We start from the raw sequence: 238951 nt of genomic DNA, 5'->3' as shown, positions 1-238951 counted from the left end.
AATTCAGGCCTGCGTGCTTGAGACTTTTTCATCTGTCCTGTTATGATATTGTCAGTCCGTGAAACTGGTGAAACTGATTTTTCAGGTGGCGTGACTAAGTGAATTCCAGTGGGTCATGTTCAGGACCCTGAAATACAAACATGCTGTATTTTCTCCAGGCCACACACACTTGCACTTGTCTGTCATAACAGGACATATGAAAAGGTTACAAGGAGCCATGCCCAAAATGCAACCAGAGGTCCATCATTTTGGTTTAAAACAGACATTTTGGGCGAAATCCAGGGCGGTACTTTAACAAACTGCGACAAGGAAATTATTCCAAATGAGCCCCAATCGGAAGCAGGTGTACGAGACAGATGGGTGACGCCAAATTGCAGCACTCTTTCTGGAGGCCATGTAATGTGTTTGGAGAAAGATTAATGATCATATTGAGGAGTTGCCATGAAAAATTGGGTGCTTGGGCCCACTAATTGCTGCTCAGACTCTTAATTGTGTTTTATTTATTCTATCTTCATTTACTCACTGAATTGAAATAACTTTTTATGGCAACATTTGAACTTTTACGATTTCTCCATTTCTCACACATTCTATCTTTGTCTCTCTGAATAGAGTCAAGCTCATAAAAGCACTTCACCTTCACCAAGCTCCCTTGCAGTTTAACTGAGCGTTATTTGATTTGGGTATCCGAAGGACATTAGCAGACTTATTTTCATCATTCACGGTACCCACTTGATTTATGGCCTTTGCTGAAACCTCTTCAGCCTCTGTCGTGCCTGTGGTCGTGACACATGTTGTATAACAAGAGCCATTGTCTATTCGCACCATTTCACAACAGTAATGAGTTCATTACTCTGTTCTGTAAAACACTGAAGGACAATAATGCTTGGTGAAAAATGTATACATCCACTTTTAATATTTAGGCTTACAATGTTATACATTGACGTATGTCTCATTGAGTGTGATACAATGACGTCGTTCACATTCAGCGTTATACACTGACGTAGGTCTCAGTCACTATCATACAAACGCGTTGGTGTTGTCATGCCAACGTTAGAACAACTGCCTCGCGATGGCCTTCCATTTTCTTTATTGCTTATATTGTTACAGGGTAGTTGCAGTGTGGCAGTCCATCCCTGGTTACATATGTCAAATTGACTCTTTAATTGCTTGTATGTCCAACAAAAGTTGTTTCTCTGGCGTTGGCCCACCCATCAAGTGGGAAATTAAACAAACATGTACATGCACACATCTGCACACTAACTGACAAGTGTACGTGAAGTGTCGTGTGTGAAGTGCAGCCTATATGAGTGAAAATGCTTTTATTGTCTTTACGGGTTTAACGCCCAAGCCCCCGGTCATCAAGGTAGCCTTGCTTCCTTGTGGAATTTTATATAAAACATGTTTCAGACACAAACCAGATCAGGGTTTACCTTTGTAAATCAAAGTGTGGTGAACCAAATGAGCTGTACCACTTGGCAGAAGTGTAGCTTTTAAATATTCAATCTGTATGAGTCAAGTGAATCCCACCTTGAGTAAACTATGAGCCATTGTTCTACATTTGACTTGCACACCAATGTCTCATGTGTCGAATGACTTTCTTGATAAAGCATGAGCTGTCACCTTTAAAATCTTGGATCATTTCCAGCTGTTCTGTGACATACAATACATGACATTCATCATGGTTACACAGTATCATACAAATTCCCTACTCATTAAATTTAGCAGGTGACACAAAAACAAAGGTTACAACAAAATATAAAAATAGTAAAGGGACTAAATGTGCATTGAATCACACTTGATAAGGAAAGGCAAGTTTGTTTGTGTTGCACAATTCTTACACAACGCAAATTCGTAGTACTTTATAGGGGCAAAGAAATAAGGATTAAAAATGAGATTTTAAAGAAAAAGAAAACCAAGGAAGAATCCAAACATAGCAGGATGAAATAAAAGATAAAACAAAACATTAAAAGGACAAAACATAAATTATCAGGGTAGAATCGCAAAGTAAAAGCAAGATGACGAGAACCAGATATAGTATTTTTGATGTACAAAAAAAGCTGTAGTAAACCGTATGGTTTTTAGGCCAGATTTGAATGTAGCGACAGTTTGAACAGATCTGAGACTCTGAGGAGCTTTGTTCCACAGTTGAGAATGTTGCTTCACCTTGTTTGGTTCTGGCTCTGAAAACATTTCCAAAACATGCTTCTTAGGTTAAATGAAGACTCTAGCTTGCCCATAGGTGTCAATGTGAGTGTGAATGGTTTCTTGTCCACTTGTGCCCTACAAGAATGGCCACCTGTTCAGGATGTACCCCAGTTCTTTCACCAAAAGTCAGCTGGGATAGGCTCAAATTACACAAATGAGCGCAAGCGCTATTGGAAATTTATTACAATACCTCTAACTAATTAACAAATTGTGATCAATTCCACTAGTTCTACTACTAGGAAAACAAAATGTGTGTATTGCATTGGCAAAAGTCTGTGTATTGTACTTGTACATGCGTGAGGGTTGTCAGCGGACAAGAATGTGCCTGTCTGTAAGATTATTCACGCTGCACTCTTACTCACGTTGTTCAGGGAAACTGTGCCTCTGTGCCCCCCATACAAAACCCCACAGAAGACCCACCACCTCTGTCATCTGGGTGGAAAAAAGTTCAAGAAAATCACTAGATATGCTGCAAAGCTGGCTGGAATTTCCTGTTCGCTGCTTTTCCCACAGTATCATGACCTCAACATTATCATGTTGAAAAAACGATTTGTGATACTTGTGAGGTTCATAGCGGATGAGGAGTCATTAGATGCATCCTCTCTTTACAAGGGTTGTCCCTGTTCATAAAGAGATGAAGTGCGTTGCTCGGCTCTTGCGTGGGAGATGTGATGCAACTGATCAAGCGTGACAGTGTGAGCCTTTAGTAGTATTAAGGGGTAGTATCGACGGTACAGGCAGTGGTGTTGCAGCATTGGGCATCAAAGATAATTATCAGATGATAAAAAAAGAAGTGCTAGTAATGAAACATTAGGTAGTCATGTAATCTTGGCTTCAACACTGGCGACTGGGGAATACTGTTTCTATCATTGGCACAATTGGTTGTCTGTCACCCCTCTACACTATTTGATAAGTACAGTTTCTTTTCCATGTAGCTGTTCTTTTTAAATGGTACTGAGAATATACGAAGACAATATTTCAGAAAGCTAAGAACCATAAAATGTGTCTGTATTCAATTAAAAGCAGTTAAGCATGTATGTTTCTATTTTCCTGATGTCAAGATTTGAAGGGGACATTCGTTCATTTTCCGTACCGCTTATCCTCACTAGGGTCGCGGGCATGCTGGAGCCTATCCTAGGTATCTTTGGGCGAGAGGCGGGGTATACACAGAACTGGTCACCAGCCAATCTTCTCCTTTATCAATGTTGAAGAAGAATTGTCCACCCACTTGACATCTGAAGAAGGGTTTGGACCATTTGAATAAATTTAATAGATCAATTACTGTGATTGGCTGGCGACCACTTCAGGGCGTACCCTGTCCTCTCGCCTCGAGTCAACTGAGATAGGCGCCAGCACGCCCGCGACCCCAGTGAGAATAATCGGTATGGAAAATGGATGGATGGATGGATGGACGGCTGAATGGATCAATTATGCGCTCAGACGATTTTATTATGCTCCTGTTCACAATGCGTTCAAAGGCTTTCACCACAGATGTAAGTGCCACAGGGTGATAATCATTCAGCACTTTTGGAGATTTGACTTTCACTACCGGTACTTTTTAAGTAGTCAGTAGCGCTTCAGGCTTTGTTCAACACAAGTCGATACAAAGGTGTGCCTGGCACTTGAGAGGGCACATTTGTGTAGAAGCACCCGTTGAAGTGCAATGCAATATGTTGCTATTTATTAAACCAACGATTTGTCACAGCAAGTAAAGCAGATGTCTTTAATGTGAATCCCTCCAGCCGGAGTCTTAACCACCTGGTGCGCTTCATTACTTCACTCACTGTCGTCTTAGTAATGGGTTGAGGTTGAGTAGCCAGTGAATAAGCAGCTGACTTTGTTGTAAAACGCTGCTATGATTAAAGACAAAAGAATGTATTATCCACAACCTGTTCAATCAGGAACCCTTTTATAGTGAAAATCTGTGAACTGCAAATGAGACCAACTATCACCATTCATTCATCCATCCACTATAAACGTGTCCTCCTTTGGGTTTCAAGTAAGATGGCGCTCATCCCGACTCGGGTGTGAGTGTCATTGATCATCTTTATGTGCCCTGCAATTGACTGGTGACCAGTCCAGGGTGTACTCCGCCTTTGCACAATGTCAGCTGCAATAATTTCCACTTCAGACCCTGCTGAGGGTGGATTGCGTGCAATCGCGTAGCTGTCATTGCCATGGTGACCCTACCTACGTCTTTAATATTGTTAGACAAGCCCAGACACATATTGAACAAACTGTATTTGTGTCTGTTAACCGTTTTGAGCAGTACAGAACTTTTATTGGCTTGGCATCTTCTTCGTAGAAAGATATTGGATAAAAGATAGATGTACAAAGCAAATTATTCATAAAAGAAATCCAGCCATAATTTTTTTATTGCCTTTCTTTTTCAGGGTCACGGGTGCGCTCACATTGTCATTTTTGGGCAAGTTTGTGAAAACAAGGAAATACTTTTGTATGCTCAAAATCCTTCTGCCCTCCACAATCACACTCAAATTTGCACTGGCAGTATTCAAAAGCAGCATTAAGCCATTTCGGGCTTTAGAGTAATTCACACCCAAAACATAGGCTTAACTAGCCATCAGATAAAATTTTGAGCCGACCTGTCTAAAAAGCTCTCAGTTCTTGGAAACATTTTTGGCAACATTCATGTGCTGTTGTGTCCTAGTCTGGTTCAAAGAGTGTCTCTTTCACTGTGCAAAATTCATCCAGAAAAGTGTATTAACTATATACATGATTAAAATAAAAGTCCAATGGAACCACAACACAATGGATGTATGGAGGTTGATGTCAAACTACGGAGCCTAAAGGGGCTCCACCAGTGGTTTCATTCAGAGACAGTAAAAAGGCTGTGTTGCAATTATGGCTCATGTTCTCTTAGTATCGTATTATGGTTGGAGTGTAAAACTTCAATTTGTAGGATGAAAGCCAGACAACTGTGATTGGCTCGGAACCAGTCCATGGTGTACCCCGCCTCATGCTCTAGGTAATCTGGGATCACTCCAACAAACAAGCAACCTTAATGAGGATAAGTGATATAGAAAATGGAAAGATGGAATTAAGACACGGCACGGTGAATGACTGGTTAGAGCGTCTGCCTCACAGTTCTGAGGACCGGGGTTCAATCCCTGGCCCCGCATGTGTGGAATTTACATGTTTTCCCCGTGCCTGCAAGGGTTTTCTCCAGGCACTCTGGTTTCCTCCCACATCCCAAAAACATGCATGGTAGGTTAATTGAAGTCTCTAAATTAGGTGTGAACGTGAGTGCGAATGGTTGTTTGTTTATGTGTGCCCTGCGATTGGCTGGCAACCAGTTCAGGGTGTACCACGCGTCCTGCCCGATGATAGCTGGGATAGGCTCCAGCACTCCCACGATCCTTGTGAGGATAAGCGGCTAAGAAAATGGATGGATGGATGGATGGAATTAAGACAATAAAAACTTTCATTGACTCTGCATTGTGTGCATCTGTTGAGCTTTAATGTTTGAAAATGTAGGTCAACAGACTACTGTAGACTATTTTGTAGTTTCTTATAACCGTCCTCAAAAACACTGCACTTCTCTATTACAGTATTTGCACTCTAAAAGATGCAGATCCCCGACACACGATTTTCAGCTTGTACGTTTGTGATCATGAGCATCACTTTGGTAAAGGTTGATCTTTGTCTCGTCAACCCACTGAGCTATTTTTCTAGCTTGGCCTTTCTTGCTTCTTACGTAGCATCTGTACATTTTGTCCATGTTCTTGACCTTGACTTGTGCTCTCTGGAATTTGTTGCTGATGTCACTATGAGTAGTTTTAGTTACTTTAGTTTTTACAGTTCTCAAATTGTTTCTGTCATCAAGGGCTGGGTTTTGTGCTATCCACCATCCATTTTCTGAGACGCTTCTCCTCACTAGGGTCACGGGCGTACTGGAGCCTATCCCAGCTATCATCGGGCAGGAGGCGGGGTACACCCTGAACTGGTTGCCAGCCAATCGCAGGGCACATACAAACAAACAACCATTCGCACTCACATTCACACCTACGGGCAATTTAGAGTTGTCAATCAACCTACCATGCATGTTTTTGGGTTGTGGGAGGAAACCGGAGTGCCTGGAGAAAACCCACGCAGGCACGGGGAGAACATCCAAACTCCACAGAGGCGGGGCTGGGGATTGAACCCCGCTCCTCAGAACCGTGAGGCAGACGCCCTGACCAGTCGTCCACCGTACCGCCGGGTTTTTGTGCTAATGCCGCTAAATTATTTTAAAATTTCTCTCAGCTTCACAATCACTTGTTTTCCCCAAACAGCTAATTTCATGTTGGTTACACCTCAAATAGCACCAAAACATACCCATCAGTCATTATGTTCCAATATTTTTGCTCAAATGAAAAAAAGGTGTGTATTCAATGTAAAAACGTGAAAATAAAAGCTGAAATGTTGATCCCTTCTTTCATATTCATCTTTTGATGTATAACCCAAATGTTTTCAGTCTACAGCTAATATAAAGGAATTGGCCTCACTGTTCCAATACTTCTGAATGGGAGAGTAAAAACGTTCTGTGTTTGAGCATATGTTCAACTGGTTTGATTTTCTGCTTTGTTTCCATGTGACTCACCACTTTTGTGTTTGCTGAAGAAGTCTAAACTGACGCTGTATTCCAAAGGAGGACAAACTACACCATCTTCTGGTCCTGGTGGGGCCACCGTAAAAACAATATTAAGGAGATTACTATAGTGCCACTGTAAAAACATCAGTCTGATCTGAACAGGAGTTGTTCTCCACAGTACGTATAGAAACATTGTTGCCATCAGACAGGAATTATTAGGGAACCTTGTCTCATTTACATAATTGACTGAGTGATTCTCTTTAGGCACACAATGGGAACAAATTCATGCTGACAGCAATGCTCCATTGATGAATAGACTGCCACTGTTTAGCCCTGCAGCTGGACATTTATTTCCTAACCAAGGACAAAAATACATAGTAACTTTGGCAATGGTTGTGTGAACACAAATGATTAAATACAGCTCATTTTTATTTCAAAACACCCAGAAAAAACATTCCAGTCGATAGTTAAGGATTCAAAAGAGCAAATAACCCATAGTATGAGAAATTACGCAACTTGTAAGTCTACAAACAGGATAATGATGATTGTGAAGTTTATATAGACTATGTAAGTACCACGAGCGCCATCTGACAGAGCACTGCTCCGATAACCTGGGCACCGCTTCTTAGTATGAAAACACACACAAAAATTACATAATTATTCAAATTACATCATGTTTCATTGCATTTCACAGTGTACTCGCACTGCTTTTGTGCAGAATCATGGTCTGTCATGATTTCACCATCAAACACATTTCATCATATGTATGCTAAAATACTGTCTGAGCAAATAAGTGAGCGCTATACTGCGATCCAGTCATGTGGGCAATTCTTTTTTTTTTTTTTTTTTTAATATCCGTTAACCGACCCCCAAGGAGAAATTCTATTTACACTCCAATGGACGGATGTGAGAGGTGGTGCCGACCGTATCAAGCTTGGGTGCAGTTGGGGATTCAGTGCAATTTTGCAGACTGTTTTTTCTCCGGAGCAAGTCTTAAACCTGCAACCTTCCAGACTGACAGAGAGACTGAGCGACTGCTGCTTGAGCCGAGGTGTGTGTGTGAAGTCAGTGCAATAGCAAAGGGGCTCCCTGTTTTACCTTGATGTAATCACACAAAAGGTCATTTTATTCACCCACAATTTAAAAAAAGTTTCTCTGACATTCTGTGGTCAAAATACACAATAAAGAATTACAGCACACTACCTGAAATTCTGCACTTCGTCGGTTAAGAGGGGCGGTTCTGGCATATGCTGTTCACCCGCCCCCTGTTCTTTTGGGCCAATGAGCTTCCATTACCATTACGACTGTGGGCGGAGGTAGGGCATGGTAAGCCGCTAATTGTTCTCAGACAGCCCAGAGTCTGAAAGGAATAGACATTTTCACTCATCGAAGCAGCACTTCATCACCAGGCTACCGAATTACACTTTGTCAACACAATTCCCCCCTCGCACACATCGACAATTTTGTCGAACACGGCGGTTATCAAAAGGTAGCGCTTTTTGTGAATGCTAATCCGTGCTTACACTGCAGCTCTGCTTACCCTTTTCCTTTGAAATGATAATACTTCAGTGTAGTCCAGCGGCTAGACTCCAACTATCGCTTGGAAATCTTGAATCGTTGTCCGCCTAGCTGCAAAATCATGGGCGGAGGAACTGTGGGAGGGCGGTTATTATGTAAATTAGCCCCTTTGTTACATCACAGTGGAGTACAAAGTCAGAAGGGCTCGCTCACAGACATTATCAAAAATCGGCAGGTAAAAGATTTACGTTGTAGTTGTTTAATTTGACATTAGATGGGTAGACAAGCACGCCACATATGCAAATATTTGTATACAAGCATTACAATGTGACAGAAAATTAATGCGATTAATCCACTGACTATGCTCTGAAGTAGAGTGAGTTTAAAGCAAAGATAATAAAAATGGAAAAATATGCTGTTTCCCGACATTACCATAGATGTCACAGCTACCTGTGGACATGATGCAACACATCCACACCATTCCACAACTTCTCAATTTGTTACATTGTTACATGTTAGGTTACCTTTATGTTACACATACACTCTGTCAAGCTGGTCATGCAAACATGTTTGATTCTAAAGAAATTGCCCATTCCTTACACACAAAGGAAATCGGTGTATGCGGTCATTGGAGGCAGCAGTGTCATGGTGCTGCTCAGAGTCCATCCGCTTGCAGCAGCAGGCATGCAGTTTGAAAGCCGGTGCCAGGATCCCAGTCTCCCGATGGCACGAACGTGAGCCATTCTTTTCTGTTTTCCCGCGCTAAGCTGCTCTCCTAAGAGGCAGACAAACAAAACCAGGTTGCGGTAAAGCAGGTTTCATTAAAATATTTATTCATACTCAGGTACCGCACCAGTAAAATGTCTGTGGGCAAACAACCCACTTGTGATTCAGCATCTCCATGTGAAGCAGAAACAGATCTGGGACAGCAAGACATGGGATACTCACTACCAATACTCTCTAGTAAAAGAGAGGGTACCATCTTTTCAAGAGGTGTTAATCAATTTATACTGGTTTAAAGGGGACCTTTTAGTAATTATACTCATAAGGACAAGGGTAACGAGTACAAAAAAATCTTTCACAGATTTAAAAATGTATAAACACCATATTCCTAATGTTGTGAAGGACTTGGTTAGAGTCAGTGTTATTTTAGTTGGACTTCAGTGTCATACTTGAATACAGTTTTAGAGTTGGATGTTTTGCAATAGATTTGTATCACTAGGGAAACAGAAGACAGAAAAGGTTGCTCACATTAATGAAATATTTCTACATTAGACAGCAGGGACAAGGAAGATTAATTTAACAATTAAAAGGAAATAACATTGCATTGATTCCCAACCGGCGGCACGGTGGACGACTGGTTAGAGCGTCAGCCTCACAGTTCTGAGGATCCGGGTTCAATCCCCGGCCCCGCGTGTGTGGAGTTTGCATGTTCTCCCTGTGGCTGCGTGGGTTTTCTCCGGACACTCCGGTTTCCTCCCACATCCCAAAAACATGCATTAATTGACAACTCTAAATTGTCCGGAGGTGTGACTGTGAGTGCGAATGGTTGTTTGTTTGTATGTGCCCTGCGATTGGCTGGCAACCAGTTCAGGGTGTACCCTGCCTCCTGCCCGATAACAGCTGGGATAGGCTCCAGCACGCCCGCGACCCTAGTGAGGAGAAGCGGCTCAGAAAATGGATGGATGAATGATTCCCAACCACTGTGCCATACAGGAGATCAGGTGTGCCACAGGAAATTGTCCAATTACACTGAATTGGGCTGAAAATTATTATTTAATATCTCCATGGGTGCCTTTCTTCAATTTCTGCAGCATATCAGCTTTATGTTCAACCAAACAGGTCCAGATTTCACACTGAGTAAGGACATTTCTGAGTTAAATGGGACGAAATAATCATTCTTTCAGTATACTGTACATCCATCCATCCATTTTCTGAGCGCAGTATGTACTAAATGGGTGACTATGACGGCTATGATTTTATGTTTTGACTGTACTTTTACAGTAGTTGTAAATGGTACCATGTTTTGTTTGTTTATGTCATGTGGCATACAGTATCGTTATCTAATTTCCTCAGTTTTAAATGCGTAGAGACAAATATCTTGCCATATCCTTTTGCTATTTTTTATATGAGATATTACAACCCTAGTATCACTGAGTCAAAATGCCAAAGAAAGAAATCATGTACACACAGTTGGTGCACACCTGTTTACACGATTTAGCTTTACTGTATAGTAAACATGCATGTTAGGTTTAGAAGTGTTTTGACAATGACAAATGGAGTTAATGACAGGAAATCATTACCCCCCCCACCCCCCCGAATATCTTTGCCAGGCCTTCACTGCTGCCAGTTTCAATTGCCGGTTGTTAGTTGGTCTTTCTCCCTTTACATTTGTCTTCAATAAGAAGACAAATACACTATACTTGGTCATTAAAAAGAATATTCTTTGTTTGTTTGCCTTCAAAAGTCTCGTTTTGCAGACAGACTACTACATTAGATGATGGCAGAATCCTTTCCTTGGTGAAGAAAAAAACACTACAGCATCAACAGAAGTCACTGGCTAATGGAATCAATGGTGTATAGCGCTGTACTATCTGCGAAATACGACAAAACTGACAGAACAACCCTTCACAGTTTTGCTCATCTTTAAATTTGAAAATGGATAAGGGCCCTAAACATACTGCAAAAGTAATTACCCTGACTTCGACCCAATGGAAAATGCTTTTCCATTACTGAAAAGAAAAGTGAAGTTTGCAAGACCCACAAATAAGCAGCGGAAGGTGGCTGAAGTTAAAGCCCGAGGGGATCAACACAGTCGAAAATGGATGGATGGATACATCAGAGAAATTGCGTATGCTCTAAATTGCTTGTCTGAACAGTTGACAGTGTGACTATGGGCTGTCAAGTTCTTTGACATTGAAAAACTTTATCTTTTACAAAGTGGTTTGACTAAGAACAAGATGTGACTGGGTAATTGTTGCAAGAGTTGCTACTTGAGTGACTATAAGAATGTTTTCCAAATAAATGCTATTAATTCTATTAAATTGAAATTAAAACAGTGAATTGCTTTTCCTAGATACAAACAGAACAAAGACAATCAGTAACAACATTCATACAAACACTTTAGTGGCGCTACTGTAGATCAACACAATCGTCACCATATATAATATATGATTAAAGATGTTATGGTTGTTGCTGCTCAAAATAGCCACATGAATAAGACATTATTTTACATCTTTTTAAAGATTCAAGTCAAAAACAAAACACAAGTAAGCGATATGTTGCGGGTAAAACACAAAATAAAGCTGTAGACCTGGTGTTCTCAAAAAATAGAATAGGTCAACCAACAGATAAAATAATGGCCGCTAAGGCAGACTTCACCCAGGATTGGTAGCCATTTAAGATTTAGTTCACTTTAAGTCCAAGAATTTATATTAATTTCCTTTAAAGCAATGGAATGCAGCTCATTTCACACAAGCCCTAATGAATACCTTGTCAATGGGGTCATGGTGAGAATGCTTGCACTGTGTACTATTTCCTACCGTGAACAACGATAATAAGCACTGTGCTTTTTACTTGAGGCTTGGAGAGGGTCCGACTGCTGGCCCATGCCAAAATCGTGAATGCCTCATTCACCTAAAAGGACATTGTCCCACTAGCCAGGCCTGCACTAGACTGGTAGGCCTGGCAAATTAGAATATGTGCGCTGCTCTTTTGTTTTTTTTGTTTGCGGGTCAATTCACAAGGGGACATATTTGGCTGGTGGACTGCCAGCATTCATTCAGTCTTCACTTCGCATTATTGCATATTTCTTTGAACATTTCTGACTTTGTTGTGCTGCTGTACACCGGTGCTTTCTGTTCATTTCTCAAGTTTATCTGCAGAGCTAACACATTCTGTGATACCTGGGCCAAGCTATCTGTTCATTTGAAAATGTTTATTGAGTGGAAAATTTAAGAGAACCTGTGAGATGAGATATACGTCCATGATCCTCTTAGCTGTTTACAAATGCAGGCAGCTATCGACCACTCTCCTCTGGATGCGAGACAAGCCCCAGGCCCTGCTGCTTTGTAAAAAAAAAAAAAAAAAAAAAAAAAAAGTGCATTAGCACAATCATTGAGAGTGCTAACGACATGATCAAATGCAGCAAGAGTAGAGAAAGAAAGAACAAGTTGGGTTCACCATTTTGGTCACCATAACCTCCATCTGTCCATAGATATGTATTCATACACACCGAACTTTTATCGAGCCAAGGCACACCACCAAATAAAAATGTATTCATATAAAAATATTTATCCTGAAATGGCGGCACGGTGGACGACTGCTTAGAGCGTCAGCCTCACAGTTCTGAGGACCCGGGTTCAATCCCTGGCCCCACCTGTGTGGGGTTTGCATGTTCTTCCCGTGCCTGCGTTGGTTTTCTCCGAGCACTCCGGTTTCCTCCCACATCCCAAAAACATGCATTAATTGGAGACTCTAAATTGCCCGTAGGTGTATATGTGAGTGCGAATGGTTGTTTGTTTGTTTATGCCCTGCGATTGGCTGGCAACCAATTCAGGGTGTACCCCGCCTCCTGCCCGATGATAGCTGGGATAGGCTCCAGCACGCCCGCGACCCCAGTGAGGAGAAGCGGCTCAGAAAATGGATGGATATTTATCCTGAAATAATGAGAATTGATTGAAAAAAAAATCTGTTGAATGGTAGTAGGTGGATATAGAGGTAGTTTTTAAGAATTTGTGAGCTCAGTGAAAATGTTTTTCTTTGTGAGATTGGTTAAGGGAGGCCCAAATAGTGTTTTATACACAACTGCGCGCCTTTGGCGGAACTTGGGACTCCAGAGACACCAGCATCTTAAAAAACCTGCTTGCCGCTCATCAGTGGCCTTTTCACAGCTGCACTCTTAATAAGATGCACTCGCCTGATTTTCTTCATATGCCTTTGAGTCATACAGAAGTACAGTTCATTGATTTTCTTGAATTGTCCAGTATTTTCATTAATTTCACAAGACATTGGATTACTGCATGTTTTTCCATGTTTTTCCCCAGTTAGCATCAAAACGGTGACTTGCTTAACAATGCGGGACAATCGCAGTTGGGAAGTAATTTTCATTTAATTAGGCTCAGCTGGGTAAGTAATTATCAAACCTGTTTGAAATTCGCCTCAGTGCTCTCAACAGACAGGAGAAAAAGCATATGTATGCAAAAACCTCCCCAGAAAAATTAAAACCCAAATTTTTCTTTTATTATTTTTTTAATCATAGAGTGGTGCCTTCAGATACTAGGTTTCCGACTTGCGGGTTTTTTAAGATACAATCGGCAATTCGATTCAATTTGAGATGCAAGCAGTGGCATGCAAAGTAAGTTTATCAACCCTGAAAAAAAATTGCCAACGTGGGGACATATCCCATTTGGATGCCCCCCTCCCTGCATCCATCCAGGTAGATGCCCGGAGCCACAGCCCCATTCCACCACACCGTTGCACGCGGTGGATGCGACCCCTGTATGGTGGCAGTGAACTCAACTCAATTAACTTCACAACAAGCAGCAGTTTGGCAGATAGTGAACAATTCTTCCAAAAAGAGGTTTCACACTCCCATTTGAACTTGCTGTCAAATGAAACATAAAACAAGGAGAATAACATATTTTTTTTAACAACATTGCTTTGCTTTAAATAAGTCTGTTTAGCTTAATGCGAAAAAACAATGCAAAAAGCCATAGACAGGCTAACAAATAGCAACAGTGATGCATTGTTATAACCCTTAAAGTAACGGCTATTTGAACACAAACGGTAGATAAACACATGAAGATAGATAATATAACAAGGCTCAGAGGCATGTATTATTTAGTATCTAATATTACGGCGGCATGCTGATCAGTTTTGATCGGCTTCATGTATATCCGTAATGCTGGATGTATTATACCGCCCCCAGGTGGCCAAGGCAAACACATCAGAAGAAACAGCACAATGTCCATTGAAATGAAGCAAAAAATGTGGCAACAATGGTTTACTTATTTATGTTCTATTTAATTATGTTATCACTCTGTTATTCTAAAGTGAGTACAATATTAGTTTTTCTCATAAGTTATTTTTTCTATTAAAAAACACATTACAAAAATGTGTCTTTTGGGGGGGGGGGGGGGGGGGGGAAATTGATTATTCATCCATCCATCCATAAATTTTCTGAGCCGCTTCTCCTCACTAGGGTCGCGGGCGTGCTGGAGCCTATCCCAGATATCATCGGGCAGGAGGCGGGGTACACCCTGAACTGGTTGCCAGCCAATCGCAGGGCACATACAAACAAACAACCATTCGTACTCACATTCACACCTACGGGCAATTAGAGACTTCAATTAACCTACCATGCATGTTTTTGGGATGTGGGAGGAAACCGGAGTGCCCGGAGAAAACCCACGCAGGCACGGGGAGAACATGCAAACTCCCCACAGGCGGGGCCGGGGATTGAACCCCGGTCCTCAGAACTGTGAGGCTGACGCTCTAACCAGTCGTCCACCGTGCCGCCGGGAATTGATTATTGGCATTACAATTAATTTCAATAGGGAAAGATTATTTTAAATACAAGGGTTTTGAGTTACAAGCATGGTCATGGAACAAATTTAACTCATATCTCAAAGCTCCACTGTATACTCATAATATTAGCCATACTCATAATATTTTGCAACACAGTGTACCTGTACCCAAGGAGTTAAAACAAAACTGCTGAACCTCACACATAATGCACATCCCATGTGCATTCAGCCGAGTTAATATAGCGCCTACTGAATGATTTGGCTCGGCTCCATCACCACCCATCATAAACTGAATGACAGGGAGGAAATCTAATATGATTTTTATTATGGAGATTTTTTTATATGGCAGCAGCAGCAGACTCAGTGAACAGATCTAAGTGCCAACAGCATTCCTTGAGAAGCATCTCCCTCCCCCTTTCTTTCTCTTCATGGCTTGAGCGAAAATTTCTTTTTGATGAAGTCTGATACGCTGATTACTCCTAATGAGGAAATCTGCTGGCACCCTGTGGGAAAGAAAAAACACACAAAAACCTCACTTGGTAATGTGAACCACATTGCCTCTTGCCGACCGAGCTAGAGGCCATGCTAAAGAGTTTACATATGACCTCACCTATCACTAATATTTTTTATGCCGCCCTGACACTTGAGAGGAATTCTCGATTAAAGCTTTAAAGGCAGACAAGCGCCTTTGTTTTTATTCAATTCAGTTTCCTCAATTTTTCTTCAGTTCAATCGTTTTATATGCAGGACAGTGCAAATATTTATAGTTGTAGCAGTTCTTCACTGTCACGGCATTTTTAATAATTTAGGTTAATGCAGTCTGACCAATTTATTACTCTACAGATGTTTTCAATGTGTAAATTACATTTTCTAATTTTTTTGGTACTATTTCTGTGTTGTTAACAGTTAAAGACATTTTCTTGTCTACTTCTGTAATCATTGACAGAAAAAATGATTTTCTAATTCATTTTTTTCCCCTCACTTATGACATTTCTCATATCTTGCTTTCTGGGTAAGCGTATGAATTGCAAAGGTCCGACACAATACCAAAAAAATGTCATAACTGGTCATCCGTCTGCCATTTAGAAAAGTAAGTGACACAAGTGAAACAAGAACATGTTTCAACTGTCCAGCCAATGTCGAACACATGGAACAGTAAGTAACAAAAGTCCATCTATCCATCCATTTTCTGAGCCGCTTCTCACTAGGGTCATGGGCGTGCTGGAGCCTATCCCAGCTATCATCGGGCAGGAGGCGGGGTACACCCTGAACCGGTTGTCAGCCAATCGCAGAAGTAACAGAAGTAAAACAAGAAAATGCCATCAGTGTCCATCCAATGTCTGACACCCTTAATATCTCAGAAATAAGATGAGAAAAACATCAAACACCCGGAACAGTAGGTCATAGAAGTAGAAATAAGACAACTTGACTCCAAATCACCCTTGGTCATCAAAGTCAGTCACTCAATTATCAAAGAGGAATGATTTTAGTTTCCGCCTCAATAATGAGAGTAAGAGAGTTTCTGCCTTATGGACCAGATCTGGAAGATAAATACATAAGACAGGAGCCTGATAACAGAAAGTTCTACCTCCTGTTCTGTTTCTACAGATTCTGAGAACCTAAATGAATATATATATTCATTTAGGTTCTGAAACCCTGCACTAATCTATCTTGTTGACTTTTAGCACTTTTAGCAAGGGGAAATACTGTATTATAATTTTTTTTACTTTTATACAAATAGTTGGTTCTCTGGAGTGATTGCGCATGCATCAAATGTGAAGAATTTGGAGAAGTAGCTGCTCAACTCGTGGCTACACACACAACCCATCGCCTCCTGTCCTTATAGTAAAAAAAAGGCTTTTGGAAGATAGGAATATTGAGAAAGAAATTCAGAATGTGCTAAAATGATCATCAGTGTATATTTAGCTTTTTATTGTACTTTAATTTACTATTGTTTGAAAAAGATCATAGTATTTCAGTTTGTTTTATTTGTTAAAAAAAAAAGGGGGAGGAGGGGTTGAGTTTCTCCCGATTTGTGTTGCCCTAAGAGAAGATCCTAAATCTAATTCTTACGACGTGGCTCTGATTGCTTGGATTATCACAGTGTTTTATATGGAGAGTAGGTTTCATTAGCAAGGGGAGTTCTCATGCCTGCAGGCATCTGATAACAAGAATATAATTGCCAATGTGCTTTACAAGTCACTCAAAATTAGAGGGTTGGGTGTTCTATTTAATGTCTCTTGGACACTTTGGAAGCATTTATTAAATGCGATAAACTGACAGTATATACATCAATATAAAATATTAAACCAGTTCATCTCAGTGGATTAAAAGACAGTGAAACAACTGTGGTATCTTCAAAGCCTGTTTGATTACGCCATGTAATACAATAAGATTACATTGTATAATACATTCAAACCTCTTGTCTCAGAACCTCTTTTTAATGACACATGTCTAATGAGAGAAATTGGAAATGCAAACCTGAATTTAAAAACTGAATTTCAGCTTAACTAAGCTTCATGCTAATAATACACAGCTCTTGTGATCACTTCGTCTTCCTGGACTGTCCTATCATTTGCATTACAATTCTTTACAGGGGTGGTTGGCACTGCCTAGCATTGCCTCCTGTCCTGTCCAGTCCTATTTGCTCCCACTTCCTCACAGGGTGTAGCACTGCCTTCCAAGTCCACATATAGATATGTCTCACTCTTGTGTGAAGTTATTGTCTTGTACTATTTATTTTCTCGTGTAATTTTGTTCGGGCACAAAAACACCATACGATATGTTTAAGCAGCCAAACAGGACAGGTAAAAAAATATGAACACATTTAATAAAAGTGCAAATATGCTTTTTTTTTTTTTTTTTTTTTTTTTTTTAGTTAGGGTTTTATTTAGTTACAGCTTTGGCGGCATCTAGTGGAATCGTAGAGTATTATAGAAAGCGCAAAGGCTGCAAATAGTTGAGTTTTTCAGCAACTAACAGAATATAGGTTTAAAAAATGAAGTCACAAATAGTAAACTCTAGAATTAGATGTTTTGTAACTTTGAAAAAAACAGCAAAGCTGCTTTACATAGCAAGAAGGAGCCTGCTGGCGTATTGTTTCAGTGATGTATATCTCTTTCCTCACTGCTCTTATTTTGGTGGCTGCTGCTGTGGTAGTACTCCCTTTTCATCGGTTACTCACAAGGGTATTTTTTTCACCCAGTGAAGCTATTAGTATCCTGCCACTTCATATGGGTTTGCTCCTGCTGCTTTAACCAAAAGTACAGCAGCAGTGAAAGTCACTTTGATTGATTTTGGGGGGGGTTTTGCAGAAATTCCCATTTATATTCCAAAGTGTAGCATACTGTTATCGTTTACAAAGGCACAACCCAAATATAGAACTCTCTTTGGTTTTGACCTGTTTTAAACTTGTCATTGTCTTCCTAGAAGAAAAGCAAGCAGTAGTCATTGACCACTGCAATCATTGTATAACATGGCAATGCTCAATCCCACAACCCCGATCTCATAATACTGCTGCATGGATTTTAAATCCAATTACTACAGCGGCACATCACAAGCCTTATGAATTCCAATAACCTGTGAATAAAATTCAAACATGGCCTGACGTAAGCTTATTATGACGCCTCCTAAAAACGGAATATGCATCAGAATGTCTCATAGTTTATTTCCTTCTCTAAGCAAGCTTGTGTATCTGTTCAGTATGGGTGCATGCATATTGATGTAACTAATGCATAAATGTTCACCTGGTGAAATGTCGGGCACCCACAGTAAATAACAGTAAGATTACCAAAATGCACCTTATGCGTATTACAGCAAATGGGGAAAAAAGGTCTCTGACTATCAACAAGGCATCCACAAACACACATTGAAACACAACTATCCACTGGAAAAATACCTTGGAAAATATCTGGTACACTCTGCAGGCAAGACTAATCGATTTACGCTCAGTCCAACTCTGACTGTTACACTAATGGAACTGTTGGATTAAGCGTATGTTGATTGGTCATGCCTGGAGAGTGAGGCACAACGATGATGTCTTTAAAAAAGCGACTGTTATCGTGTTAACATCTCAGATGCTAAGAGAAATCGATAAGTGGAATCGTTAGGCCATCAAACAAACGATTCCTAGGAATCGAACTACTGGGAACTGGTTCTCAAAAAAACAACATCTGTTTTCGATTCCCATCCCCAATCATGATCCCAAACAAGCTCATCAACTCAGTGGAGGTAATGTCATGACTTTGGCTAGCATTGCTTCTTCTGAGACAGGCTCACAAATCTTTATTGATGTAACATGATGACAAAATGAATGTAAAAGACTGCAAAAACATTTGGTCTGCCAAATTAAATGAAAAACAAACAGATTGGGGGAGCCTTCATCATGCAGCAAATAATGACGCAAAAACACTCTGGCAAAACAACCAAGGAGTTCTTTGATGCTAGTGCAACATTTGAAAAAAACTCTTCATCAACTGGAAATTTTCCCAAATATTTCATGAAAAAGTAAAATACATGACAACACTTGACATGTTAAAACAAACCCCGGCAGTGTTTTGATTGCCCAAAATAGAGCGTGTGAAGTAATAACTGAGCTCATTTATTACAATCGAAGGCACCGATGGATGTAAAATGTCCTGTTCTGTTTTTCAAATGGAAACACCACTTCAGCAGCAACTTCACCCTCCCTCCATTCCAATTCCAATTTAGGGTTCTGTTTCTCTGTAAGTTGCCTTGTTTTGCTGTGCATAAAAGACAAATATATTTTCGAGGGAGTTCTCTGCATAAAACATCCTGTCACATCTGTTTAACTCCAATGTATCATTACAGAATAAAACCTACGGACAGACATTTTTGATGTGTTCTTTTAAATTACTGTCAACATTATTTCTGGGCTCAAATAACTGAATCTGCTGGATTAATGTGTAAACTGAAATGGAATTGCTGTTTTCTAGCTGGCATCTTACACAACAGCTTATTTGAATGACCTCTTTTTGCATTGTCATTTATTGTCTACTCTAGTGTGCATTATTGTTAGGAAACACATCAAAATGTGTTATATTTTTGTGATTAATTTCAGTTGTTTTCCTTATTCTACCTGTTCGATACTTTGTACGCCAGTGGTTTCTCTCTTCTTCAGGAGATTCCAAATGGCCGTACTGTGCCAATGTTTGTGCCATGTCACTGAGCGATTTTCCATCTTGTCTCAACTTATCAATTGCTTGCTTTTTTATCCATAGACATACTTTCCAAATCTTTTGGCTCCCATGAAAAATGGGTGTGTTCAAAAACAAAAGACATCATCCGAGACAAAATAAAGGAATTGGCCTCAGTGTCACAATAATTTTTGAAGAGAAGCAGATGAGGGAGGAACCAAAATACTAAATCCGCAACCTCATCAGAATCCTGTCCAATGTTGGCCAGCATGGTGACAGCACTGGGGGTCATTATGATAATAATGCAGTTTTGACAAACCACAAGCAAGGGAAAGTCAAGTTGGCTATCTGCCACCTTCCTTGAGACAGGACTCTACAGTCCCATGTGGATATTTTAAACGATTGTCTGCTTTTTTTAATAGGATACATAAGTAGTACACATGTAGACAACACTGGGTTGCACGTTAAAGCTGAGCAATGTATTATTAAAGAGCAGTGGCAGGGGACTCGAGTCTAGTCATCTGACTCGAGTCAGATTTAAGTCACCAATTCGAGGACTTGGGACTCAATTGGCTAAAACTTTATGGAAGACATGACATTGACTTGGCATTCATGAGACTCAAACTAGACTTTAATTACATGACTTGACAAGTCTTGCCAATTAACATTTGAAAATTTGAATTTTCAAGCAAGTGTACCAAGAATCACCAAGAAACGTTTTATTTTATTTGGATTCAAGGATTCTATTTTTTATTCAACCTTTAGTTATCCAGGTAAGGAAATTGAGAACAGATTCTCATTTGCAATGCCGACCTGAGAGCAGACAGCAGAATAAAACAAAGCAAAATAAAGGCAAATAGTACAAATACATACACAACAAACTGTACAGTGTGATAATGTTACATAATACATCATAGCACTTGGTGAAGAAAAGGTTCTAAACAGGTGCAACAATCATGTACAGTATCCCACAATGATATTGGGATGAATGAGGTGAATTGTATTATTTGTTGCAGAGTGTTCCAGTCGTTTGGGGCAGAAAATTGAAAAGATCGACCAAAAGTGGTGCAGACTTTGGGAACGAAAACCAACGGAACGGAGAGTGCGGGTGGTGGTATGCATGGTGAGAATAAAGATAAGGTACGGTTTTGCTCCCAAAAATGATGAAAGTTTGATTTTGATGAAATTGGGAAAAAGAGAATGGCAACATGCAAGGTTTATGACTTAAGGAAAAAACACATAATTATGATACTTAGCTTAATCTGTCACTGTAAAACCCACAAAGACAGGTGAGCTACTTTAACTTCTCAGTTTAGCTCACAGTTTAGCTGGTCAAACATGAAGCTTCATGTCAGTTCACTGAGAAGACACTAAAGTAATAGACAATAAGGAGACTAGCTTGGGACCAGTAAAACACTGTGATTGTGAAAGTGTTAGTATAGCTAACTAATACAAGTACAGATCCTGAGTGCAAAGTGGCCAATGTGCGATTATATGCTGTGACTGAGGAACATTGTATGACTTAAGCAATGATTTGTTTCACCCAAGTCATGACTTACTTCCACCTCTGCTGAAGAGCTTGGGAGAGCCGTCAGGAGATATCCAAATGTGTGAAAGTCAAATAATCACATGTACAGGTATATACAGTACATTTAAGAAGCTCGGGGAGATACCAGTAAAATGAAAGGTTTACCCATGTTGCAGTTTAGCTGTCTATTATTTGTGAGCTCACCATCCTGTTTATTGTAATGAAAGCCTTTGGTTAACCTGGAGGCTAGCTAAGGAAAGGTATGCGAAGTCATGGGATAGCAATGAATAACAACTAACTTCCTGGTTTGAAGCAGTGTAGTTATATAATTACACATATTTTTATAGGCGCCAGTTGATATTGCTTGCTTCAAGAAGGATGAGCCGTGTGGAAAATGGGTTAATTCTGCTCAGGCTGAGCCTCTGTTGGCGGTGAAGCGCACACAGCAGAGACTCAGCTGTACTAATGCTGCTTCTAGTGTGTCTGAAAGGACAGCTTGAACCATGTTGGCATTTGTATGATCAACTGGGAAGCTTTCACATTGATAGTCTCAAAATATAAATGCAGATTCCATATTCTTGTTTATATGCATTTGAATACAATTGACTGTCCGTGGCTGTTGGCAACATGGCACTCGCTGAACATCATCGGCAGTGAAAGAGAGTTACGCAGTGTAATATTTTGCAGATGAGTAAAAGATAAGTAGCGGAACACGTGACGGATTTGTGTTTTGTTTCAATTACAAATGCAAACTTATTGTTACAATGTACGCTCAGTTACATTTTTATTCTTTTTTCTTTCTTTCTCATAATATGAATAAGGATGACAGCACGGGGAACACGTGTCTCGCACATCTGCCTCCACAGTTCTTCGATTCAAGGTTCCTATCTCAGCTCCGGCCTTCCTGTGTGGAGTTTCTACGCTATCCCTGTGCTTGCTTTAAGTTTCTTTTGGGTCCTCTGACTTTCTCCAACATTCCAAAAACATGCATGTTAAGTTTATTTAAGACTCTAAATTGTCCTTAGGCGTAAAAGTGGGTGTGAATGCGGGTTTGTCACATGCCCTGCGATTGACTAGCGACCAGTCCAGGGTGCGCCCAGCTGTTTGCCAAAGTCAGATGGGATTGCCTCCAGCCATAATAATAATAAGCGGTATAAAAAATGGACATAACTTGGCGGTGTAACCGGAGTGGTCTGTGGGTGAAAAAAAGAAGCAATTGCAATGCTCCGAGATGCAACATTTGATATTCCATTTTAATTAAGGAAAGATACGACCAAAGTGATTGGATAATGACCCAAAAACAGGAGGATTATTTACTGTTAGTCGGTGGGCCCCATGCAGCATGTATTATTCAAGTCGCTCCGCCGTTGGAGGGTGAGCGCCCAATGACGTCAGGAGGAGGGAGAGGGAGGAGGAAGAAGAGGAAGAGAAAGAGGAGGAGGAGGAGGAGGAGGAGGAGGAGGAGAGGGAGTATGTGACACTGGTGGTTGGATGTACCCGGCGAGCAGGGGCGGGATACACCGGACCGGACCGGAGAGGCTGGGTTACTCGGACTTGTCGGACTCGTCGTCGGCGTTCTCACCGTGAGTAAAGACGACCCTCGTTCAGTTCGAGGGTCCAGCGTCCTCTTGCATGCGGCTGCTGGCAAAAATAGGGAAAAGTTCCAAGTTGACATGTTGTCGTCGCCGCCTGGCTCTCTTGTGCACGTTTGTTTCGGAGTGGCTAAAACGGTGACCGCCTTGGCATAACGGGAGGAAAGTTTGTTGCGCAAGTCCGGGAAAGGTGGACTCAAAACAACAACAAGAACAACAACACTTCAATGAATTACAGCGTCGTGATTATACTGCATATTGTAGAAGCAGCGGTTTATGTTGCTCTCCTTTTCTCTCCGATTGGGTTTTGGTGGACTCTGGGAAGCGAGTTGAGTCTCTGTGATTAAAACAAAACAACAAAAAAAACAGCAATTAAACGCGCAAGCGCGACGTGCCTTGAGTTTCAGTGTCATGTTTGCCCCTTTTTTTGACATCCATCCATGTTTTTCTCAATTTCGGGTGAGCTGGATTTCCCAGTTGACCTTTGCTGGGGGAAGCGTTATACACTCTGAACTGGTCGTCAACCAATAGCAGGGCAAACATAAACAAACATCCATTCAAATTCACCTTCACACCTATGGACAATTTAAAGTCCTAAATAAGCCTAACATGCATGTTTTTGGAATGTGGGAGAAAGATGGAGTACCCGGAGAAAATGCACGCGAGCAACGGGGACAAGATGCAAACGCCACACGGTGCCAGAGACAAGACACGAACCCAGAACCTCAGATCTGAGGCAGAAGTGCAAACCTCTAATCCACGTTGCTGCACCTTTGCATACAATATATCATTAAAAGTATGGTATCCTGTATATAGTACACTAAAATTGTCCATAGGTGTGAATGTGAACGTGAAAGATTATTTGTCTGTGCCCCATGATTGACTGCCGACAAGTCTAAGGTGTACCCCACTTCTCTCGTCAAAAGTCAGCTGACAGGCTCCAAAGAGGCTCTCTAAATTGTCCATAGGTGTGATTTTGTTGATTCTTGAAATGTGCCCTATGATCGACTGGCGACCACTCCAGAATGGAAGCGGCTTTCACGCACACTGGATTTACATAACATACAGTACGTTGACTGTTAATATTGCAGAGCCAAGCATGATGTGATGATGATTTATTGTGCTGTTACACATGCAAGCTTGATTTAATTCTGTGATAAGTTTTCGTGCCCCAACAATACTTTCCTATGTGACACATTTTCAAGCTGCCATCAATCTCTCAACTTTCCTGGAATGTATTTGTGACGCTGTTTGCAGATTCCCCGTTCTGTTGCATTTTCGTTTTATTGAATTGAATGCCCAAGAGTCCACACCCTCTTTTAACTGGGGATGTGGCTAGGCCTGTCACGATAATTTTAAAAAAAAGATGATATAGTTTCCCAAAAACTATCACAATAAACAATAATATCGTTGTCGTTTTTTAAATGCCTCTGAAATAATAAAAAATAAGGCCCGCCCTCGAGCTGCAAGACTGTGGTTGTTCCTCTGAAGATGAGCCCTTCACCTGTCAATCCAATATACATTGACATTTGCTGTATTCAATGGGGGTTATGCCACAAACGTCCGGTTTTAAGGACTGATCCCACCCCGCCTCTTCCGGTCCTCTGATGTCTAAGTCAAATGACTGTATTATTTACAATTCACTCAAGGCACACGGAAAATTTAACCGAATGAGTTGAGTCGTATCATTAAAATATATTCATCCACATCAATGAACCGATCGTGTAATACGTAGCTAGCATAGCTATAATGTTAGCTCACTCGAGCACACTAATTTTTTTGGTCTAAACTACAAGAGACGACACAAACATTGACATTTTACTAACGTCTTTAAGCAAAGCAAACTACATCAACACAACATTATCTTGTTATTTCCTCCTTTTGTGGTGATTTCAAGTCGCAAGCCGTTTTTTTTTTTTTTTTTAAATCTGTGAGGCCGGCTACTTGATTAGGGACAGCGAGCAAGATGGCAGCCGACTGAGCTTGTTGTCGCCGTGCTTTTGCACACAAAACATTATGAACTCGTATCCCGCATTCAAAAGAGGGGTTTACACTTTGTTTGTGGAATGCTAACAAATATAATACTGAGGAACATAACATCAAACGAAGAGTTATCATTTGGGGGAAGCCAGCAACCGCACAAAAGTTATTGTTTTAACTCGCCCTGAAAGCGTTAAAACTTGGGACAGTACGTATCGACGGAAAGGCCTGGAGATGCTGAGTTGAAAGGAATTATGTCATACTTGTGTGACTTCATAGCGTGGCTCGACTCTTTGTGACTGACTGGCTCCAATTCAGCCTTTGATCATCCACAAGCTCCAAAATAGAATAGGCAATGTGTTGCAATACTTTTCATTGGCATAATGTTTATAAAGGTTCTCCACGTCACTCTTCATTTTGCCCGGCCTATGCTTCGCTCAGCGGTGCCCTGTGCTGTGTGGCACATTTAAAAAAAAAAAAAAAAAAAGCACACATCAATGATTGACTGCCATGCTTTTTGTCCTCTGAAACTTGAACCATTTTATTGTACTTCGGGAGCATGATGTTGCATTAACTGGCAGATGGTGTTGACAAAAATCAAACGATAAGTCGATATAGTAATTATTAGGCTATACACAATAGGATTTTTTGGGGCCGATCACCAATAACCGATCAGCGAGTTTAAAAAAAACGATAACTGATCCGATCACAAGATGGAGCAATGGGTCTATTTAAATGACTTGTTCATTTACTGTATATACTTGTGTAATTAATTGCTTAAAAATATATATCTACAATTAATAATGTACCTCTGTTCATCTATTTATGCCAGTGAGGCATAGTGACAGACAGAACAAAAGAATGGTCTTCTATTAGATGGCAGGAAGTACATACAGTAATTAATGAATCCACTTTTTGTGACATTTTTGTTTGTTGGTGTGGCGTGAGATTTTTCAATTGTAAAATATGTGCCTTGGCGCCATAAATGTTGGAAATCACTGCTCTACTCAGATCATGTATTCTAATCAGTCAGGTCAAACCAGCATTACAAGATGACAGAAATAATGGGTGCTAACTTACCTTAATTAAATTACTTGATTGTAATTAAATTACTTCACACACACCAAAACATTAGAGCATGATTCGACAGAACGCCACCATGTTCGCTTACAACCGTTAGTGCGAGGACTAGCTTGCTAGGCTACATAACATTTTGTTGCCTGCTTGCGAGCCGTATCGTATTATATTATTATTATATTATTATTATATTATGGTATATCGTGAATATACCACAAGCAATCCTTGAATTAAAGTCTCTCCCGAGCACCGGTGACCACCAACACAGGTTTTTCACCATTTTATTCTTTTAATACACACGGCACGAGCCATTGTTGTTCGATGTGCCGGCGAAGCAACTCCGTACACCAGTTGACTAACATGCATGTGATATGGTGTTCATTCACTAATAAGTTCGATAGAAACACTATAGACTTTAATTACTTGTGCTGGAATCACTTATAACAACACAGGTTATATTAACATATCAACTCACAGGTTCTTACAGGTGTCTAGAAACTAAAAAAGAATCCTCATTTTCCCACATCCTGTCCTGCCCTTTTCTGTCCTCTCTTATCTGTTTCTCTTGGTTAGTTATTGCATGTCCTCACCGGGTGTGTCCAAAATCTACAAATAACTGTTGTAATGTTACTTGTGTTCAAATATCTGGACTGTCTCACTATTGTTCTGCTGTGGTTTTCACCCCTAGTCCCCTTGTCCACTCTGCATGTCCTCTAAAACCCTTTTCTGTCCGGCTGCATCCTAATTCCTTCCACCTTATTTAAGCCCCCAGTTCTAATGGGAAAAACAACAACATAACAACCATAACACATTTTCCCACGTCTTTGGGAGATTTTGAGCCATCCATTATCTGAGCCGCTTCACCTCACGCGGGTCGCGGGCGTACTGGAGCCTTTCCCAGCTATCATCGGGCAGGAGGCGGGGTACACCCAAAACTGGTTGCCATCCAATCGCAGGGCACATACAAACAAACAACCATTCGCACTCACAGTCACACCTACGGGCAATTTAGAGTCTCCAATTCATGCATGTTTCGGGGATGTGGGAGGAAACCGGAGTGCCCGGAGAAAACCCACGCAGGCACGGGGCCGGGATTGAACCCGGGTCCTCAGAACTGTGAGGCAGACGCTCTAAACAGTCGTCTACCGTGCCGCCAGATTTTGAGCCATACAGTGTAAATACAGCCTTCGTCCAATTATACTGGTGGCATATTGACAGATTCCTTATTGATGGAAAAAGTCAGATAAGTGTTCATGTTTCCTGTTGCCGGCTTGCTTTACGAGTTTACGCAAAAGCTTCATCCATCAACAAGATCACACAGTGACTGATAACATTGTTATAAGGAGTCCGTGTTCACTATTTCATCACTGTCACCCAACGCTCTTTCGCAACAGCTTCAGCGTTCCATCTTAAGCGGTTTGATGTCAGCTCACTGACTGAAAATGACGTGTGTTGAATCACCATGCGCGGTGGGAAACATGAAAGAATTTTTAATCTGCTAAGATTTTGCATCTGTTACTTGTGGAAAATTAAAACGGCAAGATTAGAGGGTAGCTGATTAGTGCCACCAATGCCTCAGTCTAATCATGATTTACGTCAAAACACAAACCTTTTTAATAAGTTAAACGCCCACCCATGTCTGGCCTAAGTCAAGATAATGAATATTTGTGAGCTGCTGGGCTAATGTCTTAACATGTCATCTGAATTATGCTGGGTAGCGCAATCAATTGTCAAGGGCAGTGCTGACTCCCGGAGAAAAGCAGCAAAAGCGTGCCATCAGAAAACAGTGGCTCAGTCAGCTCTGGGCTCTTTGGCCACTGACATTGTGTTAGAGCTTTGCGTGCGTAATACCTTCTCTGTGAAGATTTGGGCATACTCACTGTTTTTGTGTGTATTTAACAAAGCTGTTGATTAAATATACCTGGTTTGTATCGTCTGCTAATCCCTGAATGACCACAGTTAATTTTAAACAGAATCTCTGGAAATAGAAACAGCACAAGGCGTGTAGTTCCTAATGGGAATGCTCTCAGTTGTGCCTTTTGTTAGTCGTTTGTGGGTTTGGGCTTTGCGACAGACTGGCTTGCCGCCCAAAATCTTGGGAATTTTCCGAGAGTCCCCTGTTTGTTGAAAAGGTTTTCTCAACCAAGCTATGTAACCGTTAGAAATCTCCCTCCATAGTTTGTATTGTTGCCTGACAGTGGAAGAAAATAGCTGGTAAACCTAATGCTATTTTTTATTGCATCGCACTAATCTAGGTTTTTCGATTGCAAAATTAATCAGTTTATCAGAATCTGAATCAGAATCCTCTTTACTTGCCAAGTAAGTAAAAAACACACAAGGAATTTGTCTTCGATAGTTGGAGCCGGTCTAGTATGACATTTTGACAATAAATCCATTTTCTGTGTCGCTTATTCTCACTTTTATGACATAAAAACACTACGGAGAGTCACTTAGCCTCTAGCAATATAATGGCAAGAGGGAAGAAGCTGTTGGAATGTGTGCTGGTTTTAGTTTCCATTGATCGATATCACCTACCTGAGGGAAGGAGCTGGAAGAGGTGGCTACCAGGATGTGGAGGGTCCAAGAGGGTTTTGAATGCGTCTTAGTTCTGGCAGCGTGCAAGTCCTCAAGGGTGGGTAAGGGGCTACCAACACTTTTTCCGGCAGTCCTCATTGTCTGTTGGAGTTTGTGCTTTTTTGTGTCAGCACCAAATCAGACTGTGATTGATGAACACAAGACTGATTCGATGACTGCTGTGTGGAACTGGCTCAACAGCTCCTGTGGCAGGCCGTGCTTCCTCAGAGGCTGCAGTAAGTACATCCTCTGCTGGGCCTTTTTGAGGATGGAGTTGATACTGGTCTCCCAGTTCAGGTCCTGAGAGACTGTAATTCCCAGGAACTTGAAGGTCTCAAAGTTTGACATAGGGCAGTTGGACAGCGTGAGGGGCAGCTGTGGCAAAGGATGCCTCCTGAAGTCCATGATCATCTCTACTGTCTCTATCATCTTGAGCTTTTTCAGCTCCAGGTTGTGTCAGGTGCACCACAGCTCCACTTCCTGTCGATATGCAGACTTGTCACCGTCTTTGCTGAGGCCGGTGACTGTGGTGTCGTCTGTAGACTTCAGTAGTATCAAGTGCAAAGGTAAAGGTTCTGAATTTGAATCTTACCTGAGAAGGTTCTCTCTCAAAGACTTTCATGTTAGGTTAATTGAACACTAATTTGCCCATAGATGTAACTGGTTGTTTGTCTATATGTGCCCTGTGATAGATTGGCGACCAGTCGAGGGTGTAACCTGCTTCTTTCGCCAAAGGTCAGCTGGGATAGGCTCCATTTGAACATTTCACAAGTCTATCTTTCTGTATCTTATTTTTTTTTAGATGTTCATTTGTTTGACCACAAAAAGATGTTCCAATTATACAAGTTATTATAATTGTCATCATGTGTACCCTGCATTGCAGTTAGCCTACTTAGACAGGTCTTTGTGTCGTGTAAAGTGGATTTGTATCGCATACTTGTTTTTCACAACACTATCACAGATTCAGGTCAGTATTTTGCACTGACATCTTTACAAGATCTCTTCAAAGTAAATCACTCTTTCAACCTTGTCCAACATGTTCCCCATTCCCTCAAGGAGTCCCATTGTGTCTGCTAACAGACTGCTTTTGATAGCTGTTTCACTTTATTAGTCATTCAAAGAAGCAGGTCTTGTCCGCCTGAGACTCAAGATGACTGCATTATCAACCTGTAATGAACTAGCAGCTTGAGTCATTTTGATTATTACTGAGTTTATGCTGCAGGTATACTCGTCCTCATTGGCTTGAAATGTTTTGGTTTGTCATTAAAGTGTTGGTTGTTTTTGTATGTTGAATTAGTTTGTTGCCTCAACATTTCTTAGGGCCACAGCTACATATAGACAAAATTCAAAAAGAAAAAAAACCCCATCTACGTCAGCTTCTTTTGGTTTTGCATCACATGATATGGTTAGATATATGTTCGTTTACTCGTGAGAGGAGCTAAAAGGAGCTGTGTGCGCCTTTGGCGTCACACAAAAACATGACCAAGGGCCTTAACCGTTTTTTTTTTAGTCGATTTGATGTCTATACTGGTAAGAAAATTGAAAGTAGAAGTCACTGAAGTCTATTTTCAGAGTAATTATAATGATGAATGTAAAAATCAATTAGATCGCCCATATTCTCAGCCAACGATATAATGTAGACGTGGAGACCTACTATTGATTTTATATCATTGCATAATTTTAAAGTTGTTAACTGTTAGATGTTCACCTTTTACCACTGCATAGGCTACAGATTCATAACACACTCACAACTAGTAAGACCTTTTATTTACCCAAAGTACATTTTTCCTCTTTGGGGTGACCTTTAAAAAATGGTTTCATGTGTTTCAGTCGACCAAGCTCAACAGGCTGCCTCCAAGCCTTTTTTCGCTGCATTGCTTTGCCATTCCAGCCCTGATTGTGGTCAATTCATCTGTCATGGTTGCCCCTGCATCCAGTGATGGATGCTAATCACTTTGCCCAGGAGTCCATCCAACCTCACAGCGCAAAACATGCTTTTTCTGCCTCAAGCTAAAGGCACTGATTCTGTCACATGCAGCAATGTGTAGAACAGTGTCAAGACATGCAGTCCCATGGAAATATAACATTTACTCTTCAAAATTAATTACAAAAATGAAAATTAACGTTACTAAATATTTTAAGGAAATAATCATTTATAAACAACAGTTTTTACAGTGTTTGTTTTAGAGCATGGTTACAACAAAAAATAGCAATTTGCTTAGGCCGTTGGGGCCAAGAAAGAAAATAAATACAGTTGGTTGCTTCTCACAATGCCTTTTATTTTCCACTCTTAACAGAATTAGGGGGGAAAAACTGGTATTTACTGCCCAGTGATGTTTATCATCCTGAATCATTTAGGTTGTATAGTTCCTTTGTATGTAACCAATATATTAATTGTGCTAGAGCTAAGAGGAGGGCCTGCTTGCCCGATGGAAAAATTTACGTGACAATTCCATTTACCGGTAGTCAATTTTTAGTCTTTAAAAGTAAATTTAGTGTAAGTGAGCATTATTCACTTTTTATGTTGTGTTATTTTCTTCAAATCTATACCGAAAAGAGTCTGATGACAGCGCAGTTTAGCACCTCCTGTCCTAAATCCTAGTTTCTTAAACTGATTCTTCTTGCTCTATCCTTGTGGAATTACGCCTCTGTGTTTTTTTGGTTTTTTTGTTTTATTTTCATGACAAAGTTACAAGTGGCGGCACGGTGGACGACTGGTTAGAGCGTCAGCCTCACAGTTCTGAGGACCCGGGTTCAATCCCCGGCCCCGCCTGTGTGGAGTTTGCATGTTCTCCCTGTGCCTGCGTGGGTTTTCTCCGGGCACTCCGGTTTCCTCCCACATCCCACAAACATGCTTTAATTGGAGATTCTAAATTGCCCGTAGGCATGACTGTGAGTGCGAATGGTTGTTTGTTTCTATGTGCCCTGCGATTGGCTGGCAACCAGTTCAGGGTGTACCCCACCTCCTGCCCGATGACAGCTGGGATAGGCTCCAGCACGCCCGCGACCCTAGTGAGGAGAAGCGGCTCAGAAAATGGATGGATATTTATCCTGAAATAATGAGAATTGATTGAAAAAAAAATCTGTTGAATGGTAGTAGGTGGATATAGAGGTAGTTTTTAAGAATTTGTGAGCTCAGTGAAAATGTTTTTCTTTGTGAGATTGGTTAAGGGAGGCCCAAATAGTGTTTTATACACAACTGCGCGCCTTTGGCGGAACTTGGGACTCCAGAGACACCAGCATCTTAAAAAACCTGCTTGCCGCTGGATGGAAGTTACAAGTCATAAATATCCAGTGAAGAATGGCGGCCCAACATTTTATCACAGAGGGTAGCATTTCAAACCAAAGTATCTACTGTTCATATGCTGCTATGTTGTGTTTTTAGTAGGCCTAAGTGAGATTCATAACTACTTTTTCAAATAAAAGGAACAGGTTTGATCTTTACACAAATGTTCAATATTAAACAACTAAATTAATTTTCAGTGGGTTTTGCTTTTCATTTCCATAGTTAGTCTGAGTTCACTGTAGAAGTGGAAGTATCCTGACCTCTGTTTTGAACTACTTAATCAAAATGGGCCTGACTGAGTCTGAAAATGTCTTTCGCTTGCTTAGTTTACTCACAAGGCTATTTGTCCGTCACAGAGTGTGACAGAGAAGGATAGTCCCTCGGTAAGATTGTTTTGGCCCATGTCCTATACATGCATTGAACTGCAAAGCCGGTATGAGGTCTGTCCCTCTGCGTGAGTGGAATTCATGCTGGGAAAGTTCAGTTCACGTCGTTTTCAATGGCACTCAATGTGGGCCTGTATTCAATTTCTGGGTTGATTGACATTTAGAAGTGCTTGCTGCGCCAAGCAATTCATTATAATTGGTTGTTTGTGGCTATGGTTCAAAGATGAAATAGAATTTGAATGTTGAGTATTGACATGGGATTAGGCCACAACTGAGGGAAGTTGCAGAATAGACATGACAACGTACAGTATCTCAAGGAGCCAACGCAGTGTTTATTGATGCCTATGGTCTGTGTTGACTTCATCCATCAATAGCATCTTCGGCTGCTTATTTAAAAAAAACTTTAAGTAAACAGGGTGGCCGGCATGCATCTCTTTGACTGTCATGGTCATTAAGTCAATCAATCAGTCTTGTGGTGGGTGCCTGTGCGTTCTTTCAAGAATGAGGCAGCAGATGCTATCAAAACGATCTGTATTTAAGACCTCCAGCGAATGCAAAATGAAGGTATGATATTCAATTATAATTCGTTTTAAGGCCATCCTATCCGAGAACAAAGGCCAACCAACAAATGCCTTACAACCGAGAAATCTTTATAGGACTGCTGTTCCGGTTAATCAAATAATAACCATTTGTTTTAGTGTCCACATAAAAGAAAAACATCAGCTGCAAAAAACATTTCCCTTTCAGTCGTTCTGATAAGCTTTGCCATGGCCTACTTCCAGAAAATGCCTTTTGACCAAATGAGCTTAACAATTATTTGTAATCAAGTTTTGGCCCTGAGGAAAATCATTGACTTACCATGCGAGAAGAGGTCGACTGCTGCTGAAAGTACCCACTGGAGATAAGTGTAATAATTGACAGAAATGACCAATCAGTCGTGTTGTCTGTGATGGTTTATGTATTGCCGGGCCAGCATCTGCAATGAACTGTGACTGGGCGGCCTGCCTTTATCAGAGACTCTGTAACAAGAAAGGTTTTATAGTTTAGTGTAGCATAGTCTTGTTACTTCAGCATTGTCATCAGCCTTCATCTTTTCCTTTTGGCTTGTCCCGTTAGGGGTCGCCACAGTGTGTCATCCTTTTCCATCTGCATCCTCCTCTCTAACACCAACTGCTCTCATGTCTTCCCTCACTACATCTATCAACTTTCTCTTTGGTCTTCCTCTAGCTCTCTTGCCTGGCAGCTCCATCCTCATCATCCTTCTACCAATATACTCACTATCTCTCCTCTGGATGTGTCCAAACCATCAAAGTCTGCTCTCTCTAACTTTGTCTCCAAAACATCAAACCTTGGCTGTCCCTCTGATGAGCTAATTTCTAATTTTATCCAACCTGGCCAGTCCTAGAGCGAACTTCAACATCTTCATTTCCGCCACCTTCCGCTCTGCTTCCTGTTGTCTCTTCAGTGCCACTGTCTCTAATCTGTACATCATGGCTGGCCTCACCACTGTCTTGTAAATTGGTTTCTTAAAAATGGGCACCGGCACACTTTTCCTCCATTCTTCAGGCATCTTCTCAACCGCTAGAATTCTGTTAGACAAGCTGGTCAAAAACTCCACAGCCACCTCTCCGAGATGCTTCCATACCTCCACAGGAATGTCATCAGGACCAACTGCCTTTCCATGTTTCATCCTCTTTAATGCCTTTGTAACTCCCCCCTGACTAATCATTGCCACTTCCTGGACCACCACACGTGCCTCTTCTACTCTTTCTTCTCTCTCATTTTCCTCATTCATCAACACCTCACAGTATTCTTTCTATCTATCCAGCACACTACAGGCACCAGTCAACACATTTCCATCTCTATCCTTAATCACCCTAACATGCTGCACATCCTTCCCATCACTATCACTCTGTCTGGTCAACCTGTATAGATCTTTTTCTCCTTCTTTAGCGTCCAACCTGGCATACATGTCATCATATGCCTCTTGTTTGGCCATTGCAACCTCTACCTATGCCCTACGTCACATCTCAATTGATTCCTTTCTCCTCTCCTCGGTCCTCTCAGTGTCCCACTTGTTCTTAGCTAACCTCTTTCCTTGGATGATTTCCTGTACTGTTCGGTTCAACCACCAAGTCTCCTTCTCTCCTTTCCTGGCAGATGTTACACCAAGTACTCTCCTGCCTGTTTCTCTGATCACCTTGGCTTTTCGAAGCTCCTCCTGTCCACCAAGAGCCTGTCTCACCTCTTCCCGAAAAGCCGCACAACACTCTTCCTTTCCACCACATGGTTCTCTGCTCTGACTTTGTCTTCTTAATCTTCCTCCCCACCACCAGAGTCATTTTACACACCACCATCCTATGTTGTCTAGCAACGCTCTCCCCTACCACTACCTTACAGTCAGTAACCTCCTTCAGATTACATCGTTTGCACAAAATGTAATCCACCTTCGTGCTTCTACCTCCGCTCTTGCAACTCACCCTATGTTCCTGCCTCTTCTGGAAAAAAGCGTTCACTACAGCCATTTCCATCCTTTTTGCAAAGTCTACCACCATCTGTCCCTCCAAGTTCCTTTCCTGGATGCCGTACTTACTCATTACTTCTTCAACACCCCGGTTTCCTTCACCAACATGTCCATTACAATCTGCACCAATCACGACTCTCTCTCTGTCTGGGATGATCAGAACTACTTCGTCGAGCTCACAATCACATTATACATAACACCCTCAATTTTAGGTTTCAGCCTCATCACGATCTGATACTCTTTTCACCTGCAAGACAGTCTTAGCTAACTCTTCTTTTAAAATAACCCTACTCCATTTGTCTTCTCATCTACACCATGGTAAAATAATTTAAACCCTGCCCCTAAACTTCTAGCCTTACTGCCTTTCCACCTGCTCTCCTGGACACACAATATATCAACCTTTCTCCTAATCATCATGTCAAACAACTCACAAGATTTTCCGGTCATAGTCCCAACATTCAAAGTCCCCCACATTCAATTCTAGGCTCTGTGCTTTCCTCTTCTCTTTCTGCCCAAGAAGCCGCTTTCCACCTCTCCTTCGTCTTCGACCCACAGTAGCTGAATCTCCACCGGCGCCCTGCAGGTTAACGATGCCGGGGGCGGACGTTGTGTTGTTATCCCGGGCCATAAGCGATCCGGTATGGAATTCTTTAGATGAAAGCATTGTCATCAGCCTGATTTGCATGAATGTTCCAGTGACCCACGCTGCCGAAGGAACGCAAAACAATGGACATTTTGTGAAAAAACAAGTAATGTGAGAATAAAAGTCAATTTATTTAATCAAAGTTCAATCAAACCATTCAGATTCATCACAGTTTTGAAGAAGAATCTGGTGTGATTGTGACAATATGTGTTTTTTTTGTTTTGTTTTTTTTGGTTCCATATACAGTATATGTCTACACTAAATGCTTTGAGGCCGATTCAAAACATAGGTCAGTCTAGCTGGGTCGGCATATCCCTGACAACTCTCAGCGGTTGCCATGAGAAAAAGAGGGGGCTATTGTTGTCACTTTTGTGTAACTCATATGAAGGACAGCCTTGTAATCACAACAATGCACATGCTGTGTGTGCTCAACTGTCAGACCAGTTTGACAACAAGATGAAATAAACAAGTTGCAGTAATGATTTGATGTTTTCATACTGTCATGTAGCAAGGACAGTCCTATGATATCAAAGATCATTTTTGGTGATTTGCTTGGCGCAGTTTCATAGATCGGCATTTCATGGCATATAAATTACTTTGTAGTTCAGTCCCACAGTATACAGTAGATTGTCTGTTTAGTTACTCACAAATGAATACTATTTTCCATCTACAAATCAATACTTTTTTTCCAGAAATGGTGATTGAATGGTGGAGTTTGACGGAAATGGACTATGGAGTAAAAAAAAATACCTGAAACCTCCCACTTTAGTTTCTCAAGCTGCGAACCTCCTGATAAAACTGTCTGTGAAGAAGTATTGCTTAGCTACAGCATGTATCGTGCTGGAAGTGGTAGATAAGAGAACCAGGACATACAGACCAAACCATGCCGGCAGCACACCGTTCGAACGAAGGCAATACAAATGTGCAGCCTGTCATTCCAAACAAAATCCCAACCAGCACAGACAATGGAACAAGTTGAAATCTTTCTTTTCTTTGATAAAAAAAAAAAGAAAAAAAAAGTTAGATGGTTTAAAGTGACCGTAAGGTTTTTTTAAACGACCCAAGCGTTAGGGTACATTAGTGCTGTCACACTGCATTAAATGCCAGAGATACCAGGGTATGCTAGGGATACATTTTGTGTGGTTTAGATAACAGCAGCGCTTCTCCCTCTCATGAAGAGGGTTTGGGTTCGAAGGTGAAAATTTTGCATCGGCACATCACTGTTGACCAATATACGTAATGCTTTGACATGCGCTACCACTGCCATATTGTGTTGACAACAAATATAAATAGGGATCGAGATTTGCGACTTGTAGGTACGGTAATATTTCAACATGAAATTTGACAGGGTTTTGTATGAGTAGAATTAAAGTAATATGAATCAGGATGAAAATACTGTAGATAGGAACTTAACATATTTTAGGATTTTCTTCACAAGTTATGAGTTCAAAGTTGTCTTACAAAAACGTCTCTGACAAAATACACAAAGGATAAAGAATCAGAGTACATCCACTTGTTACACTTTATTTGAAATCACTCGGGTTTGAAGGTGTAGCCACTTCACCCACCCCATTCTACACGGACAATGGGCTTTTGTTGCAATGGTGATCGGGGCGGAGCTAGTGCGTTGCAACTAGCGGGTACTTGTTCTCCATTATCCCAGTCTGAAGAGAAAGGTGAGCAGGAAAAGAGCAAAAAAAAAAAATAAAGCCTGCGATTGGCTGGCAACCAGTTCAGGGTATACCCCGCCTCCTGCCCGATGACAGGTGGGATAGGCTCCAGCACCCCCGCGACCCTAGTGAGGAGAAGAGGCTCAGAAAATGGATGGATGGATGGATGGAAAAAAATAAAGCCAGATATTTTCTTTTATGGAGGCAGCACTTCATGAGCAAGCCGCCGAATAACAATAGTGTAGCCAAATTGCTGGATGACACATTGCCAAACACAAATATGCTCCACCCCATAACAACTCTTGTCGGACATTTTAGTTTGTGCTGCCTATCAGAAGCTCGTTAATGTTAATCTGTGATAACTTCACAGTTCTGGTTTCCTTTTGGTTTTAACATGGTGGTGCTTCTATGTAAAGCAGCGGCCAAACGCCAAACAGCTCACTGACAGACACATTTCCACACAAATGTAACTCCAGACATGACATGGGAGCAAAAAATAAATTGGAGCCACACTTTAGATAAAACTCGCTTAAGGCTTACTTGTGGCCACAAAGTAGATAAAACATTCAAGCAAAATACAAAGTTTTGTCGAGAAAGGATTTGCACTAGGCACACAAAATACAAATTCATAATATAAATATTGTTCTTGGACAGTTGGGGAACCACTAGATATGGGACATTGCGAATTGCAGTTTCTGGTGAAGGTGCACTCCATTTGTCTTCCCAGACATTCAAGTTGTTCATGTGAGTGACGTTCACATGAACCCACAAATTTGTATTTTGCGCACACGTGTTGCCTACTTTTTGGCCACAAAGTAACATTTTAGAGCCACAGATTTGTGTTTCGTGACCATAAGTACATATTTTGCCAAAATTTACCTTTTTTTTTTTTTTTTACTTGGTTGTTTAATTTCCCACTCGATGCATGGGCAGGCACTCCAGAGACCCAACTATTTGTATACAAGTCAATAAAGAGTCAACTTTCCAGAACATGGCCCCATAAATAATGAAACTTATATTGATGATGTTGATCCTTGGGTATCCAACTGTTTGTCATTTACTCACTTTACTCCTTTCCTCGTTTGTTTGTTTCTGTCAAATGGCATGTCATACCTCCAAATAGGGCTGCATGATTAGCTAGTCGTATTTTAATCGTGATCGTAATTTTGGCAGCCATGATTAAATGACCCTGATCGGCCGCAATTTTTAACATTTAAAATGCGTGCGCTGCTGCATATGAAAAGTGCTTCATTTGCAGCAGTGCTCGCAACTTAGTCAGCCAGCCACCAGGGGGTGAACACATAGGTAAGGGTTCATTAAGGGCCAGCACCGCAATCCGTGTCAAACTTCAAAATAAAAGCCTAAAATGGCATTGATGTGTATATGTGGTAATATATGAAGCTTTTCTTTTGAAGTTGGCCCTCTCAGCACATTGACGGAGAGGTGGCGTGTCACGGTAAGACACTATTAACAATCGTTGTAGCAGCTGCCTTGACCTCAACTTTTCGGCTGGCCTGACTGCAGTAAAAAAAATGCCAGAAGTAAATAGAGAGGGACCATGCACAACTGACCAATCAAGCAGAACAACAGAGACATACCCTTCCTTGACAATCACTATATTGATGGGGCTTTTCAAATAAAATGTTGGTGCTTACTGCCTGATGTTATTGCGTTTTATGCATTAAATGTTTTTGTTTCCATTAAGTTGCAATTCATGATTGCAATTTGTGATAGCATATTTATTCAGGTCGCCCTTGGTAAAGTAGAATTTTTTGGGGATACATTTATTTGTTATTATTATCTATCATTTATTCTTATTTAAAGATTAATTTTGCACTGCAAACTGTGACATATTGTTTGTTGAAAAGTAGTGCAATAAAGATAAAGATTTTCCCCTAACATGCAGAATAATCATGATTAATAATCGTGATTATAATATTGATCAAAATAATCCCGATAATTATTTTGGCCATAATCATGCAGCCATACCTCCAAACCTCCGTCTGCCTCTGCTGTTCCACTTCACACTGTCTTTATTACTTCCATATTCCCCATATGGATTGCCCAGTGAATGGCTGCATTACGTTGTAAATGAAACATGGCTGCCTACGCTGACTGCAAAAACTCAAGGAAATGCTTCTCGGGACTACAATCTCACATCCTGAGCTAATTTTAACAGAAGCTGCAGCGAGCAAATACTGAAGAGAATAAAGAATCTGCTCAAGTAAATGGGGTGTTTTGTGTCGAAGATTGTGCAGTTATACGTCTATAAATGGGGTTGTTTTGTACAGTACATTAGTGACGTTAATTGGCCTATGTTTTCTTCAGAGAAACCTGTCACTTTTATGTCTCATAGGTTTCGGAGTCAGTCGCACAATTCAGATAAAATGTTGAACCGGACAGTGTATGTTGACGTGAGGACAAGATGCAGAATTTCATTGAGGGACCACTACTGTAGCTATATACATGATTTGGACCAACTTTAGTTAGTGTAATGTACTCAAGAACCACTCAGCCATGACCAAATGACCTAAATCAGCCTGACTGAAGGCCATATCTTGAAGTCTTGTACTACACATCAACATGCAGTCTTGTCTATTTCCTTCTATTCTCCACGTACAGTAGGTCACAGTCATCTGGGGATTTGACATTTTCATATTGAAGCAAAGATGTTGGCCAGTTGTTTTTCTTTGAAGCAGACTATTTGAACTTGTTCTGCAACATCCTTTTTGAAATACTAGAAAAGTAATTTTTATGTGTTGGCCACTTGTACAGAGTGTATCATTAGGTGTACTTAGAGCTCATACAGGTGTCATGAGCCTAATGTTACTGGAAAGTTGTCTAGTTGTCATATGATATGATTAACAGTTTAATTAGAAATTCTCTCGAGAGCAAGTTAATTCATTCATTAAGTAAGCAAACAGGGATGAGACTATTGGGCTTGACAACTCATAAAGAACGTGGCTATGAATGAATCCCCCGGAAAGATGAGATGCACTGCAAAGGGGTGCACACAATTCATTCTTTTCATCAAGCTTGCCAATGCACACAAATATAAATGCCCTTCAGAACTAAATGCAGGTAATACGTCTCATTTGGAGTGTGTTGGGCAGAAAAAGCATCTTACTACAACTTTCAAGTAGCACCTGACCCAGTTAACACACTACCTGATATTTCATGATATTTTCTGTCATGAAGAGCTGTAGCTTTTATTGAAGCAGTTTTGGAAAGGAAGGAAATAGGCCCAGAAAGCAGTTTCAACTAGGGGATTTGTGTTTCCAGCGAGTGCATATCAGTTTTTGCTTGGTTATGGCTAAATTAATTCGCTTGAAGGTATCTACATTAATTCAACTCTCATGTGGCTGGTGGCATTCAACAGATAACCCCCAACTGAGTCCTGCACTTTAAAGCTCGGAAAAGATTCACCCGTTTTCCTTACAGCCGCTATTCTCTGTGCCAAAAGTATCCTAATCGAAGCAGAGGACAGAGGGGCCTTCTCAGATCTCACCAGCACCATGACAACAACTTGATGGACACTGGTGATTCAAAGATAATGTTTAACTTAAAAGACTGAAATTTACTCTCTCAGTAAGTTTTCAGTCATTTTACATCATGACTATTTCTACTTTTGTACAGTGTACAATTGTACAGTGTAGAACAAGCATAGGAGATACAGTGCAGCGTTAACATCACTCAAGCTGTATTTTTGCGGAAGCTTGCTTGTATCTCAAATTTTATCTTACGATACAAAGCAACAACAAAAAAATTACCATGTGACGGGTCATAATTTGTGACTTAGTATTGGAAAAAAATTACATTGCGATTTTTTTGTAACCCTGCGATATATATTGCGATGTGAAAAAAATACAGGATAACATACTTGTGCCATGTGAAATCCAGCACACATTTTTCTTGGCAGTTTATAAGAGTTTCAGTAGAAATAAACCACGCTCAACAGAGCACAGAAGTATACTGAGATATTTGTGTGTACAAATGTTTGAACATAATATGCATTTGCATTTCTGTATTTGTGTGCATTAGTTTAAAGTAAACAACACACACTGCTGTGTGCACCTTGTGCCTGAATCAGACTACAAGATTGGAGCCCCTTTATTGGTCCGATTTAGCGTGGCTGATTTCCCAGATTGGGAACAACAAAAATCCTTGCAGTGTAATCCACAACCCACAATTTGAAAAATGAAAAATCTAGCACTGGGGTATTTAACTAAAATTTTAAAAACTCCCGATTGAGAAAATTTCTTGAAGCAAAGGTCATCTCGTGTCTATTTGTTGTGATATATATGTAAGCATCCAGCCAAATTGTTGTATGCTTGTAATCAATATCAGTCAAATTCAAAAACCTCATCCACCCATCCATTTTCTTCCGCTTATCCGAGGTCAGGTTGCGGTAGCAGTAGCTTTCGCAGGGATGCCCAGACTTCCCTCTGTCCAGCCACTTCATCCAGCTCTTCCGTGGGGATGCCGAGGCATTAGTCTCCCATTTTGAGGATGAAGTTGGTGTTGATCTCCCACTTCAGGTCCCGAGAGACTGTAATTCCCAGGAACTTAAAGATCTCGTCGGTTGACACAGGGCAGTTGGACAGCGTGAGGGGCAGCTATGGCGAAGGATGCCTCCTGAAGTCCACGATCATCTCTACAGTTTTTTCAGCTCCAGGTACCAGGCTCAACAGCTCCACTTCCTGTCGATACGCAGACTCGTCACCGTCTTTGATGAGGTCAATGACTGTGGTGTCGTCTGCAAACTTCAGGAGTTTGACAGCCGGGTGCGTTAACGTGCAGTCGTTCGTGTAGAGAGAGAAGAGCAGCGGAGAGAGGACACAACCTTGGGCCGCCCCAGTGCTGGTGGTGCATGTAGATGAGGTGGTGTCCCCCAGCCTCACCTGCTGTGTCCTGTCTGTCAGGAAGCTGTAAATCCACTGGCAGATGGCAGGCGAGACCTTGAGCTGCAGAAGCTTGGAGGAGAGGAATTCAGGGATGATGGTGTTGAACGCAGAACTGAAGTCCACGAACACGATCCTCTTGTAAGTCCCTGCGCCGTCGAGGTGTCCTAGGATGAAGTGTAGTCCCATGTTGACTCCGTCATCCGCAGACCTGTTTGCTCGGTAGGCAAACTGCAGGGGGTCCAGCAGGGGACCTGTGACGTTCTTGAGGTGTTCCAGCACGAGGCGTTCAAAGGACTTCATGACCACAGATGTCAGGGCATTAGGTCTGTAGTCATTCAGACCCGAGATTGCATGTTTTTAATATGTGGGAGGAAACCGGAGTACCCGGAGAAAACCCACACAGGCACGTGGAGAACATGCAAACTCCACACAGGCGAGGCTTGATTTGAACCCGGTCCTCAGAACTGTGAGGCAGACATGCTAACCAGTCTTCGAGGTTATTTTTGTTCAAAACATTTATCTTTTGCTTCATAATGGCGTTTCACATAAATGCACTTTTAGTACGTGCTCAAAGTGGGAACTTCCCACTGAGAACTGCAAACAAAAATGACCGCCACCCCGCATATCTTGACTCATCAACTTTCCTTTTTTGGCTTTGGTGGGTGTACGCATGGGACTGTTTCTGGGTGTACGCATGGGACTGTTTCTGGGTCCGGGCTCCAGACCCGCCATTTCGTGACCTCTGCTGGAGCATAAATCGACAGAACTCCAGCATGTTGACATACAAACATTAGTGCTACCATGAGCCTACGCTAGTGAGTTATGTTGCCTGCTTGCAAGCCTTATTAAAAGTACGTGAACATTACCCCAAGCTCAGCTTGGACGTCCTCTGAAACCCTCCTGACGACACCACATCTCTGGGCTGCTCCGTGTCTTGTTTGAAGGGTTAAAATTTACTATAAAGTGTGACATCGGTGCTAATCTTATGAGCATGTCTAGCTTTTCTTATCACCGGATGCTAGCACTTATGTTAGCAGAGATTCTTTGTTGTTAACTTATGTTTTACGTGACAGTTTAACAGTAAACAACAGCTGGGTGTGACAATTATGTTGAAGCGAGAACGTTTTGCCTCTTTGGAGAATGTTTTGCGAGCTCTATTCAAAGTACTATTGTGAGTGGTGGACTGATGCGCGCAGTGCATGTTGGGTACTTTTCCCCCTACATTGTCAGGACCTTTGCGATGTGACTATCGCGCATGCGCAGCTCGTGATGACGATGGTCAAACAAAATATTGTGCAGCCCTACTGTGAATCCAGCAAAACTCAATGCAGCTTTGCTTACCTTTTGACCTTTACCTTTACCCAGCCTAGCTGATCATGTCGGGTGTAGAAACTTGGTGTGGGGGTGGTTGCTATGTAAATTATCCCTCAAGAGAAGAACAGCTCATTCACAGACACATTTTCAGAAATTGTCAAATAACAATAACATAATAAGATTTAGTTGGGTGCATAATTTGACACTTGGTGGGTGCGCCGGCACTCCTGAGACTCAAACATTTGTATGCAAGAAATTAAAAAGTACATTTTCTGTATTATGTCCCCTTTAAAAACAACTGCACTTTCTGGGATTCAGTTCAAGAACTAAATAAAAAAAAGATAATTGTGTTTGTAGTTTGGTCAAGCACAAGAACACACCACAGATGTGAATGTGAGTGTGAATTGTTGTTTGTCTATATGGTACAATATGTGACCTGTGATTGGCTGGCGACCAGTCCAGGGTTTATCCAGCTTCTATCGCCAAAAGTCAGCTGGGCTCAGCTGACTTGTGACCCTAATGAGGAAAAATGGTATAAAACATTTATGGATGACTACCAAATGTATATGCTGTCTGGGTGTGTATTAAAAACTTAAGTCAGTGGACAGATGAATCACTTGACTTCGGTCATTTAGATGTGACACATCACCCTATCGATTGTTTTATCTTAATGCAATCTCAAGAGAGATTCGGCTTTCTGCAGTGCTCATTCATCTACCATAGCTCGGATGCTGAGTGATTTTTCTTGTCTCCTATAGCCTACAGAGGATGAGAGCCTTTAGATGAATGAAGCATAATAAAGAAAAAAAAATAAACATCTCCAGTGAAGTCACCATAGACTCTATACACCCTACAAATCTGTCTTTGGAAGTGGAGGTGTCTTTGATACCCCCCCAGGCACCAGCTGATTGTTTTGATGACTCCATCTTTGTTAATGTGGGAAGGAAAAGACAGCTGCAGTGATGGAAGTGTTTTCAACAACATAGCAGCTATAACCTGTCTCGTATCATCTGGTGTATGTGCAATGCCCTTTAAGCAGGAGTGATAAGGTATTTTGATTCTTGCTTGAATGGTACCCCTGGAAAGACAGATAGGCCTGTTAGTGACATTGATACCTCAGGGGACCAGCTTCAGATTTCCGCAGAACATTTCCACCAAAGACTAATAAGAAAGGAAATGCCTTCACTGGGACGCAGGACTTCAATCCTCTTCGAAACGATAGATAAATGGATAATTTTTGTAAATTATATTCAGGGGGTGGCACGGTGGGCGACTGGTTCAATCCTCGGCCCCACCTGTGGGGAGTTAGCATGTTCTCCCCGTGCCTGCGTGGGTTTTCTCCGGGCACTCCGGTTTCCTCCCACATCCCAAAAACATGCATGGTAAGTTAATTGACGACTCCAAATTGCCCATAGGTGTGAATGTGAGTGCGACTGGTTGTTTGTTTGTATGTGCCCTGCGATTGGCTGGCAACCAGTTCATGGTGTACCCTGCCTCCTGCCCGATGATAGCTGATATAGGCTCCAGTACGCCCGCGACCCTACTGAGGAGAAGTGGCTCAGAATATAGATGGATGGATGGATATTCAGGGGATCACAAAAAAAAATGCATGCAAATAACCTGTGTCCCTTCATTATTGTAAGTTCGTTTGCAACTGCCTTAAACCGTGAAATATGGTAGTATATGTGATGTGAAATATTGAAGTAGATTTGGGCCATAAATGGGGACCATCAACATCCTTCGTGAAAATTAACGAGTTTGTCACAATGATTGAAGTAGCATTTATATTGCCTGTGAATCTGAGTTGATTGCAAGTGTAAATTCTGACTTTTTTTCAAGCCACAGACAGCTGGAGTTGCTTTGCTTCTATCGCAGAACAAACTGAATAATGTTGAAGTACAATGACCAAAGCCTTTTAAACAGTCGTCAACAGAGACAGTTTCCCTACCCATGAACCGATCGATTTTGATCTACAGGTGTGAAAGCCGAGGTGGGAATAAGTCACATGCACTTCTCACAAACGTTTGGGGGGGTTTGGCTTTTGTTAATTTGACCTTCTCTAAACTTCTAAATGTCCAACTGTTCAATTCAAAGAGTTGAACAGCTGAATTCAAAACAGCCGTTTCGATTAGAATTGCTGTTTAAACAGTCCTCTTCGTCATGGTGTTTACATTTTGACATCATGAGACCAAGAACACATCTAACAATTAATCAACAGTAGGCTACCTTGCCATCAAAGAGCATGTCCTTAGAAGGAAATGGCCACTGAGTTTAGCGTGTCTTCAGTTGGTTGCAACAGAGGTAGAGACTGGAAGAGTCAAAAAATAAAATAAGTGGATGTCCTTGGAAATAGATTCATGGATAAAATTTTGCTGTTCCATTTCTTGTTGGAGAACAGCAAGTTGTCCAAAAAGTACTGAAACATTAAACAGTTGGCTTTCACCTGTAAAGGTTATAGTTCATTTAAGGTTCATCCTGAAATTTTGCCTGAAAGCCCGACATGCCTAACTTTTTGTTGGTTGAATTGGCCTATGACTGACTGCCGACCAGTCCTGGGGTAGCCTATCGGGATAGGCTCTCGCTCCTCACGATCCTAACCAAGATAAGAGATGTACAAAATGGATGGATGGAGGTTTTTCTGGGAAGATGTCTGAATTACATCCTGAAACAACCAGTAACTGCCGTGCATGTTTTGCAGTATGTATATTATTAAATCTGACTAACCCAAACAAAGCACACTTTGTTTTTTGGAGAATCAGTAAATGTTTAATTCTAGGCTCCAAAGTTCAATTTTTAGTTCACTTAAATGAATGGACCAAACCAGGCAATTACAGTAGGTACAGTGACACTGAGTGACTTCTTGCCTTGTTGTGAAAACGTGAGCTGGTAGATTACTTAGTACTCGACAAGCTCTTAAATCAGGAGTTTCAGCTCTTTGGAGTTGAAAAGTTGCCCTTTTGGTGGAACACATTTCTGATTTATAATCTGAAACTACTAGTGCACATTCACTTATTGTACATGTCACTAAAAGGTCAGTGAGTTTTTTTTTCCCGACGACAGATTGTGTGACAGAGGTTTCCGACCGAAGAGACAACTAAATCAATAAACGCGATGCATTCCTGTGTTGCCTTCAGCTGTGATACAAGTAGAAACAGTTGCATTTTCAAATTGAATGCAGCAGCACGGTACTCTGAACTGTGCTGACACTTAGGCCAATTAGTTTTCAGGTGGAAACTGTACATCACGCTCACTCCTTGTCACTTCCTTCTCACATTTTGACAGGGTACTACATCTAGCACATAAACTTATGCTGCCACAGCCCTGTTGTTTTTCGTACTATACTGTACACTGTAGGGTTTTAAGTTAATTCATGTTTGCTTCTTTTTGTAGATAATATCATGTTACTATGTCTTAAGCCTCTGGCTATGTTTGCTTCTTTTCTTTTTTTTTACAGTAAACCCCCGCCAATTTGCGGTTCGCTAGTCACAAACTTTCCTATTTACGTATATTTGTGCTCTTTCTGCAATGTACTAAGATGCCACAAGATGGTGTCAAAGCCCTGGCTAATAGAGAAGTAGTAATTGATGTCAAGGAAGTATTGTGAAACTGTTACAGCTCAACTGTTTGAAGTCTTTGTAAATCGGAGAAGAGCTATGTTTAGCCTGGGTTGTTAGTGGAAGTTATGGAGAGTCTTCGCCTCATGTGCATGTCCATGCACACTTCTGGTGCCTTTTTTTCAAAATCAAAATCATCTGAAAGCGACTTATTTTTAAGAGTAATGTTGTAAAATGTATAAGGAATGATGTTTTGCGATCATAGTTTGTGATATAGAGTAGTCACTTTTAATATAGGCAATTCTAATCTTTTATTCATTCCTCCCCTACTCGGCTCGGTCCCTATCCCCCGAAAATAGTGGGGGTAACCAAAATTTTTTTGGTTAATGTGACATGTATTCCTTTACTGTACCGCATACCCTCACTAGGATCGTGGGCGTGCTGGAGCCTATCCCAGCAGCGTGGTACAGCCTGAACTGGTCGCCAGCCAATCACAGGGCACATATAAACAAACAACCATTCACACTCACATTCACACCTACGGGCAACTTAAGAGTCTTCGATTAACCTACCATGCATGTTTTTGGGATGTGGGAGGAAACCGGTGTACCCGGAGAAAGACACCAGTCTTTCACTCTGCCGCCGGTTATTGTGACACGATTTAAAGAAATACATAATAAAATAAAAAGGCCAATAATTTATATAAGTCGTCCCCTCATTTTTCAATATTATTTATAGAGTATATAAGACATTTATGTCAGTTTGACCGACAGCACAACAGTAGGGTTAAAAATGCTCGGCACTACAAGGGGAAAACGATAGCCTTTTTTTATGCTCACAGGTAACCATACAAAATCACTCTTTGACCCAATAAAAATACATATCATTCTTGTGGTTTTGTGTTGCTGTTTTCTGCATTTTGTTCAGTTGTGACAGTGACCAACCACAGGGAAGAGAATGGATTAGAAGAGAGGTGTCAAAGCAACTTGTGAAAACACGTTTTGTCCCCAACGAGGTTTAATTTTTTTCTCAGCGGGACAAACCTTGCAGGCATTGGCCACTTAGCCTCCAGGCAACCTTCCTCACGCCAGGGAACTTTTTCACCAGCTATCCTCCAGCTAGCTAGCTGGCGAGCTTCTCTGCATTGGGACCTGTTGACTGGCTGAGCTGCATCCACCTGGCTGACTTCCAACGTGGCTCTGTACCAAAGCTGCATGTTTGGGATCGGCATACTGGTCACGCCCTTGAGTGACCTTGTGAAAAACCCATTTAGCGTACTGGATAATATATACAGTAATAATTTTTTTTTGGGGTGGGAGCATATTGATGGATAATTTAATATATCCCCAACTAATCCAACTCCCAACTGTTGTAAGCAAATGTTTTAGTTTTTTTTTTTTTTTTTTTTTAAATTCAGTGTTATGTCTTTATCAGTTTTTTTTAAACTGACTTTAACTTAAAGGGGGCATAATGAATAATTCCATCCATCCATTTTCTGATTTTGAACTTGCATGTGCCACATGTACAGATCCACACACTAATTAAATGGGTGAAAAAGCTTTTCACCGTCTACCGTTACTACGATACTTATCATCGTGCTAACTAAAGAATTATTTGGCATTGGCCCTGCAGTAGAGGGCACAGGCGACCAGAGGCTCAATTTCTTGTGACAGGATCGGCCCCTTAAAACAGGCTACATTCCGGTCGGGTCAAAAAATGAGGGGTAAAGTGTACAGTAATTCAAAACGGCTTCTACTCAAAAGTCAATTTCTAAACTGCAATGTTGATGTGTTTTCTGTTTCATTTTTGCTGCTTTGTTATATAGAGAGGTGAATTTCTACCATCTAGTTGACTTCAAAGGTTAGCCATCAAGCACCACTATGTGTTCTGTCCATGTACATAGTGAGAGAATAAAAAGGGAGAAAGAGATGGAATTTTTAAGGTATTTAATTTTAAATTTACAAAAAGAGAATGTTGACATTTACAGTGTTGACAATTTATATTACAAAAACCTGAAGAGTTCTGGATGTAGTTTGACTACCTCCTAAATCTACTTTAAATTTCATTGCAATAAAAGCCCGTAGCCATTGTATTGTAAGACATTCATTGTCTCACACCTTGGAAATGGAGAAACCGATGCAGCTGTGACTTTTAACGTAATTTATTTGGCCCACAATTTTTCTTTTGGGAGTGTTGCTGTGAAACACACCATTGTGTGTCTTTGACCGCTGATGAGAGGATCTTTTTACATCCTCCAGATTCCCGGTGCTAAGAGACTTGTGTTGTATAACAGTTAAATTAAAAAAAAGAAAGTGAATTCACATCAGTCATCAAGCATAACATCGATCATAGCATGACGCATTGTGCTATTGAAAGCAGAGGAACTTGATGCCCTCCTGCATTCTTTCTGTACCTCCTGATGTTTTTCTTTCCTTGTCACTTTTTGATAACCCAATGGAAACTAGTAAACTACAAAAAAATACAGTACAGTACATCCAGTCCACAACCTATTGAGTTTACCTTTGGCAAACTTTGGCTACAGATTAATTTCGTTTCATTCGGGCTGCACCATTATGGCCAAAATAATAATCACAATTATTTTGATCAATATTCCAGTCATGATTATTAATCTTGATTATTCCTCCTGTAAGGGAAAAATCTTATTTTACTACTTTTCAAAAAACAATATGTAACAGTTTTCAGTGCAAAATGAATCTCTAAATAAGAAAAATGATAGATAATTAAAAAAAAAAATGTTCCCTAAAAAATTATACTTTTCCAAGGGCTTAATACGCTATTACAAAGTGCAACCACGAATTGCAACTTAATGGAAGCAAATACAGGTAATGCATAAAATGCAATAACATTAGGCTGTAAGCACCGACTTTTCATTTGAAAATCCCCGTCAATATAGTGAATTGTCAAGGACGACTACGTCTCCATTGTTCTGCTTGACTATTGGTCAATCGTGCACGGTCACAAACTGCAAAGAACTTGACAGTAGCGATTTCCTTCTCTATTTAATTTAGCGTGTTATTTGCTGCGGTCAGGCCAGCGAAAAAGCTTAAGTCAAGGCCGCCGCTACAACGACTGTTCTTACCGTGACACGCCGCCTCTCTGCCAATGTGCTGAGAGGGCCAACTTCAAAGTAAAAGCTTCATATATTACCAGATTGGACAGCAGTTCCATTTAAAGCTTTTATTTTGAAGAACGACCCTGCATCAAATCTTAACCGTCCGTTCGCCCCCTGGTGGCTGGCTGACTAGGTTGTGGGCAGTGCTATAAATGAAGCACTTTTCATATGCGGCAGTGCCCTCATTTTAAATGTAAAAAATCACTGACGATCAGGCTAATTTAATCATGGCAGGCAAAATCAAGATCACGATTAAAATTTAATTTATTGTGCAGCCCTACGTTTCATCATTTTTATTCATTCAAAACAGAGCTGAACCCTATCTAGGGTGACTTTAGACGAAAGGCGGACTTCATGCTGCCCTCTTAATGTCCCAGCCACAGCCATAAACAATTGTAGCTGGAGCCTATCTGTGCTGACTTTGGGCAAAAGGTGAAGCACACCTCTCACTGGCCAGCAGTCAATCCCACTCACATTCACACCGGGAAGGCCTTGGGAGTGAATCACTACTCTGTTAGTAACAAAAAAATCCAACTTCCGATTTTAATCGATTTTTCCTTGTTCAATAAAAATAAAAGGCAAAATACAATGACATTATTCTGGTGAAAAAACTTTGTGAAAGTGGCTCCTGAAACACAACTCTTAACATCCATCCATCCATTTTCTGAGCCGCTTCTCCTCACTAGGGTCGCGGGCGTGCTGGAGCCTATGTTCTCTGATTTTGCTCTGCGTGCCACAAGCTGCTTTCAACTCTCATTTTACCACTCACCTTCTCCCCAATCACCAATTATCTGCCGCATAAAACTCTCTGAATATCATTGGAACCCATTGTGAAGTTATTCAGTGGACAGTCACTCTTTGCTCTCTTTTACCACTTATTATAATTTGAGAGCTCGCCCGTTTAGCATATTACATTTTCAGATTGGATGGGCTGCAAATGATATGAAGGCTCCAAAGAGTTCATAGATATATTTTTCTTGTCCCGCTTTTCCACCCACAAACACACATACGCCCAGCAAGAAGTAAAAATAATTGGACCTGGAATTTGTATACATATGTAAACATGCTGAAATGAAAGGTCCCCATCTGATTTGCAAGGATGTATGAAAGTATGTATGACAGACAATGGGGTAAGCATTAGGCATGAGTTTGGTACATTATATTGTCAGGCTCACTGATACATTCAAAGTTTCTCTTTCTGGATGAATTCAGGGATCCACAGATATCTGGTGTATAATTTGAGTACATAGTCATAATGAGTCTTTTCAAGCCATATGTCCTTCACAATCATAACTAATCAAAATGTGTAATGCAATGACCCAATTAGGAAGACTCTTGATGTTGCAGTCATCATAATGTTGCTATTTTACTACATTATAACAGCGGGTTACTTGTAAGATGAAGGGGTATGGTTAGATTAGCCAGTGGTGGCGCCATTCATATAAAGTCTGGATGCGGAGGGGTAAACAACTTCTGTTGTGGAGTCTCAGAGTCCACAAAATTCTCTGATAACCCCCATCCATCCATCCATTTTCTGAGCCGCTTCTCCTCAGTAGGGTCGCAGGTGTGCTGGAGCCTATCCCAGCTGTCATCGGGCAGGAGGCAGGGTACACTCTGAATTGGTTGCCAGCCAATCGCAGGGCACATACAAACAACCATTTGCACTGCACAGTCACACCTACGGGCAATTAAGAGTCTTCAATTAATGCATGTTTTTGGGATGTGGGAGGAAACCGGAGTGCCCGGAGAAAACCCACGCAGGCACGGGGAGAACATGCAAACTCCACACAGGCGGGGCCGGGGATTGAACCCCGGTCCTCAGAACTATGAGGCTGACGCTCTAACCAGTCGTCCACCGTGCCGCCTCTGATAACCCCATAAAAAGTAATTACATGTGTTTCGAGTCGCTTTGAAAAATAGTCCCTAAAGGGGCGGAGGTCCTGCTAAATTGGCAACCCTGAGTGTTGCTCACTGCATGAAACAGAACCGCCTCTCCAAATCCAGAGTGGATGTTAAGTGCGCGAGGTTTAGGTGGACAACTGGAATCCAACCGCTTACTTCCACTGACATATAAAGTATATTTGCCAAGTATGGTTTTCAACAGGTAGCTGTGGGAAGAAGGTCTCACCCAGCTTGTCTGTGAAATGCAGGTTTGTTAACCACTGTAATAACTAACAGATCCCTGTAGTTGGTGGCGTTGCTTTGCTTTTGATTTGAGATTAGCATCGGTTTTGACTGGAAGATAAAGATTAGGCCGTGAATCTCTGCTTGTCACATCGATTACGAGAGAGAGAAATGTCAACACTTTGGAAGACATCGGACATAGTATGTATATTTATATGGTATAAATACAATGTGTGTAGCCAGTAGAAAGTGTGTATTACCATCGTAAGAAAAGCTGACAGTTCATGGAGTAAACGGCGAAAGCTATACAAAAACTGACATTCAAATCAAGTCATGAAGTTATCAGCTTCACTCACGGTGCATTTCATAGTTGTATATCTGTAAACAAAAGATTATTTTGCCATCAAAAGCCCTTTCTCGCTTCTTTTTGTTGTTTTACAGTTTGAGGAATCTCAAAAGAAAAGAAAAAAAAAATGTCTCAAAGTTACTGTTGTGCTTGACATCCTTTTCACTAAAAGCTTGTTTTCTCCACTTTTGGTCAGAAACCGGTGTTTTTGTTAAAACCAGTCCATGCTCTATTGATTGTTAAAGAACACAAAAAGCTATAATCAAACTTTTTTTTATGGTGAATGAAGAGTAAGAAAGATCAGTCAAAAAGCTCTAACACGGCTGGCAATAAATTCGTTCGTTACTTTATCAAGGCATTTAAGTTGTAATATATAGAATATACATACTGAGCATTAACGCACCCCTACCAATATTTAACATTTTGTTTTAATTAAAAATGTTTTTCCACTTTTACACGACTTGTGCTTTTGAATATGTGGTAAGAAGCTTTCCTTGCCACACCACACCTGTGCATACACGTTTCAAATATAGAATAATACAGGCAAAGCAAAAAAGAAAAAAGAAAAACAAGCCAAATAAAGTGTGAACAGACAATCCCACATCTGCAGACTCCCAGGTTTTAAATGCTCTCTCATGCAGAAATCAATGTCTAGTGCGCCAACAAAAACACACACGCACCCAAAGCCCTGACCAAGCTAGATGCCTAACCAGAACCTCGAGACACAAGAAATGTGTTTTAGTGCATTGCGTGGCCTTTGTAAAGTAATAACAGATACCCGCGACCTGTCTCTCATAGTTTTATCTCATAGTGTCATAGTGATGATTGTCTTACCAGATGTGACTTTTTCAAGGTAACATTTCCTCTACGTAACACCATTTTACACTCACTGTTAACAAATTGAAGCAAATGTTTTTTAAGTCGATTATTCTAATGATTATTCCATTGATTATTCGAGTAACTGGATACAAATTTATTTTGCATCATTAGACAAGAAAACAATACAAGAATACAAGAATAAAAAATATGCATGTGAGGTGCAGGTATTTTTTTATGTCCACTTAAGGTCTCCATTCTTATGTTTTACTCTGTAGTATCTGTGACTTTGAGTGTGTATGGCTTTAAAATGCAGGGCCTGGACTGATGAGTGACATGGCAGTCAGCAAATGAGAGTGGAGGGTTGGCTGTTGTAAGCTTACTGTATGTTAGTGGCTGGCTATAAACTGGCTAACCCACAGCCAGCCTGCACATTGAGTCCTTGGACTCAACTCTGGAAGCATTATGCTGTTAGCCACCACAGGCGTTGATATGGTAGTTCTTCCACATAGTCTGGTGACCAGACTGATCTTTGGAAAAGGCAGATCTTCGCCCAGCCTACCTGCCACTTAAGTCATGGGCAGAAAAACTGACCTTAACTGAGACAAGGGAGGCCTGCAGTTCTTTAGAAGTTGTCCTGAGTTCCTTTGTGGCCTCCTGGATGAGTTATTGCTGTTCTCTAGGGGTAATCTTTGTAGGCCAGCCACTTCTGGGAAGGTTCTCCACTGTCCTATGTTTTCTCCCTGTGAGGATAATGGCTTTTCCTATGGTTTGCTGGAATTGTAAAGCTTTAGAAATGGCTTTTGTAACCCTTTGCAGACGGATAGGTGTCAATTACTTTATTTCTCGAATGGTCTGGAATTTGTTTGGATCGTCTCATTTTGTTGCAGCTATTTTAGATCTTTTGTCCGACTTGATTTTGTTGGAACAGATTCTGTTTAAGGCATTTCTTGATTGAACGGGTCTGGAGATAATCAGGCTTGGGTTTGGTCAGTGAAAATGAACCAAAAATTCTGATAATCCACAATTGATTCATGATTTTACAATGGGTGCCATTACTTTTTCATACAGGGGCAGCTACCTTTGAATATTTTATTTTTCTGAATAAATGAAATCATTTTGAAAATATTGTTTTAAGTTCACTTGGTTTATATTTGTCTGATATTTACATTTGTTTGATGATCTTAGTAATGTGTGGAATCTATGCAAAAATACAAGAATTTGAGAAGGGGGCCAATACCTTTTCACAGCACTGTGTCTATGTATGCTATCCTGTTTCTGTCAAAGCACTTTGTAAACATGTGTTTTCAAGTCCTTTGTGAATAAAGTTACTAGTTGTAGTTATTTCTTCATATAATCCAATTCACAGTTCTTTTTAAAGATTTCTTGAAGACTACTTAATTTCACTTAAATCTCAAGCACTTAGTCTCTGTAAAGCAAAAATAAATGTCTTGTAAATTTGACACATCACAGAAGAGTATTGTTAACAACCCCTCCAAATAAACTTGTCTAAGTCGCAAGGGGAGGCTAAAACCGAGCTGAATTCATCTGATATTTACTTTAAAACCTTTTGAGTCATGCTCCTATTTAGAATGATACAAAAGATGCTGATGGAATGTGATGATGAATCACTCTTGGAAAAAAAAAAAAAAAGGTCAGACTGCAACCTTTGGCATGTTGGGTTTTATAGGTCACGTCTGGTATGCCACAATACATCTCAGTGACACGATTCCTGGCAAAAGGGGTCGCTTTTGCGCACATGCGGAACTCCAAAAGAATTCTGAACAAACAGTGGGCGGAGGAAGTTGAACGTGAAGTATCGTGTGTCTGGACAAACGTTTCTTGTTGAGTTTGCAAACCCAATCATCTCTCCATGCTGCAGTCCTTAGTGTACCAGCATCTGGCCAACAGCTGAAAACCATTAGGATCAGTTCCTTTACGCTCTTCCACCCAGGTTTGAAGGCACGTAAGTCGCTTTTATCCTCACCGTGTTGTTATTTGCATGCTTTTGCCAAAAACATGTATTTTTTTTCTGTAGCTGAGCTTTATCTCAATAAAGTAGACATAGGTCAGGTGCTGTGTTTGACATGTAAGAGAAAGTGTTCCATTTGCTTGAGACACAAAGACATCCAGCTTTGGACTAATTTCATAGTAAGTCATGTTCTCTTAGCTAGTAGCGTTCCTTAGTTAGAGTGAGTGCAGAGGAAAGAAAACAAAAGGATCTTTGTTGATTTTCTTTCACTTCGAATTATGTTGCGATCTCAGTGCTCAGTGTTGATGTTACTATGTCTACTGCATTTGAGTCCTGTTAGTGGGCTGATTCTCCACTTTAGATGCTAACCTGTATTTCTTTGTTCGTTTTAATTATCCAACTTTAGGCAGCGTCATTATCTAGAATGATGTATTCGACTTGCTGAAGAGAGAATTTTACCGAGTCAAAATGGGTGGTGCTTTTTTCCAATAACATTCTTCCTGAAGCTAAATTCCAAAATGTTTGAGTCACTGAAGTTTAATTGTTAGAACCAGTACATTTTATTTTTGCATATAAGTAGTAGGAGGGTGCAAGTGATTCATTGTGTGTAATCGCAGATGGAATAATTTGGGGGTAAACCCCAAAAGCATATTTCCTTTACAATAGATATCGGGCAGGGGCACATCTGCCTCACAGTTCTGAGGACTTGGGTTCAAATCAAGTCTCGCCTGTGTGGAGTTTACATGTTCTCCCCGTGACTGCGTGGGTTTTCTCCGGGCTCTCCGGTTTCCTCTCACATTCCAAAAAATATTCATGGTTGGTTAATTGAAAACTCTAAATTTTCCATAGGTGTGAATGTGAGTGTGAATGGTTGTTTGTTTATGTGTGCCCTGCGACCAGTTCTGGGTGTACCCCCTCTCTCGCCCGGAGTCAGCTGTGATGGGCTGCAGCGCACTCGCGACCCAAGTGAGGATAAGCGGTTCGTAAAATGGATGGATGGGTTCTTTTACTTTTTGGGTCCAGAATTCTTTCCAAGGTGTCATATCCTAACACCAATTAAACATAACTATCATGTGTACCCCGAAATGCCAGGAAATATAAAGTTGCCAACTGTTGAGAAAAAAGTCAGTGTTATGCAAACAGATTCTTACTTCATAGAGAAAAATTTGTAATGAGAATAAAGTCGCATTTAGAAAAAAAGTGATCATTAGAAGAACAAATACAGTATATATTTTGCCAAGAGAAAAAGTCAAAATCTTACGAGAATAAAGTTGTATTCTTTAAGATAAAATCCGAACATAATGATATTAAAGTGAAAGTTTAACTTGGGAAGAAAATAATATTTTAAAATGTTAATTCATAAATAAATAATACTCCTATACGAATATTTTCAGGAAAAAAATATTCCTTTTGTTCTGAAAGAAAGAGCCTTTATTCCTGCAATAATACATCTTTTGGTCGACAAAAACGATATTGATCATGTAGAGAAGTCATAATCCTATTAAAGATTTTCATTGGTCCTAAGCAAAGGTGGGGAGAAGTAATTGGTTTATGATTGTTTAGTTGGCACACAGTTCCGCATGTCAGTATGTTGAAATGAAAAAAAAAAGATTGCTAATTATTTTTTTAGGCCTCCAAGCTACAGCTCGTGGATCCTTAGGGGTCCCTAGACGCCAGTTTAAGAACCACTGATATCCATTGCCAAGGGTGAACATCCATCCATCCATCCATTTTCTGAGCCGCTTTTCCTCACTAGGGTCGCAGGCGTGCTGGAGCCTATCCCAGCTATCATCGGGCAGGAGGCGGGGTACACCCTGAACTGGTTGCCAGCCAATCGCAGGGCACATACAAACAGACAACCATTCGCATTCACAGTCATATTTTATGTATTTTTTCCATCCATCCATTTTCTGAGCCGCTTCTCCTCACTAGGGTCGCGGGTGTGCTGTAGCCTATCCCAGCTGTCATCGGACAGGAGGCGGGGTACACCCTGAACTGGTTTCCAGCCAATCGCAGGGCACATAGAAACAAACAATCATTCGCACTCACAGTCATGCCTACGGGCAATTTAGAGTCTCCAATTAATGCATGTTTTTGGGATGTGGGAGGAAACCGGAGTGCCCGGAGAAAACCCACGCAGGCACGGGGAGAACATGCAAACTCCACACAGGCGGGGCCGGGGATTGAACCCGGGTCCTCAGAACTGTGACGCTGATGCTCTAACCAGTCGGCCACCGTGCCTATTTATTTTTGAATTTGTTTATTTATTTTTGTCCTGTTCGGCTGTTAGATCAAGCAGAATGGAAGATCTGTATTCCTTTTATGCCGGAACAGTTTTACTGTGTCACAGTGGAGTTTTTCTTAGTATTATAATTTAAGTTTATTGAGAATCAGACTCGATCAATTGAACAGAACAAAGTTTCTTGTGAGAAACAAAGACCAAAGACAAAGCACTAATTGTAAACAGGATGAGAACAGTAAGTCATGACATTATATACAACAATGAAACATTAAATATGAGTGTTGCATTGGGCTGCCTGTGAGGGAAGGACAGGACAAGATAGAACAGGACAAGGACAGGAGAAAGAAAGAGTCCCAGGGCTGCCGACACATGCAAGTGAATTGACACCATTTTAGATGCACAAAGACTGACAGAAGTGTCCTGTAGTTGCTGTGCCCACGCCGCGGAGGTTGAGGACCCCACCCAATCAATTGAGCGGCGTGATTCGGCCCAAGGGTCCACCCGAGAGCAGCCCGGTGGACGGGACACGTCCCCCACCGAGGCGCCCCGACAACTGGCCACCCGGTGGGGGCCGCAGGGACCCAATGCCACCCCCTCAGCCAACCCCCGGCCAGGAGAGCCAGATGCCCCCCCAACCGATGCAGCCAGTCCCCTCCCAGCCCGGCAGGGCAGGAGAGTGTCCCTTGTTTGTTGGAAAGGAGGGGGGATAGGGGCACCCGAAAAGGGAACGATAAGGGGGGGGGGACCCAGGGAGAAGCCCCGGGCCATGAGAGGGGAGCCCCAACACCAAGCAGTCATCCAGCCCGGGGGGACCCAGCCTCAGGAGCACCGCCATGCAACTAAGTGAGAACCCACCTCCCACCCTGTTACTATGACTGCCAGGTCCCCGACTGGCCAGGCACTGCTACCTAACAGCCAAATCCCACCCACCCACGACCCACCGCCCCCCAGAGATGGGTGTATGTGGTGCATTAAAACGTGGGGAGTGTGAGTGATGCATTTAAAATACGGGGGGGGGGAGGGGCAGACAGGGTGGAAGGCAGGGCGCACAGACCGGGAAACAGCATAGACAGTGCTGAAACCCGGTCCGACACCCACACCCTTCCGATCCCATACCAGTCCCCCAGGAACCCTTTGATATGTATATGTGCCCAGATGTGATTAGTGAGAAAAATATATACGGTGAGTTGTGTGAGTGTGTGCTAAGTGAGTGATTAAAAGGCATGGCTCCTGCAGGTCGGGCCCATCAGGCCGGACAACCACCGACAAAGAGAGGGTGAACATCACCGGTGTGTTCACACAAACTTGGTGGAGAACCATGCGAGTTACTGTAACTTTGCTGCAGTTGGTAAAGTGAGACACTAGAAAGTTGGCAGAGAAGTGTCAAGTCTGTGATTGCGGCCATATGTGTGTTTCTGTGGATGTGTCAGGTCTCCTGAGATGGTGCTGCTGAGTCACCAGACAGGAAGCTATTGAAGCAGGCCAAACACTGCAGCTGCCAATCATGCAAAGTGACATCACAGTCAGGTGTCAGGAGAAGCCTCTCACTTTCTCGTTGTGTGCTGTCATTATGAGTTATGGTTCAGTGTTGTTTAGTAGACTTTACACCGATCTGATCAGTTTGTTCGGTATCCGCCGATAATTAGAATTTTATCCTGATCGGCCGATCACCTTTCATGTCATAATTTGCCGATCAGATCAAAGACATAATCGATCGACTCCGCAAAAGACATTTACTCTGCATCGCTGTCGTGTATGAATCCAAAAGCTAGTTTATTTTTAGCCTTGTTCCGTGTCTTGTGGCGTAGTACTGTAACTATCTGACGGCCAATAAAGTTTTTTTCAATCTTGTAAGTGAAAAAACTCGTCGGTTGTGGGACTATTTTGCGGTGTCTCAGACAAACTGTTAAGCATGTCATTAACAGTATTTGTTCAAGTCATTTCATTGCAATAAAGTGATTTAATTACAGTAAGGTAGCACCCATTATTTCTGTTATGTTGTTGTTGTAATGTTGATTTGACCTAAATTTATATGTCAGTGGCCAATCCTTGAATGCCCCCGAGAGGTCATTGATGTTTTAACTTTTGTCTAAAATGCTATAGAATACGTTTGAATATACCCAGTATACAGTACACAAGTATATACAATAAATGAACAAGTTATGTAAATAGATACATTGCTCCATCTTGTGATTGGATAGGTTATCGGTTTTTCAAACTTTCTGATCGGTGATCGGCCCCAAAAATCCTGATTGTGTAAAGCCTATTGTTTAGTTTCAGGTGGTTGCTTAACATCCCACTGTCTGTTTAATGCCAAAAAGAATTGGCACTGTTTTAACGTTGCATCTTGGTATCTGACTTTTATTGAAGTGCATTTTGTGTTTTTACACTTTTCATCCCGGAACAGTTTTGAGCATTGGATAAACTCCTTCTTTTGCACTTTGTATTGAGATGGCATATTGAGATTTATTGGAAATGCAGTCGGACAAAACGAGGCAACGAAAGAATAGCAAAAAGTGCAGGACAGGACAGGATGGGAACAACGATCAGTAAGCCAAGCAAGATCTTCTGCACAACGAGGACACAAGAAAAGCTGGTTCACACGTCATTTTCAGTAGACTAGACTATTGTTACAGGCTTTTTACAGGTCTGAATAAAAAAATCAATCCTACCGCTACAACTGCTCCAGAATGTTCCTGCTTGAGTTCTTACTTGTGCCACAAAACAGGACAGTGGCTACAGTGGCTTCCTGTGAGTCCCAAGAATGGATTCTAAAATCGTATTGATGGCCTACAAAGATCTGAATGGTTTTAGGCCACACTGTTTGGTTCCCTTTGAGACTTCTACACCGGTTGTCAAGGTGCAAGGTCCTTGAGTGGTACCAAATGCAGAACCAACAAAAGTGAAGCAGCATTCTGTTTCTATGCAACTCAAAGGATGAGCAAACTTCCTGAATACCTTAGACCAGCTCAAAATAGCGGTAGTGGTACATTTAAATCTGGCCTGAAAACCATAGTTCACTACTGCTTTTTCATAAATTAAAAAATATTATTTCGTTTTCGCGGCGGCATGGTGGAGACTGGTTAGAGCATCTCTCTCACAGTTCTGAAGACCGGGGTTCAATCCCCGGCCCCGCCTGTGTGGAGTTAGCATGTTCTCCCCGTGCCTGCGTGGGTTTTTATCCAGGCACTCCGGTGTCCTCCCACATCCCAAAAGCATGCATTGTAGGTTAATTGAAGACTCTAAATTGCCCGTAGGTGTGAATGTGAGTGCGAATGGTTGTTTGTTTATGTGTGTCCTGCGATTGGCTGGCAACCAGTTCAGGGTGTACCCCGCCTCCTGCCCGATGATAGCTGGGATAGGCCCCAGCACTCCCGCAACCCTTGTGAGGATAAGCGGCTCAGAAAATGGATGGATGGATTTCGTTTTCGTCATCTTGCTTTTATTTTGTAATTTTCTGACGTCGATACTATTCCTGCATAAAGTACCTCGATATCGGTACTGAAACCATACCATGGCCAAAGACTAAAACATGATTAAAAACAGTTGAATGACAACTGACAAAACTTCAAATACTTTTATATTTATTTTTATTAAGTGAAAACAAATTTTGTAATAATGGAATTAGCCGATTCTTAAAATTAGCCATTTTAAAAAATAATTAGATCAATGCCTGCATTATCATGTACTGTATATTTTAGGACAAATGTGTTTCTATGTATATAAAATTGTACATATTAGATCACCCTTGTTTCTTCAGTTTCTTGTTCATTACAATACCTGGTAACACTAAAGGCATTTTACCTGAAGAATACAAAAGCCTAATTGTATTATTAAATATAATTTTGGTTATTATTTTTAAAAAAAACATGCAAATGCCAACAGCTAGTTATAAGCTCTATACTCAACTCTTATGAGCTATAATACTTATTTGTCCAAATAAAGGTATCGTACCTTGAGTTGCACATGGCATTAAGAATGAACAAGAAACTGAAGAAACAAGGGGTCTAATATTCTTTTCCATGACCATATAATTATTTCTATATTCATATGTCCATTACTCATACTTAATACTGTGTATTTCAAGCTTTCAAGCTTTTTATTCCGTTTTTAGTTTGCAGTATTCTTGTATTTGACTGCATTTGATTTCTCCCATGGCCGGCACCATGGCCGACTGGTTAGCACATCTGCCTCACAGTTCTAGGGAACTCGTCGGCAGCTTTTGAAGCTGTTTCATTCTCCCAGCTCCCACGCAGTCGAGCGCACACAACTTGTCGGAAGACAGGCAGTCATTGGCTGAGTGTCGGCTTTTTGGGTACCGGCCTTTAAGACAACGTATGAATTCAGCATTGTCGCGTTAAGTTTCTTTCTTTTTTTTTTTTTTGCGGTACTAAAAAAGAAAACCTGGTACCGTGTTCTTTTTTTACGTAAAAAAAACCTCAGTACGGTACTGGTTTCGGTTCTTGGTGCAACACTATTGCAGAGAGTAAACCCTTGTTTGGACTGTTTTGGTTAGTGCAACTCCTTCAAGTCATTATAGAAGTGTCACTTTAGAAATTATTAAAACCATATAGATAACCCTGCAGATAACCCACGGCAAGTTTCTTCTGACAGTAGTAGTAATATTTTTGATATTCAGTGTTAGTTCTATTACCTAGTTTGCCATTTCTGACTATGATAATTTTTCACATTAACTTGGACGCAGTAATAGCTCAGACTCCCTGTGATAAATTGGAAATGCCAGTCAATTGTTTTAAATTGCCAGGGCAAAAGCTAATTTGTTTGCAACAGTGATGGCTAATATAGTTGTTACGTGGTCAGCCTTGCATATTTCCCCACAGTAAAAGGATAAAAAAATATTGATTGTGGGGGACATGTGATAGCTGACAGCAGCTACCTAGTCCTGGACAGTTTGCCCTTGCAGTCCCAGAGATTGCAAGACACTTACATTTGTTGAAATAAATAATTCTTCTCTTTTAAAATGATGTTTAATATGAGGCAGCCTAGTGGTAAATGCAAAAGGTCTTCAGAGGAATACATTGGGTCACCATCTTGCAAGATTTGGAAAGCTGACAAACTTGTTTTCCTGTTTTCATTAGACTGTTACTTCTAGTTGAATGTGTTTTTCCTCTGCTCTCCTAGGTGGAATATCTGAATACAGTCGGTAGGAACAGCGGCACACATTTTCCACTATGAATCGTGCCTTCAACAGGAAAAAAGGTGAGTAGACACAGCCAATTAAGTTTAAGCTGCACCAACTCATCTGGAAAGGAGTAAAGCAACAACAAAAAAAACAATGTATCAGTACCTGTGCATTTTGCTTGACATAAGTAAAACACCCATGCCCAATTGTGGGAATTGGTTGAATTATGAATTTTAACCTGTATCATTGTTTAACTCTTTCATCTAAACAATTCATTCAGAATGGTTGCGTGACTACCAATTGAGTTCAAACAAAAGATTTTAAAAAAAATTATCAACATAAAAAACTATTCATATGCGCAGCGTAGCAGCACTCGGGAAAACACAACGGGCACTTAAGAGAAAAACATCCGGTCATAATCATGAGTAATCCTACAGGAATGTACATACGGCACACAGTTTTGAGGTGACCCTGCCCAAGGACAGACAAAGGAAAATTCGGGGGTGCATTTTTGGGAAAAACAGCTTGATGTGTTTACTACCATCTGTCCTGCATCTTGCTCTTCTGCTGTAAATCAACAGGGCAGGGGGATTTTTGAAAAATGTTGGGAAAATTGTACAGGGCCCACTAGGCTATAATGATGTTTAGTTGTCATAATTCATACGCCGATCCCCCATAGGTCTTCTAAATATTGAGTTTGCAAGTAATTATTAATATGTACAGTATATGCTGGATGTACAGTATCAGTGTCATTTTGTACCAGTTGATGCCTTGTCATAGCATACATATGTCCAAATGTTTTTGTAATTATTCATAGGTTTATTAAACAATTATCAAGATCTGACAAACTTCCACATGAAAATTTAAGTCATGAGAAAAGTGTTCTCTGTTTATTCTTGTGATTGTGACTCTGTTTATTCTTGTGATTGGTGATGAAGGTCAGGCTACATTTGATGACCAATTTATGCAGAAATGTAAGAAATTCCAAAGGGTTCACATACTACATACGTATAAAAACATAGTATGTTGTTCAAATACTTGTCCTCCCACCGTAGGACTTGATCTTGGCTGTCACACAGCACATGACAACCAAACTACATACAGTAGAACAACCTTCAACAACTGCACCCATTGCTACTGTTCCTGAGCCCATCAGTATTTGATGCCACAAAATGCCCTATCTCACTCAGTCTTAATAATGGGAGCTTTTTTTTCAGTGCCATCAAAATTAAGTCAAATGTTTGTCCTCTGGTTGCTTTGCAATATAAGACTAATTACAAATAAGGATCATCAAATGAACACTAATTAGGACAGTTGATTTGTTTTCACCTTGTAAGAGCTTGCAAAAACTTTGGCAACCACCACAAAGGAGTAGAGTGCTTGTAAACACTTATAAGCTACTAATGGATGGATTGTAAAGTAAAGGATGCTGCTTATCGGTTGCTGATAAATGACTGTGTTCTTCCTACACAATGACTAATAATGATCCATCCTATCTCAGATGTGACTGTGCATAACTGTTTGGTTGCTTGCTGTAATATGCTTGTGATGTACCTTGAGATATGTGTTACCTGACTTATGAGTTTTTCGAGTCACGGGCCATCATTTGGCTGATTTTTTTTGTGCTTGAACATGCGAGCAACAATTTCAGATGCGCGCTGCATGATGGCAGTGAACTCAACTCACTTCACAACAAGCAGCAGTTTGCCAGAGAGGGAACAGATCTTTAAAAAGAGGCTTCCAGGCAGCTGTTTAATGTCACTCCCTATTACTGTCAAACTAATCATAAAACTTAGAAAATTACGTGTGTATAACAACAACATAACTTTTCCTTAAGGTTCGCTGGCTTAATGCTAACAAATAGCATCTACACTGTGTGGCGGTGTTACTGTATAACGCTCACAAGCATATATTCTTTATATTTTGCAAAAAACGACTAATGTTACTGAGTCACTTACAGCTACTTAGAGTAGCTGCGAGATACTCTTCTTCGTTTGTCTGCATGACTGTATTATACGTCAAGTCAGGCAGACCAGCAGGAGCCACAATGAATTAATTATGATAAATTGAACTGTTTTAATTCTTCACATGCATGTTGTTACTATAAGATACAACATTATAGAGGGCTGTTTTCTGTATAAATAAACAATGACCCCAAAAATATTTTTTTTGGTGGGGGGCTGCAGTGGATTGATGGCATTTCCATCATTTTAATGGGACGGGAGGTCACTGGAAAAATTAAACTTTTATCTCAAGGCTTCATTGTATTATTTTTGCCACTGAATACCATACTTTACATCCAGATAAATAAAGAAGCTACACACATACTGATTTTCAACACATTCTTTATCTTCTGAACACATTGTAGAGAAAAGAATGACTCTTAAAACACACCACAGGAATATGTTTTTGAGACCGTGAGGATTATGTTAAAGAGATCCATAAGCCTTTGCTCACATAGATTGGAAAGGTGGAATAATGCTCAAATCCGGCCTGTTTATTGATATGACACGTTAACCTAACCTTAATAGGTACTAATATTAACTATGTGTTGTTGTTTCTTTAATTCAGAGAAATCATGGATGCACACACCCGAAGCCCTGGCCAAGCATTACATAGCCTACAACGTGAAGGTATGTTTTATTTGTGTTACTGTTAGAGTAGACGAGAGCAACAGTGTGGTGATAAAGACGTGCCATTTTAAAGTTACATGGAACAAAGAACGAGACTTTCCTCATATCAGGGGATGCATAGTACATTTCCTATGAGATGACCGCCGTATTCAAAGGACATGTCCAGTAAACATACTTTAAACAGGTTAGTTTTATTTAAATATTTATAAATATGCTTTAAAATTAGATATACTATCTGTATTTTCCACAATTTAACAGTTCCAAGGTGTCTCAATCTAAAAAATGCTTTCGTCAAAATACTTCAATGATCAAGAATTACCAAAGTTATACTGAAATACACCAGTTTTTGACCAGTTTTCTCTGTGGTGCAAGTGCACCACTTTACGCCATGTTCCCTTCTACTGCTGGGCCGATGCTAAGTACAGTCTTTGTTACCAAACTCAAACTCAGACTTGGACAAAGTTTCTAGCGAAACTATACCGATCTTATTGCTGAAAAACTCACCTAATTGCTGGCCGTTGTACTATTTCTGAAACAACGTAAGATTGCACAATATGCTGCCCAAGCCCTGTCTAAATAGGAAAATAGTATATTAATTGCTGTCAAGGAAGTATGTTATATTTCTACATCTCAACTGAGAGACAAGCCTTGTATGCCAAGTAGTTTAGCTAGGGTTGTTAGGGGAAGTTACAGAGTCTTCGTTGCCTGTGAAGTTACATGTCCAGTAAATTGTTTTCAAAATCAAATAATCTGTAAATGATTAATTTTAAAGGGCAATGTTGTAAAATGAGTACAAAATAATATTTAAGTGTTTTGGGATCACCCTTTTTGGAGTCCTTGGAGGGGGTGCTGGAGAGTGCTCCCGCTGGAGACGCCATCGTTCTGGTAGGGACTTCAATGCTCACGTGGGGAAATGACAGTGAGAGCTGGAAGGGCGTGATTGGGAGGAACCCAACTATCTCTGGGGTTGAGGTCACCGAGGTGGTTAAAAAGCTCCTTGGTGGCTAAAGACTCTGGATGTTGTGGGGCTGTCCTGGTTGACACGCCTTTGCAACATCGCATGGACATCGGGGAGAGTGCCTCTGGATTGGTAAACTGGGGTGGTGTTCCGACTACAGGAGTGCCACACTCCTCAGCCTCCCTGGCAAGGTCTATTCAGGGGTACTGGAGATGGGGTCCATTCCAGTCGAATCTCAGATTTAGGAGGAGCAGTGTGGTTTTTGTCCTGGCCGTGGAACAGTGGACCAGCTCTACACCCTTGGCAAGGTCCTCGACAGTGCATGGGAGTTCGCCCAACCAGTCTACATGTGTTTTGTGGACTTGGAGAAGGGGTTCGACCGTGTCCCTCAGAGAATCCTGTGGGGGGTGCTTCGGGAATATGGGGTACCGAACCCCCTGATACGGGGTGTTCGGTCCCTGTACGACCAGTGTCAGAGCTTGGTCTGCATTGCTGACAGTAAGTCAGACTCGTTTCCGGTGAAGGTTGGACTCCGCCAAGGCTGCCCTTTGTCACCGATTCTGTGAATAATTTTTATGGACAGAATTTCTAGGCACAACCAAGGCGTAGAAGGGGTCCGGTTTGGTGGCCTCGGTATTGCATCTCTGCTTTTGCAGATGATGTGGTTCTGTTGACTTCATCTAGCCGTGATCTCCAACTCTCACTGGAGTGGTTCTCAGCCGAGTGTGAAGCAGCTAGGATGAAAATCAGCACCTCCAAATCTGAGACCATGGTCCTCAGGAGAGGGTGGCGTGCCCTCTCCATGTCGGGGATGAGATCCTGCCCCAAGTGGAGGAGTTCAATTATCTTGGGGTCTTGTTCACGAGTGAGGGAAGAATGGAGCAGGAGATGGACAGGCAGATTGGTGCAGCGTCTGCAGTGATGCGGACTTTGTGTCGGTCCGTTGTGGTGAAGAAGGAGCTAAGCCGAAAGGCGAAGCTCTCTATTAACCGGCCGATCGACGTTCCTACCCTCACCTATGGTCACAAGCTGTGGGTCGTGATCGAAAGAACAAGATCCCGGATACAAGCGACTGAAATTAGTTGTCTCCGCAGGGTGTCTGGGCTCTCTCTTAGAGATAGGGTGAGAAGCTCAGTCATCCGCAAGGGGCTCAGAGTAGAGCCCTTGCTCCTCCACATTGAGAGGAGCCAGATGAGGTGGTTCGGGCATCTGATTAGGATGCCTCCTTCACGGGTCCCTGGTGAGGTGTTCCGGGCACTTCCCACCGGGAGGAGACCCCAGGGACGACCCAGGAGACGCTGGAGAGACTATTTCTCCCGGCTGGACTCGGAACACCTCGGGATCCCCCTGGAAGAGTTGGATGAAGTGGCTGGGATAGGGAAGTCTGGGTGTCCCTGCTCAAGCTACTGGCCCTGCAACCCAACCTCGGATAAGCGGAAGAAAATGAATGGATGGATGGATGCATTGGGATCATAGCTTTTTTTATACATTTACAGTTTAAACTGTTGCTATAGGTCTCCATTTTGTGAGTGTGTGTGTGTGTGGGGGGGGTCAATATTTTCCACTCCAGTCCCTAAACCCCGGCGAATACATCAATATATCATTAATTGTTTGTGGCTACAAGACTGCTATATAATATCAAAATATCAGTTCAACCGGTGTGTCTCATTTGCGCAATGATTTTAAAAGAGATCAAGTAAATTAAGTCATAAAAAACTTTCAGCTCAGAAGAGCGAATTGTGTAGAGACATTTTAGTGGATCATTACTTTAAATGGACTATCACGAGGTGGAAATCGCTGCATATTTTATCTAATTTGTGCGTTAATAGCACACAATCCTCAAGCTCTTTGGCTTGACGACACAGAGACAGACAGGGACGGTTTGTTTTTCTGCTGGATGAGTCAGTGATGGATGATCCTCTCATCTCGGTGTTGCCCTCTGAAACGGCCTCAGTCTCTGACAGAACGCGCTGGTCAAGAGCCATCACTTCTCCGTTTCTATTCTGGGCTTTTGTCAGCTACAAAGACATGTTTGTCATACCAATGCTGAGTGTTAACATCCTCATATGAAACTCTCCCATTTGTTTTTCTTGATTTGTGCTGTTAGTGGTCCTTCCATCCATCAATCCATCCATCCATTTTCTACCGCTTATCCGAGGTCGGGTCGCGGGGGCAGTAGCTTTAGCAGGGAGAGCCCATACTTCCCTCTCCCCAGCCACTTCATACAGCTATTTCGGGGAGATCTCGGGGCGTTCCCAGGCCAACCGAAAGACGTAGTGTCTCCAGCGTCTCCTGGGTCATGCCCGGGTTCTCCTCCCAGTAGGACGTGCCCGGAACACCGCACCAGGGAGGCGTCCGGGAGGCATCCGAATCAGATGCCCTAGCCACCTCATCTGGCTCCTCTCGATGTGGAGGAGCAGCAGTGTTAGTGGTGTTTCAGTTAATAAAAGTCCTTGCAGAAATATTATCCCACTGCCCGTTTCCAGCTTGGCCGATTTAATTAGATGGATATTTTAGGACGTATTTTGGTTTCTCTGGTTTTTATTACTATTCGACTTCGGAAAACCGATTATCTTTTATAGTATGGCCTCACAGGAACAGATAATTACTGTTGGAATAAAAATAAGTAATTTAGCGTGTGGCTAGAGCATAGAGGCACTTTTATAGGGTTAAATAGGGCATGCAAGACAAAAACCCACATATAGACTGGCTTCATGCCGCATGAGTGCAGGACCATTTGTTGACAAGCCAAGCTGCAAACAAAACTCAGCCTTGGAATGATTCAAACGGTTCGTAGCAGAGACCCAAGCGTTCAAAGTCTGCTTGAGCCGCCGTGTTATACTTGGAGATATTTTAATTTTCCTGACCTTTTAGGGGCCACCACCTGTGTTTATGAGGTCTATTATTGGAAGAAGCTACCTATTTAGCTCACTGATGCGCTCAAGCATTTGCTGCTCCTGCTGCACAAGCACATAGTATTTAATGGCTCCATCTGTTGGAGAATGATAGAGCTGCTGCAGAAGTTTCTCTTTGGTTTGTTTATGCCGGTCTTGTTCATGCATTGGGAAGCATGGAAGAGCCATCTGGGAGGGATGAATTGAATTGTGAGATGTTTTGAAAGACGTATGCATACGAATACTGTTAAAACTATAAAGATGAGTATAAGCAGGATCAGCTGTTTAGCTTTTATGTGCCTGCCAGGACTGTATGTGATAAAACTGAACTGTGAGGCAGCCACACTAACCACTAAGATCATTGTTCTGCCGTGTGATAAATTGCCTCATATAGTAAAGGATTTATAGATTATTTGTCCTTACGTCTTCTTGTCAAAAGCAGTTTTCTGCCCACCTGATTTAGGACATACAAGGAGTGTCAGAAATCCTCTTGGATTGGCATCACACAAGATATATTTCAAATACAACTACAAGCTTTCCTTTCAAAGTGGTCACCAGTGTACGCAAAACAATCACACGGCGCAAAGTCAGGTGGGTAGGGAGTTTGCTCCAGCCTGGCGATGTTCTTCTCACCCAGGAATCTGTCAGATGCTCAGGGCATTTTGAGTAGGTGCGAGTGTTCCTGCCCACAACTCTCACCTCTTCCTCCTTATTGAACTAAGTCAACACCACACGATCTCTTTGTAGACGTGCTGGTTGATCATCCGGCCTGTGTACATTACTAGATAAACAGTTAGTGAATTACCTCTCATAGATCATCTGTGTTGTCTTCCAGTTCCTTGGTAACACCGAGGTGGAGGCCCCGAAAGGAACAGAGGTTGTCAAGGATGCAGTGAGAAAGCTTAAGGTAAAAGGTTGACTCGGGACTCTCGCCTGAAGGAGCAAGAAAGTGTCCGTTGTGAAAGCTACGGTCAAGATTAAAAACTCAGAAGAGACAGTTGCTCGGATAAATATTAACCTTTTAGCCACTGGCAAGGTGCCTTTTTTACTATTCCTTCCAAGCATGGATGATATTTAGTGACTCGATGCAGAGGGCGATAAAAGACATTATTTATCTACCGTAAAAATGGCTTTAAACTCTCAACTTGAATCCCTGTGTGATTTTAAAAGTACAGTGTACACAGTTGAGACAATAAATCAAGAACTTGTACCTACTGAGCTGCATTATTAATGGCAAAGCATACTTTAGTCTTAGCATCAGTGCCATTGTTACTGTTTAACATGATCATATCCAGACGGAAGATAAGAATGAATTTATTGTATTATCTTCCAACATTGTCATACTTTTCTTTGGACTGAAGATTATTTTATCTTCTTTCTGAACTAGTCAGTCACCAAGTCACAAAAGCACTGCTGATACAAGTCCCAGAATGCAGTCCAATCACCGGTTCATTTCATGATTGTCATGAGTGGATAATGGAAAGCCCTAAACCAGCTGACCTGAGCACCATGCCAACAGCACATTTTACTGACTTGTTTTCTTAACACTGCTATTTATTGCTGATGAACAAACTGATGTAACTCACCTCTTTGAAGTTTCAGAGACACATCAAGAAGTCAGAGGGACAGAAAACCCCAAAAGTCGAGCTGCAGATTTCTATTTATGGTGTGAAAATTCTAGATCCTAAGACAAAAGTAAGTGCTTAAAAGTGGACTTGTGTTTTCCATCCACTTTATTGTTGTTTTGTTTTGATGCTATTCTTCTTAGCTCCCCTGTTATGTTCAAAGTCTTGAGGAAAAAAAATCAAAACTTATTCTGCTGGTATTTCATTGCTTCTTTAAGTATAATTTTAAAAATAGAATTTTCATTGTGTTGTCATATTTCTTCATGATTCGTGCTTCATGAACATTGTTGGTAAGAAATTAACACAACAGATGTTTCAAAGTACATGCATACCGATTACATTTTACATTTTACATGTTTACCGATTTTTAAAACCTGTGAGGCCCCACACATGACAAGGAAAAATTCAAACAACTTTTTTTACCTGGTCGAACTGAGCTGAACCCAGAGTTGCCATCTTAGCGTCTGATATTTAGCACTTTTCTGACACCTTTAGTTTCTATTATTCGAAAAAGCAACTAGCAGCAAATCTAGCCACTTTCTATGGTGTTGTTGGAGATTTCTGTAGACTCTGAGAGCAGAGCAGATCATGTTCACCCTTCTGCGTCCAGACTGCAAATAAATCGCGCTGGAGCTAAGCCACCACTGGCCTGATTGAACAAAACCCGTGCGTTCAACAAAACTAATTGCAGCTCTGCTTACCTTTTTTGACACAGGTTTTTCAGACTGCTGCAAACTACAAAGAAGAAGAAAGAAATAGAATAAGCTAGGCTAACTGTTAGCTTAAGCAACTCTTCTCCATATCCGATTCATATCCACATACGAAAGGCCTGGGTCGGATTTGAAAAAAAACGGAGTGGTACTTTTCACTTTGACATGAAAAAAAATAAAATACATGTCACATTTGGACAAAAAAATCAAAATTGACCTGCTGTGCGAACATCGTCGTAGGCTCTATAGTGTACATGTGTACCCCGCTTTGGTAACTCAACTAATAGAATGTTGTGTTTTGTTTTTCCAGGATGTGCAGCACAATTGTCAGTTACACCGAATATCCTTCTGTGCGGATGACAAAACAGATAAAAGAATATTCACATTCATCTGCAAGGACTCCGAGTCCAACAAACACCTGTGTTATGTGTTTGACAGTGAAAAGTGTGTAAGTGCCTCAGGTTTTGCCAAGTGGATGTCTCTGCTTCATGCTCAATTGCCAGTCGACTTCGGTCGACAGTGACATTTAAGTTGAATATCACCGTGTGACATTGTAGGCTGAAGAGATCACGCTAACGATCGGCCAGGCCTTTGACTTGGCCTACAAGAAATTCCTGGAGTCGGGAGGCAAAGATGTGGAAACCAGGAAGCAGATTGGAAGTCTGCAGAAAAGAGTAAGTCATCCATTGTGGTTCTTCTTTTCAGCTTGTTTGGCGTTATTAATGAGCGTAATTGACATTGACGTGCAACCATCACTAATTGCCCGTTAATGATGTCTCATCTGAGTGGGGGTTGCAGTGAGTGAGCTTTTTAGTTAGCTGGTTTGGCAGCTCAGCAATCATCAATTGATAAATGATGATAAAGTAAAGCACATTATGTTTCAACAGCACTTTACACTGTGTACTGCAGCCCATTTGCCATAATTTAGCAATATCTATAGTTGTTCTTTTTAAATTGATTTAAAATCATCTACTGCAGGGAATTGGGTTTGTTTATGGCAAGTCTAAAAATATATTCTATTCAAATGGTTCTCTGTTTAGGATGTTGTTTTGGAAATGTTTACCAACTGAGATGAGATACGGCATGTTTTTTTCACAATTTAAAACAGTTCCCAACTGATCGCTGACATTCTTCTATCAAAATACACAAAGGATTAAAGAATTACAGAACACTTTAAAAAAAACACTCGTTTTTGGAGGGGCAATTCAGTCCCTATGAGCATCGGGGGCGGAGCCACGGCGTTGCGACAAAGCAAAGGTTATGATGGCAACTTGGCAACTTTTTCGATCTCTCGTAACTATTTTTTCAAAAAAGCAACTAGCAACAAATCTAGCCGCTATGTTATTGGAGACTGTAGACTCCCTCCAGAGCAGAGAATGTTCACCCCTCCATGTACAGACTGGAAATGAATGATGCTTATACTAAGCCACCACTGGTCAATTCACAGGTGTTAAACTCAGGGCCCGGGGCCAGATCCGGCCTGCCACATCATTTTATGTGGCCCGCGAAAGCAAATCATGTGCATCGACTTCATGTTTCTTGCTTGAATACCAAAATTGCAAATTGTCGTCACTTTTAATAATGTTGCAATATTGCAAACATTTTTTGTTACCATTCCCCCTTTCAAAATATACTGAATCATAATTTAGCCAATGTTGTTTTACTGGCTTATGATTTCAAAACTAGTTATTCATAATTTTTTTGTGTGCTATACATGTACTATTGGCGGCACGGTGGACGACTGGTTAGAGCGTCAGCCTCACAGTTCTGAGGACCTGGGTTCAATCCCCGGCCCCGCCTGTGTGGAGTTTGCATGTTCTCCCCGTGCCTGCGTGGGTTTTCTCCGGGCACTCCGGTTTCCTCCCACATCCCAAAAACATGCATTAATTGGAGTGACTTTGAGTGTGACTGGTTGTTTGTTTGTATGTGCCCTGCGATTGGCTGGCAACCAGTTCAGGGTGTACCCCTCCTCCTGCCCGATGACAGCTGGGATAGGCTCCAGCACGCCCGCGACCCTAGTGAGGAGAAGCGGCTTAGAAAATGGATGGATGGATGGATGGACATGTACTATTATAAGGCAATCATACATTTATAGGGGTTCACAGTCATTCCGGCCCACGGAGGAAAAAAACTATGATGTGGCCTGTAACAAAAATACAGTACAACACAATACAACTCTGCTTACCTTCAGGCCCTGAGGTGACTCTAGTAATTGCTTTAAAGTGGCGGATATTCGCCCAGCCTAGCTTCTAAGTCATGGGGTCGCTTTAAATCAGTGTGGGGGCAGTTGTCATGTCAAATATATTCAGAAAAAACAGAACAGACACATTTTCTGAAAATGTTTTAAACTATTAAGTAAATTTCAAGTAGTGCATCAATTGCTGTTTTTCGCTAGGGCTCAACCCCTCTACCCCGCAAATAGCGGGCGTTGACTGTCGTGTGTGTATTGTACTGTAGGTTTAGGTGTGTTGTGTTTTTCATGCAGATTCAAGAACTGGAAACAGAAAACTCAGAGCTAAAGAAGCAGCTTCAAGATCTCGAAGAGCAGTTGATGATCACCCACATGCCCCCAGTAAGGACAAAGCAATCAGTGGTTTGCTCACATTAATCGAGGCAAAATGCAAAATTCAAAAACCTTTTAAACCTGTCCAGCGATCTTTCTGCAGCACTTCACTAATAAAAGGTTCCGTCTGCCGTCTTTTTTCTCAGCCGTTATATATAAATGAAGCTAACGAAGCGTACATGCTGCAGAGGCCTTCTTCTCTTTTCTGGTGTCACGACATCAACTCTTGCCTGGAGATCTCCTCTGTCACCCTCACGCCTATGAGCTCGCCAGAGTCCAACCTGTCTATTGGCCTACTAACTCCCCCGCCTGCCAAATCCACTTTCCTTCCTCTTAAACCTCCCGAGGGATGCAGCGTCCCACGACCTCACGTAAACTCCCCCCAGTGCTTCTTGTTGTTTCACCTCAGTTGCCGTCTCTTACTTCTTATTATCTCCTGCCTTTTAACTCTGTATCTGTTACACTTCTCAATTTATTTACCAACTTACCCTTATTTCTTTCACTTTAAACAGGCAGGGAGCATCTCCACAAAACCACAGTCAACAGACATTTTTGACATGGTTCCCTTCTCCCCCGGGACCGTGCTGGTACCCACACAAGCCAGCAATGGCTGCCCAACACCACCAACCAAACTGCCGCCAAACATAGGTGCGGAGTCCCCTCGTGGTACTTTTTCAACAGCATAAACTAAAGTTCACGTTCTAATGGGTGGTTTTACGCGTAACCTTCATGTTTTGTATGAAGGGAAAGACCTGTTTGGTGCAGAGCCATTTGATCCATTCACCTGTGGTTCAGCTGACTTCCCTCCAGATATTCAGTCTAAGCTCGATGAAATGCAGGTGAGCAGCAATTTAATATATATTTTTTTCCCGGTACTTTGGTTGTATTAATGTATTAATACAGTGAACCCCTCTGCCGACTAGAAGGTCTTTGTGGAACATATCCTCAGCTATTTGTTGAAAATCTCGCCTAGTCTTCACATATTTTTTTGTTCTTTCTGTGGTGCCCTACAATGCCACAAGATGGCGCCAAAGCCCCAGCTAATAGTAATTGGGGTCAAGGAGGTATTATTGAAGCGTTACATCTCAATTGAGAGACTTTTTTAGGTTTTTTATGTTTGGGAGGAGCTAAGTTTAGCCTGGGTTGTTAGTGGAAGTTATAGAGACTCTTGGCCAAATGTGTATCTAACGCGATGCTTTTTTAATAAATCGAATAATCTTATTTTTAAGGATAATGAACTATAAGTTTTAAATGATCAACTATTTTGGGGTCCTAGTTTGTAGTATATTATATTTACAGTATAAACTATTAAACTAGGTGTCAATAACTCACAGTTTTTCGCTCTTTGCGGCAGGGCTCGCTCCCTATGCCCTGCAAATAGCGGGCGTTTGCAGTAAATTTGTTGAAGGCTTTCGGTTTCATGTTTTCATGAACTGGAAAAAAGCAAATGTTAGGACTTGAGCTTGTTTTTGAAAAGTAACATTGAAAATCAGTTGACAATAATAACCATGACAAACGTTTTTTACGAATGGCAAGGGGTTGGAAATAAAATACCAAATAAAGCTGCGAACAGTGATGATTAGGCCCTCGCACCCTATTTTCACGGCAAATTCTTGAAATGATCCTCAAACTTTGACGTTGCACTCCACCTACATTAAAAAGTTTAAAGCTAAAAAGCTTTTCATATTTGGATTTCCCCTCTGTCTAAGATACGTGCTTCAGATTGGGGCTCATTTGGGCGAAGTTCACTTTGTAAGAATATGTCAAATTATGAGCCCTGAATTTTGAAATATCTGCTTCAAACCAAAATGGCCGACCTCCTTTTCAGTTCTGGACATGGGTTTTTTGTTCTTCCTGTGATTATAGACACGTTCACACGGCCAGTTTTGTGTCGATCGATGAAACTGATGTCCGGGGCTGATTTATTTATTTTTAAATAAATCTTTAACAAAGTATGAGGCCTGGAAGTTGCCTTAAATGTTTGCTTCAAACTGAAATGGCCAAATTCCTGTTCAATTTCCATATAAGACCTTGACACTTTTTCATTCGTCCTAGGCATGTCCACCAAATTTTGTGAAACACGTTAGGGGCTAATTCCTTAGAAAAAAATTCACAGGGCGCTACTGAGTAAGTTTTGGGGGAGTGGGTTCGGGACTCTAAAATACAAACGTTCTCACTGGTATGCAACCCCAATTCCAATGAAGTAGGGACGTTGTGTTAAGCATAAATAAAAACAGAATACAATGATTTTCAAATCAGGTTCGACCTATATTTAATTGAATACACTACACAGACAAGATATTTAATGTTCAAACTCATAAACGTTATTGTTTTTAGCAAATAATCATTAACTCAGAATTTTATGGCTACAACACGTTCCAAAAAAGCTGGGACAGGGCCATGTTTGACTCACCTTTTCTTTTAACAACATTCAATAAACGTTTGGGAACTGAGGACACAGGGGCGTCCATGAAAAAGACGTTGCTTGGATGGCAGCATATGTTTCTCCAAAACCTGTATGTACCTTTCAGCATTAATGGTGCCTTCACAGATGTGTAAGTTACCCATGCCATTGGCACTAACACAGCCCCATACCATCACAGATGCTGGCTTTTGAACTTTGCGTCCATAACACTTAGGATGGTTCTTTTCCTCTTTGGCCCGGAGGACACGACGTCCACAATTTCCAAAAACAATTTGAAACGTGGACTCGTCGGACCACAGAACACTTTTCCACTTTGCATCAGTCCATTTTAGATGAGCTCGGGCCCAGAGAAGCCGGCGGCGTTTCTGGGCGTTGTTGATAAATGGCTTTTGCTTTTCATAGTAGAGTTTCAAGCTGCACTTACTGATGTAGCGCCGAACTTTATTTACTGACATTGGTTTTCTGAAGTGTTCCTGAGCCCGTGTGGCAGTTCCCTTTACACTTGATGTCGGTTTTTGATGCAGTGCCGCCTGAGTGATCGAAGGTCACGGGCATTCAATGTTGGTTTTCGGTATTGCCGCTTACATGCAGTGATTTCTCAAGACTCTGAACCTTTTGATGATATTATGGACCCTAAATTCCTTGCATATTATGGACCCTAAATTCCTTGCAATTGTACGTTGAGGAACATTGTCGTTAAACTGTTCGACAATTTTCTCACACACGTGTTCACAAAGAGGTGAACCTCGCCCCATCTTTGCTTGTGAATGACTGAGCAATTCAGGGAAGCTCCTTTTATACCCAATCACCCACCTGTTCCCAATTGGCCTGTTCACCTGTGGGATGTTCCAAACAGGTGTTTGATGAGCATTGCTCAACTTTCTCCGTCTTTTTTTCCACCTGTCCCAGCTTTTTTGGAACGTGTTGCAGCCATAAAATTCTAAGTTAATGAATATTTGCTAAAAACGATCAAGTTTATCAGTTTGAACATTACCTATCTTGTCTTTGTAGTGTATTCAATTAAATATAGGTTGAAAATGATTTACAAATCATTGTATTCTCTTTTTATTTATCTTTAACACAACGTCCCAACGTCATTGGAATTGGGGTTGTACATAATAAAAAAAATAATATAATAGAAAAAAATAATAATAAACACAGAAATTCCACGACTAAAAGCAGAAAGATTTTCACCACCATCAACAAGATTGCAGGGTAGCAAAAGCACATAAAATCAGCACACAATTCATATCCAGTATTTGCAGCATGCCTGCGACCCTAGTGAGGATAAGGAGTGAAGAAAATGGATGGATGGACCAAATTGGACCGTTTTCAAAGCACCCCGCTGCTGGTTTGTTGATTCGCTGTCGTGAGTGAAGGGCACCAACCAACAACATCTGGCTACTGATAGGCCAGCACTCTTGTCCAATCCCAGCAATCACACACACCAACAGCCACTCCTTCCCAAGCTGAAAGCATGAAACTTGGATTGCCTTTGCTGCATTGCTTTTATGCTGACTATATCCACAAGGTGGCAATATTTAATACTTTTCTTTTCAGGTAGCCATTTCCTTTGAACAATTTTTTTTCCCTAATTCTTTGCAACATTTTTACAGTTTTACGACTTTGACAACATTTATCTTTGTCCTCTCCACTTGCAGCGTCAAAGATGGTTTGTACTTTTCTCTTTCTGCCTTTATGCTACGCATATGTGTTGCACTTTTTTGTATGAGACGCATGACTGCTGCACTTATATGACTGTTGCAGTTTAATGCAGGGGTTCTCAAACTTGTTGGGTACAGGAACACTTTACATTGGACTTTTTCTTTTTTTTTTTCTATCCTAACACTAATAGAAAATAACTACCATGCCTAGCGCTATACAGTATGTTATAGGAATTATTATTATTATTATTATTATTATCATTAGTAGTTTTAAAAAAAAAAAATTAAGTTTCATATTTCTTAGCGTGAAGTCATAAAGTTATGATAACAAATTCAGGGATGTCAGATTTGTGTGATGATACATCATAATCATATCAAAGCTTTTTATTAGCCCAAAGCTAAGGCACGGAGGTGTAATTGGTTTATCATGTTTATTTTATTGGTGTGCTGGCCCCTGTATATACTATAGGTATGCACTTTTTTAAAATGACATAACATAATAATTATACAGTTTCTCATTCAAATAGCACAATAAAATGTAAACATTTTTGACTGGGATTTTTTTGTTTGAGAACCACTGATTTAATGTTTTTTTTTACTAGTCCATGACATTCTGTCTGTGGGTTAGTGATGAAGGGTAATCAGATGCCCCTTTTCCATTGTACCGGTTCTACCCCAAACCAGCCTCGTTCCACCCCGTGCGGTCGCTTTCCCATGACACATTTTCGAGGCCGAGTGACAATAGCACCGCTTTTCAGAAGCTCCTCCAACCTGGTTCTAAAACGCACGCCGAGGAGGGCCGTGACATAACTGTCATCTGATTGGCCGACAGATGTAGGCGTGATTAGGTGACTGTTTTCATGAGTGGCTGAGTAGTCTGCCATTGGTTTTGCCGCGATTCCATCTTAACGTCACCGCAGATAAGTTTTCCCTCATGGGGAAAACACATTTCTGGGTTTAGCGAGCCGCGCCACAGCGCCGTGCCGCACCATGCCATATAAAGAGTATATAAAGCATCGAGTATTGTGTGTTACATCAATACTTAGCTATATTCATAATGTATAATTTACCTATGGATGAAAAAAGCAAAGCTTGTGACCAGAATGTACGTGAACGGAACCGGCGAGCCTCCTTTCAAATACCCACACACTCACATTTATTCTCACCGACACCCTCTCTCTTTAGCAATCTGCTTCTTCCTTACCTATTAATCTATGTTATATGGTTGAAGGAATGTGATAAAATGCAACATACTGAATACACTCGCCAGGCATCCACTTGTGAATCGCTCATGTGGGTTGACAACTATACACGATGGTCCGTTCCGGTCGGGTTCGACCACGTCGCGCAGTGTACGGCAGGCTTAAAGCAGCTTTTTTTCTGTGGTCGACTGAGGAGATGCGGGCATTTTTTAATAACAGAGAGGAGGATATTTTGCGAGGCGGGTTCTGCGCTCCCATTCAATCACTTCAACGTAATCGGCGCACGGTTTGGCGACTGACCGCAAGACTCGCTATTTAATCCACATTTACATTATAAATTGGAAATATTGTCAAGTATTATTCTTAAAACCACAACACGTATACTTTTATATGCTGTATTTGCATGTCATGGCGGCGGCGGCGGCGGCCCAGCCTGCTCGCTCGCTCCAAACCCTGAAAGGCACTTCCAGCAGTGTGTGACAGCTTACGTTTACGAAGTCATCGTCCACGAATTGGGCCCGAACACAGCACAATTCTGGTTCTGAAAGGCTTAGGGATTTCTCCCAAAATACATTTAAGCCATTTTTCCTGAACTCCTCTGAGTCTGGATGGTGATGCAAAGATTTTCACATGATGCAACCTTCAGTTTTCCTGAGATGGGTGGGTGTGTAGCAACCATGAATTGGACAGGTACCGATACTTGAATATAAATTGTATATAAACAACAACCGTGATTTAAAAATCATGTCGTTTGCAAGCGGATTGGTATTCATTAATTCGCATTGCATTAAATCGACAAACCACATCGATGTCAAACTTAAATCAGGTCACAGTCTCATTTTGACCTATATTATGCATAAAACAGTAGAAGAAAATGGCTTTGATGGAAGGGGACCTTCACGTATTCCAACATTATGTTGTGGAAGTTAACTATTTAACCCTCCAAATCGACCCATGTTAATTTAAAAAAATATATAAAAAATTGTATTTAAGAAAATCTACTGGGCTTTTTAAAATATTTTAATTGTATTGACCCGGCTGTCGCACACTTGGCCAACAGGGGGCGGACATTGCTTTTTTTCTCGTTAACCGTGCACTGGGTCAAATTGACCAATGAACATTACTATTTCTGAAAACAAACATAACAGGAGGATTGATTACTTATACAAAAACAGTATTTTTTGTCCAGTTGATGCATGATGTTTCTTCAGTTTAAATGCATGATTACGTATTAAAGATTACATGTTTTTCACCTCATTCCTGTTTAGTTTCAATCCCATTTGCACCAATGCAAACATTCTGTAATTTCAGTTACACAATCATTGTCCAATGTGTGTTACAGGAGGGGTTCAAAATGGGACTAACCCTAGAGGGCGCTGTTTTCTCTCTGGACCCGCTAGATGGCCGCTGCTGATTGCCCGCAAATATGTTTTTCATCATCCTCTTCTGTAAAATCGTTTTTCCCGATTTTTGTACGAGTGTCAAAATCCACTCCATGGTCGAGTTGGGATGTCACCCCCCCCCCCCCCCCCCCCACACACACAATCTTGAGGTTTCTATATACATTTGCATTTAGATGGTTTTGTTTTGTCTAATATTTGCAGGTCAGAACCATTACAGAAAGAGACATATTTTTGTAAAAACTAGAAGGGATGGTTTTGAGAACATTTGCTTGCACAGTGCGTGAGAGCTGTATATAGGTAATTATGTCCAATGGTACACTCACTTTGTAGTCATTTAAGCCGTGTATGCCAAATTCAAGCGGGCTATGAAATGCATAGAATGTGTATTGTTAACCTACTTATAACATCACATATTTGACTTATTATTAAAATACACTTATTGTTAAAATCCTTTATTTACAATTTCACATTAATTTGATTTGGGTTTATTGTCTTTCTTGCACCGTAAGGCACTTTTTGGATGGGGAGGGACCTACTGTATGTAATGTCCATACCCAATACAATTTTCCATTATTTTTACTTTTGATTTCTTTGTTTAATACCGTCACACTTATTAAAATAAAATGTTACTGTTGAAAAAAAAAAGGACCGACTCTTTACGTTAAATTGTACCACCATTCTATTATTAGTATGTTTGTTTTGTTTTTAATCATAGGGCAAAATTCTGTAGCAGTCCTGTTATTATTGTGTTGGCCTTATTTTTTCCTTACAAATATTTTTCTAAAACAAATTTTTGTGTTGTATTTTTTATGTTTTTGTTATTATTATTATTATATTGGGTAGGGGTGGGAGGATTAGATTACATCAGATCACATTGACCCATAGGAAAATCCAGATGAAATTGGGGTTATTTTCTTTACATTTTCATATTATATATTTCTTTCCAGTTGTGCATTCCATTGTATTATTATTGTTATCATGATTGTGATGATGATTATTAAGAGTATTGTTATAATTATATTGATAAATAAATTTAGGGTGGGTAACATTAATCTGTTGACATTGCCGGTAAGAAACAAAAAGTCCCCACTCGTCATAACTTTTTCCATCCATCCATTTTCTGAGCCGCTTCTCCTCACTAGGGTCGCGGGCGTGCTGGAGCCTATCCCAGCTGTCATCGGGCAGTAGGCAGGGTACACCCCGAACTGGTCACCAGCCAATCACAGGGCACATACAAACAAACAACCATTCACACCTACGGGCAATATAGAGTCTCCAATTAATGCATGTTTTTGGGATGTGGGAGGAAACCGGAATGCCTGGAGAAAACATGCAAACTCCACACAGGCGGGGCCGGGGATTGAACCCGGGTCCTCAGAGCTGTGAGGCTGACGCTCTAACTAGTCGGCCACCGTGCCGCTTAGTCGTAACTACAGAACTAAAATTTTGCCTACAATCAACTGCCTATTGCAATGCATTCAGAATAATAAATCCTGAAGTCTGCTTGGATATTTTGGAAGCGGTCTACATTAATGCATTTAAAGTTCTGTATAACTATGAAGTAAACATGATGTCACATATCCTTGCCTTCATCACAACGCATTTGTGACTAACAGGCTTCTGTTGTCATCTCAAACAAGAACAGGCAGAGCGAATGAATGAGTTGCAATGTTTATTTCAAAGGATGAAACTCAAACGCATCCAGTGTGGGAAATATTTTTTCCTCCTTTCTCCTCTTATGCCTCTGGAATTTGTCAGGCAGTCAAGCCTAACATATGTTTAAAAAAAAACTACAATAAATATACTCGGAATAAGCACCAGATGATCACAATAGAATGATTTAACCCCCCTGTTACGTTCAGGAAAGCAATAATCTGCCTGGGTCAATTTGACCCATGTTTATTATTCAAGTGGCCGAAACAAAAAATAATTACCAATAAACATCGTTTATCTTATTAACTCCATTACCCACCATTTTAAACAGTATTTATCATTGATTACACTTATTAAGACACTACACTTACTGCTAAAGAATTTCTTTAAAATGGGTCAATTTGACCCGAAACATAACCGGAGGGTTAAAGGCACATACAACAGCTCAAGTTACAAAGAGGACATATTATTGTACTAAATACATGTCTTATCAATACAGTTTGTCAATTTGTGTGCAAAAAGACAAAATTAAGAAAACATAAACCTTGCTATTCCTTAATTAACATGACAAGAGTTTGGGGGATTAACAAGCATTTTGTTTAATTTGTTGCATAGCAGGAGATACAAAGCAAATAAGCACTCAGAGCCACCTTTCTAATTATAAAAAAAAACTGGTAAATGATTTCTATATAATATATTAACCAAGGATACTGAAAAGGGAGGTTTGACATGCATAAAAAACGGAATAATCTGTGCTACCTTTTACTGTTCAATATTGCAAAAATTAGGATTAAAAAAAGAACAAAGTTACAAAGCACCACACATGATTCACACTGACGTCATCGTCATCTCTCCGTGGTAAGATGGAAAGACCTTTATTGGCACCCACAAACCCAGCTGTACACTGCAATAGCTTGGAGTAGTTCATGTCATGCTACTTTACAAAACAGCACCTGTGAAAGAACATTTACATGTTGCGTCATATATGTATGGATGTCAGTCTTGATGACGAGGTAGCTAATTTGGCAATTGGGACTTTTGGGGAAGGATCAGAGTAGTCCACGCTGACTCTAAATGAATGGATACAAAAAAATAGGTTCATTCTAAATGTCTTATTAAGCACGTAGGAATTTTAAAAACAAGAGTTTAGGGTGGGTGGTGAAAATTGACTTTTAATGGCTTTTAACAAACAGTTTGGTCTCTGTTTGCCTGCCCACTTAACAAGTGTGAATTTACAACAATCAAGTCAACCTTTTGTGAGCTCCCTATTTCTTAAAATGTGTCAGTGAGCAAGCCGTTCTAAATTTACATAGTACCGCCCCCACATTTACTTTTTCCGTCCACGACTTGGCAGCTAGGCTGGGGAAAGATCCGCCACTTCCAAGCCACAGCCAAACACGGAGTTTTGTTGGAGGAACAGATTAGCATTAGCTCAAAGCATTAGCCTCTGATAACGGCACATACTTGACTGGTAGGTGAAGTTGCCGAGGGTGGTGGGTATTTGTGTTTGGCGATGCATGGATATTCCACACTAATCGACACGTGCATGAAGTGCTGCCTCCGTGAGTGAAAAAGCTTTTCCTGTGTTTAAGGACGCTTACTTTTTTCCCAAACTCTGGGCTCAGCTTCCATAAATAGAAGTCCCCTAGCTCCACCCCAGCATGACAAAAGCCGTACCCCACATTGGTTCCGCAATTTGTCATGAGACAGGACCGCCCCCTCAAAACACACTAGGTTCCGGGAGGCTTAAAGTGTGTTGGCTGTAATTCTTGATCCTTGGGGTATTTTGATGAAAGCATACCTGGGAACTTCATATTATGTCTCCTTGAGGTGGGTCCACTGCATATAAACTCTATGGTCTGATACACAAGGTAAACATTTCTAATTCATAGATCTTTATTTGGACATTTACGTTTAAGTGTAAGAAAATCTGGGAACTTTGGACCTTTGAGTTAGAAAGTCAAGACATACATTGTAAAACAAAAAGGAATGATTCGGACATTACCAATTCTTAACTAAAATTTTAAACATTCTTCGTCTAACTTACAAATCTTTGGATGTGTTCTGAGTTGAAAGGCACAATAAATATCTTGCCACAGGGCCAGAAAAGTCCTCAGTACTCGTATGTACAACGTGGCTGATCTGGGTCAGCTGTCAGTTCAATAGTCTCAGGATGTGCATATACCCGCTGACATTTATTTATTTATTTATTTATTTCCCTTTTATAAGAAGCACACTGGCCCAATATCGACACCGAACTCTTGATTTGGGCCGCCAATGTCCACAGGGGCAATATCCACAATGGGAAGTCTGGCAGTTTTCTGTGTCCTGTACTCAAACACTGTCTTGCCCCAGTTGCCATTTGCTTGCTGTAAAAAAAAAAAGACATGAACAATGTCAGTATTTGGAGCGTTGTTTAATGCTTGACATGTACATTTCTTATTTATATTGGGATTTTTTTCGAGTAAGGGTTAGTGCAACACACTCAAAAACCATGGAAAATATTTTGAACACATAGAAGAAACACTTTCTAAATACACTGGTACATTTTGCAACATAAGAAAAATTGCTGTTATTTCAAAGATGTCAGGGTGTAACAACTTTTATAAATTAGTGTAACTACAAAATAGTACACAGAGGGGATGTGTTTCTACTAATTTCACATAAGAGTAGGCTATGCTTTTTATATTATATGTTATTGGTCTTGGAACATCCCTAACTGAATTAATAAACTTTATTGTTTTAATCATTGTTACTTAATATCAAGCTTTGACTTTAACATCTTTGAAACTGCCATGTTTTATATTTTCTAAGATAATTTTTAAATCATTTAATGCATTTTTGTTTTTTTGCATATCCCCATCTATTCGTTGCAAAATATCAATGCACATTTTGGTGCTCTTCTTGTAATGACCTAAGATACCACATGATGGTGCCATAACTCTGGCTAATAGGAAAGCTGCATTCAACAATTTAAAAAAAATATATGGTGTTTTTTGGAATGATGTTGAGCAATACCTAACGTTAATTAGAAACTCAGCTAATAAAAAAGCTATAACAACAATATGTGGAACAAAAATAAATGTTTAAAATAATGTATGTCGAGTGTTTTCCCCTTATGTTAGTTTATATTAATTGTATTGTATACTGTTCTCCTTATACTTTATACTGTTCTCTGTTTACTGTGCATAACCAATTTATCAATAAGGATTTTTGAAAAGGCGGAACGGTGAGCTACTGGTTAGCACATCTGCCTCACAGTTCTGAGGACCGGAGTTAAAATCCTGGCCCCGCCTGTGTGGAGTTTGCATGTTCTCCCCGTACATGTGTGGGTTTTCTCCGGGTACTCCGATTTCCTCCCACATCCCAAAAACATGAGACTCAAAATTGCTCGTAGGTGTGAATGCGAGTGTGAATGGTTGTTTGTTTATATGTGCCCTGCGATTGGCTGGCGACCAATTCAGGGTGTACCCCGCCTCTCGCCCGAAAATAGCTGGGATAGGCTCCAGCACGTCCGGGACCCTAGTGAGGATAAGCGGTACAGATAATGGATGGATGGATGGATTTTTCCCCAAAAATAGCTGAGTAGTAATAGGTGTCAAGGAATTATATTGAAGTGATACGAGACCAACATGTTTGAATATGAAGAAGGAGCTAGGTTTAGCCTGGGTTGTTAGGTGAAGTAATGGAGAGTCTTCCACACGTGCTTGCGCTTTACATGCGGACCAGTGTTTTTTTAAAAAAAATTGAATCACTTGTAAGTCATTTATTTTTAAGGGTAATGTAAATTACGTTTAAAAGGAAATTACAGCGTTTTGGGATCATAGTTTGTGATATATTTACAGTTTAATCTAGTAAAATAGCAATTATAAACATTTGGGGGGCTCAATAACTCACATTTTTTCATTAAACGTAGAAGGGCTTTCGCAAATAAAGCCCTTTTTTCCCTAATACAATATCAAGATTGATGCCGGATGTCTGATCAGGAAACTTACAGTGCAGGAGTCTTCCACCACGGTGTATCTGAAGCGGTTGTTTCCCTCTGCTTTGAGCTCCAGGTCATTGGAGGCTTTGAGCAGCACGGCCTTCTTCAAGTTGCCTGTCTTCTGGTCCTTGTAGCCCACAGAGTTCTTGCAGTGGTAGGTGATGGACTGAGACGCTTCTTTGGACAGAAGGCGAATGAAGGTCATCTGGACTCTGAGGGCATTTGCCGACTGGTCTTTGTTACCATAAGTGAACTGCAAACATATGCCACAACAAAAGAAATCAATGCAGTCCTACAGATTTACATTTTGGTTAAAGGGGACATTTTGTGGAAAACATATTTTTTAAAATCTCATTTACAAATAATTTGGTCTACCATTCATTTATGTATTACACAACCACGTACAACTTTTAGTTAGCTACCTGTTTCTGAAAATGTGTATCAAGTGTTGTCTCCAGTAATGTGTTCATTGTCTTTAAGAGCGCTCGCTTATTTCTGCAAGTAGAAGCCAATCGCCAAGTTACAACGCCCTATCTCCACCCGTGGTCATCATATTAGCAAAAGCCGTATGAGCTGCTGGCCCAGCAGTATATGGGGAAGGGTAAACAGTCCCTCACTTGCATGAGATGGGCCTCCCACTCAAAACAGGCTAATTTCCGTAACACAAAATCCTTGAGGTACTTTGACAAAAGCATTCCTCATACACGTTATTAAGACACCTGGGGCCTCATGTACAAAGACTTGCATGATTTTCCTCCTAAAACATGGCGTACGCTATAATCCAGAAAACGTCATACGCACAAAAATATTCAGATGTATGAAACTCTGCGTACTCATGAATCTAAACACATTTCCTCCGTGCATTCCAATCAACGTGGAAATGAGCGCACATGTTGGAGAAGCCGACTCCTTCTTATCCACGGCCATATTTTAATATGCAAATCATATTTAAATGAACCCTGCACCTGAGATGCCGATCTCTGCATGATCAGAAAAAAAGGAAAATGAGCAAGGTAATGAAGAAAAATATTTTTTCTGAATGTGAAGTTGCTCAATGTGCTCTTTGGCACGCTGTCTTCCGGCGTTAACAACACGCGAAAGAGGAGTGAATGGGACAGCGTGTGTGCGGCTGTCTATGCTGTGGGGTCGGAACAGCGCATGCACACTGAACTAAAGAAGAAGTGGTCAGACATTAAGGTGGATGTGAAGCGAGGGACAGCTGCCCACCGCCACAGTGTGGCCAAAAAATGGCGGAAGAACCTCACCCCGGAGGGCCTCAGCCCGTTCGAGGAGAGAATCGCTGCGATCATGGGTGACGCTGCTCTCTCAGGGGTGATGGGAGGACATGTGGCTGACTATGATCACCCCACAAGGTTAATATGTATTTTTTAGAACTCATAACAAATGTGTTCATACAGTAACCTACACTCAGCCCTGTGAGATAAAGGTTCATGCGTAAATGTATGTGTGGTCTTTGTAATAAATCTTTTGAATTCAAATAGAAGCACATCCGCATATCAAAGAGGATATCAAAACCTTTGACTCCTTTTTGATGACTCAATTTATTATTTTAATACACAGGAGAGGACACGCACACTGACAAAAAAAATCATGTTTTTTTTTAGGAGATTTATTTTAAACCCATTTTAATCATGTGCAACCGATGCACATGTTCAAATGAAGTAAATTCAAAGGACTTTTTTTCAGTGCATGTGCTGGAGTCACGAAGCGATTGTGAGGGCAATAGGCGGCATAAATGATCGCCTCGGTCAATTAATAGGTGTCCTCACAAATATCAGTGGTTCATTAAATACACTCGTTAACAAATGAATTCTCGTTCCTTGTCTCAATTGATTTGTTGAAATCAAATGTTGCCGGGCATGAATTGTTCATCAGTGCTAATTATTCATGTGTCTCTGGTGTGCAGATTTATGAGAACAGTTTCCCAGCATCACCTCTAAGTGTCACCAAAGCACCAAAAGCTGCAGAAACGTGCGTACGCCAGTCATGCAGTTGGCGTGAGGCACCGCACATTTCCACGTCATGTCACTCTTGATACATCTGAACTTTGCCGTGAAAAAGAACAGATGCCACGTTTTTGTGCGTAGGCACCTTGTGTACATGAGGTCCCAGGGAACTGTTATTTATTGTGAAAAAAATATGCCGCCTTTTAAACTGTAAGCACTCACATGTGTTCCTCTGTTGATGTCAGCTCCAAACCAAACAGGTTTGTTCTTGGAAGAGCTCCACCAGTTTTTACGAGGTAGGCTGGATGGGTTGGCAGAGATGCAGGTCTCCCCTGTCTCCAAGTTACAGTATACTTTGATGGCGTCCTCTGCACTGCCTTGGTTGGGGTCCACCCAGAATTCACCTACATGATGAAGGGAAATGAATGGTAACATAAGTCACATTGTATGACAGTTTTATTCCATTCACTTTCAGACAACCACTGATTTGAAACATTATTATTATTAGGAAATCAGAGTCAGCTTAGGTTGCCTTTTCAGGCTTCTGATTGGCCAAAATGTGCTCGAGAGCCGACAAATGAATTGTTTTAGCCTCGAACTTAACCTCAGTTATTTTGGGAAAAGTAGAATATTTTTTTTCCACCCACCGCTCTTCTTCAAGGGGTAGCATCTCTTGAGGTCATCACAGGTCCTGGCAGGGTGCTTCCTGCTGCCATCTGGGCTCTTCATGCTGTCAATCTGGCTGGTGAGGGCTTTCAGGGTGGCCTGCACGCCGGGGTCCACCGCTAGGACGGTGGAGGAGTTGGTGTTCGGTAGAGCCTCATCCTCACTGAACTCTGGTGGAGGAGGGGGGGCATCTTCGTAGTCGTGAAGGCCTCCAAACAGATCATCCATAGCTGCCACGGGAGGTCCAGGTGGTCCAGGAAGGCCTGGGGGTCCATTTTCTCCTGGAGGGCCCTGTGTATCAAAGAATCATAATGCTATTTTTATTTTGTTATCTTTGTTTGATTGAATAAATCATAAAAGATGTGCAAAAAAACTGAACTACTGACATTGCCCACCAAACATATGCTGCAAAGATGTTCAGTAATTTAAGTCTGAGGTTTTACTTTTATTAGTTCCTCCCAACTCACAACACCAAATGTTACCAGGGCAACCTCTCTATCGTGATTGTTTTATGAGATAATACCTCTGGTCCAATTTCTCCTGTGATTCCACGAGTTCCTGGAGGTCCCATCGGCCCAGGTTGTCCTATGTATCCTTCTTTTCCATGGGGCCCGATGGGACCAGGTGGCCCCTAAAATATCATTGAAACACAGATGGGTTATCTTTTAGTGCTAAAATATATAGAAACTCGGAAACCAATAGTACCATAGGCCTACTAGCAAATAAAAAAAGAACCGAGAGGAAGTGTCGCATTTACCCTTGCACCGTTTGGTCCAATAATTCCAGAAGCTCCCTGTTCACCTGTTGTACCCTAGAGGGAGAAAATTTTATTTTTTTGTCTTACTTCAACATTTTTAAGCTACAAATCTCAAATAGACACATCACATCAAATTTGAAGAAGTAACAGTACAGAAAATGTGCTCTTTCTGTTTTAAAATACTTTTTCTGAATAGAATACCATACAGTATGTATTTACTCTGGGTTGAATGTGATCACTGTGATGCACTATGACTTACAGGAGGTCCAGGAAGACCCTGCAAACCAGTAAATCCACGATGACCCTTCTGCCCTCTCTCTCCGTGATCACCCAAATCACCCTTATCTCCCCGTGGTCCTTGGGGTCCCTGCAATGCAAGTGTTCTGCAAGTTATGCCTGATTGAGAACAGCAATGCTATTGTGGTTCTCGTATTCAACTACTAAAGTGTGTCTTCTAACATCTACTGTATCTCAAGTCAGGTAGAGACTCACCAGCAGCCCTCTCTTTCCAGCTGATCCGGGAGGACCAACAGGTCCTCTTGAGCCCTGCAAAATAAAGAAAAGGGCCTCAGGGGCTGAATGTGTCTGCCAAAACCTCCACCCCTATGTTTTAACACCAAAGTGTAGTGTTGAATTCTTTCAAGCTCCAACATGTCCACAGAATGAAATTATCTCGCCTTTATAAATATGTCAGGCGCAATACAACGCACACTTCCATCATGGTGCACTCCACGAGGAAAAGACAAATTGATACTCAAACTACAGTAGTGAAACAAGTTACACATTGTATGAGAAAGCTCAGCGTACAGCATATCCTCGTTTTCCGGCTTCTCCAGCTACACCAACAGGACCTGGGGGGCCGGGAAGTCCCTGAGGACCAGCCAAACCCTCTGGACCATGATCGCCTCTGTCTCCCTGGAAAAGTATCAACAATTACTTTCTTGTAACATTAAAACCACTGACAAATTCCATTGTCTTTTGCTCTTACCCGTTGTCCAAGAACACCTTCTTTGCCTGGTGGACCATCAGAGCCGGCAGGGCCCTGAAGAGCAAAGAAAAACATTAGGGCACTAGAAGAACACTTGGAGTGAAACAAAATGACAGCCACAGACATTTAAAAATTACTAACATCAGGACCAGGATCACCACGTGGCCCATTGGCTCCTGGAACACCAACTGGTCCTGGAGGGCCTTTATCTCCAGTTGATCCAGGGGATCCCTGTTTTCCTGGTGGACCCTAAATGAAAAAAGGGCTATTAGAAAGTGTTGCATGCATTGGCCAATTTAGATGTTTAAGGTTAATGTATGGAACAATTAGAACTAAAAATGATACTGACTGCTGGCCCTGGGAGACCTGGCATTCCCCGTTCTCCTCGCAGACCTGGAAGACCCACAATGCCTCTCTGGCCTGTAGTTCCAGCTGGGCCTGGAGGACCATCAGGACCCTAAAACAGAGTTCCCAAAACCAATATTTAGTACTGAGAAACTTCAATGTTATCTGATTAAGGTCATTGTGTGCTTTAACTGGACACTGAGTATCTGAATATGTTTAGTATATCCTGATCTCAAAATAATTTTAAAACAGCTATACAGCAGTCATATTTTAATTCAAATTCTACAGAAAAAAAATCCTGGGTGACATGTAAACTTTATGGCATAAATGTTAAGTTAGTCTCCATCTTAATGTAATATAATCAAGAGTATTTTCTTAACAAAAGAGTCACTACAACCGTAGGGCCGTCTTCTCCAGAATCTCCCTTGTCTCCTGGGCTTCCCGAAGGTCCTGGTGGTCCTCGCTCTCCTTGTCTTCCATTTGCTCCATAGTCACCACGAAGACCGGCAGGGCCCTCTTTTCCAGGAGCTCCTAGTGGTCCAGGTTCACCAACTGGACCCTGAGGGGATGAGTCGCAGTCATGAAGGGGAACATGTTCAAGATTGCATTGTCAGATTGTCTCTACATTGTATTTATGTTTTGGTGCGTTACACCAGGTTTGAATTTACAGTTGTCCGCAATTTAAACATTTTATCATGCTCTGTGTGTCCTTATTTGGAAATCATCAAGAAAACGTATCATATGAGCTATACTCCCTCCACTGAAGCAGACAACCATGAATTTCTGACATGTATTTATTCCAGATTGATCCAGGGTGACGAGGGTGTCTGGAATATTTTTCATGAACCACAATACTTACAGTTGGACCTGGTGGGCCAACTCTTCCTGCAGATCCAGGGAAACCAGTGGGCCCCTGGGAACAAAATATGGCATGAAATGATGCTTCGATGTGTAATTGGGTAATTTTTAATAATTTAGTTTTAAGGGAAAGCCTCTCTTTGCTCACTGATGACTTTATTGTCCTCAAAAACGACCTGATCAAAACATTTGTGAAATGTGAATGTGAAATCCCCATACCGGTGCACCCTGTGTTCCTCTTCCGCCTTTTAGTCCAGCAACACCTATGGGCCCCTGTAAAGAGAACATTATTTATTTATTATGCAGGACAGAAAGGCGTCTGATTAACATTTAGAAAAGCTGTTGCAACACATTTTTCAAATAATCAATTTATTATTACAACGTACAGGAGGACCGTGAGCACCAGCTAAGCCTTGAGGTCCTGGGGAACCAGCATCTCCTTTCTGGCCAGGCTCTCCAGTCTCTCCTTTTACTCCAGGTTGGCCATCAGGGCCCTGTGACAGAATAGTAGACAAGCCACCAGCACTATTGTGAATCACTGCAAAGCATTGATTTATCAATCAGAGATATGCCTTTGTGTTCAGGATGTAATGAATGAGGACTTACAGGTGGTCCAGCAAAACCAACCGCACCGATTGGGCCAGGGTCGCCTCTTGCTCCCTGCAGAAGAGGATCAATTAGTCATCCAGAGTCCTCTGAGTAATAAGCATGGTATATCCATACACAATTAAAACACTGGACAGATATACTCACAGGGACCCCTCTAGAACCTAGAGGTCCAGCTGGTCCTTTAGGTCCAGGTTCTCCCTGAAACATTTATTTATGTATTTAAGAGATTTATTTAAATTGCTCTTGATACATTGTTGTTTGAAAAGCAGTGTTAGGTTCTAAAAAACACTACCTTTTCACCACTGGACCCTGCAGGTCCTAACGGGCCGACAGGTCCAGGTGCACCCTGAAAACACAGGAAAAACACAGACATTTAGGTTTATCATTGTCAGTTCAGTTATTAAACTCGGTTGGAATAATGTCATGGTTTAGGCTTGCATAGCTTCTTCTGGGATGGGCTCTAAATTGTTTTTGTTTTACATGCTAAACAGGAGACGAAATGGAGTAACCTCCCTTCTTTTTAAGCATGTGATTAGATACAGATGTAAATGCATGGAAATTAAAGCTGAAATGGTGATCTAATATTCATTCATCTCATATTATTCATATTCAAACGTTTTCTGTTTACAACAAAAATACAATTTGCCTAACATCTACAATACTTTTGAAGATGAGTGAAGTTGTACCTTTTACAAACTTAACTTCCCTTTTCTTGCTTGTGCTGAAACTAGTTAGCTTGAGATAAACTTTAATTGCTCACCCTTGCGCCGTCATTTCCAGGTGTACCTTCGGATCCTTTCTCGCCAATGGCACCCTGTACAAAAGACACCACAAGATTGGGTTTGTCAATGTGTTACATTCAAATCAGAATACAACTGATTATAACTTCAGGCTTGAACACTTTTAATTGACAACATTACAATAAGTTTGATGTAAATATTAGGTGTAACATGCAAAATAACAACAATTGTACTGAAATGTAAAAGGACTAAAAAATACTTACTCTATCACCTTTCGGCCCAGAGGGGCCAGAGATGCCCCTTTCTCCTGGCATTCCCTGAAGACCTGGAGGACCCACATCACCAAGGGCACCAGGAGGACCAGGACTACCCTTCAGGGACAAGCAGAGATTGTCACTCATTAGTGAAATTAAACATAGTGTATTAGTTACTATGTTAAAGTTGGGGAGCCAGCAGGAACAACAAACTGCAACTAAGCAAGTGAACTTCCACATGGGGATACTTGTGGGTTAGTCTGTGGGTTGATGATGGTCTTTCCCCATGACTCTCTTCTACTGATTAATCCATGTCAGCAAAACAGCTGACTCGTACTACCCCAAAAATCCAACTCGTTTCTAGTCATCTTCAAACACCCATTAGTAAAAGCTGACATAAATTTTGTTCAAGTTTAGGTTGACTGTGTTTATGTAATTCTCCCTCTTTGCTAAAAGGCAGATGGCAATGCATCAATTGGAAACCTATCGACATTCATTCAAGACGAAATAGGTCCTTAGCTAATTTAGCAGCTCCAATTGACCAAAGTAATACACTTGTCCACTATTTTATCAGTCGCACAGCACTACCACAAAAGTGCCTTTTCAGCAATTTCACATTGCATTTGGACAGTGCTACTGTAAGGGTACCTTAGGCCCATCAGGACCAGGTGCTCCAGGGATTCCTTTGGGTCCCTGCAGACCAATTGGACCCAGCTCGCCTCTCTCCCCAGGAATTCCACGCTCACCCTGTTGAAAAAAGTCCCAATAGTTGTTGTATTCATAGTCTACCACAAAGCTTCATGGTTCAGAAAAGTGCATTCCACCTACCCTAGGTCCAATTTGACCAACAGCACCGAGCTCTCCCGGAATGCCCTGAATGAAAAAGATCATGTGCGCTCAAAACAAAATACTTTATCGCGCAAACTATTTGATCATTTGAAGTTACCACTAACAAGATAGGATATGGAATGGGGTTGCATCAATTTCCAACTTTTATCATACTCACTAGGTCACCCGGTTTCCCGGATTCTCCAGGAGGACCTTGATTTCCTGGTAAACCCTGATAAAACAAGAGATGCATCAATACCTGATCTATTCTGAATAAAATATCTTCTGACACATAGCTCTGTCATAAACCTATTTGATGCAATTAAATGTGATAAGTGGGTGAAAATAATGACACACCTGGAACCCATTTACACCTGGAGGGCCCTGTTCTCCTCTGTCACCTGCAACACCCTGTTGATGGAGTTATTCTTTAAGTCAATTCTGATAATGGTGGAGGGGGAAAAAAACCCACGATAATTATAGATAGTAAAGGTGATAGCTCTTACGGATGGACCAGGTGGGCCAGCTGGGCCAACCTCTCCATCTTTTCCAGGGGGACCCTAAAAGTCAAAAAGACAAATTCCAATCCTGCAAACATCTAGTTCGATAAAAGATGCAATATGCCCTATCATTCCAGGTTGCTCACCCTTTGACCAGCTACTCCTGCAGATCCTTGTTCACCTGTCTTTCCCGGGTCACCCTTTTCAAAGCAAGACATTTGGAATTAGAGACCAACATGTAGGTGAAACAGGCTGTTGCAAAGTGGAATTTACATTAAATCCCTTGGGGCCAGGTATTCCCATTGTTCCTGCAGGCCCTCGATTGCCAATGGAGCCTGCTGGGCCCGGGCGACCATCTTCACCAGGCGCACCCTAAATGCAAAGCCATACATTGACTCAACCCAATCTTTGTGTGTGTGTATGTGTGTGTGTGTGTGTGTGTGTGTGTGTGCGCGCGTGTGAGTGTGCGTGTGTGAGTGTGTGTGTGTAGACATGCCAACAGGGCTATAGCACATTGACCTACCAGTGGCCCTGGCTTTCCCTCTGCCCCCTGGACTCCAGGAGTACCAGTAAGACCCTTTGGAGAGCAGATTTAAAGATTAGCAATAGAAACATTTGAGACAGAAGCCTATGAACTCATGGAGACTGTCGCTAAAATAAAAAGTTGAATGTCAAAGTTGTCAGTGTTACCCTTGCACCTGGTAGACCAGGTTCTCCTGTACGGCCTGGGTCTCCTAAGGAACCTTTTGGTCCTGATGGGCCTGATGTTCCACGATCTCCTTGAGAACCCTTCAGAGACAAACACAATAGCGATGATATTTTATACTTTGCAAATGCACAACGCAGACTCTAATCACGTGCACAAATGTGAATCAAGTATCTTGTATTGTACCTATAATACGAAAGAATTACTAACTCTACCTTCGGTCCAGGAAGCCCATCAGCACCAGGGAATCCTCGATTCCCTGGGGAACCCTGAAAACAGAGCCAAAATTACGTTATTTTTTGCTATTTAATGATTAAATTTCCAGAAATGTTATGTCAGATACAAGTAACAAACTAGCATAGCTTAGACGGTGGTCAAAATTCAACAAGTTCTTTACATTGGCAACACTATGATTCAAATGCTGTTTGTACTATTTCCACAGTTTACCATTTGAGCTTTAAACCACAGTGTATTTTTCTTCGTTAGGTCATTGACCATGTGGTGAGATATTTATCCATGAGTGACAGTACAAGTCTCTAAAATACAGACTTCTAAATGTTGAAAGTTATGGGTGGAGAAAGAAGGATGACTCACTCTCTCACCAACAGGACCAAGGGGACCAACAGTTCCGGAATCTCCCCGAGGTCCCCGCTTCCCTTCCTCACCCTGAGGTCCAATCACTCCCTGGGATCCATGGGGACCCTAAAAATGGGACACATGAGGGAAAATGACTGACAGACTCCAAGAATATAAAATGTTCTTACTTCTGTGTCATTGTACATGTATAAATAAATACAATGTATATTATTATCTTACAACTTCTCCTTTGGGTCCAGCCTCTCCCTTAAATCCTGGTACACCAACATCTCCCTTTAACAAAAACAGAATATCGATTAAAAAGCTGTCACTGGCAACAATTGCTTAAATGCAAAATCCAAATTTATGGAACCAACATACCAGTTGTCCTTTGATGCCAGGCTGGCCGGTGCTTCCCTGAGGTCCCGGAGGGCCGGAGGGTCCAAGGTGCCCACCTGGGCCTTGTGGACCAAGGTTTCCCTGTAGTAAATCAGACTTGTAATCCAAATGTATTCCTATTTTTTAATTTCAAATGTGTTGTTTTACATACCACTGGTCCTTTTACTCCTGGGCCGCCATCTGTACCCAAGGGTCCCTTTGGATGCAAATACAACCATTAGAGCAGCATGTAATGCTGGAAAAGTATACTGGCAACATTGCATATGCATAGCTTTATAACTAACTAAATAAAAGGAGCTTTCATACAAAGTCATCCTGTGGTGTGAATCAGGAATGTTACATAGGAAAAAATGTACCCTTAGGCCAACTGGTCCAGGTCTTCCCAGATGACCGGTCTCTCCTCTTTGTCCCTGAGGACCCTCTGGACCCCGAACACCTGTAGGGCCTGGTTGTCCCTGTGGTACACAATTACAGATTAAATCAGGGATGTAGAAATCAAAATTAGTAAATCATTTATTAAAAAAAAAATCATGATTCGGTTTTCCTTGCGCATGTGATTGGAGGGACAATTTTACTATACTTGCCTTCATGCCTGGTGTTCCCGGATATCCAGGAGGGCCACTGAGACCCAGGGGACCCTGGAAACCAACAAAAATCACGAACAAGGTGATAATTTGATCCCTTTAAATGCAATCTTTTAGGCAGTGTGATCAGTCATACCAATAAAAAGAAACCCCCACTGTCAAAGCTTGTGTTTTATATCAACTTCTTCAATGTATTATAATATTATGTTTTAGTCCTAGTGTTTTGTAAATTCAAATGGGTGAATATTTTATACTTACCATTGGACCTGGTTTTCCAACGTTACCAGGTAGACCACGCTTGCCCTAAGAGCAAAAAATAAATAAATAAAAAATCCCTTAGAATCACGCTATTCCTTTGGTCTCATAGTCCATACCACCTGCTGGTCTGGAGTTATCATGATTTTAAAAATGTTCCTTGTAATGATTTGTTGCATACCGCTGTACCACCTGGTCCAGATCGGCCCCTTTCTCCAGGCATCCCAGCAGGACCCTGTGAACACAGAACGTGACTCGTTATAGCCATCCTCCAAACCAAATACAGACTTTCAAAGATGGTGGAGAAAGTTAGTTGCATAAAATGTGAACAGGAATATCCAACAAAAAACAAATATCGCTGCACCTTATTATTCATTTTAATAGAAATGTTCATCTTGGAATTACAAATTACAATTCCCTGAGGTTCTCAGGGCATCGACTCGAACACAACTGGACTGTTCTGGTGGTATTAGAAGACCAGATAACTCGTACAGTCCCGTTTCAATCAATTTAATGCACTGAGAATACAATGGCTTGCCTGAATGAGAATATTTCCAGATAATTCCTTGAGGTATTCCACTAAGAAATATATAAATTTGAGGACTACATTGATGGTTTATTCATCTTCATATTAACATACTGTTCCTAAACAAAAGCACCAACTGGAAGTGACCTTGTCTTTGCTCCAAAAAGATCAATATTTAGAAACCTGTATGTTTTTAGAAAAGATTTAGTTTTTTTTTTTTTTTTTTTTTTAAAGACAGAAACAGAAATTGTTTTAACTATACTCAGTCAAAGATAAGTGTCATGAGTATATTGATTATTGAAGAATTGGAGAAAATACTGACCATTGGTCCAGGTCCTCCCATTTGACCAGGTGGGCCTGTGGCACCCTGAGGAAGCATGTCAGAAACATTTAATATGTTGTTATTATAGGATCACAATTGAACATGACCCTTTAAAACCTGTTGCTACTATGGCTAAAGTCTGCCATTAAATCATTATTATTATTATTATGGATTAGACTTGTCCTCTAAAACCCCATTCACTGTTGGTATTGACTGTAAAGAATGACTTCCAAATCGGAATCGAATCGTTACTCCTTGTCCCGTTCAGAAATAATCGTCCAGCAAAGGAAAAATTCAATTTGATTATTTGAAACTATTGAACTCGAAAGAGAGTCGTACGTTGATGCATTTTGGCTGCTGCGTTTTAGCTGCCACATCTCAAGTTTTTCTTTTTACTTTAAAATGGCTTACTTTAACCAGTATCCCTCGCTGTACATTGGCCAAAGGTAGAATCCCGGATCTGTTTTGCGCTTGTTGATGCCGTAAATCCTCACTGCCTTTGACCAAGCTACCACCTGTCTAGCTTGCTACCACCTGTCTAGCTTGCCTGCTGGCTAACTAGCCGGCTCTCGTCATCTTTCACGCTTTGTTGAATAAGCTTTCTCCCATTCATTCTGCTGCTGTTGCCGTCCATCTAGCTGCTGGCTCCTTTTTGGATTTGGTTGTGGTGCTTACATGAATATCCGTACAGCTCCTTGGAGCTAGGCTAGTGGATGGCTCCTTCAGCGGAGACCTGTTTCTTTTTTTTAAACTTAATAAACAAAACAAAAGCTAAAAATTGGGAAATATATATATATTTTTTGAAGTAAATGCGCCATGGTAGCATTGCAGCTCTTTTCAGAAAAAAATTGTATGTTATTCTTTAATCTGTTGTGATTCAAATCCAAAAATTCTGATTCAGAATTTGTTTTTTTGGGGAACTCGAATGCCAATTCAAGTCACCACCCATTCATGCATACTCCTAATTGTTATTATTTTTGCCATTAAATTATTAACCAACCCAGTGTCATTTTACCTTGGATCCAACGGCTCCATACTCTCCTTTTTGCCCAAGTGGTCCTCCATGCCCCTATAAATATTATGATATCTAGTCTTAGTTGTCATACATGCATACAAAAAATATTCCAAAATACTGACTTGTATGTTTCATATGTTCATAATTAGTGAAAACACATTCACTTACTCTGTGACCTTTTAGGCCAGGAGGCCCTGGTGTACCTGGAAATCCTCTTGCTCCCTAAAATATGTATCAGTATTGTCTGTTATTGATAGAAGGGATACTTTAACAACACAGAAGAGTGTCACGACACAGGAAAAATGATCTTACCTGTGATCCCGTGAACCCAACTTCTCCCGTATTTCCTGGCTTGCCTGATTCACCCTATGTGAGGACATAATAGTTAAGTAACTACTGAAAACACTGCCACAGTTTTCAGTGAGATATTTCACGAGCCAAAGTGTAGACTTGACGTACGTCTTCTCCTGGTTTCCCTAGAGTACCCTCAGGTCCTCTTTGCCCAGCCGGACCCTAAAAATGCACAATTTAATTCTTAACATCTGGCAAATGTGGATCTCCTCATATAAAATGGAAAGGATGTTCTACCATATGCCCTGGATCGCCAACATCTCCTGGAGATCCTTGTGGTCCAGCTTGACCCTTATATAAGCAAGAGAAACAATGTTTCATGAAAACTACAAGCAGTGATGAACAGGCCCTTGCGTTGTCTTTTTTCATATAATCCTGGAAATGATCATCAAGCTTTAAACTATGTTAATGAGTACACAACTTAACATTGCCTGTCTGTCTACAATAAACAGTATGTGGTTTTGATTGTGCTTCATCTGAGTGAATTCCTCAGTAGCATTTTGTCAAAGTACAAGCGCGAAATTTGCTGAAAGGTCGGCAAACCAAAATGACCAACTTCCTGGTTATTTACAAGAATGGGTTTTATTACTTTTTCATGTGCCCTCTTATGACAGACATGTCCACCAAATTGTTGTCAATTGGTGAAACTGGTATCGGGGGCTATTTGTTTTTAACTTTCCAGGGGGCTTCATTGATTTTTTTGAGGCGTTGTGTCCGAGACTCCTAAAATACATAAATGTTCACCAGGATACACAGTCTTGCAACAATTAGTGGATCTTTGGGCATGGTCAGGCACCAAAAAGGCAATCAATTTGTCAGAATATTGGACTTACAGGCGAACCAGTTGGCCCAGGAGGTCCTCTTGCTCCAGATTCACCCTAAAACAAACAATACATGTTAAGAGTATAAATAACAATATGCATTTCATGGAGGCAGGTATAGTGCAACAATAAGTTTCATATGAAAAGCTTTTCCATTTTAATAACAAGCCAAAATGTTTTTCTGACATCTTACCCTTGAGCCACTTAACATGCCTTGCGGTGCATTTTTTCCTTCCAACACTCCAGCCATCTGCGCCCCAAGGCCCTGCAGTTGAAGAACACAATTAGTGTAGGCAAATGTCTTTAATTAGAGGTTGATTAACTAGGATGGCAGCAAGGTAAGCCAAAATTATTGTGGAAGTGTTCCCTTTTTTAGTTTATGCATGGATGTGAAGCCTCCTGTGAAGTAATTTGCTCTCTGTATGAGTCAACTGTTGGTAGTGGTTCCGACTTACTCCTGGGTGCGTCGGGTGTCCTGGTGGTCCAGGTTCACCAGGCTGACCTGGAACTCCGGGCTCTCCGTCGTAACCTGGAGAGCCTCGCAGGCCCTAGAAGCAAAATAAAGATTGTATTCACACATTTTTAAGTTGTGTAATATTTATTTTTTTCCCAGTCTGCGATTAGCTGATGACCAGTCGTGGGTGTACCCCGCCTCCCTCCAGAAGTCAACTGGGACTGGTTACAGGTTGCCCATGACCTTAATGAGGACACGCGCTGTACAAAATGGACGGGTAGAGTTTCCTGTTTTGGAATTAACTAAGTAATTGATGTTCACTGATGGTGTAATTGTTCACTCCCCTGACCTGGATAAAGGGTAGAAAATGGGTGGGTTAAACTTACGGGTCTTCCTTTGTTTCCTCTGGGTCCTCTTTCTCCTGGTGAACCAGGTGGTCCCTATGAAAACCAAAGATGTAAAAATAAGAAAGGTGACGATGAAGTTTGAACGAAAGACACACATTGCATGTCACAGTATGTGTTAAATACAGTGATCATCTGTGGCCTATTGCCAGGTAACTGGCTACAAGAACCACTTAGAGGCTCACCATTGGTCCAGGACGACCTCGAATACCAGTCACCTGCAGCAGATACATTTGGTTAGATATACATAACCTTTTCAATTTGGGTCTAATGATGTTTGAACCACTGAACGAAGACCATACTCACAATTGGGACATCACCAGGCTCTCCTTTCTGGCCCTGAAGTCACAGACAGATAGATGAGACCTTGACCAAACTGAATCAAACTAAATAAACTGATTCAAACTAAATATGTGCTATAACTAGTATAAATACTCTTGCCTACCTTATAGATTCTGCCCCCACCTACAAATAAACATACATTGTTAGTTTTCCATTAATGCATTGTTGGTGTAGATATGGTGTTTAAAAGCTAAACCAGTTTGGCGCAGCAATTTTCAAATGGGAGTACATTCTAAACAGAACAAAACTAACCAAAAAGTGATTGTGAGCCATTGGAGTCACTTGTTTACAAAATAGTCTACTGCTGTTTTAACAGGAAACATTTAACATTTATTTTTTTATACAGATAAAACAAAAGAAAAAAGAAAACAAATCGGTAAATCTGCTTTTTGTTATTATATTTTGTTTGTATATTTAAGTGTAGAGTGGGTCACATTGACTCATGAACATTGTTGGTAAAGAACAAACACAACAGGTGGTGCCACAGAACAAAAAAAAATAGATTTTACATATATATATAAAGATCCATTATTTCCTGTGGGAATGTAATTGCTCACCATAAGTGCCCCCGCCGCCTCCGCCAGTCGAGGTTTCGCTCTGACAAATCGGGCAGCACTCTCCCTCGGGGATGAACATCTTCTCACAGTTGGTCAGCTCTTCGCATTGGATATTGTCACAGAGGACCTGACCGTTATCGCAGACGCAGATTCGGCACGGCTCCGGTTTCCAGATGTCCCTGTTCGGGTACACTTGGCCATCTGCTGTGCAGCTGCCATCGTCTCCTAGGAACACAGGAAAGGTGGATGACGTTCATTGTTTTTAAGCCATCATGACAGAAGAGGATTGTGCCCTTCAAAAATCTTCGTCATGCACCACATACACTGATGATTTACACTAATTAAAGGCAGTTTATTGATGAAGTGCTGCCTCCATGGGTGAAAATATCTGGCTTTCTCTGCTCCTTCCCTGCTCGCCTTTCTCTTCAGCTGTTTGAGAACAACGAGCCGCTCACTTAGTCGCAACAGTGACTCAGTGATTTCAAGAAGAGGGTAACAAGTTGATGTTCAGTGTGCTATAAATATTCATCCTTTGTGAATCTTGACCAAATAATATCAGAGCTGTTTTAATCAAGACACTTGGGAATTGTTTTAAAGTGTGAAAAAAACTAATCTTTAAATCAGACCCACAAAAAAAAAAAAAAAAAATAGCTTCAGTTCTATGCTCTCTGTTGGGCATTGAGGTTTTGCCACTCAAGTATAGACAAGTAAAGACTGCAACTACTTAGCTACTGTGTTTTACAATCAGATCCAGCCATTTTAGCCTCAATGAGACAGAATTTGGATGAAAAAAGATATATTGCTGAGGTTTCTGTTTTTGATTGGTACTATTTTGAATCCTTGTATTTTCACTTGGTATGCTATACTATCCCAAATAGTATGAAAGTGCAGTAAAAAAAAAAAAAAAAAAGAGATGAGTAGATTTTACTGCTTATACACACATAAAATAGACTAAAGCCTCCTGCTATTCCACAAACATAACCCAAAAAAAGTTCTGGAAAATGTGATGCTTTGTTTCAGCATAATCTCCAGCTGTTAGACATGACATCATTTCCTCCCGAGGCTTCGTCTCTGAACTGAATTAATTGAAGTGCACAAAAGAAAACCTGCTGAAGCGTTCAGGAGTTCACAACTTAACATCGTTGTCTGAAAAGAAAAAGCACATATTTGTATTTCCAACAAAAGTTAATATGAATGTATTTTCCCCCACCATATTTCTCTAGGTAATGTACGTTTCCATAGACAAGGCTTGTTGTAAAGCACACACACACACACACAGACACACACAAACACTAACTCAGGTAAACATGACTCCTTTGATGACAATGATTGTTGTCCCCTTGCAAAATGTTTGGTCACGTTTTGGACAAACAGCCAAGTTAAAAAAAAAAAAAAAAAAGTAGTTGTAATACAACTTTTTTTGTTGACTAAGAACTCGTCTTATCACAATGTGGAACCTTTTGCCTGTTTCTTTCTTCCCTCTTAAACAGCAGGGGGCAGCTCTGGGCCTAAACTGCAGGTAAATCAGGTCAGACTACCACAACCATACACAGAGAAACAAGTAACATTTGGTATAACAAATACAAATATGTCTCCCATACACAAACAAAGACAATCTGATATTAACATTATAATGTAAAACTAAACCAGACTGAAAACACTGAGCAATTCACAGAATTAAACGATTCCAGCTGCGCTGGATCCTGGATGCTAAAAAGGAACCAATTTCCAAACTGATATGGGGTGGAACAAATCTTCTTGGGAAGGGATCAAACAGAGCTAATGTGAATGTAAATGGTATTCTACTTCCACGTGCCTTAACATGATAAGAACATAATGCAATGCCATTACAGGACAGGCTGTAATTGTACATGTATATATCAAACTGAAAAACCACTCTTGGATTTGTTGTTGTTGGCTATACAACTTTGAACAAGTTTCCTTACATTTTCCCTTTACTTAAAAGAGACATATAATGGAAAAGTGACTTTCTAATTGCCTGTATACAAACTGTCATCAACTATCAAGTGTAAAATTCAACAACCAAGTAAATCTTTTGTTGAGGGTTGGGATGGGCGTGTACCGATACCAGGTATCAGTATTGGGCCTTATTTCAAGGTATCGGGTACTCATGAACAGGGATGTTCGATACCACTTTTTTTTCAGACCGATACCAGTACGAGTACTCACTCTTGAGTGCTCACCAATACCGATACCACGAGTACTTTTGATACATATAATTTCAATTAACACAATGGTATCGGTGAGTCGGTATCGGTGAGTACTCAAGAGTGACTACTTATACTGGTATCGGTGTGAAACAAAGTGATATCGAGCATCCCGAGTTGTGGGCGTAGTCGTGCTTGTGCCAGCTGCATGTGCCACATACACAGTTCTACACACTGATTAAAGTGTATTGTGTGAAGTGCTGCATCCATGAGTGAAAATGGTTACATTGTATTTACTGGGTGCTTACTCCCTCTCTCCATTCCCCCCTGCCCCTGCTTTCATTCCACAAGTCATTTAACCAGGCTTCTACTTTATTCTAGGGTTGAAATAACATAATAAAATAACACATACATACGTATAACATATACATAAAATATATTTACAGTCCAGTATAAAAACAATACATAACAGCAGACACTCACTGGTCATTGATATTTGATATTGGAGAGAGGAATTATTATTATTATTTTTTTTAACAAAAAGGTGAAACTGTTACTGTTAAGCTCTTTAGATCAAATTAAAATGTACAGTATGATTTGCTAATTTCAAACAAAGCAAATAAACATTGCTAATCTGATATTTACATATATTCCTAATAACAAAAATTTAATCTAAATGTTCTCATGTCATCCAAAAACTATCAACATTCTGACTCATCCTTACTGTTATAGGTCAAATTGACCCAACTAGAATAGTGGGTAAATAAGTGTCAGGAACAACAAATATTGGATAAAATGGTAACGAATTTAATAAGATGCTTATTGGTATTTTTTTGTTGTTTCTGACAGTTTCATGCTTCATTATAATTGTTTCTAAAAAGTGAATGGAGCAGGAGGATTTTAAAACCTCCCATCAGACTATAGCTTGCCTCTGATTATGTTTTGACATTCAAAATGAAAACCAGTTCTCCGAGGAATGCAGAAGTTATTTTTATTCATTGAGGCCAGACAGATTTTCTCTGTCAATTCCACTTAGTTTGTTTGTTGCGATTAGCCTTGATTTTAAATGCCGAGATATTCCCACAGATAATGCCACGAATACCTTTTATATTAATTGATTTTAACCATGCTTTTTATAGCGTGTCAAATTGACTCACTTAAGTTTAAAAAAAAAAATGAAAAGATTAAAAAAAATTTAAAAATAATAAATTGGGATACCATTTCTGCTGTTGGACTTTTTTTCTTTTCCTTTAATTATACACGCTATCTTTTATTGTAAATATATTTTCAAAGACAACATGCAGCGGGTCACATTGACCCATGAGCATTTTCAGTATATCAAAGAAACAAGCATAACAGGAGGGTAATATTTTTTTGTATAATGCTCCTTTACATTGTACCCCAAACAACAGGTTTGTGTCTTCTGTGCAATCTAATACTGTCCGGTATGAAAAATCTCATAATCATCTTCACTGGGATCATATTAAAACCTTATGGAAGTAGATGTCTAACCGCATTGTTGGAAAGCGATTTTTCCTGTTGGGTCCTGAGAGATTCTCACTATTCCAGAACGTTTAACATTTAATGGAAGAGTTGCGTGGTTTTCGGTGGGGTCTCAAAAACCCGACCGCAAGTCTGGAGGAGAGAGACATTCACATTTCCCCCCTCCGAGCTGGTCCCACACTTTTCCGTAAATGTATGAAGCGCAGCTTACTAATGACAAAGATGAAAACCCATCCTCCTTCCCATGTGTCAGCGTGATGTGGATTTTCCACCAGTCAGTTTACAGAGAAGCCATTTTCCTCTCTGGGTTGAACAAAACATGGTGTCTGGAGCATTTCAGTCTGACTCTGGTGTCTCTCTGCTATTTAAAGAGAAAATGAAGAGATCGACATGTTCAAGGCCATACATCAAGAAGGAACCCTCACTTTGAAAAGACTGTTATTACATTACCAAAATGATGTACATTTGCTGCCAGATGAGCCCTATTAAATATTCATAGTAATTGTGTGACATCAAACACTTGGGAAAGCATCTTAGCCAAACAATGAGCAACTAAATCATTTATTATTATCATTTGCATTAAATAATAGAAAAGAGAATGTCACGCATTGACTATAAATCAACAAATAGGCCGTTATTAAGTTAACGCTCCTGTTATGTTATGGGTCAGATTTACCCATTTGAACATCGAGAAAAAAATGGATTAAAACATATTCTATTTATTAAAAAATATTCTGCATTATGTTATTTTGTTGAATTGTTTGATTGACAAAACCTTCAAAAATGATCTGTAAATTTTGACGCCATACTCCGTCCACATTAGACGGCATAGAATAAAAAGCTTGTGTGCCCATCTGTCTTGGAACTTCTTCCGATTGGGAAACCTTTGGGTGAATTCACAAAAGTACGCAACCTGGAAAATAACCAAACTCGCCCCAAATGATTGCTTGCTTCAAACCAAAACAGCCGACTTCCTGTTCAATTTTGAGCGTGAGTTCTTGAGACTTCTTCGTGGGCACATTTTTTTTTCTTCTAACTTTCCAGGGGGTGGTTACTAAGTACATTTTGGGGGTGTTTTTTTTGGGACCCTCATGTTTGGACACAAAGATTGACAGACACATGCAACAATATATTAAAATATAGTTGCATATGTACATGCAGTAATTAATGTGACAATAGGATGGTACATTCAAGTTTGTATGATACCTAGTTTTAGAGATACAATAATACACAAAATGTATGTATGGTGACTATTAGACTTTACACCGATCTGATCGGCCTGATTGGTATCGGCCGATAATTCGCATTTTATGCTGATCGTCTTTTACGATCACTGGGTTTTATCTTGTCAACTCAAACGCGACCTGATGCACTCGTTACTATGGCCACGACAACAACAATCGATCGCGTCGTGTGTATTATAAGAACAAAATGGGGAAAAAACGAGGACTTTAATTCAAGGCTTGCTTGAGGTATGTTCACATACTTTTAATACGATACGGCTTGCAAGCAGCCAACAAAATGCAATGTAGCCTAGCAAGCTAGTGCTAGCACTAACGGTTGTCCCGGCGTTCTGTCGAATCACACACACACAGTTTCGGTGTGTGTGAAGTAATTTAATTACAATAAAGTAATTTAATGACAGTAAGTTAGCACCCATTTTTTCTCTGTCATGTTGTAATGTTGGTTTGACCTGACTGATTAGAATACATGACATGACAAGATATTTTTGAAGATACGCAGTATACAGTACACAAGTATATACAGTAAATGAACAAGTCATTTAAATAGACACATTGCCATCTTGTGATCGGATCGCTGATCGGTTATCGCTTTTTTTAAACTCGCTGATTGGTGATCAGTGATCAGCCCCAAAAATCCTGATCGTGTAAAGCCTAGTGAATATACACTTAAAATGCATACAATTGGTTGCCTTTACAATATGTTATTTGTATACTGTAGTTATTTCACATTATAGCATTATCCTTCTTGTTAGTTTTTTTTTTTCCTTAAGAACAGCAATAATGTTTCCAGGTCGATCTGAGCCTACCGAAAAGTGTAAAAAATGTAAAAAAATCCCAACAAGCAATGTCTCCATCACGAACCACAGTCGGATTTCTTCTTCTGACTAAGTTTCCCTGATGAACACGATGGAAAGTGTAAGGAGATCATCGTGATTCAAATGACTTACAGCTGTTGCTGGGTGGCTTCACACCAGCTGCTCCTTCCTGCTCTAAAACTCTTGGTGTCATGGCCACACAGAAATCTTTTCTCTCGCAAGGACCTTTACTCCAACCAATGAATAGTTCTCTGATGGGCTGCTCCATAAAAGCTTTCACTCCAGACAAGGCCACTTATCCAAAGCCTGAACTTCAAAGGGTCAAAACGAGCTCATAGCAAACACAACAATTGATGTAATTCGGTGCCTTCATTGCTTTTGTTTTAAAGCAAAGAAGCTTCCGTCTGTTTAGGTTTATAACACATTTAGGATTTGCTGCATTACTGTGTGTTGATGGGGCTTAAAAATGAGGGGACTGCTCGAGTTTGAACACGCTCTTCTACTTGGCTTCTCCAAACAAAAGCACAGAGTCTGAAGAAAGGGGAGGAGCTGTACAGGCTCAGTCCAGGAAAGTCGAAATGGTGGACTGCTTACATGTCTGGGCTTCTCCACACACAGTACCCCACCCCCTCACCCCCTCACACCCTCACACACACTCAACATTTCAACTGCATATATTCACCAATGGCACGTCATCTGGTTTGCTAAATTACATCTCACTTCTAAATTTATGAGAATTTGTCTTTTAACAGGCGGCACGGTGGATGACTGGTTAGAGCGTCAGCCTCACAGTTCTGAGGACCCGGGTTCAATCCCCGGCCCCGCTTGTTTGGATTTTGCATGTTCTCCCCGTGCCTGCGTGGGCTTTCTCCGGGCACTCCGGTTTCCTCCCACATCCCAAAAACATGCATGAATTGGAGACTCTAAATTGCACGTAGGTGTGAATGTGAGTGCGAATGGTTGTTTGTTTGTTTGTATGTGCCCTGCAATTGGCTGGCAACCAGTTCAGTGTACCCCCCCTCTTGCCCGATGATAGCTGGGTTAGGCTCCAGCACGCCCGCGACCCTAGTGAGGAGAAGTGGCTCAGAAAATGGATGGATGGATGTCTATAAACATTTTAAAACAGCACCTTAAAGAGCATAACTGAGCCAACAAAATGTAAATTTTAAACAGGTCAGCATGAACTCCTATGCACCCATCTCTTTTCTATTGCACTTATCCTCATCAAGGTCTCTGGTGAGCTGGAGCATACCCCATAAAACACTGGGCAAGAGGTGGCATGTTAATGTTTATGAAATAGTAATCAGATTATAGCTACTTTTTTATATCTTCATGCGTGACTAAATTGAATATAGAACTCACTTTACGATTGCTAAAGTAAGATTTTACTTCAGCTGAGGCAATTGGAGACAATCGCCACGAGCTTGTAGGTCAATGAGGAAGGTCAACAAACAGGACATGTCATTCAAAGACGGTGCACGTCGTAAGTTTACACTACGTTCAGCCTATGTTTAACAAACGAATAATAAAACACACTATTCAGGAATAAAAGTCACACAACGAACAGCTGTACATTACAAAACAAAGGCGAAATACTCGTCCTCACGTATGCGCCAAGTCGCGTTTTCAACAAATAGACAACTGATGTGTTCAAGCACTCAGTCAACAATGGAAGGAAGGGGAGAGGCTGACACTTTCAAGCTGGAACTAGATTGAGTTTGTGTCAACAGAATATTGACGTTTGTTGTTCACTCTATGCTGTCGACAAAGTGTTATGTGGCGTCAAAAAAACGACATAAATTTTGAAGAACTTTATTCTTGAATATGACTGTTAAAAATGGACTTCCAATAAAGTATTGACAAAACCATTTGTCATTTTTATGTTGAGACTGTGTTGTTGGCATCTTCTGAATGTACAGTAACTAATACAGATACTTGTAATCAAACTGAATTACTTTTAAAATCAAGTAATCAGTAAAGTATCAAAGTTATTATTTCATGGTAACTGTGGCAACACTGCCGGGACACTCTGGAAATGGTTGTCATATAGACAACCATTCCCACTCACCTATGGACAATTCCGAGTATTCAATGAACCCATGAGAATGGAAGCTGGAGAAAAGCCACGCAAGCATGGGGAAAACATGCAAACTCCACAATGGGAAGGCCAAGATTCGTACCCCGAACCTCAGAAAAATCCACTGTGCGCATGGGCATCCTTAACTAAATACGTAATATACTTTTCCACTACATACATTCAAACCCAAAACTGTACAGTATATTTCACAATAACCGTCAGGGGTGACACCATATGCTTTGTCTTGGCGGTCAGCTCAAACTTTGAGACCGGATTAAATTCCATAGGAATGCTCGTGTGGATTTATGATCGCTCACGTGTGCGAGCGTTTCGGCTTCATGAGGACCATTCCTCCACCCCCGGCCCCTTTCTGTTAGGCTTGTACCGCAGGGTTGCTTAATGCACATCTTTTAACCATGCTTTACCGTTCTTTTTTTGTTGACCTCTTGGAATCATTGTTTCTCAGTCTTCTTCTGATAAATAAGCCACCATTGTATTTTATGAGTACAAAGCACAACAACAACAACAACAACACGCACAGTAACGCCCCCTTGAAGGATAAATCCACCACCCCTGCCAGTTACTCCAGGGTGTGAAAGTTAATGTCACTGGAGGGAGCAGATGCATTTAGGTTAACTGCAAGGGTGTGTATCGTGGTGAACAACACGAAATTCAGTGGACGTGTCTATCGTAACAGGATGCACAAAATAGTCTCAAGGACCCATGCATGAAATTGAACAGGAAGTCACCTATTATAGTTTGAAGCATCTATTTTGGCAATTCCAGAGCTCTTACTTTGACACACTCCCAGGAAAATGACCTAAATCAGCTCCAATCAGAACCATAAATCACATTTCTTTTTTTGTTTTTTTGTTTGCCAACGCCATCTAATGTGAGTGGATGGAGCATGATGTCAAATTTAATAATTACAAGAACTTGCCATGAAAAATGGGGCCTGAACAAAGGTTCACTGCTGCTTGCAGCTTTTTCGTCATCTGTTTATTTTGTGTTATGTGGCATTGTTCTTTAAAAAAAAAATGTAAAAAAAAATCCATCCATAAAACTATGGTTACATATTAAAAGCCAGGCATGGTTTGCATTTCACAAAAAAAGGAAGAATGCTACAGAGTTTTTTTTTTTTGTATTCTCTAGAACAAAATGCTCAACTGAATTCCACTTGACAGACTTCTTAAAAATCAAAGCTTGGTCAAATGTCAAACATGTGATGGCCATATCCCTCCCAAACTAGATCCAGAGCATGTGGATCAAACCAATAAAAAAAAAAAAAGATAATCACAAACCTCCTTAAATATGAGCAATGGGTTTCAACACCTGTTTTTTATATGAAATACAGTGCTTTTACAGGGAAATGCGATAAACAATATAATTCTGTTTATATGCAGTATAGTGGCTTGAAAAAATGGTGTAGATGTTAGCATTGTCACTATCTCTGGGTTCTCACCTCGCGTAATCCAAAATCATTTTCAGTTAGTCAACTTCATTGGAGACCTGTGACGATGATACTGACTTGGCAACAGGCATGTTGCCAAACAAAACTAAACTTAACTAAGAAAAAGGCATCAGCTCATCTTTGTGCATCACTGTCACATTTGAGAATGTTGAACAATTCTACACACAATTCACGTCCATGGAAAAAAAAAAACTGCAATAGAGTTAACATATATAAACATGTTCCAGTTCACCCAAACAGTGTGAACACATATGCAAGTCCAGAACACTCCTGTGTTTTACATCAACAGAACACTTAGCCAGATGAGAAAGCATAAATTAAAGATTCCTTACACTTCGTGATAATCATCAAAGTTGCACAACATAACCGACGCTTGCTGGACAAAATGACAATATTTCTGTTTCATCTGTTTGCTTTAAAAAGTCTAATCGTAAAGCACATAGAGCGTAAAATATGGTTGGAAAAGTAAAACCCAGACTGCATGGGACAAAAATATATATCTACATTTTTTCAAATGTTTCCCCTTTCACAAGGATAACAGTGACAATATGACAAATAAGAAAGGGGAAATGACGATTTGTTTTCCTGCACTCACTTCCTGAACATATTTTGTATTTAAATGGAACATCCATCCATCCAGCCATTTTCTTTACCGCTTCTCCTCACTAGGGTCGCGGGCGTGCTGGAGCCTATCCCAGCTGTCATCGGGCATGAGGCGGGGTACACGCCGAACTGGTTGCCAGCTAATCGCAGGGCACATACAAACAAACAACCATTCGCACTCACAGTCAGACCTATGGGCAATTTAGAGTCTCCAATCAATGCATGTTTTTGGGATGTGGGAGGAAACCGGAGTGCCCGGAGAAAACCCACGCAGGCACAGGGAGAACATGCAAACTCCACACAGGCGGGCCCGGGGATTGAACCCAGATCCTCAGAACTGTGTGGCTGACGCTCTAACCAGTCGGTCACCGTGCCGTCCTTAACACTAAACACAACACTAAACTTATCAATGAAGACCAAACAAAAACAAAAACAAAAAAACACAACGTATTAAAGCTGCGAGCAGTAATGAACGGGCACTTGCACCAGTTCTTCATGGCGAATCCTCCAACTGATCAAACTTTGTTGCCAAGCTCCGCCCATATTGATGGCGTGGGCAAAAAAAGCTGGCAATTTAGTGGCGCCCATCTGTCTGCTTCTGATTGGGGCTCATTTTGGAAAATTCCATTGTAAGACTTCAAAGTACCAAAATGGCTGCTTCAAATTCAAGTGGCTGACTTCCTGTTTGAGTGATTGCATGGATCCTTGAGCCTTTTTCATGCATCATGTTACACAGTTTTAGGTCAAATCAGTGAAAAGACTTCAGACATTGAGGTCCCCCAAAAGGTGATTCAGACTAACAATCAACACAACGATTTAAATTTGCACGACACCTTGACTCATATTCGGAAACGTCTAACTGTCTAAGTGTATGTTTAGCCAATGTTCATTTTCAGCCGGAGGATTACGAGTATTTTTTACGAGGACTGAAGATGATCCTCTCAGCCAAGCAAGGTTTATCGCCTGCACATTTTGTCTGACCTCTGTGCTAGACAGGTTGAAGGCCAACTCAACCTTGTTCACACCAACTGGGTGCCTGGGAGACTCTTTTAAAAAAATAAATAAATGATACAAATACAAGTAAAAATCCCACTCTTTCCTTTACAAAAGGTGTGTTTTTGTTCTTTGTTCGTATCTATGTCAATCTTCCATAATTTCCATTCGTTTTATCACTATTAAAACACATGGGTTCCCATACTGTTCTCATTTTTATCCCTTCCCCTCGCCACCTTTTTTTTTTTTCTCCTCACAAGTGCGTATTTCACAACTAATTCTCTTCCTTTCTCGCTTGCTGTTTCTGTCTCCATTTTGTTATCCTTTTAGCTCTGAGAAAGAAATGCAGCTGTTGGGATTTAGTGCTTATATGCACTGCATCGTATATAAACCCCCCCGGGCAAGGAATGTTGTCCATGAGGATCTATCATTTGGAGGCATGAGATTCAGACAACATTCACATGTTGGCCGTTTGTCTTTTTCTTTTAGGAAGCAATTTAACCATCAAATAATACTAGACTGCACATAACATTTCTGTTAAGTTTTGGGTCAAGTTGACCCATTTTTTTAAGTTAAAAAAAACCAAAAAAACGTTTTCCCACTTGGCTCCTCATGAGCTATCTTTATTTTGAGGCAGTGGAAGATTTGTCATGTTTTAATTGATCAATTTAAGATTAAAAAAACAATTCAAAATGTAAACTTAAATAAAAATCATTAATATAAAAAGTTGTAAAAGTGGTGTATTTTAAATGTAGGCACATTTACATGTACACACTTTTAAGAAGATTTAACATATAGGTTAAAAACTGAAAATCCTTATTAAAGAATCATATATGCACTTAGTGTTGAATGAAATGGTTAATGAGAAATCTTTGTAAGGGTCGGGCACTTTTGTATAATGGGTCAAAATGACCCAACAACATTATGATTGCTGCTCCTGAGAAACAAACATAAACTCAAAACTCTATAAATGGATTGCTGTACAATCCCTGCTTAAAGTTAAACCTACAATATATACAAGCCCAACAACTTCGACTACAAAGTTTATGAATTGTTTGCAGTGTTTGTATAAAGTAAGGCAAAATGATCAGACAATGTTTAGTTTTTATTATCACAGATCAGTCATGACATTAGGTTTAAAGATTTCAAAACACACCCTTGGTATTGTTGTTGTGCAGCAAAAGCCAAAGCGCTTGAAATGATTCTCTATCTGCAAAGAAAAACAACATATAAAACCCATAACCTGGATGAATTAGCTTTAGTCTGAGCCATCATGTCTGAAATTAAAACGCCCCATCAACATCAATAATTAGATCAGGTTTAAGGCAAAGACCAGAGATCCATCCATTTTCTGAGCCGCTTATCCTCACTAGGGTCGCGGGAGTGCTGGAGCCTATCCCAGCTGTCATCGGGCAGGAGGCGGGGTACACCCTGAACTGGTTGCCAGCCAATCGCAGGGCATATATAAACAAACAACCATTCGCACTCACATTCACACCTACGGGCAATTTAGAGTCTTTAATCAACTTACCATGCATGTTTTTGGGATATGGGAGGAAACCGGAGTGCCCTCAGAAAACCCACGCAAGCACGGGGAGAACATGCTAACTCCACACAGGCGGGGCCGGGGATTGAACCCCGGTCGTCAGAACTGTGAGGCAGACGCTCTAACCAGTCGCTCACCGTGCCGCACACCAGAGATATCTATTGTAAAGTTCTTTGGCTGCAAGAGCTGCAACAACAACTGTGCAAATACAATTTGGATTTTATCTAGTGATCAGACACATCTTAAGTGAAGCCTCTGCTGGCTTTTATTCAGGAGTTCAAAAAAGGTGGGTTGGGCTTTGCATCCTGGGGCCCTCTTGCTTCTCTTGACATTACTCAGACTGAAGCCCAGGAGGATCACGCATTGAACACTTTCTATCCAGCATGTTTTGATGTTTAGCGGCGCTTGCATGTTTTTTGTAAATGTGAGAGACACACAGGACAACAGGTGATGCATCTTAGTTTGATTACCAAGGCCCAAAAAGTCAAAAGGACTGATTTAACAGATAACTGTATGTCAGCACAAGTTGACCCAACTATCCTTCCATCATCTTCAACCCATTTTGCATACCGCTTGTCCTCATTAGTGTCACATGTGCGATGGAGTCTATCCCAGCTGACGTTTGGAGTGAGAGGCATGGTGAAACCCAGGAATGGTCACCAGTTATTTGCAAGGGTTAATCAAACCAGGTTATAGGTAATAGTCCATCTGCTGGCTAACAACCGATGATGACAGTTGAGTCGCAGTATCGTTATGTATACGTAATCGTTATGTGTATTTTATAAAACTTTATAAAAGCATACAGTCATGACATATTTAAATGGAATGTAAAGAATTAAAATGTTTTTGCCAAATTTTTTTGCTTCAACTGATTGGACATTGTGCTGCTCTTTTTGGTGTGCGTGCCTTGCCACCTGGGGGCAGTCTAATACAGACAGAGACACACATGACGATACGTTTCACAACTGACTCAGTAAGATGCAGTGATGTTACTAATTTATCGCAAAGGATTAAGAATATATGCCTGTGAGTATTGTTGTAATGTCCTTTTACGTGTGTTGCACCACCTTTTGCGTTCAAATATCCACTGGTTGACAACCCGCCGCCGCTGCTATTTGTTTGCCCATTTGTACTTTTGCGTTGTTTATCAGCATTACGCTAAACAGACTTTAAGCTAAGCTATGTGGTTGTTTTAAATACACAATGTGTAATTCTCTTTGTTTTATGTTTAGCTTTGAAAACAACCTTGAATGGGGAGTGGCAATAAACAGCCTGAAGATTATTTTTTCAGAATTGTCTGCTATCTGCCAAACTGATGCTTGCTATGCATAAATTAGACACACACAAACAGACACACACACACACACATTTCGTGTGAGATTAAGACAGAACACACAACTACCATGCAGGTCTGTGTCTGTACATGCGGAGGATTTCTAGCAGATTCTGCTGCCTACCATGTTGGAAACAGCTCCCCTCAACACGAACACTCGCATATTTTACACAACATGTCATCCACATCTGTGTGCGCCGCAGCAATGCTTCTCTAATGACGGAAGGAAAGCAATGTCGTATACACGCAATCACCAATAAACCACCATCAGCGCCATCATTAGTTCAACTCTCCGTGGGTACGAAAGACATAAGATCAGGTCTGTTGTTTGGCTTTAATTGCAAAAGACAATCCAGAGCCAACATTAACAAGGGAAATTCCACTTTAAGTGAACTACCATAAGGGAGTTAAGCAAGTCTTTTTGGACGTCAGGGGGCCGAGAATGGAATTATTTAGATCAGTGATTCCTAAATGCCACGGGAATTTTTTTTCTTTTCGCTTTTTTAAAATAAAATTTCCCCCAAACTATACTTCATTCACTGCAAATAATGGATCTATGTTCATCTATCTGTGCCAGTGACGTAGAGTGACAGGCAGAGCAATTACGCGTTCTTCCACTCGATGGCAGAATCTACAATAAACCTATATATCCACCTCTTGCCATTCATACAACAGAATAATAGCTTTGCGTTAAACTAAACAGGCCCGCATTTCACACTGCATAAGTACATTTGGGAGTAAATTGAGACAAGAACATCATTATTTCAGTTAATAAATTTTTTTTGTAGGCGGCACGGTGGACGACTGGTTAGAGCGTATGCCTCATAGTTCTGAGGACCTTGGTTCAATCCCCAGCCCCGCCTGTGTGGAGTTTGCTTGTTCTCCCAGTGCCTGTGTGGGTTTTCTCCGGGCACTCCAGTTTCCTCCCACATCCCAAAAACATGCATGCTTGGTTAATTAAAGACTCTAAATTGCCCATAGGTGTGAATGTGAGTGTGAATGGTTGTTTGTTTATGTGTGCCCTGCGAGTGCTGGCAACCAGTTCAGGGTGTACCCCGCCTCCTGCCCGATGATAGCTGGGATAGGCACTCCCGCGACCCTAGTGAGGAGAAGCGGCTCAGAAAATGGATGGATATTTTTTGTAAAAAAAAAAAAATTCTGGTGGAGTGCCCTAAGATTTTTCTCATGTTAAAATATGTGCCTTAGCTCAATGAAGGTTGGGAAACACTGATTATAAATGTGCTGTTCAGGATGAGTTCCAAACAACCCCTTAGAGCCGTCCACATTCTCATGCGACTTGTATCCTGCATTCACACAACTTTACTACACAAACCTTTATTATTTTATAGTTTGATTTCCACTCACCCAATCAGAAATCAGGACTTTAAAGCTCCAGAAGTATTTTATGACAATGGAACAAATGTGATTAAACATGACTGCAGTTTGTCTGTTTCAAATTACAGAGCCGAGAGATAATACGATAATACGATTTCTGTAGGAAAAAAATATTTAGTTGCTTGGTCAGTTTGACCTGGGGTGTGTTTAAATATCCGAAAGTCTCAGAAACAAAGAAGAAAATTTTCATCATGATCTCCATAACTAACTGTTTCTTTGCAAATGTGTGAAAATAATTATTTTTAATTGTAAATGTTGCTTACAATTTATTTACCTTCTAAATGTGTCAACATAACAGGAGGATTAAATATCAACTTTGAGGATTTTCTACATCCATGTGAATATCATTCTTTTCCATTTAGGACACTGTTGGACAATTAAATGGGGTCAAATTGACCCGGGAACATTATTGCTGTTCCTGAGATATGAAGGGAGGAGAAGGGGTTAAAGCTGATGTGCATAAAAATGTGCCAACATCTGCATTCAAAACGCTTTCCACAACCATAAAATTCTCCCTCGCATGAAGTCATCGAGGATAACGACGCTGAGAGTCACTCAGCGCAAGCAGACACATTTCCGCATCTCATTGGTCCGACACAATGTGAGAAGTGATTGTTCAGGAACATTGACTTGGACGGCACAGACACGCATTGTGCTCAAATAATGCATCCCTTCTGTCTAGTAACTCACATCTTGACAGGACACCATCAGAGTCCATCACACACAAAAGTGATTCCGACACATCCAATGCAGATTTATGGATGTAAAACATTCCTTTTTTGATTCACATAACCTTTAAAATTTGTCGTACCTCCATGTATATCTATTTTACACACAACCGATAACCTCGAGAGACATTTTAATAATTTTGTCAATCTGCCAATTTCCAAACTCCATACTTTAGTCTTGGATTCACAGTTAGTCCCCTCTTAGTAAAATACTGAGTTACAAACTAACCTCCTGACAAACGAACACAGCAACCGACCTAATATCTAACTGACAGACGAGCTGATTTACTAACCCACTAACAAACAAAATAAGTGACAAGGTAAATAATAACAAACTACAACCAAGCACCCAATCCTCTGACCAACGAACCAACCAACCTACCTACCTCCCTACCAACCTACCTACCTACCTACCTAAATACCTAACTAACTAACTAATTATTGATCCAATTAACACTAAGTTGAAAAGAGCTATATAAAAACAATGTTTTACCAAGTATTATGATATTTGTTTATTAGAAATATTGTATTAAGTATATACAGGGAAAAAATTATATTTTTGCTATTATTTTGACACAACATCTCATGTACATAATTATTCATACTATAACAAGAGAAAATACCATTCTTTCAGGTAAATTTGCATAAGACTACATTCTTACAGTAATATATACATTCTTAAAAAATCTGTAGTGGTAGTAGTAGTTTTGTTGAAGTATTTTGATGCTTGAAAGTGTGTGATGTACAGTATACCACTAGTGTTGCTCCCTGTAGTGGATAACAAAGAATCACTGCCTAAGTACTGTATTTGTAGGAGTAGTAATTGTATTTAACTTTAAATTTCAATATATTTGCAATTAATCTCGAAGGACTATTTGTTTTAAGCATGTATTTGAGTGTATTTTTTTAATTTAACTTTTATGACCAAAACACTTAAATTCAATCATTATTTTAGTACTGTGCATAACGTGGCTTTCAATAATATTAACTATACTTGGGAATAAAATCTCAGTGTAGTTTTTTACTAACACTTTGGCCGACGATGCTACTAATGTTGGTCATGGTGGTGGTAACTGGTGCACAACAAAGCTGTCTAGGCGGTGCTTGGTGTGAAAACTTGGAGAACCACTGCTCTCAAGTGTTGTTAAGATTTACCTCTGAGTTGTGGAGCCACATGCAAATTTTCGTTCAGAAATTGAACCACAAAATGTGAGAAAAATGCTTATTTTGAATAGTATGTATATATTTTTTACATCGAAAATCTGGTCAGATTGACGTTGCTGTTTTAGATTTATACAGTCTATGTGCCAATAGTCTTGTCAGCTCGAAACAGGGGAGTCCTCCTGCTGAAAGTAGTCCCAATGACTTTTACACGTGTTTATCCGACATATTCGAACATCTGCAATATTATAGCACGAGTATGACAGAAAAGGAAACCCCGTAAACTGGAACTTTTTATCGGTTCGGTGGAGAAATATGAAACACTGGGGGATTCTGCAATGTGTGGTCCGCTTCAGTCAAGCTATCATAAATATCAAATTCAGTTATGAATTTTTGCAGCAAAACGAATATTTGAGGAGAATAGTATAAGTCTATTTCTGACCCTCAAAGTACAGTCCAGTATACAGCTTTTACACTTTTATGTTCAAGTGCCAAATTTGATTTTTAAAATAAACATAGGACAAGGTCATTGGTAGATGAGGTTAAAAAAGGTTCAAATGTGTATGTACAATTTGATTTTTAAAAATATTGAATTAATTCATTCTCATGCTGGATATATTTTATTATGTATATGTAAGTTAATAATGATTAATTTAATAATGATTAATACACTGGTTAAATGTCTCTGTAAAATAACTGTATTTTACAACTTTGATTCTATTATTTACAATAAGTAAATTAACCACTTATTCTAATCAATACAATATGTTAAATGTTAAATTGTTTAATATTTATATTTTATTACTTACAATAAACACATTAACCAAGTATTTATTGCAATTTTAAAAATGTAGATTTTTTGTATTTTATTAATATATCTTTTATTAATATATATATAACCCACCTCTTCACTTTCCCAAAAAATCATCTGTCCAACAAGCTGTGAAGAGGCCAAACACATTGCAAACCCTCATCGCCCACCAACAGGCGGTACGCCACCGCAGTCCTTCATCCTCTGCAGTCGCGGCGTACACAACCTTGCTACAACTTAGAATTTAGGTTGGGCCGCAACCTGCAATTATGGCCTCCAGTCACCATTTTGTGGCATTTAGTAAAGTGAGCTTGACGTTTTCAGTGACTGACAGTGGATATTATCTCAGTTGTAACAAGTAACTTCTGTCTTTTTAAGTTTACATCACATCGTTTGTTCTGGATTATTTGTAACAACATATCCAAAGACATTTTCTAAGGCTTCACATTTCCCACAAAAAAGAGAAACATTATAGCAACTAAAGAGCTATGTAGTAATTTTCCTGGATCATTATCGACAGGAAGACTTCCCCAGGTGGAACATTACATCTTGTGAAATCGAAAGGTTAAAACCAATTAGAGTAGTGTTTGAAATAATCACCAGGGGTGACGGAAAACATGCACCGAGGGAGTGCAGGATTACAGCAAGACGGGGCCAACCTATAGAGGATAAGATCCAGAGGGTAAAGCCCTCGAGATGACCTGGGCAACGAGAGCCAGCTGTATCAACAGCCATTATGCAGCCAAATGTCTATATGGTACATACAGTACATCATTTGAATGTGAACCAAAATGAGGAATAAAATGGCAAGAGATTTTTATAGGACACTTGAAATTGACAAATTTAGAGTTGTTGTCCTCACAAGTTACGTTTCCTTTATACTGTATCCATCAATCCATCCATTTTCCAAGCCGCTTATCCTCACAAGGGTCGCGGGCGTGCTGGAGCCTATCCCAGCTATCTTCGGGCAGGGGAGCGGGACACCCTGAAATGGTTGCCAGCCAATCCCAGGGCACACATAAACAAACAACCATTCACACTCACATTCACACCTAGGGGCAATTTAGAGACTTCAATTAACCGACCATGCATGTTTTTGGGATGTGGGAGGAAACCGGAGTGCCCGGAGATGCCGGGATGCCCAGACTTCCCTTTCCCCAGCCACTTCATCCAGCTCTTCCACGGGGATCCCGAGGCGTTCCCAGGCCAGCCGAAGGATGTAGTCTCTCCAGCGTGTCCTGGGTCGTCCCCGGGGTCTCATCCCGTTGAGACGTGCCTGGAACACCTCACCAGGGAGGCGTCCAGGAGGCATCCGAATCAGCTGCCCCAGCCACCTCATCTGGCTCCTCTCGATGTGAAGGAGCAACGGCTCTACTCTGAGATCCTCCCGGATGACCGAGCTTCTCACCCTATCTCTAAGGGAGAGCCCAGACACCCTGCGGAGGAAACTCATTTCGGCCACTTGTATCCGGGATCTTGTTCTTTCGGTCACGACCCACAGCTCGTGACCATAGGTGAGGGTAGGAACGTAGATCGACCGGTAAATCGAGAGCTTCGCCTTTCGGCTTAGCTCCTTCTTTACCACAACGGATCGATACAAAGTCCGCATCACTGCAGACGCTGCACCGATCCGCCTGTCGATCTCCCGTTCCATGGATTTTACAAATCATAGATTTTTTATAGAAAAATCTAACTTGCATTTTGTAATTATATTTTCATGCTGAATAAATGTAGAGTGGGTCACCTTGACCCATGAATACTCCTGGTAAAAAATTAACACAAGAAATAAATGAATGAATAAATTTTACTGAGAGGACTGATTTCAGAAATCGACATTTTCTATGAAGACGCTCATAAAAAAAAAAGTTTTTAGTACTACGTGTTACTTTGGTTCAATGCTTTCATATTTGAGAAGGGCAGAACGAAGGTGCAACAACAAATTATTTAAAAAAAAAACGATTTTCAATGCAGTACATTGTCGCTTGTGTCAGTCCAGCTAACCTGTCAAGCTCATGTGTGAGAGCTGAAAGTTTTGGAGATTAACAAGTCAAGGGTAAAGGAAGCTCTAACTAGATGATCAATGCAAAAGATGCTTAAGAATCAACATCCTGTAAGTTGTTCACTCAACTTTTCGTCAGTCAGTCATCCGTAAGCTGAAATCGTCCATTTAAAGTATTTGCACAGTGACGGGGGCCGATTCTGTAATATTTTCCAAATAGAGCTAAAGCGACGAGTTTAAACATCTGGAAAGCATCCCCTCTCTCCCTTCCGCCCAAGCCTCCATTTGCTGACTTGCAATCCTTTCATTTCTAAGGAGTACCCATGAAGTTGTCGTCCTCACGGACGTCGTTTCGCCACCAAGTCGACGAAATCGACTCTTTAAACATTAGGTAACGAGCGGAACGTTGTCCGTTTGAAATGAGAGTTCAATGTGAAAGTATGCAACGAGATCTCCTTAACAGCGGGAGGGAAAAATGTGTGCAATCGAGTCATAGCTTAAAAATGCAGCATGTGGTTCTAATCAAAGATGTCTGCGGACCTGGTTGAGTTCTTCTGTTTGGACGGAACGCCTGCTGAATAGCAGCCCTTTTGTTGTGATGTCGGTGATGTGGTGAAAACAACTGGAAACAATTTGGAAGTCAAAGTGGATTTTGTTGATTTGGAAAAGCAGAGCTTTTTCACTGTTTAATTCTCTGAAAGAAGGATTTTTTTTGAGCCGGTTTTGCTGTGATGGTTTGCAATAAGCAGGTGATGCTGAGATATTCCAAAGTAGGCCACTAGTTTAACCCTCCTGTTACCTTCGTTTTTCAGGGACAGCGATAATGTACCTGGGTCAATCTGACCTGGTGTGACTATCTAAATGTGTTTGAAATGGAAATAAAAATCCCAATAAACATTGTTTCGGTCAATATTAACCCTCCTGTGATGTTCGTTTCTCATCAACAGCAATAATTTTGCTGGGTCACTTTGACCCGCATCACGTTTAAACTTACAAATGTATCAGAAATGAAACAAATCTAGATAAACATTGTTTATATCTCCTTGTGAACTCCATTACGCCGTTAACCCATTTGTACTTGATTAAACCTACCGGTAAGCCACAACACTACTTAATAATAATACTTAAAAAAATACTTTAAAATGAGTAAATTTTACCCACAACATGCCAGGAGTATTGACTGAAAAAGGGTAAAATGTCATTGTTAATCCCATTTCTAAGTTTCAGAGCAAAAACATAAAAAATAAATCCCCCCTTTTTGTGACATGGAAATGGGTCAATTTGACCGGAAACACAACAGGATGGTTTACCCACGAACACAGTTAAACTGCTCTTTGATGTGAGGCCCTAAGTGGCATCTTTGAAGACGTTTTACAGCCATAATGTCATTGTCTGATATGATATGACATACTACCTTGGGTCAAATGTTTCCAACATTCAAATAGATCGTTGTTTTTGCAACGTAAAAATTGACACGTCTTTGGAAATGTTCAACGGTTGATTGCCTTCCATGGGCTCCTTTTTTGTCATATGGCGAACAATGTGAAAATAATTCTGCTCATGTTGTCTGTTTCTTTGCAGTAATTAAATGCTTTTTATTTGTTTGTTTGTTTTTTAATAGTCATAGAGCGGTCGGAAAAGTTGCTAAATGTAGCAACCAAATGACAAAGTTGGCAATATTGACTGTGCTTTAGTAGACAAGCTCCTCTCAGTTCATAGCCATGTTGTTAGCATTAGCTAGCATGGATGGATACATTTAAATGAACTGCTTTTTATGAAACATCTAATAAATAAAAGTAGCGAGTTTTATTTATTTGGCATTCGGATTATGAGTGGGGTCAAGGAACAGTTTCCGCAAAAGTTTGAGAACCTTTGATCTATGCCATTTCCTCCAGTGAGCTTAGGAGTCTTTTTGGTGATGCCAACTGCACCCCCCCCTCCCAAAAAAAAATACTAAAATGTTCACGTGCAAGCAAACTGTCCACACATGTGCAAGCATATGACTTTCATCCAGTGCTATGTAACTCTACGTGATTTGAGCTTTCAGTGTATCTTTCTCAAATCCCACCAGGTTCCTCAGAAATCTTTCCAGCAAAGCCATTGCCCTCCAGACAACTTTTTTTTTGCTGACTTTTCTGTCCAAAACCATTTGGACAGAAATGTCTCAGCTTGCAGCTATGTAGGACTCGTCAACAGCCAACCGCACTAGAGTTTTCCATCTCAGAAGTGCCATCGAACCAGAGCAGTAACTTTAGTCAGGATTTCTTGATATTGTGTTAGGACTGTTTCCACCCTACAAGAGGCCATGGCGAAGAGAAGCCTTAACAGTGGATCCTCTTAATTCAAAAAGGTGAAACACATTTTCCTTTAGTCATACGAGAAAAAAAGGTTTGAGCGAGATTTCCACTTTTTTGGCAGCAAAAAAAAATTAATAATCTATGGAAAGATGACTTCAGGGTCACAGAGAACAAGTATACACAGACAATTGTGCTGCAAAGTTGGAAAAGTACATAGCAGCAGTCATGTTAGGTGTTTTAATTAGAATGAATTTAACTGGTAAATTTTGCAAGGGACTGGCTTTTTCTATTTTTTTATTTCGCAATGTCGGTGTGGCTTTACAGCTTGTCAGCACAATTGCTCTCAAGGCAATATCGACATAGTTACAGCTGTGCTCCAAAGTTTACTTACCCTGGAAGAATTTGTGAAATATTAATGATTTTTGAGAGAAAATATGACTGATACATAAATGGGGACCTTCCCATTATTTTCTTTCTTGCTATGTAGTGTTCTGATTGGCCTTAAAGTTTCATGTGAATCCATTGAAAAGTAAAATAAATGTGTTTCAGGAGATCATTCAAATTATGCCAGGGTGTAAACTTAAAAGCACAACTGTGAAGTAATTTAAATTTTAAAAATATATATATATATATTATTTACGTTTACATTTGAGTTTGGAATGTTGTGGGTCAGATTGACCCACTTTAAACTAAAAAGTAGTTGTTCAATGCAAAACCTCTTCTCCTTGGTTTAATAAGTATAATCAACAAATGTAATAAAATGGTTACTAACTAGGTATAAACCACGTTAACTGGGATGTTTTCGGTTCTAACACTTTTGGATCAATAATAGCGGCCTGGGTCAGTCTGACCCAGGAGCATTAATACCGTTCCTGAGAAACAAATTAAAATTAATGGCGACATTTTGTCATTTAATAATCTACATTTACCACAAGATGGCACTGTATCTTTCATATTTATTAACACCCTGTGAAAACGTCCTACAAATTCATTCAATTTCTCAGCGGCTAGTGTAAACTTCATTGAAAGACTTCTTTGGCCAGCACAGTATAGGAGACATCAGACGAGCCTCGTAGTGCTCAGAGAGATCAATGACATCATCACTGTGTGACATCAGGAGATCAAATTATCCTACTGAGAAGAGAAAAAAAATGGGGGAAGCACAGGTCAACTAAAACAAGAACACTCAGGTGTTCCACCTCCTCGGATTGCCAGCTGAAGACTTTAGCAGCCCCCATCAGTCATCCTGGGCCTTCCCATGACTAAGAGACTCCGGCAGGCAAAATCCCCCCCACTGAACCCCCCCAAGTCCCTTCACATCTGCCCCAAATTAACATAGCAGTCAGTCCCCGTTCCCTCTCAGACACATGAATCTTAGCAATGAAATTGTCTTTGCAGATGTACAATGTAGCGCAATGGCGGGATGGCAGACGGTAGGCGGGTTGGGGGTTTGTGGTAACACATAATGAATGTTCCAATGATGGGAGTTGTGCAGGAGTCATGCAAAACCACAAAGGTGCTTGTTTCCCTTCTTTGCATTTTTTTTTCAGAGCCTGAAGGTGACATCACTTGCAATCACTGACAGATGTCCACATTTGCTCACATGCAAAACTTCAACATCTCCAAAATTCTGCACAAAACAGACACTTCTGTCCTATCACTTTTACATGTTTTCTATTGTAACATGCAGACAATCACTGAACTACTTTTGTACAGCTTATCCAACTCATCCAACTCAACCAACTCATCCCCAAGCATCTTTCGCAATGGAGCGGGAATAAAACGACCGTGAACTGTTTTGTTTTAAATGAAAACAAGCACACGCTCAGTCAGTTTATAGAGAGCGACCAAACAGCTTTTTCAGTCACACAGTAATCAGGAATTCAAATAAACAGCAAATAAGGCGAGGAGGTGGGGTTCACTTACCATCATCCTGGCATGTAACAATCAAAACCTGAGCGATGGAGAGCACCAAAAAAAGGAAAGTCCTTAAATGTACAAAGTCCATCATGTCTATAAGAAAGACATGAGACTCCCTTGTGAGTGAAAAGGGGGTAAGGGATTAAAAAAAAGGGGAGAAAAAGATTAGGTTATCACTGCATGAATACCAAAGAGCCTCTCCTTGTAAGCAGCAAGCAGACCCAGCCCAGACTGCCTGAGTGCTTTTTTTTTTTTTTTTTTTTGGTGTAGTTACAGCTTTAAATGAGAAGAATGCTGGCCAGCCTAATTTTCCTCCCCCTTTTGTCAGCCCTCTCCCATCCCTCTCACAGTGGCTGAGAGAACTACACCCATGTTCACAACTTTGTATACTTTCCAATCATTCTTTATGCCACCAGTTTGCAAGAGTCTGAACACAGAGTCTTTCACCTTCCAGATAATTTTTGGTTGAAATCAACCCATTTCATGAATATATTAACAACAGTTTAATGTATTTTTAGTATGAAACTTGTTCTGCTTGGCTTAAGCGTAATCAACGTATCCAGTGAAAATGGTTAAGTTCACATATTTGTACACTGAAACATAAACATGAGTGAATTAGCCTCCACGAACATGCATACAGTATACAGAATGTAATTAAAATAGTAATGGAGTGGACAAGATGTTTGGGGACTTATGTTTCTAACAGATTTAGATAATTAAACATGTTGTTGTTCTTGAGAAAAAAAAGTCCATCCATCCATTCTGTGAGCTGCTTCTCCTCACTAGGGTCGCGGGCGTGCTGGAGCCTATACCAGCTATCATCGGGCAGGAGGCGGGGTACGCCCAGAAGTTGTTGCCAGGCAATCGGGAGGGGGCACATACAAACAAACAACCATTCCCACTCACAGTCACACCTACGGGCAATTTAGAGTTGTCAATTAAACTACCATGCATGTTTTTGGGATGTGGGAGGAAGCCGGAGTGCCCGGAGAAAACCCACGCAAGCACGGGGAGAACATGCAAACTCCACACAGGCGGGGCCGGGGATTGAACCTGGGTCCTCAGAACTGTGAGGCTGACGCTCTAACCTGTCGCACACCGTCCTGCCCAGAAAAAAAAACGTAACATCATTAAATGAATAAATTAATTATTGACTTTTTTTTATTATTTTGTTATACTTTAATGGGGACAACTGGGTACACTAAATAAAAATTAACATGTCCTGTGCACGTATGTGTTGGTGTTCTTTGGGGTCATTTTGGCTGCGTTTAACTGGGGGAGGAAAAACAAGAAATACATTTATCGTTATTTAACCTCTCAAGAAACAAAGTAACTCTAGCTGACTAAATTTAATGTATTTTATAATCTATAATGTATATATGATCCAGAGGATTAAAAATAATAATTTGTGTAAATTTGAAGATAACGGAGGTTAAAAGATGCCACAGATTCTGACTCTTGACAGAAGTGGCCGCAGTACAAGATCACAAAAGACCATTTTATTGCAGTCTTTTGGTGAACCAAACAGCAAGGAAAGAGCTTGGGAAAAAAAACTTGTTCTCTTTAGGCAGTAATATAGAGTTTATAACACACAAACTTGTAACAACAACAACAACAAAATAAATAAAATAAAGTAAACGCTGTAGACTGTATACTGCTGTCTTGTGCTGAAAATCAAGGGTGTCGTTCAGTCGGACTGTCCGCGAGAGGTAAACTGCAAACTGATAAAGTGTGTGATAGTCACTGTGGGTGGCCATCATAGTAGGTGGTCAAGATAAAGGAATGCAGGGTGTAAATTTTGAAGGTGCAGGTCGTCACCTCCTGACTTAAGAGTATTGGGGACATGCTTCCAGTGACACTTTTACATGAGGACGTTCTAAATCTATGCATGACATGAACCAATTCTAAGATATAAAATATCCTGTTTTAGTTTAAAATACACAGAGGTTTAAAGCATATGTAATTTATCTGAACATCAAGCATTTACTGTGTCACCTCGACTGATAAGGCAGTTCTGTCAAGCTAAAATTTTAAATGCCACTGATTCCTCTTTGAATGTATTTCATAAGTAGTTCTCAAGTGTTAACCTTCAAGCTTCAAGAAACCCCTAAGTTACTGTGGCAAAAATAAAAAAAACAGTCAAACAAATCAATTCAAGTCCCCACTAAATTTCAAACAAGTTATTACGTGGGTTAGCAAATGATACGAAGTCATAAAATCTTGCTTAGTCACATCATGTGTTATTAAGACATTAGCCAGTTTGCATTCAGTATCTGTACTTGCATAGGTTGGTGTACTAACACATTCGGACTCACATTAATGGTCCCAAAACAATCTCTGTATTGTCTATTATTATAGTTTTTTCAATTTAAACACACAACTGACATGAAGCTTCATGTTTGACGAGCTATCGGTGACTAAAGTTAATGCAGCTTACCTGTCGTTATGACTTTTACAGTGACGGATAAAGTTAGATGTCTTACTTCTCGTCTCTTGTCTTTGAGGTGCACACCTGCATGTTGCCATTCTCTTTTTCTTGTTTTTATCAAAAACTTCCTCCTTAAAGCTACAGTAAATGTAATCGAAGATGCACTCTCCATGATACTTGCTTCATGAGGTGGCCTCTGCTCTCTGCATCAAAACATACGGGTAGGTTGTGAGGTTCGCAGATTTTCAAAGGTAAACAGGCAAGATTCTTGTCTTGTAGTCTTGTAGTTCAAGTCTAAGTCGAGACGAGCCTCATGAATAATACCAAGTCAATGAAGTGGAGTCCCTCATAGGTTTTAGCCAAGCAAGTCCCAAGTCATAAATTTGGCAACGTGAGTCGAGTCAAGTCATGTGACTGGAGTTTACCAGAGACGGCCTGAAAACAACACGTACGTCTCTGACAAGGCTTCTCTACAGTGATACCGTTATTGATCTTACATTGATTCAGCAGTAGGAATTAGTTAGCAAACAATTCTTGATTGCTCTTTCCACACTAGTCCCAAGTCTAGTTGCAGGAAACAGCTCTTTGCAGGATTGCCATAAGTTTGTGTGAGTATGTGTGTGTTTGTGTCTTAAAAAGAGGTGGGGGCTCAAACGAGCTAATGAGAATGACAGCTGTTTTTTCTTGTCAGCCCAACCCACAAAGCCTAAGTGAGCCAATCCAGAGATCCTCCTGCAACAATCCTCTCGTGAAACATCAACATTGTAGCTCCACAAAGACTGCCAGCAAACTCCTGCTCACTAAAGACGGCGGTGCAGTGCTGGAGGCAAGGAAGGGGCTCTACAGATTTGTGTACATCATGTTCTTTTGTATTGATTGTTATACACAGGCCTTACGATCGATTTTTCTTCCTGGACTGTCCTCATATCTGTGCTAATATTATTTATTGCAGTGGTTGGCACTGCATAGGCACCAAATCTAAAGCCGACAGTTTCTCCATACCAACTGATTGATCCTTAGTTTCCCCCTCAGGTTAAAAAGTGTCTGAGTGTCATCCTCGAGAACTTACAATTAGTCCATTCTCATATCAATAACATAACTCAGTCAGCATACTTCTATAAACACAACCGACTCAGCTCCCCCCTCACCCCCCAATACCACCTCCATTCTTGTCCACAGTCTTGTCACCTATTGTCTCTCCTCTTCGGTGTCTCTCATAAGTGCCTCCATAAGCTTCCTGCAGACCACATAAACGCACCAAATCAGAAATCCCACAGTTCAATAAACCGTTTCTCAGGATCTGTATCGAAATTGTACATAGTAAAATGTATAATTAAAATGTCTGTGTATACTACTGAACTACTAGATGGTTATGAAATGAATGTATAAGTAAACATAAAAGGGATCTCTATGGAGCTTTTTTGGACATGGTGGTCAGTGGAAGGGGGAAAAAAATGCTATTTTAATCAGAACTGCCCCACATTTAATTACATTTTCTTTGGATACTGTGCTACTCCTGTGATTTTATTTGTGTCACCTTTAAAGAGATTAGAAGACAGACGGCAGAAGAAGCACAACTGACAAATGTCAGGTAAGAAATTCATAGCCAGAGTTAAAAGATGGACAAAAAGGACTTTGAATTAGTGTTTTGAAAATAACCCAAATTTGACCTATGGTAAAATGCCATGACCCTCCTTGAATGGAATGTAAAGGACAGTGAACCTTCATGTGTGTCTTTTAGATTAGAAAGAATGAGGGATGGTGCAATAATCAGAGAAGATGTTGAGAAATGGCTACGTTATACTGTTTAGCTTGGGCCAAACTTTCTTTGTAAAACATTTGAAAAAAAACACAATCCATCCAGCTTGAACCATCTCAAACTGGATGTGATCAGCAAAACGTCTGTTCCAAATATACAGTAGATCCAAACCAGAAGAGAAATCCTAACAAAAAGGAGTGATATGGTATTTGTTTGCGAGAAGCACTGGGTGCCAGACTGCTGTGTTTAGGCCAGTTTTAAACATCTGCCTTTTCCAACCAGTGTTCATGTGATATGAGCTCAAACCATGAATTACCCGTGTTTCCACACTACTTTCAGTTCACAGTAACTATGCATTCAATTTGGTCAATACCAAATTAGTGACAAGTCAAATAAAAGGTGGGCTTTGATGAGGTAGAAAATGCTTAAGAGAATGTAAGCCTTGACTTCCTCATGGAAAACTCTGCTGTTGTGCTCACTTCCACACTCCTCCATCACCGTTACGTTGCACTGAGATTCAACTGCCAAGGCTGATATTTCTGAACATGCAGTTTCTTTTTCTCATCTGCTTAAGTCATCTTGCTCCCATGCACCCCCAATGCAACAAGACATCCGAGAAAATAACAAAACACAACTTGGGAGGGGAAAAATAAATGAATAGTCAATGAATTGTGCAACACAAACAGCCTACAACATGCTTTCAGTTTTGGGTAATACCTATGTATAACCGATGTTGTGGCTGGTGAATGTGTACAGTCATTGAGATTGGTTTAAATTGTGTTCTCATCAAACAAGGAAATATGGTAACCTAAACCTACATAATAGCACTCATGTCTCAATGGACTTTAGGGAGGTTTACCTAAAGTCCATTGAGACATGAGTGCTATTATGTAGTTTCATTATTGAGAAATTAATTGTTTCTAATGTCTTCCTGGTGAGCAATTGAGTCAAGGGTACATATTTTATTTAAAAACAATGTGAAGTGAAAATAAAAATGTCATTTGACACATGACAGGGTAGAGTATTGTTAAGAAGCCTGTCAAATTTGAATGAATAAAAGAGAGCGAGACAGCTAGTGGTCTAGCAAGCTACAGAGCTAGCTCGCATGGTCGCCTAATTAGTCACCTCTTCACTCTGTGGGTCGTCTGTGGGTCAACATATAAGAAACACTGTAGCCTGAATAACACAAAATACATAACACTTCAGGGAAGATTTTACAGGTTGTAGGCCAAGCTTGCTAGCTAACTGCACGTTGTAGTGATAGGAATAGGCCGTTATTATTACTAAGTAACTCGCAAATGTGCACGGTAGCCACTGATTGTATGAAGGCGCTCCAGTACTTCTATAGTGGGAAGGGCCGATTCATGCCAGAAAGCTTAAGTACATACTTGAGCTTTGTTTTTCCCAAAAAATCTGGACAACTGAAATGGTGAAATAGAGTGTAATGCCATAGCTCAACAATTCAGTACTAAATTGTTCTCAATCTATGCATGTTTTCAGCATTTATTTTTAGACGTTTAATCTATTCAGAAACAAATAATTGAAATCACTTAACAGGGTCTTTAAGAGAACCCAGTACAGACATGCCATGTATACTTCCCTTTCAAAAGTATTGGAACAGGGAGGCCAATTGCTTTAGTTTTCCTGTCAACTGAAAACATTTGCGTTTGATGTCAAAAGACAAATAAAAGAGATTTTCTTCCAGATATGTAGTGCACATCTGCTTCTGATACCTAACTCAGATTGCATTACTTGGAACAAAACTCAATATTTTTAGGTGAGCAAAATTATTGAAACACAGACTTAGAAAGAATAAAGTTACCGGACTCACCCGACTTTTACATTCTTCTTTTTTTATATACTTTTCAAAGCGTTCACCCTAGCCTATTTGAAATCCTGTTTGGGTGGTTAGTCCCTCCGGTCTGCTCTTTCGCAGGTAGAATGCAAGCTTTTTAGGCTTTAAGTCTGGAGATTGTCTTGGCAACCCTTTTATTGTTTTGGGTTATTATCTTGCTGCATGATGACGTATCACCCAATGAGTTTGGTTGTCATTTTCTATGAATTGCCAGACAAAATGTTTCTATAGACTTCTGAGCTAATTTTGCTGCTGCCATCATGCGTTACATCTTCAGGGAAGATTAAGTAGCCGTTCCGAGAAGAATCTATGCAAGACATAACCTCCACTGAGTTTCACAGAAGAGCTTGTATGTTGAGGATCACGAGGAGATCCTTTTCTTTCTTTTCTTGTTTGAGCCTTTCAATCACTTTGGTAAAAGTGAGTCTTTGTCTCATCAGTCCATAAAACTTTCTATTACAATTCTTGAGACTTGTCATTATGCTTTTCAGCAAATTCCAGCCTGACCTTCCTATTCTGCTTACTAATGAGTGGTTCGCATGGTCTGGTGTTGCAAGTGTACTTTTTTTCAAGTCTCTGGGGGAAGACATCTACATCCCATCGGAAGCACCAAATTCATATGATTGTTCCTCAATGCAATCCACTTCCTGTTGGTGTATTTGGGTTGAAGTCTGATCTTCCTGTTCATCCTCTAATGTAACTCAGAGGAGCGACATCACGTTCTACTATTCACCAACACATTTTAATCAGCTCCTGCAAAAAGACATTTGCATCCATTTAGCCTGTGATTTCTTGCCCCCTTTCCCATTCTTTCAGATCACAGCACTAGGAGCTTTATAATCATGACGGACGTTCTTAAAAAGAGTGTCGAAAAGTTAATAGAACAAGTCCCAGCATACTTCCCGAAGGCGGAAACAAATAGGAATGCTGGATGCCAAATGAAAAAGCATAACCATAGCACTGCAGTCATCATTCACAAACTCCAGAACGCTCCTCCAAGCCAGAAGCAGAGAGAACCAGCGGAATGGATTTCCTCAGCCATATGGGATGTATAAATGGGAACTAAGTAGACAAGTCAATTGATAAATATTTGTGTCAATGTAATACTGCTAAAAATGCAATTCCTGTTGATTGGGCTGGTGAGTCTACGTACAGTACATCATGCCTTTGTATTACACCCAGTTTTTGCCTTTGAAATACTGCGTATGGAACAACCAGACAACAATCGGTACAGAATAATGGTTTTACTAATGCATATCCACATGTACATGTGGCTTTACATGGTAGAGAGGAAATGATTTTCACCTTGTGGAAAATGTGAGGAGGACTGAGGCCACAGAGCATGAGTCATTGGCCAGCTATCTTTGAGGGGGATGGGAGTCTTGCCTTGGCGTGCTGGACATGTTTACTTTTCAGACAGAGGAGTTGGGAGGAACAAGAAGGGGAGTAAGGATGGGTAGAAACTAAAGTGATCAAAGTTACTGTACACATGACATTGTGTCACAAGTTGAGGGGTTTTGGGACAAGAAGACAGTAAGAACGAAGATTTGAAGCACATGCATTGAAAACACTGAGTTGACGTCGCTGTGTGTAGGGTGCAGCGATGTCGGTACCAGGTTGTGAAGTTGAACTTCCAATACTACAAGTAGAACACTGTCCTGTTGTGTTGAAAGCCATGTCACAATATGTCACGCTAGATGATACCCACGCATCTATTATGTGATTGCGGTGATCCGTGTCGACTGTGTAAAAGTGCCGTTTTGCTGGTTTACAAATTAATTCCCCAATACAATAGTTTTGCAGGATATCTGTGTGAAAAATCCTTATTATATTTTAGTAAGTTAAAAAAATAAAAATAAAATACCAGAATAAGAGCTTCCAATATCCCGATGACGTATCGAGCTGCTCCAATGTTCCATGACCAGCACGAAAATGAAAATGTTTCTACTAAATAAAAACGTTTGACTGATAACAGCCTGAATCTCCTCTCCATTTCTCTGAAATAGCCTTTCCTCGGGAGTCTGAGGAGAATGATACCTGCTTGTTGGAACAGCTTCGGCTCGCTTTTAAAAAATGAGCCATTCCAACTTGCCATTCCTGATGTTCTTTTCCCCAGTATCCACACTATGCTAAAGATGGTAGTGAACCATGGCAGTCTCAGCCTTGAGATGTATTGAGCGCATCTTTTTCTGACAACTTCAGCAACCTTGGCCTCGAACATGTCCCATTGTGGATCCATCGCTATGTCATATCATATCATATATGCTGCAAACCCTTCAATGAGAAATATTTCCCAGATTACTTTGAGTTCCGACTTAAATTCTGGTTTTGTAGCTACCGTGGAAATTGAACTTCATTATAAACTGAAGACTCCATGTAAAATATTTCCTCTGACTTTGTTTAACTTTCCAACCCTTTAGGTATCGCTTGCATCTCACAGAATCTAGCACCCAAATCTTTAACTTAGGTCACAACGAAACTTCAGTCTATCCAAATTTCAGCTTTCACTGATTTGAATTAAACCCCGTTCACGATCACTACAACAGCTTTGGTAAACTGAGACACTTTTGCACACCACCAGTTCAATTAGTTGAATATGGCAGGGTAGCAAATGCAGAACTCATCCAAGCGCTGCTAACCACAAGCTTGGAAGCAATTCTGCAAACGGAGGCAGAAAAGGTCCAGGCCTCATGGAGCTTTAGTTATAACAGCGTGTCGTCTTACAATGTATTGTGGTTGAGGTCAAACCAAGTGTGTAGTTTTTGTTAATGCAAGTACTGTATGTGAATTTCAGTGTGTAATGCACAAACACACCGTACTTATTCAAATGGCTCAAAATGCATATAGCAACATTTGAGTACTGCAGTGATGTCACATTTTTATTGGGTGGATGCCCGTATTTTTGGTTTCCACAGCCGAAGATGGACGTCAGGAGGCGGGGTGTTTGGAGGGTGGGATCATGACTGTTATATTCCAGTCGCCACTGCAGATGGGCAGACTACCCCGATGTGTCTGGTAAGGGCAGCGAGTGGGTGGGGGAGGTTCTTCCACCCTAACTGCAATGTGTAATTTATTACTTTTTGTGGTCTATTTGCCAAGAAGAAAAGATGTATCATTCTCCAAGGAATGGTTGTTGAAATCTGCAGGGCGCATTGCTCAATGAAAAAATACAAAGCAGCTCCTGTACAAAAATTACTCACCATAATTATGTTTTATCATTGGCAGAGACTAAAACAAAAACTTGAAACTTCTGAGCCCCTCAATGTTTGTAAATCACAAAGGATATCGAGCAGTTCAACATTGATCTCTTCCACTCCCACCCTTTAATCCTGTAACAACATTTCAATATGTTTGCATTGAAATGGTCTTTGTCTACTGCAGGCTATTTCATACAACTATTCATGTATACAGAGGCCTGCAACTTGCCTTGACAATAGAGCTGAGTGATGGAGAAGAAAACCTGACCTTAGGCAGGTAATGCTGCAAATAGCTGATAGATGAGTAATGACAAATCCTCACAGCGGTATTAAATAAACCCTGCTGGGTTGTAGTTGGTACAAGTAAGGAGTATGAGTAGCGCCTGCAGTTACGTGTGTCTGTCTCTTATCTTATTCTTTTCACGAGTGTGGCACTGGCAAGTGTTAGGTTCACTTGACAATAATTCATGGAGCTCACCTTCTAATCATGTACGGACTTGTTAAATGCAGAAGGAAAAGCTAAGTGAGTTGTCTCAAAGAGTGAGGAAACATATTTGCTTGATAGGCTTAAATTAATGTATCCATTGTGTATTACAATGATAGTTTTAACCTAAATATTGTGGCTAATGTTTTCTATATTACCTTAAAAAAACAGTGGGAAACACTGAGTTTGATTTTAGCCTTACCGTGGGTGTTTCCCAATTCTGAGTTCAACCAGAGGCAACCAATCGTCATGCCCCCAGGTGTTGGCCCTCCCCCATTCTCAACTCTGGAGGTAAGAGAATGAGGAACGAAACTCCTGTGAAGAGGGCTGTATGGTCAATCTTCGGATCCCAGTTCTGACACCAAATGATATTGTGCAGAAAATGTGAGCGTTCATTAAGTTTTAATTAAATGGTTAATTAAAACAATAAGTTCATTAAGTTTTAATTAAATGATTAATTAAAACAATAAACTACAGAATAGGTTAAAAATCATTAGAAGGCTCTTTTTTAAATAGGGATGCTCGGGACATTTGATTGTGAATCGTAAATATTATAATATTTATTCAACCCTCTGCTCCTTTTCATTAGAATTTTGTGTTTTGTTTTGTAAACATGTTTGTATGTTTGTTTGGTTTTCTTATAAGTAATGAAATGAAGTTTTTTTTTTTTTTTAATGCAGGAGTACGTAGAGAGATTTTGGGTATGAAATGTTCAATCCCCCGCTATATCAGGGTTCACCAATCACGGTCCTGCTTTATCACAGATTTTTCTGTTAAGCATCTCAATTTGTGTGTGTTGAAAAACCTATACAATGTGTCTAAAAAGTGTGTTCAAATAAGTTCCAATGTGATTACAGTGTGTGGAAGGGGTATTTTAAGGCTTAAAATATAAAACATTTTTTTAATTCCATTATTCTCACATATTTTCTTTGTATTTTATGCTTGCGAAATGTTCTTAAAGACTGTAATGTTCTTAAAGACCCTGCAAAGAGAATTCTGAGGTTTGTTTCCAACTACATTATACATGTTTGAAGATAATTGCTGAAAACGTGCAAACACAGAGAACAATGTAGTACTCAATTGTTGAGATATACTGTAGCATTAATCTGTTTCACACCATTTCAGTTTTGGACATAGGGCTTGGGCCTCGGCATGAGTCGTCCCTTCCCAACTATGTAAGGACGCTCGTTTGCATCAGTGGTTATCCGGCACAATTGTGACATGCAGTTAGCTAGCTAGCTGTGCCTTCACCCCGAAAAATGCAACTTGCCTTTGGATAGTCTACTGGGATGGTTGCTTTAGAGTGCAGATTTTGAGGTCTAATTTTATGACACTCTATGACACTCTTCTTTGTTGTGTGTCACAATAAAAGATGTTCATTTTTACTTGACATGGACTTTTATAGCATGCGGTAGGGGTATTTCAGGGGTATGTTATATCACACAACAGTTAGCACCAATACAGTACATCTAAAGTACGTATACACTATTTTGTCTTTGCATCTGTAGCTCATCAAGAGTAATTCAATCAAATGTCATCAAGTTAAAGTCTACAAAATCTACCATAATGGTTATTTACCTTAAAGTTGGCCTTTGTGTGCACTGAATGTACACTGAAGCTCAAGTCAAACAATGACCTCATTGCTTAGATCTCTCCACCACATTAGACTGGGAAGGCAGAGTCATTATCGTTGTTTCCTGTAGATGCAACTGGCCTGGAATCCCCCAGTCTGGGGAGGATAGAATCGCTTTAACCCTTTAAACTGCTGAGTCATACCCTGATGTGGTTGTTTGGGTGGAAAAAGGTTCAGAGGGCAAAACCTCACAACTGGGATTAGTGTAGGATGTGTGCTGAATGCATTGGATATCGACATGCCAGCAATTCAACTCCTTGTTTAGCCTTGTTCAGCTAGAGCAGATAAATGAATGTGTTCTGCGCCATGCACAAGCACAAACTCATCTGGAGAGGGGAAGTTTTGACATTGTTTACACTGGTCCTCTTTTGCAGTCGCCCAGGTTTTTCCTCCATACAAAAGCGTCCATTTTGGCTTTATAGTGGAATCTGGATACAAAGTGTCAAAATGATCCAGACTGTTCCGTCTTTATGCAGTAAATGCTGTTGATATGCATTCACCTTTATCATTAAAGTCCCCGCAAAGTGAAAATTAATGTCTTTTTTAATGTCTTAATGTCTTCTAAATTTGACACACCACAAAGAAGAGTGCTGTTTACAACCCTGCCAAAATTGAACAACGAAAAAAATTGGCAAGCATACAAAATGTGACTTCAAAATCAAGCCGTTCTTATAAACGCTCATATGCTGTGGGCGTGTCCGTTGAATGCAATGAAACTACGTCCCACTCAACTGTCAATCAAATAGCACTTCTACAACCAGGAAAATGGATGCTACATCTAGCATCTTTATGCCTACAAATAACTATGTTTGAGTTCCTTTCTATCCGCATAACAAGTTCTTGTATAGTAAAGGGGGCGGGACTTATCCCAGACTCCAAAGTGCATCGCTGGTCACCGTTTCAGCCACTCCACTAAAAAAAACCTGAAATGGCGAAAAAAAAAAAAAAATGCATTATGCAGATGTTTGCCTTGTTGTAATGTTTATGTCACTTCTTGTGTCATTTCTGTTACTTTGAGTACGCCACATAACACATTCACTTCAGTCAGTATGTTTACATCAGGGGTGTCCAAACGTTTTTCAAAGAGGGGCAGATTTGGTCAGATGCAGATGTATGGGGACCGACCATTCGGCCTGACATTCCTCGAACCATTACCGTTGTAAATTTACATGTACTGTAAATATGTAACTATATCACTTTGCTGTCTGCAGCTTAGGTCGATATTGCTAATGAGAATCTGTTGTCAATTGCATAACCAGGACAGTTAAAGGTTAAAATAATCATAAATTAAATACAAATGAACTATTTTATGTATTTATTGATTTTGTTTTAATGACAAAGAATAGTATAGTGACTATAGTATTCTGTCATCTGATTTGACTATACTATAGTCAAATCAGATGACAGAAATTTGACAAAACTGTGGTTTGTTTATCACAAAAATATTTATTCACTGAGACTCGTAGCTCGCCTTTGTAGAATTTTCATTTGAGTCACGGGCTACTGTTAAAAAAAACGCTAAGGTGCTTCCGGTTGCTTCAGTTTTTCAGCGCATTCGTTCGCCGTTAGCTTGACGTAGTTAGCATGTCTGGTAGTGCCTCTTAATATTGAATTTTTTTAAAACAGCCACTTGTCACTTGGCAAATTAGGCAGAAACAGTTGTTTCGTATGTCAGTGAAAAAAATACTCTGATTTCCACTTGTCCTGGAAATGGTGGCCCTCGTCAACTTTCCTCTTTTTAGTTTCAGTTGCCATTTTAGAAACGGGGTAAAAATATAGCATAGGGGTAAAAGTTCACACACGGGTCACGTGACAAGTGTGCGAACACAGATCTACTGCCACCCCCAGGTGAAATATAAAATTGCTTTTTTGTATGTGTGTATTGTTTACTGTTTACTGGGAAACAGTGCTCGCAGGCCACAGATCATTGATTTTTTTGACAGGATGCTTCGGACATGGGGCAGATTTGGTCAGGGGGCCGGACTTTGGACATGCCTGGTTTACATGTACTAAATAACAACAATTATTGTAGTATTACATCGAAAACCAAATTCCTCTGGCATGTACTGTATGCATTTCAATCCATGGAACATCGGCACTAACATTTAATTCCCAAGAAAAGAAGATCAACGCGGGTGCATACACGTGATAGGACAGACAAGGTAAAAAATTGTATATGAATGGAAAGAATTTTTTTTTAATAAAAATGGTGGTATGTACAGTAAATTATTCTTCATCTTTAAACTGACATGATGGGGATTTTATTTTTTTATAAAAGAGATAAATAATGCCCTGGATATGACATGTAAAATGTGGCCACACTAGAGAATTGTTGTGGTCACAGTACACTAAATCACAGAGAAAAAATACTGTAGCTACACCATTTAATATCATTCCCATGAAGAACTGCGTGAACAAATGGAATGCGAGGAAACTGCAAATCAGCAAGGTTTATGGTAAGGGCCTTTTCTTATTCTATTCGTCAAAAGCCTGCAATGCCAGGCTTTTCAATATATCTTTATAGCTCATACCCAGCCTAAAATAAAATGTAAGCATACTATCAGTGCCCATTCTCTTTAGCCCCTGCCTCTACATTTAAATTTATAGAGAAGGAACGTTCCATTTCCTACACCAACTGCCTACAGAGCCACAGGTTTTGGATGGCCACAAATTATTATTCAGCGGCCTTAAATGAGCATTTTGCTTCTCATTGCCCAAATGAAAAATAGCTAAATGAGTGGGAAGACAATCCACAAGACGTACAGCAGTGTATCTGTTTAAACTTTATTGCCTTTGAGCACCAGCAGAGAGCCAAGGCAGATCTCATTTGTGCAAAAAATTAAACATTAGCGCATGTAAGGAATTATAAAGTTCATTTGATTTTTTTTTTTAGTTATAAAGTCCATTTGATCACAAAAAAGTAATTGCTAAACAAGCTGCAAAGAGCATTGTCGCCATCTAGCATGGCATCCATTTGGCCAAAGATGGAATTGAAACCACTTGTGCACGTAAAGTGGGACATCACAGAGATGTGAAAAAGTGAAGAGACCCAACTGTCAGTACCTAAATTAATTTGAGAATGTAAACAAAAGTCCTGTTTTCATTGTGGAACTGTAACTTGAAGAAGTTAAAGTGAACTCCCATGAGTTATGATTTTCATCATTTGACCATTTGTGGTCTTGAGCCTGCCAACTTCCCTTCAAAATGTCTGCTATGGCTTCACCCTGCACCATTTTCCAGCACTGGCAGGTTTACTTTCAACATATTATTATTCCATTTGATATGAATGGTGGTGCTCTGGAACCCGTGGGATGATATGCAAAAACTCAACCTAAATGACCAGAAAGATGACTGTTGATAGAATGAGATGAATAATCTGTCCTTTATTTGACAGATGGTGCATCAACCTTAAAATTCTGCGAGTAATTCATCATCTGAAAAAAAGCATTCTGTTACAACATATAGAGGCCTATAGCCTCACCATACTTTCCTATTTCAAAACATGCAAGTTTCAACCGGCCCCGACCACCTGATGGACACTTTTGCCTGATAAGAGTTAAACTTCTTTGCTCTCACCATTGCTGCGGCTGCTGTGTTTGTGTGTGTGTGTGCATATGTGTTGCAGTTCAATCATAATGATGACAGTATAGCTATATATGTACATATACACAGTATATACAACTTGTAGTATATAGTATAGTGACAGTATATATATATATATATATATATATAGAGGCACGGTAGACGACTGGTTAACACATCTGTCTCACAGTTCTGAGGACCCGGGTTCAAATCCGGCCCCGCCTGTGTGGAGTTTGCATGTTCTCCCCGTGCCTGCGTGGGTTTTCTCTTGGCACTGCGGTTTCCTCCCACATCCCAAAAACATGCATGGTAGGTTAATTGAAGACTCTAAATTGCCTGTAGGTGTGAATGTGAGTGCAAATGGTTGTTTGTTTATCTGTGCCCTGTGTATATTGGCTGGCGACCAGTTCAGGGTGTACTCTGCCTCTCGCCCGAAGATAGCTAACCCGCGACCCTAGTGAGGATAAGTGGTACGGAAAATGGATGGATGGAGATATACCGGGTGATTGAAAAGTAACTCCCAATTTGTAAGTACTTGTAATTTACTTCTTCTAACTATACTTCTTGGAAGAAATGTACATGAGCAGAAAGTGGATTGCATGGAGTTTTATTTAAAATTCGATATGGGCGCCAGCATTAGCCACCAGTTCCTCAAGCCGCCTGGGAACCATTAACTGATTTCACAAGGAACTCTTGTGGGATGGAAGACATAACTTCTCGTATTCGCCCTTCAAGTTCTTCCAAAGCCGTTGTATGGTTGAATAGACTTGCTCCTTTAATCATGGAACATGCACAAAAAATTGAAAAAAATATTACAACATCTATCCATCCATTGTCTTCTGCTTATCCGAGGTCGGGTCACAGGGGCAGTAGCTTCAGCAGGGAAGCCCAGACTCTCCACAGCCACTTCATCTAGCTCTTCCGGGAGGATCCCGAGGCATTCCCAGGCAAGCCGAGAGACGTAGTCTCTCCAGCGTGACCTGGGGCGTCCCCGGGGTCTCCTCCTGCTGGGATGTGCCCAGAACACCTCACCTGGGAGGGGTCCGGGAGGCATCTCATCTGGCTCCTCTCGATGTAGAGGAGCAGCAGCTCTACTCTGAGCCCCTCCCGGATGACCGAGCTTCTCATCTTATCTCTAAGGGAGAGCCAAGACACCCCTCGGAAGAAACTCATGTCGGTCGCTTTTATCCGGGATCTTGTTCTTTCTGTCACGACCCACAGCTCCTGACCATAGGTGAGGGTAGGAACGTAGCTCGAAGGTAAATAGAGAGCTTCGCCTTTCGGCTTAGCTCCTTCTTTACCACAACGGACCGATACAAAGTCTGCATCACTGCAGACGCTGCACCTATCCGCCTGTCGATCTCGAGTTCCATTTGTCCCTCACTTGTGAACAAGACCCCAAGATATTTGAACTCCTCCACTTGGGGAAGGATCTCATCCCTGACCTGGAGAGGGCCCTCCACCCTTTTCCGACTGAGGACCATGGTCTAAGATTTAGAGGTGCGGATTCTCATATGACAACATATGAATAAATTATAAGTATTTTAAAATAGGGAGTTACTTTTCAATCACCCTTCTTAACATCCCCTTCTTAATCAAAGTTGGGAAAAATATATAGCATTTAAAAAGCTGAAAAACATACTGGAGACAGTATTTTGCCACAATATATATATTTTTTGGGGGGCGGGGGGGTTAAATTTAAAAAAAAGCAAATTGGCACGTTTTTCCGTGAATAACAGGGGATAAGATTCCCCAACAACAACAACAACATAATTGCGACTCAGGGAATTCATGAATGCCGAACTGCGAATATGCGTGGATCCACTGTATACATATAGAGGTATAAGCAGAAAGTAGCCTACAAACATAGAAATAACCTTTAGCAGTTCACACTATGAAAAACATTCCTATGAGCTTTGAATCAAAAGTGTTAAAAGATGAATTCAATAAAATTTCAAAACGGTCAGTACCTTGTAGCACAGTACATAGAAAAGCTTGGCAACAAATGTTCACAGAGTACATGCGAATGTTTGGTGTGGGCCCAGGTTGCATCTTTGGCTCAGTCAGAAAATTTTCACGAGAAACAGCTGCTTGGGAACAAAGCACAGTGTCTTCAGGGTGCCATGCAATCAAACCTAGCTGGGAAGACACGAGACTAAACCACTCCATATAGTAAAGACTGATTCGTCTTGAGAAATACAGTAAATGGACAGTGGGCTTAAAAGGCCATTTCCTCCAGGGAGACCTACAATCACTTGACAACCTTAAAGTAAAGATACAGTACCTGTTTTCAAATGTAGGAGGGAATGCAAAGGTTTTCTTTTCTTCCATTTCACCTTATAGGTCCTCCATACAAAAGTACAAAGTCATCAGAAAAATAAATACTCAAGTAAAGTACAGATATCTGAAAAATCTACTTGAGTCTAATCATGAAATACTGTAATTGTACTGAAGGGGACCAATCGTAACCACCCAAGATGACCAGGAAGGAAGTCTGTCGAGGAAGTTTACATTAAGAATAATCGCAAATGGTCCAATTATTCAAATGAAAAAACGAATAAAGTGAAGGCAATGGAGCCGCAAACCTCTTTTTCAATTTTAGCCTTCTTCAAACAGTGACGGAAAAACAATCCGCCGGCACGGTGCACAAATGGTTATCACATCTGCCTCACAGTTCTGGGGACCGGGTTTCAAATCCCGGCCCTGCCTGTGTGGAGTTTGCATGTTCTCCCCGTGCCTGGGTAGGTTTGCCCGTAGGTTTGAATGTGAGTGCGAATGGTTGTTTGTTTCTATGTGCCCTGCGATTGGCTGGTGACCGGTTCAGGGTGTACCCCGCCTCCCACCCGAAGAAAGCTGGGATAGGCTCCAGCAGCCCGCGACCCAAGTGAGGATAAGCGGTAAAGAAAATGGATGGATTGATGGATGGATAGATGACAATCCAGCTGTGGAGTGTTTTTCCTGCTTTAAACACCACCAGATTTTTAACACAAACAATTGTTTTCCACATCAATGGACATGTCATGAAGTCCAAAATCTTAATCTGGTGTTTCGAGTTTTTATTTATTTATTTTTTTTAATCAAAATGTGCACCATCTCGGGAGTATTTCCAGGAATGTTGTTAAGATTCTTTACCAGACAGAGCAGCAGTAACTGCAGATTTGATGGGACATTTTTATATATATATATTTGAAGTTAGAGTAGCCTCTAGTGGAAGCATAAAAACATTTCACTTTCCTTAATCTTCTGTTAGGTTCATTTGTCAACCACAGCAATTATGTTCCTGGGTCTAAAAAGGTGGCAAAAAAAAATAATAATAATAAAATAAGTTGCTTTTTTTTGTACCTCTTAAAGTTTAAACAGGATGATTCTGACCCACAACATAACAGGTGGGTATAATGCTGTGCATGTATATTCTTGACATAAACATCACTAGTACTCAATAAACAATGTCATTCCTAACAAGAGCGGATCCAAATCCCTTATTGTATGTTTTTCAAATGCTCCTGATATGTTTGTTTGTCAAAAACAACAATACTCTTCTTGGATCAGTTTGACCCAGGCGCATGTGTTTGGTATATTGCATTTGTCATTATTTACTCCATTACCAACCTTTATTTTGAAGAGATTAATTAACGCATCTGTTCTGGGTCAAATTGACCCGCTGACATAGAATCAAGAGGATTTGCATTGAAACTTTTATTTTGACCCATAAATGAACTAAATACATAAATTACACTTAATTATGTACTCAGCCAAGCAGGAGGAGTTGCATACTGAAAAACTAAAATTTAAAACAGGTCAATTTGACCCACAAAGTAGCAGGAGGGTTAAGGGGCTGTGGAACACAGCGAACATTTGGAACTTGGAAACAAAAGGCCTAAACTCCCAAAAGACTCTAAGAGGCAGACAAATGTGAAGACAAGGAAAAGACTGAAGAGAAAGCAGCAAACTCAGTACACCTTGACCAATCAGACAACAAGGCCCACCTGGACAAGACTGCGAGGGTATGAAGAGAGCCTATTGGTGGAAACACGAGGACCTGGCCCAGCGCAGGAGGATAATGACAAGACACAGGTGCAACCATTAATGTAACACAAGGAGGGACAGGAAAAACAACAAGCCAAAATAAACTCAAAAGGTTTATGAACAACAACACAAAGAAATCAGTAAAATCGAATACAAACAAATGATGAACTTTCAATTTCCACATTGAAATATAATTATAAACACAGCTCAATGATGCCTGTACCACGCACAGATCTGCACATGAATTGACAAATGTCACTCGGTCACAGATCCGTGCATACGGCGCATGAAACGGACACATCGGCAAACACAAATATGCCCCGACATAACCGAACATTCAACATTGAAGTCTTTGCTGGTTATCAAAAGCTAACGCTACACCCCTGCTTACCTTTTGACTTTGACATGATCTTGTAGGGTGGCACGGTGGACGACTGGTTAGAGCGTCAGCCTCACAGTTCTGAGGACCCGGCCGGGTTCAATCCCCAGCCCCGCCTGTGTGGAGTTTGCATGTTCTCCCCGTGCCTGCGTGGGTTTTCTCCGGGCACTCCGGTTTCCTCCCACATCCCAAAAACATGCATTAATTGGAGACTCTAAAATTGCCCATAGGTGTGACTGTGAGTGCAAATGCTTGTATGTGCCCTGCGATTGGCTGGCAACCAGTTCAGGGTGTACCCCGCCTCCTGCCCGATGACAGCTGGGATAGGCTCCAGCACGCCCGAGACCCTAGTGAGGAGAAACTGCTCAGAAAATGGATGGATGGATGGATGATCTTGTAGTACAATCATCACTTAGAAATGTCAGATATTCGGCCAGCCTCGTTGCCAAGTCATAGCCTCACTACACCTGTCTGAAAGTCAATAAATATATTGCAAACTTTATATAAAAACAAAGAAAACGTATGTGTAATAGGTACAACCCCAATTCCAATGAAGTTGGGACATTGTGTGAAACATAAAAACAGAATACAATCATTTGCAAATTATGTTCAACCTATATTTAATTGAATACACTACAAAGACAAGATATTTAATGTGCAAACTGATCAACTTTATTGTTTTTAGCAAATAATCATGAATTTAGAAATTTATGGCTGCACCACGTTCCAAAAAAGCTGGGACAGACGCAAAGTTCAAAAGCCAGCATCTGTGATGGTATGGGGCTGTGTTAGTGCCAATGGCATGGGTAACTTACACATTTGTGAAGGCACCATTAATGCTGAAAGGTACATACAGGTTTTGCAAAAACATATGCTGCCATCCAAGCAACGTCTTTATCATGGACGCCCCTGCTTATTTCAGCAAGACAATGCCAAACCACATTCTGCACGTGTTACAACAGTGTGGCTTCGTAGTAAAAGAGTGCGGGTACTAGACTGGCCTGCCTGCAGTCCAGACCTGTCTCCCATTGAAAACGTGTGGCGCATTATGAAGCGTAAAATACGACAACGGAGACCCCGGACTGTTGAACAGCTGAAGCTGTACATCAAGCAAGAATGGGAAAGAATTCCACCGACAAAGCTTCAACAATTAGTGTCCTCAGTTCCCAAACGTTTATTGAATGTTGTTAAAAGAAAAGGTGATGTAACACAGTGGTAAACATGACCCTGTCCCAGTTTTTTGGGAACGTGTTGCAGCAATAAAATTCTAAGTTAATGATTTTTTGCTAAAAACAACAAAGTTTATCAGTTTGAACATTAAATATCTTATCTTTGTAGTTCATTCAATTAAATATAGGTTGACCATGATTTGCAAATCATTGTATTCTGTTTTTATTTATGTTTAACACAATGTCCCAACTTCATTGGAATTCGGGTTGTATTTATTTGTATATACACAGGCTGCATGGACTCAGAATTTTGATATACAGTAATTTGTGTTGGATTATTTTTTTAAATAATTTTTAGAATTTTGCAGGTATCTCTAAAAACAGCTAATTCTCGTGTGGTAGGTTTCATAATAACAACTTGCTATAATAGCCATCAATACATGTTTATATCCTGCTACCTGTCAGCATGTTGTAATGGAAATTTGTATATTTATGGCAGTTTGTATGTGTATGGAAGTATAGGACAGTATATGTACCATCTGTGCCTAAATTTGAATATTTGAGTCTGAATTGGAATTTCTAACAGATTTTTTTTCCACTCCACTCCATTTTTTTTAAACACTGGCACATAACTTGATTAGCTGTATGTTGGATGAAATGAGAAAGGTTCGCTTGCTTTTCCATGGCTTGTGACTGGTGACCTAGATGTTGAGCTTTTATGGTATTTTTATGGCACCTGAGTTTAAATTAGACATATAATGTTTGAGACTGAATTTCCGACACGACATTTCTCGAGGTATTTAATTTCTTTACATTGAATATTATGATTGTTAAAAATAAAAAAATTAAAAAAAACGTGTCCAGAAATTCAAATGTAAACACAGATGGCACAGATATACTTCCATATATGCTGGAAATGATCATGCATGCATTGAAAGATGTTTGTTATGGTGTATTAGTCCTTATGAAACCTAGCAGCCAAGGAAATAGCTGTAAAAGTGAAAGAAGAGAAAGTCAGGTGGCACAGACATTCAACTGCAGCCTACTGTACTTCCATGCATGTTGTGCTGTCCATGAAGCACTTGACTTGAGCAGGTTGTCTTCCACAGTCACGTGGTCACGCGGAGAGCCTTTTTTTTTTCTTTCCCCAAACCCATCCAAAAAAAAAAAAACAGTGTTCGCCAGGGTGGGTCTTTAAAGATTGGACCAGGACCACTACATCCTTAAATTTCCGTTTTCCGCTGGATTGCCCTGCAACCATCCCAGGTATGAAGGCAATGTTGTTGTTTTTTTTGCCGTGAGTGCACGCTGTAGTATGAATATACTAATGCTGAGTCGCGTTTTTTTTTCCTCACCCCCTTTTTTTTTTTTTTTTTCTCCAATCCAAGCACATGTGTCGAATGGTGAAAAATAAAAGCGATGCTTTTAGGGCAGAATGAGAGACGCACAGTGGCAAATCTATTATTAGCGTGGTCGTCCTTGCAGGTTAGTCTTTCAACAGCCAGCTGACAATGAAGAAGCACACGAGTCGTTATTGTGCAGCAGCGGCAGCGAGCAAGCAACATCACCCCAATAGGCGGTGGCTTATGCCACGAATTATCGTTTTCCTACATTTATCACAAACAAATAAGCATCGCCTCGTTAGTTGTATAGATCGGCACAATTGTGCATAGTGGTGCAAGTTGACGCGCGGCTGTAGCTGGGGGTGCCTGGAAGGTCACACATAGTAATGACTCGGCAGGAATGATGCTGGAGGAGTGAGGATGCATGGCAGGGTATTGTTGTGCAGAAACTTCCTAAAGGGATACACGGTGACAAGGGCTGCCGTTGTGTGTATGACGATTTTTAACACGTCAAACCCCATACATGACGAGGCAAAAAAAATATATATATAATAATAATAATACAAACAAAAAAAACATGTCTGTTCTTACTCTGGTGTACTTGAGATGACCACATCGCATCACATACATGACAACTCGAATACCACTCCATATCCCTCGTAGTACCAAAGCTGACCTCTGAGAGGCAGCATGGTGCCACAGAGCATGAAGAACGCCGAAAAAAAGAGACAGTACTGCCCAGCACGCGTTATTAGGATTCCCACATATGCTGTGTCCGAAATCACTCACTCACTCACTCAATACTACTCGTCCGCTGTATATATACTGTATATATGCAGGGCCGGCCGTAGCCAGTGTGGCGCCCTAGGCGATATTTCATATGGCGCCCCCCTCCATCAACGATTTACATATGCTTACAAAAAATTTCCATTAGCAATAGTTATAACATTGCCTTTAATTTATATGATAACATTCCACACAATTTAAAATATAAAATAAAACATTTTCTTCATTTTAGATCGTTACTGCCAAACAAATCATGCGTGTAATTGCTGTTGCAACACCTAATGGGACAAGCCAAAAGTAGCAACAACTTGACCTCTCGCTTTCCCATTTCCGCGCTTTTTTTCTTCTTCCCTGTGTTCTGGACAGTTTTGGTCATTTTTACATGTTTCCAGAGTTCGATGGGGGTCACATCAATAAATTTGATTTTCACCTCCAAGCAAAATAAACACACATGCAAATGCTCACAATGATTTACAAACTACAATACATCAGGCAGTAAACACATCTGGAGCACAAAATATGGAAAATAACAGTAATATAGTTATGTTACATGAGGGAGAGATTAAGAATCCAGTTTTATTATTTTATTATTATATATCATTTTGATGAGGAAATAATTATTCTACCTTTTAATGTGTCCTGTAGACAACTTGCTTAAGCAGTCTAATCTGAATAGTATTTCAGTTAGCTATATTCCCTTGCATACTATATTTATCATCAAATATATTGATGATAAATATCATCAAATAAACTGTTGCCATATGATACAAGAATGTAGGAAACATTTAATAACAGTTAATGTTGGTAAATTGACTAAAACATTCCAGAAGTGAAGGGTAGGATAGGATGCAATGTAATGTCAACATTGTGACAGAAAATGTGTTAATTATTGATAGGATGATCTGTGTCTCAATTTGGTCATACTGACATAAGTAATGTTACTGCAGCTGTAGCATACAATTACAGAACTCGCAGGTGGTGTGTTTGATGTGGTGGAGGTGGTGCTGCTCCAAGATGCCTGAGGCTTACTCTGACTTGTAGCTGTATTCGAACATACACAACATCCACACTATAACATCACTGCGTTAACTCTGTGGCGTCATATACAGTAGGCACTATAGACAATACAGATAAACCTTATTTTATTTGATTCAGACCAATATTTAGTGTAATTACTAACTAGTTTATACTGTAATATTCAGTAACAATGATAACAGTATAATATTAATAACAATGATGATAACAACAAAAACATAGCAGTGTTTTTGAACAAACTTTGGCCCCTCTCCAGCAGCTGTTTAAGGTGTAAGGTATCTTTTTTGTGCATCTGGCAAGATATTGTGTAGATTTACTTCTTTCTGTCCAAACAAAAAAGCTGTAGGAGGACATACATCCACTACAAGCCCTACATACACCACATACAACACCTCAGTGTGTTCTTCTTCTACATAAGATTATTATTGTCTAGCTGTGATTAATACATTACTAATAAAAAGAGAGTACTCGTTACACATGCCCAAGTGATTATTTGTTCATATTGGTCACTTAATTACAGCATAATCAATGTGTTCTTTACACAAAACTCTATTTTAAAAATATGTTGATATAACATTACCTTTATATTTTGACTTCTTTTTCTCGTACGCTTTTCTTCTTTTGCGGAACTGTGCGCCCGAGGGCTTAGTTGTCCTTTTCATCCATCCATCCATTTTCTGAGCCGCTTCTCCTCACTAGGGTCGCGGGCATGCTGGAGCCCATCCCAGCTGTCATCGGGCAGGAGGCGGGGTACACCCTGAACTGGTTGCCAGCCAATCGCAGGGCACATAGGAACAAACAACCATTCGCACTCACAGTCATGCCTACGGGCAATTTAGAGTCTCCAATTCATGCATGTTTTTGGGATGTGGGAGGAAACCGGAGTGCCCGGAGAAAACCCACACAGGCACGGGGAGAACATGCAAACTCCACACAGGCGTGTAGTTTCTGAACACTGTTATGAATGAGCTCACTGTATAGTGCAACCCTACATGGAGAGTCGGATATATAATATTGGACACAGCCATAGTTTCTAGATAGGACACGCCCCACTGCAACATGATTGGATCCTGCGTCGCGGGAAGGGCACCCTACTCAGATGTAACAAGATGACCGTTCCAAAAATGATGACCATAAAATTTCTTATGGTTAGGTTTAGGGCTAGGGTTGGGGCTTAAGGCAGTTTAGGGTTAAGGTTAGGATTTGGGTGGGTTATGTCACGACCGTGTGAACACGCATTGAATTGAACCCTCAAAGCAAACACGATGAACAGAGCAGATTCCACAGTATTTATTAAACAAAAGATGCAGCCAAGCGTGAAAATGCTAACAACAAAAAGCAACGTGACAAAAGGTCAACGTGGGAAACAAAAGCAAAAGTACAAGAAGAACAAACTAAAAGAAGTGGACAAATTGTCACAGGAGGACGTAGCTATAATTGAAGGAAAAATAAAAAACTCAAACACCTACACAAGGTGGAGAAGGTAACTAGAACAGAAAACAGTAGTACTTAGTAAAGCACAGAAGACGAGTAAAACTACTGGCAGAGTAACACGAGCACACAGAAATACATGTAATAGTAACAAAGTTGGCAATGGCAATTAGCAAAGAACAATAACTTGATAACTTCCTGCTGCCGGATATGACAGGTTAGGGTTAGTGGGAAACATATTGAGGCTGCCACACTTAAGTTACATACTTCTTTTCCCTCTGGAAGCAGTAGGATGTATTCTACAGGGATACAACAGCCAATCAAAGTGCAGCAGTGTGTGTCCTGGAGCCAGTAATATTGGAGCAGGGAGTGCCCTGCCTAGAAACTATGTGGGAATCCTAATAACGCAGAGCTGCCATTATTATTATTTTAACTGAATGTCCTTTTTAAACAAGCTACTAAAGTCCATAACCATACAGTACTCTGTTGAAACAAATTTTAACAACAAAAATACAGCACCACGGGCCTTGCCTCAAAAATGGTACGCTCCATCAAATCCCTCCCACCTCTTCCCGACTTCAATCTGAGTGGTTGACCTGCACATAATCACGTAAAGGGGGAAGGGTGCGCGTGAAGGAGGACGCTAAAGGTACGCCCCCAGTAGGTATATAGCGCCGGTATGTGCATTGTGCAAAACAACATCGGTTTGGCTCAGGACCCCTAAAAATGGCACTTACGGAGAGACACGCTTACGAAGCACAGTTTGAACTGCAAGCTGTTAGTTACGCGGAGGAACATGGGAATCGAGCAGCCACGAGAGAATTCAAGATCAACGAATCCATGGTTCGCAAATTGAGGAAGCAGGAAAACGAGCTTCGCCAAGTCAAGAAACAAGTCGAGGTGGCCCGAGCTGGAAGACCAACTCGAGCAATGGAGTAATGAGCAAAGAACAGCCGGGAAAAGCGTCTCCACAGTCACACTTGCAGAAGAAAGGAAAATCGAACATTTTCAAGGAGGTCCGTCTTGGTGCTTTCATTTTATGAAGCGGGGCCATCTATCCATCCGGGCAAGGACAACCGTGGCACAGCAACTTCCGGCAGATTACAAGGAAAAGCTGGCCATCTTCCGCTCCTACTGCAGTAAAAAGATTGCGACAAACACATCCAGCCCAACTACATCACCAACATGGACGAGGTGCCGCTCACTTTCGCTCACTTTCGACATCCCGGTGAAACACACTGTAGAGAAGAAGGGGACCACCACAGTAGCGATACGCACAACAGGGCACGAGAAGTCGGCTTTTACTGTTGTGCTTGATTGCCATAGTTATGGACAGAAACTGCCACCTATGGTGATTTTTAAGAGGAAGACGCTGCCGAAAGAAAGGTTTCCAGCCGAAGTCATCGTTTATGCCAATCAAAAAGGCTGGACGGACGAGGAGAAAATGAGAGTGGCTGAGTGAGGTGTACTAAAAAGAGACCGGATAGTTTTTTCCACGCGTCACCGTCCCTGTTGATCTGTGACTCCATGCGTGCCCATCTCACAACCGCTGTGAAAAACCAAGTGCAACTAAGACTGGGAGGCAACGCCGGGCGAGTTACGCCACCATATGTGAATGGATTGTGGATGCCTGGGCTAAGGTATTTGCTTAGATAGACTGACTCTGACAATGACGAGTGGTAATCTGGCGTGTTTGATGGAGAACTTGCCCAGCTCTTCATTTCGTATACAGAAGATGAGGACTTTGATGGAGTAGTGGATGAGGATTGATAAAAAAAATAACGTGAGTACATTGTTAAATACTTCAATAAAGTACAACCGAACTCAGTTTTACTCCCGCTGCCTTTTTAAAAACATTGTTTTAGCGTGCATGCATGCTACCGTATGTTTTAAGCTAGTGTATGTTTTACCATGCCTGCGCCCAATAATACGGTGCGCCTTATGTATGTGTTAAGTACAGAAATAGACCCCGTAACTGAGACTGCGCCTTTTAATACGGTGCGCCCCATGGTAGTGAAAATACGGTACTGGAAATAGTACTTGGTTTCAACCAGAATATGTGGAAAATTTCCTAACTTCTACCGTTCAATACCAACACACTATTATCATTACCATTCCTCCTCAAACGTTTCAGGTGGTTAGTGACAGCTCCAATATCCTGTGTTTGAATTGGAATGAGAGAAGCTAGCGGTTGTGTTATGTGCATATGTTATACTTTATATGCAATATTAAAGCCAAGGTGCTACTGTCAATGATTGGATCATGGTCATCACTGATTGGATGACCATGAACATTATAAATCCTTTTAGGACACAGAGAAAGGGAGGAGCAAAGAGAGGATTTTATATATTAGTATTAAAGTATTCACAAAAGTAAATTTCTGTTGATGTGCTTTACATGTTGTGCATTGCATTTGATATAAAAATCCAAAAAGTGAGTCCAAGGTCCAATTTAGCTATTTTTAATACTCACAAGGGGGGGCTAGTTTACTCCAGAACAAATGCAAACTGTTACTGTGTATGTAGAGGTGCTGCTGTAACAAAATGAGTTGTTGAGTTGTTTTCTCCCAGAAATTAGTAGGATTTCATCATGTTAATTTTATTAATTCAATCAATTTCTCTTTTGCTGTGGCTTCGACATTTAAAAAAGCTTAATCAGATTTAATAGTTTAGTCACAGACACTTTCCCCAAAAAAGTGCTGCTCCTCCTTTATAAAGGTGGGAATGAAAATACATTAAAATGTGCAAAACTGTGGAATTTATTATATATATATATACTCGATATATTTTGCCTGCCTGCACAGGAGGTCAGCACCACTAAACCTCAGATCCTAAAATTGCCCTTGTTGACGCTGACCGTAAAAATGGTAATAATTGACTACAGTGGAACCTCTGTGTTTCGACCATTTTTTAAATTTTATTTTTTTGCATACATTTTGTCACAGTTTTTTGTACATCCACTCAGTTTTCGTACAGTTGAAAATGGTCCGTACCAAATTCATATCCCATGTGACTCGGCCGCTCATTTACCTGGAAAGCATTTTCTGCGGATGTGCAACTTCATTGAGTATTTTCTTCTAGGTCTTGGGAATGTGTTGTTATGCATCATAGAGGTATCAACTATTTTTTATGCTATTGACATTGTTTTCTGTATTTTAAACTAAAGTTATTCTCGATAAAATATATTTCTTTGTTAATATTTTTGGGTGTCTGTAATAGATTAATTGGATTTTTTTTTCAATGGGGAATACTGCTTTAGTTTTTTGTAAGATTAGGTTTTAGCCAGACTTTTATACACGGATTAGTCACGAAAACTGAACTTCTACTGTATTAATAGTTTAAAATGTAAATATAGGTAGGTGTATGTATAGGTAGGTGTGAATGTGAGTGCGAATGGTTGTTTGTTTCTATGTGCCCTACGATTGGCTGGCAACCAGTTCAGGGTGTACCCCCACCCCCCCTTGCCCGCAGTTAGCTGGGATAGGCTCCAGCATACCTGCGACCCTAGTGAGGATAAGCGGTATAGAAAATGGATGGATGGATGTTAATATAGCACAAACTATGATCCCAAAACATTTGTATAAACAATAAAATTGTTTAATAAACAAAAATATACTGAGAGTCGTAAATAAGCATCTCAAATGTGTGTTGCGTACACACAAAATTCGCTATATTTGGTGCTACTCTCTGTGAAAAATATGCCCTGCCCTGGTTTATTATTGTGAGAAAAAAAAATCCATAATACAGTATGTGTCCGTACAAATAGAAAATTTGGTTGATTGTGAGCCCAAATTTAGCAAAGGTAAGATTTTGCGGTAGAATAAGGGGAGGATTCACACATATCTGTGATGAAAATATCTAGAATAAACTTCAACATTCATAAATTTGACGACTTACTGCACCTTGCAGTGGTGCCCTATTGTGAGGTGTACGATAATTGCCATCTGCATCCATTCAAAACCTGTGTTTTGCCAGTGTATTTGTGCAGTCAAGCGCTTGTAAATGTCTCACAAGGGAGCACAGAAAAAAAAGAAGAAAAAGGATGAGCTCATAACAACTGAGACCAATGCCTTTTCAGTGAAACAAAGTGGGTCACCTGGGATGCCTCAGCTTTCTCTGTCTTTAATACATTCAATGCTTCGTTTAACCTCATAACCTCATGCTTTGTTTGCCTTGGGCACACACCAAATCTTGTCCTGTGCTATTTGCTACTCATTGTGTCCCTTCATCAAGGTGTAGCAGTGGCTTCCCAGGGCACATACTGTATAATGTAGAGAAAATACAACTCCTTTGTAATGTTATTCGTGTCGTATACTGTTGTTATGCTGTCATTACTTTCTTTTTCTTTTTTTTTTTTTGCTTTAATCTTCCTCTCGAACCTCATTCTTTCCAACTGCATTTCTGATTAATCGTCATCTAAATTCAAACTGCAATAAAGGTTAAAAAAATAACTTCAGGGGTTGAACGCCACCATTCATGATGTCACGTGACATCTCAGCATATCTAATATCTAATAATGTGACTGTGAAAATATGTGACTGTATTATTAGCACATTTTCATTTTTGTCATTTAAACTATTATGAAGAGCTGGCTGAACCCAATGTGGCGCCCTAGGTGCCCCCCACAGGCGTTTACAAACGAAATCGAACAGCATTGTTTTTACCATTGTCTTTCATTTACAGTATAAGAAACATATCAACCAATTTAAAATTTTAAATAAAATGTTAAATATTTTAATCATGATAATATTTAATATTGTATAAAAATAAAAAGCTATAGACACAGCTCGTCTACTATGGATGTATAATCTACATAATTTGTATTCACACAAAAAAATCTTAGCTTGTTTGAATCTATGTTAGCTGCTCCATTTTAAGAGTTAATAGTAACAGCTGGTTTTAGTATAATTTATTGAGCGTGTATTTTTTCCTGATTTTGTGGCACCAGGATGCCACAGCGTCCTTAGCATTTGCCTATATTGCGTAAAGGGCGAGCCAGCGTTGCTGTTATGCATCCATCCATCCATCCATCCATCCATCCATTGTCAACACCGCTTATCCTGGTTAGGGTCACGGGGCGCTGGAGCCTATCCCAGCTGACTTCGGGCGAAAGGCGGACTACACCCTGAACTGGTCGCCAGTCAGTCGCAGGGCACATATAACCATTCGCCAGTCAGTCGCAGGGCACATACAACCATTCGCACTCACATTCAGACCGTCACTGAGTGGGACCTGATCCCACGCTGCCCGCACCAAAGTCAGGCGAGTGCACCACTACACCATCAGTGACTTGTTAGGCATACATATTATGCATATCCACCGATGTTCCACACACTGTACATAGTGAGGGTATTATAATTCATGAGTTTCATTACTGTATACATCATTGTCATTAATATTAAACTTCCCACTTGGCACTATTTGTACAAATATTACTGTAGCATAATTAGACTAAATTCATTATCTATCTATCTATCTATCTATCTATCTATCTATCTATCTATCTATCTATCTATCTATCTATCTATCTATCTATCTATCTATCTATCTATCTATCTATCTATCTATCTATCTAATCTAATCTAGTGAAAATCCAGCATGTCTACTATTTTCCCGCAGGTGATGCCACCCCAAAGGCTTCCTGGGTGCCCGGCTGTGAAGGAGAAGGGCTGAACGCTGTCCTGCTCCTGGTTCCAGTTGCTCTCCAGTCCACCCTGCCCCCTCTTCCCCGTCCTTCAACTTCACACCTTCCACACTGCTTCCCTTGACCCACCACCAACTCTGCAACGCTAACTGTCTTCACCCAGACCCCGGTGCCTTCGTCACAAACAATTATACCCCCTGGCTGAGGGCCAAACCCAATGGCTACAGGCGGTCATGCCCCTGAGATAGATGTTTTGATCAACCTGCATCAGGTAGGAACCATTTTCTGCATGTTCTTTAAGTTCTCTTGAAATGTCTGGTAAAAAAAAATTGCATCTCCTAAATCTGAGTTGATTTTTCCCCCCCTACATTTGACTGTTATGATGACCCAAACAATACCAATATATAACGAGAAAGTGCAATAAATGTACTTTTCAGGCTTTTGGGTGGGTTGGTGAGTTTTGGAGCATGTTGATGACCATCAAAGGTGTTTTTTTTTTATCCACACTTTCATGAGCTCAATTAAAAGTTTGAATATGCACTTGTGAAACAAGAGCAGATGGATGTGAAAACAAGTTCCTAGCTGTTACGCTATTGCGATCCCATCATTATGCACAGTGAAGCTCAAATGTTCAGCGGACAAAAGCGAATGGATTCGGGAACCGTAAATGATCACAAATTAAGAAATCAAGCTCAACCTTGTCAAAATTCACTATCACCTGTTTGACCACACATTGTGTGTGTGCGTGTGTAGCAGTATGCTACACGCACACATAATGTAACTTAAGTGAGAAGTGTGCTGATTTACATCTCATGAAAGGCTTTTCCTCAGCTCTAACAGCTGAGAGTCATGGGTGTTTTAGTTGCTAGAGTTGAGCCATCTGCCGCTGAGATGAAGACAAACTGATTTAAAAACTGATGGCCCAGACCATATTAAAAAGAAGGGCAAACTGTACTGTATGTTCTCTCTTGAGCTACATACAGTATCACTAAATACGGAATATTGAAATGTCCGCTCTTCAGCTCCCTTGCTCTTTTGCCTATATTTTCCATATAGTGGAGTGACTCGCTTTGGCAAACACTGATGGGACAAACTGGAGGTCGCAACAACAACATTAAAGGAGACATACAGTGAATCCCCACCTATTCGCATTTGACTATTCACAAATTCACCGGTTCCCTTTTTTTTTCAAGTACAACCGATCCTCGGTTATGCAGTGAAAAACTCACTTATGGTAATTTTTCGTGCTACATAGTAATTGTTGTCAAGGAACTACTGTATGGTGAAAAAATATACAGTATGTCAACTGAGAGGCCAGTGGCGGCTGGCCAATAGAGGGCATTAGGGCGCTGCCGGACCAAGATCTTTTTTTAGATGAGCAGGAAGAATATTAATTAATAATGATGAGAAAAGGTGTGGGCGGCATGGTGGCCGACTGGTTAGAGCGTCATCCTCACAGTTCTGGGGACCCGGGTTCAATCCCTGGCCCCGACTGTGTGGAGTTTGCATGTTCTCCCCGTGCCTGCGTGGGTTTTCTCTGGGCACTCCGGTTTCCTCCCACATCCCAAAAACATGCATAAATTGGAGACTCTAAATTGCCTGTAGGTGTGACTGTGAGTGCGAATGGTTGTCTGTTTGTATGTGCCCTGCGATTGGCTGGCAACCACTTCAGGGTGTACCCCACCTCCTGCCCGATGACAGCTGGGATAGGCTCCAGCACGCCCGCGACCCTAGTGAGGAGAAGCAGCTCAGAAAATGGATGGATGGATGGAGAAAATGTGTTTAATTTTTCCGTGTTGTCTGATTTTGTCATGTATTTCCAGTCTAGGGAGCAAAAATAGTAGCAGTACAGTAGCTCCTCTTTATTACAAGAGAGAGGAGCTTTTGGGGCACGGATTCCTCTGCATGTAATTGCCTTTCACAATTGTAGGAGAATTTTTTTTTTGCTGTGTTTAGCTCATATAACAGTAGCTTGGGAGAGCAGCTACAATTGAGGAAAATACTTTATAATCCCCTAGTCAAGACAGTCCCTAAAAACAACAACTACAAGAATTGTGCAAGTTTTAGTTGAGGTGTCTTTATCAAATGTTGGGCTTCCGTTACTATGGCAACCGAAGGCGGAGCTAGGGCGCTGCAGTTAAGTAAGCGGCTAAGTAAGCGGTTCCTTGTTCTCACACAGCAATGAGTCTAAAGAGAAAGGTGAGAAAAAAAGCAGGAAAAAGAAGATATCATTATGTTGCCAAAATACACTTGTCTATTAGTATGCAGATCTGTGCATGTGGTGCATGCAGTGACACATTGCCAAAAATCCCCTCAGCCCCAAGCAGTCAAGTATGTGCCACTTATCTGATGGTAAAGCTGAGAATGTTGCTTATCCAAACTAGACTGAACATACACCTTTTATATCATTTGACATCAGTCATTTATATACATAAGCTTTTCACTACTAACAAGTGTGTGTCCCACACATTACTTGCAATACAAGACATAACAGAGCAACTCATGAAATTTGTCAGTATTAGTCAGCAGCTGTTAAATATTTTAGTACACCTCGCGAAATCCCATTTACCCCTCAAGATGAAATATTCATGTTGCCTTTTCCACAGAGTGAAATGCAATTTAAGTGCAGGGAGGGGTGCAGGAGGCTAGAATTAAGGTACATTTTACAACAATTGCTCATTAATTGGGATTGGAATGTTTATGCACTTTCTTTTCAACATTCTAATATGTTGAATTTAGTCGAGCTAATATAATAATAATAATATACAACTTCTATATAAATATTTTGAAATTGGGGTTGTAATATAGTAGCATACGAGGCATTATTATGTACAGTTTCAACATTAACACTGCACTTAAATATAGAAAGAAAATCTCAGTGATTTCATTACAATGTATTGCACATAAAAGTAAAAAAAACAAAAACAATTGAAACAGTTTTAAACTAATGTAAATATAAAATGTATATGTAAAAAAGATATAATACTGAATAATAAATAGTAAATTAAGTATTAATGTACAACCCCAATTCCAATTAAACATAAATAAAAACAATACAAATGATTTGCAAATCATGTTCAAACTATATTTAATTGAATACACTACAATGACAAGATATTTCATGTTCAAACTGATAAATTTCCTTTTAGCAAATAATCATTAACTTAGAATTTTATGGCTGCAACACTTTCCAAAAAAGCTGGGACAGGGCAAACACTGTGTTACATCACCTTTTCTTTTAACAACATTCAATAAACGTTTGGCAACTGAGGACACTAATTGTTGAAGCTTTGTCGGTGGAATCCTCTCCCATTCTTGCTTGATGTACAGCTTCAGCTGTTCAACAGTCCGGGGTCTCCGTTGTCATATTTTACGCTTCATAATGCGCCACACATTTTCAATGGGAGACAGGTCTGGACTGCAGGCAGGCCAGTCTAGTACCCGCACTCTTTTACTACAAAGCCACGCTGTTGTTGGCATTGTCTTGCTGAACTAAGCAGAGGCGTCCATGAAATTCAATGTATTCAATTAAATATAAGTTGAACATGATTTGCAAATCATTGTATTCTGTTTTTATTTATGTTTAACACAACGTCCCAACTTTATTGGAATTGGGGTTGTAAATGTAAATGGAACATTTTTAAAATGCATTGTACTTAAAAAAGTTAAATACAACTGAACTGTATTTAACAAATGTACTGCACTGGCTACCCCAAAAATAAACCACTGTAACATTCTGCACAGTTTGAGTTTGTGATTCACTAGAGGGAGCCCGTGTACCACTAGTAGTAATAGTACCACACTGAGAACCACTCACTCGAGGATTCAGAAGTCACTAACTATAGCGACCAAACAGCAAAGATGGCAACCCTGACTGCTTTTGTACACTCGCGTCGGTGTTCGCAGCCCTGTTGTTAGTGGAAGTAGTGCACGTCAGCTGACAACTATGGATAAATATTTAATCAATTCAATTGAATTTTGTTAAGTTCATTTTTATCAAATAAGTCAAGCCTATTTAGCTTGACAATTTCAAATGAGAAATAATTCCCAGGGTATTTAGGGGTACACATGGTAGTTATGTTTATTTATCTTTACTGTAAGAGGTCCCTGGACCCAAAAAACCCTGCTACAAAGGCATTGGCAACAAGGCTTTTACATACCATCAGTCTTCATATTGTGTCTGGTTCTTAATGCTTCGGGCTTGAGCTGATAGGTAGCTCTCATATTTTAATGCATCCTGTCCCTTCATCCCACTGGTAATTAAAATCTAATAGAGCCCTAAGAAGAGAAATATGAGAGCACAGATCATTAGGCAGAGGACTCACCATGCCAGAACCAATCAGAAGCTGAGGATCTGGTGCCTTCGAGCGACTTGACCTATCAGAAGCACCAGATGTTTCTGTATGGACACGCCGCTCCCACAAGCCGTCAGTCTCCAGGGGCTGTTGTGAGTGCATTAGTCATTTGCTGCTTGCGTTTTTGTCGCAGTGACATCATGTGTTCATGTTCATAAAGTATTGCTTCATCTGTTGTGCTGTGTTTGAAATATGCATTGATGTTTCTACTGTTAAAACTACATACGGAAAAGCATGTGTTATACTCTTGTAATTTTGTGCTAATGTGCTCGAAAATCAAGAAATACAATTCACTTATACACGCATCTTTTTTAAATTTGGAACTGTTCCTCCTTTGTTTGCAAAAATAAAACCCACGATTCACAGTTTTTGTGCCCTTTCTATCTTTCGCCATAAGATATCACAAGATGTCACGAAAGACCTGTCTTAATACCAAAGTTGTACAGTTGATCCAAAGAAGTATGTTGAAGTTAGACATCTTGACTGAAAGACGCCTGCGACCCTAGTGAGGATAAGCTGTACGGAAAATGAATGAATGAATATTATCCATCCATCCATTTTCAACACCGCTTATCCTGGTTAGGGTCATGGGACGCTGGAGCCTATCCCTGCTGACTTCGGGCGAAAGGCGGACTACACCCTGAACTGGTCGCCAGTCAGTCACAGGGCACATACGGACACGGACAACCATTCACACTCACATTCACACCGTCACTGAGTGGGAACTGAACCCACGCTGCCTGCACCAAAGTCAGGCGAGTGTACCACTACACCATCAGTGAGTTTGAATGAGTATTAATATATTGAATATGTAATAAAAGGGCGACTGGTAAGCACATCCGCCTCACAGTTCTGAGGACCGGGGGTCAAATCCCGGCCCCGCCTGTGTGGAGTTTGCATGTTCTCCCCGTGCCTGTGTGGGTTTTCTCCGGGTACTCCGGTTTCCTCCCACGTCTCAAAAACATGCTTGGTAGGTTGATTGAAGATTCTAAATTGCCCTTAGGTGTGAAGTGTGAGTGTGAATGGTTGTTTGTTTATGTGTGCCCTGCGATTGGCTGGCGTCCAGTTCTGGTGTACCCCGCCTCTCGCCCGAAGATAGCTGGGATAGGCTCCAGCATGCCCACGTCCCTAGTAAGGATAAACAGAACGGAAGATGAATGAATGAATGAATGAATGAATGTAATAAAAGAGAAAAGAATAATGATGATGCATTGTCCCATTGTTTTTACACAATTTTTTTTTTTTTTTTTTTAGATTTTTACATTTAAAATGAGTTACTTTGATCCAGGAGGGTTACTGTAATTTCTCGTGTATAACGCGCATTTCCCCCCCCCCAAAAATTGTCAAAGGTCAATAGTGCACATTACACATAGGTACAGGAGAAAATGAAAAAGACTTTCACATTTTATAAATGTATGCCACCATCTAGAGGTTATGAACAAGCTGTACACTTTCATTCCACTATTCCACCGCCACCGAGAGGTTATGAAAAAGTTGTACACTTTCATTCTAGTATGCCACCTAGAGGTTATGAAAAAGGTGTAGTCAATATGACAGGGGTACATATGACTGCATATATGTACAATTGTGCTCATAGGTTTACATACCCAGGCAGAATTTGTGAAATATTGTTGTTGTTTTTTTAAATATGACTGATGACTGAACAACAACCATCATTAGTTTCTTTATGGTTATGTTTTGTTTAATGATAATGTTTTTCTAAAATGCTTGACAGTTTAATTTGAATCCCATCCATCCATTTTCTATCACTTATCTGGGTCAGGTCACGGGGGCAGTAGCTTTAGCAGGCACGCCCAGACTTCCCTCTCCCCAGCCACTTCATTCAGCTCTTCCGGGGGGATCCCGAGGCGTTCCCAGGCCAGCCGAAGGACGTAGTCTCTCCAGCGTGTCCTGGGTCGTCCCCGGGGTCTCCTCCCGGTGGGACGTGCCCGGGACACCTCACCAGGGAGGCGTCCGGGAGGCATCCGAATCAGATGCCCCAGCCACCTCATCTGGCTCCTCTCAATGCGGAGGAGCAGCGGCTCTACTCTGCGTTCCTCCCGGATGACCGAGCTTCTAACCCTATCTCTAATTTGAATCCCATTAAAATAAAATTAAATGTGTTTCAGCTGGTACTTCATGTTTTCTTAAAAGAATTGTACACATTTTACAAATTCTGCCTGGGTAAGCAAACATATGAGCACAACTGTGTGTTTTCTCATTTACTAAATAAAAGTAGGGCTGTGAATTTCCAAAAAAGAGCAAGTAAATAAAAATAAAGTAGTATGTGTTCAAATAAAGTGCTTAACTTCAGAATAATTATTTGAAAAAACTAACACAAATAAAGATAATACTTCATGTTTTGATCATATGGGTAGAAGCAAAATCATGCTTTGTAAAAATGCGTTATACACAGGTAGGAGGGTTTTCCAGAATTTTTAGCTCAACTTTGGGCATTATACACGAGAAATTACGGTAATTGTTTTGCAATGCATTCACATTTATTAGTTTTACACACTAGTTGGCCTGTTCATGTTCAAGAAGCCAAAAAGATAACGTTTATCCTGACAAAGTAGGTAATGAATATAATAATTAAATATAAATATAATGAAGAAGAAGAAACAGTCAATGAATTAAATTTGTGTAAAAGTAGCAAGGTAAGATAAAAAAGATTGGGTCTTATGAAGCTGTTCTTTTTCAGTTTTTGATGAAATGGTGAGAATGACAAGGATCCAGCTTAATCTTTTAATGATGATTTCACAGTAGGTGGTGCTGTTGCACCAGTATTGAGGCTGTATCTTTTTTTTTTTTTTTTTTTTTTTCAGGTGAGGGACGATGAGGGCAATGAGGAAGAATCACTGGCTGACCAGAACAAAGATGAGGCGGAGGAGGAGGATTGGGAGAAAGCACTGTCTGTCAAGTATTTTGCTGACATCATCAGTGAATCTGCATCCATCAGTGGCGACAGGATGGGTCGAAACTACACAGAAAAAGATTTTGAGTGTAGGTACAGATTACTGTGCATACACTGTAATCCAAATTATGCAAATACAATTGCAGCTATGGCTGATATGTGTATGAAGGGAGAAAAACTCATGGTGTCCTCACTGTCAACCCCTGACCTCAACCCTACTGAGAAACTATGGAGTATCTTAAAAATAAGATCTAAGAAAGGGATTGCAGTATACCTCCAAACAGCAACCCCGGGAGAAAATTATTGCATCTAACTGACTATTTATGAAAATCACCAAAAACAATATATGCCTAATTATTTGGAACACAGTCTCCTTGAATATACTGTAGCTGCCATTAACCATGTACAGCAATCCCTCATTTATCGTGGGGGTTAGGTTCCGGACCACCCCTGCAGTATTGTAGGTGAAATCTGGAAAGTAGCGAACACATTTTTTCTAATTATTATTTATACATTTTAAAGCTGTATGAACCTTGCCAGACCGTTATTAATCTTCCCCACACTCCTTTTAACATAAGCACTTTCCATACTCTTAAACATCTTTTGAACTCTTAAACATAGAGTAATGTAGTACTTAGGACTAGTAGTATTTTATTCTTTGTAATATGTGATTTAATGATTTTTCTTTACAGTTTTAATGTTTTAGCCTCGGAAGTGTTTATTTTACCAAAAATAAAGTTACAGCATACACTTAAAATCCAACGATATGGCGAATTATGCGTGATATGTATATGTAAAAAATAAATCTGCAATTCACTAAATCCACAATAGGTGAACCGCGATATAGCGAGGGAATGCTGCAACATTGTATATGGCAATTTGGGATTTCAACATTTTTGCCAAATACATTCTTGTCATTTCTTGAAATCCAGATCACAGGCACACAATTCATCACATCCACCACCCCCTCTCTACCCACTTGCCCGTACCCCAGCGCTTACGCAAGAGGGTGCACGGCACAGAGCGCAGACGCAAAAAGAAACGGAAGAAAAGAAAGACGTCTCTGCCACCCTCGGAGGTTACGCCCACCATCCACGAGGTGGATGAGGAGGATGCTGAGTCGGAAATAGACACGCAGGAGGCGGTTGCCGTGGCCGCCGAGTTACCACCCTGCATTGAAGCACAGGTAATATAGGATTGCAAAGCCATGAGAAGAGAATTGTTTTTCTTTTTACTGGACTTTATACCAGAGATTAATGCTCACAGGCCACATTTGATCTTTAAATCGGACAGATGGACCAGACCATTTGTAGGTGAGATAAGAAATAATTCAAATGTCAATGTAAAACATGTAAAAGTTAATTTTAATAATAGAATAATACGTGCTCGTTTTTAATTGTGTTATCACTAATTTAATGTAATTAATTAACTTTTTTTCAATACAGCACATTTTTAGATGTACAGTGATGCCTTGAGATACGAGTTTAATTAATTCTGTGACCACGCTTGTTTCTCAAAACAATTGCATTTCAAATATTTGTTTCCCCTTTAAAATTGATGAAAATGAAATTAATCCAAAAACACACACAAAAAAGTATTTTTTTAATGTTTTTTTAAACAAGATAAATGTGCTTAACAGTGTTGTACTAACACAGTAATATAATTTGCTCTCCACATAACTGGCAAACATAAACAATGCAAGCACAAAAATGACTGAACCTAGTGTATTGTCCTTGCTCTTCTTTTGAATGTTGTAAAGTTTGCTCCCAACATCTAGGGTCTGAAGCGCAAGCGTATCTGGAATTTTTGCTCTTTACTCTTAAAAAAAATTTAAAATCAGCCAAGCAACTGCTCATGTCTCGAACAACTCAGAAGCCAAGGCACCCGTATCTCAAGGCATCATTGTATATGTAAAATTGTTTATTTTACTAATGCTTTTTTGTATTTACACTAAATAAACTAGCAAATTATTTCATCAGATTAATTAATGCAAATGAATTGAAAATGAATTAATATATTTAAGTCCTAAAACAGCACTATCTCACCCATGACCCCTCCAAGGTCAACCGCTACCCAAAATGGATGGATGTTGTGTTTGTTTCTTACGTTCTTACATCCAAGTTCATGGGTCAATCGGACCTGCTCTGTTGAATCATCCCGAAAAATATAATTTTTATAAATATAGATTTCTAGATTTTCTATACCGGTCAATTTGATGTGTAACAACACGGCTACATTGTGACCAGCATGAGGATGGATTAGTGGACTAGATTATGGATGCTGCTCTGAAATTCATGGGTCAATGTGACCCATTTTACGCTTAATCATGAATATGATATAATAACACAATGCAATATTGATATTAAAAGAACAAAAACAATAATTAATCCTAATATTGTATTATTATTTCCCCCTAAATTTTACAAACGGGTCAATTTGACCTGCAACATAAAAGCAGCGTTACATTCTCACCATCATGTGGATGGAATTGAACACGAAGCGGACTAGATTGTAAACAAGAGCCTATAGACCCTTTCCAAAAAATTAGAATGTCATGGAAAAGTTTATTTATTTCTATAATTCCATTCAAAAAGTTAAACTTTGATAGATTATAGATTCAGGGCCCACAATTTAAACAATTTTAAGTATTTATTTGTTTATTTTTACATAATTTGGGTTTCCAGCTCATAAAACCCACAAAATCAGGAATTCAAAAATTAGAATACTGTGAAGAAATCAGCCCAAATTTTACATGCCATAAATGTTTTCAATTGTGTGTCACACACTAATCATCTACTAAACTCAAAACACCTGCACAGGTTTCCCCAGGTGTCATTAAATTGCTTCAGTTTGGTTCAATTGTCTCAGTTGGGTTCAATATGGGGAAGACTGCAGACTTGACAATTGGCCAGAAGACCATCATTGATACCCTCCATAGGATGGGCAAGCCACAAAAGTTCATAGGTAAGGAGGCTGGCTGTCCACAGAGTGCTTTGTCCAAGCATATCAATGGAAAGTCTAGTGGAAGGACAAAATGTGGCAGGAGAATATGCACCAGCAAAAGAGATGCGCATGGGCTTCAGTGGATTATCAGAGTAGAATGTGGCGGAAGCCAGAGCTTCAAAAACCACCACATTCAGACGCATCCGGGAGATGAGCTACAACTGCCTGGTTCCTCGGGTCAAGCCACTTCTCAGCCTGAGCCCAACGTAGGAAGCGTCTCAACTTGGCCAAGGAGAAGAAGGACTGGACTGTTGGCCAGTGGTCCGAGGTGCTATTTTCCGATAAAAGTAAAGTGTGCCTTTCATTCGGGATTCAAGGTCGAAGGGTTTGGAGGTAGACTGGTGAAGAACAGAACCTAAGCTGCTTGAGGTGCAGTGTGAAATATCCACGATTTGGGGTGCAATGTCCAGTGCAGGTGTTGGTAAATTTCATCCATCCATCCATTGATTGTCTTAACCGCACATCCTCACTAGGGTCGCGGGCTGCTGGAGTCTATCCCAGCTATCTTTGGGCGGGGAGGCGGGGTACACCCTGAACCGGCCGCCAGCCAAACACAGGGCACATAGAAACAAACAACCATTCACACTCACATTCACACCTATGGGCAATTTAGAGTCATCAATCAATTTATCACGCATGTTTTTGGGATGTGGGAGGAAACCGGAGTGCTCGGAGAAAACCCACCCAGGCACAGGGAGAACAAGCCGCCGTGCTGGCTTGGTAAACTCTGCTTTCTTAAATCCAAGGTCACCGCAACAATCTACCAGAATGTTTTAGAGGACTTCATGATTCCTTCTGCTGAGGATCTGTATGGAGATGCAGATTTAATCTTCCAGCAGGACCTGGCCCCTGCCCATACCGCCAGAAGCACCAAAACCTGCTTTGATGCCCATGCCATCACAGTGCTTGACTGGCCAACCAACTCGCCAGATCTAAACCCCACTGAGAATCTATGGGGTATTATCAAGAGGAAAATGAGGGGCACCAAACCCAAAAACAAAGAAGAACTGACAGGAAGCATCAAGGAAATCTGGGTTTCCATAACTCCCAGGCAATGCCACAGGCTGATTGCCTCAATGCCACGGCACATCGAGGCAGAGATTAAAGCAAAGGGATTGAAGATTAACATATTGTTTTAAACTTTCCATATTTTGACTGATTTCATGTGACCCTAATTTATTTATTTTTTTCCAACAAAAACAGAAGTAAATGGTGATTTCTTCACAGTATTTAAATTTGTTTAATTCCTGATTTCGTGGGTTTTATGAGATGGAAGCCCAAATTATGTAAAAATAAATACTTGAAATTGTTTAAATGAATCTATACTCTATGAAAGTTTACCTTTTTGAATGGAATTATGGAAATAAATAAATGTTTCCATGATATTCAAATTTTTTGTTCTGTATTTACTGACCATAATTGAATTTGTTTGGTAGAGCTCTGGCGTCTCGATTTGATCTTGTCTGCCCTCTATTGCACCCCTCTCACCTCGATCTTCTCCTTGCTCTCAGTTTAGTTTGGAGAGCCAAGAGCACTTGGAGGAAGCTCTTTCAATCGCCACAGTCCACACAGAAAATGAGGAGCATCACCGGGCCCAGAAACGCACGCTCACTCTCAAGGGAGACCTACACAGTGGAGGATATGCCGTCATTGAACACCACGAGGAGAAGGAAAAGGAGTCTATGTCGAGCAACAGGTAGGCTCTCATGAAAGTATCATGCTGCTTGGTGGGCACTGAAGGCTGCCTTGGTAATAATAATGGTAGAACAGTAAACCCCTGCGGTTTACGGTGGCTATGGACTGAGCCCTGTAGCGAATAGCGAAAACAAAAACGGAATTGCCGTTGTTTCTTAGAGTTGCCTATATTAATGGTTTAAACTGTAAATATATCACCACAACGCTTGAATATCAATCTCATCTGTTAACATTAACCTTTAAAATAAATGGCTTACAGATGATTTCATTAAAAATAAATAAATGTGTCCCCGTGTATATGCACATGCAGGGAAGAATCTCCGTAACAGCCCAGGCTAAACTTAGGTCCTCCATGACATAAAAAGCTTCTCTTTCAGTGGAGATGTATTACTTCAACACCCTTGGATTAGTTACGATATTACTTTGCTATTTAGATATGCTTTTGGCACCATATTCCGGCGTCTTAGGATGTTTCAGAAAGAACACAAAAATGTGAGTACCTAGGTTAGTTTTTCAGCAAGTAGCTGGGGATAGGTTCAGCCAGAAAAATGCAAACGGCTGAATTCATGAATCGTTAATAGCATAGAATATGCAGGGGTTTACTGTACTTTCGACATACTCGTACTTGTGTCATTACACTACATCGCCACTAAAACATGCAGCTCTGGAAAAAAATGAAGAGACCTCTGCAAAATTACCAATTTCTCTGATTTTGCCATTTAGGTGCCATATACAGTATTTTTAAGTAAAAATAACATTTTGCTTTATTCCATAAGCTTCTCACAGCATAACTCTAACAATCCATCTGTTTTCCGTACCGCTTATCCTCACCAGGGTCACTGGCTGGAGTGTGCCCAATTTGCAGAGTATGTACAGTGTGAGTACTAAAAATGTGCATAGTGTGTGAAGTAAGAGGCTAGACTCCTGCGGGCCCGGCCCATTCAGCTGGTAGACCACAGAGGAAAGGGGGAAGCCCCTCCCCACGCCACAGCTAAGCTAATTCAACCCCCACCCAAACCGACCATAGCCCAGTGACCAGAACAAGGCCAGAAGGCAGGGCCGACCGAGGCAGGAGACGCTGACACCCCACCATGATCCACAAGTCAGCCGGGGACCCCACACATCCCCAGGGAGAGAAGGGCGATGCAGCGCGCCCTGGGGAGAGGGAAGAGGAGGACACAGGCCCGGGACGCAGCAGCATGGCCCCGAAGCTTCCACCCGGAGACTAGGACGAGACCCACAGGATGGGGCCAACAGACACCACCCTGGCACCCGGGGACGGAGAGCAGCCTCAGGATTGGCATCCCCCAGGAGAGCAACACGGACACAACCATACCCAAGAGGAGGAGGGCGGAACAGGCCCAGCATCTCCAGTGGCCAACCTCGCAGATCCAGAAGGATACATGTTAAAGTGCATGCAAGTGATCCTTTGGCGTGCACAGGGGTCTAAAATGACAAGAAATGATTTGGTCACATTACATTGCACATTACATTACATTGCATTTTGGCGTACGGCTCGTATCTCAGAAATTTATTCGTATCTAAAGGCACCACTGCACAGTACAAACAGTACTGTATAAGGTTTGTTGGGGTATTTTAATCTCTGACAGTTTTGCTTTCATGCCATTAATGTTTTTCCTGAGAAACAAACGGAAGGCACTATAAGGACATGGTACTGATTTTTTTTTTTCTCTCCCAAAGAGGTCGCAATGATTCCTGTTATCCGACAACAATGTCTTATCAACAATGTCTGTGTTCTTTGTCAGCATCACCCCAGGATGGGCGTCCCCATCCACCACTGCAACTCAGAACTGGTTTTGTCGGAAGCCCACCCACCATCGCGTGACAGGCGCCCAGCGGTGCAACTACGACCTGAGGGAGCGGATTTGCATTGGCAGCATGACCGCAGTTGAGACTGCCGTTTATCATCAAGTGCCAACCGATGAAGCTGAGGCCCAGATGTTGGCCAGTGTTGATTTGGATGACATGAAAAGTGAGTGAGGTATCACACAGGGCCATTTCATCTGTATTATCTAATGAAGTGTCTCCAACCGAACTGAGCATTGAGCCCCAAAATAATGACAATCTCATCTCAATTTACGCAAAAAAAATTTTGTGTGTGAAATCTGGGCCTGTTTAGTTGAACACAAAGTTAGTATTCATTTTCTGTACCACTTATCCTCACAAGGGTCACGGGTGTGCTGGAGCCTATCCCAGCTATCTTCGGGCAAGAGGCGGGGTACAACCTGAACTGGTCGCCAGCCAATCGCAGGGCACATAAACAAACAACCATTCGCACTCACATCCACACGTACGGGCAATTTAGAGTCTCTAATTCATGCATGTTTTTGGGATGTGGGAGGAAATCGGAGTGCCCGGAGAAAAACCCACCCGGGCACGGGAAGAACATGCAAACTCCACACAGGCTGGGCCGGTCCCCAGAACTGTGAGGCAGATGCGCTAACCAATTTCCACTGTGCCAGCTATATATATATCTATATATCTATCTATATATATATAGGGCTTTGATGCAAATGACTTTTGATGCAAAATTTGCCGCCAAGCGCACCAGTCGGGTCTCCTCACTGACTTTATAGCAACCTGCACCGCATTTCAGATATACATCCTCGGTTAAGATAAAGGAGCACTGTGGTCAAAATACAATGTGTGATTAATCTGAGTTAATATCGCTGATTCTACATAAATTGCTCAGACATTACAAAATACAATGCCATTGCCTTATCAATGTTTTTTTTTTTCAACAATATTCAATAGCAATGGTATTTTAAATACATTTTCCAAACTGGTCATCTTGGATAGACTGACATGACATATAAGTATATGGATTAACTCCATGCTGCCGCTGTGTATGATAATAATGATAATCCATCCATCCATTTTCTGAGCCGCTTCTCCTCACTAGGGTCGCGGGCGTGCTGGAGCCTATCCCAGCTGTCATCGGGCAGGAGGCGGGGTACACCCTGAACTGGTTGCCAGCCAATCGCAGGGCACATACATACAAACAACAATTCGCATTCACATTCACACCTACGGGCAATTTTAGAGTCTCCAATTGATGCATGCTTTTGGGATGTGGGAGGAAACCGGAGTGCCCGGAGAAAACCCACGCAGGCACGGGGAGAACATGCAAACTCCATACAGGTGGGGACGGGGATTGAACCCCGCACCTCAGAACTGTGAGGCTGACGCTCTAACCAGTCGGCCACCGTGCCGCCTAATAATGATAATAATGATAATAATAATAATTTACAAAGATGAAGATTTTCATCTCTCAGTCGAGATTTATCAAAACAACATACTCCCTTGACATAATTTATTACTTTCCAATTAGTCGAGACTTTAACATTCTGTCCTCTGTCCGTCATTTTCGGAGGTTACAGAAAGAGCACAAAAACCATGAATAGTTTTTAAGATGACAGATGAGGAAAGGTTTCACAGGAAAAAATGTGAATAAGTAAACATGTTAAGAGTGAACTGCAAATGGGTAGAGGCTCACTGTATAGTATATCTAAACATATATAATTAATAATTTATATAATTAAACGCCTCCTTTTTAACAAAGCCACTTGACATCCTGTGGACTTAATCCAGCACTAACCACAGAAACGTACAATGACGAAGCAAAAGAGCGAAAGTGTGGAGATGCATTGATGGTATGTAGAAAAAAAAGAAAACAAATGAAACCAGGCAATAATTGTGAGTGGTGTAAGAGAAAAAGGGGCAGTCATTAACAGAGCCTGCAGTCGATTCCCCTTCACCAGCGACCCTGCCTCTGGCCTTTCCTGCTTTACCAGACTGGAGTAATCATTGACTGCGTAGAAACACAAAACAGGGCCACTAAACTCACAGCTGCCGAGTACTGATGCTTCATGGTGACAGGCTGTGCATGCCGCTGCAACCCTTGCTTTCGTTTCTTTTGAAAATTAAAGTCCTTCCATAGTGTCGGGTGAAACATTCAGTCCAAAAGTTAAACAACATCCACACGCATAGTACAACGTAATTAAACACACAGCCTACAGGCAAGAACCTTGATGGAAGTTTTAACAGTGAACCCAAATTGCCACAAATTGTTGGGACTCCCCATTTGGACGTTGATGTAATATTTGGCAAAAGGATAAAGGATGGATCTCAAATTAGACTACAAGAGCAATCCAGTAGGATTCAATGAACCAAAATTGTGCACAAACGTGAAGCACAAAAAAAATAATGGTAAAAGCTTGTTACGAAAGAGCAACTACACAGAGGCAACAAACAAACCAAAAGAGTTGGACAGAGCTAAAGTGGAATGAAAACTAAACAGCCCTACAGTTAATACCTCTGGCAGGAACACCGTGCCGCCAAAATAGCCACATACTCAGATTATTTATTTATTTTTTCAATTCAAAGGATTCTCTTACGCGGCGGCACGGTGCACGACTGGTTAGAATGTCCGCCTCACAGTTCTGAGGACCGGGGTTCAATCCTCGGCCCCGCCTGTGTGGAGTTTGCATGTTCTCCCCGTGCCTGCGTGGGTTTTCTCCGGGCACTCCGGTTTCCTCCCACTGTGATTGGCTGGCAGCCGGTTCAGGGTGTACCCCGCCTCCTGCCCGATGATAGCTGGGATAGGTTTCAGCATGCCCGCGACCCTAGTGAGGAGAAGCGGCTCAGAAAATGGATGGATTCTCTTACATAAAAATTAACATTCAAAGAATAGCAAACCAACAGTAAGTGCTAGAACAAATGTTGTGCATTTTTTTTCACAAAGATCAATTCACTCAATTTTTTTTATAAATTGTATTGTTTGTCCTGCATGTCATTCCAAATTAGTCTTAGTCACTTTGCAGTTTTGGGACATTCACTCTGCTTTGTTGAAGGAGAGCTGGTGTATCTCCCAGTCACTTGCTAGCATAAGCTAAGCATTATCTGGTATCTTACTAAATATATAAGATGCTATGTTACTCTTCCTGGTAATTATTCCATAACCCTTTTAAAAGCGACAGGGATCACCGGTGACACTGCGGCGCATATGTATTTCAAATTACCGCAACTCCTCGCTACTTTGTGCAATTTTAATCATCCGAACTGCCCCTGAAAGCTGTGAAACTAATAAATATATCTATTATGGTGCTAAAAGGGTTACAACTTCCTCTGAGGTAAAAGAGCCTCTGATTCTCTTTGATGACTTATCAGTGTTATAAAACAGTTATGGCTGACAGCATCTCTCAGCAAACTGGAGATATAGGCTTGCTTTAAAATTTGTTGAACACATTAACTGCTTCCTATTCTTTTCTGATGAAAAAGACACGGGGGAAGTGCTACCAAGCAATCTGTATCATCTAGTGGTGAACGTTGCTATTCCAATTTAAAACTGATCGGGTATGGTAGAAGAAAGAAGTTTATGATTTTCCCCAAAAAGTTATTTTTTTCCAAATTATTTAAAGTCCCCCCCGAGTGTTGGCTGCCAGTTACCCGTTTCAGCAATTTATAGAGATAATCTTTCAGACTCACATTGCCTCTGTGTGGGATTTTAACCCATGCTGCCTGCTTGAATGGTAGACAAATGAAACATTGCACCATCGGTGTCTACTGGCATCGTATGCAATTTATAACATTTTTTAGGCATCAATTGCGTTTTATCCACGGCCAGGCTCAGTTTTACACCCCTCGAATAGCAGGGGTTTACTGTACTATACCAATGAAAAGCATTACGTCCTACTCTAATTCACTATCGAGCGTTATGGCACAGTCCCCAAATCAATAGCCTGTGGACATCACCCAAAACAAGAGTGGCACTGATTCTGTTCTCACAAAGAAAACCACTCCTTTTCTGCACTTTGCTGTGGTGGCCAAAGTAAAGATTGCTACTGTGGCTTGACCGTGGTTTCAGAGAGGTGTCTTCTGGCTCTGGGATTTGACTTTGCTTTGGTTTCATGGTGTAACCGGTGTGGACTCGGGACTTGTAAAAAGGAGTCCAGGCAACGCACTACAGTTGAAAAGAGTGGGCAGCCCCTGAATGAGCAGTAAGCCCAGCTGGAGAGAGGAGGACAGGAGGAGGTACCAGCTGTGGAGATGACAGATATAGATGGACAAGAGAACCAGGCCGACAACAAGCACAATGGAGCCGAGCGTGAGTGCAGTATCCAGAAAAGCTCGGGCACCCCGAGTCTGCGCCAAAACGAGCAACACGGCTCACTGTCCGTCGTGGAAGGCTTTGAGGAATTTGAAGAGTTTGTATTCGATTTCGACGACTACGACTTGCTCGAGTCGATCCACACTCAACTGGGATCTTCGGTCGATTCAATCCGTAAGTAGTTTTGTGGAGATTAGAGCTTGGACAAGAACTTTTGACAGTGGACAAAGTTGGTTTCAACCTTGTCACCATCACAACGTAACGTTTTTGCCAAGCCTTTAATTCTAATGAATGTGAGTTTCCACTGATTATATAGCGATCTTGATTAATGCTATGGGGCACATTCATGTCAAACAGTACTACATTGGTACATGGTATTGAACAAATTGGCAAGCCTCTCGACTGTGGATGTTGTCTTCTGTGTTTCCATTGATCCGGTGGCATCCATTTGGCTTTGGTCTTAGCCACAGCTGATGCGGAATGACATTACATTGACAATCAGTGTGTCCGGTTCTTCTATTTCCATTCACGTTTTTGTTTTGAATGATTTTAAGGCGATCAGCACATAAGTTACCTGCCGGTCAGAAAAGGGAATGATTTCCTTGTGAATTTTGTCATATGGACTTTTTCATCTTATCTTATAACATCATCTGAGCACAGCAAATGACAACAATAAGATTACATAAGAATTGGATTTTATCCACAAGGTGGTCCAGAATTCATACCTCACTTGTTAGTCTATACATCCATTTTCTATACTGCTTATTCTTACCAGGGATGCAGCATGGGTGAGCTTGTTAGCAGTGGCGGTTTCTGGCATGTGTATTATGTGTGGCCGCACAGCATAACAAGGTCATGGACAGGTTGTCAGAAGTTCCAAGAGGTTTTCGGTTTTACGACGGTAGCAACATACAATATTTTACAGAATATTTTTTCCAGCGCGACAAGAATGTACCATCACTTAGCACAGTTAGTGTTTTCATACTAATATTTAGTGTAATTATCACTTTAATACTACATTAGTATTTGTAAGTGAGAGTATGGCGCGTTCCAACATGCATTCGGGTTACGTTGCTGCCAGCAGTGAAAAATTTAATGTACATTCCAAGGCAAACTTGCCTGTTATTTAGAAAATAGCATAGATTTAACAGGCATGTGTCAGAAATGTAATTGATGGGGGCATTTAAACATTTAAAGAATGCCTTTGGTGTTTTCATAACATAATTCAGACTGTTAAAAAAATTCACGCTTTCATTTCCTAAAAAGAGATCAGTGTTAAGCTATTCATATTTGTACATGCAATTGTCATGTTCACCCTCAGTTTCTAATCATGTCCCCTGAAAGGAATTCCATGGTATGGATAATATGATTAGGGGATTTTAAAATTTTGATTACATTTCACCGTTGCGTATCAAGCTGCTCCAGCGGAAATTGTCCGTTACACAAGATGATCCTTGCTGAATGGTTTTCCATTTACACCTTTGTTGTGTTAGTTTGTTAGCAACAATGCTCATAGTTCAGTGTCACCCACTTTAAAATTAATCATTAAAAAAATAACAATATTAATATAATAATACAAATATACAGTAAATAATGTAGCAGAATGCAAATTCAGTTTTTCAGATTATTCAGACATGCAGAACAAGTTACATCTAATTTTGTTTTCCCTCTAGCGTTTCAAAGAGGTCATTATGAGCTGCAACATAACATGAGGCTCAACAAATTATAATGCACCAATTATATATTAGTGGATCTTTTTTTTTTTTTTAGCCAAAGAATAAATCAGCCTAGACAGGCTTGGTACCATTGCACAAAACACCTTAGAAAAACAAGGGGGAAATGAATGCAGGTCTATTGTGTTGTGTTGTGCTTATTGGTAATATTGTATATTTTGGGTCTTTGATCAGCCACAACAGATGATGTGTATTCCTAATATGAGTAATAACAAGTCCAAGCCTTATCACCAATCTATTTTTTTTCTAATTCCAATAACCCTATTTGCAAGATTATGTCTAATGAAAATATCTTGGTTTCCTGCAGGTCACAGATTTGAAGACAACCCCGGTGTGAGACGCCACTTAGTGAAGAAATCATCCCGATTTCAGGTTGGCCGTAACAGCAACAGTTCCACTCCACTGTCCAGCCTTAAGAAGAAGAAACGAGCATCGGACAAGAAGACTCACGAGGTTGTTGGCTTAGTCACCATCAGCTGAGATGACGTTCATTAAATAACATTTAATTTTGAATGAGAGTGTGAATGGTTGTTTGTTTATATGTGCCCTGCAATTGGCTGGCGACCAGTTCAGGGTGTACGCCACCTTTCGCCCAAAGATAGCTGGGATTGGCTGCTGGCAAGCTCGCGACTAGTGAGAATAAGCGGTATGGAAAATGGATGGATGGATGGATGGATGGATACTGGTATGGTAACACTGTGACGTGAGAGGAGCTCATCCGTAAGGACTTTGTCTTTTGAATTGGAGGGTCATGGTGTGAGTACCCATCTGAGATGTGTGTGTGTGTGTGGGTGGGGTGGGGGTATGTGCACGTGTGTCTGTGTGTGTGTAGATGTGTGTGTGTGAGGGGGGGGGGGGGTTTCAGGGGGGTTAGGGGTGGGACGACGACACTCGTCACAACATACTAATAATAATCATGATAATAATTGTTTTTATTTATAGGCTCCTTTCAAGCCACACAACATCACTTTACAAACATATTTAAAGGAAAAACAATAAAAATAGCAAAAGATAAAACATCAATTAAAATGGCAAATAATATGGGAAATGTTAAATCGGTAGTTCGGAATAGGTGTGTCTTGAGTTTGGTTTTGAAGAGGGTTAATGAGTCTTTGTTTTGGAGGTCAGGTGGTAGTGAGTTCCAAAGATGGGGGCCGGCTGAAGGCTCTGTCCACAACAGTGGACGGGCGGGCAGAAGGGACAGTGAGGTGGATGCAGGATGAAGGCCTGAGAGAGCGGGAGAGTATGGCAATGTGAAGGAGGTCAGCAAGATATGGCGAGGCAAGGTTATTGATGGGCTTGAAGATGCAGACCAGTATTTGATATTCTATGCAGAATTGGACAGGGAGCCAGGGCAGTTGTTTGAGGGCTGGAGTAATGTGGTGAGTAGAGGTGGTCCTTGTGATAATAAGGGCGACAGAGTTCTGGATAAGCTGTATATATTATATTTGGCCCTGCCCTTAGTAATGAGGTTAAATACCTTGGACATTTTATCACTAATGATCTTTCGGATGATAAAGATATATACAGATGATGTAAATTGTATGCACGAGCAAATATAATGTGGCGGAAAATTTGCATCTGCTCATTTCCTGTTAAGGTATACAAGGAATAATTGACAACCACTATAATTTAATTGGAATTATTATTTTTTTAATCCCAAAAATTCTTGAAAAAGCGTGGATATACCACCAATCAACGTTTTCCACGAAAAAGGTCCCCTCCCCCACATACGCACAAAAAAAATATATAAAAAAATTTAGAAGAAAATTTGGAAAAAAATCTTCAAATAGGTGAATCCGCAAGTGCCTAACCGCTACTATACAGGGGTCTACTGTATTCTGTATTCATGCTTTGCTTTACCTCCAGTTGTTTGTAGAGCTCAATGAGCTGATTGTGGAGAAGGACCATGAAATGCGTTGGAAGGAGCGTGCCCGCTGGATCAAGTTTGAGGAGGATGTCGAGGAGGAGACTGACCGCTGGGGCAAACCTCACGTGGCTTCGCTCTCTTTTCGCAGTTTACTGGAGCTTCGCCGCACAATCACGCATGGTAAAGGGACTCTTCGAGCATCCGGCAAAACAAGCCCTTATTGAATAATGTGTATTCAAAATCTATAAGGATTAGTAAAAACATATATACAGTAGAAGGAAAGAAATTAACTGCCAGGGCATTGAACGAGTGGTCAGAACCTCACAGTACTAAGCTTGGGGGTTCGAATCTGGGCTTCTTTCTGTGTGGACTTTGCATGTTCTCCCCATGCTTGCATAGATTTTCTCCAGGTATTCTGACTTCCTTCCACATTCCAAAAACATGCAAGTTACCTCCATTGAAGACTTTAGATCAGGCATCACCAAGCCTTTTGAAAGTGAGAGCTTTTTCATGGGTACTGATTGATGTGAATAGCTACCACTTTGCATAGGTTAGTGATAGACTACAACATGACTGACTTCTACAAGTACAACACAACCATCCCAAACCAAGTTCCCTTGTATGTCATATCTGACACTGATCTTTCCCAGGGGCCATCCTTCTGGACCTGGAGCAGAACTCTCTACCGGGAATCGCCCATTTGGTGGTGGAGACAATGATCATCTCTGATCAGATTAGAGCGGAAGACAGATCCTGCGTTCTCAGGGCCTTGCTGCTCAAACACAGGTCTGTTACAAAGCATATTCTTCCTTGGATTCTATTCAGACAGTATTTGTGTTTTGATCTGCATGGGAATTGATAAAAGTATGATTTTTAGCCTCTATGAGTGAAAATGCTTTTTGAATACACCTGTAAACTGTTTTTAAATGTGGAAAGAAAAAATGCATACTATGCCAGTGTGATTTTATTGTTGATGATTTTAACAGCAGACTTCGGGCAAGCCTTGACATTGTTGCCCCTCTAAAAACAAAAAATACTTCAACAACAACTAAATCCCCGTGGATAACGGATGTGGTCAAAAAGATGAAAAGATGTAAGGCGGTAGACATAAAATGGAGAAAAAATAAGACTGCGAATAACCATGCAATATTCTATGAACAACTGAAACTTTACAACAAAACTGTAAAAGATGTCAGAAATAGATATTTCTCCACTATTATCTCAAACATCAATAACCCCAAAGTTTTTTTCTCCACTATAAATCATTCATTTAATCATGATTTTAACAGCTTCCCTTTAACTCCATCTGATTCTCTCTGTGTGGATTTTGCAGCCCATTTCAGAGGAAAGATTGACACTATCAGATGCAACATTTTATCCAATCATAACATGGTTTTAAAAATATCTGATTGCCTGTCTTTACCTGAGGAAACACAGTTTTGTCCTGATTGTTGCTGAGATGCTTGACAAAGTTCTCTCCACAGTGAAGCCCAACCAATTCCAACATCAATTTTGAAAACATTTTATGTTTTTTTTTTTTTTTTTTTTTTTTAGAGAACATCTTTTAAAAATTGCAAATTTCTCTCTTCAGAAGGGAAACTTCCTTGCGGCCTTCAAAGCAGCAGTGGTAAGGCCCCTGCAGAAGATGAGCAATTTCGATTTTAATGATTTTAACAACGGCCAACCTGTATCAAACTTAGAATTTTTCAGCTAAATTTTAGAAAAAAACTTTTTATTCAACTCACTGACTTTTTAGCAAATTTTAATGTTATTGAAAAGTATTAGTCTGGTTTTAGGATGAATGACAACACTAAGACGGCAATCCTCAAAATTTTAAATGATTTTAGAGTGCTGATGACTGTAAATTAACTGTGTTGTTTCTGATGGATCTTAGCACTGACTTTGACACAGTATACCACACTGTTCTTTTAAACAGACTTAGACACCTGACACCCAAACAAATATGAGCGTTCATACAAAAAATGTCATACCGGATCGGTTGTAGCCTGGATTAACAACATTCGCCACCGGCACCGTTAACCTACAGGACACCGATGGAAATTCAGCTAATGTGGGTCGAAGACGATAGGTGGATAGCGGGTTCTTAGGCAAAAAGAGAAGGCGAAAGCACAGAGCCTAGAACTGAATGTGGGAACCTTGAATGTTGGGATTATGACAGGAAAAGCTTTAGAGTTGGTTGAAATGATGATTAGGAGAAAGGTCGACATATTGTGTGTCCAGGAGAGCAGGTGGAAAGGCAGTACGGTTTTAAGTTAAGGGGTAGGGTTAAAATTATTTTACCATTGGTGGAGATGGGAAGATGGGGTTATTTTAAAGGAAGAGTTGGCTAACAATGTCTTGGAGGTGAAAAGAGTATCAGATCAAGTGAAATTGAGGGTGTTATGTATAATGTGATTAGTGGCTATACCCCACAGGTAGGATGTGACATAGAGGTGAAAGAGAAATTCTGGAAGGAGATAGACGACGATGTTCTGAGCATCCCAGACAAGGAGAGAGTCGTGATTGCTGCAGATTGTAATGGACATCTTGGTGAAGGAAAATCGGGGTGACGAAGAAGTTATGGGTAAGTAGGGGCATCCAGGAAAGGAATTTGAAGGGATAGATGGTGGTAGACTTCGCAAAAAGGATGGAAATGGCTGTATGGATCACTTTCTTCCAAAAAAGGCAGGAACATAGGGTGACCCACAAGAGCGGAGGTAGAAGCACACAGGTTGATTACATCTTGTGCAGATGAAAAGTATGCTGGTGCCTATTTTTAAGAGCAAGGGTGATGTGCAGAGCCATGGCAAGTATAAATGTTTAAAGTTGACGAGCCACACAATTAACTTATGGGAAAGAATAGTGGAGGCTAGACTCAGAGCAGAAGTAAGTTTTTGCAAGCAACAGTATGGTTTCATGCCGAGGAAGAGTACCACAGATGCGTTATTTGCCTTGAGGGTGTTGATGGAGGAATACAGAGAAGGTCAGGAGGAGCAGAAGTATAGAGTGGCAGAGAAGTATGTTAGAATAGTAGAGTACATGTATGAGGGCAGCAGAACAGTGGTGAGGTGTACTGTAGTTGTGACAGAGGAGTTTAAGGTAGATGTGGGATTGCATCAAGGATCAGCCCTGAGCCCCTTCCTGTTTGCAGTGGTGATGGATTGACTGACAGATGAGGTTAGACTGAAGAGACAACAGGAAGTCTGTCTCCTGTCCTCTCTTGACTTTATGTGTAGTCTGTTAAGATTATGGAGACACCGTCCGACACACGCCCCATGTGTGTCCTTGTTTTCATGTGGTTGACTAACTCAACATTAGCCGTTAACTTGAAGAAACAGCTACCAGTGAAACCTATCCCTGCGAGGATGTCAGGATAAACCATCAGAATCACTCAAGAGTATCCATCCATCCATCCATTATCTGAGCCGCTTATCCTCACAAGGGTCGTGGTAGCGCTGGAGCCTATCCCAGCTATCATCGGGCAGGAGGCGGGGTACACCCTGAAATGGTTACCAGCCAATCGCAGGGCACATATAAACAAACAAGCATTCGCACTCACATTCACACCTACGGGTTCCATTGGCTCCACATGTGTTTCAGGATCAATTTTATGGTTATTTTGCTGGTTTTTAAGTTTCTTAATGGTCTTGGGCCTTCTTATCTCTTAGAGCTGCTTTTACCCTATATACCCTCGCGGGCCCTGAGGTCGTCTGGCTCCGGCCTTTTAGTTATTCCAAAAGTCAGGACTGAGACTCACGGTGAGGTGTCATTCGAATTTTACGGCCCCCATTTGTGGAACAGCCTGCCGGAGCACCTCAGGGCTGCAGAGAACATTCAAGTTTTTAAGAAAGGCTCAAGACCAACCTTAACTTGGCTTTTAACTAATATTTAATTTTCCTTTTAACGTACTTTGAACTGTTTTATCCTTTTGATTTTATTTTATTTTCAATGTTTTATTACTCTTTCCTACAGTCCTGTTTTTACTGAACGCTGGGTTTTATGCAGATTATTATTTTTTTAAATAGTATCTTTCAGTGTTTCCTCAGAGGGAGCCCTCTGCAATTGAAGCTGTAATTGATTGGCATGGTCCTGCCTCTTGGGGTCCTCGGTCACCATTTGTGGCACACCCCATGTCCCTACGCCAGGGCTTAATACTGGTACCATGTGGCCACGATCTGCTGTCTGAGATGGCATTTCCAACTTGATTTATCTATACCCAGCCATAGGTCATTACATTATTATTTTCTTACTTTTTTTAACTGTGTGTGTGTGTGTGTGTGTGTGTGTGTGTGTGTGCATTTGTGTGTGTGTGTGTGTGTCTGTGAGTGTGTGTGCGTGCGTGTGTGTGCGTGTGTGCGCATCTCCGGGATGTATCTGTGTGGATGAGTGGTGGTTGGGGATTGATTTTAACAATGTAAAGCACTTTGAGATGCAAATCATTGTATGAAAGTTGCTCTGTAAAATAAAGTTTGATTTGACTGATTTGATGTGATAAATCACAAACAATAGCAGACCATCTCGAAGTCACATTAGTTAGCTCTTGAGACTTGATGCTAGGTGCTCATTTTTTCCCAAGACTTAAGGGAGAATGGACTGTAAACTTGTTACAATAAGACTGCTTTTAATCACAAAGTGTCTGAAATTACCCCTAGAATCAATGTTTATTATCAAGTGTGTTGGTTTTGGCTATGTTAATGACACATTTAACAACTTTCCGACATAAGGAATCAGTGTGCGGTGGGAAGACAATGGGACTGGAGATTATGTCTGTGAATAGTCCAATAATAATTCCCACCCGCATTGTTCATCTGTGTTGTTACCGCCTTGGCCAGAAGCTTTAGTTGGATCTCAAACTTCTTAATTTCAAACAAAAGTTTGGATGAGGGGGAAACCTTTTTTCTTTTTTTTTTTCTTTAAATCCAGTCCCTTTAAAGGTAGGGATTTGGATATGTGTTAACATATGTATAGCGACGTATGAGATGAGCCGAACTCCCTCTTCCGTATTCTTTTGGTTTTGGTGTTACAAAAAGGCTGACACAGGGAACCCGCACTGGGAATTTCCAGAATGTTAGCTTTAGCAAGACTTGGCTCATCATCTGAACTTTCCTGTGGTTGACAAGGCCACAGATGTTCAAGCTGTACTGTGGTTGTGCCCGGCTTGAAAAGCAACACCATTATCGATGGTGCTTGGTGTAAGCCAGCCTTGGTCCTTGTTCTACAGCATTGCAATACTCTACAATCCAATATGCACAAATATACCTTTAAATGCATTAGTTGTGGCAGCACAAGATCAGTATTTCTACAGGGTATACCCCAAAAATGTACTACTCATTCTTTGAATGGTCACTATTTGTGTTTCATTTTTAATTTGGTGTTTAGTCACGTAGCTACAAGTCTAATGGGAAGAATGAAAATAACATTACATTTAAGATAATTTAATGGCATATAAGAAAACATTTGTCTTCTCCCCATTGTCTAGTGTCCTCATTCCTGTGTGTTCACACTAATGGCTTCCACCATTAACAGACACAGGTGATAACAAGGACCAATGCCTTCGACAATGTTGCGGAACATTTCATTTGGAATTGCGAGACATTGTCTTCCAGTATAATTTTTCGACTCACAGACTGCAATCCATCAGCATGAGGTCTAGGGCAACATGCAAAGGAATTCAACATGACCTTTTCTTCTAAATTGTCTTCCATGACATAAAATACTTCCAATAGCTTTTTTATTACACATTTTATTTCTTCAAAATGTAATTGTATGTTTGCCATTATTTAGTACTGTTTGCATCTGAAACAAAAAACAAAAATATATGAGTAATGGCCAGTAAAATAGTAAGTAGGCATGGGCCCGTATCAGATTCTAAAGGGATCATAAACTTGAGCAAAACTATTGCGGTTTCACTGTATCATGGTACTGCAATTATAGCGCTAAGATGTATTATATGAAACGTTTGGGTAAATAAGAAAAACCTTTTTCCATTGAATGCAATCTGTTTTATTTTTAAACAACATAGAATATTTGGTACATTAGTAAACATACATGTTTTTTTTTCTAAATAAAATCATAATGTAGTACAACCAGTAAAAGTACATATTTCTCTGAAAATGGGTAGCTACCTCTCTGCTCTTCGCTTTGAGAAGTAACGTCAGAGCGGAAATGCGTGGGTTTACAGTATTTATTTCACCAATTGCTAACTCCACAGTTGGTTATAAAAGTTCATTTCAAGACAATGTTACAGTTATATATTAACGTTACCTTAAATTTGTCGCAGAGTGGCGGGTGTTGTCCTCTCATAAATGGGATATAGTATTGGAAGTATTGCCTTCTATAGCAGCCACTCTTCGTAGGCCCATTTTGCATATCCTTCCTCTACCAAGCTACGGTACCTGAAAAATTGACTGTTGTAGTGGTTTTGAAACAGTGACTTTTTAATACCTTGAAATCAATAATTAGCCCATGCCTGAGTGAGTACACCCTGTATATACAGTACATGTAGTTTACACCCAAGTAAGGACACTCCCATCGGCTGTCCACAATAACTTCAATGATTTTATGAATTGTTAGCTAAAATGACACCTCAAAAGACATCAATTGACAAATACAAATTTGTTTATGGCAAATCATGACAGCATTACAACAGCACTGCTTTTCAGTGTTCATTTGACAATGTCTACGAGTAATAATATTTTCTTCTTTGATTGAGTACAAATGTGTTAAGTAATGATATAACTGTCCACGGTTTGGTGTTGCACAAACTATGTTCCAATTACAGTTACAGTCATTATGGGACAACCCCTTCACTCCACTGCACACATGGAGTATATTTTTCACTCATCAAGACATTCTTTGAAACATCAATATATTTTAGTCTACCTTTATACATGCAATGTGAATGATTTAGGGCTGTCTATACGTGTATATACAGTATATTTATTTTATGTTCAATAATATACAATGCTTAACAATAGTATGAGACCACAACCCAGTGTAATGGAAATTTGAAAGAAGGATTTGTGCCCGGCACCAGTTTGAATGAGCAACACCACATTTGTTGTCAACTGTATGTCTATCATAACAAGACGCATGAAAAAGTCTCAAAGACCCATGACCTAAATTAAACAGGAATTCTGCCACATTGGTTTGAAGCAGCAATTTTGGGTGAATTCCAAGGGTCATACTTAGTGAATCCCTACCACAGAATTTGCCGAAATGAGCCCCAAGAAATCAAGCAGATATTCTAGAGAGATGGGCATCACTAAACTCCAAATGTTTGATGATAATCTTCACGGATTTGCCCTATAAACATGGGGCCTGTTAATCGCTGCTTTCGTCTTTAGTTATTATTGCTATCCAGGCATTTTTTTAAGGTACTGTCCTCCAAAAAAATAAATCATGTCATTGCTTCTTGATGAAAACGCCATGTAAAAGGTATTTACTTGTACTCCTGAAAAAAAAAAAAATAAAGTTTTTGTGTTTGAATGGTAAGCTTGATTTTGGCTTTAGCCAGTTAGTCAGTGAACTGGTTAAAATGTGTCCACAATAAGGTGAATTCCGCTTGAAATTTCTCATTCTCGTTCAAAATTGTCCTTATTAAATCACTTGCTGAAGGGTCTCGTCTTGTTTGAGGATATAAGAGGTGGTCTAATACATTTGTTTAGCACTGTACATATGTGGCTGTAATGTAATCAATGTGACAGTCCGAAGCGCTCCCACCCATTGACTTAGACTTATAATGACATGCCAGTAAAACTGTCCTAAAAATAATTTGGAGTGGTAATTGATTAGACGTATAGATTTTACGGATTACGTAATGAAAATACATTAGCAACGTGGAGGTTGTCAAAAGGAATTAGCGGAACAAAAACAACTCATGCCTGTCCAAATACAATAGCTGAGTCAATGGGAAAACAGGCTGTCACTTGTATCGTACAAAATGCATGGATTTTACTTTCCCACTCAGCCAGCGTCTAATTCCTTGATTTGTACAGCGAGAGATTCATTAACAAACACGTTTTCAAGAATTGTGTTGCCCAAATTTGGCTCAATGCAATGGACAATTGCATGCACACATAAAGTAACACAATTAATGCGACTAAAATAAAGCCATCCAGCCAAAATTCCAACTGGGCCATCGTGCGGTAATTGTCAGCCTTTCCACGTAAATTCCCAGCATATCACTGGCAGCTTTCACAGGGAAACCAAGCCTCCGTCATTACAGTCATTATGAGACTGACATCAGATTTACAACGTGGAAAGAAACACATCGAGATGCTGTTAGCATTTGGCTCTTCGCTTGCTCGGGCCACTTGAAAGATTCATCAGAAACGGCTTGTGCACAATTCTCTTTTACAGTTCCACCTACTTTAGTCAAGAGTTTGTTTTGTCCAAGTCTGGTACCATCATACTAGACCATGTGGTGCTCATGAGTGGGATGATGTCACCATTGGACTTGGTGGACAGTAATGAATTTGATATGACAATATAGGGAGTGAAACATTGTTTTACTTGCGGTTCACTATTCACATATTACACTATTAGCATTTTAGTCTATCGACCCTATCCCCAACTATTTGCTAAAAAACACTCACCTACTGTATTCATGGTTTCTGTGCGCTTTCTGAAATGTTCTAAGGTGCCGCCAAAGCCCTGTCAAAATAGGAATTGGTATCAAGGAAGTACAGTATGTTGTAGTGATACATCTCAATTGAGAAGTTACAAGTCTTTGTGCATGTCTGCTGCATTTAAAAAAAATCTAATCATTTGTAAATTCTTAACGCCTTCATACTGTGGACATTTATATTCGCCAACTGGAATCCAGCCGTTAATTGCCACCCATGTATATGTTCGTGAAGTACCGTATTTTTCGGACTATAAGGCGCATCGGATTATAATGCACAATATCAATGAATGGGTCTATTTTCATACATAAGGCGCATTAAGCAAAACAAAACCGTCAGATAAGACAAACTTTATGCAACTCATTCACAATAACATAATAATATGCTTTGTAGGCATGTCTCTTAACTGGTGCCATTTTGGGGTCCTTATACACACACCATAATATTATGTTGAATCACAGTACATATTACTCCGCGAGGCTCCTGAGTACAGTAGTTATAATGCTCCGACAATCCATCAAGCAGTGCGGCTTTGTAGCTTACCAAAGTCATACTAAAACATTTTGACAGATTTTTGAGCACCGTGTATCACATAAAATAGTTTTGAGGTCAGTAAGCACAACAAGAATTAATACATAAAGCGCACCGGATTATAAGGCGCGCTGTCGATTTTTTTAGATAAGTAAAGGATTTTAAGTGCGCCTTACAGCCCGAAAAATACGGTGCGTTTTTCAATGGGTAAGCGTGGAAGAGGGTCTCACCCAACTTGTCTATGAAAGTCAAGTTTGTAAACCACTGTATTGACGAACAGATCCCTTTAGATGGTGGCGTTGCTTCACTTTGAATTTGAGCGCACACCACGCATTTTGAGAATTAGGGGGTGAATCTCAGATTGTCGTGAATTTTTGGGGAGTGAAATCCAAAACACATTGGAATTCGGACAAATTTAGGCACTTCACTCTCAAACAGAGTATGGATATGTACGGTATAAACTAAGTATGCGTCGCAGTGGTCGTAGAAAATGTCGTGATTAAGTTCATGGAGTGAATGATGAACGCCATGTAAAAAAGCCCCACTTGAGCCATGTGGTTAGTCAGCGTCACTTCCAATGCATATAAGAGCTGTATATCTGTAAATAAATTATTATTTTGCGATCAAAATCCCATAGCTACCTCTAATCAAATTGACAAGCCCAACTTTTTTTTTCTTGACCATAGTCATCCAAGTGACATGAAACATCGTTTCCATCGCTACCACTCATCAAGCAGTCTTCACGGCAGTTCTAATCACAACCATGTCCAGGACACCAGCCTGCCCCTTGTAACCGAAGAATTGGAAGAACACCAGGATGGCAAAGGACCCTTATACGACCCCAAACAAGATGTCTTTGTCAGCCTCTTTGTAAGTTTGCTTTAGATTTTGTCTCCTAAATGGTTCAATTTAAACTTCATAGACAAACACTCATTTCATTTGTTTCTCAAAAAAAAAAAAAAAATGTTCCCCTTATCAATGTGTCAATTTAATTCAATTTAATTCTCCAAAAGTGTCAGAAACAAAAAAATTCCCAATAAACAATATTTATATCGCTTTATTAATTCCTTTATGAACATTGCAATTAATGTTGAGTGGATAATCTCATAGAGTGTGCTTTATTGAGGAGTTTCATTGTAAAAATTCATGTTAAAACATTCTTAATGTACATTGGAGTAACCTATATAAAAGATGCAATCATTTGACAATATAGAGAATACATAGATTATTTTAAATGTATTTTACATTCTTGTGTCTTAAATGACCAGGAGACACCGATTCTCAGTCAAATTGATCCACTGACTAAGAATCATGACAAAATGAAGCATGTTTACATTATATGTTGAATACAGGCATTAGGTTTCATATAGCAAAACAATTTTTTTTACATATTTTTTGAGGAAAAAAGTTGTAATGTTATGAGAATAAAGTTGTATTTATTCAACAAAAAAAGATCTTTACAAGAACAAAGATGTACTTTTTCAGGATAAAAAGTTGGAATCTTACAAGAATAAAGTTGTAGTTTTCCAGTGTAAAGCCTTAATAATATGACATTAAAGCTAAAGCTTAACAAGGTGAGAATGACATTTTAACAAGTGAATTTCAAAAATATTTTTTTTTTTCTTGTAATATTACCCTTTTTATTCTGGAAAATGTCTTTACGCTCTAAAAAATAAGACTATCTTCTCTCCGTTCTAAATAAAAATAGGACGTTCTTCCTGAAATAATATCCCTTTTGTTCTTACCAAAAAAAAAAAAAAAGTCCCAACTCTATTCATGGAGCTAATGTCAGATTATTTGATGATTCGTCCACAATCATATCAGAGCCTTTATTTGGCCAAAGCTAAATTAGGGAGGAGTAATTGCTGAAATATATTTGTTTTATAGGTGTGCCTGCTCCCATATGCAAATGATATGAATATATAATTTATTGCAAATTATTTTGTGAGTCCCCAAGCTACGACTGTCGAAAGGCTCTAAAGAAGTTGAAACAGTGCAGGCTGATATCACATCATCAAAATGAAATTTTTTTTTTCTTACTGGAATCCCGCAACATAATTTAGCTCAGCTATGACCAATGGTAATCTTAGACCCAAGTGTTCTCGCTGCCTTCAACTCCTTGTGAGAGACTTCTATGTCACAGTGAAATGCTCCACAAGTGGTGGAGGTGCTTGTTGAAGTCAGAGGGCCTGCTTGACCGCATGCTTTGAATTATTTTCTGACTCAACCCACTGGCACTTCTTTTGAAGACTTCTTGATGCATTAGCTGCAACCTTTTAATGTTCTTGATGATGTAAAATGTTGGCATTTGTCATTCTGTGTTTTAAATTCAAAGGGGGGTGTGAGTTAATAAGCAATATCGCAGGGAGGCTGCGTACGGCACTGTTGGCTCAATAAAACTATATAATTGGTCCCACGCTGCATTGTGTTGTCACAGAATGTTGCTCCGAACCATTATGTGGATAATCTGTGTACTGTTCTTCCTCCAAGAAATCTGTCCACCCTGTATCTCCGGAGAGTCATCCGGCGGCAGCCAGATCTTTGAAACTCCTCGCCAAGATACCAAGAGATGCCGAAGCTGTCATTGTTTTAGTTGGTAAGCGCTGACGCTTTTGAACAACACATCACTTCATTTGCTTTTGGCCTTTCATATAAAATCAAAATGATTAAAGTGCACCATTAAACACATGCTGTCATTTTATAGTCCACACGAATTTGGTATATTCAGACCAGCTTTTTGTCTCATTCTAGTCTTTGAACTGCTATCCGGTGAAGATAAAGTCATCTTTTAAAAGTCAAGTTGCTGTGCTTTCTGTTGGCATGTAATCTTGCCTTTACAGCACCTTAACCCTCCTGTTTTATGTCTGTTTATTAACAACTATGTTGAAGTATCAAAACACATCATAACCCAATGCTTTTTTTAAATAAAAGGAAAAACACATGGCACATTTAATCCTGTTAATTATTATTATTATTTTCTACATTTTCAAACAGGTCAATTTGACCTGCAACATAACAGGAGGGTTAACATAACCAAATGTATTTGTTTTAATAGGTAGCCATTACATCAAGCAATCTAATTACCGTTCACTAAAATCAGTGCACTACCCATAACTGCATATACAATTTTTAACGTTAAATTCATTCATGCAATGGATCCTATACAGGGGGAATTTTTTTTAAGTAACAGCTTCAGAGCCTCAATGAACAAACAACAATTTAAGTTGAATAAGATTTGACAGCAATGTTGATGTTTTCTTTTTTTGCCCATTTTTAAATATTTTTATTATTTTAATGATATTATCTTACTAAATCAGATGGGACAGGCTCCAGCTCACATTCAAACACAATCCTAAAGAGGACTATTGATGGATGGATACCATCTTTGTATGGATTGTACCTAAATTTGCGTGACTTTACCTATCCTAACCTGTTCGTAAATAATTCTGGTTGATCTATCAAAAAGTGTGACCAGGATTACAGACAGAATCTGACCACCAAATCAACTCACAGCAATGACAAAATAAAAGCAATCTTGGTGGAGGTAATGGGAAAATGCAGGAACATACAGTATATTTTGTGTCTTGCCAGGCTGCGTTGAATTCCTGGAGCAGCCAGCCATGGCCTTCGTAAGGCTAAACGAGGCCGTGCTTCTGCAGTCGGTGTTGGAGGTCCCGGTTCCCGTTCGCTTTATTTTTGTCCTGCTTGGTCCCAGTCAGTCCAACGTGGACTACCATGAGATTGGACGTTCCTTCTCAACTCTTATGTCTGACAAGGTACAAAACAAACCTAATCATGGATCACTCACAGATTTTGAATGTCTGACACACATTCACCACTACCATTTTAAAGTAAATCAAGAATTTTGTTTCCCCCCAAAGGATAACGATAAACAGTATTTGAGAGGAATAAAATACTGAAAATACGATCATTTCATGTTGGGATTTCTTTAGTTGAATGGTCTTCTTTTTGTACTATTGTTTTGACAGTTTAATTTAATTGCAGAACTTCCACGAGGTGGCTTATTTCGCCGACAACAGACAGGACCTACTAAATGGTATCAACGAATTTCTGGACTGCAGTATTGTTATTCCACCATCAGACGTGGCGGGCAAAGACCTCCTGAAGACAGTCGCTGACTTCCAGAAACAGATGCTGCGCAAGCGTAAGGAAAGGGAGCTGAAGAAGCACCATTCTTCATCTGGCATGGAGCAGAACAACAGAGGTCATCTATAATGTCAGAAATAACTTTTTGTCAGAGGACACATTTAACCACTGGTTTCTGCCTGCAACAATCCGTCCAGATATGACTCAAGAGGAGGAGGAGGAAGGAGACCAAGAGATTGACCCATTAAAGCGTTCAGGGATCCCTTTCGGAGGACTGATTCATGACATCCGGCGCCGCTACCCGAACTACGTCAGTGACTTGAAAGATGCCGTGGACATGCAATGCGTCGCTGCTGTTATCTTCATTTACTTTGCTGCACTGTCACCCACCATAACCTTTGGTGGTTTGTTAGGTAAAACCAAGTTACAACACACGTGTCATTTTACATTCTTAACTCTACTGGTTTGTTTCAGGTTAAATTTACCTATTCTAATGTTAAAACACAATTTTAAAAAAGTAGTTACTGGTAAGTTTTATTTTTTTATTTTTATTTTTTTTCTCCCCAGAGACGGGGTCAAGTCTCAAGTAAGTCCAAGGTCTTAACCTTCACGTTTCAAATAAGTCCCAAGGCATTTTTTGTTGGTCAAGTCACAGTTTATCTCAAGTCAATGCACCAGTCATTAAAACAATGACTGGCAGTAATGGAGTTAATCACAAGATATAGACAGTGTTTATTTATTGTAGCATTTCCGGCACTTGGATAATTAAAATTTCCCGGGTGAAATTGACATTATTGGACATTATAGCTTTTCCCTTAGAAATGTAACAGGTGGGCGAAGAAGTGTTTTGTCTAAGAATCTTACCCTTTTTGTCTTCACATGCAGGGGAGAAAACAGAGGGCATGATGGGAGTGACTGAGCTTATTGTTTCAACGGCAACACTCGGAGTTATATTCTCACTACTAGGTGGTCAGCCTCTTCTCATCATCGGATTCTCTGGGCCCTTACTGGTGTTTGAGGAAGCATTCTACAAGGTAGCACACAATCAAAATCAATAAATCACATGCTAAACTCTATGAAATTAACATCGCAATTGTTATTTTAGTGAAGAGCTCTTTTCCAAATTTTATAAAAGCCAAAATTAGGAAAGATGCAATTGACTGGCGACCAGCCTGCCTGTTGCCCAAAGTGTACAGGAAGAGGCTTCAACTCACCCTTGACCCTAATGAGGACAAGCAGTATAGAAAATGGATAGATGGAAAATCATGTTTATAAAATTTGAGGTGCTAGGTAAAAATGTCATTTTTTTCAGAATAATCATGGATTTATTGCATATTACAACAATTCAAGTATACATCAGCCACTGAGCACATACAGTAATTAGCGTGTGTTGTCACTCAGTTCTGTCAGGCCTACGATTTTGAGTACCTTACTGGTCGAGTGTGGATTGGGTTCTGGCTCATCTTCATTGTCCTGCTGATTGTGGCGGCGGAGGGCAGCTTTCTTGTTCGCTTCATCTCACCCTTTACTCAAGAGATATTTGCTTTCCTGATCTCCCTCATTTTCATCTATGAGACCTTCTCGAAGCTCATCAAGGTAATTATGGCGATCATGTTTTCAGATAGAGGAGTTTGATGGGGGTTTTCACACATTACTTTTGGAAATAAATCAGTCTTTTTTTTCTTTTCTTTTTTTTAGGTGTTTCAAGAACATCCGTTGATGGCATGGTACCCCGGTGATGCCACCCCTCCGTCTGAGCTTCAGGACATCCAGAACCAACCCAACACTGCACTGATGTCTCTCATCCTTATGATGGGCACTTTCTTTGTGGCTTTCTTCCTCAGAAAGTTCAGAAACAGTCGATTTTTAGGTGGCAAGGTAATCGTTTAGATCCTTGCCAGAAGCTTTAACATACTGTTATCTTCGTTTGTCTGGAACACATATAGTGTCTCTGGGTCAATTTGACCACTTTTCATTGTACATATCGATTATGCCGAGCAAAGGAAGTTGCATACCATAAAACTGTTCTCCTCTTTCTTTGCGTGTCTTTAAAATGTGTCAATTTGACCCCGAACATTACAGTAGTGCTATTCAACCCCACTCTCTTAAACTTCTGTTGTAGTGTTGTTTTCTTCACTCGTTTGTAAGACCATTGAGTGACATCTATACTCTCTTGACTAAAGGACAATTTTTTTTTTTCACCCACAGGCAAGAAGAATCATTGGGGACTTTGGTATTCCTATTTCAATTTTAGTTTCTGTGTTGGTGGATTACTCCATCACTGACACTTACACACAGGTAAATGTATCTGTCAGGCTTGCACTGGCACATATGATACATATTACATTTTGATCCACATTTAGAAGAGCTCAGATTCCGATTCCATATGTTTTTTTTCTGTTTATGCTTCAGTGGCAGCAGATCTGGACTGTGCACAGTGGCACTTGAGAGCAAAAAAAGATTTGAACTGTGTCACTTTAGGCCAGACAGTGTAAATGCAGTTTCAGTGGCCTATGACAGTTTGTAGCTTTAACATTGGAGTGATTCCTTTATCCTGTTTTTATGTTTTGTTTTAGAAGCTCGATGTGCCATCTGGATTTTCAGTCACTTCCCCTAACAAAAGGGGTTGGTTCATCAGTCCCTTTGGTGACAAGCGGCCCTTTCCCACCTGGATGATGGGAGCATCCATTGTACCCGCCCTTCTTGTATTCATCCTCATTTTTATGGAAACTCAGATTACCTCGTAAGTGCAGCATATTTACAGTTAGCCCTCCCCTATTCATGAATTTACCTATTTAAGTCTTTTTTTCTATGTAACCCATTCAGATTTATTTGGCGCTCTTTTTGCAATGCCTCAAGGTAAAAAAAAAAAAAAAAAAAAAAAAAAACCCTGACTGTAAAGTAGTAAATGGTGTCAAGTAACCACAGTGAAAAGTTCAGCATTTGCAAAGTCACCTATTTTTAGGGAACTCATCCTCTGTTATTGGCTGAAAAACTCACCTATTCACAGTTTTTGTACTTAGGACAAATGTTTGACATAAAAATATTGCTTTGCCGCCATCTTCTGGCATCTATAATCAATTACAAACCTTTTTGGGTGGACGTCAATTACTCACAGATTTTCTCTATTAATGGCAGAGCTTGGTCCCCCTCCCACTGTATGTTGAAGTGATACATCTCAAAAGTTAGATATCAGAATCTGAATCAGCTTTATTGGCCAAGTATGTTCCAAGACACAGAAGGAATTTGTCTCCGGTAGGTGGAGTCACTGCAGTGTGACAATAAACAGCCACTATGACAAAATATACATTTAGGACATACAAAAAAAAGTATGTAGAGTCATTGAGCAATGAAAGCGTACCACTAGTGTGGTGATGCTGATATAATGGCATTGTGCAAATGATGCAGTCCTCAAGCAATTTACAGCAATTTCAAGTGACGAATAGTGCAATGATCTACAGAGTCAGAATCATCTTTATTTTGCCAAGTATGTCAAAAACACACAAGGAATTTGTCTCCGGTAGTTGGAGCCACTCTAGTACGACAACAGACAGTCAATTGACAGAGAATACTTTTGAGACATAAAAACATTGAGAAAAACAGTCACTGAGCAATAAAAGGTTGCTAGTTATCTGGTAATGCTGGTACAATTTATTTAATTTTTTTTGGACAATTGTGCAAAAGGATGCAGAGTTCTCTAGCAATGAGAGCAGTTTGAATGACTAATATAGCAATAGTCCGGTGCAATGACCATTGTGCAAAGGGTGCAGAGACTTCAAGAAAGGTATGCAGTTTAAAGTGACTAGTAGTGCGATAATCTGGGACAATGTCGATTGTGCAAATGGTGCAGATGAGTGGGCAGTATTGGACAACAACAGATATGCAAATAGTACAGCGTGGCGAGACTACTCCAGTGAGTGCACGAGTAATGTATAATTGGCCGACAGAAATGTGTCAACAAACTCAAGACAAAAAAATTGGCAGCATGTTGCAATGGAATTGTAAGTTAACTGTTTAAGAAATTAATGGCAAGAGGGTTTGCATTGATCGATAGCGCCTTCCTGAGGGAAGGAGCTGGAAGAGGTGGTGACCAAGATATGGAGGGTCCAAGAGGATTTTGGATGCCCTTGTCTTTGTTCTGACAGCCTGCAAGTCCTCAAGAGTGGGTAGGTGGGTACCGATAATCTTTTTGGCGGCCTTGACTGTCTGTTGCAGTCTGATTTTGTCCGTCTTTGTGGCAGCACCAAACCAGAATGGATGAACACAGAACCGATTCGATGACCGCTGTGTAGAACTGCCTCAACAGCTCCTGTGGCAGGCCGTGCTTCCTCAGAAGCCCCAGGAAGTTTATCCTCTACTGGGCAATTTTTTAGGAGACTGCAATTCCCAGGAACTTGAAAGTCTCAATGGTTGACAGAGGGCAGTTGGACACCGTGAGGGGCAGCTATGGCGAAGGATGTTTCCTCAAGTCCACGATCATCTCTACAGTTTTGAGCGTGTTCAGCTCCAGGTTGTGTTGGCCGCACAAAAGCTCCATCCACTCTTCCGCTCCGCTCATCACCATCTTTGATGAGCCCGATGACTGTGGTGTCGTCTGCAAATTTCAGGAGTTTGACATCAGGGTCCTATGAATTGCAGTCATTTGTGTAGAGCAGCGGAGAGAGGACATATCCTTGGGGGGGGCCCAGTGCTGATGGTGCGGGTGGATGAGGTGGTGTCTCACATCCTCACCTGATGTGTCCTGCCCATCATGAAGCTTTAAATCCATTGGCAGATCTCAGTCGAGACGTTGAGCTGGAGAGACTTGGAGGAGAGGAGTTCAGGGATGATGGTGTTGAACGCAGAGCTGAAGTCCACAAACAGTACTGTAAGTCCCTGCGCCATCGATGTGTTCCACGATAAAGTGCTGTCTCATGTTGACTGCATCATCCACAGACCTGTTTCCGCGATAGACAAACTCCAGGTGGTCCAGCAGGAGTCCTGTGACACTCTAGAGGTGGTCCAGCACGAGGCATTCAAAGGACTTCATGACCACAGATTTCAGGCCACAGGCCTGTAGTCATTCAGTCCTCAAATTCCAGGTTTCTTGGGGACTGGGATGATGGTGGAGCATTTGAGGCAGGATTGGACTTCACACAGTTCCAAAGATCTCTTGCAGATCTGTGTGAAAACTGGAGCGTGCTCGTCTGCGCAGAATTTGAAGAAGGAGGGGGACATCCTCCTTGATCTTTTTTTGTTTAAAGATATGTTTGACGTCCTTGCAGAAGAGGCAGTCAGAGGTGTGATAGTGATAGATTCAGATTCTGATAGTGGTCGTCGGTGGTGCGGCTGGGTGGTGTGGGGTGTGAAAGTGTCCTTTTCAAATCTGTAGTAGGAGGTGTTCAAGTCGACAGCCAGTCCTTTATTGTTCTCCGCTTGGGGGGATGGTCGCTTATATCTGGTTAGCATTTGTAATCCACACCAGCCCGACCTAGAGTCACGAGCAGAAAATGGTCTCTCAGCTTTTCTGCATAATTTCTCTTTGCAGTGTTGATTTCTTTTGTCGGCTAGTTTCTGGTCTGATTGTACAGGGTTCTGTCCCCACTCCGATAGTATGTTGTATTGAGTGAATTAAACAGTAATCAGACGAACCCAAAGCTGTACAGGGAATAGCATAGTACGAGTCCTTTAGCATGGTATAGCAATGGTCTAGAATTGTGTTTTCCCTGGTGGGAGAGTCAATATGCTTCTTGTAGTTACGGAGTTTGTGGTTGGGTTTTGCTTTGTTAAATTCCCCAAGAATAATGAGGGGTGAATCTGGGTGCTTTTCTTCCAAGTTCGTGTACTTGGGCAGCCAGTGTTTGCAGTGCGGTGTTCGCGTTAGCCTGCGGGGGAGTTAAACACCGGCGAGTAGGAATGAAGTAAACCTGTGTGGCGAGTAGAATGACTTAGAGTTAAAAAACAGACTGCAAACAGTGTGTGCTGAGCTCTGTGACATCAGTACACCATTTTGTGTTGATGTAGAAGCATATTCCGCCACCTTTTGTTTTCCCAGATAGCTCTCTGTCGCGGTCTGCTCTGTGTAGTTGGAAGCCAGGGAGCAGTACAGCGCCGTCTGAACTGCGTTCACAAAGCCAAGTCTCCGTGAAGCAGAGGCCGGGAGAATGTGCAAAGTGTTTTCTGGTCTTTGTGTGAAGATGGAGTTCGTCCATTTTGTTGGGTAGGGAGCGTTGATTTGCGAGGTGAATCACTTGCACTCTGGCACACTACCCTCAGTGGCGGCGTCTTTACCTCCTCCATGTGCCACGGAGTGCAGTCGCTCCGCTGGTAAGTAGCTCCAAGAAAAACCTTTGTGGATTTGTGAAAGTTGCGAAAGAAGGTTTGGACTAGTCTCCCTAATGTTTAGCAAGTCCTCCCTAGTGTAAGTAGGTCGCGTAATGTCTCCAAAGATGAACGAAAAAGGCAAAAAAAGGACAATACAAAAGAGCGCGTGCCCGTTACCACCAGGATAGGCGCCAGCGTCATTCATTTGTATGTTTTGGAGGAGCCAAGTTTAGCCGAGGCTAGGTACAGGCCAGGCACCGAATACGGACCCAGATAATTGAAAAGTATTTTTTTTTTAAACCCAAAATGTTCTTGAATAAGCAGGGATAAACCACCAGTAAGTATTTTGGGGATTGGTTAAAAAAAAAAAACATTTGAAAAAAAATCTGCGAATAGGTGAATCGAAGATCAAGTATGCGGGAGTCAACTGTATATCTATAAGTATGAAATACTGTGTCTCTTCTTATTCCCACCCCCTGTTCTCTCACTCACTCTTTCAGGCTGATTGTCAGTAAGAAGGAGCGTCGCCTGGTGAAAGGCTCAGGATTCCACCTGGACTTGCTGCTCATCGTCATTCTCGGAGCTTTTTGTCCACTCTTCGGCCTGCCGTGGCTCACGGCGGCCACAGTGCGCTCGGTCACTCACGTCAATGCCCTCACTGTCATGAGCAAAGCCACAGCTCCCGGAGAGAAGCCCATGATCCAGGAAGTGAAAGAGCAGAGACTGACGGGGCTTCTTGTTGCCGTGCTTGTTGGTAAGAAGGATGGGAAACATTGGTGGGTATACCATTTACACCCCAGAGCACATAAAGTAAATATATATACCTGCAAATTCAAAATTAAACTAGTGACCATATGGGATGAAATTGAGTCACAGAGGGTATTTATGTAAAAATCAATCCTGGGCCTGCTCTACAGGGCCTTGAGTTTATTGTAGTCATGAATTGGTGTCACATATGTGAACAAAATTGAATTTCATCTTGCTCAATCAGGAATGTCCATTGTGATGACCGATGTGCTGCGCCTCATCCCTCTGGCTGTGCTATTTGGGATCTTCTTGTACATGGGGGTCACATCTTTGACGGGGATCCAGTTGTATGAACGCATCACTCTCATGGTCACACCGGCAAAGCACCACCCCGATCACATTTACGTCACCAAGGTAACGTACGCAAGAGGTGGGAATACGTCTCATATGTGCAAGTCAGAAGTCTTAGCGTTCATGTTCCAGGCAAGTCTGAAGTTACTGTGGCAACAATCAAGCAAGTAAAGGGAAGTCCCCTCTAAATTTTACGAAAGTCATTACTTGGGTTAAGTAAGTCATAAGTCAATTCATATACTGTAATCTTGCTTAGTCACATCATGTATTAGCACATTAGCCACTTTGCACTCAGTATCTGTACACAGTTACAAAATGTTTAATGGTCCCTAACCGGTCTCTGTATTTCCTGTTACTTCTCAATTAAACACATAAGTGACATGAAGCATAGTTAAGGAGCCTGTAAATGAATGGAGATTTGTTTCTTGAAGATAGTTGTGCAAAGACCAATAACTACTGTATGTTGTGTAGAATTGTGGAGATCTAGCATTTAACCATTTTTCACCATTTTAGTTTTCATGATTTTTTTGAGGCATGTTTAAAATGATGTGTGACACACTAGAGTCTGGCAAGAGTCTCCTCTCCCCCACCATATAAGAACTTGAGCGCATTTGCTCGCACCAGCAGTTATCTGACGCAATTGTGACGTGCAGAAAAATTCATCTTCACTTTGAAAAAATAGGACTTTAGAGTGCCTTGTTGTCAGCTGTGAGTGAGTGCACGCACATCATGGAAAGAAGGCGGAAGTGGAAGAGTGAGTGAGGAAAACAAAAAAAGTCAGATGTGACAACCAGTGTGTGAACAGGGGCCCCTTTAAAGCACCTCTTTGTCGCTGTGCGGAAGAGCCTCGTGAAATCCTTGTGGGATAAAGTCGAGCTATCGGGGGCTTTGCGCGTATATATTTTCACAGCTGAAATGTAATTTCTTGTCGGCATGAGAAATATTCTAGATGAGGTAGTATCCAATTATCCTGGTTGTAGTGTTTGAGTGACTGTTGACAGTTGAGTGGGGCATGGATTCAGCGCATTCAGTGCCCACGCCTAGAGCGTCTGAGAGGAGAAAAAAACAGTCTGACAAACGACAGAAAGTCTCACTCGAGTCAGTTCATGTGACTTGAGTCCCACTTCTCTAACGCACGCACAGGCACTTACTCACACACGCAGACAACAGCAAGAATATCTATAGTATATGCCCTCACTCGTGTCCTCTGTCATTAGTGGTAGGACGGCAGAACACAATCCAGTCGTGTGTGATTGCAGCCAAAAGCCAGACCGCGTCCATCCTTCGAGGTCATGTTGCTTCACTCTGTGCAGAAATGACAGTATTTAGTGTTTGGGATGTTATGGATTCCAGCACTGACGCAGATGCCCAGAAGCCTGAGTAATGACAGTCTCAAGTACAAGCTTGGGGCTTCCCCTGCTAAAGAACAGATCTCAATTCTAACATCGATTTGCATAGTAGTGGAGCAATTACAGTGAAGGCTCTTATATGATTGTGACATATCAACATCAAATCTGAAATTACTGCATGAATAAAGTTTTTTTAAGAACACAAAATGTAAATTTTGAAGGAATAAATAAAATGAATGTACCTTTTGAAATATGTATTTCTTCCCGTTATACTTTAACTTTAATGTATAATGTTGCGACTTTAAAGTTGGATTTTTCCAAGATACAGCGCAGCCCCGCACATTCACAGTTAGGCATTTGCAAATTCACCTATTTGGGGTTTGTTTTAACCCAATCGCCCGTTATTGGTGGAAACCCTATCTTATTTGTGTTTTTTTTATCCAATCCCATGTTCTTTCGTGGTTTTTTGTTTTGTTTGTTTGTTTGTTTGTTTGTTTTTTTGCAGTTATAAGGAACGTCAATTATAGTATTCACGGATTTTCACTGTTCGCATTCAGGTTCGGTCACTATCCTCAGCAAATCCACTTTTATTCTCTTTAGATTATGAGTTTTTTAATTTAAAAAAATACAACTTTATTCTCATCAAATTGCTTTTTTATTGTAATAAAACAAATAAATTGTTATTGAAACTTTTTAATTTCTATGGCATTCAGGGGTACACACTGGTTGTTGTGTTTAATTACCATTAGGATTATGAGGAAGTGCCGTTTTAGAGGTGTTTGACCATTCCCCACAGGGATATCACAATAAACAGGAAGCAAAAAGAGAAGTCAGTCATTCATTTATTCATTCATTCCGTTCTAATGTTACTGGGGGAATTATCTCCCAAAATCAATTTTAAAAATACACACATCAGGTGAGTTGAAGATTCAAAATGGTCCATAGGTGTGAATGTGTGTGCAAATTTCTCTATATGAGCCCTGTGACTGACTGGCGACCAGTCCTGGGTGCACTTTGCCTCTCACACAAAGTCAGCTGGGATAGGCATCTCACCCTAATGAGGACAAGTGCTGTAGAAAATGGATGGTTGGAAGCAGGTTAATCAAGCACCGCACAGCAGACAGCAGTCCACCAGGCCTTGTCCACAAGATGGAGCCAAAAAAACAAGTGATCCTGATGAACCTTTTGAAGTGGAGATTCCAACTGTCAGCTGTTGAATGCTTATATGTTTACATGCTGTGTCCGCAGGTGAAGACCTGGCGTATGAACATGTTCACCCTCATCCAGCTGGGGTGCATTGTGGCCCTGTGGGTCGTGAAGTCCACCGCCGCTTCCCTGGCATTCCCCTTTGTCCTCATCATGACGGTGCCGTTGCGCCGCGTCATCCTCTCCAGGATTTTTGAGGAACGTGAGCTCCAGGCGGTAGGTCGTGTGGCGGGGGCTTTCCAGTAATGCGGGAACCGGCGCCGCAATCGTCTCATCCCCTGCTGGAACTTTTGCAACTTCAGCAATCGGATGCACGTGAACTGGTTTGCAATTGTGTCCAACACTCACACCTCGAAAGCAAATGCAAATATTGATTTAAAAATTCCTTCATGACTTCAGCAGACAAATGTAAATATCTCACGTTTCTACCTGGAAACGTTCAAAGCTCTTATTGAGGTGTGTGATGTTTTTGTGGTTAGACACTCAAAACCACCAAGACAATCCAAAATTTTGAGGGGGAGAATAAAACTCTTTTTCTCTACCTCAAAGTAAGATTTTAAAGAATATTCAGACCAAGAAATGATATGCTAATCAAAGCAGGGGCTGTATTGCATGCAATAAAGGATGCCATATTTAAAAATGTTATTTTATTTTTTTTTCACTTTTGGGGGAACTACAGTACATATCACACACTGTTTCAATAATATTATACCAGGCCACAAGTGAGTACATGTGAAACCGCCACAGACTGTCTAATTTCGAACTCCAAGGCTGGATTTACACTGCAGCTCCAAGTGTCCAACTTCGATTTATTGACTCATTATCGATCCATTGACCCATCCAAAATAGCAACAACAACAACAACAAAAACGCCAGTAACGGATCCCCCCCCAAAATGTTTATAAATGCCTATATAGTTTAAACCATAAATATGCCACAACTTTTGATCCCAAAATACTTAATCATTTAGAACTCATTCATTACTTCTACTACTTGGAGACTCTAAATTGCCCGTAGGTGTGAATGTGTGTGCGACTGGTTGTTTGTTTGTATGTGCCCTGCGATTGGCTGGCAACCAGTTTAGGGTGTAGCTCGCCTCCTGCCCGATGATAGCTGGGATGATAGCTGGGCTAGGCTCCAGCACGCCCGCGACCCTAGTGAGGAGAAGCGGCTCAGAAAATGGATGGATATATATATATATATATATATATATATATATATATATATATCCATCCATATATATGCAGGTGTGTTTAAGTAAACAATCAGTGGATTTCAATTACATACTGTACAATTGGCATTGACGGGTATACCCGATCTGTCCATTTATGCTGAAGTCTCATTGGCATGTACTTTATCTAATACATATAAAATTTCTATCCACATTTGGAAGAGGCCTGATTCTGATATAACAATATCAGTCTGTTTTTTCTTTTTATTGACTCATACAAATCATGCCAAATGAGACAAAAAAAAAACATTACTGTATCACCTGAACCATGCATTTTAAATCCAGCCTGAGTAAACCTTTTTATCTTCACAGCTGGATTGCGATGAAGACTCACCCAACTTTGATGAAGACGGACGGGATGAGTACAACGAGATTCACATGCTTGTATAAAGTCGAACTTGCCTAGAAGCCCTCATCTTCTTCATGCTCTTGACCTCTTGAGACTCAACAAGACAAGAGTCATCGGGCAAAACATTATTAAATGTGTTACATTAATAGATCAATAATATATATTTTTTCTTTGAGTAAAAAAAACAAAAAAAATGTATAATCTAAATGTATGGGCCTCGTAAAGGTGGTATGGTTTTAACTTCCCTGAAAGTGTTTGTGAGTCCCTTAGCTGAAGTCAATGAAAATGACAATGAAAATGTCTATCCCTTTAATTACGCTGCAGGCTTTGGGCATATGTGCAATTTAATGGTCACCTCTTAAACAACACTAAGAGGTTGGTGGATGAATGCGCGGGAACAGTATTGATTTCTTTTTTTTTTTTGATTTCCCGTCATCACCGATATATTCAGAAAGTAATTGAAATCCCTGAAAGCCAAAGGATGGTGCAGGAAAGTCAGCCAAGAGATATTGCGTACATAGATTAGCTGCCTTTAAACAAGTGCCATTTCTTTTAAAACACTATGATGTGCAAAAATTGGGTAAATACGGTTGTGATTATTTGTTTAAACTCATTATGAGAAAACATGGGGTTGAATCCATTTGGCATTTTATCTCTAAAATTATTCATACATTACAGTTTTGGTTTGCCATGATAGTGTGATTAGAATCTCCTTTTGAGGGAGGTTTTTATGTATATTACCCGAATTGTTATGTCACGAACCATAACTATTTGATTGTAATGTAAGTTGCAGAATTACACTTTGTCAAAAACACATCTTCATTCAAGTATGTGATGTCACAATTTTTCAAATTTCACAACGGCTTGCTCACAGACATGTTTTCAGAAATAGGCAGCTAACAAAAGAGGAACTTTGTTGTGTAATGTCATACTTGATGGTTGGGCAGGCCCTCCAGAGACACAACTTTTTGTATACGAGCAATTAAAAAGTCAATATATCCCCCTCTTCAAAGATGTATGTTAAACAATTATTCCATCCAGCAAAAAGAAAGGTTCAAATACCCCAGATTACAAAGACATTCTTGCCCATGGTGAGTTTCTGTTAACTTCTGACCACAACTGTACATCCGTCCTTCTTTGTCCAGGCTGAAAGCACTTTTACTGGCAACTTGTCCCTGCCAACCCTACAAGCTCCCTGGCAAAGACATAAACACTCATTGAAGCCGTTGTTCGGTCAGTGTAAGTGCACAACATAAAAGACCACTTGCAAATGAGTAACTTATTTGTTTTGTCAACCTATATTTTTACATTTAGACTTCATGGGAAAGTTGCTGATTAGTAATGTTCAAACCTTAGTTTATCTTCAAATAAGGTATTGGCACAGTGTTAAAAGGACATTGCGTAATTTGACGCACTTGAACTCCCATCTCCAAAACAAATTCTATTTGTATTCATCCTTTCATGTTCTTAACAAGATTTCACATGTGTCATGAATAATATAACAAAACACTTCAGCTGAAAAAGCCGAGAAACTAAGCAAACACACGTGTATTGAACACGCCAGGGAGCAGTTGAGTTTTGGCAGGGTGCATGAATGATGTATTGTATGGTATGACTGTAAATTATAATGTAGCATCTGTGTTCAGTCATTCAGTTTTCACCCCTGGGTTTTGCAAGCTCGCTATAGAATTCAAATTAGCCTGGGCCACTTTCGGGAACCTAACTTGGACAAAGAAACAACACTATTTTGCATAAAGGCCATGTGAAAATAAATGTCTTGTAAATTTGACACACCACAGAGAAGAGTGTTGTTCACAACCCTGCTAAAATTGAATGATTGAATGAATCGTGAAAAGTCAAGCCGCTCGGTGATGTGTGCACTTAGGGCCAACAACGAGGCACTCTAAAGCGGCCATGCCAGCAGACATTTTTGGGGTGTCCTCATGGCTGGCTACGTACCTGTGCATTGCAATTGCTCTAGATAACCACTGATGCGAATGGAGGTGATCTTCTTCAGTTCTTATATAGTTTTGGGGGAGGGAGGGGGGGGTGGCATGCCGAGTGGAAATTGCACTGTTTTAGCAATGTCCCAAAAAAAAACTGGAAAACTGAAATGTTGAAAAACAGTTTAACATTATATCTCTATAGAGTTCTCAGTCTTGCACGTTTTCAGCAATTATCTTTAAATAAGCATAATGTATTGAGAAACAAATCTCTGAATTCACTGTACAGGGTCTTTAATGGCATTCAACTTAACAACGGCTATATTCAAATGGCTGTTATGTGTCCATAGGATGTTGTAAAGAAAGAAGTGAAGCGTTACACTGTGTTCCAAATTATTATGCATATCGGATTTAAGTCAAATCAACATTTGATTTTCTTTTTTTGTACATATGTTATTATTCATTCTCATAAAGCATAGTCAGGAAATCTCCTCTCAGCCAGATGCATTGTATTAAGAGAGCAGCTGTTAAAAATCCACTTAATAGCAGTAAGCAAGTATTTGAAACTGCCCCTCAGTCCCAAGACACCTCTCCATGCAGGATCCTCCAAAGGCTTGCAGTCATGCATAGACCTTTATTCCAGGCACCCCTAACAAATCTCACAAGGAGAAGCAACGTTAAGGCTAAAACCGCTTTCTTCACTGAGGATGGCCATGATACTTTAGAGCAGGGGTGTCAAACTCAGTCTTGTCACGGTCCAAGTTGCAGTAAAATTTCCCTCAGAGAGCCATTATGACTGGTATACTGGTAGGTGCGTGGAAAATTTGTCGATCGGCATACGCACCTTCACCTATTTGCAAACTTAACAGTTATTTACAGAAACCCCTGCATATTTGCAGCATTTTTTTCCTGATCCCCCAATTTACCAGATCCCCTGCTTATTCCCGTGTTTTTTTTTAAGGAAAGGAGGAAAAAAAAAAATATATATATATATATATATATATATATATATATATATATATATATATATGTTAGAAAATTTGTTTTGAAAACAACAACTGTAACAAAAAAATGCTTGCTATATCTCAATGTTATAAGTGAATGAAATGTACAATAATGGGAAAGATTTTAGCAAGAAACATGAAGTACATGATTTGCTTTTCCAGGCCACATAATGTGATGGGCCGGATCTGGTCCCCGGGCCTTGAGTTTGACACCTATTCTTTAGCTGGTCCAGAGAGATGGAGTTCTGGATGTTTGGTGGATGCCAATCATGTCCCAGTATGGCTGTGACATCCTGAATAATGGGGCGTGAGAAGGTAGGCCCCTTTTAGGATGCCTGAAGGTGTCAAAATAAGATATGGAGTTTCTAAGTGACCATTTCCTGCCATGGTACTCTATAAGGAATAAAGACAATTTGCCATCCCACGCTGTAAAATATACCATTAAAATTTAAGCTGGAACATGTATTAAGGGAGGAAATACTCAAGGTGTGCCACCAACATCCCCTGAACCCATCGCTTTTGAGGACCTGTGAAGTATCCCTAAAAGAAAGATCTGTGAGGCTACACAGCAATATGTCTCCAAACAGTAACTCTGGGTGGTAATTCTTGCATTTAAAAAAAATGATAAAAAGCAGAAAATATCCATGGATTTATCCTATCTTTTTTCTTCAAGCTATTTTGCATGATAATTTGGAAATCTGTATTTTGAATAGTTTAGAAAAATACTGTTGTCGTCAAGGTGGTTTTGTTCAATATACTCCTGATTATTATAGAAGTTCTTTTTTTTTTCACTGTAAATCACTTTGATTCTTTAGGAAATTAAACAAAAGCGGCATATGCTTAATAATTTGGAACACGTGTATTTAGAATTTTCTTTTTTAAATGTTCCAAGTCTGTTTTTAAAGTCCTATGAGGATATTTTGACAGCTGGTAAGCACAGATCGGATGGCGATTGCGCTTGCTCAGTGGTGTAATCGACTGGTTCACTTTTTTTGACAAAGAAATGCATGCATTTGTAAGAGTTGACATGTGGCTAAAGATAAAATCAATACCGATTTTCTTGGCCTAACCAGGTTGTTTAATAGCTGAAGGAATACAATCAACTGAAGTGTCCCTTCCCCTGCCTCCAAGTGCTTCAAAGTGGAGAGTAGATATTTGCAGTCTGTATTTTTATGAATCAGCAGTGTATTCAAATGTTTGCTCGCCTCAAGAATCGGTATCGGCGTTAACACAACCATGCCCTACATTACGAGCCATACAAGAATTCTCTCAGGGTAAACTGACCTTTGAACTGTAAATTCCCAGCCTTCAGTTAGCCGAGGCATGTTTGTACATAAGATTTGCAGTGCGAGGAGAATATATGGCTTTCAGTCCTGCTTTTTGTGCTTAACGATGCATAGATGAAGGTCAAGTGAAGACGAATAATATTTGTAATGCTTTTGGAACGAACCGTACATTTACAATTGTATTCCTTGTATTTTAATCAGCTCAAAATGTGAACCATTTACCTGGCTTTTAGTTTTGTAGCTCCATGCTAATCATGTTGAATTTTTTTTTTAAATGTATTTATTTTTAAATGGACTTTGCTGTTAACTCCTTTGCTAAAACTGGAATGGCACAACACATTCATCATTGTGTTCTCCTTGTTATTGAATGTAAATGTTTTACTGCAAGAACACGCTTGTCCACAGATGATTGCCATTTATGAAAGTTCAACAACACACACACGGTGCAAACCCAAATCGTACATCCATCCATTCCATCCATTTTCCGTTCAGCTTATCCTCATAAGGGTCGCGGGCATGCTGGAGCCTATCCCAGCAGACTCTGGGCAAGCTTAGTAGGTTAATTGAAGACTCTAAATTGCCCGTAGGTGTGAATGTGGTGGTTAGTTTATATGTGCCCTGCGATTGGCTGGCGACCGGTTCAGGGTGTACCCCGCCTCCCACCCGAAGATAGCTGGGATAGGCTCCAGCAGCCCGCGACACTAGTGAGGATAAGGGGTAAAGAAAATGGATGGATGGATGGATGGATAACTGACAAAGTTTAAGTTTGTTTATGAGCAAATAAAAAAATATATAAAAATTTCTATCATGCAGTATGTCCCCCATTAATGTCATTGTGTTACGTGTGTCCCTAAAAGTTAAAGTCCCTAATCACCAAATAGACAGTATAAAATTAAGCTTCAAAATGGTGAAAAATTAGCCGCTGTCTCCGCTCTGAAATGCTGTGGGTGTCTGCTAAATGTGTGAAGCCACGCCCCACTGAAAAATGTCTGCTACTTCATCTAGCAACTTTCTAATGCCTACACATTCCCACGTTTGGGCCGAAAATATATTCGCTTAAAGCCTCTGGTGGCTGGAATATATCCCACTGGGTTGTCGTGGGGCTTTCCTCGCTACAACAAGAGGCGCTAGCCACCAGCTAGCTTGTGAGCTAACAGAATTCTGGGGCTCTCTCGGCCAGCGTCACCACTTTGTTTAAGAATTTAATTCATGACACTGAGCTGTTCTTTAAATTGTGCCATCGAAGGAAAATGCATTTTTGGGGTGTAGGCATAGCTATCTAGCTAACTGCATGCTGAAGTGGTAGAACACATATTACCGTCTGCATTGAGAGACAAATCTCTGAATTCTCTTTACACTGGGGTTTTTAAGACATTTTTATAAATGCCAATTTACATTTAAATTCCAAATTCCCAGCCAGGCTTGGACCATTCTTTTCAAGGGGAGAGAGTTGCCCCGTATGAAAAGCCTCTCTTTCAGCAACCGCCAACAAGCAGTTATGTGCAACATGTTAAATACATTTGAGTGCTACAGGGACAGTAGCCAAGTCAAGATTGAAGCAAGTAAATCTCACAGCTCACCTGGTTAACCTATTCGGACTGTTATGAGATCCACATAAATTTGGGAACAACACACCTAACATTAGGTGAGTATGCAGGTGTTATTTTTTTGGAAACCAATCGTAAATTAGCTGTCACTAGGCGCCGGCCATCTGTATGCACTGGAGCTTTGTGTTTTCTCTACCGGTTGACCAACAGCAGTTAAAGAGACTCAGGGGTCCGCTGATCTGTTTCACACGTCCACGTGCTCTTGTTATGTCAAGAATTGGTGTGTCTACATTTGTCTGACTATAACCAAAACAAAACTGTAAAGCACATACTGGCCAGTATTTACAAAAGGACAAATGTTGAATTGTGGGTATTATTTAAGATAATAAAATGTGTGGTGCTGCTAATCTGTCTTGTCTGCTTGTTAAATGTTGAAACATGCAGGTTGAAAAGGAAAATAGTTTTGTTATGTTTCTTGTAACCCTCAAAAATGTTTAGCCTGTCAACGGGCTTTGTTTGGCACATTTTGTCAAGTTCGTTTGTGCAGACCACCCAGGCTTGGTTCTTTTATTTAAAATGTCTAAATTTAATTCAAAATTATGGTTGGAAACAAAGATGCCCTCTGAGTTTGAGCATACAGGTAGAATATATGTAGTAGATGTAATATGTCCCAAAAGCACATAGAGTAGATAAAACTAAAATATGTCTTGTAATAATCTTACAAAGTAACAGAACCACAGTTAGATTCTAGGTTTGGTGATGACCTCTTGTAAATAAACTAATGCACTGTACTTTTTTTGAAAATTATTAATCCGAACTATTGAAAATAAATTGCTTTATTGGTGTGAAAGAATCCTGATGATCATCACGGGAAGATCTTATCTATTTGTCCATTGATTTCACATCATGTTTGTCTTCATTGAAATGCCCGCTGAGTGTTTGTTTAATCTCTACAGCAAGTTCAGTTGTCTTGTCGTGCAACAAAAACAACAATAGGCCAATGAGGCCATTCCATTTGTGTATTGTTGTGCAATTTTGGCTTTGTCTGTCCAGAAGATGAGAGAAATACTTTACTTTGGTCAATTCGGACCACTCCCTTTCCCAACTTCTTATTTACTGCAACAGACCGATTCAAAGAATTTGTAGTTTACACAGGACAATGCCATCATGTTCTCTTTATAAGGAACCATCATGTCTATATGGAGCATCATGCCGAATAAATCTTACACTGATTTTATAGCTCAGATGGACCTCATGTCTTCAAGATACAGTGATCTGCGTTTACTGTGGGACCTATGTTCCACACTCACCTCTGATAGTTGACAGTAGAAATCCTTGATATTGAGAATTTATATGAAAACTTAAAATAGTTTAAGCATTAAAATATCCCTCCTATGGCGGCACGGTGGTCGACTGGTTAGAGTGTCTGGCTCACAGTTCTGAGGACCGGTGTTCAATCCCCCGCCCCGCCTGTGTGGAGTTTGCATGTTCTCCCCGTGGCTGCGTGGCTTTTCTCCGGGCACTCCGGTTTCCTCCCACATCCCAAAAACATGATTAGGTGCGAATGGTTGATTGTTTGTATGTGCCCTGCGATTGGCTGGCAATCAGTTCAGGGTGTACCCCGCCTCCTGCCCGATGATAGCTGGGATAGGCTCCAGTACGCCCGCGACCCTTGTGAGGAGAAGCGGCTTAGAAAATGGATGGATGGATATCCCTCCTACATGCTCTACTAACTTTAAAACTTATTTAAACACAGTTTTTAAATTAAATGTTAATGTATTTGATCCATCCATCCATTTTCTTCTGCTTATCCGAGGTCGGGTCACGGGGGTAGTAGCTTTAGCAAGGAAGCCCAGACTTCCCTCTCCCCAGCCACTTCATCCAGCTCTTTGGGGACGACCCAGAGGCGTTCCCAGGCCAGCCGGGAGACATTGTCTCTCCAGCATGTCCTGGGTCGTTCCCGGGGTCTCCTCCCGGTGGGAGGTGCCCGGAACACGTCACCAGGGAGGCATTCAGGAAGCATTCTAATCAGATACCCGAGCCACCTCATCTGGCTCCTCTCAATGCGGAAGAGCACCGGCTCTACTCAGAGCCCCTCCCAGATGACCGAGCTTCTCACCCTATATCTAAGGGAGGGCCTGGACACCCTGAGGAGGATACTCATTTCGCCCGCTTGTATCCGGGATCTTGTTCTTTCGGTCACAACCCTCAGCTCGAGACCATAGGTGAGGGTAGGAACATAGATCAACCGGTAAATTGAGAGCTTCGCCTTTTGGCTTAGCTCCTTCTTCACAACAATGGACCAATAGAAGGTCTACATCACTGCAGACGCTGCACCGATCCGCCTGTCGATCTCCCATTCCCTTCTTCCCTCACTGTGAACAAGAACCTGAGATACTTGAACTCCTCCATTTGGAACAGGATCTCATCCCCGACCTGGAGAGGGCACGCCACCCTTTTCCGACTATGAGGTCTCGATTTGGAGGTGCTAATTTTGATCCCAACCGCTTCACAGTTGGCTGTGAACCGCTCCAGTGAGAGTTGGAGATCACAGCTAGATGAAGCCAACAGAACCACATCATCTGCAAAAAAGCAGGGATGCAATACTGAGGCCACCCAACTGGACCCCCTCTACGCCTCGGCTTCACTCAGAAATTCTGACCATAAAAGTTATGAACAGAATCGGTGACAAAGCGCAGCCTTGGCGTAGTCCAAACCTCACCGGAAACGAACCCGACTTACTGCTGGCAATGCGGACCAAACTCTGACACTGGTCGTACAGGGATCGAACATCCCATATAAGGGGGTTTGGTAACCCATACTCCCAAAGTACCCCCCACAGGACTCATCGAGGGATCAGTCGAACGCCTTCTCCAAGTCCACAAACTACATGTAGACTGTTTAGGCAAACTCCCATGCACCGTCGAGGACCTTGCTGAGGGTGTAGAGCTGGTACACTGTACCAGCCAGTACGAAAACCACACTACGAAAACCACACTTCCCAGATGATCGCACTACTCGTCACTTTAAACCGCATACACTCCTTGAAGTCTCAGCGCCCTTTGCACAATGGTCATTGCACCGGACTATTGCAATATTAGTCGTTCGAACTGCTCTAAGTGCTAGAGGACTCTGCATCTTTTTGCACAATTGTTTTTTGTCAATGTCTTTATGTCCCCAAAGTGTTCTGTAAATTGACTGTTTGTTGTACTAGAGCGGCTCCAACTACCGGAGACAAATTCCTTGTGTGTTTTGGACATACTTGGCAAATAAAGATGATTCTGATTCTGATTCTGATTCTGACTACTTCTCCTGAATCCAAGTTTCGACTTCCTGACGGAGCCTCTTCTCCAGCACCACTGAATAGCCCTAACCAGGGAGGCTGAGGAGTGTGATCTCCTGTAGTTGGAACACACACTCGACGATATGCAGTTCTCAATAGAAATACCAGATGCCCTAGATCAGTAGTTCTCCTGAGTCATAACTTGGGGGTCAACAAAACAATTTGCAATAAATAATGTAGTATAATTTTTTAAAAGTGCATTTGGGGTCCAGAAAACAAAAAATACTAAACCAATTACTCCACCCTACTGTAGTTTTGGATTTCGATTAGAAGATAAAGATAAGGGGGTGAATTCCGGCTTGTCAAGTCCATTATGAGGGAGAGAAATGCCAACACGTTGGAAGTCGGACAAGCTTAGGCAGCTCACACTTGAACTGAGTATGTATATGTTTGGTATAAACAGAGTGTATGTTGCGGTAAGTTGTATAAATTTTGGTGAAACTAACCCGCATTTTACTGCTGATTACTAAAGAATGGAAAAAGCTGGAAACAAACTTTCTGGTGAAATAAGAGCATCTTCTCTTTCTTTTGCTAGGTTCGGCGCTTATGTTGTCACAGAACACAATGTTCTGTGGGTCTTCAAACATAATTTGAAATGCTCTAAAACGATGGGAATATGGGGAACTCTGCTTGAAAAACGGCTTGGAGTGAATGAGTTAATAATTGATGATATTCATCTTTGTGAAAACACTGATCATGTTATTTATTTCTCACAATAATTATCAACAGCGATTTAAAAAGGTAAGAAACATAAAAAATCTGCATGCAACACTTTCTCTATAAATCTCTGCAAGTATTTACATTTTAAAATGATCCCTTTGACAACATTCCTTGGCAATCACAATGTCCCATCACTGGTTAGCTACTTGGGCGAACCATGTTGGCTACCCCTACTGTATACGCTGTATATAGGGAGACATGACATTAACACATTACAACTGATGCCTTCTATGCATTCGATTTGGCACAAAGCGAGTACAGCTGAGCTGTTATCATGCAGTGGATTAAGCAATATTTGGGTGAGAGGCAGACAACACCTCAAATTGGTCGACTGCTGAATCACAAGGCAATTCAGCCTGCGCCAATGACATAGCACAGCATTCAAGACTGAAACTGAAGGAGATTTTACTCTAGTTTCTGTAACAGGATAACAAGATGCAGAACAGACACACTTGCAATTGACACTTCAAAATTAACTACAATTACATATGACGATAACATCTTCTCGTGTCAAATAAGCATCTCAGTTATTCAAATAATTGGGCATGTCTATATTCCATGTCACCAGTTTGACGCACAGAAGCGGCATGAGGAGTGTGGCAGTGATAACCGGAGCTATTAGCATGACGAGCGTCCAGAGTGGCGGGTCCTGGACCTGTCCACAGGAAACAAAGTACTTCCGATGGACCTCTTGGAAGAAGTCATCCACAAGAGATCCCCGACTCTGACACAAAGAAGCAGTGGCCCACTGATCCGCACAAAGCTTCAGATCATAGTAGATGCTACAGAAGAAGAGAAAGTTTAATGGCTCAGATTGGATTTGACTAGAAAAAGCATTCCTGCAGAAGCATAAATCCAAAGTTATGAACTGTATTTGTTCAAAACAAAGCAATAATAACAAACATTTCGAAAATTCCCAAACTAGAATGATGTTATATGAAGTAGATTTGTAAAAACCAAACGTATATTTAGAGTAAATAAAAAAGAAAGAAGTGTGACCGCCAAAACATCCGACCTCGGTCGAGCCAGTCTTTTTTAAAACCATAGTTTTGATTTGTCAAATCTTCTGGGTGGAGACGCATGTATAACCTCACTTCAATGCCATAAATCTCACGAGAGGTTGCCACTACATGATATTTAGTGAGGTAAACATCCGCAAGAGGAAACTGAGCATCACTGCTGGAAGTCTGATCAACATGATGGGTTCCTTTTGATGACAGACACTCCACCCTAACACACAATTTGAGCCTTAGCCCCAAATTATGCCATCTGCAAAATATAGAAAATTACATAAGGAGCTAAAAAATATATATTTTAAAATTGGGGTGGGGGCGGAGTGAAGCTTCTCCACAAACAACAGCTGTCTGGAAATATTTTAAGCACCCAGTAACTTTTTAATAAATATAATTTAAATAATAACTAATTAGGCAGAAAAGCAACGTACTCAGTTTTATTTAACAGGCCATCGACGAAGCTTACCAACTCTACACGAAGACGATCGAGAAGATAAAAGCAAAAGAAAACGCCTATCAAGGAGAAGCAACAAATCTTGAGTAATTTACTGTTACAAAATAATAACTTACAAAGTTGATGTCAGAAAACATCCAACCATCCATTTTCTGTACCGCTTATCCTCACCAGGGTCGCGGGTGTGCTGGAGCCTATCCCAGCTATCTTCGGGCGAGAGGCGGGGTACACCCTGAACTGGTCGCCAACCAGTCGCAGGGCACACATAAACAAACAACCATTCGCACTCACATTCACACCTACGAGCAATTTTGAGTCTTGAATTAATATACCATACATGTTTTTGGGATGAGGGCTGAAACCGGAATAACCAGAGAAAACCCACACAGGCACAGGGAGAACATGCCAACTCCACACAGGCGAGGCCGGGATTGAAACCCTCAGAACTGTGAGGCATATGTGCTAACCACCGTGCCACCTCAGAAAAACATCACAATAGTTATTTTCATTGACCAAAATTTACGCCAAAATAAAATAAAATGACAATTTCACATTTAGGAAAGACGACTGGTGGCAGTGACTTTCCACATCAGCATAAATTCAGCCTCTGAGGTGATTCTCACTTTTAGTGACAACCTGATTGAATTAAATAAAATAAGCACGCATGGATTGAAGAGGTGCTTTTTGTCGTCCATTTTCAGGAAATAGTAGTTTCACATTAGAGACCTATTTCAGCAATACTTGGTTAGGAAAGGTGGAGTTGAATTCATTTTAAAAACTGCAGTCTGTTAGGACTCGGGGGGGGGGGGGAAATAATAAATAATCAGAAAATAGGTCGACACAGAATGTCTGCCTCGAAGCTTCGGCGCAACAAAAAAACAAAAAAATAATAATAATAATTCCACCCGGAACCATGTTTGCACTGCCGGAACCAACGTTTCAAATGGAGCTTTATTGCAGACAGGCGCAGTGTTGGGCCACTCCTGAACTTTGCCAAAAATGGCAGAGGAACATCTGTAAGTAGTTTTTAAGGCACTATTACATGTGTAATATACATATAACATGATGTATGAGTGAGCTGAATGGTAGTTTTTCTACCTAAAAATAGTAATTGCGAGCATGATAATGCTAATCGTGAATGCTAACTGTTTACCATAGGGCGATTATGTTGTCTCAAATTCTGTACAGAGTGAGTATAGTATAGAGTATGAGAATAAAATGCATTCTTGTAGTAAAAAAAAAAAAAATAAATAAAAAAGAAAAGTGTTTTCGGGGAGGGGGGAGCGATTACTCCGGTACTCTGCAATAATATTTATAGGATAATCGATTCTAAAAAGATTTGTGATGGCCGTAGAGTCTGTTCCAGTCTTCGAAAGGAAGCACGTTTACATCTCCCCTTGATGCGATGACGTTTTTCAAAGGTAAGGATAAGGTCCATTACCTAGTTGGAGTTATGCTAGTCTACTTCATGAACACTGTCGATGTTACCTTAAAAAATGGGTACCTGTATAATGAATAACAATTTCAAAGAATAGCTACTTTACTGTTTCACAGCCGGCCATGCGCACGCTTGATGGTAGCCGCTTTTCTCCATGCTCTTGTTAAAAGCTGACCGGCAGATGTGGACGTTGCTATCAAAGATGTGCTTGTCACATGGATGGATAACATTCTGTGATAGCCCTGGAGAATGGAGACACACAAACATCCCAAACACATTCAAATGAAATACATATGTCATTTTGAACTTTGAAGCCATGTGTTATTGATTCATATTTACTGAACGGCTCAAACACAAAGTGTGTTTTCATATTTGAGATTCTTTACCTGTCCAGAAGAAGACAAATGTCAGAATGCAGGAAGTAAACATCCTCTGTTGGGAAGGTCAATAATAATTAATGGTTTGCATAGTGGGATGTTTTGAAGTTGAAAATTACCATTTTAAAAAACAATACACTGGGTTCCAAATTATTAGATTTGTGATATTTTTGCTTATTTTCCGACATGGTTCATGTTATTTGCAGTGATAATGAACACATATATTATTCTGGATTTTCTATAGCAAATGAACAAAATCGACTAAATTACTCAAAATCCTATGTTCATATATATATATATATATATATATATATATATATATATATATAGCCATCCATCCATTCATTTTCTTTAACCGCTGAACCGCACGAGGGTCGCAGGCTGCTGGAGCCTAACACAGCTATCTTCGGGTGCGTACATGATATATATATATATATATATATATATATATATATATATATATATATATATATATATATATATATATATATATATCCATCCATCCATCCATCCATCTATCTATCTATCTATCTATCTATCTATCTATCTATCTATCTATCTATCTATCTATCTATCTATCTATCTATCTATCTATCTATCTATATATATATATATATATATATATACACATATATATATATATGGTTCATGTTGGCGGCCCCGCCTGTGTGGAGTTTGCATGTTCTCCCCGTGCCTGCGTTAGTTTTCTCCGGGCACTAAATTTTCTGAGCCGCTTATCCTCACTTGGGTCGCGGGCATACTGGAGCCTATTCCAGCTATCTTCGGGCGGGAGGCGGGGTACACCCTGAACTGGTCGCCAGCCAATCACAGGGCACATAGAAACAAACAACCATTCGCACACACATTCACTCCTACGGGCAATTTAGAGTCTTCAATCAACCTACCACGCATGTTTTTGGGATGTGTGTCTCTAGATTGGCAGTCTGGGGTGGTGGTCCCCCTTTTTAAGAAGAGGGACCAGAGGGTGTGTTCCAACTACAGGGGGATCACACTCCTCAGCCTCCCTGGTAAGGTCTATTCAGGGGTGCTGAAGAGGAGGGTCCGCCGGGAAGTCAAATCTCAGATTCAGGAGGAGCAATGTGGTTTTCGTTCTGGCCGTGGAACAGTGGACCAGCACTTCACCCTCGGCAGGGTCCTCAAGGGTGCATGGGAGTTCACCCAACCAGTTTACATGTGTTTTGTGGACTTGGAGAAGGTGTTCGACCTTGTCCCTTGGGGAGTCCTGTGGGGGGTGCTTTGGGAGTATGGGGTACCGAACCCCCTGAGCCGGGCTGTTCGGTCCCTCTATGACCAGTGTCAGAGTTTGGTCTGCATTGCCGGCAGTAAGTCGGACTCGTTTCCTGTGAGGGTTGGAGTCCGCCAAGGCTGCCCTTTGTCACCGATTCTGTTCAGAACTTTTATGGACAGAATTTCAAGGTGCAGCCAAGGCGTACAGGGAGTCCGGTTTGGTGGCCTCAGTATTTAATCTTTGCTTTTTGCAGATGATGTGGTTCTGTTGGCTTCATCAGGCTGTGATCTCCAACTCTCACTGGAGCGGTTTGTAGCCGAGTGTGAAGCGGCTTGGATGAGAATCAGCATCTCCAAATCTGAGACCATGGTCCTCAGTCGGAAAAGGGTGGAGTGCCCTCTCCAGGTCGGGGATGAGATACTGCCCCAAGTAGAGGAGTTCAAATATCTTGGGGTTTTGTTCACGAGTGAGTGAAGAATGGAACAGGAGATCGACAGGCGGATCGGTGCAGCGTCTGCAGTGATGCGGACTTTGTATCGGTCCGTTGTGGTGAAGAAGGAGTTAAGCCGAAAGGCGAAGCTCTCTATTTACCGGTCAATCTACGTTCCTACCCTCACCTATGGTCACGAGTTTTGGATCGTGACCGAAAGAACAAGATCCCGGATACAAGCGGCCGAAATTAGTTTCCTCCGCAGGGTGTCCAGGCTGTCCCTTAGAGATAGGGTGAGAAGCTCGGTCATCTGGGAGGGGCTCAGAGTAGAGCCGCTGCTCTTCCGCATTGAGAGGAGCCAGATGAGGTGGGTTGGGCATCTAATTAGGATGCCTCCTGGACGCCTCCCTGGTGAGGTGTTCCTGGCACGTCCCACCGGGAGGAGATCCCGGGGACTACCCAGGACACGCTGGATAGACTACGTATCTCGGCTTGCCTGGGAACGCATCAGGATCCCCTCGGAAGAGCTGGAGGCTAAAGCTACTGCCCCCGCAACCCGACCTCGGCTAAGCGGAAGAAAATGGATGGATGGATCATTTAATTCCAATAAGTTAGCACCCATTATTTCTGTCACATAGATAGATAGATAGATAGATAGATAGATAGATAGATAGATAGATAGATAGATAGATAGATAGATAGAAATGACAGAAATGACAATTGTACATTTAAGAAAGACTACTGTTGGCAGTAAATTTCCTCTTTTGTTTCTTACATCCTAAAGTTTTCTCTTTCTTTTTACTACAGTCATTAACTTTTAATGTGAAGCCAAAAGCAGAAACGGTGGTTGCCAATTAGCTTTGGCAAGAAACCAGACTGCGTGACATCTGATTTGTACAAATAATGTTCAATGCATTTGTCTCTTTGTATAAAACATCTATACTTATGTTCAACATTTAACATTAAAACAAAAGACAAATGATATTTGAGCTAAAAAAAAAAAAAATCTTTATCAATCATTATGTTGACATTCTGTAGGAACCCTTTTCAATTGGACTTAAGATTGTTTCAGGCTGTAAATTTGAGAATGCAAGAGGTGCCTCCCAGAGCTCCTGTTTGGAGGCATACTGCCGTCCAATCCAATAGAGATCCTTTAAAGACAGATTTAAGACAAATTCTACAGATACGGTTAGGGGATGATGGTGGCGCCGCCTTGAGTTTATCTCCAGTTATACCTATAGCTAAACCTTCAATGTTATTTATGGAAATAGAAATATTTTACTGCAAAAGGCATGGTTCTTTTTTTATACTGAATATTTAACTTGCCATTATTCCAGCCCAAAACATCACTCCGACACACATCGCAGCCTTGTGGGGCATGTATTCAAGTATGTCTGAGCTCACGGCAAACATTTCTCCTTGCGACGTTGGTTAGGGTTGGCAGAAATACAGTTTTATGCATGACCACAAGTCATTAGAGGATATTGGGACTCCAGAGACTTAAACCAGTAACTTTAAATACTGTACTTGCTTACTTGGCCGAATCCCCACATGCTGCCAGATCCCGTCCGATCTCAGAAGTTAATCAGGGTCGGTCCTGGTTAGTACTTGGATTGGAGACAGTTTAGAAATACCAGGTGCTGGGGTTGGGCAGTAGACCAATCACCTGCTCCTGTAAAAAGCTACAGATTACACAAACCGCAGTTAAGGCCTAATGTTCCTCATAGCATTGAGAGCTCTAACTAACTAATTAACTTGCTTGCTGCTCATCAGGGTTTTTTTAACCTGTGCTTTTTTATTACGATGCTTTTGCCTGACAGAAACTTTCCTGAATACGTCTTTATCTAAAGGAAACTTTGGTATCTAAGTCACAGATTTTTTTAACAGTACGATTTTCTTTCCATTGCTTCCTCAAGACATTAGACTATTCCATGCTTTTTTATCAGTATAAAGATCCTTCTTTTCCCCCACTAAGCATACAAAATGTGGCACTACCTCCTTAGGGAATATTTCTTTAACTATGCTCACCTGCAAAACTAATTATTAAACATGTCTGTGATTTAAATCAGTGATCTAAACAGACAGTTGTAACAACATCCGCAATAATCTGCAACACTGAATTTAAGAAACGTGTGGAAAAACAAGCCTTTTAGGACACTGAAATGATGGAAACCTGCTTCCTGAAAATTCCCTTGAATTAATGAATATATCTTCTGGGAAACAGTCAGTGAAAACATATGTTAGTGGAGAAAATTGTAAAAAAAAAAGAAAAAAAAGAAAGGAAAAACTAAATTTACGCATGTGTTGTTTAAATTGTGTGCAGATGCACTTTCGCCACTGACTGGAAGTCACAGTAGTTCTGGTCGACAACCACAAGTAAACAAAAAAAGGTAGCACACACGCCTGATTGCTCAGAAGGATGTAGATTACGGTCTGGGCCCATGAGTGAAACTATAGTCAAACACAATAAATTTGATGAATTGTATGATAAAAGTAGAAGTTGATTCAGTTTCTTTACTTAGAGACCCTGTAAAGTGAATTATCTCGGAATACATGATACACGTTGGAAGATAATTGCTGAAAACGTGCAAAGACTGAGAACTATGTCGTACTGAATTGTGGAGCTATAGCATTAAACTGTTTTCCACCATTTCTGTTTTGCTGTGTTTTATTGGACGTGGCTAAAATGGTGCCCAGTGATGCACTTGGGGATCTGGCATGAGTCCCCTCTCCCCTACTAATTTCAGCACCTTCGTTCGCATCAGCGGTTATTCAGCGCAATTACCACATGCAGTTAGCGAACTAACTGTGGCCAAATTCACAAGACATTTATTTTTTGATTTTACAGGGACTTTACGTAAAAGTACATTTTCACTGTCAGTTACATTTTGGGGAAGTAGGAGGAGAAAGTACAGATTTCTGTTTTCAAATGTAGGGAGGAAAAGTAATCAAAAGAATAAGTACTCAAGGAAATTACAAATACTTAAGTAAAGTAACAAAACATCCCGCCACTGTAAGCAGGCAGAATAGGTTAATGTTGATGAATAATTTAAAGCAAATGGAAGAAAAGTACATACCATTAATGCTGTTGTTTTTCGCTCGTAACTGCTATTGATGCTTCATTCACGAACAGCTGGCCAAGCGGTCACAGCCTCTGTGCTCTTCTGGTCTTATCACGGCAACTCGGAGCTAATTATATTACGCAACTGCAATGGACAGCTTGCTTCCTTTCTCAGACCAGGCCTGACTGTTCCCATGCTACCCAAAGTCATGTTCCATATGCAGCCCCTCAACACCACCCCTCACCCTAGAGACACTTGAACCAGGAGGCCTCAGAGTCAACAAGCCAACACGATCCCAGCTCGTGAATGGAATTATTCTGAGGATTGATGCTTATTCGCATTTTCTTTCCCATAGGCTACAAATTTAGCCCAGTGGTTTGCACACCGGCCTTACGGTTCTGAGGTTCGGGTTTCAAATCTTGGTTCCTGTTTGTATGTTTTCCCTGTGGTTGCATGGGTTTTCTCCAGGTATTCCAACTTCCAAAATCAAATCTTACTCTTACTGTTCATACCCTGGAAAATAGGAGACAAACGAAAGAACCAAACATTTTAGCTGCATGTAATTTGCCTTGACTTAAACGGCTCATGTGAAAGGTTGTGCTTTCTGGAGGCCAGTTGAAATAACTCAATCATCACAGCATCGGATCGTTCCGCCTCAGCCGGTGTGTACATTTCCAACGTTGTTTGGCTATTGCCCGTTGATTCGGGGGTCGCCGAGCAACGCGCTGCCACAATGCCACCATAATGCATTTATGAGTGGAGAAATTTTGAAGAGTGGTCATAAGAAAACATTTCCATCGCCCTCAAATTAAAGGCAGTGGAAGCAACAGTGCAAATAAAACAGTGTTACGTGAACTATACAGTCCAGTCTCTCATGGGCACGGAAAACAGTTCCATGGGTTGGGAACAAGACAACGATGAGTAAGAATTTTGATGCAGTCAAGGCTTCTGGTTTCAAATCTGAAACCTTGTTTACGTGCCATTGACTACACCACTTTTTGGGAGGGGGTAATTTTTTATAACAACCCACCCCCCGACCCTCCCACCCCACAAAAACAAAACATACATGGTGAGAATAGATGGGTCTGATAGACATGACTTCATTCTCCAGACCAGCTCGGCTGAAAAAGTGTATTCCGCAATAAATTGCACTGACATCACACGAGAGGCTGAACTAAACTACAAGGCTGGAAAGTCTTGGACATAGCCCATGAACTACAAGTGTATTCTCTAAGCGGAGAATATATACCTGTACAAATACAGTATATTGTACTGTTGTATCAAACTCCACAGTACATATATTTTAACATGTACCCTGTGTTGAACAAAAAGAGGTTGAAGGGAAATGTTTCTTTTGTTTCTCTCCAAAACTCAAAAAGTAACCCAGATAAATGCAGGCAAATACTCTAATTCATAAGGCCCATAACTAACAAATGTGCATGCTATTTGGGGATTTGCTATGATGAGCTGTGATGTGTTAACCTGCCTGTTATGTTAGGGGCGAAATCTACTTGTTTGAAAATCTACCAAAAAAAAAAAAAAAGAATTACATGAATTGTGTTGAATTTATTTATTTATTTATTTTAAACCATTTTTAAAAATGGAATTTTCTGCGTGTTATTACACAGCCGGTCACATTGACCCATAAACATTGCTGGAGAGAAACAAATGCATAGGTTAGACCTCGATATGTACTGTATGTTTTTGGCGCTTTATCCTTCAAGGAATTTCATTAGGTCACGAGGTTTGTATATCAGTGAGGAGCTAAATTAAGCCTGGGTTGTTAACGTATATTACGTAGCATCTTCGCCACATATGCATGTACACGAGCACGTCCTAGCGTGCTCGTGTACACTCTCACCTAATATGTTCCGTGTGGGAGCATAATAATCAACCCATCACATAATTGCATTTGGTTATCATTTTTATGGCTAGTTCTAAAAAATGGTGGCAAGCTTTTGCAAGCCACATAAAATGCAGTGGAAGACTGGATCTGAGTGCGAAACTGTGATTTGGACTATCCAAAGTAACCTGAAATTCATCAGTGTATAAACCAGTTTGAAAAGGAACCTTTGTCTATTTCTGAGCCCACTATAAGCATGTCCCCTTGTAAAAGTGGTTAGGGAAAGGGAAAATACATTTTTATTTGCATGACTACAAGCTTTTTGAGCACCTTGCCCATTACTGGGACTCCAGAGACACCAGAAACTTCAAATATCTATTCGCATCTATTCAGAGGCTTTTTAAGAGCTGTTTTCTTAATTCGAAGCATTTGCCTGACAGAAACTTCTCTTAATACACCTTAAAGGAACGAACCCATTTGCTCTGTGAATCACAAACAAATTACCATCACAGTGTGGTTTGGTGCTGTTACAAAGAAGGAATCACACTGCAGTGAACAATTAGCATCGCATAGTCATCAGTACCCCTTAACTCAATCAAACTCAAGTTCTTCCAACAACTAAGGTGGGCTGGCAAAACGCTAATGGACGTTTTTCCAACTATTTTCCCCTGCTAAGGTCTTTCAAACACTGCACACCAAAACCACCAGACATTCCAATAGCTTCTTTCCCCTCACCATGAAAATAATAAACTGTTGACTTGTAAGATCACTGTGAGACTTGGCCATTTTATTTGTTTTCTTCTGTTGTACCATGATTGATACATTCATCCCTGGAGCATTGACACTTTGCCATCATTTTCCACCTCTCTATTGTGCCAATAAATATGATTGTGATGTTGATTCTGATTCTAACAAAGAAGAAACAGACACTACAAGAGGAAAGGCCCGTGTCATAACTTTTGTATCACTATCGGGAAGTCAGGAAGTCAACAGTTTCTTGTCCCAGTCTTAAAAATAACCACAGTGTAATCATTTTGTTTTCCCACATACTTCTGGTAGAGCACATCATGCTTTGTGAAAACAAGATTTAATGTTCTAGTGCTAAAAAAGAGCAAAGGTAGTACAAGTTGTTAGTTGGTCACTCAGCAACAACCACCACTGGAAGCCCAGTAGTGGTTTTCTTTTTGTGTAATGTGATGAAGTGCTGAGTCAGCAATAGTTAATTATTCAATTTAAAGAGGTACAACTGTTCGCAAATAGCACTGCATATTTTTTGAGGCACTTCAAGGCAGGGCAAGGCAAGTTTATTGTATGCAGGGTAAATCCATGGTAATTAACAGAGGCAAAGTAATAATAAACACATGATGAAAATCAAGATAAATAAATCAAGATATAATAATCAAGATCACAACTACTGTAAAAGCAGGACAAATCCATCCCATCCATACATTTTAGATTGAAAGGATAAAAAAAAAGAGTAAAATGGCAAACCACATTGATGATCAAGTTAAAATCTCAAAATAAAAGCAAGATAGTGAAAACAATAAATCATATTTTTTTATTTATAAAAAACAGCTGTGGACAATAAACTTTTCTGGCCAATTTTAAAAGGATAGAGAGTTTGTTCAGGAAGTTTGTTCCAGAGTTGAGAATCACAGAAACAGAATGTGGCTTCACTTTGTTTGGATCTGGTTCTGGAAACAGGTTTCTGAAGGTCCCATAGGGAACGAAAACACCTTAAATATTGTATATTTAGGTACAAGATGGTTCAAACCTTTGTAGACAAACATTAAGGGTTTAGTCCATTCAGGAAGCCAGTATAGCGTTTTTAGGACCGGCAGTGTTCTGGACCAGTTATAGATGTTGGATGATTTTCTTTTTTGTTCAGACCTGTAAAAACACAGTAACATAAAATATTCCAATGTACTAAAAATTAATCCATGAACCAGCCTTTCTCTGTCTTGTTTGGACTGAAGATTCTTTAATTCTGTTCTCATAATCTTGTTTTGGTGGTAGACTTAGTAAACGCTTTTGAGTGGCTTTAAAAATCGATTAAACATTTCAACTGTGTCACCAACACAAACAGAAAACCGCAGATTTCAAACTGTTGATGAATGCAAAGGCCGGTATTGTTTATGAAGCTTATCAATATGACAGTAGATAGGACCCTGTCAGAGCTGTCAGAATGTTTACCTCCAAGCAGACCGTCCTGAAGTTCAAACTGTACCATCATTCTAGAGGTTACTGGTCTCTCATGCCACTTTTATTACAATGGTGGCCCACACAGCCTACAGAATGTCTTGCTGTTTGCATGCCTTGCCTTCCCTGATATCTCACTCGGGACATTTGACATTCCGATGTCCAAGTTGCATAGCCAAGCTTTTGGATGCGGGTCCAGAGGTGACCTCGTTGTGCACAGAATTAGTGCGCGAGTGGAATGGGAGCTCTGTGGTGTTTACACACAGAGGTGCTCCAGTGGCCTCAGGTGCTACCCGAGCGCTGAGGCTGACATGCCATTACAGCAGCTACTTCAAAGCTTGGCACTGATGTGGACAACAAATGGATTCAGACGTTGCAGAAAGTCAACGGGACCTCAAGGACACAAATGGTAAGTACAGTACTTATGAAGTATAAAAACCACCAAAGTGAAATGGGAACATACATTTGAGCAGAAATTTGTTTTTGGTAAGTTTGGCCTTTAGTTTAGCGATGGTACAAGGACTCACTCCAGCTAAAGCCACAATTTAAAGACCTTGCAAAGTGTTTTGTGATTTTTATTTTCCGAAATACTGTACATTTACATTTTTGATGACAAAGGAAGTGATTTTGTACTCTAAATACCATTGCTGTCTCATGCCTATGACCGAATGACAGCCGTGATACTGTCCTGTATATAGAGTACAATGCACAATCCCGAGCATAATTTTCCTTTTTTAAAACAGTTGTACATGAAAAATTTATTAATTAACAGTAATAAGCAACAACAAGTTATGATTTCTTTGTTTATTTAATCAGATATTTGGCTCAACCATCACAACTAGTTCTGCATTAGTGGAGTTATCCATTAGTGTGACATGCTAACTAACTAACACAAAAATGAAACAAAAAAAGCTTACTTTTGAGAGTTGGACTATTAGTCATGAGATTTCGCGTCACACTTCATTTAGTGGAAGTTCCATGATGGGCAAATGTTACACAAAGTAGGTCGGAAATAAAAAATTAATCATGTGCACTCGTTAGCCGTATTAGCATGTTGACCGAGTTTCCACTCCTGTTTGTGCACTTAAACGTGTCATTAATCTGTCATTGAATCACATGAGCACATCTGGAGGGTTATGGTGACATCTCCAGTCTTCTGTCCTTGTCGTCGTCCTCATCTGACGACCATTTATGCTTTAAATAAAAAGTTATTTTGGGAACTATGTACAATTTTGCAATGTTAAGTCTATAACAACTAACAGTAATGTTAGATCACCACTGACCGTTGATGTGTTGATATGTAAAGGGATTTTGTCTAATTCAATAACTTGGTCGGAACTAATTGTTATATAATTTACATTTTTCTCATCCCATGTGCTGAATTTGACGTGTCGAGCCTGATCTCCACCTACTATAAAGCAAATGTTCATTTAGCCAGGCATCTGGTTCTCATAGAAACCGGGAGAAATCTTAAATTAATTTGTTGGCTTGTGAGAATGAGAGCTTTGCGTCCTTAAACGCCCCTAATATTACATATTGACGAGCCCAGCTGTAAGAAGTTACAATGTAGACAGTACATGAAAATGTGCGTGTTGTAAGATACTGGCATAAGTTAAAGGGTACGACAGATATGGTGCCATTTTATGTTACATTTTATTATCTGGTGTCAAACACCCAAGAAACAACGTAACAATTCACATTGTGTACTTGATTTTTTACAGACCTTGTACAAATTATCCTATGCCATATTAGATGGTTATCTTATTAATGTGCATAGATTTTTACAATTGAGACTATATGGGTCACAGGATGCACATGGCTGGAAACAATGAGTCCCAGCCCTGGAACAAAGAGTCCCTGCAACTTATCATCTTGGAACACAGATACAGTAATCCTCCGCTATATTAAGGTTATCCCTTCGCGGTCCCGCTATAGTGCATATTTTTATTACAGTTGTTACTGTATTTATTAAACATTTTGTACAATATTTTTGTGTTATCAATATATGATATGTGCGTTGGCCTGCAAACATAACAAATTTTTTAGGAGGATATATTTTCACAAAAGCTATCATGATAAACAATAGTATCACTGATGTTTTTTATGCCACTGATTTAATGATATTAGAGCATAATAATAATAATAATAATAATAATAATAATAATAATAATCAATGACAAGTATATCCTTTTTTAAGAACAATTAACTTTTAATTCTAAAAAATGGAACACTGGGCATTGTAATGTAGAATAATAAATGTCTTAGATAAATAACAAATATATATAAATAAAACACCCACGTTCTGTTCACAAAGGTTACACTTGGACAAATATTAATCATGGTGTAGAGTGATTAACCAACTGAAGAGGCCCCAAAAAAAATTGTCAAAGCCTGCCAAATTTGAAATAAATAAATAAATGTACTCGAAAGCCTTTGGGCTTTGTCACTGTTTGGAAAACACATTACATGAATTTTAAAATCACTGTTGTTTTTTTTAGTTTATTTTTATTTATTGTATGAATGTGGCGGCACGGTGGTTGACTCGTTAGCACACCTGCCTCAAAATTCTGAGGACCGGGGTTCAAATCCCCAGTTTGCATGTGCTCCCCGTGCCTGCATGGGTTTTCTCCGGGTACTCCGGTTTCCTCCCACATCCCCAAAACATGCATGGTAGGTTGATTGAAGACTAAATTGCCGTAGGTATGACTGTGTGTTTGTTTACAGTATATGTGCCCTGCGATTGGGGGGCGACCACTTCAGGGTGTACCCCGCCTCTCGCCTGAAGATAGCTGGGATAGGCTCCAGCACAACCGTGACCCTCGTGAGGATAAGCAGTACATAAAATGGATGGATGAATGTTGTTGTGTTATGTACTGTATAATTCTGCTGTTTGTATACTTTCTACTGCCTCCTGGCTTTTGAAAATTATATTTTATCTCTCAATAAGCGTTTACCTGGTTAAATAAAGGATAAATCAAATCTAAAATAAGGCACGCCCTCAAGCTGCTGGACCGTGATGTAAGAACTTCACCTGTCAATCAAATGATCCCAAAAATTAGCTGAAGTCAACTACCGCCTGAATATTGATAACGTGTGCTGCTGTGGTTATGGTAAATAAAAAGTTAACTTTCCCATATATATGTGTGTGTGTGTGTCCGTGTGTGTGTGTGTGTGCATGCGTGCGTGTGTGTGTTTGCGTGTATGTGTGTGTATTATTTGGGCAACACACACACAACTACGAGGGCTGACGATTTAAACGATATCGCTGCAGTCAAGTGAGCTGTTTAGCTCCTTAGCTTGCTAGCTCGCTAGCTCACAGGCTAGCTAATGTAATAAACAGTTAACTTTCCCTTAATTGTCCCAATAGTGTGCATCTACGGAGCATGTTCTGCCAGCGGCTTGCTGCGTCGTGAGCGGCACGGCGGGTGTTTCCACAAATATGACAATCTATCGAGTTCAGAAAAACTCCTAAGTCCATTGTATTTCTCGAATGATAACCCAAACAACACTGCTTGTGACTGGCTATAGCGATAGGACAGGACTCATACCTTTTGTGTATTCCTCCTTTGATTCACTGTGTGTGGAAGCTCTTCACCAAGACACATACACACATACAGGGTTTTTTCAGCCATGCGTCTACGGACACAGATAGAAATCACGTCATGCGTTCCTGCTAATTTTTGTGCGCCAAAGACGCAGGACGCACATCAAACGAGATCCGTGAATGTGCACCAAATTATTGTACAGCCACATTCATAAGGAACTGAAATACAGTGATAGTAACTTAAGTGACAAAGTGTTAAGTGATGTTTCAGGTACCTGTATATTACTTGGGGATTTATTTTCTGACAACTTTTTTCTCCCAACATTCGACAATTAATATCTGTGCATTATACTTACACTGTGAAAATGGGCCTGTTACTTTTTTTCAATCTCAGTGGATGACAACATATCATAAAAAAAGATCTTGTTTGATTAAGATCTTGGGGACTTACAAGGCAGAAAAACATAGACAGCAGTGGCATGAAGGAATGTGAACCAGGAAACATTAACAATGACGCAACACATTCAGTTCCCCATGGTAATGGTAGAAAACTGATTATGAATAAGTGGCAATTACACTGAATTGCCACAGCTAAAATGAGGGCACTGCTGAGTACTTCTATAGTGGGGCAGAGCTGACTCGTGCTTTTCCCTGGTTATGTCAGCGTGCCCGTGTTTAGCCGCGCCCAAAAAATCCAGACAACTGAGATGGTGAAAAACTGTATAACCCTATATTTTAAGAATATCAGTACTAAATTGTTTTCCGTGTTTGCACGTTTTAAGAACTTATCTTCAAACATTTAATGCATCTTGGGGGAAAAAAAGACTTTCCTGTGTCTTTAAGAAAAGAGAGAAAATATTTATTTAGCTAAAATGAGGGCACTGCTGAGTAGTTATATAGTGGGGCAGAGCCGACTCGTGCTTTTCCCTGGTTCTGTCAGCGTGCCCGTGTTTAGCCACGCCCAAAGAATCCAGACAACTGAGATGGTGAAAAACTGTTTAACACTATATCTTAAGAATATCAGTGCTAAATTGTTGTCCGTGTTTGCACGTTTTAAGAACTTATCTTCAAACATTTAATGCATCTAGGGGGGGAAAAAGACTTTCCTGGGTCTTTAAGAAAAGAGAGAAAATATGTTTTTTATGTAAAAGTACAAGTATGTGAACTTCTACTTTTGCCACCACTGCACAATTGTTGTAATTGTTGTTTATAAGGAACTGAAGTGCCACGATTTATGAGTGTAACAGTAACAATTGAACACAGTATTGCGGTCGCATGAATATAGGCTGAAATCACGATTTGTTTGTCGCATCCTTCATCAATGCGTCCAATCGCATGCACCCACCCACAATGGTCAATTGGAGAGAAAAAAACAATACCAAAGTCTGGACCTCGCGTAACCTCATACCTGGCATCGGCTGTTGCACTGACTGTAACTGTGTAACTTGCAAGTGTTGAAAACAGTCCTCTCCTACTTGCATGAAAAAGCTACGGAAATGAGAGCTAAATCTCAGTTGAATGTGTGGTTTATCCTCTGTTCACTTTATTTGATTTGGCTTTCCGACTGAGTAACCGCTGATATAATGTACAATCAGGGGATGCTTTCTGTTGTAAAAGCCGAGATGCTATTCACCTCAACGCTGGTCTGCACTGCAAGATTTGTGATCTCAACTTTATGTAGTTTTTGTAGTGGTTTTAATTTTTAAAGAAGAATTCCATGAGTAAACAGACCATTGTTCAAATAAGATATTGCAGAATGATGTGGTCTGAGTTCACTCTGTACAATTCTAAGATCATTTAGCGTACTGTGCTGCCAGTGTAATCAGTGTGGTATCATTCACCTCTACTCATTTACTCCCAAGCCATCAAACCATTGAATTATTTTTTGCCGCAAAGATTTTTCCGATACTTAAACGTGATTTATTAGGGCCCTCGTATGAGGTGAAGGCCATCTTGGAATCGCTGTTTGGAGGGTCTAAACGTGAAAACGTGTGTATCCTGGTGAACAAAAACCCTGATACTAATTTCACCGACTGACACGGAATTTAGTGGACGTGTCTATTATAACAGGATGTACGAAAAAGTCTCAAGAACCAAGCTATGTTGGCTTGAAGTAGACTTTTTGGCAAATCCAGGGCTTGTTCTTTGACAAATTTAAACGAGGGAATTGCCCACTAAATGAACCCAAATCAGAAAGACATGGCATGGAATTTGGTGGACATGTCTTTCATAACAGGGCGCACAAAAAAGTCTCAATTTGAACAGGAAGTCGGCCATATTGGTATGAATTCGCTCTTTTGAGGACTTCGTCTTTGACAAATTCAAACTAGGGAATTTGCTCACTAAATGAGGCCAATCGGAAGTAGATCTCTTAGTCAGATGGGACATAATTGGATGGATACTGTATGTCTATCATAACAGTATACACAAAATATCTCAAAGACCCATGAACAAAATTGAACAGGAAGTTGGCCATTTTGGTTTTAATGTGCCATTTTGGGTGAATATATGGGCTCATACTTTGACAAACTCCTACTAGGGGATTCACCCAAATGATCCACAGTCAGAAGCAGGTGTCCTAAGCGCAGAGCTTTTTGGCATACAGCATCTCTCGTGGGCAGAGCATGGAGGTTGTTGTTTTTTCACCCCTTAATTACCAAATCTACTCTGGTTGATCGCTAGAACTGACCTACTCCACTCATATTTCCGCTGACTCGCTTCGGTTTGATAACATTTACATTACACCCTCTAAAAGACTGGTGATCCTGAGATGGATATATAGCCATCCATTTTCAGCACCGCCTATCCTGGTGAGGGTCGCTGGAACCTATCCCAGCTGACTTCGGGCGAAGGGCGGACTACACCCTGAACAGGTCGCCAGTCAGTTGCAGTTGCATATATATATATATATATATATATATATATATATATATATATATCTGCCTCGTAGTTCTGAGGACCGGGGTTCAATCCCCGGCCCCGTCTGTGTGGAGTTTGCATGTTCTCCCCGTACCTGCATGGGTTTTCTCCGGGCACTCCGGTTTCCTCCCACATCCCAAAAACATGCATGGTAGGTTAATTGACAACTCTAAATTGCCCGTAGGTGTGAATGTGAGTGCGAATGGTTGTTTGTTTGTATCTGCCCTGCGATTGGGTGGCAACCAGTTCAGGGTGTACCCCGCCTCCTGCCCGATGACAGCTGGGATAGGCGCCAGCACGCCCGCGACTCTAGTGAAGAGAAGCAGCTCAGAAAAGGGATGGATGGATATACACGGTATATATATATTTTCTGAAATGCACCTACAATGTAGGTGCATTTCAAATGCACCTACAATGTTAGCACTGTACTGGACATCTATTTCTTCATTTACAATCTCTTGATTTTTTTCACATCTGTTGTTCCTTTTCTACCACCATGTTGTAAAATGTGTGACACATATTTGCCTTTCAGGTGATCCCTTGCTCAGACTTGCTTCATTCATGCTCAGTAGTATAAATGTATGGCTATGTGTTTTCAAATGGGAACATTGGATTTTCAGTACAGACGACTGCACGTTTGTGCTTGCAATTCTGGGAAAATACTCCCTGCAGAGTGGAGACAACCCCCTACTTTTTATTCTAACAGTAATTAAAAACAAAAGCAAATCAAGCTGCGTAATTTGTTCATAACATTAAGCCAAAGTGATTTTCAGCATTTTACAAAAATATTGGCTCATAATGATAGAAATTAATCCGCTTACTAGATGTTCATTTTCAAGGGTGTTGGGTTCTTTTGGAAGGGAAGAGGACATTTGTTCTTTGTAACAGAGATTCTAAAACAAGATATTGAAGACGTTCAAAAAGAGAACAAGTAAGCCTGAAGGGGCATGATGAAAAAAACCTCAATACGTATATAAATCATCATCATTTGTAGCAACCCGTTTAAACCAGCTTTGAGAGGAGGCAGGAGAAGAATGACAAAAAAATATATACAAATACCTTTACATTTTCATATTGGTCGGTGACATGGGGGCTTGAAATTTAAATTTCCATCCATCCATCCATTTTCTGTACAGCTTATCCTCACTAGGGTCACGTGCGTGCTGGAGCCAGTACCACTAATCTTCGGGCGGGAGCCGGGGTACACCTTGAACTGGTCGCCAGCCAATCCCAGGGCACATATAAACAAACAAACCACTCGCACTCACATTCACACCTATGGGCAATTTAGACTCTTCAATCAACCTACCACGCATGCTTTTGGGATGTGGTAGGAAACCGGAGTGCCCGGAGAAAACCCACCCAGGCACGAGGAGAACAAGTAAGCTCCACACAGGCGGGGCCGGGATTTGAACCCTCAGAACTGTGAGGCTGATGTGCTAACCAAACCCCGGTACGACCCAGGAAACACTGGAAAGACTGCGTCTTTCGGCTAGCCTGGGGATGCCTCGGGATCACCCCGGAAGAGCTGGATGAAGTGGCTGGGGAGAGTGAAGTCTGGGCATCCCTGTTAAATCTACTGCCCCTGCCCCCGCGACCCGACCTCGGATAAGCGGTAGGAAATGGACTCTTTTAAAATAATTAATAGAAGGTCAAAATGTTCAGTAAAATGGTCATTAAAAGCAATGATAAATACTAATCTATTGAAATGTTACTAATTGAGTTAGAAATGTGTTTCTTTCTGATTCTAACTCTTTTGAACAATTTAAGATGCCCCGTGTGGAGTATGGAATTGACCCCAAACCTTATTGCTGTTTCTGAGAAACAAACTAAACAGGAGGGTTAATGCAATGACTTTTCTCAGAATTGTGATGGTTACCAGCTTTTCTAGGCATTGGAATTTTTTACTTTCCATCATCTAAGTCTCAACTTTGAGGATGGTCTGTTTGTTGGGTATGTACACATATGCATGGGGTCAAAACGGTTTCGCAATGTGAATCTTTCAAAAAGAAAGCGCTACCCTGCACAGTATTCCCTGCACTGTGGTGCAGTGGTTAGCACTACTAAGTGAGACACTTTGGGATGAGATCTGTGTTCGACAAGGTGATGGAATATTAAACCCATTTTTTTATGCCTGTAATGAAGTGATAACATACGTTCTGCCACTGTCGATGGTTCGACTGAAGGGACTGAAACACAATACAAACATCATTTGGTATTGGTTATAGGTAGGGACACGTGTGTCTTTACGCCTATCCTAATTTTCTGAATGCCCGGAACAAATTGGAGCTCTACACCTTTTTAGAAAAAAATATTTGAACTAATTAGGGGAGAATGAACTGCCTGTGATGTGTTAAGATAACTATTTGATGTGAAGGGCAACTTCCACTTCCTGAACATCTGCATGCAGCCACTTGCACATAAGTAGACACACGAGTGCGCTTCAGTTAACATTTTGGTCGTCATAGCTCAGCGATTACTTGTCCCTTTTAGGCATGTTCAATTTACAACCTAAGAGCATTGAATCTGTTTTTGCAGGCCTAATTACAGACACACACACACACACACACTAACTCATTGCACACGTAGCACACCATAGCACACCACATAGCTGGCGGCAGATAGTTCAGGTTGCTTTGTCAGCGTCTAACACCTTCATCATTAGTCTGATTTCAACTGATTTACAGTGTTTTCTCTCAGGTTTTATGTTGAATGTATGTTAAAATGACAAACCACCAAACATGGTGGCAGACGAATGTGGCACCGCAACCCACAGTAGATGCTCTGGTAGCCCCTCTCTCCAGGTATGATACAACCAAACAGCCACAGTCAGACGTTTGGCTCTGTCAAGAGGATGAAGGAGATACCAAGAGAGAGGCCAGCACTACCAGACTCCACCTGACGAGCAGTGGTGGAAAGTAACAAAGTACAAATACAACCCGTATTGCAATGAAGTTGGGACGTTGTGTTAAACATAAATAAAAACAGAATACAATGATTGGCAAATCATGTCCAACCTATATTTAATTGAATACACTACAAAGACAAGATATTTAATGTTCAAACTGATCAACCTTATTGTTTTTAGCAAATAATCATTAACTTAAAATGTTATGGCTGCAACACGTTCCAAAAAATCTGGGACAGGTGGCAAAAAAGACCGAAAAAGTTGAGGAATGCTCATCAAACACCTAATTGGAACATCCCACAGGTGAACAGGCTAATTAGGAACAGGTGGGTGCCATGATTGGGTATAAAAGGAGCTTCCCTGAATTGCTCAGTCATTCACAAGCAAAGATGGAGCGAGGTTTACCTCTTTGTGAACAAGTGCGTGAGAAAATAGTTGAACAGTTTAAGGACAATGTTCATCAATGTACAATTGCAAGGAATTTAGGGATTTCATCATCTACGGTCCATAATATTGTCAAAAGGATCAGAGAATCTGGAGAAATTACTGCATGTAAGCGGCAAGGCCGAAAACCAACATTGAATCCCCGTGACCTTTGATCCCTCAGGCAGCACAGCATCAAAATGTGTAAAGGATATCACCACATGGGCTCAGGAACACTTCAGAAAACCAATGTCAGCAAATACAGTTCGGCGCTACATCCGTAACTGCAACTTGAAACTCTACTATGCAAACAAAAAGCCATTTATCAACAGCACCCAGAAACGCCACCGGCTTCTCTGAGCCCGAGGTCAGCTGAGATGTACTGATGCAAAGTGGAAAAGTGTTATGTGGTCCGATGAGTCCGCATTTCAAATTGTTTTTGGAAATTGTGGACGTTGTGTCCTCCGGGCCAAAGAGGAAAAGAACCATCCAGACTGTTATGGACGCAAAGTTCAAAAGCCAGCATCTGTGATGGTATGGGGCCGTGTTAGTGCCAATGGGATGGGTAACTTACACATCCGTGAAAGCACCATTAATGCTGAAAGGTACATACAGGTTTTGGAGAAACATATGCTGCCATCCAAGCAACGTCTTTTTCATGGACGCCCCTGCTTATTTCAGCAAGACAATGCCAAACCACATTCTGCACGTTTTACAGCAGCGTGGCTTTGTAGTAAAAGAGTGCAGGTACTATACTGGCCTTCCTGCAGTCCAGACCTCTGTCCCATTGAAAATGTGTGGCGTATTATGAAGCGTAAAATACGACAACGGAGACTCCGGACTGTTGAACAGCTGAAGCTGTATATCAAGCAAGAATGGGAAAGAATTCCACCGACAAAGCTTCAACAATTAGTGTCCTCAGTTCCCAAACGTTTATTGAATGTTGTTCAAAGAAAAGGTGATGTAACACAGTGGTAAACATGAACGGTCCCAGCTTTTTTGGAACGTGTTGCAGCCATAAATTCTAAGTTCATGATTATTTGCTAAAAACAATAAGGTTTCATCAGTTTGAACATTAAATATCTTGTCTTTGTCGTATATTCAATTAAATATAGGTTGTTCTGTTCTTTACTTGAGTGTTTATTTTTCAAGGGACTTTTTACTTTCACTTCTTACATTTGACACCAGATATCTGCTTTTTCTACTCCTTAGTTTTTTTAAAATAGGCAATGTCATCTTTTCTCACAATTGCGCCAACTTTCTAGGAACTGCAGCAACACTTACTCTGTTTATAACATACAGTACATGTACATCCTTCCATTCATTTTCTACACCGCTTATCCTCACTAGGGTTGCAGGTATGCTGGAGCCTATCCCAGCTAACTGTGGGCAGGAGGCGGGGTACATCCTGAACTAGTTGCCAGCCAATCGCAGGGCACATAAAAACAAACAACCAGCATCTGAGTGGCAATAGAATGATTTGCTTCCCTTAAAAACAGCGCGTCTGTTTTTGATTTGTTGATTTGTTGATGCTTCCACCCACCGAGTAGCTGGCAATTGCAACTGTTGCTTTGATTTTGATTCCATTGTTAAAGAGGAATTATTCTCTGTATGTTTTTTGTTAATTGAAAATGATGGTATTGGATGACTTTGTGACAACACAATGACCTTTATCGGTGTACAGTTTTTACAATTACAGTTTATGGAATGTGTGCATATTTGCATCATTAGCTGTTTTTAAAATTCTGTGCACATTCGCTCACATCCTGTGCATCTCCTTGGGCCTAGCCCCCCCCCCCCCCCCCCCATCCATAAAACTTAGTGATGCCGCTGGCCGGCACAATCAGCTGAATAGCGCTCAAACTAGTAGCTGTATTTCAATACAATACACTAACATCAAAGTGAGCTTTGTTATGGGAATAAAAGTATAGTATTTATACAGTATACAGCTTTAGCTATTTAAATAGTGTTTTTTTCTCACAACAGCGGTTTACTAAAGAACTAGTTATTTGTGCCTATCCATCAACATCAGTGTGTTTGTGCTCGATGGCTTCATCATTGTAAATAATGAGAGAAACAGTTGCCTATTGCTAATAAATTATATTGTTGTGATGTAACTACGTTGTTTCAGTTAATATTGCCGACCTTGCATTCTTTCTCTTGAAATAACACGTCTGTGCCAGTGTGATGTTTTTCCTCAAACTCATGATGATGATGATGATAGTGGTGCAACCCCGAGGCAGTACCTTGGTCCAACCTGAGAAGGTCTTCATTAGTTTTTGTGTTGAGAAATCGGTGGCTTGTTTTAACGTGTAACATCCAGGCACACTAGGGCTCCTCCAATGGATTTGCCATGACCCTGACATGCCTAAAACCTGTATTGCAAAGATATATTGGTAAGAGTTGTTCAGAAGCACCACCCCCCTGCCCCCATGTTCACATTACACAATGATCTATGAAACATTTTTATGTATGTCTGTTGTCTAGTTATAGATAGATTTTCTTGAATCTCATAAAATTCACTCTTCCATTTTTAAAATGTGTATATGAGATAGTCGATAGATAGATAGATAGATAGATAGATAGATAGATAGATAGATAGATAGATAGATAAGTTATAATTAACAAACCAAATAATTATTTAATGAAACAAGTAATGTAAATTTAAAAAATGAAAAGAAACAGACAGCTTGCCAAAGACATGGTGCCTGTTAATATATTCCAAAAGCACTGATTTATTCATGTTGGAATCTTTTGACCCACTGTACACTATGTGCTACCAGATAGCAAATACTGTGCCTTGCCTCACCTGTACAACTCTATGTGATAAAAGAGCGTGAGAGAGCTAGAAATGCAGTGCACATGCAGGGATGTCAATTATATCACAGCTTGTAAATGGCACAAAGCTAAGGTAGGGAGGACTAATTGGTTTAGTAAGTTTGTTTTATTGGTACGCTGGTCCCCATATGCACTTAAAAATATATATATAATTATACAACATAATAATCTATTCCAAATGATTTTGCAGCAACCCAAGATATTGCTCCTCCAGTTTGAGAAGCACTGCCATATATGAACATTGTCATCTCAACACATTTTATGGTTGTTCCTCCCAAAGAGCAATCACCAAAATCAGTTTCTTTGCAAAAAAAAAAAATGCATCAAAGATTGTAAACATGCTCAGGCTACGTCTGTACAAAATTTAGTTTTGTTTGTTTGCATTTAGCAGACACGCATGGAACCAAGCATCTGCTTGCCAAGAAACCTCCTTTAGAAACCTCCTGCTTGGTTTTGGCAGGAGTCTGCGAGGAAACATCTGTATGAACAGAAAAGCAAGATGAAGAAAAGCTCAGCAAATAAGGTCAGGATTAAATCATCTGACAACGATCAAATTCATCTTCGTGGTTTAAAACTGTTAGGACAGGCAGTGTGTTTGCCTGTCAATGTCTTGATGTCCCCAAAGTGTTCTGTAAATTGACTGTCTGTTGTACTAGAGCGGCTCCAACTACCAGAGACAAATTCCTTGTGTGTTTTGGACATACTTGTCAAATAAAGATGATTCTGATTCTGATTCTGATTACGGTGATTTG

At 40.6% G+C, this 238951-nt stretch overlaps 4 protein-coding genes across 12 annotated transcripts; 2 read left to right on the top strand and 2 right to left on the bottom strand.

Moving 5' to 3' along the window:
• Nucleotides 1-22992: 22992 nt before the first annotated feature.
• Nucleotides 22993-84247, top strand: LOC133411046 (PTB domain-containing engulfment adapter protein 1). Of its 7 annotated transcripts, none has more exons than XM_061692871.1 (13): nt 22993-23108; nt 62805-62882; nt 65377-65438; nt 70126-70197; nt 70893-70985; nt 71936-72073; nt 72183-72299; nt 74111-74197; nt 74335-74559; nt 74701-74836; nt 74933-75027; nt 78230-78285; nt 80822-84247. In XM_061692871.1, exons 2-13 carry the CDS (start codon nt 62855-62857, stop codon nt 80841-80843), a joined length of 1131 nt encoding a protein of 376 aa, XP_061548855.1. In that variant the 5' UTR covers nt 22993-23108; nt 62805-62854; the 3' UTR covers nt 80844-84247. The 7 variants fall into 7 exon arrangements, with proteins under 7 accessions (XP_061548855.1, XP_061548851.1, XP_061548856.1 ...); XM_061692867.1 differs by having other exon boundaries at nt 70887-70985; XM_061692868.1 differs by lacking the exon at nt 22993-23108 and adding an exon at nt 55187-55410 and having other exon boundaries at nt 70887-70985.
• col5a2a (collagen, type V, alpha 2a) lies at nt 82535-126644 on the bottom strand. Its single transcript, XM_061692865.1, has 54 exons — nt 126415-126644; nt 102345-102569; nt 101891-101910; nt 101752-101784; nt 101631-101663; nt 101428-101481; nt 101043-101135; nt 100781-100852; nt 100600-100644; nt 100004-100057; nt 99875-99928; nt 99728-99781; nt 99584-99637; nt 99416-99469; nt 98401-98445; nt 97734-97787; nt 97556-97600; nt 97298-97351; nt 97070-97168; nt 96865-96909; nt 96696-96794; nt 96555-96608; nt 96333-96440; nt 95954-96007; nt 95723-95821; nt 95556-95609; nt 95306-95404; nt 95179-95232; nt 95039-95092; nt 94890-94943; nt 94711-94764; nt 94533-94577; nt 94353-94451; nt 93714-93821; nt 93471-93524; nt 93003-93056; nt 92855-92908; nt 92708-92761; nt 92488-92595; nt 92321-92374; nt 92103-92156; nt 91641-91802; nt 91248-91355; nt 91040-91147; nt 90899-90952; nt 90718-90825; nt 90403-90456; nt 90170-90277; nt 89911-89964; nt 89677-89784; nt 89135-89444; nt 88710-88891; nt 86531-86773; nt 82535-84904 (listed from the first exon to the last, which is right to left on the bottom strand). The coding sequence occupies exons 1-54, from the start codon at nt 126497-126499 to the stop codon at nt 84758-84760; spliced, it is 4485 nt and encodes a 1494-aa protein (XP_061548849.1). The 5' UTR covers nt 126500-126644; the 3' UTR covers nt 82535-84757.
• A 21467-nt stretch (nt 126645-148111) lies between these two features.
• Nucleotides 148112-204052, top strand: slc4a3 (solute carrier family 4 member 3). Its single transcript, XM_061691285.1, has 23 exons — nt 148112-148186; nt 157134-157429; nt 164339-164516; nt 165360-165613; nt 168942-169126; nt 170892-171118; nt 177296-177441; nt 178858-179038; nt 179509-179644; nt 188703-188886; nt 190507-190612; nt 191608-191792; nt 192022-192241; nt 192321-192536; nt 193009-193157; nt 193525-193719; nt 193822-194001; nt 194332-194421; nt 194700-194866; nt 198927-199180; nt 199418-199587; nt 202122-202295; nt 203623-204052. The coding sequence occupies exons 2-23, from the start codon at nt 157376-157378 to the stop codon at nt 203698-203700; spliced, it is 3729 nt and encodes a 1242-aa protein (XP_061547269.1). The 5' UTR covers nt 148112-148186; nt 157134-157375; the 3' UTR covers nt 203701-204052.
• Nucleotides 204053-213486: 9434 nt separating this feature from the next.
• Nucleotides 213487-221705, bottom strand: LOC133410736 (receptor activity-modifying protein 1-like). Of its 3 annotated transcripts, none has more exons than XM_061692217.1 (5): nt 221541-221705; nt 219999-220145; nt 216794-216839; nt 216514-216649; nt 213487-214284 (listed from the first exon to the last, which is right to left on the bottom strand). In XM_061692217.1, exons 2-5 carry the CDS (start codon nt 220014-220016, stop codon nt 214026-214028), a joined length of 459 nt encoding a protein of 152 aa, XP_061548201.1. In that variant the 5' UTR covers nt 220017-220145; nt 221541-221705; the 3' UTR covers nt 213487-214025. The 3 variants fall into 3 exon arrangements, 2 of the variants coding, with proteins under 2 accessions (XP_061548201.1, XP_061548202.1); XM_061692218.1 differs by having other exon boundaries at nt 219999-220135; XR_009769571.1 differs by lacking the exons at nt 213487-214284; nt 216794-216839 and having other exon boundaries at nt 216564-216649.
• Between the last annotated feature and the right edge of the window lie 17246 nt (nt 221706-238951).

The sequence above is a fragment of the Phycodurus eques genome, chromosome 12, assembly GCF_024500275.1.
Source record: "Phycodurus eques isolate BA_2022a chromosome 12, UOR_Pequ_1.1, whole genome shotgun sequence".
Classification (NCBI taxonomy): Eukaryota; Metazoa; Chordata; class Actinopteri; order Syngnathiformes; family Syngnathidae; genus Phycodurus; species Phycodurus eques.
Note: the sequence above shows the minus strand (reverse complement) of the source record. Positions and strands in the feature narration are given on the sequence as shown.

What these genes read in the sequence shown, in the direction of transcription:
- slc4a3 (XM_061691285.1), top strand. Translation starts at nt 157,376, where the DNA reads ATGGCTACAGGCGGTCATGCCCCTGAGATAGATGTTTTGATCAACCTG. An exon ending in ATGTCTTTGTCAGCCTCTTT is followed by an intron (nt 188,887 to 190,506) that starts GTAAGTTTGCTT and finishes TCTTCCTCCAAG; the next exon opens with AAATCTGTCCACCCTGTATC. An exon ending in TCTTGTTGCCGTGCTTGTTG is followed by an intron (nt 199,181 to 199,417) that starts GTAAGAAGGATG and finishes TTGCTCAATCAG; the next exon opens with GAATGTCCATTGTGATGACC.
- LOC133410736 (XM_061692217.1), bottom strand. An exon ending in ATTTGTCTTCTTCTGGACAG is followed by an intron (nt 216,650 to 216,793) that starts GTAAAGAATCTC and finishes TCCATTCTCCAG; the next exon opens with GGCTATCACAGAATGTTATC. An exon ending in GCATGGCCGGCTGTGAAACA is followed by an intron (nt 214,285 to 216,513) that starts GTAAAGTAGCTA and finishes CTTCTTCTGTAG; the next exon opens with CATCTACTATGATCTGAAGC.
- col5a2a (XM_061692865.1), bottom strand. Translation starts at nt 126,499, where the DNA reads ATGATGGACTTTGTACATTTAAGGACTTTCCTTTTTTTGGTGCTCTCC. An exon ending in CTGGACCAGGTGGTACAGCG is followed by an intron (nt 97,601 to 97,733) that starts GTATGCAACAAA and finishes TTTTGCTCTTAG; the next exon opens with GGCAAGCGTGGTCTACCTGG. An exon ending in ACATCAACAGAGGAACACAT is followed by an intron (nt 86,774 to 88,709) that starts GTGAGTGCTTAC and finishes ATATGTTTGCAG; the next exon opens with TTCACTTATGGTAACAAAGA.
- LOC133411046 (XM_061692867.1), top strand. Translation starts at nt 62,855, where the DNA reads ATGAATCGTGCCTTCAACAGGAAAAAAG. An exon ending in TGATCACCCACATGCCCCCA is followed by an intron (nt 74,198 to 74,334) that starts GTAAGGACAAAG and finishes CTTTTTTCTCAG; the next exon opens with CCGTTATATATAAATGAAGC. An exon ending in CACTTGCAGCGTCAAAGATG is followed by an intron (nt 78,286 to 80,821) that starts GTTTGTACTTTT and finishes TGTGTGTTACAG; the next exon opens with GAGGGGTTCAAAATGGGACT.